This window comes from Macaca nemestrina, chromosome X (genome assembly GCF_043159975.1).
Source record: "Macaca nemestrina isolate mMacNem1 chromosome X, mMacNem.hap1, whole genome shotgun sequence".
NCBI lineage: Eukaryota > Metazoa > Chordata > Mammalia > Primates > Cercopithecidae > Macaca > Macaca nemestrina.
Genome location: NC_092145.1, coordinates 108,425,054 through 108,713,411, shown reverse-complemented (window position 1 = coordinate 108,713,411; position 288,358 = coordinate 108,425,054). Strand labels below are relative to the sequence as shown.

The following is a 288,358-nucleotide window of genomic DNA, read 5'->3' as shown; positions in this document are numbered from 1 at the left end:
AAACTCTCTACTTAAAGCAAAATAAAATAAAAACTCCTGAGTGAAAGGGGAAATACAAACCAAAATTGCAGTATTAAAGAACAAAACAATCATAATAGAAAGTCTACATAGCATAATATGTGTGATACATATTTCAACCCTAAAGTTAAGCAAAGATCAACAAAGTAAACCAAAAGAAAACACAAGGAAGCAATAATAAAGATAAAAGGAAGCACTAATGCGACAAGAAATGGAAAAGCAATAGAACTAAATTAATCAAAATTCTCTTTCCTTAAAATAAACTGACATCATGCTTAATACCTAATATATTACTTAATATAATAAACCACTATTACTACTTAATATAATAAAAAACACTACTTAATATAATAAAAAAGAGAAAACAGAGATACACAAAATAAGAAATGAAAAGGAATAACCATTGAAACAGAAAAATATTTAAAAAATAATAATAAAAGACTGTTTTTTCACAATAAATTGAAAACCCAAAGGATAAGTACAGTTTCCTAGGAAAAAAATAATTCATCAAAATTGACACCAATAGTGATGAAACTCTTAAGGACCAATTTTAATGGAAGAATTCGAGAGATTTATTAAAGTACTTCCTCAAAAACAAGCATCAGGCTTTAGTATTTCCACAGGGTGATTTTACCAAAATTTAAGCACCAACTAATCATAACGCTACATATGTTATTACTCTCAATGCTACACAACATTTTCCAAAGCATAGAAAATAAAGAAAAATTCAAATTACTATTATAAAACAAATATAACCTTGATACCAAAATCATTGATACCTGATGAAGACAGTATAACAAAAGAAGTTACAGATCAATTTCAATTTTGAATATTGATACAAATCTTCTAAATTAAATATCAGTGGACAGAATCTAACACCACATTAAGAAAATAATATATCATGAACAAGTAGGATTTATTCCAGGTAATCAGGGGTGATTCAATACTTAAGAAATCAATTAATATAATTCCTTTTATGATAGGTCTAAGGAGCAAAAGCATATGAAAATTTCCAGGAATCCTTATAAAGCATTCAGTGAAATTAAATGTTCATTCCAACAAACCAAACCAATACAAAACAAAATGAAAAAATACTCAGTAAAATGATGTATGCTTCATATATATTATGTCTGTGTGTATATAACAAGTATATGATATATACACACATGCACATAAAGAAGTACCCACCATATATCTGAATCACTGCAAATGTAAATACTAAAATTTCTAATGGAAAACACAAGAGGCATTCCTGCTAAGGTTAAAAGCAGGGAAAGAGTTGCCCAGTCTCTCAGCTATTCAAATTCGTTGTGGCGATATCAGCCAACACAATTAAAAAACAAACCCTACAAAAACAATTATAGGCATAAGAATTACAAATGCATTGTAATTCTATTTGTAGATTATGTGGTATTTTACTTGGCCATCTTCAGAAGTGTAAAGATTAAACTAACACAAACAATAAAAGATTCGATAAATTTAGGAGGATATAAATTAATATACAAATTCAACGACTTTACATACATATAAACAATAACAAGAAACAAAATGAAAGAAAAAATCTCTATAATAGCAATAAAGAAGATAACAATCTTAGGAATAACTGTGACAAATAATGTGAAAAACCTGTATGAGGAAAGATTTAAAGACTCCTGAATGCTCTAATTCTTATTAAGGAAGGTTAACATTATTAAGATGTCAGCCAGTTTATAAACTTAATGAAATCTTAATTAAAAATATGCCAGCAAGTTTTCTTTTCTCTAGAGAAAGACAAATTGATTCTAAAGTTCCTCTTGAGGGGGAGGGAAACACCATGCAGGAACAGCTACAACAATCTCTGAAAAAATAATAGCAATGAGGAAAGACACTAACCCAACCAGGAATAAAACATGCTATTAAGTCTCAATAATTAAAATTGTATGGTACTGGAACTCCAAAGAACAGAACAGAAATGTATGGAATACACCCATGCACATATGGATAATTCATATATAATAAATGTGACAACATATAACTAGGGAAAAGAAAAACGTTTTTAATGAATGCTGTTATGCCAATTGGGTAGCCATTTGGTAAAAGATAAGATTTGATCCATAACTTGTAGAAAGAATAATCTCCATGTGGTTTAAAGATCTGTATGTAAAAATGAAGCTCTTTAATACTAGAAGGGAATACAGATAGGTTCTGTAATAACCTGGGAGTGTGGAAAGGACTTCTATCAAGGAATCCAAATCCAGACACAATCAAAGAAAAAATTGATAAATAGCCCCTCCAGAATAAAGAAGAAGACACATTTTGGCCTAGCAAAAAATAAAGACAAAAACAGAGAAACAAGCAAATAAAAAATAGTAAAGTTGGAGAAAATATTTTCAAAATATACTTTTTAAAAAGCTAATATCCTCAATAAACATAAAGCACTTTTTAAAATCAAATAAAAGAAAGAAAGGTCATAAACCCATTACATAAATTGGCAAAAGACCTAAGCAAATAGTTTACAAAAAAAGCCCACACAAATGGCCCTGAACTATATGAAAAAATGGTCAAATTTACTCATAATTACAGAAATGTGAATTAAAGCTACTTTGAAATACCATTTCTCACCTATCAGGTTGTCTGTTCTCTGTTTCTGTCTGTTGCAATTCAAGCACCGTTATTTCAAACATTTATTATTTTAGGTTTATTATACAGTACACTGAATAATAAGCTACTGCTAATCAAGCTACCTATAAAGAACAAGGAGTAGAATCTACTAGATAGAAAGTGCTCAAATAAGCACTAGCTATCTTTATTTCAGTTCATCCCAGTCATGAATAATATATCACCTGGGTGCTCCTCCAACAGTTTGGGAAACAATTGTTGTCCTCCATCCAGTACACCCCCATTATGCAAACACTCCACATATGCACACACCTGCTAACAATAATAAAATTTCCAGATTTGCATAATCATTTCTCAATTATGGAGCCAAATAACTTATAAGGTAGTGAGTATCTTTGGGAAAAGAATTTTGTTGGCTGTATTTCCTCACTGAGCTGACAAAGAAGAGGATGCTGGCAGCTCAGGAAAAGCTGCCTTTGGTGTGTCAAGTCTGAATGAGACTGGGTCAAGTGTATGAGTTACCATGACAACGACACGATCAAGATGCATCATCTCCCATAGCAACTGCATTGAGGGGGCCTAGTGTCTCAGTCGAAGCTTTCTCTCAGCATCAGACCTTATTTGAATCCACATCTAAAGCTGCACCCTGGGGTGCTAGTTAAAAGGATACATGGAGAATATAAAGAACCACAGAGGCTAGAATTATATAACTAATTTCAGCAGCTTCATCATTTTAAACCCGTCACTACTACAGTAAACCCACCACTACTATAGTAAAGTGTGGGACAGCAGTCTAAACAAGGGCTGAAATTCCTGAAATAGCCAAGCATGGGAATATCCCACCCAGTAACTAGTCCAGTTTTGGGATTAAGAGCAAAAAAAAAAAAAAAAAAAATGCATCTCCATTGAAGGCAGTCTCCATTGCCTGCAATGTCCACACCACACTCATCTAATGCCTCCAATCCTAGGTGACAATGGTACTACAAAATCAAAGCTGACTCTATAATCCCTGCTGTTTTCAGACTAATTCACACACAATTAACGTGGAGAGTATGAAAAATTCCCCCAAGTGGGATTATTAGTCATGCAGCCCTTTTCAATTTCTACCAGTACCCAAAACTGCTACAATAAAATTTAGTGAAACACCCTCAAGAACAGAATTGCCTGAAAGCCAAATGCTGGACTAGTCCTCCAGAAAGTAGTCTACTTTTGGAGTTAAAAGGTGGAAAGAGTATCTTTATAGGTTAACATGATGGCAAGTCAATCCTTGCATTATATCCTGGCAAACCCTGAAGAAAGTATTGTTTTGTTTCCTCAGAGTAACAGGGTAAATTCAAGGGATTGTGTAATTCCCCTACATTTAATCCAGTACTTCTTACGTGACAACCTATATCCAAGCAGTCATGGGTACAGATGTCTTACATATCTCATAAATTGCATGCTTCATAATGTGCTCACATCTTTTGTAGAGCTCATTTCACAATGACACAGAATAGTAAGCTCCTAGCCTCATTTCAAAAATCGGAAAATTGAAGTTTGGGAAAAAAGAGGTTGATCACCAAAGGGTCTTTGATATGACCAACACCCAAACACTCATTAGTTCTCAAAATGCACACCCATAATTGGGGAAAAATATCACTGAAAAGCAGAGAAGAGACACTTGGTGATTTACTGACAAACTACAGTAGTACTTCCATAACCATGGGGAAATGGTTCCAGGATTCCCTCCACGAATACCAAAATTCTCAGATGTTCAAGTCCCTGATATAAAGTGCATAGTATTTGCTTGTAATCTACACACATCCTCCCCTACACTTCAAAGCATCTTCCTACTGCATATAATACCTAATACATGCTAAAACATCACTCATTCACGTGGATTCAACATAGTATTCAGCATGTAGCAAATTCAAGTTTTTTTTTTAACTTTGTAGAATTTTATTTTTTTTCAAGTGCAGTTGGTTGAGTCCACAAATGCATGTGTAACCCACGGATACTGAGGGCTGACTGTACTTCCATAAGAACACTGGTTCTATGGTAAGAAGGAAATGTACTAGGGAATGAGGAAATTTGAGTTATGCAGGGCTCAGCAATAGCAGATGACTGCACAGACTAGCATAGAGCAAACAGCGTGAATGAGAATTAATGGTAATGTGAGGAAATGAATTTTGCAAGCCAAAAGATAATCAAACCCATGAGTGTAGTTGAGGTCACTTGTTCCCTATTAAGCAGAAAGATCCAGTAAAGGAAAGTGAGCCTTATGCAGTCTCCAAATGCAGTAATACTTTAATAACACCAAAGACAGCAAAGTGGTGATGTCAGTTTTAAACATGTGGTGGAGGACAGGCACAATAATGTAATGTTATAATAAAGCAATTAAATATGATGCCAATACATCTCACTAAGTCCTGTGACACACTTCGAGTACACATTTACTAACCACCTGCTTTGTGATTGCCCTTGTGTTCTAGTAGGCAGATTCAGATGTGAAGTTTGCATCACGTGGGAAAAATTTTAGTGTCAATAAGAATAATAACTGACATGCATTCAGACACATCAAATATGATTACATCTTTAGTCCATAGTAACTCTAAAGGAGCAATGACCTCATGTCTACTATTATAAAATGCTAGAGAATGAATTCACTATGCCAAATTGGGTAAAGAGAGGCAAATAAGGAAACAATTATCCTGTGTTCGGCGTATGAATTGTATCTCTTGGTTACCAAATATTAGATGAAGTTAGTTCTCATTATTGATGAATTCCAGCTAATTAAAAAAAAAACAGATAAAATTAAAACATCTCATTTTTAAGTCTCAAATGACACGAATGATATAGGCAAAGATGGCCAATATGTGCACTCATTACAAAAAGAGGGACAATCATACAGTTTGTGCCTCCTGAAAGGCTAATGTGACACTGTCTCTGAAGTATTCAGGCCAAATTATGAAGCCAATAGATATAACTTCCAATTTACAAGAAAGGCAGGGGACAAAAGAGAGTGTTAAACAACATCAATGAAAAGAAATTAGCAAAATCCAGCATGTGGGAGACTGTAGAAAAAAGGATTCATTTCTCACAAGGATTAACAGGCATATCAACCAATTGCAGCACATGAGACCAGATGGGATCTGGAGTTTAAAAAAAACTAAGTGAAAACATTAATGATACAATACAGGAAATATTATCTGTGAATGAATATTGAAGAATTAAGCAACTACTCCTTATTGTTTAGGCATGATAAAGATATGTATCATATTTTAAAGTAGTATTTTTTAAATGTCTTTTCCTTTGAGAGATATATTCTGCAGTATATATAGATTAACTAATATGTCTGGAATTTTCCTGAAGCTATGCTGGAGTGGTGGGGGACGTTAGTGGGTGTAAAAGAAATAAAATTGGCAGGCCGGTTGTGGTGGCTCATGCCTGTAATCCTGGCACTTTGGGAGGCCAAGGTGAGTGGATCACAAGTTCAGGAGTTTGAGACCAGCCTGGCCAATATGGTGAAACCCCATCTCTACTAAAAAAAAACAAAAACAAAAACTAGCTGAGTGTGGTGGTGCACACCTGTAGTCCCAGCTACTTGGGAGGCTGAGGGAGGAGGATTGCTTGAACCCAGGAGGCAGATGTTGCAGTGAGCAGAGATTGTGCCATTGCACTCCAACCCGGGCAATAGAGAGAGACTCCATCTCAAAAAAAAGATTTAGAAAGAATTTATGATTGTTGAGGTAAGGTGCAATCTACATGTGGGTTCTTTATTTATTTTTTGTTTTTTGAGATGGAGTCTCGCTCTATCACCAGGCTGGAGTGCAGTGGTGTGATCTCGCCTCAGTGCAATCTCTGACTCCCAGGTTCAAGCAATTCTTCTGCGTCAGCCTCCCGACTAGCTGGGATTACAGGTGTGCGCCACCACACCCAGATAAATTTGGTATTTTTAGTAGAGACGGGGTTTCACCTTGTTAGCCATGATGCTGTCTATCTCCTGACCTCGTGATCTACCCGCCTCAGCCTCCCAAAGTCCTAGGATTACAGGCGTAAGCCACCGCGCCTGGCAGTGGGTTCTTTATCATATAATAGCTTGTCATGTATCTGCTTGACAGAATTTATAACAAAATGTTTTTTTTTTTTTTTTAATGTCCAAAGCCATCACAAAATAGACTACTGAAATCAAAATTTCTGGATATGGGCCAGGGTTTTAGTACTTCTAAAAGTTACCTTCAAATGGGTTTAGAGCCGATGATCAACAAGGCCGGCCAGGCGCTGTGGCTCAAGCCTGTAATCCCAGCACTTTGGGACGCCGAGAGGGGCGGATCACGAGGTCAGGAGATCGAGACCATCCTGACTAACACGGTGAAACCTCGTCTCTACTAAAAAATACAAAAAACTAGCCGGGCGAGGTGGCGGACACCTGTAGTCCCAGCTACTCGGGAGGCTGAGGCAGGAGAATGGCGTAAACCCGGGAGGAGGAGCTTGCAGTGAGCTGAGATCCGGCCACTGCACTCCAGCCTGGGCGACAGAGCGAGACTCCATCTCAAAAGAAAAAAAAAAAAACAAGGCCTCATGTTTTTTTTCTTGTAATAAGAATCAGAGATTAAAATACAAGGAGATACACCAGGGGCATACATTCACAGAGGGACAACCCTGTGACGAGGCAGCAGAGGGGAATCATTTGCAAGCTAAGAAGAGATGCCTCAGAGGAAACCAACCATGCTGGCACCTTGATCTTGGCTTCCAGCCTCCAGAACTGTGAGAAAATAAACTGTTTTTAAGTCAGTCAGTCTGTGGATTCTATTATGGCAGCCCAAGCAAACTAATACACTTCCCCATACTATCCCCGCTGCCCATTCTGTAGAGCCGATTCACACATGGTAAGTAGGATCGCAGGAACTCAGTTGTGCACTGACACAGGAGCTGAAGGCCTAACACTCTTCCTGGGAGGCTGTGAGGCTTGATGATTTTACCATACTCAGAGGTGCTGCCATGCTGGTCATGTTGCCAGCAGGTCTGGCCATAGTCTCAAGGAACGAATCTGACAAGCATTTGGTTCCATGAGCTCCAGCAGATCCCAGCTTACTCCCTGCCAGAACATCAAAGAAAGTTCCTAGAAGACCTTTCTTATGCTCCACAACTTCCCTTCACGCCAACAAGAGACTGCCATCATAGATGCAAATAGCTGTTATTTATTATGTTGATCCCTTACCATGTATTTTATTTTCACTTATTTTTTTGAGACAGGGCCTCACTCTGTTGACCAGGCTAGAGTGCAGTGGCACGATCTTGGCTCACTGCAACCTCTGCCCCCCAGGTTTAAGCAATTATCCTGCCTCAGCCTCCCGAGTAGCTGGGATTCTAGGCGTGTGCCACCATACCCGGCAAATTTTTGTTATTTTTAGTAGAGACGGGGCTTCACCATGTTGGCCAGGCTGATCTCAAACTCCTAGCCTCAAATCATCTGCCCGCCTCGGCCTCCCAGAGTGCTGGGATTACAGGCGTGAGCCACCGTGCCTAGCCCCCCTACCATGTATTTTAAAATGCCAAAATCTTGTGACCCAGTTCTCCTCTGTCCTTCATCATCATCCTTTAAGACTTGAGTCTCCTGATATGTGGATCCTGCCAATAGAACCTTCTTTATCCCCTTGTTAAAGAGATACACGTGGCTCGCCAGCATTTGTAGACTGAAGAATTCTCTGTGTGTGTGTGTATGTGTGTGTGTATTGTGAAGAACATGGACAGGAAGGGAATTCCCATCATTAAAACAACTTGTGATTAAGCCTGTGGGAGTTTTACATATATACTATTACTTTTTTTTTTTTTTTTTTTTTTTGTGATGGGGTCTCACTTGCTCTGTCGCCTAGGCTGGAGTACAATGGCACGATCTTGGCTCATTGCAACTTCTGCTTACTGGGTGAAAGTGATTCTCCTGCCTCAGTTTCCCAAGTAGCTGGAATTACAGGTGCGCACCACCATGCCCGGGTAAATTTTGTCTTTTTAGTAGAGATGGGATTTCACCGTGTTGGCCAGGCTGGTCTCAAACTCCTAACCTCAAGTGATCCTGGGCCTCCCAAAGTGCTGGGATTACAGGCGTGAGCCACCGCACCTGGCCTACCATTACATTTTAATTAATTTTTTCACATGCCATGTAAACACTGATTGAGGCACTATAATCTTGTAAACCTGGCAGTTGACATGTGACCCTTTTGCTTCCCCTGAAACCTACTATAGACTTACTAACCTTTCTATGTAGAAAATCAAAGCACAGCAAGATGAAAACATTTCTGTTCACAGTAGATAACGTAGGTAAGAGCAAAGGAAGCAGATGGATCATAGGATGTCCCTTGTTTATTAATTTTATTATATCTTGTTGATATTTACATGCTTGCCTATTCGTTATAAAATCTGTTTAGCAATAGATGAAGTGAACCTCTCAGATCTGAAAATGAGAAAAGAAAACTAGTGAATTGTCAATCATCTTGGCGTGTAAATAAGAAAGGTGTTGGCTGGGCGCGGTGATTCACGCCTGTAATCCCAGCACTTTGGGAGGCCGAGGGAGGCGGATTGCCTGAGGTCAGGAGTTTGAGACCAGTCTGGCCAACATGGTGAAACCATGTCTCTACTAAAAATACAAAAAAAATTAGCTGGGCATTATGGCGTGCGCCTGTAATCCCAGCTACTTGAGAGGCTGAGGCAGGGGAATTGCTTGAACCAGGGAGGTGGAGGTTGCAGTGAGCTGAGATCGCGCCACTGCACTCAAGCCTGTGTGACAGAGGGAGACTCCATCTCAAAAAAAAAAGAAAAATAAAAAAATAAAAGTGTCACCTAAAGGAATAGAAACAGTGAACAGGTTGTGTCCACAGGGTTTGACCTTGGGTCAAACCTCTTTTTTTCTCTGCCCCATCTAAGGTGACTGAGCTTCCCTGGAAATTGTTGGGGGGTGTACAACATCTCTCCTCTCATCTTGAAATAATTCATCCACTAAGGAGAGAAATTTACCACCAAAGGCCTGAGAAATTAGTGTAGATAATATATTATTTCATTTAATTTAATCTTTGGTAGAAAATAAATGATCTATGATGAAAAACCCTCTTAACTCTTTTCTGTCTGGTAGAATTCAGAACATCTCACTCCCTCATTTATTGAAACACCACATCTATTATTTGGCAGGCTTGTCAGTGGGAGAAGAATCTTACTTAGTCTTTGCCTCAACACTCTAAAATACCCAAGATGTGACTGAAAAATGCATACAATAAATTATGCACATGCCTATAGTGGGCTATTAAAGGTTGGTTCTAAATTATTCATACCAACTCAAATGAAAATGGAAAACTAGTTATTTATATCCTTTCAAATATCTTTAGGGAAGAAAGAGTGTGAATGTGATTAATGCCACTGAATTATACTCTTAAAAATGGTTAAAATGGCAAAATTATATATATATATATATGTAAACATCATAAAAACTCTTTTAAAAATCTTTAAGATTTTTAACCAGGAACCAGAAACGTCTGAAAAGTCCTAGGGCCAGATGCACTCATCTCTAAGGTGACACTTACGTTCCGTCTCTTGATAATGATTACAGAGTCCAGATGAGTGTCCAGCACCCAGTGAGGGCTCCAAAGGTACTAGCTGCCACTTTATTATCTGTCCTTGCCCATTCTAACAGATGGTGTGTCTGCGATATCTGAGGGACAAACTTTACGTACCCATAAACTTTTCTGCTTAGTCTTTCCCTCTCGCTCTCTTCTGCTGTTTCCAATATTCTGTTAAATTCAAATACGTGAATTCTTTGTTTCAGGGTTTGAAATTTTCAGTTCTCCATTTTTCAGTGTATGATCAATATGACTGATTTTTAAATTCCATTATTCTGTTGAAATTTAAATTTTGTCATCCGTATTTGAACATACCAATTATAATTACTTCATTGTCCGTGTCTGATAACTCCAATATTGAAGGGTTGTGGGTATTTTTCTTTGTCTTTTTATTCTCTTGATCTGTTCTGATACGGACAGGAGTCAAGGAAATACCGAGTAGAAGAAGGCAGTTCCCCAGCAAAGGCCCCACCCTCAAATCTGGAAACCCACAGCCTTAAATGGAACATGCATTCCTGTTTTGGTGCCCAAATGTTGCCTTTTCCAAGAGCACTCTGGCCTGCCACGCCCCTATCCTGCACCTATGTAAACCCCAAACCCCAGGCTCCACAAGCAGAAGAGTGGAAGAGCAGAAGAGCAGCAGAATGACACAGCAGAGAAGGAGAGAAGAGAAGGAGAGGCCATCCCACAGCCGATCTCCTCTCCAACCATCCCCAGAGGAGTTCAGCTGGGAATGGTTGGAGAGCAGATCGGCTGTGGGATGGCCGAACTCCAGGGAAAGATCATCTTCCACTCCATCCCCTTTCCAGCTCCCCATCCATTCTGCTGAGAGCCACCTCCATCACTCAATAAAACAATCGCATTCACCACCCTTCGAGCCCATGTGTGACCTGATTCTTCCTGGACCTCAAACAAGGACCCGGGTACCAAGACTGCAGAGTGTAAAAGGCTGTCACCCTGACTCTCCACTGAAATGGTTTAACACTTTAAGCTGTTAAACTATTTAAACTGTTTGTTAAATTGTTAAACTGGTTAAACTGTTAGACTGTTAAACAACTGTGAAACTGTTAAACTGCTTTAATAGTTGCTGGCAACTGCTAAAAGAGTATTAATTGTAACACACCCTTAGACACTACCCTGGGGATGAAGCCAAAAAGCACTTGCCTCGGCTCCTGCACTTGCCTGTCTGTGGGCTTCCCTTCCTGAAAGGGGTTTCAGCACTCCGAGGCTAAGCCAAGACTCCCTCACAAGTCCCATGACGGGAACAAGGAACTCTCCCGTTTCATTTATTGATAAGTCTGGTAATTGAATTAAATGTCAGGCATTGTTATTGAAAAAGTTTATGGGCTCTGCATGATGTTATCTCCCTCCTAGAAGATTCATCCTGTCTTCTGGCAGGCTGCTAGTATAGGGAAAATCACATTCATCCAATCAGAGACTTAGCTGACACAGGGACGCTTCAGACTTTATAAAGCTTCATCTATCTCTGATTTTTTTTCCTCCCAAGCTGCAGCTCTCCAGGACCCCCAACTGTGAATCTGGGGTGTTTTTTGAGGGTCCCATTTTGGGTGACTTCTGAATTCAGTATTTTGCCATGCAATGCCATGAGATGGCAGATAAATCCATTGAGACTTAAGTGCTATCTGCTGAGGTTCTTAGTGGCATGTCCTCTGTAGATTCAGTGTGAACAAATGCCTCCAGAAAGAAAACCACTCCATATGGATCTCACTTCTGTCTCTCCTTCTTCTTCCTAAGATCTTTACTTCTTAGGCACTAACTGATTTGGAAGTCTGAGTTCCAAATATTGTTTCCCTAGTCCCATGAAATTTTCTGAAGAGCTGATGTCTTCTCTGATTCTTAGCGGGTGTTTTGCATATAAAATTATGTCCTCTCACCAGAGAAGTTTAGGATTCAGCATATTCCCTGAGGGCAAAAGCAGCACAAGACTATAGAATTTTAACCCCATAACCTTTGGCAAGTTATTTAAATTGTGTGTGCTCTAGTTCCCTTATACATAAAATAAAGATAAAACCTACTTCATTGTATTATGATGAGGATTAGCTCAATGCGTTTAAAGCCCTTAAAACAATGGCAGGGCAATTACTCTACAACTTTTGCCCTTATTAAGCGCAGAAGGTACTCCAAGACACATTCTGAGATGAAAAAATTCTGGGTTCACACACCATTTGGTACTCACCATTGATATACAAAGAGGAGTTTGGAATAATGTATATGCTTGAATACCAGTGATATACCTCTGGAAATGTCTCTAAGAGCCCAATGGAAAAGAAAGGTGGCCTTTGGGGTAGAGTTCTGGATAGTTCAGCAAGGTGGTAAGAAGAATCCATTGCCTGCATAGTTTTGAAACTTTGGAATTTTATACCAAGTGTGTATGTATCATCTATTCCTTTTAAAAATCTTTCTTATAGGAAAGAACAGAAAAGAAAAAGAAATAGCAGGCTTTGGAGCTATGCAATCCTGAATTTGTGACCCTTCTCTACCATGTGGGTAAAGCAATGTAATGAGGGGCCTCCTGAAAAAGGAATACGTAGGGTCCTTTATTAGAAAAGAGCAAAAGCTGACTTTCCTTTGTTATTCAGTCTCCCTTTTGACCTCTCACAATTTTTGTAGTTGCAATTTAATGTGGTGCCCCCTCAGTTAAGGGGACATGCATAGGATGAGTGAAGATCCTTTCAGGTATGCAGAGCCCTACCCTGTGGCTTGGCATTCTCATCCTGCCCCTCCCTGTGCCCACACCGAGGCCCTCTCCTGAGGGCGAAGTGCAGCAGCAGTCACTGGGGTGGCAGAGGGAAGGGGAGTCTAAGAGGGTGGGTGGGTGATTGGGTAGCAGAAAACCTGTCCCAGTGAGGCCAGGAGGTGGTGGGAGCTGGACCACATGACAGCTGAGGCTCAAGGACCTCAGCAAACACTGCATTGTTTCATCAGACCTCACCTACCAAGCACAAATTCAAGGAAAAAAAAAAAAAAACAGTTAAGAATTTCAAGATAGCCACACTAAACCTCAAGCCTAGGGACCCATTCTGAGCATGGAGCCCTGTGGGACTATCTTGGTTGCAGTCCCATGAAGCTGGCCCTGGTACCACATCCTACCTGTGTGCCATAATTTACTTCTCTGTGGCCTCAGTTTCCTCATGAGTAATGTGGATATTGAAAAAACAAAACAAAACAAAACAAAAAAAATAAACAAAAAACACCTCACACTTTTTTTCTAAGACTTAAATAAGATATTGAGAGTCACAGGGGGCAGCCAAATGCCTAGGCAGATAGGGGTGGGTTCTCAGTGAAAACCCGCCTTCAAGCCAAACACATCCTGAAGGCTGAAAGATCGGACTGCTGGTCCCAGATGAAACCTGCAACCAGAGAGAGAACTTCTGTTCCTGTTCACTGGCCTTTCCCGATTGATTGTTTCTGAATTATGCCTTTTAACCAATTGAATGTTGCCTTTTCCAATACTACCCCATCTGAATCCATAAAAGCCCTGGACTCAGCCATATTAAGGGGACTTTCCTGCCTTTGGATAGGGGGATCACTCCTGCGTACCCTCTCTGCTGAAAGCTGTTACATCACTCAATAAAACTCCCCATCTTTCTCACTCTTCAACTGTCAGCACATCCTCATTCTTCTTGGGCACTAGACAAGAGTTCAGGAACTAGTGCACAAGCCAGACTCGGCCTGGGTGGGCCAAGTGGGTGGGTCATCTCCTGCCACAGGTAGCCTGGCTGAGCTAGGCCCAGGTCAGGTGTCACTGACCGAAGACACCCAGCTTGCAAAGTGACTGAGAAGAAAATCTTGTGTCAATATTAATGCTAAGTACTTAACAAAGTATCTGGCATGGTGCAAGTCTTTACATGTTAAGTAAAATTATTATAAACCAAAAATAAAATTCTAAGCACCCCCCACCAAAATATCTGAATGGACTTCCTCCTAAGCCAGAGCACTCTTAAAATTTAACTTGAAAGACTAGTTCAGGCCATGACAAGAAGTGGGGTTCAGACATGCTTCATTATACCTCTCTGGCATTCACATCAACACAGACCTTAAGTCTGATAAGAAATATTTACAATCTGTTCTCTCCGAAGTCTGCTACCTGAAGCCTTCCTCTGCACAATAAGAACTTTGGTATCCACAATTCTTTATCTTAACCCAAACATTTTCTTTCTACTGATCCCAGATCTTTAGATAAACTCAACCAATTGTCAACCAGAAAATTTTAAAATCTACCTGTAACCTGGAAGCCCCCTCCCCCTACTTTGAATTATCCCACCTTTCTGGGCCTAACCAATGTATTTCTTAAATGTATTTGACTGAAGTGTCATGTCTCTCTAAAACGTGTGAAACCAAGCTGCATCCTGACTACCTTGGGCACATGTTCTTAGGACCTCTTGAGCTCTTGAGGGCTCTTTCATGGGCCATGGTCACTCATATTTGGCTCAGAATAAATCTCTTCAAACATTTTACAGAGTCTGACTCTTTTTGTCAACAATAATTTGGTGCCTGAACACGTGAGGCCTCAGAGAAGCCTCAGGATCCCAAAATAGTTGTTGCCCAAACTCAGAGCTAAGGTACCAGCAAGGGCCCATTGAAAGCCTCCCAGACTTCGAGCTTCCCTTCAGATGGAACTGGTAAGTCCTTCTGAGCCTTGGACCTCCCTTTGGTTGATGATCCTTGATTTATTCTAAGGTGGATTTTTTTCTCCTAGGAAGTTGGTTGTTTAGAACCCAAATTCTTGTTTGGAGGTTTATCCTAAATGGTCTTCTCCATTGCTTGTATCTCCCCAAATTAATCTTGATTTGACTTGTGTGCACATTTGAGACAGGAACTGAGCTGCCATTTTCATAAATGAGAGATTGAGTTTTCTCAGTTCTGAAGAGAATGGGCATTTTGTTCCTCCCAGCCAAAGGTGCCCCTGGGTGACTGGGGGCCAACTGGGAGTGTCTGGGGTGTTGAATCCCTGGCCCCACATGCAGCAGCCCTATGGGGAGCTCTCAACAAAATTAGCTTTAAAAGGCTCCTCCAGGAAGCACCTATAGGAGCTGGTCTTTGCTGTGCTTTGAGCCCTCCCAGAGGTGCTAGGCCTCCAGAGAGGGAAACTGAGACACATAAGAGGCTGGAAATGACTCAGTGATGACACACTGTGTGGCGTCCCACTTGCAACCAGCACACTTTGATCCACTCCACTAAAACCTGAGGCCATGGCTCAGTTCCTCCTTTTTTTTTTGGAGACAGAGTCTCACTCTGTTGCCCAGGCTGGAGTGCAGTGGCATGATCTTGACTCACTGCAACTTCTGCCTCCCGGGACCAAGTGATTCTCTTGCCTCAGCCTCCTGAGTAGCTGGGATTGCAAGTGCACGCCACCACATCCGACTAATTTTTGTATTTTTAGTAGAGACGGAGTTTCACCGTGTTGGCCAGGCTGGTCTTGAACTCCTGAACTCAGGCAAAATCCACCTCCCTCAGCCTCCTAAAGTGCTGGGATTACAGGCATGAGCCGCAGCTCCCAGCCAGTTCCTCCTTTTAAAGAAAAAAAGGTGGGGAATAACCCTCTTTCAGGCACTCCATTGGTTTTATGGTGCCTCTACTTGTGAGAGTTTGTGTAAAATGGAAATATTTTTCTTTTTGTGAACAATTACATCAAAGAAAAACAGCACTAAGATTGACCTTCAAACTATAGAGTTCCTAACTTCTCTTTTCCTCTATTTTCTTTTCTGCCTGCTTTAAATCTGCTGTTGCTTTTCTACTGAGATAAGAAACACTGTCTCCAACTGGGTTTGTGTGTGTGTGTTTTGTTTGTTTGTTTTGCAAGCCAGTAAATTTGCATTAATAGCTAGAATTCTGAAGTAAAAGCTATAGGATCTTTGTGTGTGTGTGTGTGTGTGTGTGTGTGTGTACATATATATGTATTTAAAAGGCCTTTATGTTTTTTATTTGTTTTCTTTCCTATGACTTTGTTCTTCTTGAGAGAGTTTTTCTTAATTTCTAACAACCTGGAATCCTTTAAAGGAACTAGAGAAGGCATCAGACTCCTTTTTGGGGAGAAACCTCTGTTTTTCCTTATGGAATCCCAAGAGTATAAACAGACAAGTTTCCCTTCAGATATTAAACTGCTTGTTTGTATTGTGTTACCTTTTTTCAACTAAAATAGTTATTAAAACAGAGGCTACTCTTGGATGCTTAAAATAAGAAAGAGTGTAGTTTAGACACTTAGAGAAATGTCTTTGTTTAAAAAAAAAAAAGGTGCACTGTGAAAGCACAGACTAGCCTCATGATAATTCTCTTTTAGGAGTCCCAGGATACAGTGTGGACTTTCCCCAGAGCTCGGAGGTCCAATTAAAAGATGGAGAATAAAATTAGAACTACCTATCTAAATAAAATTCCTCTCTTTACACAATCCTATGATAGATTTCTATACTTTTATGCTTAACTTGGCAATTAAATTTGTTTTATTTCCCTCTAGCATACCAGGCTTTTTCTCTCTGTGCTTTCAGATGTCAATTTTGCTATCTGATTTTTCACCTAAGAGCTGTTTCTTTTAATATGCAAATTTAGGGCTATTCAGTTGACAACTGCTTAGGGTAAGGACACAGGTTATCAAGAATTTAAGTCAGGCGTGGTGGCTAATGCCTGACCTCCCAACACTTTGGGAGGCTGAGGCAGGCAGATCACCTGAAGTCAGAAGTTTGAGACCAGCCTGGCCAGCATGATGATACTCCATCTCTACTGAAAATACAAAAATTAGCCGGGTGTGTTGGTCCACACATGCCTGTAATCCTATCTCCTTGGGAGGCTGAGGCACGATAATTGCTTGAACCCAGGTGGTGGACATTGCAGTGAACTGAGATGGCACCACTGCACTCCAGCCTGGGCCACAGAGCAAGATTCTGTCTCAAAAAAAAAAAAAGAATTTCAAAGTCTAATAAAATGTACTTCTATTGGCATGCCTAATATGTCTATGTATTTGTGTTGTGTGTATAATATTTCACTACTAAAAATATATGAAAGTGCTCTAAGTAATTGGCTTAAACATTTTTTAATCAGAAATTTTTTTATAAGAAAAAATAGAGATTTTAAGTGAAATGCTTTTCCCTTTTCTTTCTTTCTTTTTTTTTTTTTTGAGACGAGTCGAGAATTGCTTGCACCTGGGAGGCAGAGTCACTCCGCCTCCCGGGTGCAAGCAATTCTCTGCCTCAGCCTCCCGAGTGGCTGGGATTACAGGCGCCCACGACCACACCCGGCTAATTTTTTTGTATTTTTAGTAGAGACGGTTTCACCATTTCGGCCAGGCTGGTCTTGAACTCCTGACCTTGTGATCCACCCACCTCGGCCTTCCAAAGTGCTGAGATTACAGGCATGAGCCACCGTGCCTTGCCCAGTCAAATGCTTTTTCACGCTCACATGACTTAATAAATAAGCTGGCTTTAAAATTATTGGTAAAATAATATTTAAAATGTCTTAAGAAGTGTTAGCATTTTTGTTTGCATGTATTAATCAAATGGTTTCATATTTATTCCTACAGAATACCTAAAGTGTCAAGATTAGCCATAAGGGTTATAAAACTATAAACCCAGCCCAAAACAGAAGGATCTTACTTGTGTAATTTTTGATAAATAAGACATGTAATATAGTCGGTTTAATGAAAACAGCTAAATCCTGAGTTATTGGTTTAAAAAAGTGCCCTTATATTTAACCATAAGTTTCCCTATTTTTAGGTAAACACATGAAATTCATAGGTTATAAAATGGTTAACAAAGAATTCACTTTAAATAATGACTATCAACAGTTTTCATAAATAATCTAGGTAAACTATTAATCAGGTAAATGTAATGGAATAAATGCTTGTAAACGAACTTGTCATATAATTTAGAATCTACGGTTATATTATAGTAGATATTAGTTAAATGTCTACGTATTTTCCATTTTAAAAATTGTCAGAAAATATTTTTTAAATGTATTCTTATTAAAAGGTGAATCGTTTTTTTTTTGTTTTTTTTTTTTTTTTTTGAGACAGAGTCTTGCTCTGTGCCCAGGCTGGGGTGCAGTGGCCGGATCTCAGCTCACTGCAAGCTCCGCCTCCCGGGTTTAGACCATTCTCCTGCCTCAGCCTCCCGAGTAGCTGGGACTACAGGCGCCCGCCACCTCGCCCGGCTAGTTTTTTGTAATTTTTAGTAGAGACGGGGTTTCACCGTGTTAGCCAGGATGGTCTCGATCTCCTGACCTCGTGATCCGCCCGTCTCGGCCTCCCAAAGTGCTGGGATTACAGGCTTGAGCCACCGCGCCCGGCCAGGTGAATCGTTTTACCTAATTCAAAGTTACTTAAAGCTTAAGTATAAAACAAGGTGAAAGGAATCAGTAAATTAGAACTGTAAATTATAGCTATAAAGAGGTATTTTGGGTAAGAAAGTCAAAAAAGGAAAATAATTTTATATGAGAAATAATCTTGTATGGTGAAATTTTGTCCTAAAATAAAATGACTGGGTTTTTCAAGGAAGAGGGACATTTAGGACAAAATGAAAAGTTCAAACATGTCTTGAATGGTCTAAGTCATAATAGAGTCATTAAAAAAAAGAATTTATAAAAATGTTAGGTGATTAATTGGCTTTAATTAAAGAAAATTATAATAAAGTTTTTCTAAAATTAAACTTTGATATTAAACATACACTAATACAAAACTAAATGATTGGTTAAAACAAGATTTTATTTAAAATGTTGATTTATTCTTAAAGCAAAAAATGTTTAATTTTTGAATTCTATAATCTGAAATTTTTCAGATTGATATCTCAGAAGCTCACCTCTTTCTTTTAAAAAGGCCTTGGATGATAACTTTCCTTCACCTTTTTTTTTTTTTTTTTTTTTTTTGAGACGGAGTCTCGCTCTGTCGCCCAGGCTGGAGTGCAGTGACCAGATCTCAGCTCACTGCAAGCTCCTCCTTCCGGGTTCACGCCATTCTCCTGCCTCAGCCTCGCGAGTAGTTGGGACTACAGGCGCCCGCCACCGCGCCCGGCTAGTTTTCTGTATTTTTTAGTAGAGACGGGGTTTCACCGTGTTAGCCAGGATGGTCTCGATCTCCTGACCTCGTGATCCACCCGTCTCGGCCTCCCAAAGTGCTGGGATTACAGGCTTGAGCCACCGCGCCCGGCCTCCTTCACCTTTTATTGGCACCTATAAAATTTAAAATCTAAAGTAAGGGAGAGTTTTTCTAAAAGGCAAATTAAATATATTTTGGATCTGCCTTTTTAAATTCTGTATGCCTGCTATATCTCTATCTTTATATGTGTCATGTGAAAGTGATACTTCACTACCAAACTCTATGAAAGAGCTCTGATCAAGTAACTTTAAAAAAAACGTAAGTAGGGGCCGGGCGCGGTGGCTCAAGTCTGTAATCCCAGCACTTTGGGAGGCCGAGACGGGCGGATCACGAGGTCAGGAGATCGAGACCATCCTGGCTAACACAGTGAAACCCCGTCTCTACTAAAAAAAAAATACAAAAAAATAGCCGGGCGAGGTGGCGGGCGCCTGTAGTCCCAGCTACTCGGGAGGCTGAGGCAGGAGAATGGCGCAAACCCGGGAGGCGGAGCTTGCAGTGAGCTGAGATCCGGCCACTGCACTCCAGCCTGGGCGACAGAGCCAGACTCCGTCTCAAAAAAAAAAAAAAAAAAAAACGTAAGTACTCACTAGACTGGTAGAAGCTAGCTCAGATGCCTTTTAATTCACATCACTTTCATAATCTTTGGTAAAATTAATTTGGTAAATTTAATTTCAAAACTCTCCAGTAATTTAAAATCTTAAAGTTATGTCATGTTAAATTAAGTAATCTCGGGGTTGGTTTTTTTTTTTTTTTTTTGTCCTCAACTGAGAGTTCAGGTTACTAGAAGTTAAAATTGTAGGATTATAAAAATGTTTTTGGTGAAATTTACAAACCACAAGGATATGGATTTTGCTAAAGAAAGTGTAGGTCGGTGGCTGACACCTGTAATCCTAGCACTTTGGGAGGCTGAGATGGGCGGATCACGAGGTCAAGAGATCGAGACCATCCTGGCCAACATGGTGAAACTCCGTCTCTACTAAGCATACAAAAATTAGCTGGGTGCGGTGGCCCACACCTGTAGTCCCGGCTACTCGGGAGGCTGAGGCAGGAGAATCGCTTGAACCTGGGAGGCAGAGGTTGCAGTGAGCCGAGATTGTGCCACTGCACTCCAGCCTGGCACAAAGTGAGATTCCCTCTCAAAAAAATAAAAATAAAAATAAATTAAAAAATAAAATGTAGGGTTTTTTTTCTAATTAAGAAACTATTTAAGAGTTGCTTTAGGCCGGGCGCGGTGGCTCAAGCCTGTAATCCCAGCACTTTGGGAGGCCGAGACGGGCGGATCACGAGGTCAGGAGATCGAGACCATCCTGGCTAACACGGTGAAACCCCGTCTCTACTAAAAAATACAAAAAACTAGCCGGGCGAGGTGGGGCGCCTGTAGTCCCAGCTACTCGGGAGGCTGAGGCAGGAGAATGGCGTAAACCTGGGAGGCGGAGCTTGCAGTGAGCTGAGATCCGGCCACTGCACTCCAGCCCGGGCGACAGAGCAAGACTCCGTCTCAAAAAAAAAAAAAAAAAAAAAAAGAGTTGCTTTAAAATACAGGAAAAATTATACAGATAAAACTAAATGGATAAAAGGAAAAATTAAGCCAGAGCAACAAAAGTTAATTCTGAGAACTTTGATTACCAAAATGACAGTCAATGTGGGGGAAGGGCAAAACCAAGTAACTACACTAGAGGGTATAATGTAAAACCAGAGGGTATAATGTAAAGGAATTGTTCCATTTTGTAGATTGGTATCATCAGCTTCTTGAGAAACTTTTACCATAATAGATGGTAAAAAAAAAACCATCTTAAGGACACAATCCTTAATTTTAAATGCTACAGAATATAAAAGCTTGTTTGGGTTGACCCAGAACCCACAGCTCACTATTGAACCATCACTAATGAGTGTATGTGATTCCAATGCCCAGGAGGAGAGAACAACCAGCCTAGTGGACTGGAAAAATGGCACTGTAAGGTCTGTTTGCCCTGAGAAGGGACTACCCAGCTCTCCCTGTAAAATAATACCAAGTGGAGAACCCCAGATGAAGCAGTTAGTATGCTTCATATGCAAGCCATGTGGGACTGGCTTTATGATAACTGGGATATCCTCCCACCAAATTTGCCTATTACCCTGGTCATAGTAAATTTTGGGGTTAAGTGGGGAGCTCTTTCACATGGGTGCCCCTCCTGCAGAATCATATGACTGACTGAGAAGCCTTATCAAGTTTACTGTCCCTCATGGGTTTTACAGATGCAACTCCCTGCTAGGAACACAAATTCTTTTTCACCAGAAAAAGTAAAATGGTCTGAGGACAGTAAAAAAAAGTTCCTGGGACCAGAACACAAAAACGTACAGGTTAATAGAACTATGAAATTTAAGATGTTTAAACAGGCTTTATGTAAAGTAGCTGTAACCCCTTTACCTAAATGTCTTATGAAAATAAGTATTGTATCTAACTGGGGGATATTTCCCCTATCTAGTACTATAAAACTGAAGGCATGTACATCTGCTCTTTGAGAACTGTTAATTGGACTCACTAAATGAAAACTAGTAAGATTGCCTGAGCCCACAAAATAGGCTAAAGGGTGGAGTGCTAGTTGAGACAAATCCCCTACTTCACAGCCTTTTGTGAAGTATTTATTGGGGCTTAATACAAAAAGGCTGTACTTTCCAATGACAAAGACTGGACTAGAGAATTTCCACTTGAGGAACATTTACTGCCTTGCGATGAAATGTTAACTGAAGCTACCCCTAGGCTGAATGAAAATAATGGTGCCCAAAAGAGTAAAATAAAAATGGTTTACATGGAATCTTGCTACCTGGGGATACAAGGAGGAGATACTTACAAGCAGAGAGCTTCTTTTTTCCTTAGGACTAATTCTCTCTATGTGAGGATCTGCTAGCTTCTACAGTGCCCGATAGACAGCTCTCATGAGTTATTTGGCTTGCGAATGGCATTTCCAAGGTGAACAAACATCTTGTTTGAAAGCTGCTGCTCTGGTTAAAGAAGGGTCAAAAAAAAAATCTTTTTCTTTTGAGTTATTTGGGTGAAGTATGTTTTTGTAAGCAAATTTACCTTTCTCTCTGAGTTCTCCAAAATTCGGGTTGTGATTTTCTGACAATATAGTTATTTGCATAAATTTAGTAATAGTCTTTTAAAACGAAACAATTGGAGACACTGGTTATTTTACCAAGACTTTAACTAAAATAACATATTTTAGGTAAAAAGTTCCAGCAAAGCCAACTTAAAAGGAGCTTATATGGCCAATGAATTCTTGTTACATTTTAAGCAAATAATCAGGCCAAGTATAATAAGCCTAAAACTTATTTTGCACACAAATTGATCTTACTATAATTTCTCTTTAATAGAAAAGGAGGGCTAGAGTAAAAGAAATTGTTTCCAAGGAAAAGCGTAACACTTGATACTAGATTTCAGCCCTAACTTTTCTTTTTTTAAGTGCAGATTGAATCATGAATTATTTCTTGGCTACAATAATCCTGTACAGAGTACTAGATTATAATTTTTTTTCACATCTTTAGTTCATGCCCTAATGGAATAGGTTCCTTTTTCTGTTCAAACACACAAAAATTCTTTGATTGTCAATACATTAATGTTGTTATCTCTCCTTGTTTTACTTCCAAGGAAACCCAAATCATGGTATTCTGAAGAACAGAGATGCAAATCGCTCTCATTTGGCCTCCCACTGAGTCTGATCTGTTTTTCACTGCAAATGCCCTGCTGCTAAAACTATGCAAGCACCATCCCCCCAGGCCCAGGGATTGTCTCAGAAGAGGTGGGTGTGTGAAAGAGTAAGGGCTGGTTTGGAGGAATAAAATTAGGTCAAGGTCAGACCTTCCAAAGCAAGGATAGATACAAAGATGCCTAAAGAGCTGGTAAAACAAGGGACTTTGTCTTCTAAGCTATTATGTGTCACTTTTGCATCCACCCCAACCATAAAGCATTTTTTGCTTCCTATAGAATTAAAAGAAAATATTTGTGACAGAAGAAATATACCTTGTGATAATGCTTCCTGGATATAATACTCCCAGTTATGAGTTGAGAAGATAAATGTATTAAAACAAATTTTATTCAGAGCAATGCTTATGATTTGTATAGCTAATTGCTATAAATCTGTAACTAAATCCAAACTTACAGTAGGTCAATGCATAAAAGTTACAGTCAGTTTTGTAACCTTGCCTTTGGTTTTTGTTTGCTGACTTTTTACCTAAAATAATAATAATTTTAAGAGATAATAAATACCTGTCCACGTTCATCTTATCTGGCCTATAACAATTAATTGGCTGTAAGTCTTTTTACTCTTAAGGCCCTTGGCCATAGGGACTCCCACCGAAGGACAGGATGGACGCAGGGAGGGCAGCCCTGCCACCCCAGCAATGCTATAAGAGAAAATAAAACTTTACTGGCTATTGATGTTGCCTCTGGCAAATCTTGTCAAGAAGGAGGAGAATGTAAACCAAAAATAAAATTCTAAGCACCACCCCCAAACATCTGAATGGACTTCCTCCTAGGCCAGGGCACACTTAAAATTTAACCTGAGGGACTGGTTCAGGCCATGATGGGAAGTGGGGTTCAGACATGCCTCATCGTACCTCTCTGGCATTCACATCAACACAGACCTTAGGTCTGATGAGAAACATTTACAATTTTTTCTCTCTGAAACCTTCCTCTGCACAATAAGAACTTTGCTCTCCACAGTTCTTTATCTTGACCCAGACATTTCCTTTCTATTGATCCCAGGTCTCAACCAATTGTCAACCAGAAACTCAACCAATTGTCAACCAGAAAATTTTTAAATCTACCTGTAACCTGGAAGCCCCCTCCCCCTACGTCAAATTGTCCCACCTTTCTGGACCGAACCAATGTATTCCTTAAATGTATTTGACTGAAGTGTCATGTCTCCCTAAAATGTATAAAACCAAGCTGCACCCCGACCATCTTGGGCACATGTTCTTAGGACCTCCTGAGGGCTGTGTCATGGGCTATGCTCACTCATATTTGGCTCAGAATAAATCTCTCCAAATATTTTACAGAGTCTGCCTCTCTTCATTGACACTATTAAATTATTAATGAGACTATGATTGGTATTACTTGATCAATTAACAACTTGTGAATGCTACATATGAAATATAAACTATGAAATACATTGTGAAATAGTGTAAAGTTGGTATCATGAACACATGCCAACATCACAAGAGACAGAATCATGGAACACCAGATTAAACAGGGCTATTCTTCCTTTAGTAGGAGAGGAATTGTCTCATCCATCCATAAAGTCCAACTAGGCCACCCACGTGCAGATCATCTCAGTCAGTTCACAACAAAGTATCTGACTGTTATGGATCCAACTGGGAAGAAGTTGGTCCCAGTGAGGTACCTGTGGTTCCCAGAAGCGGGGTCAAGGACCTGAGTCCCAAAGGCAACCAACATATCAAGGAGATCTGTCTCCCTTAGGAAAAGGAGGGTGAGACTTTCGCTAAGGGTCAGGCTTGGAAGTTGGTGGGAAGAGTTGGTGCCTATCTTCTGGGTATTGTCCGATTTGCACCAGAAACACATCCTGTCTTCAAACTAAGAACACCTATTGGTGTGCCATTTTCATGCTTCCATGGGACAGGAGTGGTCATAGGTTTAGCCTTCTTTCCTGTCCTCAACCCAGAACACCATCCTCTTTGCCTCTGCCTGCTCTACCTTCCTTATGGGTTTGAGTAGCTCTTCTTTTCATTCACCACAGTGCCATCATCCCTGTCCATGCTCTCCTAATCCGAGATACTCCAGGGTATGTTCCCTTCCTTGCATTCCATTTATAGGGTGGTGGGGTGGGGTGGTAGCCAGAGGGGGATGTGGAGGTTAACAGGGGAGAGATCATAACATGTTTGTGGAGTGATAGGGATGATTCATATATGGTGCAGGCCAGTCATTCAGTGTCAGTTTTCTCCATGGTACTGAGCCAGTTCTCCAAATGTTAACATTTTAAAGACACAGTATTGGGAGAGGAAATCTGCTGGGAGCCCTGAGCATTCCTTTATGCTTTTGCTGAGTACACCAATAATTCAAAGTCCCCCACTCTTTACCTGGGAGATTTCTCAGAGTTCTCTTTTAGTGAGCAACAAACAGGGATGCTTGAGAGATGAGGTAACACCCCCACAGAGAGCATGATTGCTCCCACTCCCAAGAAAGGCATAGGATCTCCCAAGCTCAGTATTCCTATCTTGTAACACGACTCTCAGCAAGTGTAAGCATCCAAGCAAGTCCACCGTCATCGCCCCCGTGGGGCTTAGAGGGCATATAGAGCCAGTGCAAACAGGAGGCTCTGGCAACTACTTTTGTTGAAAGGAATAAAGTCCTTTGCCTCTGACCCAGAGGGTTTCTGTCTTCTGCCAGCATGTCAATCTGTGGCGAATTAACTTGTAAACTTGCAAGTAGGATAAAATCATAGGCCCTCTACCATTCCTGACACATAGATTTAATCTTATCGGTACTAAACCTCATCAGAGTGCACCAGTTCTCTGCTTCCCTTTGCAATTTGCATCAAAGTCAACTCCACTAATACGGTCTTCATGGTCTTCCAGGCCCTGCATAGCCTGGCCCTGCCCACCTCTCCAGGATCTTGTGCCAATTGTGTCCAAATCTCTCTGCTTTTGAGTTATATGGGGAAAAATTTGTCCCTGACATCTGGGCACTGGTATGACACTTACAAGTAAGCTTCCGTGTTGCTAGTAGCATGGCCTCTTGCTGATGGCTAGACCATGTTGTTCTCCAGATGGACATAAATACCAGAATCACCCAATCAAATCCCAAATCCCATAACAGGTTCTTTCTATCATGAACTTTCTGAGACATGATTGTTCTTCCTGACATACTTTGTCCTTTATTGCCATGAATAGTAAACCCAACTTATTTAACTACTTGTGCATTCCTGGTACTCTTTGGTTGGAGGACATCAGCATATACACATGCTGATCTTCTTTCAGTTTATCAACATTCCATTTTCTTTCCTGCCACAGGCACTTTGCACATACTATTCCTTCTGCCTACAACATTGTTCTCTTCACTTCCTTGACCTAGCTAGCCCCTCCCCATCTTGAAGTTCTCAGCATAAATATCACTTTCTTTAGGATGTTTTCCCAACTCGTTTTGCAAAATTTGGGTGTATTCTCTGATAGTGCCTTAGGTTTTTCCCATTATATACACTTTTCTAATTTGTAATATACATTCGTTTGTGTTACTCTTTATTTAATATCTTTAAGGGTAGATACCAGTCTTCCTTGCTCACTGCTATAGATAGACCAGCATCTATTAGGAGGCCTAGTACATTGTGGGCACTCAGTATTCATCATTTCTTTATTCTGCAAATAATTATTGAGTTGATCTAGGACCCAAAGTTAAAACTCTCCAAGTCCTGGTCCTCATGGAAATTCCATTTTAGCCAGAAAAGATAACATAAGAAATAACTAAGTCCCTTAACAAATATTTATTGAGCAACTCGTAGATACTGCACATTGTTCTGGAAGGTAGGGATGTGGCAGAGAACAAACCTGATATGATTTGTATTCTCTCAGACTTTACATTTTGTTTTACATATGTTCATGTTAGTGTATAAATATACACTATATTAATAGATAATACAATATATTAATAGGTCTATATGAGGTTTAGTACTGATAAGATTTCGTGTAAAATAACATGGTATGGTGATAGATAATTAGAGTGGGTGCCATTTTTGGTATGATAGTCAAGGTCTCTCTGAAAAGTTGATATATGACCTGTGGAAAAATAGAAAATACTGTCATTGATCATGTGAGCCCCTGATGTTCACTGTAGTAAGTTTTTTATCTGAGCAAGGTGGAGAGCCATTGGAAATTGTTGAGCAAAGTAGGAAATTAACTTACATTTGAACAGGATTTTTCTGGCTGTTGTGAGGAGTACTGACTCAAGAGTGGGAGGTGAGGGACTACAGTGATAGGGAAATTAGGTAAAAGGCTACTCAATTACTCAAATGAGAAATGATGGTGGCTTAGATCATGATGCTGCGGCACATATGGAGATGCACTTCTGGAATGCTTCTTTAAAGTGGAACTTGCCATCCAACTGAGAAAAGTGTGGTTAGCTGACAATTTCCACTTGTTAGCTACTTCAGGATCTTCAAATACTTCAAATTTTGAAATTTTGGATGTGCGCAGTGTCTCATGCCTGTAATTCTAACACTTTGGGAGGCAGAGTTAGGAGGATAGCTTGGTTTAGCAGTTCAAGACCAGCGTGGGCAACATAGCAGGAACTTGTCTCTACAAAAAAAATTTTTTTAATTAGTCAGGCATGATGACATGAACCTGTGGTCCCAGCTGCTCAGGAGGCTGAGATGGAAGGATCACTTGGGGCCAGGAAGTTGGGGCTGCAGTGAGCCACGATCATGCCACTGCATTCCAGCTGGGTGACAGCGAAACCCTGTCTCAAAATTGAACTTTTATCTTTTCCTGGGCTAGTGATATGCAGTATGATACTCTCCCATGTTGCTGGGCAGTGGCAGTGAGCCACAGCTCCCAACCAGCCATATAATCCCAATGGTAAACAAATAATACTATACAGTGTAATGTATTCAACAAACTTATATGAAATATCCACCACCTTATTATAGAATATGTATTATGCTAGATTATTTTGGCCAACTTTAGGCTAATGTAAGTGTTCTGAGTACACTTGGGCTAAGCTATAATGCTCAGTAGGTAGGTGTATTATATGCATTTTTTACTTATGATATTTTTAAATTACACTGAGTTTATCTAGACATAAACCCATGGTAAGTTGAGGAGTGTCTGTAATCTCTTTATATATCTCATATTGGTTCAGTTTCTTTGAAAAACTCTGACTAATACATACAGTCCCAAATAAATTTTGACACTCCTCTCTGTCTCATTATCTGTATCCCAATGAACCCAGTCTGTGACAGAGGTTAATAGAGGATAGGAGAAGTGTACAGATTCAGGATACATTTGAAGACAGAGCTGACAGAATGTGCTGATGAATCAGATATGCCATGGAAGACAAATATTTATTAAATGTTTCTTAAACAAATATGTGATAGATATTACCACTCCTCACCAATTTTGAATCTGGGAAATTCTGCACAAAAGGAAGTCACATTTTCTTGTCCTCTTGAAGTTAGACATAGCAATATTCTTTTCTCTGGTAAATGAAATATGAATGAAATTTAAAAAATGGTCACTTCCTTTTGGGAGCAATTAAGAATTGTTGAGTGTTTCTCCATGCTTTCTTCTCCCTACTGCTATAACTGGGAAAGTTCCGAGAGTATAGTCTCCATCATTATGTGTTCCTGAATGAGCTCAATGTGGATCACATACCCCTTCTGATTCATGATAAACAAGTACAGTGAACAAGAAACAAACATTGCTGTGTTAAGCTACTGACCAAGAAAATGTTATATTTTATTACAACAGCCTAATCTAGGTTAACCTGACTGAAATAGCTGTTGAGGCTGGAAGTGAAGTGCTACAGAGACAAAACCCATAAAAACCTAAATGGCATTGATTAAGCAGTTGGGTGGTGAGGAAAAAATTCATTGAGAATTCAGAGATATTAAGGACATTGTTTAAGTTCACACGTCTGATAAATGGGAGAGGTGAATTTGAATGCAACTCTACCTGACTCTAAAGTCTATGTCATTGGTCACTATTGCCTCTCAGTTTTGGCTTACGTGGTTAGATAGTGGTAATCTGCCTTTAACTGATACATTTATTCTTTCAATAAATATTGATTATTTGTAGTAATATTGACTATGTTCTAGGCACTGTGCTAGACAGGCAGAGGAGCATATAAATCAGTAAGTCAATTTTTAGTCATGTTGAGTTTTACCTGACTTCGGGACTGCTGGATGGAGAGAATGGTCCAGTAAAAATTAATTAATTAATTAATGTGATGAATGTGTCAAGCATTTATACTGTTTGTGTTACTGCTGGGGCTGGAGTGGTGAGAAAATCCCTCTTAATCATGGTTTCTAATTATTTCTATACATCTTTGGATTCTATTTTTAATATTTTGTTGGGTTTTTTAAAAACATCTAGGTTCATTCAAAATAATGGTCTGGCTGGGCACGGTGGCTCACACCTGTAATCTCAGCACTCTGGGAGGCTGAAGCCGGAGGATTACTTGAGCCCAGGAGTTTGAGACTAGGCTGGTTAACATAGGAAAACCCTGTCTCGCCAAAGATACAAAAAATTAGCCAGGCATTGCGGTGTGCACCTGTGGTTCCAGCTACTTGAGAGGCTAAGGCAGGAGGATCGGTCAAGCCTGGGAGATGGAAGCTGCAGTGAGCCGTGATTGTGCCACTGCAGTCCAGCCTGGGTGACAGAGTGAGACCCTATCTCGAATAATAATAATAACAGCCTGTAGTTTTCCCCTTTTGTACTGCTTTTGTTTGGTTTTGGAATTAGGGTAATATTTAAATCATAAAATGATCAAGAAGTGTTGCCTCCTCTTTTATTTTCTGGAAAAGATTGTGTATATTGGTTTTAATTCTTTAAACGTTTGGTAGACTTCTCCAGTGAAACCATCTTCGCATGGATACTCCTTTCTCTGAAGCTTTTAAATTAAAAATTCAATATCTTTCATGGTTATAGGATTGTCAGATTATGTATTTTATCTTGGTTGAGTTTTGGTAAGTTGTGATTTTTTGAGGAATGTGTCTTTTTCTTCTATGCCGTCAAACGATTGAACATAAAGCTGTCCATACTGTTACTTATTATCTTTTTAATTATGTAAGCTCTACAGTGGTTTCTCATTTCATTCCCAATATTGGTGATTTGTGCTTTTTTATTTTGTTTTGCTATCAAGAGGTTTATTAACTGTACTGGCTTTTTTGTCATAGAACTTCCTTTTGGTGATGTTTGCAGCGTATATCTTTTTCCATGCTTTCACTTTAATCTACCTATGTCATTTAATTTGAATTGAGTTTCTTGTAAACAGTAGCCTATCTTCTCAAAAGTTCCTGAGACGGTTTTATTTGTTTTTGGCCTATTTCTATGTTCAGATTAGATAAATTCTATTGATAGGTCCTCACTTCACCAATTCTATCCTCTGTCTTCTCCATTAGAGCTTATCCAGGAAGTGTTTCTTAATTCGGGTATTATATTATTTCTGACTGAGAGTTTCTAGTTTTTCATTTGCTTCGAGAGAATTTCAAATTTCTTGTTGAAGTATTTTTATGATGGCACCTTTAAAAATCCTTGTCTAGGGTGTCCCAGCCCTGGAAATGAATAGGCTTCTGGGTGAAGCTGCTTGTTGTGGTGGGAATATGCTGGATCCCGCTACACTGTTGCAGCCTATCTCTGGTGATAAAGGATAGCCCAACAGAGAAGAAAAGAAAGCACTCTCCCTGGCCCCTTACTGTCAGCGGATCCCCCTGGCCATTGCTATCAAGCTCTGTTGGTATTGATGATGGCATTTAAGTTCAATTCAGGGAAGAAATGAGCCTGCCTGGGCTTTCTGTTGTAGCTAGTTTGGTGTTTGGGAAATGTTGAGCCTGGGTTGCCTTATTCTGTTGACCTGGGGGGAGTCATAAGACACCCTATTCCTACAGGTTGCTGCCACAGTCCTGGGATCCCTTACTAGTTTGCCTTCTTCTTTCCACCTTTCAGAGATCTTTTTTGATTGCTTCTTGTATTCATTACATAGTATGTAGTTGTACTTAGCAGGAAGGAGCAGGGAAAAAAGTGAGTCCGTGGACTGGATGTTCACTCATTTTTATCATTTTGTCATTTTGGTTTATCTCTATTATTTTGGGGTGTATTTCTTTGTATAGACTTTTTAGTTGTTGCTTTAGGTATTACATTATATATTATAGATATTATTGCATTATACATACATTTCTTATTATAGTTTACCCATGTCCTCATTTCACCAGTTCAAGTGAAGTGTAGAAAACTTTCTAGGCTTTAATTCCCTTTGCCTCCCCTATTTATGATACAATCATCTTAAACATTAATATTTTTCTAAACACTTTATGAACCATACCAGACAATGCTATAACTTGTATTTTAATTGTCAAACATAATTTGGAAAACTAAAGAGAAGAAAAGTGGATTGTATTTACCCCTAACTTTGCTCTTTTCATTGTTCTTTCTTCCTTCCTGATGTTCCAAGATTCCTTCCTTTATCATTCTTTTCTGTTTATTTTCTCTAACCGTTCATTCAGGGCAGGTCTCTTCGTGACAAATTCTCTTAGTTTTCTTTAAATCTGAGACTATCTTGGTTTCCTCTTCTTTTCTGAAAGATGTTTTCACTGGATATAGATTTCCAGATTAATAGCCCATTTCTTGTAGCACTTGAAAAGTGCTTTGTCACTTCCTTCTAGACATCATGGTTTCTGATGAGAAATCCACTGTCAACCTAATTGTTTCCTCTGTATAGATAATGCATCACTTGTCCGTTGCTGCTTTCAGGAATTTTCCCCCCAAATTTGAAAATTTTTCTACTGGTATTTCTTCGAATATGCTTCCAGTTCCACTCTCTTTCTTGCTTCCTATGAGGCTATGATGGCAGGAATATTAGGTCTTTGGTAATAGTCAATCAAGTACCTGAGGTTCTGTTCTTTTTTTCCCAGTATACTTTCTCTCTTTGTTCATATTAGGTAATTTTTATTATTCTATTTCAAGCTCACTGATTCAATCTTCTGTCTTCTCTATTCTGCTTTTGAGTTCATCCAGTGATTTTTTAAATTTTGGTTTTTACATTTTTAGTTCTAAAATGTATCTTTGAGTTTTCTTTATGTCTTCTATTTCTTTGTTGAGGCTTTCTATTTTTTATTTGTTTCAAGCGTGTTTGTAAATGCACATTGAAACCTTTATATGATGGCTGCTTTAAAGTACTTGTCCGATAATGCCAACATCTGTGTCATCTCAGCGTTTTTTTCTTTTTGGGATGGAGCCTTGCCCTGTTGCCCAGGCTGGAGTACAATGGCGTGATCTCAGCTCACCGCAACCTCCGCCTCCCTGGTTCAAGCAATTCTCCTGCCTCAGCCTTGCGAGTAGCTGGGATTACAGGTGGCTGCCACTATGTCCGGCTAATTTTTTGTATCTTTAGTAGAGGTAGGGTTTCACCATGTTGGCCAGGCTGGTCTCGAACTCTTGAGCTTATGATCTGCCTGCCTCGGCCTCCCAAAGTGCTGGGATTACAGGCGTGAGCCTCAGTGTTTTTATGTTATGAGACTCTGGATATTATTTAAATCTTTTGTTTCAGCAGAACTTCTCTGACACCATATCAGTGGGGAAAGAAGGAGTGTTGCCCTATAACTGCTAGGTGAGTGTGGAAGTCCAGATTCCCCACTCAGCCTCCCTTGATACCCAGAGAAGTAGGGGTTCCTCATCACTACCGGGAAAAGGGTAGGAATCCCCACAAGGCCAACACTGAATTACTCTGTCTCGGTGTTATAGGGGGTATCTCATTACTGTTTACAATATGGCCTCTACTGAAACCATGGGGGAATGCCTCCTTATTACCAGGTGGGGATGAATGTCACAGCCTCCCATTCATCTTCCTCTGAAACCACTCCGATGCGGGAGAAGTAGTGCCTTGTTATAGCCAGGTGAGGATGCAAGTCTAAGCTCCCCACTTGGTCTTTGTTAATCCAGAGGTGGAGTAAGGCCACATTCTTTGCCACGATATTTGGCTGGAGTAGGGTGGTTATTTTCTAAAGTTTTCCATATTGTTATGCTGATCCTTTCCTGATTCTTTGGCTGGAAAGACAAGGCTTTTCTTGGGCTTTTTTTTTTTTTTTTTTTTTTAAATCTGTGCCCTTAGCATTTCTGGGTTTCTAGATTCTGCAGTACCCAGACTTGGATATGTAAGGCAAAAGGAAAATCAACAGTCTCACTTCTGTGTTGTACCTCATGTTCTGAAGTTCCTAGTTGGTCAGGTTTCTTCTCTCTACCTTTCCAAACCTTCTTATATAGGTTTTATATACTATGTCAGGGTTTTTAACTATATTTAGTGGGAAGAATAGGGAGAAGTGCATCTTCTCCATTTTGTTCTAGAACCAAAATCTGACTGGCAATTCTAAATGAGAATTTTAGTTTGCAAATGGACTAATGATTTGCATCTTTGCATTCACATGTTCTCTTCCTGTCTACATAGGAAAACAAATTTTATTAAGAAGCTTCCTTGGTGAACAAATAAGAGTCATAGCCAAGTGATTCTTAGTAGTTATGTCAAGGAGCCTAACATGCTTATCGCTGCTGCCAAAAGGAATTTAATGTTCAATTTTTATTTTCCTGCACCATTTTTCTGGGGTCTAAAGTAACAACCCATTCCTCCTTTGTTTACTAGTTTTTCTTCAGTCTGTGTCCAATGTAGTTCATTAGGTTTCATATTTCTTGGATTCTATCCTACCCCCCCCTTTTTTTTTTTTTGAGACGGAGTCTCGCTCTGTCGCCCAGGCTGGAGTGCAGTGGCTGGATCTCAGCTCACTGCAAGCTCCGCCTCCCGGGTTTACGCCATTCTCCTGCCTCAGCCTCCCGAGTAGCTGGGACTACAGGCGCCCACCACCTCGCCCGGCTAGTTTTTTGTATTTTTTTAGTAGAGACGGGGTTTCACCTGGTTAGCCAGGATGGTCTCGATCTCCTGACCTCGTGATCCGCCTGTCTCGGCCTCCCAAAGTGCTGGGATTACAGGCTTGAACCACCGCGCCCGGCCTCTATCCTACCCCTTTGATGTTTCATTCTTGTCATTCATATAGACCTCGATATTGTTAAATTGCCTCAGATACAAATTTGCATATATCATGCACATGGTAGCCAATGGTATGTCACATAAGAGCATTTGGTATCTGAATAATCCTTGATAAAATTGTTAAAGTGAAGTTAACAGGTGTTATAAAGTGACTTGATACATTTAATAAGAGATAGGATTCAGTTATCTAACATTCTTGTGATCAGTAATATTAAAAATATTGTAGCACACTAAAGAAGTAAAAAGGTATACAGAATGGTGCAATGCAGTCCCATGTACTCACCATCCAGCCCAAGAAATTAAAGTATATTAAACTATGTTAATGCTTGTTTTTGTATTCTTTGAAATGTTATTATGGCTCTGCAAATTCTGTGGACAAAGTAAAGGCTGTGGGGGTTGATGTCAGATCTAGGTTCTAGTCCAAAGTTTACTATTTATTAGTTAATTGACCTTAAGCAAGTCATTTAACCTCTTAGAAACTATGTTTCCTCATCTGTAAAAGAGTAGGGATAGTGTCTGTTTCACAAAGTAGTTGTGATAGTTAAATGAGATAATTTTGTTATTAAGGTGCCTTATCACAGTGCCTGGCACCCAATAAATGCAGTTTCTATTGTCATTTTGTGTCATCCTAAGCGTTGCAGGGGAAACAGAAGTAAGCCATTATGCTTGTCTTCAAGGAGTTTGTCAAAAAGTAAGAAGGATAAAGTAGGTATACAAATAGCTACTATAAGATGTATAACATAAATTCCATTATCAAAATGCCATGAGAGTTCAAAGGTTTGGAACATGGTAGCTGATGTCAGAATTTTGTATCTACTACATGTGTGATTTTGTTAATGCTGAGATCTGGAGATGTAGCTTTTTTTGTTTGTTTGTTTTTGTTTTTGAAATGGAGTTTTTTGCTCTTGTTGCCCAGGCTAGAGTGCAATGGCTTGATCTCAGCTCATCGCAACCTCCGCCTCCCAGGTTCAAGCAATTCTCCTGCCTCAGCCTCCTGAGTAGCTGGGACTACAGGCATGCACCACCACGCCCGGCTAATTTTGTATTTTTAGTAGAGACAGGGTTTCCCCATGTTGGTCGTTGCTGGTCTCGGACTCCCAACCTCAGGTGATCCGCCTGACTTGGCCTCCCAAAGTGCTGGGATTACAGGCGTGAGCCACTGCACCCGACCGAGGTGTAGCATAAAAACTAGGAAAGCAAGTATATTGCCATACCCCTCCTATATCCATGGGCAGACACTACTTTTTGATCTCAGGTACGACCTCAATTTTTTTTCTCAACATATTAATTCAGGGAATCATAACTAATAAATTGGAATTGTCCTTGAAATACAGTATGTACCTAAAGTGTGACACTCCTGGGAGGACATGAAGAAGAAGGGGACATAGGCTAAGAGTGCCAAATAGCAGAAATAAAAGAGAATGGTATCAAATTTTGAAGAAAGTCATCGCTGGTGAATTTTGAGAAACAAGTTATATTAAATTGAATGTATAGTAAAGGGCATAGGAGTTGTTGGGGTTGTGGGCATCAAGGAACTTTGAGACTAAATTTGGATGGATAATCCAAATAAATCTTGAGGTTATTTATGATAATGGAAGAAATTGCAGGGGGAAATAAGAACCAACTACATGCTGAGGAGCAATGACAAGAACATAGTATAGTATAACAAGGAAGAGGATTTGTGTACATGTTGACTCCCACTACTAGATTGTGGTACCTGAAAGTCAGGGAATCATACCTCATCTTCTTGGAATCCTAGCACCTAATACAGAGTACAAAGCATTGAATACACGGATGAATGAATTAGGGAATGTGTGGTGATCATCAAACTAGTGAGTGTAAACAATATATTTGAGAACAAGTTGAAAATATCACCCTAAAAGAGTTTATATTGGGGTTAAAAAGAAGTATTTAAAATTGAGTTTCCTTTGAGTAAATCATGCCCTCCTTTTCCTGAGATTAAATTGGTATTTTCCTTATTGATCACTCATTGTTATCTCAGTCTATGTCAAAGTTTCTTATCTGTGGCTGCAAATTAGAAACACCTGAGTAGTTTAAAACATATCCCAATAACCTGGCTGCAGCCCAGACCAAACCAGAATCTCCAGGGAAGTGACATAGTCATCAGTGTTCTTAAAAGCTCCCCAGATGACTTGTGCTGCCAAGATTGACAACCACTGAGTGAGGACAAGATAAGACAGGGTAGAGGTGTGTTAACTTGTATAATTACATAAAATTCAGTATTACAGCTAGAATTAATTCTAGCAGTCTTTTTTAAGAAATGAAATATTTCAAACTCAACGTCTGTCTACAATTGTTTATTCAACAACTACCCAGTACTCAATATAGAGTTTGTTAACTGGAGGCCTATAAACAGGTTGAGTTTGGTTATCACAGTGCTGAAAGTTTTGCATCAGTTGCCAACATTTTATGGATAAAACTCAGTAGATTTCATGTAAAATTAGGAACTTCAAACTTCTCTTGAAAATCAGAATATTTGGTAACTTGATATTCGCATTCCCTAGAGGCACCAATCAATCAAAGCTGAGTAGTAGCTGCTAGCTGCTGCCACATTTAGAAGGAAATAGTCAATTTTGTGGAGTTTTTTTTCTGTTTGTTTTGTTTTGTTTTTGTTTTTGTTTTTGTTTTTGTTTTTGAGATAGAGTGTTGCTCTGTTGCCTAGGCTGGAGTGCAGTGACACGATCTCCGCTCACTGCAACCTCCGCTTCCCGGGTTCAAGTGATTCTCTTGCCTCTGCCTCCTGAGTAGCTGGGACTACAGGTGTGTGCCACCTTGCCCGGCTAATTTTTTGTATTTTTTAGTAGAGACAAGGTTTCATCATGTTAGCCAGGATGGTCTCGATCTCCTGACCTGGTGATCCACTCACCTCGGCCTCCCAAAGTGCTGGGATTACAGGCGTGAGCCACCGCCCCTGGCCTGTGGTTTTTTTTTTTGTCTTTCTTTCTTTTTGTTTTTTCCTGATCACTCTCGTTAGAGGTTTATCAATTTTACTGATCTTGTAGAACCAGCTTTTGGTTTCGTTGATTTTCCCTGTTGTTTTTATCATTTCTCTTACATTAGTTTCCATTTTGATTATTATTCCCTTTTTTCCTGCTTACTTTCTTTGGGATTTTCACTTTTTCTAGTTTCTAAGGATGAACATGAGGTCATTGATTTGAAATCTTTCTTCTTTTCTAATGTAGATATTCATTGCTATTAATTTCCTCCTAAGTACTTCTTTAACAGCATCCCACAAATTCTAATATAGTGCATTTTCATCTTCCATTAGGCTGAAAATACTTTTTTTTTTTTTTTTTCAGACCAGAGTCTTGCTCTGTCGCCAGGCTGGAGTGCAGTGGCATGATCTTGGCTCACTGCAACCTACACCTCCCTGGTTCAAGCAATTCCCCTGCCTCAGCCTTGCGAGTAGCTGGGACTATAGGCGCGTGCCACCACGCCCAGCTAATTTTTTGTATTTTAGTAGAAACGAGGTTTCACCATTTTGGCGAGGATGGTCTTGATCTCCTGACATTGTGATCCGCCCACCTCGGCCTCCCAAAGTGCTGGGATTACAGGCATGAGCTGCCGTGCCCAGCTTAAAAATACTTTTTAATTTCCCTTTTGATTTAATCCTATGATACATGAGTTATTTATACGTTTGTTATTTAGTTTCTAAATGTTTAGGGATTTTCCAGAGTCTTTGCATTATTGATTTCTTAGTTAATTCCATTGTCATCTAAAAATATACTTTGTATGGCTTGAATCCTTTAAAATTTACAGGGAGATGTTTTTTTCCACAGAATATGGTCTATATTGGTAAATGTTCCATATGTATTTGAGAAGAATGTACATTCTATTGTTGGTTAGAGTGTTCTATAAATGTCAGTAAGGTCTAGTTCGTTGATTGTGTTGTTCAAATATGCTTTATATCATTTTGACTTTTCTGCTTACATTGAGAAGAATACTAAAATCCCTTACCGTATTTGTGGATTTGAATATTTCTCTTTGCAATTCTATCAGGGTTTGCTCCATGTATCTCTTCTATTAAATACATAAACATGTATGATTTTTATGTCCGCTTATGTAATTGACTAAGTTATAACTTTTTTTTTTTTTTTTTTGAGACCAAGTCTCGCTCTTGTCCCCCAGGCTGGAGTGCAATGGCGCGATCTCAGCTCACTGCAACTTCTGCCTCCCGGGTTCAAGCGATTCTCCTGCCTCAGCCTCCGGAGTAGCTGGGATTACAGGTACCTGCCACCATGCCCAGTTAATCTGTGTATTTTTAGTAGAGATGGGTTTCACCTTGTTGGCCCGGTTGGTCTCGAACTCCTGACCTCAGGTGATCCTCCCGCCTTGGCCTCCCAAAGTGCTGGGATTACAGGTGTGAGCCACTGTGCCCGGCCAGTTATAACTATTCAATATCCTTCTTTATCTATGGTGATATTTTTGGCTCTAAAATCTAATTTTTCTCTTCCAAATTTAGCCTCTCTGGCTTTCTTTCCACTAAAGTTAACGTGGCATATCTTTGTCACATCTTTTAGTTTTATTTTATTTGTGCCTTTAAAACTAACATGCATTTTTTAATAGATAGCATATAGTTGTGTCTTACATTTTTATTCAATCTACCAATCTCTGATTTTAAATTGGCATGTTCAGACCTGTTACATTTAATGTCATTATGATTATGACTTGGTTTGAGTCTAGTATTTTTTTATTTGTCCCATCTGTTGTTTGTTTCCTTTTCCCTGTTTTCTGCCTTCTTTTGATTAATCAAGCATTTTTTTTTTTCTGAGATGGAGTTTAGCTCTTGTTGCCCAGCCTGGAGTGCAAGGGCACCAACTTGACTTACCACAACCTCCGCTCCCAGGTTCAAGCGATTCTCCTGCCTCAGCCTCCCGAGTAGCTTGGATTACAGACATGTGCCACCACACCTGGCTAATTTTTGGTAGAGACAGGGTTTCACCATGTTGGTCAGGCTGGTCTTGAACTTCTGACCTCATGATCCGCCTGCCTTGGCCTCCCAAAGTGCTGGGAATACAGGCATGAACCACTGTGCCCGGCCTAGTCAAGCATTTTTCTGATTCTATTTTATCTCCTTTGTCAGCTCATTAATTGTAACTTTTTGTTTTGTTATTGTAGTGATTAGTCAAATTTCATTTTAAAGGCTTTAAATAATGTGGATTTTTAAAAAGATATTTATCCTTTTCGCTACCATTTCTGGCCCTCTTAATTCCTTTCTGTAGATACATATTTCCACCTAGTATCATTTTCCTTCTGCATGAAAGACTTTAACATTTCTTATAGTATAGGTCTGCTAGTAATGGATTATTTCAACTTATCTATGTCTGGGAAATGTCTTTATTTTACCTTCGTTTTGAAAGATCCTCTATAGAATTTTAGTTTGACATTTTTTTCTTTCAGTATATTAAAGGTGTTTCTCCAGTCTTCTCGCTTGCATTATTTCCAATTAGAAATTCAATGTCGGCTGGGTGTGGTGGCTCATGTCTGTAAACCCAGCACTTTGGGAGGCCGAGGAGGGTGGATCCCCTGAGGTCAGGAGTTTGAGAACAGCCTGGTCAACATGATGAAATCCCGTCTCTACTAAAAATACAACAATTAGCCAGGCGTGGTGGTGGGCGCCTGTAATCCTGTACATTGCTACGCCGTCACGTACACTACTATGTTCTTCTGCATATCTAATCTGCCGTTAATTTCCATTATCATAGTTTTCATCTTAAACATTTTAGTTTTCACTTCCAGAATATCTATTTTGGTCTTTTTCATATCTTCCGTGTCTCTATGTAACTTTTTGAACGTATGGAACATAGTTATAATGTCTACTTAAATGTCCTTGTCTGCCAATTCTAACATCTCTATTAGCCGTGGCTCAATTTCAATTGTTTGTTTTTTCTCCTCAATATAGCTCATATTTCTATACTTTTTTTCGTTGTTCAAAATTTTTAATTGGATACTAGCTAGACATTGTAGAGTGTACCTTGTTTGGTGCTGACTGTTTCTGTAGTTATATAAATATTCTTAACGTAGTTCTGAAACATAGTTAAGGTACTTAGTTTGACCCTTTCGGTTCATACTTTTAAGTTTTGTTACAGGACTGAAATGGTGTTCATTTTAGGCCTAATTATTTTCCACTACTGAAGCTGTCCTTCTGTGTACTCTACCCACTGCTCCATGAATTTTGAGGTTATCTAGTGTAGCTGGTGAGAACACCATTATTTTTGCCCCTTCATTCACTGCAGACACTGTTGGCTCTAATCTTTTTGTGTGATTCTTTACCTGGTCTTGGGTACTTTCCTCACATGCATGCTCTGACCAGTCCTCAGTTGAATGTTGGAGGAAAATCTCTGTAGATATCTAGCTATCTACAGCTCTCTCCTCTTTGATCCTTTCTCCTGCAAAGTCTATTCACCTCAGTCTTCCTGGATGCTCAGCTCCATCTTCTTGATGCACCATACCCCAGAAAATATTTCAAGGCAAAAATTGAGACAGTCTTTGGGCTCACCTCATTTCCCCCACCCCCATCATTCAGGGCTCACTATCCTTCCTTTCTGGATTTCTGGATCTCCAATGTCTTGGAAACTGTTTCCTATAGCTGAAACATATTTTGGTTATTTCAGTTATAAGGGTAAATCTGATACTTCTTATTCCATGTTGTCCATAACAGAACAATAAATAATTTTTTAATTGAGGTATTTTATATGCAATAATATGTACTACTCCTGTGTATAGCTCAGTTATTTCTGTATCTGTGCAATCACCATCTGGATCGAGATATTAACATTTTCAAGCACCCCTAGCAGGCTACCTCACTACTCTGTCTTATTGAAAGCCATCTTATTCTTTTGTTTTCACCTTGAGGAAACTTATGCTAGAATCAGGATAAATCGAGTAATTTTACTGCTGCCATGCCTACTGTCAATCTCCATCTTCCAGAAGTAGTCCCATTTCAGAGATTCATTTTTTTTCCCCAACAGATGGTCATTACAGAGTGAATATTTTTGTCCAAGAATATTGGGTCTAAGTATTTAGATGTTCCCAGTTTAACATTGAAACCCACCCTGATCTCACTGTTACCAGTTATTTATTATTCACATAGAATACCAATAGATGCTACAGAAAGTAAGTGATGCTAATGGAATTCTGATTATGACTCAGATCATGAAAAGTAGCATGGTGCTGTCGAAAAAGTAATGGCTTACTTCCTCTTTTCCCTCTTTCCTGCCTAGACAAGAAATCAAAAACTTTATTTTAAAATCAGCGCCATTTCTTCCTGAATTTCTGATAGAATTGTTACTCCTATATAGCTCTGTTCCCCCTTCCTGATTTTTGTAGTATTATTTGCATACATATCACATCCATATATGTTACAAACCCAATAATACTTTATTATGATTATTACTGTACATACTCTCGGGCCTTGTAAAGAAGCTAAGAGATGAAAGGTGAGCAACTATGTATTTATGGTGTTTGCCACATTAACCTTTTAATTTACCATTTCTGATTCCTATTTGTTAATGTGAATTTGAATTGCTATTTCTTTACTCCAATAAGCTTTGCTCCCGCCCACCTTCCATGTGATGTTATTGGAAATTATATTGTATTTATGAATGTTATAGTCCCAACAATAAAATTGTATGCATTTTTATATAATTGTAGTTAAATGAATTAAGAGAAGAACAGAGAAAAAATATAGATTTACATAGCCATTTTTATTATTTTATAGTTTCCTTTACCAGTATTTACTTTGTGTGTGTGTGGATTCTGTGTGCTCTGTGCTTTTAGACTGAAGAAGTTTCTTTATTACATTTATTGTTAGATTTATCTACTAGCAGTGTTTACAATTTTTAAATCTGTGAATGTATTTATTTTGCCTTCATGTAAGTTTTTTATTTTTAATCATTATTTTTTTGAGGCAGGGTCTCACTCTGTCACCCAGGCCGTAGTGCAGTGGTGCAATCACAGCTCACTGCAGCCTTCACCTCCCAGGCTCAAACAATCCTCCTGTCTCAGCATCCTGAGTAACTGGGACCACAGGCATGTGCTACTAAATTACCCACTGGCTAATTTTTAAGTTCTTCATAGACATGGGGTCTCTCTATGTTGACCAGGCTGGTCTCAAACTCCTGGGCTTAAGCGGTCCTCCTGCCTTGGCCTCCCAAAATGTTAGGATTAAAGTCATGAACCACCATGCACAGCTGTCTTCATTTAAAAGATAGTTTTGCTGAATGTAAGATTCTATGCTGACATTTTTTTCTTTCAGCACTTTGAATACGTCATCCCACTATCTTGTGACCTCCATTATTTTTAAAGAGAAGTCAGTTAGTAATATTAGTGGGGCTCCCTTACAGGTGATGAATTGTTTTTCTCTTCTTCCTTTCAATACTGTCTCTGTCTCTGGCTTTCAGCGTTTTTCTGTGTATGGTTCTTGCGTTTATCACACTTGAAGTTTACTGAACGTATTGGATATATAGATTAATTTTTAAAATCACATTTTGTAATTTTATCAGTCATTATTTCTTTGAATACTTTTTTCCTGCTCCCTTTTCTCTCCTCTGTCCTTATTGCACATCTGTTATGTGTATATTTGTGGGCTTAATGGTGTCCTGCCTTTCTCTGGGACTCTGTTCATTTTTCTTCATTTCTTCTTCTCTCTGTGCCTCGGACTGGTGAATCTTAATTGATTTATCTTCAAGTTTGTTGATTCTTTCTTCTGCCCACTCAGGTCTGTTATTGAGCTCCTCACATGGATTTTTCACTTACACTTTTCAACTCCAAAATTTTAATTTTTTTGTTTTATAATTTCTATATACTAATATTCTCTATTTGTCAACATACCTCCTTTCCTTCTTTAAGCGTGGTTTCCCATGGTTCTTTGTATGTATGCATAATGGCTGATTAAAGATTTTTTTCTGTTAAATCTGACATCTAGGCCATCTCACTGGCAATTTCTGTTGCCTCCTTCTAATTCCTGTGCATGGGTCAGACACTTCTGTTTGTTTGCATGTCTCATCATTTTTTTGTATAGCATATTGTTTTTTTTTCATGATCTGTTACGCTGTCTGCCTCTGTTAGTATCATTCCCTGCTATTAGGCTCCACTAATTGCTGGCTGATTTGCTCTATTGTTTTGGATAACACCCTTGGGCATAAATTACTCAACAGTCTGATCCATTAAATTTGACCCCTTTGCAGGAATAGTTTTTGAAGCCAAACTGAAGTTCCTTCTGACTCTAGGACTCTTGTTAGCTGTCTCTTTCTCTGATCCTCCCTGGAAAACTAGCTGGCTTGTGGTTCATTTTGCTTCTCTCATGGATCTACCAGATTGTTCTCAATGCTTACCACTAAAAACTTCATTGTTTTTGAGATTGTGCTTGTGCTTGAACTTACCACACTCTCTTCCAAATAAATTCAGTTTTATTGCGGAGAGCTTTGAAGCTCTCTTCTTATGGCCAGTCTCCCTCCTGGGCAAAATCACTGCACCACTGCTCTGGGGCTTGGAGTGGAAACAGTGGACTGCTTCTCTCAGAGTGAAAGCCCTACTTTATGAGTTGAGCACTGGGTAGAGGCAGCACCCTCTGGTCTTCTTGGCTTGTCTCTGCCACTGTGGAACCTGCACTCTATGAGCAAACTTGAATGAGGGATATTAAAACCCCAGTATTTTTGGCTTGCCATACCTGACATAGAGTTTCCGCCCTATAAATGGTGGCTATGTAGAGGAAGGGCGCCCTGGGCCTCTCAGCTGCACTCACTTTGAATTTAGACTCTGCAACATAAAGCTGGAGGGGATGAAGAATACTAATATTGGTGGCCTGCTCACCCCAGGGAGAAATAATAGTCCTTAACCAGGAGATTGGGGAAGAAGAGGCTATATTTTCTTGGCCATACCCACCCAAATGATAGCTTTAATCATGATGATTTTGATGGGGGAGGGATTGAGTAGGTCATGGCTCAAGTGCCACAGACTTTCACTGTTCTTACTGACATTTATATTTTTTTGAAAAAATATTTCTTCATTTGTTCTATGCCTTTAGAGAAATTTTCTGAGCCTTTATATGGTTGTTTTAAAAATAATTTTTAGGCGTTATGGTTGTTTCCCTGTGCAGATGGTCTGTAGAACACCTGATACTTCCTTTCTGGAAGTCTGTGTTTTTATTCATACAAAAGCTGAGATTAATGGATATCTTCAAATTAAGTAGAGTGAAATCAGTAGAAGAGAAGGCAAAACAAAAAGCTGCAGAACAAATAAATTTAGGTTATTTGCATTAGCTGCTCATATCTGTAGGGAAAAAATAGATTCAGTCAAAATATGTTTTTGGAAAAAGAAAGTAAACCACCTGGAAGAAAAAAATATAAAATGGGATTTTCCCTCATACCTCACCTAGAATAAATTCCTAATGGATCAAATATTTAAATTCAAACATTGATTCGTTAGAAGTAACAGGAGAGCTGTTCATAATCTTGGAGGAGAAAAAGGCTTTCTAAATATACTCACAAGAAATTCACATCTGTAGCCTAAAAGTAAAAAGATGGAAAGGTATACCATGAAAGCACTAATCAAAAGAAAGATAAGAGGGCCAGGTGCAGTGGCTCATGTCTGCAATCCCAGCACTTTAGGAGGCTGAGGAGGGTCAATGACTTGAGCCCAGGAGTTTGAGACCAGCCTGGGCAACATGCTAAAACCCTGTCTCTACAAAAAATACACAAATTAGCTGGGCATCCTGGGGCACATCTGTGGTCCCAGCTACTCAGGAAGCTGAGGCCGGAGGATTACTTGAGCCTGGGAGTTTGAGGCTGCAGTGAACTGTGATTGCAACACTGCACACCAGTCTGGGCAACAAAGTAAGACCCTGTCTTCAGAAAAAAAAAAAAAAAGAAAAGAAAAGGAAGCGGGAGTGGTTATATTAATATCAGACAAATTATACTCCAGAGCAAAGGTAATTCCCAGGAATAAAGAAGGGCATTATATAGTAATGAAAAGGTTCCATTCACCAAGAAGACATAACCTTCCTACATGTGTATACACTAACAAAAGAGTTTCAAAATACGAGGAGACTTCAAAAAGTTTGTGGGAAAATATAATTAAAAGATAAAAATAAAAACTATAAACTTCATTTCTCAACATTAGCTCCATCAAGTTCAAAACACTTTTGTAAGCAATGATTCCAGCCGTCTAGTCCATATCTAAAGAACTGAAGGGCCTGGAAATTTAACCATGTTAACACAGGTTTTTTTCTTTTTTTTTTTTTTTTACATTATTAATCAAAGAAAAACAAGCACCTTTTTAAGATTTTTTAAGATTAAGAAACAAAAAGAAGACTGAAAGAGCCCAATCAGGACTACATGGTGGATGCCTAATGATTTCCCATCAAAACTCTCTCAAAATTGCTTTTGTTTGATTGGAGGACTGAACAGGAGCGCTGTTCACTTGAAGCTTTTCTGGGTGTTTTTCTGCTTAAGCTTTGGCTAACTTCCTCAGAACACTCTCATAACAAACAGATGTTATTTTTCTTTAGCTCTCCAGAAAGTGAACAAGCAAAATGCCTCAAGCATACCAAAAAACTGTTTCCTTGACCTTTGCTCTTGACCAGTCTACTTTTCCTTTGACTAGACCACTGCCACCTCTTTGTAGCCATTGCTGTGATTGTGCTTTGACTAGACCACTGCCACCTCTTTGTAGCCATTGCTGTGATTGTGCTTTGTCTTCAGGATCTTACCGGTAAAGCCACGTTTCATTTCCTGTTATAATTCTTCAAAGAAACACTTCAGAATCTTGATCCCACTTGTTTAAAATTTCCATTGAAAGCTCTCCTCTTTATCTGCTGCTGATCTGGGCACAACGGTTTTGGCACCCATTGAGTGGATAGCTTGCTCAACTTCATTTTTCAGTCAGAATTAAGTAAACGGAACCAGTTGAGATGTGTATGGTATTGGCTATTGTTTCTGCTGTTAATCATCAGTTCTCTTCAATTAGGGCACTAACAAGTTGAATCTCTTCCTCACAAATTGATGCGGATAGTCTGCTGCTGTGAGCTTCATTTTCAACATTGTCTCATCTCTTCTTTTTTTGAGACAGGGTCTCACTCTGTCACCTGACACCCTGGCACTGAACAGGGTGGAGTGCAGTTTTTGCGATTATGGCTCACTGCAGCCTTGACCTCCCTGGCTCAAGTGATCCTCCCGCCTCAGCCTCCTGTGTAGCTGGGCTTAGAGGTGCACACCAACACACCTGGCTAGTTTTAAAATTTTTTTGTAGCGGTGGCGTCTCGCTATGTTGCCTAGGCTAGTCTCAAACTTCTAGGCTCAAGCAATCTTCCCTCCTTGGCCTATCAAAGTGCTGGGATTATAGATGTGAGCCACCACACCAGGGCTTCATCCCTTCTTAAAACAGGTTATCCATTTGTAAACTGTTGATTTCTTTTTTTTTCTTTCTTTTGTTGTTGTTGTTGTTGTTGAGAGTCTTTCTCTGTTGCTCAGGCTGGAGTGCAGTGGCACAATCTTGGCTCACTGCACCTGTAATCCCAGCACTTTGGGAGGCCAAGTCAGGAAGATCACTTGAGGCTTGGGGTTTGAGAACAGCCTGGCCAATATGGTGAAACTCCATCTCTACTAAAACTACAAAAAATATATATAAATTGCTGATTACTTTGGGCATTGTCTCTGTAAACCTTTCATAAAACATCAATGATTTCACCATGCATCCACTCAGCTTCACCATAAATATGATGTTTTTGTTTCAGTCGTAGCAGAATTCATGTTGCTCTCACAGGGGCTCTGTTCAAACTGATGTCCTATCCTTCTTAACACTTCAAGCTAGATCCTGTTCAGACATGTTACAACGAATTAGTGAGCGTTTATTTTGGTGCACAAAATTTTTGAAATCCAGGCATAGCTTTTTTAATAATATGTATTTCCACCAACAGTTTGAAGACCCCTCATATATAAAGCAAAAACTCAGAGGCTGAAAGAGTAATTCACAAGACAAATTCACAAATATAATTAGGGATATCAACACTCCTCTCTCAATAATTAAGATAATATTTTACATAGCAGATAACCAAGGATACAGAATAACTGAATATTATCAATTATCCCTAGCTGATATTTATAGAGCATTTCACTCAACAACATGAGAATGCATTTTCACATTCTTTTCAAGTGTACATGGAACATACACCAAATTGACCATATCTTCAGTCATAAGACAAAATTTAACAAATGTAAAAGAACGGAAATCATATACTGTAAGTTTGCTGATCATAATGGAATTAAAAAAACAATAGTGGAAAATAACGGGAAAATCTCCAAATACTTGGAAATTAAACATGCGTTTCTAAAGAACCCATGGGTCAAAGAGGAAGTACAGGCTGGAGACAGTGGCTCATGCCGGTAATCCCAGCACTTTGAGAAGCTGAGGCAGGAGAATTGCTTGAGCCCAAGAGTTCAAGACCAGCCTAGGTAACAAAGCAAGACCCCGTCTCTACAAAAAATAAAAAAAGATTAGCTGGACATGGTGGTGCGCTTCTGTAGTCCAGCTACTCAAAAGACTGAGGCAGGAGGATCACTTGAGCTTAGGAGTTTGAGGTTATAGTGAACTATTATCATGCCACTGCACTCCAGCCTGGATAACAGAGTGAAATCCCGTCTAAAAAAAAAAAAGGAACTACAAAGGTGAATTAGAGATCATTTTGAACTAAATTAGAATCAATACACAAAAATATCAAAATACAAAATATAAAGATTGGTGGGATGCAGGTAAAGCAGTGCTTAGTGGGAAACGTGAGTCAAATTGTTGAAATAAATTGTAAAAATACCAGCAAAACTAAGGACCTTACTGCTAGTTTCCTTCTTTGCTCTGACCACATTTTGGTCATTTATTCATTTAACAAGCATTGATAAACACATATTTTATGCCAGGCTCTTAAGTGTTTAAATGCCATCTTTAGCTCTAGGCTGTGGGATCCTAGTATAATGTCTCTGGGTGTAGCATAGTATTTGGGACATGGTAGGTGTTCAGTAAATACTTGTGGAATGACTAAAAATAGCCACAAGAGATCGTCCCCTGTGGTGAGAATTGTGGTGCAGATTTGGGGGCCAGGAGAACTTTCTGGAGGTAGTGGCAATAAATAATTCAATTCTAAACTTGTTCTGAAGGTATTTAACCAGAGTACGGATTTTTATTATTGAAACATTTTTTTTCAGTTTTCATTTTCTTCTTTTTCTTGGGGAGTATGTAAAATAATGCAAGAGTGCTTTCTAAATAAGTCCACCTCTATTCTTTGGACATTGGAATATGGTATGTAACTCTGGATACGATTTCAAAGCAAAAATGATTTAGATTTAAGATGTTTTAAAAAAGCTTGAAATTGAAGTACACCGCTAATACAAATGAACTTTTTAAAAGTGGTGTGCCAGAAAACAGTAAATCAGTTTGGAAAATATGTAACTGTAGACGTCCAAGACAGAGAAAATGAGGCCTGAGTTAAGGGATTAAGATGAACGGAGATATTCCTAAGGCGAATCAACAAGGAGAGGTGGCGAATTGTACATGAAGGATTTGGCAGAGATACTGCAGTTCCTGGCACGACTAGAATTAGGATTTGTAAAAAGTTAGTGATTCTCTCTCCCAGCCGGTTTACATCACAATGTATGTGTTCATCTATTGAGGGAGTCAATGAGATAGAGCATTGCAGAGCTTGCTAGAGAGGCACAGGAAGTTGCCTGAAGTGAAGGAGGGGGTGGCGGCTGCAGAAGCTAAAGCTTCCGCCAAACAAAAGAGGACAGCACTTCCGGTCACGCCATCGTCGCTGCCTTCTTCGTCAAGGTGAGTGTAAAGAAGGGGACTTGGTAATTCTCACAAATAAATCCCCATACACTCCAGGGAAACCTCCTTTTGTGCCTCAACGTGGGGTGGAAAGGAGAATTCATCCCCGCGAACGTTGTATGATGGATGCTTCTGGCGCCGGTGGTTCTGATCTCACCGTCTCCTCCCTTCTCCTCAGGAGATGGGGAGCCCGCTCCTGCCCCACCTCCTGACTCTTGTGGTCCTTTTATCCGCTTGACTCCCGGTCATGCTTCACCTCTCCTCTTTATCCCGGATCCTCTTCTCTGATCTGAGCCAGGGTCATTCCCTCTACCACAGGTCACTTCTACCTCCTACCTCTCACCTCCGCCTTCTGCCCCCCATCCTTTTAACCTGCGACTCTTTGCAAGCCCTTTCCTACACTGCTTTACTCCCCCTGCTGGCCTTTGGTCTTTCCTATTCCCCTCCCGCAGAGACCAATAAATTACGTACTTTGCAACAGTAGGTGTGACTTCAAGGTCAAGGCTTTTTTTTTTTTTTTTTTTTGGTTCTTTTAAAGTATAAGCAAAGAAGCAGAAACCTTAGAGCCCTAAGAGACATAGGTACTTGTCCAAATTATGTTTTTTTATATTTTTAACTCAACAAAATTACACATCATTTAGATACTATTGCACAGATTTCAGTCTTCTACATATTGCATTTATTTTTTTCTGTTGCTATAGAATTGAATCCTCAAATTCTGGGGGGCAGACATAGTGGATTATACCTATAACCTGGTGTCAGCTTCAGCGTAAGCTTTCCTATCCCCTGTAAAACTTCTCTTAGTGGAGGAATCACAAATTTATTACTTTATATGAGTTGAGTTTATTATGCAGTTTCTTTTCTGGTCTCTGATAGCAACATTAAACAGCAAGCTGACATTTTTCAGACAAAGACTTTTTCTCAGAGCTTTGCAAGTATTACATAATCTATTTATTGCAATGTGAAATGTACTTTTACATTTGTGACCATGTCAAATTTATCTTGTGAGAACATTAGTTATTAAATAATAATCACAACTTATTATTGCCTTTACCAAATGATCATTAAATTGATGGTGAGAATCAGTGTTTTCCAGGCTCTATCAGGATCTAACGAGGAATTTAACCAAAGTTCTCTTTGAACAAGCAGTTGACTCCTTCCTGTGTGTTATGCTTGCCAAAATAAGGGGTGATTATCTTTTCTAGGCCATGTACAGTTTTTATTTAAGAATAAACAATGAGGCAGAGCTTTTGTGACACCAAAACACTTAGGAACTTTTCCAAAGAGTATTGCTGATGTCTCTTTATACTCTATTTAAATCATTATTAGACAGCATTTAAATGTTATCATACTTGTTTCAGCCCACTGTGCATCCATCCATTCATTCAATAATTTTTTATTCAATAATTTTTATTTGCCAGACAGTGTTCTCAGCACTAAGGATACAACAGTGGATAACAAAAACAAAGTCTTTTAAACTTTAGCTGGGGGACAGACAATAACTTAATATATAATCAATATATATTGGCAAGTGGCACTGGTGTTAAATGAACAAAACAAAAAGATATGAAGAAATTAAAAAAAAACAAAAAAAGATAAATATATAATAGGCTGTAATGTGGAGAGGCTCTGTTATTTTAGATAGGATGGGCAGGAAGGCTTCACTGGTAAGGTGATATTTGAGCAGGGACCTGAAGGAAGTGAGGGCACACAATATGCAGATATTAATGGGAAAACAAAATTTATGTCATAGTCTCTGCATTTGTTCACTCTGTTTCCTAACCCGCCCCCACTTTCCCATTCCCCTAGTGGTCAATTTTCTGCATAGTATTAATTCAATGCTCTGCATACTCAGATAACTTGATCCATTCACATAAATTTCTCATATTCTCTTCTTTCTGGCTAGCTTCTTGCTACCATTTAGGCGACTTGTCAGCCTCTCTAGTAAGACATATCACTGTCTCCATACCCACCTCATCGTCAGTTTGTTGATTGCTGGCGCATTGTGTGCTAACCCATGGCATATATGATTATCTCTTTCGCTGCTCTTATCACTATGTGTTCATAATATGTTGTCCATAAATATTTGGTATGGTAAAGTGAAATGAACTCAGTACTTGTTTATAACAGATAAAACTTTTAAATATGGTTTTCTCCCTAATGTTCAAAACCATTCTCTAAGGTCAGTATTATCATTGTCATTTTACTGATGATAAAACCAAGACTAGGAGGTATGTAGTAACTTGCTAAACTGTGGTACAGTTTATGGAGTTAAGGTTTTTCAGACACTCAGTCCTGGTCTGGTTCTCTCTGTCTCTGTTTCTTAATGAGAAATAGAAAATATACAGAATATTTTATTATTTTATAAAACAATCTTGGTATAGAAGTTATATTTTTTGTGCTTCTTTTACAACTTAGATCATATCAGGTGCTTGATATGATATTAAGCTCTGAGAGGCATGGATAATGCCTCTTTTTACCAGAATATTTTTAAATAAAAAATTAAGCAGAAGTTGAAAGAAGAGTACAATGAAAACTTTTATATTCTGGACCTAGATTCAACAACTGTTAACCTTTGCCATATTATCTCACTCTCTCTATTACTCATTCTCTTTCTCCATCCATCCATCCATCCATCCATCCATCCGTCCATCGATTTATCCATCCATCCATCTATTTCTTGATCTATTTTGGCTGAACCATTTGACACTTGCAGACATTATTTTAAGTAAATGTAAATACATGCAGAAAAGTGCACATTATCATAAGTGTATAGCTCAAAGCATTTTATTTACTTATTTATTTTTTTGACGGCGTCTTGCTCTGTCGCCCAGGCTGGAGTGCAGTGGTGAAATCTTGGCTCACTGCAACCTCCGCCTCCTGGGTTCCAACGATTCTCCTGCCTCAGGCTCCTGAGTAGCTGGGATTACAGGCGCGTGCCACCACGCCTGGCTGGTTTTTTTACTTTTAGTAGAGATGGGGTTTCACCATGTTGGCCAAGCTGGTCTTGAACTCCTGACCTCGTGGTCCACCCGTCTTGGCCTCCCAAAGTGCTGGGATTACAGGCATGAGCCACCGCACCCGGCCAGCTCAAAGCATTTTCACAAAGTGAACTCAGCTGTGTAACCAGCATCAAGATCGGGAAATTTTGAAAGACCCTAAATGTATTCCCTATTTGTTACTATTCCAAATTAATCACAATCCTGGCCTCTGTCACTGTGTAATAATAATTTTGTCTGTTTTTAAACTTTAAAAAGTAACACAGCTTGTGTTAATTTTTTGGCTTGAGGATTTGTTTCTGAGATTCATCCATGTCATTGAGTGTAGTAGTAATTACTCTATTTTCATTGCTATTCCATTGTATGAATTTACCACAGTGTAGTTACCCTTTTATTGTAGATGACATTTTTGTCGTTTCCATTTTCAGCTTGCAAATAGTATTGTGAACACTCTAGTACATGTCTTTTGGTGACATATTCACACATTTCTGTGGGACATATACCTAAGAGTAGAATAGCTGCATCACAGGTTATGTATATGATTAATTTTAGTAAATACTGCCAGCCAGCTTTCCAAGGTGATTGTACGAGAACACTCCAAACAGAATTTTTTTTTTTTTTTTTTTTTTTTTTGAGACTGAGTCTTGCTCTGTCACCCAGGCTGGAGTGCAGTGGCCGGATCTCAGCTCACTGCAAGCTCCGCCTCCCGGGTTTACGCCATTCTCCTGCCTCAGCCTCCCGAGTAGCTGGGACTACAGGCGCCCGCCACCTCGCCCGGCTATTTTTTTGTATTTTTTAGTAGAGACGGGGTTTCACCGTGTTAGCCGGGATCGTCTCTCGATCTCCTGACCTCGTGATCCGCCCATCTCGGCCTCCCAAAGTGCTGGGATTACAGGCTTGAGCCACCGCGCCCGGCCTTTTTTTTTTTTTTTGAGACAAAGTCTTGCTCTGTCACCCAGGCTGGAGTGCAGTGGCGTGATCTCAGCTCACTGCAACCTCCGCCTCCCGGGTTCAAGTGATTCTCCTGCCTCAGCCTCCCGAGTAGCTGGGATTACAGGTGACTGACACTGTGCTCAGCTAATTTTTTTTTTTTTTTTTTTTTGTAGAGATGGGGTTTCACCATGTTGACCAGGCTGGTCTCGAACTCCTGACCTCGTGATTCTCCAGCCTCCGCCTCCCAAAGTGCTGGGATTACAGGCCTGAGCCACTGCACCTGGCCAGAAATTTTTCAGAGTGGAAGTTGCTCTAGAATATGGCCAACACTTGTCTTTGTTTTGATAGCTATTCTAATGGTTATGAATGGTATCTCACTGTGGTTTTATTTCACATTTCTCTGATGATGGACCTTTCCATAAGTTTGTTAGTCTTTTGGATAATTTTTATGAAGTGCCTGTTCAAATCTTTTGACTACTTTTTCTCCTGGGCTAACTTTTTAAAATTGATTTATAGGAGCTCTTTCTATATTAAGGATGTAAATGCTTTGTCAGATATATGTATTACAAATCTCAGTGGCTTGTATCTTCAGTCTCTTCATGGTGTCTTGATGAACTGAATATCTGAATTCTAATATCATTCCCTTCATTATTTTTTTTTCATTTATGGTTAGTGCTCCTTTGTACTGATTAGGAAATCTTTATATTTCCCAAGGTACTGAAGGTATTTTCCTAGGCTGTGTTATTGTTTAACCTTTCATATTTATATTTATAATCTGCAATTGATTTTTGTGTATATTGTGAGTATGGGTATGTGTAAAGGCCCATTTTTTTTTGTTGTTGAAGTGGACATTCATTCAACCCCAAACCACTTGTTGAAAAGATCATTCTTTCCCTTTTGTAGTGCCATCGTATTCATTAACTCAAATATATAAATCACTAATTTGATTTAGTTCTGAATTCTGTTCAGTTGGGTTTGTCTATCCTTGTATGAATACCACTGTCTTAATTAATGTAACTTTACAACATACCTTATGTATGGTTATGTGAGTCTTAACACTTTTGTTCTTTTTCTTCAATAATGCCTTAGTTATTCCTGGTCTTTTTCCAAATACGTTTTAGAGCTAGTCAATTTCCACAAACATTCTTCTTGGCATTTTGATTGAGATACCATCTAACAGATCAGTTTAGGGAGCAGATATCATGACACATCACCCTTAAATATCTCAGTGTTCATCTCCTAATATTAGCATTACTTTGTAGTAATTAATCACCATTATCTCACTAAGGAAAATTAATGATTCCCTAATATTAACGAATACCTAATCTTTTCAAATTTGTAAGCTGGTATTTAAAACTATCATCCAACCTAGATTAATGTATTGTTAAGTTTTTGGGGATTTTATTGGTGCTATATTCTCTCCTTTGTTGAACTTGTGAATATTTATATATTTAGTACTTTTCAATCCATTGCAGTCATTATTTCTTCTGTTTTTCCAACTGTCCAATCATGGCAAGTGGGAGCCCATTCACATTCACATTGGCTTCTGGGTCTTTTCTCTTTTGTTACATACATTTTCAAATATATTCAAAGTAGAAAATAGTAAAATAGGCTGTGCACGGTGACTTACCCCTGTAATCCCAGCACTTTGGGAGGCCGAGGTGGGAGGACCACTTGAGCCCAGGAGTTTTAGACCAGCCTGGGCAACAAAGTGAGACCTCATCTCCACAAAAAATTTAAAATTTAGCTGGACATGGTGGCACGTGCCTGTAGTCCCAGCTACTTGGGAGGCTGAGGTGGGAGGATCACTTGAGCCAGAGAGTTTGAGGCTGAAGAGAGCTGTGATTGCACCAGTGCACTCCAGCCTGGGCGACAGAGTGAGACCCTGCCTTAGAAAAAAAAATGGTAAAGTAAACATGCATGTATCCATTCCCCAGCTTCAATAATTAACAACATTTTGCCAAAACTGGCAAGTTTTGTTTTATCTATTCTCACCCATTTTTTTCCACATCCCAGATATGTCATTACACAGGTAAATAACTCAGTATATATCCCTAATTCATAGGTGCATTAAGTAACCACTGCGTCATTATCATACTTAGTAAGATAAACAGTAATTCCTTTTTTCTTTTTTTTTGAGATGGAGTCTTGCTCTGTCACTCAGGCTGGAGTGCAATGGCGTGATCTTGGCTCACTGCAACCTCTGCCTCCCGGGTTCAAGAGATTCTCCTGCCTCAGCCTCCCAAGTAGCTGGGATTACAGGCGTGCACCACCATGCCTGGCTAATTTTGTATTTTTTGTAGAGACGGAGTTTCTCCATGTTAGTCAGGCTGGTCTCAAACTCCGGACTCAAGTGGTCTGCCCACCTGATCCTCCCAAAGTACTGGGATTACAGGCCTGAGCCACCACGCCCAGCGTATTTTTTTTTTTTTTTTTTTTTGAGACGGAGTCTCGCTCTGTCGCCCGGGCTGGAGTGCAGTGGCCGGATCTCAGCTCACTGCAAGCTCCGCCTCCCGGGTTTACGCCATTCTCTTGCCTCAGCCTCCCGAGTAGCTGTGACCACCTCGCCCGGCTAGTTTTTTGTATTTTTTCAGTAGAGACGGGGTTTCGCCGTGTTAGCCAGGATGGTCTCGATCTCCTGACCTCGTGATCTGCCCGTCTCGGCCTCCCAAAGTGCTGGGATTACAGGCTTGAGCCACCGCGCGCGACTTTTTTTTTTTTTTTTTTTTTTTGAGACAGAGTCTTGCTCCGTCACCCAGGTTGGAGTGCAGTGGCGCGATCTTGGCTCACTGCAACCTGCGCCTCCCGGGTTCAAGCGATTCTCCTGCTTCAGCCTCCAGAGTAGCTGGGATTACAGGCGTGTGCCACAACGCCCATTTCATTTTTTTGTTATTTTTAGTAGAGACAGGGTTTCACCATGTTGGTCAGGCTGGTCTCAAACTTCTGACCTTTTGATCTGCCCGTCTTGGCCTCCCAAAGTGCTGGGATTACAGGCGTGAGTCACCGCCCCTGGCCCCTAAATTTTTTCTTTTTTATAGAGAGATGGGCTCTCGAATATGTTGCCCATGCTGGTCTCGAGCTCCTGGCCTTGAGGAGTCTTTCCGCTTCAGACTTCCAAAGTGCTGGGATTACAGGCATGAGCCACTGTTTCTGGTAATTGCCTTAAAGTTATAGTTATACAGTAGCTTTGTTAAGTCAGTATCCAAACAAGGACCGTTTATTGCCAATGGATGTTTTTCTCTTAAGTCTTAGCCCTTGCATAGTCCCCTTTTTATTTTTTATTTTTTATTTTTTTTTTTTTGAGACGGAGTCTCGCTCTGCCTCCCAGGCTGGAGTGCAGTGGCCGGATCTCAGCTCACTGCAAGCTCCGCCTCCCGGGTTCACGCCATTCTCCTGCCTCAGCCTCCGGAGTAGCTGGGACTACAGGCGCCAGCCACGGCGCCCGGCTAGTTTTTTGTATTTTTTAGTAGAGACGGGGTTTCACCGTGTTAGCCAGGATGGTCTCGATCTCCTGACCTCGTGATCCGCCCATCTCGGCCTCCCACAGTGCTGGGATTACAGGCTTGAGCCACCGCGCCCGGCCCCCTTTTTATTTTATTATTGTTTTTTTTGAGACGGAGTCTAGCTCTGTCGCCCAGGCTAGAGTGCAGTGGCGCGATCTCTGCTCACTGCAAGCTCCGCCTCCAGGATTCATGCCATTCTCCTGCCTCAGGCTCCTGAGTAGCTGGGATTACAGGTGCCTGCCACCACTCCCGGCTAATTTTTTGTATTTTTGGTAGAGACGGGGTTTCACCGTGTTAGCCAGGATGGTCTCGATCTCCCGACCTTGTGATCCGCCTGCCTCGGCCTCCCAGAGTGCTGGGATTACAGGTGTGAGCCACCGCGCCCGGCCCCTTGGTGTCCTTTTTAAAAGATAGTTGATTAATTCAAGAAACTACATCATTAGTTCTATAGACTGTCTCATTATCTGGATTTAGGTGATTGCTTCCTTGAGGTGGCATTTATTTTGTTTTCTCATCTTCGTGTTTCCTGTTTACTGGCATTTAGAGCTAGGGGCTTGATTAGATTCAATTTTGATTATTTTTTAAGAGAAAGACTCATTTTAGGCAGTGCTGTTTACTTTCTATTGTATTTTATCATGTCTAATTTTTTAATTGATGCAGGGATTGATTTGTCATTTCAGGGTATCGTCAGGCTGATCTCTCCATTGTAGCTTTTCCTACCAACCTTTCTTCTATTGGTTTTAGCAGCCATTGATGATAATTGCTTAGATTCATTATTTCTGTAGAGGTTGAAAAATGGTGATATTTAATTCTTTCAATCTTTCTGCATTATTAACTGGAATTACTTTATAAAGAATACTTTTTCCTTATCAGCTATTTTTTGTCCTGAAGTATATTTTGTAATAATCAAGATAGGTGCTGCTGCCGCTGCTGCTTTTTTCATTTATCAGTGTTCATAGTAATGAGTTGGTTTCTTAGCAACCACCACTGTTTTCTTTAATATCATTAGGAATTCATGGATTTTTACGTAGTTCAAGTTTATCCACCCATTGTGGTCATTTTTTTAATACTTAAACAGTGTCATCTTATAAATTAGGAACCCCTTCTGTTTAACTTCTATGTTTTTTTCACATTATCTCATTAGTCCTTGTTGGCGTCCTTGCTTTTTGGCGTAAGCTATTTTAGGCTTATCATGTACACTCCCTGCCCCACCCTTGGAATTAGCAATTTTACAAGGAACCATGTAATTTTTCAGTGAACCTTGGTATTTAGAAACTAAGATGGGAATACTCAAGGGATTATTATTTTAAAAGTCATGCTACCTGATCTTTTGTTGTGCTCTTTTCCCAGCTATTGTGAATGCATTTGAATGACTCTTGCAGCATTTTATTGAAAATTCGCTAAACATGGCTTTCATTTGTTTATGTAGTCATTCATCCAGCAAAAATTTATAGAATGCTTACTATCATGTATCTGGTCTTATGCTGGGCACAGGGAATATGAGGTTAAACTTGACTGGTCTCCTGTCCTTGAAGAAGACTCATTCTAGCGTGGATATGAGCAAATAGGCAGTGTCTAAAGAGCAGTGAACAATACTGTGTTCATACTCTTCAGACATTGAGCATACTCTGGGCATAGGCAAATGGGGTGACAGGCTGTAGGAGCACAGAGAAGACATCCCAAAATGCTTTGGAAAGGGGAGATAATGCTTGATACTGGATGAGTAAATAAGGTATGAAGGTAGAAGAGTAATGAAGAGTGTTCAGTCAGCAAACTGGAAGAGGTAGGGGGGATCTTGATATAGTCAAGGAAAGGCATATATGTAGTTGATTATGATGGGAACATAATTGTGTTAAGTTTTTCAGTTTTCAGAAGATTGACAAAATAGTCTGTTTACCGCAGACATGAAGATGTCAAATGTTGTATGTATGTGTTGTTGATTTTTATTTTAAATCTAATAATGAAACAATCCAAATTCTAATTAAAATTAGTATTTAATGTACTTCTTGGACTTGACCATATTTTTTAGTTATTTCATTAATATTAAAGCATAGTTACAGTTAGGAGATGCCTATTTCATGTTTTAGTTCACTGCTTCTTTATTTTTTACTATAATTTTGCTTTATATGTGTTAAGAATCTGAATTTTCAAGATATGACATTAAAAATAGTGGCATATTTATTGTGGCTCTTCATCTCCCTTCACCCTTTGGCTGCTATTTGTGTCAACCTATTTAAGACCATAATTACAGCCCCTTACATACTCACAAGGCAAAGTTGTTCCAGAAAACATGTCATCTCTCTTTATTACAAATTGGACATTATACTATACCTGTTACATTTTACAGCATGTTGCACCTGAGGCTATCCATCTGGCAGATATTGCATGAATAGTATGTTAAACACAGGTTTCTGATTTACTGGAGTGCTATGGTTTACCAGTTGGGAATTTTGGGACCATGAGTGTGGGAGAATCACTAGGCTTAGGAGGGAACCACAACTCATATGTGGCCAGGAGGTGAGGCGGTATTCTATAAATCATTGAAGAATGTGGGGAAGCTTATTTTTTAAGAAGGGGGATTCTAGAGGTCACAAAGAAAAGATTCCAGGTGGCAAGGAGAGCAGTGAAACAGTAGATTAAAGGGGAAGTTGGAGTAGATTACTACTTTTCATTCTCTCTATTTGTTTTCTTTATTATGAGAATAATATGTTCCCAGAGTCCTGAAAGGCAAGAAGTGTGAGTGAACAAGCAGGGAGTCAGAGAAGGTGAGAAAGGAAAACATACACTGTCTGAGAATGTCAGATGTGATGGGAGAGCAGTGGGGGGAAGATAGATTGCAAGCCTTAGGATGGATTGATAAGTCTTAGAAAAGACAGGTAATTAATTAATTAGTCAATTAATTAAAAACATACTGATGACTAACTGGATAATGAGAGCACGTAATTGACTTAAACATGTTTTCAACTGAGTGCGGTAGACATAGACATTGCAACAGCACTGCTATGCTAGAGGAGAGACCAAGGTGTGGTGCTGGCAGTAGAGACATAGAGGAAGGTCCTCTAACCTATCTTAAGGGCTCAGAGAAGGCTTCCTAGAAGAGACCACGTTAAGAACTGAATTTTGACCAAAAAAAGCTGTAAGTGGGACCAGAGAGCAAGTGGCCATTGGTCATTTAGACCATGTAAAGTAGCTGACTGGGTATGCCATTTAGCCTTGAGCTTGAAAGTACCTAAAGTAATGGGCAATTTAGAGGTTACTCTGTAGTCTAGTAAAGCTAAGGAAAAGGGGCAAATAGAAAGGAATAGTTTTATAAATGGTTAAATTTATGCTATAATATGTATCACTTTAGTTAGCCCTCATAGAAGAGCAACCTCTTCCATTTTACCCAGTATGCCATGAAATGATTGTATATGTTGTGACATGAACAAATATAAGCATGTACTTGGATATTGAAGATGCATTGTGTTCCCTGTATCAAGGAATTTTCATAAGTTATCTTGAATCGTGCCAACAACCCTGTGCGGGGTGGAAACTGACTGCAAGATGAAGTGACACATACAACAGTCTGTTAGAGGCTGAACTGAGATTAAAACTCAGGTTTACATGTCTTCGTAACCTATGCCAATCCTACTCTTGCACAGGTAACTCTATTCTTTTAAGTAAAGGTATAATTTAAAATGACTTCCATCTTATCACTTTGCAGGACTGTTCAATTAATGAGTTTCAGCAGTCAGTATCCTGAATTTTGTAGCAGTCAGTATCCTGGCCATCATTTTGAAACATGACCATTTTCCAAATCCCCATCCTTTAAATTTGTTTTCTTCTAGTATGGGGCCAGGCATGTGAAATTATGTTCAGATCACAATTCTTTGCACCACCTTTCCAGAAAAAAAAAAAAAAAAAATCACATCCTTTTTAGCCAAATCCCTCTTTCTTGTCAAAGAGATGTCCCTTAGTGTGCTTAGTGTTATCATAACAGAATACCTGAGGCTGGGTGGTTTATTTCAAAAAAGATGTTTATTTAGCTCATGGTTATGCAGGCTGGGTTCTAGGGACATGGTGTTGGCATCTGCTCAGCTTCTGGTGAGGGCTTTTGTGCTGCATCATAACATGGGGAAGGTCAAAGGGGGACATGGACTTAGGCAAAGGGACAAAACCTGAGGGACACCCTGGTCTTATAACAACCCACTCTCACAGAAACTAATTGCGCAAGAACTCATTCACTTTTGTGGGAATGGCACCAAGCCATTCATGAGGGATCCGCCACCATGACCCAAACACTTCCCACTAGGCCCCACCTCCAACACTGTCACATTGGGATTAAGTTTCAGCATGAGTTTTGGTGAAGACAACTGTATCCAAACAATAGCAGCCCTTTTCTTGCCTTTTGCCTACCTTCCTAGGGGGAAGATACAGAACATACTTAACTCTTGGAGAGTTTTGGGTTCCCACCCCAAATCCCCGCTTCCTTTCCATTTAGGATTTCCAGGCTTCAGATGGCTGTTATCTTCTAGTTGAGGCCTGAATATATAGACTGACTCTGAGATCTTTAGGAAACTAAGGAGATTTAGGGCTGCAGTTGCCTTAGTGATTATTTTGATTGACATCAGCTGTGCCCCAAACAAGATACTGGATATTTAGATGAGTCAGACAAAGACCTGCCCTCAAAGACCTCTCAGTTTAGTGTGAAGGAGGAACATGTAAACAACAGTTATACAGATAAATAGCATTATATTGTGGAAGCACAAAGGAGTGTGATCTAACTGCAGTGTGCAGGTAGTGGGAAGTCTTCTGGGTGGAGATAGCATCTGTGCAAGATATTGAAAGATGGTATGAGTTAATAGAAGAAGAAGGTGAAGAGTGGTAAGAGAGGTAGGCAGTGGGTAAGGTCATGGAGGGTCTTTTTTATGCTAATAGGCTGGAACTCAATGGAGAGAGGGTTAAATGGGGGAATGTCATGATCTGGTTATCATTCTAGAAAGGTCACTGAATTAGAACTGAAAGTTCCGTTCCCATTGAGCAAGGTAATGTATTCTATATGTTTGAAAGTGCTGTGGTTTGCTGTTACTACAAATTGGCCCCCAGTTTTATTTTTACTATAGGCCGTGTTTAACACCATATTACATGCTTTGAGAATACTGTCTCTGGTTCTAACACAAGCACATAAATTAGGTAATACCGTTTCTGCTTCATAGATAAATAATTAGTATTCCAGAGAAATCAAGGGTGATATAATAAAGATAATTTTGAGTTAGGCATAGAGCTGTGATTTTCCAAGTTTTGCTCCTCCAGCCTTTCCAGAAACAAGGGAAACAAAGTGGTCAGGTTTCTGGGTTCTCTGCTTGTGCCTCAACAAGAATTACTCTGTTATATAGCTTATTCAACGTGCCCTTGGGTAAGGTTTTGTTTAGAAAAACAGGCACTGCATCTTTGAAAATTGATTCCAATGGAAAGATGCTATACTTCAAGGTATTGGGTATAAAGAAAAGACAGACAAAAATAATATTAATTTGATTGAATGAGGAAGATGTAGATGGCTACATATGGAAGCAAAGGAGGAATTTAGGATGTTGCTATTTTTGTTTCTGGCTTGGGTTACTCAGAAGATATGGTGCCATTGAAGAAGGGACAGGGAGGTCATACCCACTTTCATGTGTTTGTGGGATAACCACACAGATGTGTCTGATTGGCAGTTAGACATATTGTTTGGAGTTTAAGAGAGGGATCTGGGGTGAAGATAAACACTAGCTATTTAGTGAGATAGAAAAGATAGTTGAAACTACAGGGGTGAATGAGATTGCTTAGAGCAGTATGGTCCTACAGAAATAGAATGTAAGCCATATACGTAATTTTCTTTCTTTCTTTTTTTTTTTTTTTTTTTGAGACGGAGTCTCCCTCTGTCGCCCAGGCTGGAGTGCAATAGCATGATCTGGCTCACTGCAACCTCCGCTTCCCAGGTTCAGGCAATTCTCTGCCTCATCCTCCTGAGTAGCTGCGATTACAGGCACCTGCCACCATGCCTGGCTAATTTTTGTATTTTTAGTAGATATGGGGTTTCACCATCTTGGCCAGTCTGGTCTTGAACTCCGGACCTCGTGATCCAACCGCCTCGGCCTCCCAAAATGCTGGGATTACAGGCGTGAGCTACCGCGCCCAGCCCACATACGTAATTTTTAAAATAAACTTTATTTTAGATTTACAATAATATTATTAAGATAGTGCAGATAGTTCCTCTATACTCCATATTCAGTTTCTGCTGTTATTGACATATTAAATTACTAATGTACATTTGTCACAACTAATGAACCAATATTTATATGTTGTTATCAACAAAAGTCCATACTTTATTCAGATTTCCTTATTTAAAAAATTTGGGGCCCTGCCCTCCTTAGCCGTCCTGGGTGCCACATGGCTACTTAAGACTCAGGATGACTGGAGAAGACATGAGGGAGGGTACCTGTGTCATAGTTTCAAAATTCTTTTTCAGTAATTTAAAATCTTAAAGTCATGTTAATATTTAATTAAGTAATCATAAAATGCCCGAGTCATTTAAGATAAAATACTAAACATTAATTATTAAGCATATATTTATAAGTTGATATACTTTGGCACCTTATTTTTAAATGGTATAGAAAAGCTAAATGTATTTAGATTTGTTAATGAACAAAAATTTGAGGCCGGGAGCAGTGGCTCATACCTGTAATCCCAGCACTTTGGGAGGCCAAGGCAAAAGGATTACTTGAGCCAGGAGTTTGAGCCCAGCTTGTGCAACATAGAGAGACCCTGTCTCTACAAAAAAGAAAAAGAATTAGCTGGGTATGGTGGCACACACCTGTGGTCTCAGCTACTCGGAAGGCTGAGTTGTGAGAATCGCTTGAGCCTGGGAGGTCAAGGCTGCAGTGAGCCGTAATTGTGACACTGCCCTCCAGCCTGGGCAAAAGCAAGACCCTATCCCCCACCAAAAAAAAAAAAAAAAAAAGAAAAAGAAAAGCAAGATATGTTTTTGGTGAGGAAAGAAAGGCATAAAAATGTGTGTTTATTAAATAATTTGTCTAGTTTAGCAGTTGCTTAAAGATAGTTTCAAATTAAATGAATAAAAAGAGATGTAGATAAAACTAAATACAATATAAAAAAATTGAAAAGAAAATAAAAAAATTTCCAGGATATTACAGTATATTTACATTTAGTCATCATATTTCCCTAGGATACCCTTGGTTATGCCAAGTTCTCAGGCTTTCCTTGTTTTTGATGACCTTCACAGTTCTGAGGAGTATTGGTCAGATTGTAGAATGTCCCTCAGTTTGAGTTTGTCTGATATTTTTATCATGATTAGACTAGCATATGGGTTTTTGTTTTGTTTTTTAAAGGGCACAGATATAAAGTACTATTCTTATTACATAACACTGAGGACATCCTGTGAACATGACTTATCCATGATGAGATGAATCTTGAGCACTGGGCTGGGGTAGTGTTTGCCAGGTGATTCCACTGTAAAATCACTTTTTTTTCACCTTCCCATTCTGTACTCTTTGCAGGGAAGCCACTATGTGCAGTCCAAACTTAAGGGATGGGTATGATGCATCTCCTTTTGGGGGAGGAGGGCAGTAGCTAGATAAATTGTTTGGAATTTTTCTCTACATGGGATTTGACTTCTGTCCTCCATTTACATATCCAGTCATTTATCCATATCAATATTGACCCATGAATATTTATTTTGTACTTTGGGTTATAGTCCAGTACTACATTATTTATTTTGTTGCTCAAATTGTTCCAGCTTTGGGCAGGTCACGGTGGCTCACGCCTGTAGTCCCAACATTTTGGGAGGCCAAGGCAGGTGGATCACTTGAGGTCAGGAGTTTGAGACTAGCCTGGCCAACATGGCAAAACCCCGTCTCTACTAAAAATACAAAAAGTAGCCGGGTGTGGTGGCTCATGCCTGTAATCCCAGCTACCCAGGTGTCTGAGGCAGGAGAATTGCTTGAACCCAGGAGGCGAAGGCGTCAATGAGCCAAGATCACACCACTGCACTCCAGCCTGGGCTACAGAGCAAGACTCTGTCTCAAAGAAAGAAAAAAAAATTGCTCCAGCTTTGGTTATTGCGGCAATTTTAGATTCACTCTTGTGTCTCTTGACGTACCCCCATCGTTTTGTTTTTTGAGTTACTTCCTTATTTTCTGGAACACAAGATACACCACGCTCCTATTGTATATTCCATGCCCAGCCCTAGAATTAGCCATTTCTCCAAGAGCCCTGATTTCTTTTATTAGAGTATGGTGTTACACACAAAGATTCAGGTGTTGGGTGTACTCATTGCTATCAGTGTGCCAGTGCTTCTAGGCCTCTCAGCAGACAGAGTTAGGAAATATGTGTACTAATCATGTATACACATATATTTATAAATGTATATGTATATTCCATCTTTATCTTAAGCTGAGACTCTGATTCTAATCCAGTACCATGAACATAGTTTATTCTAGCCTTCCCCACTTTCTTATCTGTAACCCCTCATTCCAGTGAGAAACCTTACTCCCACCACTCACCATCCATTTACTTATTTGTTCAATCCCAGTATGCATGTATAGCAGTTTCAGAATTATTAATTAATACTCCATGAAAAACAACATTACCAACTATAGTGTAGCACTTGTGTAGTTTCTTTTGTCTTTATTCTTACAGTCTCTACTCATTTCCAAAGTTACCTAGTGTGGCATCTTTCCTTTCTACCATCTTTAGGGAGGTTCTATCATACATCTGTAATTCAGTTAAAATTTTTGTCACCATATGCATTCCAGCCCATTATCCCATGCCCTCCTATTTGATGTTTGAAAAATTTACATATATTAAGGTTCACTCCTTGTGCTGTAAGGTTCTGTGGGTTTTGACAAACGGATAACATCACGTACCACTACAGTGTCATACAGAATAATTTCACCAACCTAAAAAGTATACTCTGTACTTCATCTGGACAACCCTACTTCCCTCATGAAATCTTTGGCAACTAGTGATCCTTTTGCTCTATGATTTTGTTTTTGAGCAATGTTACATAAATGGAATCGTGCAGTATGTCTTCTTTTCAGACTATCTTTTTTACTTAAAATATACATTTAAGATTCACTGGTGGCCGGGCGCGGTGGCTCATGCCTGTGATCCCAGCACTTTGGGAGGCCAAGGCGGGCGGATCACGAGGTCAGGAGATCGAGACCATCTTGGCTAACATGGTGAAATCCCGTCTCTACTAAAAAATACAAAAACAAATTAGCCGGGCGTGGTGCCGGGCACCTGTAGTCCCAGCTATTTGGGAGGCTGAGGCAGGCGAATGGCGTGAACCTGGGAGGCGGAGCTTGCAGTGAGCCGAGATGGTGCCACTGCACTCCAGCCTGGGCGACAGAGCAAGACTCTGTCTCAAAAGAAAAAAAAAAAAGATTCACTCGTGTTGCTACATGGGTTAACAGCTCATTACATTTTAACACTCTTTTGTGTTGTATTAAATTTCTATATGTTTATGCCCAACGAATAATTTTATAGATATTGTTTTATGCCATTGACTTTTAAACATTTTAAGAGAAGAAATATTTGTTATTCTGTTATTATATTTATCTTCATAGTTGCCCTTACCATTGCTACTTGTTTTTTGTGTGGATTCATAGCACATTCTGGACTCATTTCTTTTCAGTCTAAATAACTTCTTTTAGTATTTCTTGCAAGGCGGGTCTGGTAACAACAAATTCCTCCCATTTTTGTTTACCTGGTAATATGTTTTTTTTGTTTGTTTTTGTTTTTTTTGAGACCGAGTCTCGCTCTGTTGCCCAGGCTGGAGTGCAGTGGTGCAATCTCAGCTCACTGCAATCTCTGCTTCCCAGGTTCAACCAATTCTCATGCCTCAGCCTCCCGAGTAGCTGGGATTACAGACACCCACCACCATGCCCGACTAATTTTTGTATTTTTAGTAGAGATGGGATTTCACCATGTTGGCCAGGCTGGTCTCGAACTCCTGACCTCAAATGATCTGCCCACCTCAGCCTCCCAAAGTGCTGGGATTACAGGTGTGAGCCACTGCACCTGGCCTATCTGGTAATATTTTTTATTCTGCCATGCTTTCTTCTTTTCTGTTAGTAATTCTACTTTTTAATTAATATATAATGCACAAAAAATAAAAATGGACATTTTAAGGTATAAAATTGAGTGATTTTAAAAGTATATTTACAAGGTTGTGCATCCATCACCACTATCTAATTCCTGAACATTTTCATCACCCCTAAAGGAAATCCCATACCCATTAGTAGTCACCCCCAGTCCCCATTCTCCCAGCCCATGGCAACCACTAATATACTCTCTGTCTCTCTGAATTTCCCTATTCTGAACATTTCATATAATTAGAGCCTTGCAATACGTGGCCTTTTGTGTCTTGCTTCTTCCACTTAGCATGGTGTTTTCAAAGTTTATCCGTATTGTAGCATGTCTCAGTATTTCCATTCCTTTTTATGGCTGAAAGATATTCCATTGTATGACTATACCACCTTTTATGTATTCATTCATCAGATTGTAGATGGACAGATGAGTTGTTTCTACTTTTTGGCTATTATGAATAATGCTGCTATGAATTTTGGTATACATTTTTGTGGAAACATACGTTCTCATTTCTCTGGGGTATATGCCTAGGAGTGAAATTGATAGTAACTCTATATTTAACTCTTTGAAGAACTGCCAAACTGTTTTCCAAAATGGCTCTACCACTTAAATTCCCACCAGGAATGTATAAGGGTTCCAGTTTCTCCACATCCTTGCTAACACTTGCTCTTTTCCTCTTTTTAATTATAACCTTCTCAGTGAGTATATATAATAAAGAATCTCACTTAATTTTTAAAATATTTAACTGCTGACATCTTTTTTTTTTTTTTTTTTTTGAGACGGACTTTTGCTCTTGTTGCCCAGGCTGGAGTGCAATGGTGCCATCTCGGCTCACCACAGCCTCCACCTCCCGGGTTCAAGCGATTCGCCTGCCTTAGCCTCCTGAGTAGCTGGGATTACAGGCATGTGCCACCACGCCTGGCAAATTTTGTATTTTTAGTAGAGACGGGGTTTCTCCATGTTGGTCAGGCTGGTCTTGAACTCCCGACCTCAGGTGATCCACCCGCCTCTGCCTCCCAAAGTGCTGGGATTACAGGTGTGAGCCACCACGTTCTGCCAACTGCTGACATCTTTTAAGCCTTACCTCTCCCTCTTCATTTTCTGCTCCACAACTGGGCAAGTTGATTAGAAAGTATGAGTGCTTCCTCCTTTGGAGCTAGCAAGAGATTCAAATCATTAAATGTCTTCCTGAATGAAAGAACCCTCACTCCTGCCTCATCCTTTAACCACAGTAAAAACTCAAGTTAGTTTCCTTTCCTTGCTTTTTCTAACCTGCTTAGGAGACTTGCCTTGCTGTCCCCAGAAATGCATCATTTATGTAAGTAAGTAGTAAACATTTTCATACCCTCTTTGTGTGTGAGGTGTTATCAATCTGAATATTGGAATCAAAATTAGGGTGGGGTCCCTCCTTCTTCTGCAGCATGGCAAGAACAATTGGTGGCACAGTGAGCTTGGTGCTCAGATAATGACAGCCATCATGGGGGCATGGGAATATCTTTCCTTGATTACTTTGGCTCACTAACTGGTTCTGATGGCAAGCATAAACATTGAGCCTGCAAGGCTAGCTAGGTTTTTTAGTTGTGCTGTGCTGTGTTGTATTGTTGACTCCTTATAGATTTAGCTAACTTGGAAGTTTAGATAATTTAATTAACATTTAGGAACAGTATGGGATTCTTAAAGTAGCCCTGGATCATGTGTCTGATTCAGCCTAGACCTATTTGTGTGTCTTAACGTAAAGCTGTGACTGACGCTAGGCTCAGGAGGACAACCTTGTCTATGACTAGTTGGTTTTGTGTCTCAGTTAGGCTCTGACCCTGACAGCTGACTGCCCATTGGGTGGTCGCTCTTGAGAGCAGTCATCAGGAAGTGAAAAAAAGAGAGAGAAAAGAGAAAAGAAACAGCTATTATGTGGCTTGCTGGGGTCTGGACTCCTAAGCACAAATGACTCACTAGGACCCTTAAATACCTCCGTTGTTATTGCTGTTGCTGCAGCTGCCGCCGCCGCCGCCGCTGCCACTGCCGCCACCACCACCTGTGCTTCTGTTGCAACAAAGATCCTGATTTTCAGGATTATAGGGAAAAACATCAGTGGCACCCCTGTAGCACGGAGAAAGGGGTAATTCAAACCCATAAAGCTCCTAGTCCTTTAGTCTTACGTGACCACCGTTGCCTTTGGGGAGGCCCCTTACAATGACAGTGCTGATTTGAGACTTTCTGCAGGAAGATATTTATAAATATGAGCAGGGTAGGGACCCCCCAGAAATATATCCAGTAACAACAGCAACAAAAAAAGGAAGTACAGTCATCTACAGCATTATGATGTTTTGGTCAATAACAGATCACATATGAGGATGGTGGTCTCATAAGACTATAACGGAGCCGAAAAATTCCTGTCACCTAGTGATATCATAGCTATTGTAACATTATAGTGCAACGCATTACTCACGTATTTATGGTGATGTTACTGTAAAGAAGCCTGTAGTACCAGTTGTGTAAAACTAGAACAAGTACCATTATATATGGTACATAACACTTGATAATGATAAAAAAAACAGCTAGGCGTGGTGGCTCACACCTGTAATCCCAGCACTTTGAGAGGCCAAGGTGAGCAGATCACTTGAGGTCAGGAGTTTGAGACCAGTCTGGCCAACAGAGTTAAAACCTCTCTCTTAAAAAAAAAAAAAAAAAAAAAAAAATTAGCTGGGTGTGGTGACACACGGCTATAGTCCCAGGTACTCTGGAGGCTGAGGCATGAGAATCGCTTGCATCTGGGGGGCAGAGCTTGCAGTGAGCCAAGATTGTGCCACCGCACCCCAGCCTGGGTAACAGAGCGAGACCCTGTCTCAAAAAAAAGATGAAAAACAACCATGTTTATTTATTTACTATACCATAATTTTTATCGGTATTTTAGAATGTAGTCTTTCTACTTATTAAAAAAAAAAGTTAACTGTAAAAGAGCCACAGGCAGGTCCTTCAGGAGGTATTCCAGAAGAAGGCATTGTTATGGAGATGACGGGTCCATGTGTGTTATTGCCCCTGAAGAACTTCTGGTGGGACAAGATGTGGAGGTGGAAGACAGTGATATTGGCGATCCTGACTCTGTATAGGGCTAGGCTAATTTGTATGTATCTTAGTTTTTAAGAAAAAAGTTTAATAAAAAGAAAAGTTTTAAAACAAGCTTATAGAATAATAATATAAAGAAAGAAAATATTTCTGTATAGCTGTACAGTTTTTTATTTTATTTTATTTTTTTAGATGGAGTTTCGCTTTTGTTGCCCAAGTTGGAGTGAAATGGTGCAATCTCGGCTCACTGCAACCTCCACCTCCCGGGTTCAAGCGATTCTCCTGCCTCAGCCTCCGGAGTTCTGGGATTACAGGCGTGCGCCACCACGCTTGGCTAATTTTGTACTTTTAGTGGTGATGGGGTTTCTCCATGTTGGTCAGGCTGGTCTCGAATTCCTGACCTCAGGTGATCCACGCATCTTGGCCTCCCAAAGTGCTGGGATTACAGATGTGAGCCACTGTGCCCGGCCCTGTGTTTGTATTTTAAAAACTAAGCTTTACTACAAAAGAGTCAAAAAGCTTTACAAAATTTTAAAAAGTTTATTAAGTAAAAAGTTGTAGTAAGCTAAGTTTAATTTATTATTGAAAGAAATGTTTAAAAAATGATTTTAGTGTAGCCTAAGTGTACTAAAGTGTACATTAGTGTACAGTAATGTCCTAAGCCTTCACATTCACTCACCACTCATTCACTGACCCACCCAGAACAACTTCCAGTCCTGCAAGCTTTATTCATGGTAAGTGCCTAATAACAAGTGTACTGTATTTCATCTTTTTTTTTTTTGAGATGGAGTTTCACTCTTGTTGCCCAGGCTGGAATGCAATGGTGCGATCTTTGCTCACTGCAACCTCCTCCTCCTGGGTTCAAGTGATTTCTCCTGCCTCACCTTCCCGAGTAGCTGGGATTACAGATGCCTGCTACCATGCCCGGGTAATTTTTGTATTTTTAATAGAGTGAGGTTTCGCCATGTTGGCCAGGCTGGTCTCGAACACTTGCCCTCAAGTGATCTGCCCGCCTGGGCCTCCCAAAGTGCTGGGATTACAAGCGTGAGCCACCGCGCCTGGCCGTATTTTTGTATTCTATACCATATTTTTACTGTACCTTTTCTATGTTTAGGTAGGTTTAGATACACAGATACAGAAATACACAGATACACAAATTGTGTTAAAATTGTCTATAGTATTCAGTACAGTAACATGCTGTACTGGTGTGTAGTCTAGGAGCAATAGTCCATACCATATAACACAGGTGTGTAGTAGCGTATACCATCTAGGTTTGTGTAAGTATACTCTGTGATGTTCACACAACGGTGATGAAATCAGCTAATGACACATGGCATTTCTCAGAATGTATCTCCATTGCTAAGTGACACATGATTGTAAAAGAAAGAAAGAAAAAAAAACAGCTATGAGAGGATGAGGAAACAGAAACGGAGATCCACAATTTGACGCAATTAGAATCCAGAATTTATGGAAAAATTTTACTAAAAGAGCAAAAAGATAAAAGGGTGCCGATTGGTGTTGAAATGCAGTGGGTGGCAAAACTTCATGACCTTAATTAATACTGGGGCTTAACTTGGTTGTATGTCAGGATCCCAGTATATTTAATCAAGGTGCCTCCTGTAATCTAAGGGGAGTTCCTGAACAGGAAAGAGATAAGCAAGTATACCTCACATTAACTATCAGAAATATTGCCTTGCCTGAATTCCTCACATTTGTACCATTCATTGCCTTAAAATATCCCATAGTGGGTATGAGCACTCTGATCCAATGATAAAATTTAAGTTAGAGATAAAATTTAATGATAAAATTAAGTATTTAGCACATGTGAATCCATTTGACAACGTGAGATCCCTAGGACTATACCCCAGTTCAAATAGGTTAATACAGCCCACTATAAATTAGAATAAGTCTATAAATACGGAAACCCATGATACAAAGCCTATTTGGTAAAAGGGTGATTATCCCCGTGTCTTCTCCATTAACAACCCAATTTGGCCTGTTCTTAAACTTCAAATGAATAGAACCCAATGGATTACCATAATGCTAATGTTGTGGTCCCGCACATTAAGGTCCCCATAGCCAATATTGTTGACATTACTGATTCCATCCAGTCTGTGACTGGTAAATATTTTGCTATTATAGATTTGGTTAATATGTTCTGTTCACTGCCTGTTTCAACAGCCTTTCAGTCTCAGTTTGCGTTCATCTCTGAAGGGACACAATAAACATTTACCTGACTACTCATGGGATACCTCCACAGCTTTGCCATTGTACACTATCTTTGCTGGCAAGATCTTAACCATACCGAGCTTTTTCTAGGTGTACAGGTGTGACATTACATTGATGACGTCCTTCCCTGAGGAGATTCATTTGACACACTCATTCCGGAAATGCAGATACTCACAAAATTGCTCATAAAATGGGATGGCCATTGTGCCACACGTAGTACAAGGTCCTACCACTTTTCAATACCTACACATTATTTGCTAAACTGAAGACCATTTTGTCTCTGACACTGTCAGAAAAGCAGCTATTGGCCCTGTCAGCTCCCACAACTTCTTTTAGGCTCATTTGTGTTCTGGAGACAAAACATTCCTGTTTTATAAATTTTATTGAAGCCCATTTACGCTATTTCTTACGTATCAGTTCATCTTGAATGGGGATCCCCTCCAACAAAAGACTCTAGAACCTGTCAAAATTGCAATATGACACTAACGCCAATTAAGTCACTAACGACAATATCATTAGAGACCCCAGATGCACTTCACCATAGAGGTTTTAGCAACTTCCTCATTTCTCCTGGATTCTCTGGATCATCCATCATTCCCATAAGTTGCCAAGGGTTTCTGATGCAAGAAACTCATCCTTGGACTTGTTCTGTACACCATTAGAGTGACAATTGCTAGCTGCATAGCGGGCTGTCTTAGAAATAGAGACTATCACAATCCCTCAGCCTGTGACCCTCGATATCCAGCTGCCTATTGTGCCTTGGGTCATGGAAGCCATGGCACTGCAAGCTGGGCATGGCTACTGAGGCCTCTTTGCCACAAGATGGAGAAAAACCTGGGTCTTCTGTCATATACCACTTGGAGGAAGGGGTAGCCTCCCGTCTTTAGTTCCTTGCTAAATACCATGGTTTTGGGGGACCCGTCACCCCCTCCCAGACCCTGGGGCTACCTGCAGAGCCCCTTGAGATCAAATGGTGTGAAAAACAATGGTTTGTACAATTTATGGATGACACCACAAGCATTGTATACAATGGAGTTTGCTGGAGAGCTTATGCTTTTCATCCTTTAACCAAGATGCTTCTGATAAGGACAGGAACACAGGGTTTATTCAGTACAGTTGGCCAAACTTCAGGCATTCACCTTAGCACTGTATGCCCTAGCCAACAGTTGGCCCCATCTGCACATTTTTACAGACTCTTGAGCCACTGCTTAAGAGTTGCCCCATTTGGGGAAAGAACTCTGAGAATCTCTAACCTCACAGATACCCAAAATGTAAATGAAGGTAACACATTTATTTTCACATAGTAAAGGTCAAACATAACGTCTCACCAAGAGACTCCTTATTTTCCTTCAGAATTTGAGGCATCATTGATAGTGACGAAGGCACCCATTTTGTTTCTTAGAATATACAGTGCTGGGCTTAAGGAAGGAATTCAACAAAACATTTACTTTGCTTACAGACTTCATTCTGTAGGACTTAGCACCATACTGACTTCATTAAACAGATGTATATTTAATTAAATGAACATGGCACAGTTCAGTCATTAGACAAGCATCAGGGGTGAATTGTAAGATTCTGAGTCTATTTTTTGAAGTTTGCTGACATTTTTTTAAGCTTCACCTTCTTCCCCTCTGCCCCACATCGGGGCAAACTGGTAAGAAGCTCTGGTTGCTCCCTCCTTGGGGATCAGGAAAAGATTCAAACTATGGAAGCTCCTTCATGTGTGTAGGAAGCCTTACACTGGGCCCTAACCACAATGAAAACCCAAGCTTGTCTCCTTTCCTTGTTCTGTCAAGCCGTTTCTCACCTGCTTGGGAAGCCTGACCTTCTCTACCAGAAAATCTTCATTTAGGTAAGTATTAAACTTTCTTGTACCCTCTTGGTGTGTGTAACCAGTCTCAACATCTAACCTAAGTTTGGGATGGGGGTCCCTTCTTCCTCTTCACAGTGTCAAGTAGTACCTGATCGAAGTTCTTCTTTGCATTTCCCTAATGACTAATGATGTCGAACGTATTTCCATGTCCTTATTGGCCATTTGTATATCTTCTTTAGAGAAATATCTATTCAAGTCCCTTCTTCTTTTTAAATTACATTATTTATATTTTTAATTGTTTAGTTATATGTCTTTTAATGTATTGTGGGTATTAGGTCCCTAACAGATATATGATTTTCAATTGTTGTCTTCCATTTTTTTTTTTTTTTTGAGACGGAGTCTGGCTCTGTCGCCCAGGCTGGGGTGCAGTGGCGCGATCTCAGCTCACTGCAAGCTCCGCCTCCCAGGTTTACGCCATTCTCCTGCCTCAGCCTCCCGGGTAGCTGGGACTACAGGCGCCCGCCACCTTGCCCAGCTAGTTTTTTGTGTTTTTTAGTAGAGACGGGGTTTCACCGTGTTAGCCAGGATGGTGTCGATCTCCTGACCTCATGATCCGCCCATCTCGGCCTTCCAAAGTGCTGGGATTACAGGCTTGAGCCACTGCGCCCGACCTGTTGTCTTCCATTTTATGGGTTGTCTTTTCACTTTATTGATGGTGTCTTTTGAGTACAAAAGTTTTTCATTTTAATGAAGTCCAAGCTATCTAGTTTTTCTTTTATAGCTTGTGCTTTTGTGTCGTATTTAAAAATTGTTACCTAATCAAGTTCACAATGATTTGCACCTATGCTTTCTTCTGTGAGTTTTATAATTTTAGCTTCTACATGTAAGTCTTTGATCTCTTTTGAGTTTATTTTTTATTTTTATTTTTATTTTTTTTGAGACGGAGTCTCGCTGTGTCGCCCAGGCTGGAGTGCGGTGGCGCGATCTCGGCTCACTGCAAGCTCCACCTCCCGGGTTCACGCCCTTCTCCTGCCTCAGCCTGCCGAGTAGCTGGGACTACAGGCCCCCGCCACCACGCCCGGCTTTTTTTTTTTGTATTTTTAGTAGAGACGGGGTTTCACCCTGTTAGCCAGGATGGTCTCGATCTCCTGACCTTGTGATCCGCCCGCTTCGGCCTCCCAGAGTGCTGGGATTACAGGCGTGAGCCACAGCGCCCCGCCTGAGTTTATTTTTGTATGTAGTGTGAGATAGGGGTCCAATTTCATTTGCATGTAGATATCCAGTAGTCCTGGCACCATTGTTTAAGAGACTATGCTTGGCACTCTTGTCAAAAATCAATTGACCATAAATATAAGGGTTTATATCTACACTCTCAATTCTGTTCATCAGTCTGTATGTCTACAATTATTCTAGTACCATAGAATCTTAGTAACTGAAGCCTTGTAGTAAGTTTTGATATTGGGAAATACGACTCCTCCAACTTTGTTCCACATTTTCAAAATTGTTTTGACCATTTTGAGTTACTTCCGTTTTAGTATTAATTTTAGGGTCAGCTTGTCTGTTTCTGCACAGAAGGTATTTAGAATTTTAATAGGAATTTCACTGAATCTATAGATCAGTTTGGAGAGTATTGCCATCTTAACAATATTAAATCTTACAATCAATGAAACCAAGTGTTTTCCCATTTTTAAAGGTCTTAAATTTCTTTCAGCAATGTTTTGTAGTTTTCAGTGTACAGGTTGTGGTCCCACACATTAAGGTCCCCATACACAATATTGTTGACAAGTCTTTCATCTCCTTGGCTAAATTTATTCACCTTTCACCTTCTTGGCTAAATTTATTCCTAAGTGTTGAATTTTTTTTTATGCTACTGTAAATGGACTTGTTTTCTTTTTTAAGTTTTATGTTTAATTGGCACACAATAATTCTATTTATTTATGGGGTACAGTGTGATGTTTCAATAGACATATACATTGTGCAGTGATCAAATCAGGGTATTTAGCATATTAATCACCTCAAACATTTATCATTTCCTTGTGGTAAGAACACTCAAAATCCTTCATCTAGTTATTTTGAAATGTATAACACAATATTGTTAATTATAGTCATTCTACTGTTCAATAGAACAACAGAACTTATTTCTCCTATTTAACTGTGATTTTGTACCCTTTAACTAGTCTTTCTGCCTCTCTTCCACCCCACTCTTTTCCCTCTACCCTCCTCAGCCTCTGGTAACCACTATTCTAATCTGTACTTGTATGAGATCAGCTTTTTTAAGATTCCACAAATGAATGAGATCATGTGCTATTTGTCTTTTTGTGCCTGGCTTATTTCACTTAAACTTGTTTTCTTAATTTTATTTTTGTATTGTTCATTGCAAGGTAGAACTACAGTTGATTTTTGTTTATGATCTTATAACCTGCAACTGTGCTGAACTCATTTATAAGTTCTAGTAGTTTTTAGTGGATTCCTTAAAATTTTTACATTCAAGGTTATGCCATCCACAAATAGAGATAGTTGTACTGCTTCCTTTATAACTTCAGTGCCTTTCATCATGTTTTCTTTTAAAAGTGCCCTTGTTAGAATCTTCAGTACGTTGTTGAAGTGGAGAGAGTAGACATCCTTGTCTTTCTCCTGATTTTAGGGTGAAAGCTTTTGATCATTAATTATTTATTGATATTATTATTATTATTAGAGACAAGGTCTCCCTCTGTCACCCAGGCTGGAGTACAGTGGCACAATCTCTGCTTACTGCAGCCTGGACCTCCTGGGTTCAAGTGATCCTCCTGCCTCAGCCCCCCAAGTAACTGAGACTACAGGCACATGCCACCTTGCTGGATAGTTTTTGTATTTTTTGTAGAGACTGGGTTTCGCCATATTGCCTAGGCTGGTCTCGAACACCTGGACTCAAGCAACCCGTCCACCTCAGCCTCCCAAAGTGCTGGGATTACAGGCGTGAGCCACTGTGCCAGGGCCTGATCTTTAATTATTAAGTATGGTGTTTCTGTGAATTTTTCATAGATGCCATTATTGGGTTGAAGAAATTTCCTTCTGTTCCTAGTTTAAGAGTTTTTAAATGAAAAGTTGTTGGGCTTATTCAAAGCCTCTTTCTATATCCATCGAGATGGTCATGTGGTTTTCACCTTTTATGCTGTTAATATAGTGTATTACACTGCTTTTCATGTATTTATCCAGCTTTTTATTTCTGAAATAGATCTCAGTCATGGTGTGGAGTTCTTTTTATATGTGTCTGAATTTGGTTTGCTAGTATTTTGTTGAGGATTATTGTGTTTATATTCATAAGGGATATTGGTCTGCAGGTTTCTTTTCTTGTAATGCCTCTGTCTGGTTTTGCTATCAGAATAATACTGGCCTCACAGAATAAGTTAGGAAGTGTTCCCTTGTCTTCCCTCCTTTCAAGGAGTTTGTGTAGCATTTAGCAGCGAAGCTGTCTTGGCCTTGGCTTTTATTTGTGGGTAGTGTTTTGATTACTAATACAATCTCTTCACTTGTTATAGGTCTCTTTATCTTATCTATGTCTTCCCAAGTCAGATTCAGTAGTTTTTGTTTTTCTAGGAGTTTGTTTTATTTAAGTTAATCTGATTTTTTGTCATACACTTATTTATAGCATTTTTTTATAAGATTGGAAGTAATATTCCCTCTTTCATTTCTTATTCTAGTAATTTGAGTCTTCTGTCCTTTTTCTTGGTCATTCTGGTTAAGGGTTTGTCAATTTTGTTGATCTTTTGGAAGTACCAATTTTTATTTTCATTGATGGCTCTCTATTATTTTTTGATTCTCTATGTCATTTATTTACTCCTTAGTCTTTGTATTATTTCCTTCCTTCCTTCTGTTTGCTTTGGGTTTAGTTTTCTTTTTATAGTTAATTAAGATGAAAAGCTAGGTCATTGTTTTAGATCTTTCTTGTTTTTCATATATTTATCCAACTTTTTATTTCTAGAATAGATCTCAGTCATGGTGTGGAGTTTTTTATACGTGTCTGAATTTGGTTTGCTAGTATTTTGTTGAGGATTATTGTGTTTATATTCATAAGAGATATTGTAATATAGTTATTACAACTATAAATTTTCATCAATAAAGAATACTGCTTTCACTGCATGTCATATGTTTTGGTAGGTTGTGTTTAAGTTTTCATTAATCTCAAAGAACTCTCTCATTTCCTGTGTAGTTTCTTATTTGACCTTTGACTTTTTTAGAGATGCGCTGTTTAATTTCTACTTTTGGATTACTTTACAAAATATCTTCCTGTTACTGATTTCTAATTTAATTCTATTGTGGTTGGTGAAGATACTTTTTATTGTTTCAGTCCGTTTTATGGAGACTTGTTTTATGATCTAACATATGGTCTATCTTCCATGAGAATATTTCATATGCACTTGAGAAGAATGTGTGTTCATCTGTTACTGGGTTAAGTGTTACTCTAGTGTCTATTAGGTGCAGTCTTCTTTTTCCTTGTTGATCTCCTATCTGATTGTTTTTAATCTATTATTGAAAGTGGGATATTGAGGCAGCCAGAATATGTTATTGAATTGTTCGTTTCTCTGTTCAGTTCTGTCAGTTTTTGGAATCTGTTGGTAGATGAATGTAAGTTTATCATAGTGATATTTTTGTGATGGATTGGCAGCTTAAAGATTGCAAAATGTTATTCTTTGTCTGTTTTACCAATATTTGTTTTAAAGTATATTTTGTCTGCTATTAGTATAACCACTCCTACTGTTTTTTGGGTACTGTTTATATGGTATCTCTTTTTCCATTCTTTTACTTTAAACTTATTTGTGCCTTTGAATCTAAAATCATTCTCTTGAAGATAATGTGTAGTTGGGCCATACCTTTTTTTTTGTCAATTTAACTAGTCTCTGTCTTTATTGGAGAGTTCAATCCATTCACATTTAGTGCAGTTACTCTTCAGGTAGAATTTACATGTGTATTTTGTTATCTGTCTTCCCTATGTCTTATGTTCTTTTGTTTTTCTGTTTTTACATTACTGCTTTCATTTGTTTTAAGTCAATATTTTCCACTGTGCCATTTCAATTCTCTGTCGTTTCTTTTGCTATATATTTTGGCGTTTTTTTTTTTAGTTCATTCTATGGAGATTACCATTAACATCTTAATTGATGAGAATCTAGTTCAGATTTATATGAACTTATTACTGTCGATAGAATACAAAAGCTTTGCTTCCTTAATAGCACTATAACCTTTATGTTGTTAGTGTTACAAATTATATCTTTTTGCACTGTGTGTCCATCAACATAGATTTATAATTATTGTGGTAGTCATGTTTTAAGTCAGACTGGAAAACACAGGAATTGCAAATTTTTAAAAAGCAACAACTATATTTATACTGTTTTTAATATTTACCTATGTAGTTACTTTTACCATTAAACTTTATTTCATCTTATGATTTCATGTTACTTTCTAGTGTCCTTTCCTTTCAGACTGAAGGACTTCTTTTAGTATTGCTCATAGGGCAGCTGCCAGCTACTTGATATCTCTTTCAGTTTTGTTTATCTGATAATGTCCCATTTGCTCCTTCACTTTTGAAGGATAGTTTTGCTTCCTTTATTAGATACAGAATTGTTTATCGCAGTTTTTTTTCTTTCTGTAACTTGAGTATGTCTTCCCACTGCTTTTTGGCCATGGCTTCTGAGGAGACGTCAACTGTTAAACTTCTGTTTTCTTGTTTGTGAGAGTTGTTTTTCTCTTGTTGCTCTTTGGGATTTTCTCCTTGTTTTGGCTTTCAATATATTTATTATGATGTGCCTGTGTGTATATACTTCTCATTTTTCCTACTTAGTGTTTGTTTGCTTTTTAGAATGTGTATGTAAACATTTTTTTCATCAAATTTGTGATACTTTCAGCTGTAATTTGTTCAAATACCTTCTTCCTCTTTTCTGTTTTCTTCTCTGATTCCCATTATATGTATTTTGGTTGCTAGATGGTTTCTTACAAGTTTCTGAGGGTGTGTTTGTATTCTGTCTCCCTGTGTCTGTGTGTGTATATATACATGTGTATGTATATATATATGTATATGTATATATACACACACACAGTCTCAGAAACCTATGTGTGTATGTGTGTAAAATTTCTGTTCCTCAGACTGGATAATCGGAATTGGACTATCTTCAACCTTGCTGATTATTTTTTTCTATCAGTGTAAATCTGCTCTTGAGCCCCTCTAATGAATTTTTCATATCAGTTACTTTGTATTTCTAGGGGGCTTGAGGGATTTAGGGGCTTGTTGAAGAAAGACATATGACTGTGAGGTGGCAGTATCACACACAAGTTTTATTGGGAGATGTGTTGACAGGCTTGCATGTTGGGGAAGTCTTTCACAGTAGGAGCTTGTCCAGAGGCCCTGGCTTTGGAGTTGCTACTCTGAAGGGGAAGAGGCCATGGAATTTCCAGAGAGGGAGACTGTAGAGGGGACTTGACTTACATGTTTAGGTGATGGCTACTCAGCAGCACAGTGGGGAGTCTCTGGGTCCGAGAGAGCTCTAAAGGGCAACAATATGTCAAAAGACAAAATTACAACAAATTTAGTTTAAGGATCTCACTTGGCCGTATTTGTGATTCTAGAATCAGGCAACACTATTCCACAAAATAGAATACTTGTTCAAATGGGCTGAGAGCAGAAGAGATTGACTTCATAGAGGAGAAGGGCTGAAGAAGCAAAGAACAAAGTGTATTAGTTTATTGTGTGTGTAACCACTAAAGTATCTACTCAGTAGCTTAGCCATCATTGGATAAAGATTTCCTTAAATGCCTGGGACCAGTAAATTGCATAGTCTTTAATAAAGGGATCTGTATACATCTTGGGGCATGCAGCACTTAGCCAGGCAGTTTACAACCGTACATTAGCCTTCACTTCCTGATTGCAGAGAGCCTAAAAGTCAGTTAGAAGTGAGAGTTTATGGCCTTCTTAGGTGTTTCCTGAGCATGCACAAAGCCCTATACATGCAGATGGCCTTCTATATTCCCTAGAAAATATCAGAACTCTTCAAATCCCCTATTGATAGCTTATTCCTCAGCTTTTCCTTTCATTCTTTTTATTTAGTCTATTGTTTGCTGCAAGTGTTAGCATTTGTGGAGGGGCTTTTAGTATGGGTTTTGCACTGAATCAAACATAAACCTTTTAAGTAGTGTCTTCCGGGGAACCAACGGACAGGACAAATAATGACAGTTCTTTAGAACTGAAGCTTTGGGAGTTGATGCCACTGCTAAACAGCTGAGCCAGCTAATGTAGTTCTTTGACAGCATAGAAATGTAGGGAGAAATGAGCAGCCCCTGACTGAAATGCCGCCGACTCTCCTTGTTCTTACTTAGTTCTGTAGATTTTGTTGCTCTTGATCAGTTCCCAGAGAATTTAGGTGATTGACTTTGCTTGTTTTGACCAGTTTTATTAGATGTCTCTTTGGGGAGGAGATTTCACTGAGCTCCTCACATAGCCATTCCAGAATTCCCATACTTTTGGTGTTTTATATAAAACCTCATTGCTGAAGCCTAAGGTCATGCAAGTTTTCTGTTTTCTTCTAGAAGTTTTATAATTTTCTGTTTTACATTTAGATTTGTGATCCATTTTGAATTAATTTTCATGTGAAGTGTGAGGTTTGTGTCATAATTTTATTTTGCACATGGATTCCAGTTGTTTCAGCACCATTTTTTTTTTTGTTTTTGGCGAAGATTGTCCTTTTCCATTGAATTACCTTTATGCCTATGTAAAAAAAATCAGTTGACTAAAATGAAATAACCTGATTAAAAAATAGGCAAAAGTCCTGAACAAAGACACCTCACCAAAGAAAATATACAGATGATATATAAGCATGTGCAAAGATGCTCAACAACATATGTTATTAGCAAATTGTAAGTTAAAAAAGATACCACTACATATTTATTAGAATGTTCCAAATCCAAAACACTAACAACATCAAAAACTGGTGGAAAGATGAAGCAACAGGAGCTCTCTCTCATTCTTTCTTAGTGGGAATACAAAATGGTATAGCCACTTTGGAAAACAGTTTGACAGTTTCTTACAAAGCTAAATGTACTCTTACCATATGATCCAGCAATTGCGTTCCTTGGTATTTACTCAAATGGGTTGAAAAGTTACGTCTACACAAAACTCTGCACATAAATGTTTATAGTAGCTTTATTCATAATTGCCAAAATTTAGAAACAATCAAGATGTCCTTTAGTAGGTGAATGGATAAATTGTAGTGCGTCCAGACAATGGAGTTTAGTGCCAAAAAAGGGCTATGAAAAACCTTTTCGAGCCATGAAAAGATATGGTGGAATCATACGTGCATATTACTGAGTTTTAAAATAAGCCAATCTGAAAAGGCTGCATGTCTCAGCTACTCGGAGGCTGAGGTGGGAGGATGGTTTTAGCCTGGGAGGCAGAGGTTGCAGTGAGCTGAGATTGCACAGCACCCCAGCCTGGACAACAGAGCGAGTCCCAGAAAGCAAGCAAGCAAGTAAGAAAGAAGGGAGGGAGGGAGGGAGGGAAGGAGGGAAGGAAGGAAAGAAGGAAGGAAGGAAGGAAGGAAGGAAGGAAGGGAGGGAGGGAGGGAGGGAAAGAAAAAGCTACATACTGTATGATTCCAAGTATTTGACATTCTGGAAAAGGCAAAACTATGGAGATGGTAAAAAGATCAGTAGCTTCCAGGGTCTGGGGGTTGAGAAGGGATGAACAGACGGAGCACATGGGATTTTTAGGGCAGTGAAACTACTCTGTATGGTACTATAATGGTGGATACATGTGTTTATACATTTGTGAAAACCTATAGAATGTACAACACTGAGAGTAAACCCCAATGTAAACTATGAACTTTAGGTGAGAATGATATGTCAATATAGGTTCATCAATTATAACAAATATACATACCCTTCTGGTGGGAGATTTTCATAGTGGGGATGGTTGTGTGTATACGGGAGCAGAGAGTATGTGAAGAATCTCTACCTTGTACTCAGTTTTTATGTGAACCTAAAGCTTATTTAAAAAATAAAGTCAATTTTTAAAAAGTCAACTGAAAAAAAAATGCTTCTCTCTCCCACACCTTGCCCCAATCCTCTGGCAATAATAAATGGTTTTGCAGTATTAAAAAAAATCTGTGATTGTATTTGTGCGGATCTATTTATGGGCTCTGTGTTCTGTTCTGTTGATCTATGTGTCATTTCTTTTGCTAATACTATGGCACCTTGATTACTATAGACTTATGTCATGTCTTGAAATCAGATAATATGAGTCCTCTAACTTGGTTTTTCTTTTTCAGAGTTGTGATAGCTGTTAGGTCATTTGCCTTTTCATGTCTACAAAATGCTTGCTAAAATTTTGATTGGAATTGTGTTTATATGACCTTAATTGAGCATTTTATCTCCTCTCTTTGCATATCATTTATATTTCTTTTTCTTAACTTTTTAGTAGTTACCCTAGTTTTTACAATACACATTTTTAATCTAAGTCTTTCAAATACTATTGTATTGCTTCCTGTATAGTGTGGGTACCTTATAAGAGTTATTCCCCGTTTCTGCCTTGCTTTCTTTTTGACATTGCTGTCACCCCTTTCACTTACTTACATGCTACAGTCATTTCATACATTGTAGTGTTTTTACTTTATACACAGTTACCTCCTAGATTGATTAAGAATAAGAAAAATAAAAAGTTTTATATTACCTATATTTGTTTTTCTCTGACTTTCTTTCTTTATGAAGATTCAGGTTTCTAACATGTTATTTTTATTTTGTGCCTGGAGAACTTCTTTTGACATTTCTTGCAGGACATGTCAGCTTATGGTATCCAGCAGTTTCTCTACCATGTAAACAAATCATAAGTGCTAGATCTTCCTGTCTCTCCAAATGTTCAAGTGGTGATTTCCCTTGTGGCCTGAGTTCTCTGATGATTTTTTAAAAGTTATTGATTTTCATTTTGTCTAGCTTTTGTAAGGGCAGGAGGGACATCTTCCCAGTTCTTTACAATTTGGAGCTACAATTAGAGGTGCTTATGTATGTATTTTTAAATTTTTCTTGTGGATGTGTTACCAAAACAGTAAAAAGAAACAGGTGAAATTAATTTTAATAAAGTATTTTATTTAACCCAAACATCAAAAATAACATTTTAACATGTAATCTGTATAAAAATACTTAAGAGCTGTTCTACATTAAAACAATACTCTTCTAAATATCATATGGATTTTTCTACTTGTATCACATCTCACTTTGAACTATCGCATTTCACGTAATCAGTAACCCAATGTGGTTTGTGGCTATTGCATTAGGCAGCACAGGTCCAAAGAGAATATGTAGAAAGAGAAGGAAGGAGAGTTGAGGATGAACTTTTGGGGATACAGACAGTTAGGTGTTAAGCAGAGGAAGAGAGACCTAAAGACAGAAAGAAAAGTCAGAGAAAAATCGAAGAGAGCAAAAGAATAACTGAAACAAAGGGAAGAATATGTTTCAAGGAAAAATAAGTATTCAAATAGTGTCAAATGTGTCAAGGAGCTCAGGGTAGATATGGACTAGATACGGGAATTGACAAATGGAAAAGAATAGAGAATATGGAAATAGACCGGTGTGTGTGTGTGTGTGTGTGTGTGCGCGCGCGCGCGCACACGCGTATATGTATATATATGTGAAATTAGTAAGTGAAAGAGGTGTCAACATAAATTAATAGAGCAGAATGTATCATTCAATAAATGGTGATAGGACAATTGATTATCCATATAGAAAAAAATAAAATAAAATACCAACACCAAAAACAAAACATTAATTTTTTATAGATTATACACCCAATTGTGAAAAGCAAAACTTTAATTTTTTTAATAAAAAAAATTAGGGGACTATTTTTATTATCTCAGGGAAGGGAAGGGTTGTTGAAACAGAATGTATAAAGAAAGTCTATAAATCAATTAAATGATAAGCCATCCAATCCGAAAAATGGGCAAAGTTATGAAGAGGTAATTTATAAAAAAGGAAATACAGAAGTCCAATAAATACATTAAAATGTGGTCAATTGCACTAATAATCAAGGGACTGAAAATCAAAATAATGAAATGTCACTTTTAACATATCAGATAAAAATTTTATTGTTTGACAATACCTGGTATTGGCATGGTTGTAGGGAAACAGTAGTCTTCATATATGGCTGATGTGGGTGGAAAGAAATACAGTCACATTCGAATGAAATTAATTGTGAAGGATCTAGTAAAATTGTAGATGGGCACTTCCCTCTGTCGCAACATTTCCAATTCTAGGAGACATGTAAGACAACATTGCAGTATTACTTGATATTGTGAAAAACTGGAAATAAACTAAATTCCCCAACTGTTCCAAATTAATAGGGGAATGATCAATAACTCATCATCTATTCATACAGTGCAATTTAATATGGCAGTGAAAATGAAGAAATCACATCGGTATGTGTCAGTGTGATCTTAAAAACATAAGGCTGATGGAGAAAAGTGAGTTACAGAACAATCACATAATATGATACCATTTATTTAAATTTAAAACATACACAAATACAATATATTGCTTATAGATACAGATATGTTTGAAAATGTATGTATAAAGAGGGAATTGAAATGATGCACACCATATCAAATTTGGTTGCCTCTGGGGAGGAGAAAGGATAATGACTAGGGGTGGCTTTACAGAGTACTTCATCCTTATCTAGAATGATTAGTTTGTTTCATAAAATAGATGAAGCAAATGTGACTACATTTTAAAAAATGTTAGCAATTGTTAATTCTGGGTGGATATTCTATATTTTTGAGATATTTCCAAAATAACACCAATACCAATTAAAGTTTATAGGAGATAAGGAAAGAGGAGGAAAAAAAAAAAAAGGTAGTGCCTGGAGAAAGATGCAGAAATTTGGAGGAAAAATTACTTTCAAGGTGGTAAAAACTCAAATAGATTTAACTACTGGTGGGAAGGAGCCTGGGGAGACGGAGTGGTTCAAAGTACAGGTGTGAGGAGAGATGACTAAAGAGGTAAGGGCCCAAAGTGGTGACATCATCTTGACCTATTTATACTCTGATTATAGTACCAGTACCCAGCTTGTGAGGGGTGAAGCACAGCCATTTTTCCCAACTGATCTATCACGTATCTGTCACCTAAGGCAAAAAATGTATTTCTTAACTGATACAGCTATATGTTTTTTTTAAAATTTTTTTATTATTATACTTTAAGTTCTAGGGTACATGTGCACAACGTGCAGGTTTGTTACATATGTATACATGTGCCATGTTGGTGTGCTGTACCCATTAACTCGTCGTTTACATTAGGTATATCGCCTAATGCTATCCCTCCAGCCTTCCCCCTCCCCACAACAGGCCCCGGTGTGTGATGTTCCCCTTCCTGTGTCCAAGTGATCTCATTGTTCAGTTCTCACCTATGCGTGAGAACATGTGGTGTTTGGTTTTCTGTTCTTGCGATAGTTTGCTGAGAGTGATGGTTTCCAGCTGCATCCATGTCCCTACAAAGGACACGAACTCATCCTTTTTTAGGCTGCATAGTATTCCATGGTGGATATGTGCCACATTTTCTTAATCCAGTCTGTCACGGATGGACATTTGGGTTGATTCTAAGTCTTTGCTATTGTGAATAGTGCCGCAATAAACATACGTGTGTATGTGTCTTTATAGCAGCATGATTTATAATCCTTTGGGTATATCCCCAGTAATGGGATGGCTGGGTCATATGGTATTTCTAGTTCTAGATCCTTGAGGAATTGCCACACTGTCTTGTCTTCCACAGTGGTTGAACTAGTTTACAGTCCCACCAACAGTGTAAAGGTGTTCCTATTTCTCCACATCCTCTCCAGCACCTGTTGTTTCCTGATTTTTTAATGATTGCCATTCTAACTGGTGTGAGATGGTATCTCATTGTGGTTTTGATTTGCATTTCTCTGATGGTGAGTGCTGGTGAGCATTTTTTCATGTGTCTGTTGGCTGTGATACAGCTATTTGTAATAATATTTCGTATGCTGTCTCCTTTGTGTTTTATTTATTTATTTATTTTTTGAGACAGAGTCTCACTCTGTTACCAGGCTAGAGTGCAGTGGCAGGATCTCGGCTCACTACAACCTCCGCCTCCCTGGTTCAAGCGATTCTCCTGCCTTAGCTTCCCGAGTAGCTGGGACTAGAGGCGCGTGCCACCGCGCCCAGCTAATTTTTGTATTTTTAGTAGAGACGAGGTTTCACCATGTTGGCCAGGATGGTCTTCGATCTCTTGACCTCAAGATCCGCCCACCTTGGCCTCCCAAAGTGCTGGGATTACAGGTGTGAGTCACTGCACCCAGCCTCCTTTGTGTTTTATATTTGATAACTACATATCAAACAACTGTTATTCCCAATCTTGACTTGGAAAAGTAACAAAATATTCCTAACAAAGTTACACTGACATGCAAGTACAGTGTTTTCTGACATAGCTCTTGAAAAAAATATTGGCAATAAATGTATTTAAAAATAATTTTAGGCTGGGGGCAGTGGTTTAAGCCTATAATCCCAGCACTTTGGGAGGCCAAGGTGGGTGGATTGCCTGAGCCCAGGAGTTCAACACCAGCTTGGGCAACACAGGGAGAACCCATCTCTACAAAAAAAATAAAAGAATTAGCCTGGCATGGTGGTGTGCACCTGTGGTCCCAGCTAGTCAGGAGGCTGAGATGGAAGGATCGCTTGATCCTAGGAAGTCAAGGCTGCAGTGAGCTGTGATCTCACCACTGGACTCCAGCCTGGGCAACAGAGTGAGTTCCTGCCTCAAAAATTAAATTAAATTAAATTAAAAATAAATAAATAAACTAATTTTAATGATGAAGGAAATTTCAGAATTTAGTAAGTTCAGAGTTCAGTTTTTTTTTTTTTTTTAGCTTCCACATATGAGTGGGAGCATGTGATATTTGTCTTTTTGACTCTACTTCTCTTTTCTCATCCAGGCTCCATGGAGGGGAAAGAAAAGGGAAAAGGTAGACAAGAAAGATTGGTAACTTGGTCTTGACCCTGCTACTCACGAGCCTTAATGTGTCTTCTTTTCTTTTCCTCACCTGCTAAAACCTCTGCAGCCCTACTTCTGCAAGCCTTCACTCTTCAGGAATTACTAGGAAGTTCTACTCATACTGGGAGCCAAATGGGATATCAGGGAGATGGGTAGGAGAATCAGCAGTACTACTAGGGATATAGCACTGGAAGATAGGTTCTTAGCGTCTCAGTGTTAGCCCTCTTTTGTTAATTTCTCATAAAAGCACATTGTTTTATTAGTGGTCTTTATAACAGTATTGGAAAATTTCAGCACCAACATAGGTCAAACAATTTTATGTAGTCCAACGTAAGTACCTAATTACCATTTACGACATTTTCTTTTTTTAAATGGAAAACTGTTTTGGAATGTAATTTTCTTATAAATGGTAGTTTGGGGCTACATTTAATTCGTGAAAGTTAGTAAGAAAGTAGAAGAAGAATAAAATTTTGAGTTGACAAATCCCGTATGTGAATCCTTTGAGATGTTTATTAAACTAAGGTGTTATATTGTGGTTAGATTTCAGGAGGTAAAAAGTGGTAGAAATTACTTTATTTCGTTTTTCTTTTTTTCTTTTTTTCTTTTTGAAACGGAGTCTCACTCTGTCTCCCAGGCTGGAGTGCAGTGGCCGGATCTCAGCTCACTGCAAGCTCCGCCTCCCGGGTTCACACCATTCTCCTGCCTCAGCCTCCCGAGTAGCTGGGACTACAGGCGCCCGCCACATCGCCCGGCTAGTTCTTTGTCGTTTTTTTTTTTTTTTTCTACAGGAATAAAATAGTGGAATTGTTCTCTGATACCATAAGTCAGTCAACCAATCTCTCCCACCCCACACACATACATTTAATTTTTTTCTATATTCCTCGAATGTGAGGTACCTTTAATTTCTTAAAAAATCTCAGTAAGTGTGCTGTTGCTGAATCAGTTTTTTTACATTAAGTACTACAGGGTTTCATCTGTCATTACTTTTTATGCTAACCATTTTGTAACTTTTATCTGAATAATTAAATACTTGTAACTAAATTATGTTTGAAGATTCTTAATCTATATAGGAGAAAACTTGTTTTATTAAATTTCATTTATTAGTGTTATTCATATTAGTAAAGTGTCTACTTTTTCTCTGTGGTTGTCAGAAGCTGGAGAACACCAAGTAATTTAAGATTTATTTGATTTGAGACTTTACCATAGTCAGGATATTTAAAGATATTTAACTAGGGGCACTGTATGTATTAAAAGCTGACTTCCACTTTATAAAATTACAAAATATTAAAACATGCAGAAAAGTGTAAATTTATAAAACAATGAACACTTTTGCATTTATTGCCTAACTCAATACATTTAGAAAATCGCAATGCAATTGAAGTCCCCTCTATGAACCCCCAATCACATCCTACTCCTTTTTCTCTACATGTTGCCATTATCTTCAATTCAGTATTTATCATTCCTTTGCATTTCTTTTGATTTTCCTACTTATATAAATATCACTTGAAATATATGAAATTATTTTTGCTTTTTTGAACATTATTTATATGGCAGAAATGTATGCATTCTTCTACAAACCTGCTTTTTTATTGTTCATCATGGTATTTGTCAGGCTCATTAATGAATATAAAACTCATGCATCTATTTATAATCTCGTATAAAATCATAATTAAAAGTCTCACTCCATTTTTAATGTTTGACTGCTGACAGCTTTGAAGTCTTATCTCTCCCTGTTCTCCCTCTGTCCCACATCTGAGCAAGATAAGAAAGCCATGATGCAGTGTTCTTTACCACCAGTGTAAAGTTCAAACCACAGGTGAGAATCCTCACCCTAGCCCCACCCCCAACCACCATAAAAACCCAAGCCAGTGTTCTCTCCTTGCTTTATAAAGCCATGTTTGGATGTGTCTGAGAGCCACCCCTGCTCTCTGCAGAAAACCTCATTATGTGAGTAATCAGCTTTTTTATGAATGTTGGTGTGTGTTTGTTTGGTATCATTGGTGTTGACATTCAAACCAAATTTTGAACTGGTGTCCATCCTGTCTTTGTGGAGTATTCAAAAAATTATTTCAGTGTTCTTTTGTTAATGGATATTAGGTTGTTTCCTTTTTTTTATAGTTGAAAACAATGGTTCTATGGATACTTTTTTGTTTTTTCTTATTGATTTGTAGAAGTTACATTTATATTCTGGATATGGATTCCTTGTTAGTGTTGCAAATATCTGCTCTCAGTCCGTAGTTAGTCTTTTTACCTTAACGGTTTCTTTTGTAGTACAGAGGTGATGAATTTTGATATAAATTTTGATCAAATCTACCAGTCTTTTTATTTATGATTGATCTTTGTATCTTTAAGAAATATTTCCCTGATTTGGAGGTTATAAAAATGCTCTTCTAAATGTTCTAAAACCTTTAAAGTTGATTTTTCCCATTTAGGACTTTGATCTATTTATTTTTTGTTGTATAAGTTACTTCTTTTCTTGTAATGTCTTTGTCTGGTTTTTGTATCAGGACCATACTGGCCTCATAGAATGAGTTAGGAAGTATTTGCTATTCTTTAATTTTCTGGAAAAGTTTGTGTAGTACTGGTATTATTTCTTTTTAAAATGTTGGTAGAATTTGCTAGCGAAGTCATCTGACTCTTTAAAATTTCCTTGTGGGAAGGTTATACAGATGCTCCTTGATTTACAATGGGATTAAATCCCGATAAACCTGTTTAAGTTGAAAATACTGTAAGTTGAAAATGCATTTAATACACTTATCCTAGCAAACATTGTAGCTTAGCTTAGCCTACCTTAAACATGCTCAGAACACTTAATATCAGCCTACAGTTGGGCAAAATCATCTAACACGGAGCTTCTTTTATAATAAAATGTTGAATAGCTCATATAACTTATTGAATACTGTGCTTAAAGTGAAAAGCAGAATGGCTGTATTGGTGCTCAAAGTTTATTTTTTATGGAATGTATATTGCTTTTGCGCCATTGTAAAGTTGAAAGAGCATAAGTTGAACCATCATAAGTTGGGGATTGTCTGTACTAATTTAGTTTATTTGTTTCTTTGTTATTAATGTGTCTTTTTGTTTTTCCTGCATTGTTTCCAGAGTTTTTTAAAAAATCTCTTAATCAGATTGATTGTGATGAGCCTTGTAGTTTCCTTCATGTTTCTTTTGCACCAAATATGTTGATATTTTTTGATTTGGGGGTTAAAATTATCACTAAAATAATGGCAAAACCCACAATTAATAGTAACATATGAAGAAACAGTGGCTAAGAATTTTAGCTGCCTTCCTCTCCCGAGAATCATCTCCTTACCTCAGGGGATCTGCCGGGTGAAAAGTATTAATACTCCTCTCATCTTCTTTGGGGACTTTAATTACCTGTGTATTAAGTTGCTTGCCATTGTTCAACAGTCCACTGATATTCTTCATACTTCAAAAAAATTCTTTTCTGTTGGTTTCATTTTGGATGATTCTTATTTCCATTGTTTTCAAATTCTTTAATCTTTCCTTTTCCATAGTTTAATATGTCATTTATCCAATTTGGCGTATTTTTAAGCTCAGATATTATTATTTACATCTCTAAAATTTTAATTTGGGCGTCTTTGTTATAGTTTTCCATGCCTCTACTTAACTTTGTAAATGAATAGATTATGTCATAACTTTTTAAATGTCCGTGTCTGGTAACTCTAACATCTGCATCAATTCTTGGTTGGTTTCAATTTATTGATTTTTTTAAAAAAATAATTTCAAGCTTCTTTGCATTGCTGGTGATGTTTGTTTACATTCAAGCCTTGTGGATTTTACCTTGTTGGATGCTAGATATTTTTATATAACTAAAAATTTCTTGAGCTTTATTCTGGAATATGATGAAACGACATGGAAACAGTTTGATCCTTTTATGTCTTGCTTTTAAGATTGATTAGGTGGAACCAGGGTGGTGCTCAGTCTATGGAAAATTATTCCTTGCTGGCTGTTGGTAACAGGTGCTGTTCCTGTCCCAGTGTAAGTGATGAAAAGTGTTCTTTCTAGTGATTTCAAATGGTTCTCTCCCCTGCCTTGGGTAGTTTCCTCTATATACACTAATGTATACTCTGTTGAATACTCAATGGACCCTTTACAAATCTCAGGAGTTCTTTTTCTGCACTGTTTCCCCATTCTGCTAACTATTACCTGCAGATTTTAGCTGCCTTCTCACTGGACTCTGGGTGTCGTCTTCTTACCTCAGGGGATCTGCCAGGTTCTGTCTCAGTTATTACCCTTGCCTGTGGCATAATCTGAAAATTCTCTCAGGGAAGTATGCTGGGGCATTTATAGGGTCACCTTGTTTCTTTACCATTTCTCAAGGATTATTGGCCCTCACTCCCTGATATCTATTGTTCTGAAAACAATTTACTTTTTAATTTTTCAACTAGTTGGGTAAATGGTCCCTGTCATTCCATCTTGCCCAGAAGTACAAGTTCAGCTGAGAGTTTAGAAAGTGTTAAGATTCTCATAAGTTTTTTTATGTAGGGAATCTTATCAACTCTAAATATTAATAGTTTCCTTTATTCATTTCTAATCCTTACTCTCTTCTGCCTTCTCCTTTTCCTCCTTCCTCCTACTTCCTCCCGCACCTCTGGATAGGGCCTTCAGTATAATGAATGAAAGGGATGATAGCAGTGATTCCTGACTCCCATTATTAAAGGGGGAACACATTTCTAATGTCATTATTTGTTTTTTACAATGAAGACTTTGTGCTCTTCTTTCACATCAGTTTACAAGTGCTGTTTGACAAGAATTTCCTGTAAGCCCTTAAGATATTGAGTAACAGTTTAGTGCTTAAAAACTGTCAAGCAACATTTATCGTATGCCATCTTTCAAAGTACTTACCTGTATTAATGCATGAGAGGCCCAAAACAAACATAAGAGGTAGGTACTGTTATTATCCCCACTTTACATATGAGAGACAATGAGGTTAAATACATTTCCTAAGGTTGCACATAATAAATGGTGAGGCTGAGATTCGAGTCTAAGAAACCTGGCACTTAGAGCCCAGGCTTCTTCTGCACTGTACTTCTCTGCTCGTAACTAATATGGGAGTATTAAATGCAATTGTCAGTCGGTTCATTTAAATGACCACAAAGACATTTCTAGCACTTAGTGTTCACATTTCAATTATTTATGCTAGCTAAGTAACCATTATCAACAAAAGTTACAAACAGTAGATATTTCACTATAGGAAAAGATGGGATTAAAATTGTAGCCCTCTTAGCAGGTTGGTTTTGAGGAATTTAATTTACTAGATTAAAGTTACGTGATTCCTGCTATCCCGTGAGTTTTGTTGGCTGCAGGCCAGGGATTGGCTGTTTACTACTTTCTGCTGTCTCAGTGCTGTAATACCCCGGCCTAATGACTCTAATTAACTCCATATATTTGTTCCAGAAAGATGCAAAGGTTCTGTATAGTTAAGAATCAATAAAATACAAACTGTTGCCTAGGAAACCCCATTTACTCTTAGTGTCGGTAATTCTGGAGAAGTTTAAGAAACAGGCCCAAACCATTCAATAGCCATTTGTGAAGCTGATATTTAAAGAAATGTAGATGCTGCATTAGAATCTTTAGGCATCTATACCAAGAATGCAGTGATTCCATCACAAAAATTTCTCTTCTTTCCTATTGGCAGATTATAGAAATAAAGTATTTCTGATTTAACTAACTCAGGTACCAGGGAATATTTGGGCAAATTAATACATCTCTTGTTTTGTTTTTAAAAATTTTTTCATAAAATCCAGATCCTGCACAATAATGCATCTCTTAATTTATTAGTAGCTGCTTTTTAAAAATAATTTATGAACATAACTTTCTGCTTTACTAATAAAGAGCTGAAGCAGACTTAGGACTGATGAGAAGAATGTAAACTAAAAATCACGTCTATGAAAATAGGAATTTCTTCCTAAGATCTGGGTGATGTTTTTCAGTGGCATACACTGACCTCATGGTCAGGATACAAAACTGACACAGACGATAAAGCTGACAAAGTGGAGGAAATTGGCTTGCAGACACTTGGAGAAATCACTTCAGAGTAAAACCACTTTCAAATTTTTTTTTTTCTGACTATGGAATAGTGTTTAGCATGTTTCAGCAAAAGTCTGCACAACAATACACTAGATATACATTTTAAAAGACAAATAGTATCACAGAGCAACACTCAGGGAGAGATCTATTTCTATGGAGTATAGGTGGCTTAAGAACCTAATGTGGATATTTTAAAACTTAAAAAAATCAAATCTCTTCCACTTTGGAGATTGTTTATGTGAAGATTTCATATGGCCATTCCTCTGCCAGAGCTCTCTTGGAGAGTAGAGTGTTTCTTAATTTTATTCCAGTCAGATTCACTGCTATTCGAACATTTATCCCAAATATTGATACTCTCAATACTTAAATTTATCTCAATCTATCAAGTCTCACTGCTTCTCCTTTTCTTTTTATTTTCCACATATTTAAAGTTACTAGTGTGTCCACATTAGCAGAATTCCCTGTATCCAGGAAGATGTGTCCTCTGTGTACTAAAAAGCAATATTCTCCTGTCCTATGTGTACAGAAATGGATCCAGGCAGAAACCTTTGAGTAATCAACTGCATGAGCAGCTTCAGATCCATGACAAATCCTTCCCTTCCTGTTCCATACCTGCTCTTTTGTTCTAAGAGAAAACTGTTTTATAAGAAAATGTGTATGCTGCTTTCTCTATTATTACATAAAATTCAGGCTTCCTCCATTTCTGCCAGAAAAAAATATGTTCTTTAAACTTGCATTTTTTTTCTATAATCTTAATAAAATTCTAGAACTTAGCCTTAAAAATTCAAGGCTCATAATTGACAAAATGAGTCTTCATGCCTATAGCTGCAAAGGGATACATGTCATCTTGTATTATAAAACCAATTCAAAGAATCTTATTTGATATAAAAATCAATATGTCTGCAAATATTTTTATCTGGTTTTCTTTTGCTACATGGAGATTTGTGTGAATATACAGAACTGTTACCAACCTGTAGCCTTCTTGGTTAATAGAAATCTGTCCTTCAAATTTTTCATGTCAACAAATGGAGTCCTGTAAGACAGTGGTTCTCAAAATGTGGTCCAGGGAGCCCTGGGTGTCCATGTGACCCTTTCAAGGCCTTTTCAAGATTGAAACTATTTTCAGTCATGCTAATATATTTGCTTTCTAAATTTCATTATCTTGCAGTGATACAGTGGATTTAAAAAAGAGACTGTATGATGTGAGATATAACAGATTGGGTGAGGAATCAGATATGAGAATTCAGTTGTCAGCTATTAAGTCAGACATTAAAGAGATTTACAGAATTGTAAATCAGTGCCACTCTTCCCACTATTTGTTTTATTTTGGAAAACACAATTATTCTTCACAAGTTATTTATATTAACATGTAATAAGTTTTGTTGTTATTTAAAATAAGTGAATAAATATTTAAATTTCTAATACACTAAATATGGATAGATAGAACCCACATAAACCAAAGCCTTTTGGGTCCCTCAAAAATTTTTTTTGAGTATAAAAGGCTCTGGAAAACAAAAAGTTTAAGAACCACTGCTCAAGATTCCACAGACTTTAGAAACTGTTGCCATGTCCTCTGAAAAAAGCTTCAGAAGAAAACCTATAGTTCTCATTGGTTGTCTTGATTGATGATTTGTTACCCTAGTAATAATGTTGTAATGAACTTAGATGTATTCTCAAACAGTGCAGATACTTCTGGTGTTTTCTTCTCTACCTCATTCATGGAGGAGCAAATAAAAACTTACAAGCCTGTTAGTTTTGTAATATATTTGAAGAGTCTTTGTTTATTTAGTTTAATACTGTACTGTGTGCTATATTAATAGAAGAGTTTCCGGTTTGTTGGTGAGATAGTCAGTTTTTAATAGTAGGAAAAGCTTTATTTTCAACATTGTGATTTGGGGACCTTGTTGTTCGAATGCTTTGGTTTGCTCCACTTTCTCATGTCTTCTTTCTCACCTTCTATGTGTAGTATACTTGCTATAGCTTTAAGTTCCAATTGTGTATCTTCTTTATGTAAAATGATATAATCTTGAGTACTGCTGAGTTAGGTGGGCCAAGGGAGAGAAGACAATGAGCAGAGGCCCCAAAATGTTAATGGTGTTCCTATGAGATGAGGTCAGGCTATCAGAAGGTCACACAGTTGTAGACACTTTAAATATATCACTTCTCTTTATTCTTAGTGGAATTTATATTTTGAGTATGATTTGAGGTTCTTTTAACGTGCCAACAATATTAGATGCCACTTTATTAACTAATTATTTATAAGATGGAGTCTCACTCTGACACCCAGGCTGGAGTGCAGTGGAGTGGTCTTGGCTCACTGCATCCTCCCACCTCAAGTCCCTGAGTAGCTGGGACCACAAGTGCGCACCACCATGGTTGGCCAATTTTTTTTTGTTTTTTTTGTATGTTTGGTAGGAATGGGGTTTCACCATGTTGCCCAGGCTGGTCTCTAACTCCTGAGCTCAAGTGATCCACCCGCCTCAGCCTCCCAGAGTGCTGGGATTATAGGCGTAAGCCACTACACCCAGCTAGATGCCACATTATTAAACATGCTTGAAGTAATAACTTCTGGCCTTATGAAGAGTTTTTATAAGTCTCCTTTTGAGGGCTTTATTTTCTTGGAGAAGGCTTTGTTGCCAATGTTTGTTGTCAGTTGAACCCATTAACTGTTGCTTCTCCTCTCTTAGGCACAAACCAGGATGTGACTTCTCATTCTGCCCCTTTCCAGGTTCCCAAATTTTTTCTGTGGTAAGCTCGATAATAGTCCCCTAAAGATGTTCACATTTTGAACCCCAGAACTTGTTAGTATGTTAATTTACATGTTACAAGAGACTTGCAGATATGATTAAGACTTTGAAATGAGGGGATTATCCTGGATTATTAGGATGGTCCCAGTGTGATACAAGGGTCCTTATAAGATGGAGACAGGAATTAGAGTTATAAAAAGAAGATGTGAGACTGACAAGTGGTCAGAGAGGAGAGAAGACGCTATCCTGCTGACTTTGAAGATGGAGGAAGCGACTGTGATCCCAGGCATGTAAACAGTCTTTAGAAAATGGAAAGGACCAGTAAATAGCATCTCACCTAGAGCCTCCAGAATAAACGAACCTCACTAACACCTTAATTTTAAACCAGGGAAGTAAATTTTTAGACTTTTTACCTCCAGAATTATAAGATAATAAATTCATATTGTTTTAGCTACTAAGTTTGTGGTAATTTTTTTATAGCAGCAGTAAGAAACCAATACAGATTTTGGTACGTGGAAGTAGAGTGCTGCTGCACCAAGTACCTAAAAATGTGGAAGTGGCTTTGGAATTGGGTAATGGTTGAGAATGGAAAAATTTTGAGAATACACGGAAGAATTTTGAGAATGATTGAGGATGGAGAATTTTGAGACGTGTGATAGAAAAAGCCTAGATTTCTTTGAATTCTTTGAATTGTTAGTAGAAACATAGATCTTAAACATTCTAATAGTGAGGGCCCAGAAGGAAGTGAGGCACATATCAGAGAAAACCTATATTATCCTAAAGAAAATCTGTATCAGCTTGTTAAAAATATGGATATTAAAAAAGCTTCATGTGAAGGCAGATATGTAGACTTTAAAGGTTTTGCTGGTGACAGCACAGAAGGAAATGAGGAACATTTTATTGTTCCTCTCTTAGATGTGAGCCAGCATGTGACTTCTCCCTCTGCCCCTTTCCAGGTTCCCAAATTGTTTCTGTGGTAAGTTGAATAATGGCCCCCTAAAGATGTTCACATTCTAATCCCCAGAACTGAAGAAAAGAAGATCCTTACTATATAGTGGCAGAAAGCTTAGCTGAATGTGGCTTACAGTTTTGTAGTAAACAGACATTGTAGGCAATAAGCTTGGATATTTAGCTGAGATTTCCAAGCAAAGTGTTAAAAGTATGGCTAATTTCTTCTCGATGCTTGTTAAAATGTGACAAGAATGAGAGAAATTGAAGGAAGAACTATTAAGCAAAGATGAATTAGGACTTGATAGTTTGGGAAATTCTCAGCCTATCCAGACTGCAAATGATGTTAAAATTTGGAGATTGACGGTCAGGAAAGCTTGGAGAGAAATTCACTCACTATGGAGAGAAATTCATTCACTATGGAGAGAAAACCAAAGCAGGCAGTGTGGTATCTTCTCTCTGATCTCTGCAGCATCTTCCTTTCTCTCTGATCTCAGTCACACACAAAGGTGTGACTGGACAGCCTTTTGCTACTGCCTTGGAAGGATCAAAAGGGTCAGAGTACTCAATCACACAGAGAGCTTTGTGAAGAGATTAGGCATGCATCTCATAAATCCTCTAAGCCAGGAATAGAGATGGGATTATCCAGGATAGATCTCTGGAGGAAGTCCTTGTCTCATGGAGTGAATACTGAGACATACACAGGAGACCCACAAGGCATTTTAGAAGGTTATAGCAGCAGAAACACTACCAGCTTGAGCTGAAAGGGACAGAGAGAGAATGGAATGAAAGAAGGCTGTTGGACTTCTAAAATTCTACAGGCAGAAGACAGGCTGATAAAAATATTTAGCAGTAGGCTGGTTGCGGTGGCACATGCCTGTAATCCCAGCACTTTGGGCGGTTGAGGCGGGCGGATCACGAGGTCAAGAGATCGAGACCATCCTGGCCAACATGATGAAACACTGTTCTACTAAAAATACAAAAATTAGCTGGGCATGGTGGCGCATGCCTGTAGTCCCAGCTACTCAGGAGGCTGAGGCAGGAGAATCGCTTGAACGCAGGAGAATTGCTTGAACCCAGGAGGCAGAGGTTGCAGTGAGCCAAGATCTCGCCACTGCACTCCAGCCTGACGACAAAGTGAGACTCTGTCTCAAAAACAAACAAACAACAAAACAAAGCAAACGAACAAAAAATTTAGCTGTAAATACATGCTACCTTTTATGAAAAAGAATGACTCTGAAGGTGGAATGAGCCTGGGTCCAGAGGGTAGACCCTTGAGCCACAGAGGATATTCTCAGGCCTTCAAGTCTAATGGAGTATGACTGGTTAGATTTTAAAATTGCTTGGGACTGGTAGCTCTTTTTTTCCCTTTCGTTTTTCTCCCTTTTTGGATGCGAATGCCTGGACTATCAAACTATGCCTGTTTCACCTTTGTATTTTGGGAACAGATAATTAGTTTTGCAGTTTAACAGGTCCACAGATGGAGATGAATTTTGCCCCAGGATCCTTTATATCTAGAGCCTCACCCATATACCTAAATGAGATGACCTATATGATGAGATTTGAGACTTTTGAGCTGATGAGACTTACATGAGATTTTGGACTTGATCCTGTAATGGGTTGAGACTTTTCAGATCTTGGTATGAAATGAATGTATTTTCTGTGTGGATCCGATGTGAATGTTTTGTTTTGTTTTGTTTTGGAGACAGGGTCTCACTCTGTCACCCAGGCTGGAGTGCAGTGGCATGATCATGGCTCACTGCAGCCTCTATCTCCCAAGTTCAGGTGATCCTCCCATCTCAGCCTCCCAAGTAGCTGGGACTACAGGTGCATACCACCACGCCCAGGTAATTTTTGTACTTTTTGTAGAGATGGGTTTTTGTCATGTTGCCCAGGCTGGTCTTGAATTCCTGAGCTCAAGTGTTCCACACACCTCGGCCTCCCAAAGTGCTGGGATTACAGGCACGAGCCACCGTGCCCGGCTTGATGTGAATCTTTGGGAGCCAGAGAGTGGACTGTCGTATGCTGAATAATGGCCCCCAAAGATGTCCACATTCTAATCCCTGAAACTTGTGAATATATGACCTTATACGATGAAAAGAGACTTTGCAGATATGATTAAGGATAGATATTAAGGTGGGGAGATTATCCTGTATTACCCAATGTAGTCACAAAGTTCCTTATAAGGGAGGCAGGAGATTTGGAGTCAGAAAGGGAAGGTACAAGGTTGGAAGCAGAGATCAGAGAGAAGATGCTGCAGTGCCTGCTTTGAAGATGGAAGATGGAGCCATGAGCCAATGAATGTAGGTAGACTGTAGAAGCTAGAAACTGCAGGGAACTGGATTTTCCCCAAAAGCCTCCAGAAGTAATGATCCATGTTGACACCTTAATTTTAGCCTAGTGAAACAGATTTTGCATTTCTGACTATATTAGTTTGTTCTCGCACTGGTATAGAGAAATGCCTGAGACTGGGTAATTTACAAAGAAAAGAGGTTTAATTGGCTCACAGTTCTGCAGGCTGTACAGGAAACATAGCAGCTTCTGCTTCTGGGGAGGCCTCAGAAAACTTACAATCATGGCAGAAGGCATGCCTTACATGGCCGGAGCAGGTGGAAGGGAGAGAGGGGGAAGGTACTATACACTTTTAAAACAATCAGATCTTGTGATAACTCATTCACTCATTATCACAAGAACAGCACCAAGTAGATGGTGCTAAACCATTCATGAGAACTCCACTCTATGACCCAACCACCTCCCATCAGGCTCCACCTCCAACATTGGGGATTATAATTGAACATGAGATTTGGGTGGGAACAGAGATGCAAACCGTATCAGTGACCTTCACAACTATAAGAAATTACATTTGTATTGTTTTAAGCAACTAAGTTTGTCATAATTTGTTATAGCGGCAACAGAATGATTACAACTTCTTAAACAAATATGTATCTGTTTAAAATGTTAATTATCAAATACATCAAACCTGTAGAAAAGAATCAGAAAATAACAGTCAGGGATTCACTATCCAGATTAAAATAAAGTTAACATTTTACCACACTTCATTTCAATATCTTGTTAAAAAGAAATAAAGTGTACAAATACAACTTCAGCTCACTCTCATCCGATTTCCCTTGTTTCCTCTGTAAAAGTAACCATTATTCTGAGATTGGTATGTATCCTTTTGGGTCACTTTTTTGGACATATGCCCCTAAAATACATACAGTATTGTTTTCTACATTCTAAAATATTGTATAAATGCTATTATACTGTACCTATTATTTAACTCCTTACTTATTCATCAACATGTCTTTAGATTTATTGAGTTCATTTTTAACTGCTATATAATATTGTTGCAGAATTTTGCTCCTTAGTTCCACTAGAACTGGGTTCTTGTCACAAGACCAGGATTAGGAACATGGATACATTGAAGGGTGAGGGGAATGGAATGTATTGGGTGAAAAGGAAAAAAAAAATCAGCAAGGGGCTCCTGCCAACAGTAGGCTCCCATCTCACAGATTGAATGCCAGGCCACCGCACAGGAACTGAAGATGAAGAGGCCAGGCTCCTCCCCACTGCAAAGCGTGAACTTCCCATGGCTCCACCCCATTCTCCTAGTGGTTAAACTAGTCGGAGATTCTCTGAGTGACCCTCCCCCTTATCTCTTTCTCCTGCATTTATCAGTATTACATTTTGTGGTGTTTATCTTTCCATTCTTAATATGTCATATACCAAATATGGACATTTACTTGTTGCCAGTTTTTTTAATATTACAATGCTGAAATGAGCATTCTTGTACAAATTTCCTGTGTACGTGTGCAAGATTTTCTCTAGAATAGGTATCTAGAAGAGGAATTATTGTATAGTAAGTTATGTACGTCTTCAGTTAGCTAGATGTTGAAAAATTGTGGCTGTGACCCTTTATTTCAATTTGTCTCCCTATATTTTCAGCACTTTTTATTGTTGGACTTTTAAATTTTTGTCAGTATTATGGGTGTGAAATGGTATCTAACTTTAATGTCTCAGATAAACTAGGGGGATTTGACATCTTTTCATATATTGACTGGCCATTCTTTTTTCCTATTCTATGATTTGCCACTTTACATCCTCTTCCTATTGTTGTGTTGGGTCTTTTTAATATACCTGCAAGACTTGTTGTTACATATTTATATACAATGGATATTTATGTTGATTTTACAGTTTATAATATTCTCTAGTGTGCGGCCTGTCTTTTCCATCTGCTTATTGTGTATTTTAACCAAGACCACCCTCAGGCTTGATGATTTGCTAGAAGGATTCACAGAACTTACAAAAGCTGTTATACTCACAGTTACAATTTATTATGTGACGGTGCATGTAAAGTGTTGTCAGCCAGGGAAGCATACCTGAACCTTGGTGTCCCGGGCTTTTAAAATTGGGAATCAGTCACGCAAGAATGCAGCACTTGCATGACTAACCTTAGTTACTCAGACTACAGCCTCCCCCTCACCCATCAAGCACAAAAACAGGCACTTACCACGAATCACAGCATTTGCACAAACTATCTGATCATAATGGTACAGTATGGCCCAAGGCCTCAGGCATATGAAAACAATGTCAGGCAGAATATGCCAGTGGCTGAGAACTCATCTCCCAAGAATTGGGCAAGGGCCAGCCACTCCTGGAGATAGAACTTTCCTGAGAATTTGCAGGGTTTGGGGTTTTTGAGTTAACCCTTTCCTGCACAGGAGGCATGTATTTTAATAGTCACATTTATCTTCCTTTTCCTTCATGTTGTACTTTTTCTGTTTTTTATTTCTTTTTTTTTTCTCTTTTTTTTTTTCCTTGCTTCCAGTGGGATTAAGATCTTTTCTGTTTTTTTTTTTTTTTTTCATCTCGTTTAAGGAATTCTTCCTTACCTTGATGTCATAAAGACATTCCACTATAAATTCTCATGTAAAACTTTTATAGTTTCCTTTTCACAATTTAGCTCTGTGGTCCACTTGGAATTTCTTTTGGTAGAAAAGAAATTCTATTAGAAGAATGTAGGGATGTAAGGATCTTACTTAATTTCTTTCTGAATGATTAATGAGTGGTTCCAGGACTGTTAATTATTCTGTTCTTTCTCCACAGATTTATAATGTTATCTCAGTCATATACCAGTTTCCTATATACATGTGTGTCTGCTTCTAGGCCTTCTATTCTGTTCCATTGGTTCATTTGTCTATTTCTGTAGCTTTATAATGCATCTTAATATTTGGTAGGGAAAGGCCTCTTTCTCATTCCTCTCCCTCAAAAATATGTTCTTTTCATATGAGTTTAAGGTCGGTTTACTTTAAATCTTAAGGTCTGTAAGAAACATTGAGATTTGATTAGAGCTGCATTTTATTTATAGATTAGAGACAGAACTGGCATCTTTACAAAAATGAAGGTGGTTCATCTCTCCCTTTATATAGGTATTTTTAATTATTTTGAGAAAAGTTTTATAAGTTTTTTTATAAGTATCTAATTCATAGTTTGCTGGATATATTTTTGTGTGCCTATTGCTCTCATGAATATTTTAAAATTACATTTTGTTATTGGTTGTGTCAGGTGTATAGAAATGCTTGATTCTGGTGTATTGTTGTTAAATCCATCCACCTTGCTGACCTCTCTCTCTATGTCCAATTATTTGTTTATATCTTTTGCTAGGGTTTTATATAAATATTATATAAAACATACTTGAAAGTACATGAACCATAACTATAGAGCTAAATGAAATGTCACAAAGTGTTTTTGGTTTATTTATGTAATTTGTGAATAACTTTTTTTCCCTTTTACTCCTTATACCTCCAGAATTTGATGTCTTTCTATGTAAAATAAAATAGGTTTTCTATTCTGAAACAATTTCTTTTCTTTTCTTTTTTTTTTTTTGAGACAGAGTCTTGCTCTGTCGCCCAGGCTGTAGTGCAGTGGCGCAATCTTGGCTCACTGCAACCTCTCTGCCTCCCAGGTTCAAGCAATTTCCCTGCCTAGCTGGGACTGCAGGCGCGCAACACCACGTCTGGTTAATTTTTTGTATTTTTAGTAGAGATGGGGTTTTGCCATGTTGGCCAGGCTGGTCTCAAACTCCTGGCCTCAAGTGATCCGCCCACCTTGATCTCCCAATGTGCTGGGGTTACAGAAGTGAGGCACTGCGCCTGGTCTGAAACAATTTTAATTAAGCACCTAAGGGGGCTCATGCTCTAGTGAGCTGTGTTGGATGTGTCAATGCTTTTGAACTTATCAAAAAAAGGAAATTACCACTATTTGGAAATTCCAACAGAACTTAACAAAAAGGCCTACAGAGTGGTGATTTCAGTTAGTTGACCACAGTCCAGGATTTGATTCTGAGCATTTGTGAAATGTTGAAAAAAGACTTGGTGGTAAACAACTACAAATTAATTTACTGAGACTAATGTAGATACAGGTACAGAGAGAAAAACACACACATCTATACTAATGTATTATTTTCACCGATCAGTACACTCAGGCCTTGTATCCAGGGCATGTCAGTTTCAGTACTGAGGTACATGGGAAGTCAAACTAAGAAAACAAAATGTTGGCTGGGCGCAGTGGTTCACACCTTTAATACCACCTTTTTGGGAGGCTGAGGCACGCACATCACCTGAGGTCAGGAGTTTGAGACCAGCCTGGCCAACATGGTGAAACCCAGTCCCTACTAAAAATACAAAAAATTAGCCAGGCATGGTGGCAGGTGCCTGTAATCCCAGCTACTCAGGAGGCTGAGGTAGGAGAGTTGCTTGAACTGGGGAGGTGGAGGTTGCAGTGAGCTGAGATGGTGCCATTGCACTCTAGCTTGGGCGGCAAGAGTGACACTCCATCTTAAAAACAAACAAAAAAAAGAGAAAGCAAAATTCTGTTTACTGTGACCTAGCACTAAAGCAAAGGAAAGTAAGGAATCTTGTAAACATGGAATCCTTTGTATTAAGGAATATGTTCAGTTACTCTGCCTTCTCTTTGTCACACCCCAAGCAGTTTGAGAGGCAGCAAGATGCAGTGGAAAAGTACTGGGTTTGATAACTGAATGACAGGGATTTGAATCCTAGCTGTTTGTGGATGGACCTTAGCACTTAACTTCTCAGAGTTTCTGTTTTCTCACTGGTGAAATAGAAATCATGACATTGGTAATTTAAAAGAAATACAGCGTCTCAAAGTAATTATTATAGAGTAAATCCAGCAGAATCACAGGCTTGCATTTGCTTATCCAGGCCTGTGAGTAAAGAAGGAAGTGCCAGTAGATGATTATTTCTAATTTGCTGGAATAAATCATAGTACCAATCTGCTTCCAAGTACAAGTAGTCCCCGCTTATCCTTCAGGGATACATTCTGAGACCTTCAGTTGATGCCTGAAACTGTTGACAGTACTGAACCCTATACACACACTGTTTTTTTCCTATACATAATGTACCTGTAAATTAGGCACAGTTAACAACAATAACTAATAATGAAATAGAAAGTTTATAACAATAGACTGTAATAACAGTTAAGTGAATGTGGTCTCTTTCTCTCTTTTCTCTCAAAATATCTTATTGCACCATACTCATCTTCTTGTGATGATGAGAGATGATAACCCAGCCAGCTACTAGATGACTCATAGACGGGGAGCATCTATAGCACAGATACGCTAGACAAAGGGAGGTTTCACGACCCAGGTGGTACAGTCAGAGATTTCATCATGCTATTCAGGACAGTGTGCAATGTAAAATGTATGAATTGTTTATTTCTGGAATTTTCCATTTAATATTTTTGGACTGTAGTTTACTGCAGGTAACTGAAACTGCAGAAAGTGTAACCACAGGTAAGGGGGTACTGCTGTATAGAGATGGCAACTACAACTTTACCACCAGATGTATTAGTTTCCTATTACTGCTGTAGTAAATTATGACAAACATAGTAGTTTAAACCACACACTTTTAATGTTACAATTCTGGAGGTTAGTGGTCCTAAAATCAAGGTGTTGGCAGGGCTACCCTTCCCCTAGAGACCCCTAGAAAAGAATCTGTCTTCTTGCTTTTTCCAGTTTCTAAAGGCCACCTACCTTCCCTGGCTCCTGCTCCCTTTCTCCATCTTCAGATCTAACAGCAAAGCGTCTTCAGCTCTCTGACTCTGACCTGCTCCTGTTGCCATCTCTCCTCTGACTCTGATCCTCCTGCCTCCTTATAAGGATCCCAGTAATTACACTGGGTTCACCAGGATAATCCAGGATAATCTCTTCATCTCAGAATCTTAACTCAGTCACATCTGCAAAGCCCATTTGCCATGTAAGGTAACATCTTAACAAGGATTGGGATTTGAACATTTTGGGAGGACCATTATTCTGCCTACCACACCAGGTTAATAAATTACCAAGTAAAATACCTAATTAGAATTACACATTTCTTTTGTAGGTTATTTTCACTGAAACAGGCATTAATTTATAAAGTTGTAGGAGTCTTATAAAATGGCTTTATTTAGACAATACTTCAAAGGAAAGATTTGTATTAACAGAGAATAGAACTAGTTGGTAACAGTTACAAATATTCTCAAATCACCATATTGCAAAGGGGAACAAGATTTACATTCTTGTTAAAGTTCTCAATTTTGTCTCAAGCCTGTAATCCCAGCACTTTGGGAGGCCGAGACGGGCGGATCACGAGGTCAGGAGATCGAGACTATCCTGGCTAACACGGTGAAACCCTGTCTCTACTAAAAAAAATACAAAAAACTAGCCGGGCGAGGTGGCGGGCGCCTGTATTCCCAGCTACTCGGGAGGCTGAGGCAGGAGAATGGCGTCAACCCGGGAGGCGGAGCTTGCAGTGAGCTGAGATCCCGCCGCTGCACTCCAGCCCCGGCGACAGAGCGAGACTCCGTCTCAAAAAAAAAAAAAAAAGTTCTCAATTTAACACCTTTTAAAATTCAGATTATTTGAAATTATTGTGCAGCAAAATGGTTTCCACTCCTCCACGGCAGCAGGGGAGCGGGCGCAGAGCCTTCATATGTTTCTGAGTTTCCTTTTTTTAATTCTGAAGATTTGCATTTGTAAAGCTAGGCTCTGGAATTTCTTAGCTAGTTTTAAATAAAAAGCGTGTCTGGGGCCTAGTTATGCTGGCAGAAATGGAGAAAAAGCTGAAAGGATTTTATTACCAATGAAATTCTTTATTTTGTGCCTTGTAAAGTAGTTGTGAAGATTTAATGTGACCACTTACAAGCCCCGACTACTGCTTGATGAATGAGAGCAGTTTGAGTCTCTTACCTTCTTTTCTGTACTTTCCACCCTTTTGTATCTTCCTGCTGAGCTCAGATAATTTTGTCTTACCTGTCTTTAAATTGAAATTCTCTACTTAATCTGCTGATTAAAGCTATCCTTTGAGTTTTTAATTTTGAGCACTGTATTTTTTTTTCTAAATGTTTGATTAGGTTCAATTATGGTCTGCCATTTGTTATGGTTTCCTGTTGCTTGGTAAGATCTTCAAGTTTATTATTTATCTCTTTATGCTTAGTAAACAGTTGTCTTATAGTTTGTGTTTGATAATCCTATTGTTTAAAGTCTTTTTGTGAGCATTTCTGTTGTCAGCTGATCCTGCTGATTTGCTTCTTTATCTAATTCAAGGCTCAAGGTTCCCAGGGCAAGTCATGTGATCCAAATCTGAGCTGCAAAACTGGCCTGCTTCCCATTCACCCAGGGGGTAGCCCTTTGAGGTCCCAGCTTATTGTTGGGAGTGTCTCCTCTTAGTTTTCCCATGTAGTGTAGGTCTGGGTTTTAATTTCTTATCACTTTTGCCTTTCAAAGCAGGCAAAATGAAAGTTGAAATTTTTGGGATATACAAATGCCCTTGGGGCAGAAATTGCTTCGCTGCTCTATTTACTTCTCGAGGTTCCTCATTTCCCAGGAATGTTGCCCTAGTGTTTCCATACTGCCATTTTATTGTTTTTAAGTCGGTGTTACTACTTTTCTTTCATCAAGATTTTTTAAATTTGTTTTCAACCTGAGGATTGGTCCAAATAATGTGGCAGGCAAGCATCAGAACTAGAAACATTTGTTGTAACTCCTTGCTACATTTTTCTTTAAGATTAGATTTAGGCTCAGAACTTCATTATCTTTTGGGTTTTGTTTCTTCTGTTTTATAGAGGACACATGTGATGCTCAGAAAAGTGCAAATACTTGCTCAAGGTCACATAGCAAGTAAGTGGTAATGTTGAGCTTTGAACCTAGCTCTGTCCAACCCTGAAACCTACACTGTGTCAGTTTTTGTTCCTTCGTTCTGGGACTTCTTTCTTTTAGGAAGCAAGTAAATGACTCGTGATTTTCTTCGTTGAGTTTTATCTCTCAAGGTCAAGACCATCTCCCTGTCTCTTGGAAGCACACATAGTTCTATGCTTTTTTCACAAGGTCCTTATCCTGTTTCTAAGACATCTTGATAAATAAGTATCCCTTTCTGCCACCCACCCTGTACCTTTCAGAACTGAATTCAGGGACATTCAGTATCCAACTGTAACCATAAAGTTTCATTTCCTTTTCAACTACAGTATTTTCCTCAAAAGACCTAGGCGAATTCCCTGCTGAATTTGGAAAGAGCTAAGGACAAAGGGACCCAGGAAGCAATCCTTTTAGGAGAAAGGAGGAGGGAGAATGATACAAGTAGGGGTTAGAGAAATTACAGTTTAGTTGTATAGCGGTGGGATAGTTGAAGATTTTAGATTGGTGAATGCCCACAAGGCACCTTGTCATGGTGACAAATACAGGAGCTTTGGAGTCAGACCCACTTCAGCTGAATATCAGTTCACCTACATATTAACTCTAAAATGTTGGGCAAGTCAGTTTCCCTCCCTTGACCATCAGTTTCTTCATCTACAAACTTGGAATAATAATAGCAAACTTTCAAGGTTTCCATGTGAAATACCAATAATGTATTTCAGTGAAGTGTTTGTGTTTGGTGCATGCTTACTAAATGATTGTGGTAGTTATTATTGTTGTGCCCCTCAAACTTTTCATCTGGTGGGTGCCCTAAGACCAAGCAGGAGAGAGTTCGTTTTTCCTTTGTGTGTATGCCCAGTTTCTCCTGTCTCCTCTGTTGCATCACCTTTTTCAGTCTCCTGAAGATCTCTTACCAACTACATTCTTCCCAATCCTTGCTTTCCTCTCCTAGTTCTACACAGTCAATACCTCCTTTGTTCAGATAATCTTCCCATTTCCCTACTCAATTTAATCTCTTTCATTGCCTCTGCATTGCCCTCCAGATAAACCAGTCATCTTCATATTACTTTGTTTCTCCATGTCCCTCTCTCCCTGATTTGGGAGGCCACCCCAAAGTGAGACAAAGTGAGTCTCAGCAGGCCTTAATTTCTCAACTGATTCTCTGTCTTATTTTGTCAGCTTCTTTTCATCAAGTAGAAGTTATGTTTTTCTGTGGATTATTTTCTAAGCTGTTTGCTTATGGATAGCTTCCTTCTTTTTACGTATTTTACATTATAAAAGTAGAGACATGCTCAATTTGAAGATTTTAGAGAACAACAAAACTTTATCACGAAGGAAATAAAAGTGACCCACTGTTTTATTAACTAGAGATAAATATTATTCAGTAATTGATATATTTCTTTTCAGTATATACAGTTTTGTATCATTTGCTAGGACTGTATACCACAGTCTGGGTGGCTTAAACAACAGAAATTTATTTTTTCACAATTCTGGAGGCTAGACGTCTGAGATCAAGGTGCTGGCAGGGTTGGTTTCTTCTCAGGCCTCGCTCCTTGGTGTGTAGATGGCCATCTTCTCCTTCCTGTGTCCTCACATGGTTTTCCTTCTCTGTGTGTCTCTGTCTTTATCTCCTCTTCTTTTTATTTTTGCAATTCTCTTGTCTCAGTCTCCTGAGTAGCTGGGATTACAGGCGCCCACCACCATGCCCAGCTAATTTTTGTATTTTTAGTAGAGATGGGTTTTCACTATGTTGGCCAGTCTGGTCTCGAACTCCTGACCTCAAATGATCTGCCCACCTCAGCCTCCCAAAGTATTGGGATTACAGGCGTGAGCCACTGCACCAGGCTTATCTCTTCTTATAAAGGCACCAGGCATGTTGGATTAGAGCTCTAATGATGCCATTTTAATTTAACTACCTAACTAGATGCTAATGATGTCATTTTTAATTTAACTACCTTTTTAAAGATCTCGTCTCCAATGCAGTCATGTTCTGAGGTACTGGGGGTTGGGACTTCACCGTATGAATTTTGAGGGGACACAATTTAGCCCATAACACCTGCTTTCTTCTCTAAAAGTTATCTTTTAAGAATTCCCACTTGCCAATAACAATTCTTTGACATTAGTTCTGATGACTACATAATATCCCATCATTAAAATATACCACAATTTATTTAATCAATTTCATATTCTTGGACATTTTGGGTGTTTTCATTTTTTTCACTAATATAAATGCTTCCGGATGTTTGCATATCTGACTATTTTCTTGGGATAGATTGCTTGAAGAGTGATTATTGGGTCAAAAGGTATGACCGTTCTCTGGTTTTTAATTACATACTGCAAAATTGTTTTCCAGAAAGTTGTACTAATTTACATTCCTACCAGGAAGGAGAATAGTCAGTCAGGCATTCATATAAGCTGCTGGTGGGAATGAGAAAGGAAAAATAAACTCTCATGGTTGTTTCAATTTACATTAATTGATGGTTAACAAAATGGAATATTTCATGTATTTATTATCCATTTGCATTTCCTTTTTTGTGAACTGTTACTCATGTTCTTTGCCCATTTATGTGTGTGAGTCTATCGTTTTAGATGATAAGATTATGATTTAGAGTGAGTTCTACTCCAGAGAGGGAAATTTCAGAAAAAGTCAAATTCCAAAGAATGTTATGGATCCAGAATCCAAGGACTATTGGTCTGAGTCTCTTCTATGGAGAAGACTTGGCATGTGATGACATCTAGGTAAAGGAATGGCTGCAGGAAAGCTTGGCAGGGAAGAGTTGAACATATTCCTTATGCAGGGAAATTTGTCACAGGCACAGTACTGCCACTTACAAGAATAATCCTACTGAAGAGAGAGGCTGTGAGTGAATTAACTGAGGAAAAGCAAGCTAGATGTGTATTACATATAGGAATCTTCTAGGAAAAAAAGCACAGAGATATGATTCACATGACCATAACTCTTGCAAAGGTTTTAGAATTTGTGAGACAGTGGGGAGGTTCTGATGGGGAAACGTCTTATGTATGTGATTAATGTCAAAAAGCCCTTTGTCAGTGTTCAAGGGAGGTACCTCAGAGTACTCATGGTAAAGAGAAACCCTATGAATGCTGTGAATGTAGTGAATATAAAGAAATTTTTAATCATGATGCCAGTCTTACTTGCCATCTGAGGGCTCACACCTGAGAATTCATTGATTTGTTATGGCCATAAGAATGTGGAAAGGTCTTTAGGCAGTACATGATTCTCTTTCAACACCAGAAATTTCATAGAGTAGAAAAACTTTCCCAATGCTGGACAAATTGCAGTGGGTGATGAAGCTTTTTGAATCATGCAAAAGTTTATACTGGACAGAAACCTTTGAGTGTACTGACTGTGGGAAAGGCTTCAGGACAAACTCAGACTTTTTTTTAACATGAGAGAATTCATAGTGGAGAACAACCCTATGCTCATAATGCATGTGGAAAGACTTTCAGATCCAGCTCAGACTTTACTAAACATGAGAGAATTCACAGTGGAAAGTAACCTTATGCAATGATTAATGTGGGAAAGGGCATCTGGAGATATCAGACCTTCAAAAACATTAGAAAATTTATAGCGGAGATGGAAAGAGATCCTTTCAGTGTAACGAATATGGAAATGTTTTTAATCTAGAGCTCAAATTTTATTTGTCATCAAAGAGAATCTTTTACAATGAATGTACAAAAATCTCCAAACAGAAATCAATCCTTGTTCATCATCTGCAGATTCATAGTGGAGAGACGCTCTGTACCTGTAATGAATAAGCCTTCAATTGGAGGCTAAGTCTTATTCATCATCAGAGGATTCATAAAGGCATCACCTTCTACGTATGTAAAAAATTATGGGTATGCTTTCAGCAGGATATCAGCCTTATTTGATATCAGCAAGTCCATAGTGAGTTCGCTTAAATTCAGTGAATGTGGAAAGGCCTTCAATCTGAAGTTTAATCTTACTCAGCATCAGAAAATACAGAGTGGCAGGAATCTTATTAATGTAATGTGTGTGGGAAAGTCTTTATGAGAAAATCAGGTCTTGGTAAAAATGAAAAAAGATTCTTCGTAAAAGTTAATTAAAATAGTTACCACATAATTACACGCCTACCAGTGTGCCAAGCACTACAAGAACTTTACATAGTTTGTTTAATCATTTATTTTTTTACAATAATCATACAATGTAGAAACCTTCATTGTTGTTTACACACACATGAAGAAACCAAAGAAACAAGGTGGAAAAATTTCCCCAAGATCACATACTTGTCACTGGAAGAACCAGGATTTGAGTCCTAGAGAGTTTAATTGTTCTGGGTTTATAGTGGCAATATGTAAATCTTCAAGGATGTGTTAGTCTTTATTCATCATTAAGAAATTCCTTCAGAAATCAGGATTCACTCTTCAGTGAGTATTGGGAGCCTTCGGTCAGTTTTGGAATTAGAGACTCTACATTGAAATTCAGTAAGGACTATAAAGACTTTATCATATTTATATTATCTCTTTGAATAGGAATTACTTCCAATCTTGAAAGATTTCATTAATAACAAAATTCTATTCTCATATGCTCGCCCTAACCACTTTTTGTGGTGTAGACAACGTGGAGTGGGATGGAAAGCACAGGCTCTGGGATTGGCCAGGATAGCTTCACCATCGGTAACAAGGTAGAGTTATCCAGTTCTTAAAATGATTGAGTAGGAATGGAGAGGACAGATGTGGTGAGAGCTTCAGGAACACAACCAGGTCATTCTAGGAATTACAATCAAATAAACCAAAATAAAGTAGAATTCAGCCTATAAGGAAGTGGAGAAGCTAGGGTATGTGGCATGATTTTCTCCCCAGATGTGTTTAGCTATAAGTTGCTTGTGTATCATCCAGTATTCAGAGGAACTTGAATTTGAAATTGCTTCAGGAATATGCAGTACTCTAGAACTGAGTCAAAAATAAGTGTGACTTTCAGAAACTCAAGATATAAGAAATATTAAGACATTGATTTTCTGCCTTCTCACTTCAAGGAGGCAGTGTGCTATAGCAGAAAGTATTCAGGATCTACCTCCAGGTATAACTGGGTTTATTTGCCAGCTTAACCGCCTTCTAGCTGTGTGACTTTAGTTATATTAATAAATCTCTTTGAGTCTCACCTTGCTCATTTTTTTTTAGGTCAGGATGTAATACTGTACCAAGTTGTAGGGATTCTAGATAAAGAGTATAAAGTGTCTCGTATGGCACCTGGCATGTAGTACATACCTAATAAATACGTTATTGAAATATATTATTGTTGGTTCTGCAAGGATCTTAACACTCTATAATAGATCTCTCCCATCCCAGTTGGGGAATGAATGTGTTACACTTGTGTTGTGATAGTATTAATCACTTTAGATTATGGGGCTTCTGCTGGCTCATACGGTACCTTTGTGTGAATTGTAAAATAATACCTCTTCCTCAAAAGACTTTCTTACCATTTGCTAGAAAATTGTCATAATAAACACAGATGTCTTTGATGGTCATAATGTGAATGCTGTTCTGCAGAATCACAAGGTCCACAATTTGTACAACCTGCAGTTGGTAGGCTGAATAATGGCCCCCCAAAACTTGTCTGCACTTTAATCTCCAGAACCTGTGAATATGTTACCTGAAATGGTAAAAGGGACTTCTGCAGATGTGATCAAATTAAGGATTTTGAGATGCAGGGATAATACTGGATTGTTAGGGTGGGCCCAATGTAATCACAAGGATCCTTATAAGAGACAGGCAAGAGGGCCAGACTTACAGAGGGAGAATGTGAGGACTAAAGGAGAGGTCAGAGAGGAAAGAAGATGCTATGCTGCTGGGTTTGAATTTGGAGAAAGGAGCCATGAACAAAGAACTGCCTGGGAGGCAGAGGTTGCAGTGAGCTGAGATCATGCCACTGCACTCCAACCTGGGCAACAGAGTGAGATTCTGTCTCAAAAAAGAAAGAAAGAAGGAAAGATCCTGTGGGTAGGAGTGTGATGGATAGCCGGGTGCATTGGCTCACGTCTGTAATCACAGCACTTTGAGGCCGAGGTGGGCAGATCATTTGAGGTCAGGAGTTCGAGACCATCCTGGCCAACACTGTGAAACCCTGTCTCTACTACAAATACAAAAATTAGCTAGGCATGGTGGTGTGCTTCTGTAGTCCCAGCTACTTGGGAGGCTGAGGCAGGAGAATCGCTTGAACCTGGGAGGGGGAGGTTGCAGTGAGCTGAGATCATGCCACTACACTCCTTCCTGAGCAACAGAGTGAGACTCCGTCTCAAAAAGAAAAGAAAAAAAGGAGTGTGATGGATAGATTGGAAAAGAGAACTGGGTGCAGGGAGACCAGTTAGAAAGCTATTTATAAAACAGATACTGAAATCTGGGTTAAGGCAGTGGAAATAAAACGAGAATACAAGAATGAAATGGGAATGCAAGAAATTTGGAACTTGGTCACTGACTAGATATGGGGGACTGATGGAGAAGAAGGAATCAAGGATGATGCCCAGTTTTCTTTCTGCCTTGGATGGTTAACAATATGTAAAAACCATTCATGGAGAACTCAGAATAAGGAGCAGGTTTGTGGGGAAAGAATGACCTTTGCAGTGTGCAAGAGGAATTATTCAGTAGGTAGTCCAGAATTCATTCTGCTGCTGTGAAGCAAGTAGGGTTACAGATAGAAATCAGATAGAAATTTGGTAGTCATCAAGTATAGAAGTGGTGGTTTTAATTGAAGTATCAGTGAGATTGCCCCGGGAGAGGGTGGTGTGGAGTGAGAAAAAATCAAACAAAAAAACAAAACCCAAGGCATTTCAGAAACCTAGGCATTTTAAGGGAGGACAAAGCTTAGAATCAGCAGAAGAAGGGTAGGAGGGGGACCAGAGGAGATACTGCATTCTTGTTCTGCCCTCTTGTGGCAGGCTGAGCGTGTCCCAGAATAAATTTCTCCTTCCAGGTCTCTGACTCATAATTCCATTCCCACTCTACCTGGGAGAATGGAGCTGCCAGCTCCTCTCATGGTCATTTCTCAAATGTAAAGCTCCTCTTTGATTATTTCTACAACTGAAGAGCAATTTGGACCCCACTCCCATGTTGCAAAAGAATAAAAAGCAAACAGTGGGTCGGGGCTTCAGTTTCCACATTTATATGCGCCACCATCTTTTGATCTATTCTGTTGGCCTCATTAATTTTAGTACGTCTCAGCTCTCATCATATCCCTTAGCTCCCTTTATAATTAAAAGACATTTTAGTTTGAATTTTTAAATTATAGTAAATATACTATATATTATAGCCAGACCTATGTGTGGCTTAAAAAAGAACAAAAAATACCAGTATTAGCTTCACTTTTTTTCACCACCAGACTTGAACACTTGAAGGCTAGAATGCAAATTAGCCAACTTTGAAATCTACTTCTTTTGGTTTTTATCTAAATACCATTATTTCATGAGTTACTTATTTCAGATATTAGCTGTTGACTTCCCATTATGGTAGATGAAGATTTAACTCTCACTTTTTTCTCCATCAATTCCCTTCTCTGTTCTTTTAGTATAGTTATAACATACTTTTTGGTTAATGATGATGTTTATACTATTGTGATTGTGCAAACATTGTTCACTAAAGAGACAGGTAGTGAATTGTGTCTACGTTTCTGTTTTGAACACATTTGTATCATTTCTAGAGTTATAATTCCCTTTTATCTGTGTATTTTTATATATTTATATTTGAGGCAGAGTCTTGCCCTGTTGCCCAGGCTATAGTGCAATAGTGCAGTCTTGGCTCACTGCAACCTCTGCCTTCCGGGTTCAAGCAATTCTCCTGCCTCAGCCTCCCAGGTAGCTGGGATTACAGGCACCTACTGTACCCGGCTAATTTTTTTGTATTTTTATTAGAGACGGGGTTTCACCATGTTGGCCAGGCTGGTTTTGAACTCCTGACCTCAAGTGATCCGCTTGCCTTGGCCTCCCAAAATATCCAATCCTTATTTTTTCTGTTAGCCCTATCATGTCTATTTTTGTGTAACTGCTAAAAAACGTCAGAATATTCAGAATATTTATTTCTAGAAGTCCCCTTTGTAGAGCCTTCTCTCTTGATCCAGTCTGGGCTGTTTTCAATCCTGAAAGCTTTTGGGATTTCCACTTTATCCCTGATATTCTAAAATTTCATGATGATGTGTGGATATTTGTATATCCGTTGTCCTAGATACCTGGTAGGTAGACTCTTTCAGCTTGTATGTTTTTGTACTTGGACTCTGGAAAGTTTTATTATTTCTTGGCTACTTTGTGAGCTCCATAAGGACACATTTTTATCTATTTTATTTATTTCTGTTTTTCCAGTGCCTAGAATAGTGCCTGATACATGATAGACATTTATTTGTTGAATTAATTAATATTTACATTTAAAATAATAAAAATGAAATAATGCCTCCAGACCCATCGACCAGGACAAGAAATAGAACATTAGCAGTACTTTAGTGCCCTTTCCAATCACACCTTCCTGTCCACCTCCACTTAGAGATAATACTACCCTGATTTTTGTATTAACAGTTTCTTTGGTTTTCGTATATTTTTATCACTTGTTTATATGTTTTTAACATATTGTTTAGTTTTGAAAAAATGGAAAAGCAAACACAAATCTAGTTGTATGAGAAAAGGGTATGTTGCTCCTGTTAGATAGTCTCCCAGGAAAACAGATTCTGAGTCAAAAAACTGACTTTAGCTTCTCTGAGAACTGTAAAGCCATTTCTGGGATAATTAGTGAATGAGGTCATGAAATTTAGTGTTACTGATGAAAGTCCTGTCTGTCTAATTTAATTTTTCTACTGCAGGTGACACTTAAATTTTTCTACTGCAGGTGACACTTTCTCTCTTTTCAGCTCTATTAGGGTTATAGTTGACAAAAATTATACATATCCAAGGTGTACAACATGATATTTTGATACAAATATACATTGGGAAATGATTTCTACAGTCAAGCTAATTAACATATCCATCAACTTATAGTTACCTTTTTTGTGGGAATACTTAAGATCTACTCTCTTAATGAATTTCAAGTTGTAATACATTATTACTAGCTATATTCACCATGCTGTACATTAGATCTCCAGAACTTATGCATCTTACAACCACAAGTTTGTATCCTTTGACCATCTCTCCATTTCCCCCACACACTGGCTGACCTTGGGTAACCACCCATCCACTCTCTGTTTCTATGAGTTCAACTTTTTAAAGATTCAACATATAAGTGAGATCATGCAGTATTTGTCTTTCTGTGTTTGGCTTATATCACTTAGCATAGTGTCCTCCAGGTTCATCTGTGTTGTTGCAAATGGCAGGATTTCCTTTATCAAGGGTGAACAATATTCCATTGTGTGTGTGTGTGTGTGTGTGTGTATACACACAATTTCTTCATGCATCTGTTGCAGACACTTAGATTGTTTTCTTATCGTAACTATTGCTAAAAATGCAGCAATGAACAGGGGAGTTCAGATGCTTCTTTAAGATAGTGATTTTATCTCCTTTGGATATACACCCAGAAGTGGAATTGCTGGATCTTATGGTAGTTCAATTCTTAATTTTGCGGGGGAACCTCCATACTGTTTCTGCTAGTGACTGTACCACTTTACACTCTCACCAACAATGTATAAAGGTTCACTTTTGCCACTTTTTGCCAACTTTGCCAACACTTGTTATCATTTGACTTTTTGATAATAACTATCATAAAAAGTGTGAGATGGCATCTCATTGTGGTTTTAATGTGCATTTCCTTGAAGATTAGAAATGTTTAACACTTTCCATATACCTGTTGGGCATTTGTATGTCTTCCTTGGAAAAAAATACCTATTCAGGTCCTTTGCCCATTTTTAAATTGGGTTATTTGTGTGGTTTTTTTTAGAACTACTGAGTTAACTATATGAGTTCCTTATATATTTTGTGTATTAACCCCTTATCAGATATATGGTTTGTGTATATTTTCTCCTAATCTGTGGGTTGCCTTTTCATTTTGTTGATTGTTTCCCTTGCTGTGCAGAAACTTTGTAGTTTGATGTAGTCCCACCTTTTTATGTTTGCTTTTGTGGCCTGCCTTTTTGGTGTAATAACAAAAAAAGTCATTGTCAAGTTCAATGTAAAGGACCTTTTCCCATGTTTTCTTCTAGAAGTTGTATGTTTTAGAACTTACATTTAAATCTCTAATCCAATTTCCAATTTGAGTTGAGGGATGTGTGTGTGTGTGTGTGTGTAAGATAAGGATCCAATTTCATTTTTTTCTGCAATGGACATTCAGTTTTCCAACACCATTTGTTGAAGAAACTATCCTTTCCCTGTTATGTATTCTTGATACCTTTGTCAAAGATTAATTGACTGTATACGCATGGATTTGTTTCTGGGCTATTTTATTTATTTGTCTATGTGTCTGTTTTTATGCCAGTACTATGTTGTTTTGATTACTATAGCTTTGTAACATAATTTGAAATCAGGAAGTACGATGCCTCTGACTTTGTTCTTATTCAAGATTGCTTTTAGTTATTAATAGGGGTTTTATTGAATCTGCAGATTGCTTTAGTTAGCATGGACATTTTGACAATATTAATTCTTCCAGTCCATGAACACAGAAAACTTTTGAATTTATTTGTGTCTTTTTCAATTTCTTCTATTATTGTTTTGTAGTTTTCAGTGTACAGATCTTTTACCTCCTTGGTTAAATTTATTCCTAAGTGTTTTATTGGTTTTGATGTTATTATAAATAGGATTATTTTCTTAATATCCCTTTTGGATTATTTACTGTTATTACATAGAAATGCTATTGATTTTTCTATGCTGATAGTATATTATGTAACTTAATTCAGTTATTAGTTCTAACAGTTTGTTTTATGGAGTCCTTAGGTTTTTCTGTATATACAATCATGTCATCTGCAAACAGATATAATTTCATTTCTTCCTTTCCAATTTGGATGCATTTTATTTCCTTTTCTTGACTAATTGCTCTGGTTAGGGCTTCCAATACTATGATGAATAGGAATGGTGAGAGTAGGCATCCTTGTGTTGTTCATAATCTTAGAGGAAAAGCTTACAACTTTTCACCATTGAGTATGTTGTTAGCCATGGGCTTGTGATATACAGCCTTTACTGCTTTTGGGTACATTCCTCTTATACCTAATTTGTTGAGAGTTTTTATCATTGAAAATTTCTGAATTTTGTTTCTCTTTCTCTTTAAGATTGTAATTTTTTTCCTGTTTCCTTGAATTCAAGAATTTAATCAGGGTGTGCTGAGTATATCTTAGAATGTAAGCTCCACAAAGACAGGGATTTTTGTCTGTTTTGTTCACTGATATACCCCAAGTGCTTGGAATAGTGCTGGCTGTGTAATAAGTCCTCATTAGATGAGTTGATTAAATTAATGTATGAATACATAAATTAGTGAATGGATGGATGAACAGGCACTCAGTCTGGAATTCAGGTAGCCCTTTCTTTAGGTTAGAGAAATTTTCTTCTATCATTTAGTTAAGTATTGCCTCTCTTCCTTCTATTTCTTTTCTCCTTTAACTCCCCATCCATCTCCCATATTCACATTTTAGATTCATTGACACTATCCTCTAAATATCTTGTCTTGTATCTCATTGAATCTATTGCTTTATGGATTTTTTTGCTGAGTACCTTGATATAAATCTTGCACTTGATTTTCTAGTCAAGTAATTCAGGGCTCATCATTGACATCATTTTTCATTTTATTGTTTAATTGGAATTTGATACAGTTTGGATTTGTGTCCCCACCCAAATCTCATGTTGAATTGTGGTCCCTAATGTTGGAAGAGAGGCCTGGTGGGAGGTAATTGGTTCAAGAGGGCAGATTTCCCCTTTGCTATTCTCATGATAGTGAGTTCTCACGAGATCTGGTTATTTAAAAGTGTGTAGCACCTCCACCCTTCTCTCTCTTCCTCCTGCTCTAGCCATGTAAGATGTGCCTGCTTCCCCTTCACCTTCTGCCATGATTGTGAGTTTCCTGAGGCCTCCCCAGCCAAGCTTCCTGTACAGCCTGTGGAGACATGAACTAATTAAACCTCTTTTCTTTGTAAATTATGCAGTCTCAGGAATTTCTTTATAGCAGTGTGAGAATGGACTAATATAGAGTTTGTTTTTAAAGCTTTGAGCTCTAGAAAGTTATTGTGTGTATGTGCTGCATTTTCCTCAGGTGTTCTTATTACTTTTTAGTCAGTTTTTACATATCTTGTCTAATAGCTTTGTTTTCTTTCTCTCTGACTGCTGAAACTTTTTAATGTTTGTTTTTATTAATTAGTGATCACTTTGTGGGCCTTGATGTAGATTGGAATGTATTTGAGTCAGTACTGCTAGAATATCAACTATGTGCAGATATGAATGGTGTTACTATGCAAAAGAGGTCACATGTGAATTCTGATCTTCACACTGCTTTATTTCCAGCAAAAAGTTGCCATTTCTTTACAACACTGATTGTCCCCGGATAAAACTGTGAAAATTTCAATATTTAGGCCTAGTCGCCTTGGACACAAATTGCACTCTGAAATATTGTTCTTTCACTGAGAGCAGACAAGCACAGTATTTAAGTTTATATGCAAGGGCTCAAAAGCTAATACAAAGCTAGCTGGCAAAAAGAAAAAAGAAAGAGCAAAAATGACTGTTAGATGTAATTCTACATAATCTGTTTTTAACAAGAGCATTCTATAAGACTAAATTATAAAGTTTTTAATCAAAGAGTGTTTTCTACTCCTGATTAATTTTCACCTACTGTACCATGGTAACTCTACCCATTCAGAATTTGAATTCCTAGTTCAGGGAAAAGAGGAATCTGGGGTAGTGGCAATGCAATATCCTTGTTTAGACTTGATGTTAATTTGTATCAGTGTTTGCTGGTAATGCTAATCAAAAACAAACTCCACCTAGAAACCTGTTTGTGGTAAAACATGGATAACATGAGTAAAGAGAATTTATATGATTTCATTGATCCATTGTGTGGGAGTTGTGAGGGATTAATAAATAGCACTCATCTTCCCTGACTAGGTTCAGAAACAATTGAAATTGAAAGATGTAGAAATCAGGTAAATGGAACTCAAAACATCATCTTTATTACTGATAACACTTCAGAGAATATGGCTTTAATGTGGACTTCTTAATATTGGGCCCAGAATTAAGCAGATTTACCTAGACCACCATAAGCAATGCTAAAAAACCACAAGGCTCTGGGCCAAAAGTGGGCCACTTGATGCATGATATGTTATCTGTAAGCATGTAGACGAAGGGCAGAGAGCAAGAGCCCCAGCCAAGCTGTATTAGTCAGGGTTCTCTAGAGGGACAGAACTATATATACACATAAAAATAAAGGGGAGCTTATTAAGTATTAACTTACATGATCATAAGGTCTCACAATAGGCTATCTGCAAGCTGAGGAGCAAGAAGAGTCAATCCGAGTCCCAAAACTGAAGAACGTGTAGTTCAATGTTCAAGGGCAGGAAGCATCCAGCATGAGAGAAAGATATAGGCTGGGAGGCTAGGCCTGTCTCTCCTTCTGACGTTTTTCTGCCTGCTTTATATTTGCTGGCAGCTGATTAGATTGTGCCCACCAGATGAAGGGTATATTTGCCTTCCCCAGCCCACTGACTCAAATGTTAATCTCTTTTGGCAACACCCTCACAGACACACCCAGGATCAATACTTTGTATCCTTCAATCAAGTTGATACTCAGTATTAACCATCACACAAGCATACTTAGATGTTTCTTCCAAACATACTAGTCATATAACTCATTCCTCCTTCTGTGGACAGAAAAGCAGAAGTGTTAGTCTGTTTGAAGTTCTTCCACTTGGAAACATGAGAAGTAAAGATTAAGTGTTCCCTCTAACACAGCTCAGTGATATATTCAGTATCGCCATGTGCTTGAACTTGTCTATCTCTTCGGGACCAAAAATATCATAATTTTGCTGTGACACGAAAGGTATTAGGATATTTTAGGAAGACTGTAGTACAAATAGCTCAACTACAGAATATCATATTAATGACATATCAATAGAATATTTTAAAACCCCATCTAAATGCTACAACAAAACATGAAGAAATGCTTCTTAAAGGCAGATGTACCAAAAGGAATCTATTCACCACTCTCTACCAATGGGAACACCAAACATTGTACATTTAGAGCATGATATGTTTCTCCACTTAACACCTACTAGAACTCTGCAATGAGGCTTCAAGTGAGAAACTTCTCTATTATATCTGGATTGATGTAAGATCCACATATCAGGAAAGTGTGTGTGTGTGTGTGTGTGTGTGTGTGTGTGTGTGTGTGTATGAGAGAGTAAGATAGGAGTGGGGGAGAAGAAAGGAGAGGAGAGGAAAGAAAAGAGAGAAGGAAAATGAGATAGCAGGGAATGGGCACCACAGGTATAAAATCCTAAGTGATGTGGGTCATATGTTTGATGGAGAGATAGGGAGAGTATTGTGTGATAGTGAGGTAGTGGAGGTACGTGGCCAAAGTATGTGTGATAATGGTGTCAATGGGGACAGTGTGAGGATGGTATGAAATCATTGTGATCATGAAGACAGAGGCAATGTGAGTGACAGTGACAGAAAGAGATCAGAATGTATGTGACAGTGGTAGTTACGGTCACAGTGTATGTGAAAGACAAGAATTGTGCATGTGTGTACATATGGTTGTTCGAGAGAATGGGGAGGGAGAGGACGGGATGATGGGACACTGGGATCATTGTGTGAAAATGTGGATGGGACATGTTGAAGTAGAGGGAGGATGGAATGGGGCAAGTGTAATGTCATTATGGAAGATGGGTACATGATGGAAGTGAGAAGGTTAGTGTATGTCTGTGTGTCTGTGTGTGCTGGGGAAAATGAGAAGTGTGTCTCTGTGAGGACAGGTGGATACAGTGAGCACGGGTAATCACAGTTGATGAAAATGTGATTGGAGTGGGGAAATCATGAGGGTCTGAATAGGGTTGTTGATAAAGTATATGATGGGAAAATGCACAGAGTTTCTGAGTGTCAGTGAGGAATGGGGAATATATGTGTGTGAGAGCAGAGCTGATGTGGTTATTGGTTGTGAGTATGTATGAAATGGAGGTGGTATGAGAATGTGTGGAAGGAGATTTGGAGGATGATACAAGTTTGATAATGGAGACATGGACTGTGTGTATGATAGTGGGTGTGGCTAGTTACTGCGTAAGGGTGTAGTGTAGGGATTAATTGGGGTGTGACTATGTGAGTGATGGGGATGGTGTGTATGATAATGGGGATTGATTTAAGTTAGTTGTATTTGACAGTGGGTATCATGGGTACTGTATCTGTTCTGGTCTAAAGACATTTTATTTATGATAGTACAGGATAGGACAGAGTATGTGTGGAAATGGTAGCGATAGAGACATGTTAGTGGGCATATTAATCCATTTTCACACTGCTATAAAGAGTTATCTGAGACTGGATAATTTATTAAAAAGAAAGAGGGTTTAGGGTGCTGGGATTGCAGGCGTGAGCCACTGCTCCTGGCCTGGAAGATCTCCATTTTTATGATTTTTTAATTTTTAATTTTTTTTTTAAGAGACAGGGTATGTGCCAGGCGCGGTGGCTCATGCCTGTGATTCCAGCAGTTTGGGAGGCCGAGGCGGGCGGATCGCTTGAGCTCAGGAGTTCGAGATCGGCCTGGGCAACATGGCGAAACCCTGTCTCTACACACACACACAAAAAAAAAACCCAAAAATTAGACCGGTGTGGTGGTGGGCACCTGTGGTCCCAGTGCTTGGGAGGCTGAGGTGGGAGAATCTCTTGAACCCAGGAGACGGAGGTTGCAATGAGCCAAGATTGCGCCACTGAACTCCAGCCTGGGTGACAGAGCAACACCCTGTCTCAAAACAAAACAAAACAAAAAAAGAGATGGAGTCTTTCTCTGTGCCCAGGCTGGGGTGCAGTGGCGCTATCATAGTTCACTGCAGCCTAAACTCCTGGGGTCGGGGGATCCTCCTGCCTCAGCCTCCTGAGTAGCTGAGACTAGGAGGGTGAGCCACCGTGCTGGGCTAAGATATCCATTTTTAGACGCTTTGTCTCAGTGTATTAAAAATATCGTCCTTGGACAAGTGTGGGTTGGTGATCTAGTCTACCATGAACTAAATACAGAACTTAGCCTAAGTGTTTGGGAACTTTTACTGCAATTTTAGAGTGATTTTATTTATGCTGAATCAATAATTTAAAGAGCGAGGCTTGTATTTCGTATTATAATTTACTGTAATATCAGTTTTTCTAGAAACAAACTCTTATTTCACGAAAGTATTGATTGAAATGAATTAAAACGAACAAAAAAACAACTGGTTTTGCACAAGTAGTTTGAGATATATTGCTGTATCTTACTCAAAATTGATGTGTATGTGATTTCTTTTTCTATAATGTGGGGTGTGTGTGTTTGTGTGTGTTCTTTGGGGATCTTGTGCTCTATTCCTAAAATATTAATGTCATGTGGGATTCCAGAATTGTTTTGTTTTGTTCCAGATATTTGCCTTGCATATATAAAGATGTGACCATTCTTTGCATGCTCTTTCCCCAGAGGCACATGTAAATGGAGTTGTAATTTCCTGTTGGTAAACAGCACAAATATTTAAATTTAGAATCAGGTGGTAAGGTTGATATGTAGAAGGGTAATACATTGGATTGCCTTCAAAGTGATACCTTTCCAGTTAACTGTTAACTCACCAGTTTACTGCTTTTCTTTTCTTTCTTTTTTATGCTTCATGAATTTGTGTGTCGTCTTTGTACAGGGGCCATGTGCTAATCTCTGCACCGTTCCAATTTTAGCGTTTGTGCTGTCAAAGCAAGCACGACTTTTCTTAATCATATCAAATATTACATGGTATGTGAAAACAGTATAGGTCTGGCTTAAGGTATTTCACAGATGACAAATGGACCTCTTGTTATAGAGGAATGAAAGATATAAATTAATAAAACATGATCATGATAAGAATAAAACAAAACTAAATCTCTCCAGTGCTTGGCAGCACACTCCTGGAGAGGGTTCAGGCTGTGTGTGGCCCCCCAGCAGGTGCTCAGAGATGGCTTAATGGCCTCGGTGACAACGGGAGCCCAGACTGCATAAGATTCTGCCTCTGGAGATGCAGAACAGTAGGGGCCTCTGATGTGCTCGAACATCTGTTTTGGATCTCCATTTCTCCTCAAGAAGAGACTCCTTTTTAAAAATTATTTTTTGGAAGCTGGATTACTACACTGATTTCCAGAGTCCTCTTACACCTGCCACTTCTCAAGGGAATATTTTGGGCATAATCTTTTAATCTTTTTGGAAAGCTAACAAAACATTACCTATGCCAGGCCTTCCACCAGGAACACCCCATTCTTTCCATCATAGTGCTTTCTAAAGGACTTTATCGTTTGTTCTCTGGGTTCATTTAACTCTTGACTTACACCGATTTAGCATCTTTGCTATATTTCCTTGCTATTTTCTTATTTCATTCTTTACATGTTATGTTACATTTCTGTTTGAGTCTTTACAGTATCTTCTTTCTTAACAACTTGTCTTTCTAGAATATTCTCACAATTAATGTTTTGGTTTGTTTTGAGGTAGGTGATCAGCAGGTCTTGTTTTCTGAGCACTGGTCAGGACCCTGTCTATCTAAATGGTATGTAGCAAAGAAACTGGCCAAAGCTGGGTAGGACCAGCAATTATAATGCACTTGCATAAGACACTTCTACCAGTACCATGACATTTTACAAATGCCATGGCAATGACCTGGAAGTTATCTTATATAATTCTGGGAACTCTCTTCCCTTTTTCCATACTCCCGTTTGTGAATAACCCACCCCTTATTTAGCACATAATTAAGAATGGGTATAAATATAGGTAGCCAGCAATCCACAAGTGCTACTCTGGACCAATCTGCCTATGGGGTGGCCCTGCTCTGTCTATGGAACAGTCACTTGGCTGTACACTGTTGCTCAAATAAACTTGCTTTCTTTCATTGTCAAAAAATAAAAATACATAAAAAGAAAGAGGGTTTAGTTGACTCAGTTCTGCATGGCTTGGGAGGGCTCAGAAAACTTACAATCATGGTGGAAGGGGAAGAGGCACGTCTTGCATGGCAGCAGGTGAGAGAGAGGGAGCAAGAGTAGGGAAAACTGCCTTATAAAACCATCAGATCTCATGAGAACTCACTCACTATCAGGAGAACAGCATAAGGGAAAGCGACTCCATGATCCAATCACCTCCCACCTGGTCCCTCCCTTGACATGTGGGGATTATGAGCATTACAATTTGAGATGGGATATGGGTGGGGACACAGAGCCAAACCATATCAGCAGGATTGAAGGGTAAAGTGTGAATATGATAGTTTGGAGAACTGGGACAATATGTGGAGATCATACTTCATAAGTCATAGTCATAATCAAGAGTCAGAGAGAGTCGTGTGAATGAGTTAGTGTGTCAGACTGTGTGTGTGTGTGTGTGTGAGAGAGAGAGAGAGAGAGAGAGAGAAGTTGGGATAGGGGCATCTCATGTTTTAGGATGGGTATTTGGAATATCCTTTGGATGTGAGTAACAAAGACCTAAAAATGAGTTGCTTAAAATAATTAAGGGATATCTTTTCTTCACCTGAAACAAGCCCAGGACCTTCAGAATTTTATCAGTGTCTCAGTCCCCTTATGTATTTTTTTTGTTCCATGGTCCTTGGTGTATAGCTGTCATCTTCCAGGTGCCTTCTGGTTGAAGGATGCCTGCTGCAACTCTGGCCATCATTTTTATGTTTCAGGTAGAAAGAATGAGGAAGAGGAGAGGGCAAAAATACCTTGTCAGTGGAATTAGTAGTCTCCTTTTACAGAGCTTTCCCAAAAATCCTATCCAATGACTGCCAAATACATCCCATGGGAAAGAACTGTGACACATAGCCACCACTATCTGTAGCTGAGAGAACATGGTAAGAAAAAACAATTTCCTAGTAAGGAAAAGGGGATGTTGGTAGGATATAACCAGTAGAGAAGGAGAGGTTGAAGATTTGGGAGAGAGAGTATAATTAATAGATGAAAATCACAAAGGTGCTAGATACAGATGGGATATGACTGGCAGAGTTTGAGATGCTGGAGGATATCATGGTAAGCAAAAATAGACATATTGTCTCTGCCCTCATAAAGCTACTGTCTTGTGAGGAAGATAGACAGTAATCGCAGACACAAATATTTGTGAAGTTGTCACTCTGGTAAGTGCTATGGAGGGGAAGTACATGGTTCTGTGGATAGGTTAAAAGAGGTCTTTACCTAATCAGGGAAGTAAAAGCAGGGAGGAAGTAATGATGGAGATGAAACCAGAAGACAGATTCAGAATTCATTGGTTGAAGGATCTGTGGGTGGGATGGGGTAAAAGTGTTTCCAGAAGAGGAAACAGCATGAACAAAGGGACTTATGCTCTGTTATCTTTTAAAATGTATTTTATTTCATTTAGAATCTTTTCTATTATGTCTTCAAGTTCACTAATATTTAGTAATAAATATCTTCTAGTATTTTTTTCTTCTCAAATATAGTTTTTATATCTAGATGTATGACTTGGGCCTTAATAAATAGATCTCATGTTTTTACTTAACATGACCATTCTTTCATCTAAGTTTTTGGACACATGGAATATAGTTATGATGGCTTTTAATGTGCTTACCTGCTAATTATAACATCTATTAAATATGTAAGTTCTGGGTAAATTTGGATTGATTGATTTTTCTCCTCAAGATGGATCCTATTTTTCTGCTTCTTCGTATGCCTGTGTTTTTTGTTTGTTTGTTTGTTTAATTTGATGCCAGGCAATGGGAATTTTACCTTTTGGTAAAATTTTGTTGAAGTTTTGTCTTTTGGTGCTAGATATTTTTATATTCCTACAAAGCTACCTGAGCTTTGTTCTGAAATGCAGTTCTTTGGAAACAGTTAGATCTTTTTTAGTCTTGCTTTTATGATTTGTTAGGCAGGACCACAGCAGTTTTTTTTGCATAAAGCTAATTATCCCTGACTGATGAGGCAAGACCCATCTGAGTATCCCATGCCACATGAATTAGGAAGTTTTCCACTTTAGCTGGTGAGAACAGCATGGTCCCCAAACCTGTTCGAGCTTCTGGCACTTGTTCCCTTTAATCCTTTCAGGTGACTCTTTCCCCAGCCTCAGGCAATTTCCTTTTATGAATTCACTGATCAGTACTCTGCCTAATACTTAATGGCAATCCTTCAAAGATCTCCAGTGTTCTCCCTGTGTACCTCTCTCTTTTTGGGTACTCTGCTCTGTGAACTCTAGCTACCTTGGTCTTTCTGGTCTCTCATCTCTGTCATCCCAGAATTCAGGGAATCCCCTGGATTCTGACTACATTCTCCCTTGCTGCTCCACAAACTGGAACCTCTCAAGCAGTAAGTGCTCACTTCTTTTTTCCTCATCTCTCAGGGATTACTGTTCTTCATTGCCTAATGTTCAGTGTCTTGAAAGACCATTATTTCATATTTTCTGTCCATTCTTAAGTGTTTTTTGTCAGGTTGGAGGGCAAAATCCTGTCCCCAGCTTGCCTCTTAGGAAGTTATATGACAGAGACCTGTTAGATAATTATTTTCTTTTCTTTTACAGTTGTTTGACCTTCTCATTACTGCCAAGTATCACAAATGAGTGACAGTTATAATTTTTTTTTTATCAAATGAGAAGAGCCTGAGAATAAGAAATGTATTCAAAATCAGGGATCTGAGGAACAATTTGGGTCACAGAGGAATGTGGCCATGTATTACAAGGATAACTCCTCATTACTCTAATCACAAGAAACTTCTGAGCATAAAGACAAGTTAGAAAAGGGGATTAACCTTCTTTTAAAGGATAGATGTTTAAGGCTTGGGGTAGATATTCACAGGATTGGTTCCCAGCCAGGGGGCTTCCAAGACATACTAAGTGTTAGAGTAATTGTGCTCTAATCTCAGACATCCTACGGGAGGATGAAAGCATACATAGGACAAGCCCACACTCACACCCATAGTGTGGGTCACATGACCATAGCTTCAGACTAATTTCAGAGACTATAAATCAGCAAGAAAAGGCCATGATGGTGAGAAAATGTGTGAAGAGCATTGAAGAGCCTTTGGCCAAGCTTCAGATCTTATTAACATCAGATAATTCATTAGCAGAGATAAACTCTATGAATGTAGTTTTCATGGATGGTCTTTCTTTTTTTTTCTTTTCACATTCACTTGACTTTGTGGATGGTCTTTCAACTAGAGTTCAAATGTCATTCATTATTGTTAAATATATACTGAAGCCATAGGAATGCAGTCAGTGGAAAAAAGCCTTTAGGAACAAATCAAACCTGAGTAATCATGAGAAATTTCAACCTGGAGAGAAACTGTTGAATATAAAAAATGTGATACTCCACTCTGTTCTTATCCCATGCAGACTCCCCCAATCTGTGTAAGTGATTCCTTTGGATTCCTCCTCACACGACGTTGGTGAGGGAGTTGCATGCCCCTCTCCTTCCTCAAGAGAAAGGAAAACACTCTTTCCCAAGCCAAGGACTCACAACACTGTAAATTCTTATCTAATTCTTTCTAGCTTTCTGAGTACATATGGGCTGAAAAGGAATGGAATGAATACCAGTAGCATGACTAGTGTGCTCTCCCCATGTAAGGCCTGTAGGATTGTGCTCAGATCTCCTGGGATGTTCTCTTTAGAATGTGGAGGTACTGGGTAACTTTTTCTTTTCTTTACTTTATTGTTTTTTTTTTTAAAGGCTATATGGCTTTAACCAAAATTGTGAGGAAAGGGTGAAAGTTCAATTCAATAACCTGCTAAATTTGTATTATCTTTTCTCATTTAATATTACAATAGAAGCATGCTTCTGTCATTAAAAACATCTAAATCAGATTTTTTATCACTCCCAATTTAAAGCATAGTCTTTAAAGGTAAATTACTAAGAAAGTATAGATATATTTTAGGCTCTAAATATACATTTCTGAATTGTTTTCTAGTAAAAGGAATACTTATTTGGCTTTTCAATAGCAAAGGACATCCCTAGCATTTTTTTAAAAGGAGAAAATGATAGTGGAAAAGAAAGTCATAGATTGCATTTTTTCCTAGATCAGGAATTCATAAATAAGACTAAGAGGCAAGGCACCAAGCATTTGCAACAAGTGTGACAGATACAAGGTTAATAACCTTGATGTACAAAGAACTCTCACAGCAAAATACAAATGATTAAGAAACACTGAGAGTATCTTCCCATCATTAATAATAATAATAAATATAGTTTGAATCAATTAAACATCATTTTGTCTATCAAAAGGGCAAAGATTTTTAAAGCAAATGTTCAGCACTATTAAAGGTATGTGAGAACTCTTCTGCATTACTAGTGTTGACAAAAACCTTTCTGGAAAGCATTTTGGTATTATTGAATAACAGCCTTAAAATAGTTCATACCCCTTTGAACTAGTAATTCCATTTCTAATAATATACCATAGGGAAATAATTGGAGGTATGCACAGAGGTTTGTTGGGGGAAAATCACCACAATGATAATCTAGTGAACAAAAATAAATGGAAACAAGATTTTTGTTACTTGGTCAAGTAGGTAAGTTTATATGATGGGATATTACACGTTATCATAAAGAATTTTGCAAAGACTTTTCAATGTCATAGAAAATGTTATGCTAAGATAATTGTGATAAAACATTATATACAAAAAAGAGTCTCAGATGTAGTATATTAATTACAACTGTGCATGTGTGTTTGTGATGTTAGACTTGGTTTGGACCATTTTCCCAACGTTTTTCAGGTGATTTTTCTTTTATAAAATGAAATTAGGAAATGTCATACTGTGTAGCTGAACTCATGACTTTTCTGAGTCCAGCTACATATCTGTTTTAATTGTTGTTAATGTTCCATGATTTCCAAATTAAGTGGTTTATGAGGTTTATATTGATGCTGAACATTGAGGATACATATGGCACTAAATCATATCCCAGGTGTCTGAGAGCATTCAGATATGTCTTGAAATTTTCCAGTGCCAATGAAAGAGGGACTCTATGTCACAAGATACCAAAAGCTCACATGGTAAGGTCATCTGATGCAGTACCAAACAAACATTCCCAAACTGTGCATTGGGGTTCTACTTGCAGGCTTCCTTCCCTTGTCTCTTCTGATAACCTTCTGCTTATTAATGGAATGTGAGTTGCTGTGGTGATGGGGGTGAGGAATTAACTGGAAGGGAATTGTGCAATATGAAGGAAGGTGTAACCTATTTAAGTCTATAAGAGATTACAAGTCACCAAGAAAGCCTCCGATGGTGAGAAACCATGTGAAGAACATTGAAGAGCCTTTAGCCAAGCTTCAGATCTTATTAACATCACAATTTGTTAGCAGCGATGAACTCTATGAATGTAGTAATCATGGATGGTCGTTCCAGCAGAGTTCGAATGTCATTCATTATTGTTAAATACATACTGAAGCCATAGGAATGCATTTGATATAATCCTAAGATGTCACTTTGCCTGCTCTTATGATGCAAATTGGCATTAGAAATTCAGCCAACTTTCTTAAAGTTGTGGAAATCTGACTGGACTCAGATCCATTAATCCTTGAAAGCAGGTAATACATGTATTTTTGCTGTCATTATTTCTCCAGAACTTATCACAATGTGTAGTACTTTACTAGGTATACTTTTAAAATGTTTTAAAATTCTTATACATGTATGAATAAAGAAGATAAAATCAAGTTGACTCAAGTCTAGAAAACATGGATGAGGGATTTAAGAATTCTGAAGTGTTTATTCTGAGGCACCATATAGCTTTATGTTTGGGCCTCAGTGTATATTATCAATGTAGAGGCTTCAAGAAGGACCCATTATTTCATATGGTTATTCTACCCTTTACTTAGGGGTGTTATAATCTCATGCTATGATTTTGTTTTTATTATATTTTGCTTTAAAGTACTATGATATTAATACATCATCTTTTTATTATTTGCATGTAATAGCTTATTCCATCCTTTTATTTTCATGTTTGCTGTATCTTTATGTTTAAGATATTTCTCTTGTTAATTGCATATAGCTGTCTTTATAATGGAAAGATACATAAATTTCCTTTAATTACAGCATCCTCAAATATTCTGTAATTGGAGATTTGATTTCCTCTTTGAAGGAAAGCTTCATTTATTCCTTCTCCAGTGCTCTCCCTTTCTTTATGTACTTCCAAGTTCTGCCCTATATCATTTTCTTTCTGCCTGAAGAAAATCTTCTAATATTTCTTGCAGAGCAGGACTATTGGTGATCAATTCATTCCATTTTTGTTCATCTGAGAATGTCTTTACTTCTCCTTTACTTTTTTTTTTTCCTTCTCCTTTACTTTTGAAAGATCTTTTTCTATATGTAGAAATCTAGGGTGGTAGTGATTTTTCTTTTAACACTTTAAATATTTCACTTTACTCTTATTGCTTGCATGGTTTCTGATGAAAGCTGCTGTAATTTTTATTCTTGTTCTATTATAAGTAAGATATTTGGTGTTCTCTGAGCTTCCTGGATCTGTAATTTGGTGTCTGTCATTAATTTTGGAAAATTCTTAGCCATTATTTGATATTTCTTCTGCTCTATTCTCTTTCTCTTCTCCATCTGATGTTCCAGTTATGCATATGTGACTCCAGATTTGCCTATCCATCAAGATTTTAGGGAGATGATTTGCCCTGAAATTTCATTTCTATGACAGGTCCAAAAAAGTGGTTGATTTTTAGTTTGTCCAGTTTTTTTTTTCTGGTTGTTGGTGCCTCCAGCCTCACATTGATTCTGTGGTGGAAGAAAGGCATGGGGAAGCATAGAGTCAGTAGATATTGTGGGTTCCTTAAAAAGGAGGAACTGTAAGCCCCATATTCTAGGGATGGGAAGAAATGCCAGATAGGTTTGTAAGATCCTTAAGCAATGTGTTCTTGTGTCTCACCTTCTGGCTAAGGCCAGAGAGGACAAGATTACAAAACAGAATTGTCTGTGTGGTGTCTATAATTATTTGTAGCCTCTTCATGTGGTTTCCCTCAGCTGAGGGTATTATGGGAGTATATGTGAGACAAAGACAGCCTCACAGAGATTAACAGACCTCAGCATATCATAGGAACAGCAGAATGTTTTCCACATATATGAGTGATATATGATACCCAAAGAGAGAGTTGGACCCAAAGCAGCTTTACAGTAAAGAATGAAGCTCACTCAACAACTACCTGCTTGAACAGACATTGGTGAACAAATATGACATGTATGCCAACATGGATACATGACACCCAACATATGTTCCCCATCCTGATGTTTTGACACTATTTAACATCGTAGAACTTAAATACAACCCCAAAGCAGAGAGTGAGAGGGGGACTCCATACTGCTGGAGATTAAGTTTCCACCACTCAGTGGAATGGAAACTTGACATAGAATTTATGTTGAGTTGCAGAGAAAATAACTTACATATCCTGCATACCGGAGTTTGTCAGATAATACCCATACCTGCAGAACAATCATCAACAGAACGTGTGTGATAAACACTGAGTATCTCAAACAAATTTATCTACTCAAAACTTGGGGTGTATGTCTCTTATAGTAAAAAACCACAGTGGTCTTACCTCAAGGCCAGAGTGAGATGTGAGAAATGACCTCTGGCATGTTGGTGGGTACCAACATAAAGGGAACTGAGAATCTGAGAAGAAGAAAGGACAACTTCTCTGCAGAACAAAATCACTGTCATTGGTGAAGTGTGATTCTACTTCATTTCTTCTTCTTCCTGTCCCTGGCCCTCTTATTTCAAATACTTCTCTTTTCTCCCTGGTTATTTCCTCTACTCCCTCCTTCCTCTTTTTTACCCCTCTCCTTGTTTATTTTTCATCCCTCCTTATCTACTCCTTAACCTCTTGTCTTAGTCAGTTTGGGCTGCTATAACTGACTACCATAGACTGGGTGGCTTAAACAATAGAAATCTACTTCCCACCATTCTGGAGGCTGGCAGATCTGCTGTCTGTTGAGGGCCCTCTTTTTCCTGGTTTGCAGATAGCCATCTTCTTCTTGTGTCCTCACAAGGTGGAGAGCAGACCGAGGAAGCAAGCTTTCTCCTTTTCCTTCTTATAAGGTCATTAATCTCATTATGAGGGCTCTACCCATATGACCTAATTACCTCCCAAAGGTCCCATCTCCAGTACAGTCACACTGAGAATTTAGGTTTCAACATCTGAATTTGGTGAGGCCACAAACATTCTGTCCATACCACCCCTCTATATACTCCCCACTCCCTCTCATGCTCTTCTACCTTACATCCTCTTCTCTTTCCTCTTGCTTTTTTCTTTTTCTTTTTCTTTTTTTTTTTTTTTTTTTGAGACGGAGTTTCACTCTCGTTGCCCAGGCTGGAGTGCAATGGTGAGATCTTGGCTCACTGTAACCTCCGCCTCCTGAGTAGACGCGATTTTCCTACCTCAGCCTCCCGAGTAGCTGGGATTACAGGCACTTGCCACCACGCCCAGCTAATTTTTTGTATTTTCAGTAGAGACTGGGTTTCACCATGTTGGCCAGGCTGGTCTCGAACTCCTGACCTCAGGTGATCTACCTGCCTCAGCCTCCCAAAGTGCTGGGATTATAGGCATGAACCACCGCACCCGGCCTCCTCTTGCTTTTTCTGCTCCAACTTAGTATCTGTTATTTCTCCATTATCTTATTTTTCCTTATCTTCCTAATTCCATTTACTTCCAGCTGCTATTTTTATTAATCTTTTCTTATTCCTGTTATATTCTTTCTTCTTTTCTTCCTCCCTCTCTTCCTCTTCAGTCCCTTTCTTTCTTACTTGACCTTCTTTCTAATTTCTCCCACTCTTCATGCTCCCATCTAACAAGATGGTGGAAAACAGAGAAAAAGATAATAGAATGGAATAAAAATGTACTTAAAATGGTAACAAGAATAGGTAATGGATTTGACTGGGGAATAAGGCAGGGAGAGGCATTATGAATAATCCAAAGTAAAATAGGGAGAGAAAGAAGCTATTAAATATGATTTTTAAAAAACTACTTATCAAAAGCCATAATTATTCTGATAGGCAAAATGGTAAAGTCACTTCAGGAAAAAGAAAGGGATGTTACTTATTTAGATTATTACTCAATATTGCTCTTGATGTTTTAGCAACTCATATAAGAGACCACCACCAAATAAGTGCTATTCATATTGTAAAAGAGGTGATCAAATTATTTCTTTTTCTTATAATGTGATTGTACATTAAGAAATCACAATAGATTAAAAAAAAATACGAGAATTGAGAACTTCCAGAAAGAAGTAGTAGACAGGGTAGATGTATTTTTCCTATCCAACTCTGGAAAAAATATATAAACAAAACATAACAAGACCCACAAAGTTGAAACGAAGATGATATATTCTCTAGGGAACATGGAGCCAAGGAATCAACATGGAGGTAAGTTCCCTGTGTTTTCTTTTTGCTGCGTACATCCTAGACCAGATGCTAGAGAAACTGGCAAACTGGAAACATCAAAGGGCACAGACCAAAAAAAAAAAAAAGCCTCAATATAAATCCACTCTTTCTTCACCTGAAGAACGGACAGCCTAGTAAGGATTTTTTTTTTTTTTTTTTTTTTTTTTTTTTTTTTTTTTTTTTTTTTTACTCTTGTCATCCAGGCTGGAGTGCAGTGGCACGATCTTGGCTCACTGCAACCTCCGCCTCCCAGGTTCAAGCGATTCTCCTGCCTCAGCCTCCTGAGTAGCTGGAATTACAGGTGTGCGCCACCACGCCCGGCTAATTTTTGTATTTTTAGTAGAGACAGGGTTTTGCCATGTTGTCCAGGCTGGTCTTGAACTCGTGACCTCAGGTGATCCGACAGCCTCAGCCTCCCAAAGTGCTGGGATTACAGGTGTGAGCCACCACGCCTGGCTGACAAAATTTTTTAAACAATAACCACTCTACTGTAGCTAAATACCAGATGAGACTACAGCTCTACCCCTACTAGCAAAGGCCAACTAGAGAGACTTCCACCCTTGTCAGCCTGTAATAAGACCTCTAGTTCCCTGACAGAATGGTAAGATGAACGGGGAGTGGGAACGTCCTAGTACCTACCCTCAGTCAGTAGAGACCATGTGGGGAGCCTAGATTTCCACCCCTAATGAGTGATAATGAGGTGCCTCTCCCCTAACAAATGGTGTGGTGTCAAGAGGAAGCCTAATGAAGAGTCAGGTTTTTATCACCACCCAACAGTAACAATGATACCTATCTATCAGTGGTCTCAATGGAGGACATTTGGAGAGAAGTAATTGGGCACCCAATCTCTCCCAGAGTGGTACTGGTAAAAGCTTAATGTGGAGCTAGAACTGTCACTTAGCCCATGGTGGCAGCAAACTCCTCAACCTCAGGTATCAGTGGAATCTGAGTGTGGAACCTGGACTTCCACCTACATGTGGTAAAACAGAAGATTTAAATAAGACCCAGATCTTCATAACATAATATGCAAAATATCCAGGATTCAACTGAAAATCACTTGTCATAGTGAGAACTGTAATAATCACAACCTGAGTGACAAAAGACAATCAACACACATCAAGATGGCACAGCTATTAGAATCATCTGACGAAGATTTTTAAACAGCCATCCTAAAAATGTTTCAGTGAGCAATTGTGAACATGCTTAGAACAAGTGAAAAAAAGGATGCCTTAGCAAAGAAATTGGAAATCTCTAAAAGAAATCAGAGATACAAAGAAAAATTAATAGGAAATTTTAAAACTGAAAATTTTAGTACATGGACTTTAAAAAAGACAAACCTCAGTAGATGAACTCAACAGCAAAATAAAGATAACAGAAGAATGAATCAGGGAACTTGAAGATAGAACAATAGAAATTATTCAGTCTGAATGACAGAGAAAAATATACTGAAAAACAAAACAACAACAACAAAAAACAGTCTTAGGCACTTGTTGGACTATTACAAAAGATTTAAATATGTGTCATTGTAATCACAGAAGAGAGAGAGAAGAGGGACTGAAAAAGTGTTGAGAGATACAATGGCTGAAAATGTCCCAAATTTGGGGGTGGGGGAGACAATCCCACAGATTCAGTGATTCAAGAAGCTGAGCAACCCCCCGAGAAGATATAGTCAAAGCAACCATTTTCAAACTTCTGAAAGCTTAAGACAGAACAAAAAATCTTGAATCCCACCAGAGCAAAATGACACCTTACCTATAGAGAATACCAAAGCAATGACAGACAGAAGCTCTCCCATTAGATACCATAGAGGCCACAATATATTTCAAGTGCTGCAAGAAAAGACTCATCAACCTGGAATTAAATACCCAATGAAAATAAAATACCCTTTAGTGTTGAAGAGTAAATCAAGACATTTCCAGAAGAAAGAAAACTAAGAATTTGTTTCTAGCCTACCTATCCTAAAATAATGGCCAAAGGAAGTTCTTATAAAAGAAATTAAGAATTCTAACAATTGTTCAAAGAAGGATGAACATTTCTACACAATCTCATCCAGAAAATAAGAGGAAACAACTTCCATTAATTCTGTGAAGTCAGTCTTACCCTCATCCCGAAACCAAAGTACACGAAAGAAACTTACACATTAATATGTCTCATGAACATAGACGTAAAAGTCTTCAACAGAACGTTAGTAAATCAAATCCAGTGTTGTAGAAAATGTTATACACCATGACCAAGGGGAATTTATTCCATGTAGGTTCAGCGTTCATAAATCCAGCAATGTAATCCACTGTATCAACAGGCTAAAGAATAAAAGTCATATCATACTGATTGACAAAGAAAAAAGCATTTTAGAAAATCCAACAATTCATTTTTCCTAAAAATTGTTAGCAATTCACTAATAGAGAGTAACTTCCTCAAGGTTGATTTTTTAGGATATGCGCTAAACTTTCACCTAGCATCAGACTTAATGGTGAGAGACTGAATGATTTCTCCTTGCCATCAGGAACCAGGTAAGTATATCTGCACTCACCAGTGCTATCAAAATAGTATTGGGTTGCTGGATCATATGACAGTTCTGTTTTTAGTTTTTTGAGGAACCTCTCTATACTGTTTCTAAAGTGGCTGTATTAATTTACATTCCCATAAAAAATGTATGAGTGTACCTCTTTCTCCACATCCTTGCCAACATCCATTATTTTTGTCTTTTTGGTAATAGCCATTATTAACTGGAGTGAGATTATATCTCTTTGTGGTTTTGATTTGTATTTCTCTAATGACTAGTGATGGAGAGCATTTTGAAAATATATTCCCTTGTTCATTTGTATGCCTTTTGAGAATTATCTATTCAGGTCATTTGCCCATTTTTAAATTGGATTTTTGGGAGGTGTGTGTGTATGTTTGTTTGTGTTTTTCTATTGGGTTATTGGAGTTCCTTATATATTCTGGTTATTAAATCCCTTGTCAGTTGAATAGTTTGCAAATTATTTTCTCCCATCCTGTAGGTTTTCTTTTCACTTTGTTGATTGTTTCCTCTGCTGTGCAGAAGCTTTTTAGCTTGATGTGATCCCATTTGATCATTTTTTCTTTGTTTGGGGTGCTTTTGAAGTCTTACTAAAAAAATATTTGCCTAAACCAATCCTGGGGCACTTCCCTAATGTTTTCTTCCAGTACTTTAATAGTTACAGGTCTTATATTTAAGTCTTTAACCCATTCTGATTTGATTTTTGTATATGGTGAGAGATAGGTCCAAAAGAAAGAAAAATCAGTATATCAAAGAGATAGCTGGATTCTCGTGTTTATTGTAGCACTATTCACAATGCCAAGATGTGGAATCAACCTAAGTGTCCATCAGTGGATGAATGGATAAAGAAAATATGGTATGTATGCACAATGAAATATTATTCAGCCATAAAAATAAGGAGATTCTGTCATTTGCAGCAACATGGATGGAACTGGAGGACATTATATTAGGTGAAATAAGCTAGACACAGAAAGACAAATATACGTATTCTCACTTATATGTGGGAGCTAAAGAAAATTTGATTTCATGGAAGTAGAGAGTAGAGTGATGATTACCAGAGACTGAAAAGTGTGAGAGGTGGGGAGCCTAAAGAGGGGTTTTTTAAGGGGTACAAAAATACAGTTAGATAGTAGGAATAACACCTAGTAGTCAGTAGCACAATACAGCAACTATAGTTAACAATCATTTATCGTACATTTCAAAATAACTAGGGGAGTAGATTTGGAATGTTCCCAATACAAAGAAATGATAAACGTTTGAGGTGATGGATATCTCAGTTACCCTGATGAGATTATACAAGATCATACCCTGATGAGATCATTATATATCATATACATGTATCAAAATATCACATGTAACCCATGAATATATACAACAAATATGTATTCATAAAAATTAAAAATTAAAGGTAAATCTAAGCATGCTTCTTAAAAAACAAAACACAACAAAAAGCAAAATAATAATGGAAATTCTAACCAGCTCAGTAAAGAAAGAAAAGCAATACAGATCAGAAAGGAAGAAATAAAACTCACTATTTCCAGATGTCACCATAGTGTATGTAGAAATTCCCAAAAATCTACAAAAAAATAAAATGTCCTAGAACTAATAAGTGAGTTTAGCAGGTCACAGGGTACAAGATCAACTTACCAATATCAATTTTATTTCTATATCCTAGCAATGAGCATGTGGAAATTAAAAATAGAATACTGGGCTGGGCACAGTGGCTCACACTTGTAATCCCAGCACTTTGGGAGGCTGAGGCGGGAGCAATCACTTCAGCTCAGGAGTTCGAAACCAGCCTAGGCAACATAAGGAGACCACATCTCTACAAAAATTCAAATAATTAACTGGGCATGGTGTCACGCACCTATGGTCCCAGCTACTTGGGAGGCTGAAGTGGGAGGATTGCTTGAGCCCAAAAGTTGAAGGCTGCAGTGAGCCATGATTGCACCATTGCACTTCAGCCTCGGCAACAGAACAAGGCCCTGCCAGAAAAACAAAGAAGAAGAGAAAAAGAAAAGAATACAATGACTCAAAAACAAACAAACAAACAAACAAAAAAAACCCACAAGGTGAAATACGTGTAAATTAACAAAACATATACAATATTTCTATACTAAAAACTAGAACATGTTAGTGAAGAAATTAAAGAAGAGCAAAATAAATGGAGAAGCACATATCGTCACATTCATGGATTGTAAGAATCAATGTAAGAAAAGATTAATTTTCCCTAAATTGATACACAGTTTAAGTGCAGTTCCTATCAAAATCCCCGCAGGATGTTTTCTAGATATAAATAAGATTATTCCAAAATATATGGAAAGACAAAAGAACCAGAATAATACATAAAATAATTTTGAGAAAGAAAGATAAAGTGGGAGAAATCATTCTATTCAATTTTAAGACTACTGACTATTGTAATCAAGACTGTGGGATTTGGTAGATGAACAGACACAGAACAATAGACTAGAACAGAGAACTCAGAAATTGCCTCACAAATATGCCAGCTGATTTTCGACAAAGGTGCAAAAACAATTCAAAGGAAGGAGGATCACCCTTTAATTACCCTGCACTGGCCTGACTGGATATCCATAGCTCTGACACCCGCTCCCCCCACCCCCTCCCTGCTGCCAAATGAACTTCAGCCTAAACCTCACACCTAATTAAAAGTTAAACTCAAATGGATGACAGACATCAACGTAAAAATTAAAACCATAAAACTTTTAGAAGATATTGTAGGAGAAAATCGTGAGGTATACTAGGGCTTGTTGAAGAGTTCTTAGAAATGGCATAAAACCCACAATCCATAAAAGGAAAAAAAAAACCCAATAAATTGAATTTCTTCAAAATTTCCCCTGCAAAAGTCTCTGCAAACTGGGAGAAAGTACTTGCAAACCATATATATGACAAAAGACTCGTACATAAAATATACGAACTCTCAATATTCAACAGTAAAAGAGAAAAGAAAGAAAACAATGCAATTAAGGGTAATGGGGGGCTGGAAAGGAGGTGGGGATGGTTAGTGGGTACAAAAGTACTTAGAATGGATAAGACCTACTACTTGATAGCACAATAGGATAACTATAGTTAATTGCACATTTTAAAGTAACTTATAGTGTAATTGGGTTGTTTGTAACTCAAAGGATAAATGCTTGAGGGGATGGATTCTCAATGATGTGCTTATTTTACGTTGCATTCCTGTGTCAAAACATCTCATGTACCCCATGAATATATATACCTACTATGTACCCACAGGCTTTTTTAAATTAAAAAATAGGTAAAAGGCATGAAGAGGCATTTAATCAAAGAGGATATATGGATGGCAAATAAGCACATGTAAAGATGTTCAACATCATTAGCCATTAGGGAAATGCAAATTAAAACCACAGTAAGATATTACTAAACACCTGTGGCCAAAATATACTGTCACCAGCAGATGCTGGCAAGGATTTGGAGAAACTGTATCCTTCACACATTGCTGGTGGGAATGTCAAATGGTATGATCACTCTAGGAAAGTTTGGTAATTTCTTGTAAAACTAACATGCACTTACTATATGACCCAACAATTGCACTCTTGGGTACTTATCCCAGAGAAATGGGAACTACACAGATACTTGTACACAAATGTGTATAGCAGCTTCATTCACAGTAGCCCCAAACTGGAAATGACCCAGATGTCTTTCAGTGGGTGAATGGTTAAACCAACTGTTGTAGCACCTCTATACCATGTAATAGTACTCAACAGTAAAATGAGAAACTCTGATACACAAGACAACTGGGATGGATCTCACAGGCATTAGGCTGAGTGTGAAAAAAGCCAATCTCAAAATGTGACACATCGTATGATTACATTTTCATGACTTCTTGAAATGATAAAATTATAGAGATGGTTAGGGATGGGGGTTGTGGAGGAGGGTTGGTTGTGACTATAATGGGGTAGTATGAGGGAAATGTTTGTGGTGATGAAATAGTTCTGTGTCTTGATTGCTGTGGTGTTTGTAGAGACTTCCACATGTGATAAGGTGATAGAGAACTATATACACATTGTACCAATGTCAGTGTCTTGGTTTTGATTTTGTACTGCAGTTACATAGATGTAACCATTGGGGAAGCAGATAAAGAGTACATAGAACCTCACTGTACTATCCTCGCAATTCCCCGTGTATCTGTAATTATTTCAAAATAAAAAGTTTTAAAAGTTTTTTAAAAACAGAATTAATAAAATATTACCGAAAAGCAGTAGGGCACCAGTTATATTTCAAAAATCATGCCATAGGGCCGGGTGTGGTGGCTCACACCTATAATCCTAACACTTTGGGAGGCCGAGGTGGGTGGATCACCTGAGGTCAGGAGTTCGACACCAGCCTGGCCAACATGGTGAAACCCCATCTCTACTAAAAATAGAAAAATTATCCAGGTGCCTGTAATCCCAGCTACTCGGGAGGCTCTAGCAGGAGAATCACTTGAACCTGGGAGGCGGAGGTTGCAGTGAGCCAAGATCACGCCATTGCACTCCAGCCTGAGTGAAAGATTGAGACTCTGTCTTAAAAAAAAAAAAAAAAAAAATCATGCCATATGTATTAGCTGGTTGGATACCATTGCTGCTGCTACTGAACATGGACCCTGGATGTTAGCCCCGCTGCTAATGCTGCCCCTAGAAACTGGATTTTCTTGTGGCTGCTGCTCCCACCACCACAGCTATGGCGATGAATTCCATCACTGCATATTTGAATCACTCCTTTGAGACAAAGTGTTAGGTCTAAGTCATAACTGTGCAGTGAAAGGGTTGACTCAGCAGGTCTGCAATGTTTAAACCCTGTGCTTTCCAAAAAAAAGGTCTTTTGCAAAGAATGCTTTGGCTCTTGACCAGCTCTTGGGAGATAATCTGTAAGCCCTTGGAGTATCTTGCCTGATCAGAGTGTCTTTGTTTACTGTGACCTTGGCCCACACTGGATAGTTTATGCTAACAGTGTGATTTGTGGTGTGAGCCTTGGGCTGAGAGATACTAGTTTAACCTCTGCATGGGCTACAGACTGAATAAGGTCAGCCACACAGGTGCTCCCGGCCTATCTGACTGAACCCCAAAAACAACTCTGGGCACCAAGGCTTGGGTAAACTTCCTTGGTTGACAGTATGTCATACATATTAAACGCATCATTGTTGGGGGAATTAAGCACTGGTCATACAACTCCATTGGGAGAGTACAACTGGAAAGTTGTGCCTGGTCTCTCCTGAATTTTTCCCTATGCACTTTTTACTTTTGCTGATTTGAATCTGTATCCTTTCACTGTAATAAACAATAGCCATAACACTTTTTCTGAGTTATCCGAGTCCTTCTAGCAAATCATTGAATCTGAGGATGGCCTTCAGGAGCTTGCTACACTGGTAAATCCTAGATCACATTCTCTTAGCTGCCAACGGCATGTGAAGAAGTGAATATCTGGCCTTTGTGGCTTTTACAGTTGGAACTGTTACGCAAGAATATATATGACCTTACTAAAACGTTAAAAATTGAAATACGTCTGGCCCCAAGGGTTTTCAGTAAGGATCTATAAAGCTATATAAAGAACTCCTAAAAGTCAGTAAGACAGACAACCCAGATGAAACCCAGATGAAAAACAGGTAAAAGACATAAGCATATTATAAAATAAATCTAATATGTTCATTTATGTATAAAAATATGTTCTACCACATTGCTTATCAGAAATATAAATTAAAACCATAAGGAGATACCAATAAATACACATAAGATTGGCAAAAAAAAAATGATAAAGTCTTGTAGCATATGTCTGTCTTACTCCTGGGCTTCTGGTGTCACGGAAATAAAGACAAACATTCATTATTAAAGTATAAGAATATATGTACAAGTATTTTTATTGCAATGTTGTTGTATGTGCCATGCTCCCCACAAAAATCGTGAAACTAAAATGGATTCCATCCATGGGGGAATGGTTGAATACATTGTGGTACATTCTTACCATGAAATATTATGCAGTCATTTAAAAGAACAAATCAGAGGTAGACTGTTGTCAAATAAGATAATTCAGACACATAAAAGTTCATGTAATCTTAAATTTGTAAAAATAAAACATTTTTGAGTATGGAGGGATATCAAATGGTGTTAAAAACAAGTGTTTGACAGGAGAAGGTAGAATTGAAAGAAAGTGGGAAGCAGTAAGGAAAAGAATGAAGTTTAAGGTCTGGCATATATAACACATCATTTATGTAACAATATATATGTGTGTAAAGTATGAAAAGGTAGCACCAAATCTAAGCAATTGTCCAAGGTGATGAGATTTAGAGTGATGTTTATTTAATTTCTAAAATATTTAGGCAGTGTTTGAATGTATAGTGATTAATATGCATTATTTGTATAATGAGGAAAAATAAGTGAATTGATCACAGGAAAAATTGCCTCTCAGGTTTCTTGCTTTAGCAATGGGATGGAGAGTGATTCATTCATTTAACAAATATTTATTGAGGATATAAAAATGTGCCAGGCATGGTTCTAGGTGCTGGGGAAACAACAATGAATAAAACAAAAATCTATCTCCCTAAGAGGTTTACACTCTAAATGGGAGAGAAAAGCATAACTAGAGGAGAAACACTGTGTTGGTGGGAAGGAGGAGGTGTATGAAGGAATTGATTTGGGACCTGTTAATTTAGAGAATACTGAGAGATATCCATTTGGAGAAGTGAGGTAGGTAGTTACTATGGATCTAGAATTCACAGGGCAAGTCATAACTGAAGATACAGATATGGAAACAGCATAGAAAATTGTGTTTCCGACCTCCTTTCCTGAGTCTGATCACGTCTCACTGCAGACACTTTACAGAGGAAGTGCTGAGGAAAAACAGGCAGCTGACAGAGGAGGTTGCTATGCAACAGATTAGGAAAGTCATCCAGCCAGGCAGAACTGATGTTGGCCCTTGGGGACCAAATGCTGCAGTCCTTCCTAGCATTAGCTTCCTTTCATGTGCAGGCTTCTGGCATGAGTTGATGCCAGAACAAATGTGAACTGCACAAAGATCTGTCTTGAATTTTGGAAATGTACCAGTTTAATTTCAGTCACCTCACATCTGTATTTAATTTTCTGCCTTTTTGAGTTTCTCCAGTTATCCTGGAAGCATAGCAGCGTGTGTGTTCTTGGGTAGGACCCACTTGCTGTGCATTCCACTTTGCACATTGAGAAACCGGGCTCAGAGAATTGAGTGACCTGAGCGGGCTCACACAGCTGGAGACAGACAGGCTGGGCACTCCATCCCTGGAATTCTGAAGCCCAGCCCAGTTTCTCTCCGTAAGACCACAGCTGCCCCAGACCCCAGCCCTGAAAGGAACCAGGGCTTGCCATGGCTCAGACACACAGGTCTGATTGTCCTGGCTGCTCCAGTGGGCACCAGAAGGCCTCAGGGACAGTGTGATTGTATCCCTGATAAGGAAGAGGCCTGACGTTCTGAGCACAGAGTGGACCCCAAGGAGCAATTTCCACACCTGGATGGACCCACATAGGGCAGGGGGGAGGGTGGGGGCCTCTGCTTGTGTCCTCCTGAATGCAGAGCATGAGCTTGGGCCTCCTAGAACACAAACTTTGCTTGTTTAGGACAAATGGGGTGCCGTGGTCTGTTGCTCAAATGGAGGAGGGAGGGGTACCCTTAGTCCCCAGGGCAGCATGAGCAGAACGTGGGTTTTGGAGTCAGGAAGACCCAGACCCAAATTTTGCATTTTGTTTTCTGGCTCTGTGGCCTTGTCTAGTTTATGCAATGTATATGTGTCTCATCTTCCTGATCTGTAAAATGAGGGTGCTGACATTCACCTCCCAGGGCTGCTGTGACGGGAAGACAAGCCCCAGCACAAATCCTGCTGTGATGTACAAGCTGTGCCCTTCCCTCCTTTCCTCCCCCAACACACACAAATGAGTCCATCACCGGAGCTGCATAAAGAACAGGGAAGAAACTAACGTTCTTTCTGCGTCTGGGAGCTTGTGGGGGCGGGCAGGGAGTGGGGGAGAAATCATGGAGTCACGTGGCAGCCACAGACTTACTACTACTACTTTGTTAGCTCCAATAGTGTATCCTCTCAGGCCATTCCGTTTCCTCAGCGGAGGTCTAACACTTGTTGCAATTAGAGACCCCACACAGAGACCTAAGCGTGCTGGGCAAGGGGGTGGAGATGCAAGCCGACCTGACAGGAGGGGCCTTGAGTAGGGGAGGGACGGAATAGAGACGCATTGCGGAAAAGGTAGGGGGCCGGTGTGTGGGGCAAGGGGTGTGACCAAGAGGCACAGCGCATCTGTTGGGGGAGGGGGCGTAGAGGAAGGGGAGGTGCTGTTGTATAGTGTCGACCTGGTTGGTGGTGGGGTGGTGTGTTGGCAAAGGGGGCGGGACCGCCTTCAAGCGCACATGCGCATCATGGTCTCCAGGACGAAGCTTTTGTTGGGAAAGCAGGCGGGACTGACTTTGGCTTTTCAGTGTTTGCGCATGCGCGTAACGTCCTGAGGCGGTGGGTGGTATATTAGGCGAAGAGGCGGGGTCGCCCAAGCTGCCGCGCTGGCATTTTCTCCTGGACAAGGAGAGAGTGCGGCTGCTGAGAGCCGAGCCCAGCAATCCCGATCCTCTGAGTCGTGAAGAAGGGAGGCAGCGAGGGGGTTGGGGTTGGGGCCTGAGGCAAGGTGAGAATTAGCCCCCAGACAGGGCATCTGCCCCCTGGTGCGGGCCCCCATTTTTGTTTTATCCCGATCCCTTCACCCTGGATTCTGAATCCCTTTCCACCCCCCAAGCCCCAATTCACGTGCCCCTCCCGATCCTTCCTGATTCAAAACCCCTGTCCGATCCCTCCCATCGTTCGAAATCCTCAGATTCCTTGACCTCGATCTGTACTGTTAGATGATTCCTCCTGACTCAAAACCTCCATGCAACTTCCCAAATGCGAATCCCAACCCAACCGCACCCCTCCCCCGCGAATTCAGAACTCATCTGCTTCCCAAACCCCGATTTGAAGCATCTCCCTGTCAGTAGCTTCTCGGGGTTCAGAACCTGCATCTGGACGCCCATTCACTTTTCCTGCTCCGATCCGTTCCTCCTCACATTCACCTTATCCGCCCGCACAATCAGACCACAGTCATCCCCCTCCCAATTCGGTCCTTCGTATTTGCCCTCTGTAGTATAACGCCCTGCCCCTCTCCCACAGCGCCCAGGCTCCGCTCTTGCCAGAGGGACAGGAGCCATGGCTCAGAAAATGGACTGTGGTGCGGGCCTCCTCGGCTTCCAGGTGAGATCTCCACTCCCCACCCCAGCATTTCCCCAGCCGACAGTCACCCCTCCCCGCGGGCCTCTTTGGTTTCCCAAACGCCGGGATCCGGTTTGGCCCTCTTTAGTGACTAGACTCCGTGGGCCTTTCGAATTCTCATCGTTTATCGAAGGGGGGGAGGGGCGTCTCTTTTCAGCCATCAGTCCCTGCTCAGAGAGAGGGGAGACCCTGTTAGTAGTCAGGGCAATCTGCCCAGAGAATGCGGGGTGGGTAAGGAACCATTTTTTTTTTCCAGAGTCCTGACGCTTGTAGAGCAGTCTGTCACCCCCTCCCCCAGCCTCCTGCCTCCACCCTCCCTCTCTCTGCATTCCCCACTCTGTGCGACCCCCCTTATTCTCAACTCCGCGATCCGCCTCCCGTCCTGAGCTGCTACTGCACGCCTCTCAGAGCGTCCCTGGCTCCTGTTCCTGCCCACTCTCTGCACACCTCCCCACCCCTCATTTTGCCCCTGCCCTACTCCATCCCTGCCACATGTTTAGTACCCGCCCCGCCCCCTATCGCCCCTTGCGGGTCCCATAGATCTCTGCCTGAGCCCCCCTGTTTTTGCACCCACCACCCGCCTGCAGCTCCCCTGTTGCGCTGCCACCCGGGCTCCCTATTCCCACCCCACCTCCTGCCTCAGAGGCCCAGAGATTTAATTTTTCCCCTCCTGTGTTTGCAGGCTGAGGCCTCTGTAGAAGACAGCGCCTTGCTTATGCAGACCTTGATGGAGGCCATCCAGATCTCAGAGGCTCCACCTACTAACCAGGCCACTGCAGCTGCTAGTCCCCAGAGTTCACAGCCCCCAACTGCCAATGAGATGGCTGACATTCAGGTTTCAGCAGCTGCCGCTAGGCCTAAGTCAGCCTTTAAAGTCCAGAATGCCACCACAAAAGGCCCAAATGGTGTCTATGATTTCTCTCAGGCTCATAATGCCAAGGACGTGCCCAACACGCAGCCCAAGGCAGCCCTTAAGTCCCAAAATGCCACCCCAAAGGGTCCAAATGCTGCCTATGATTTTTCCCAGGCAGCAACCACTGGTGAGTTAGCTGCTAACAAGTCTGAGATGGCCTTTAAGGCCCAGAATGCCACTACTAAAGTGGGCCCAAATGCCACCTACAATTTCTCTCAGTCTCTCAATGCCAATGACCTGGCCAACAGCAGGCCTAAGACCCCCTTCAAGGCTTGGAATGATACCACTAAGTCCCCAACAGCTGATACCCAGACCCAGAATGTAAATCAGGCCAAAATGGCCACTTCCCAGGCTGACATAGAGACCGACCCAGGTATCTCTGAATCTGACGGTGCAGCTGCACAGACATCAGCAGATGGTTCCCAGGCTCAGAATCTGGAGTCCCGGACAATAATTCGGGGCAAGAGGACCCGCAAGGTGAGATCCCTGCTAGCTTCACTTTGCTTTGGGGCTCTCTCCTTTCTTCTCTGAGGGTGTTCGTTTGTTCAAAACAATGTATGTAACTGTATTCAGCTAGGCTATAGGCCATTTGAAGAGAATGTTTATTCCTGTCCTCCGGGTGTTCACAAACTGATGGGGAGATAATACATGGGCACAAATAATATATACAACCTGTAAGTAATTCAGTTTACATTGTGTTAGTAACTACCGTGTGTTAAGCCTTGAGCTAGGCACATTCACACGGGTTGTCTCATAAAATCTTAAAGGCACCTCCTACCAGGTAGGGATCATAGTCCCAATTTTACAGAGAAGGAAATTAAGTGGCAGAGAAGTGAAGTGACTTGAGTGATTTGTTCAGGGTGGTACAGACAGAGCCAGTGGTGGACATAGGAAGAGGAGAAGCCTCAGTCCCCATCTTTGGTTTGTTCCTGACCTGGTTCGGAGATGAAACTCCTGCCTGGAAGACAGTGAAAGACAAACCCAGGACTCAGGGTGACCAATGGCTAGTGGGTCAGGCTGTCACTACAGGTGAGGGTTTAGAGGGCATTCCTGGAATAGATAAGGTAAGGACACAGAACCCACTGGTGATTCTGAACTTTTCTTCTCTCTGATGATACAGATTAATAACTTGAATGTTGAAGAGAACAGCAGTGGGGATCAGAGGCGGGCCCCACTGGCTGCAGGGACCTGGAGGTCTGCACCAGTTCCAGTGACCACTCAGAACCCACCTGGCGCACCCCCCAACGTGCTCTGGCAGACGCCGTTGGCTTGGCAGAACCCCTCAGGCTGGCAAAACCAGACAGCCAGGCAGACCCCACCAGCACGTCAGAGCCCTCCAGCTAGGCAGACCCCACCAGCCTGGCAGAACCCAGTTGCTTGGCAGAACCCAGTGATCTGGCCAAACCCAGTAATCTGGCAGAACCCAGTGATCTGGCCAAACCCCATTGTCTGGCCTGGCCCTGTTGTCTGGCCGAATCCACTGGCCTGGCAGAATCCACCTGGATGGCAGACCCCACCTGGATGGCAGACCCCACCAGGCTGGCAGGGTCCTCCAGACTGGCAAGGTCCTCCTGACTGGCCGCTACCACCCGACTGGCCACTGCCACCCGATTGGCCACTTCCCACTGACTGGCCACTACCACCTGACTGGATCCCCGCTGATTGGCCAATTCCACCTGATTGGCAGAACCTGCGCCCCTCGCCTAACCTGCGCCCTTCCCCCAATTCGCGTGCCTCACAGAACCCGGGTGCTGCACAGCCCCGAGATGTGGCCCTTCTTCAGGAAAGAGTAAGAGCTGTAACTCCCCAGTCACTTTTCCCCTCTCTTGCTCTTTTCTTTGTCACCCTCTCATCTATAATTCAACCAAGATTTTTTGTAAATATCTTATAAGTTTAATGATTTCCTTTTTCCCTCCCAGGCAAATAAGTTGGTCAAGTATTTGATGCTTAAGGACTACACAAAGGTGCCCATCAAGCGCTCAGGTAGGCATCCGTGTCCCCTCCCCAAGCTCTACCCTTCCCTTCACTCCATGCTCTGTTGGTGTTCTTCTGCTTGTATGACCCTTCCCCTTCTGTCCCCTCCTTTCCATGGTTGGCTCTTTTCACCCTTGAGGACCTTGACTGTGCTACCCACAGCAGGGCTGGCAAAGGGACTGCTGCTCTGTGGCCTCCACTCGGCTCAGATGGCTCCCTCCTCTCTCCTACAGAAATGCTGAGAGATATCATCCGTGAATACACTGATGTTTATCCAGAAATCATTGAACGTGCATGCTTTGTCCTAGAGAAGGTGAGAAGGCAGCCCTGGGGGACAGGAATAATGGGGAAAGTTGATTTCAAAGATTCATGGGGTTCCTATTGGGAGTTTAGGGCAAGTCTCAGGGAGGTGAGTGTCTGCCTATGGGTAGCTTATGCTAGATGTTGTAATTTCATGGTCTGTTTTCTTGTCCCTGTAGAAATTTGGGATTCAGCTGAAAGAAATTGACAAAGAAGAACACCTGTATATTCTCATCAGTACCCCCGAGTCCCTGGCTGGCATACTGGGAACGTAAGATGGGAAAGAAGGTGGAGCATGGCCTTTCTCAGTGGTGCTTTTTTTCCAGGAGTTTCACATAGATCAGGGTCCAGGGTTCAGGGTCACATAGCAGGTCATGGGCAGAGCTGGGGTATAATTCTCCCCTAGCTGAGGAATACTGGGGAGGCTAGATGGGTAAGCTGGTTGGGGTCTCTCATGCAAATGGCTGCTGAAAATACATTCTTTCTATATTCCCTTAGGACCAAAGACACACCCAAGCTCGGTCTCCTCTTGGTGATTCTGGGTGTCATCTTCATGAATGGCAACCGTGCCAGTGAGGGTGAGTGACTGGACCTGCAGCTGGGGGTTGGCCACAGCCTGATTTCCATGCTTATTTTCCGTCCCTTGTCTCCCCTTGCCTCCCATTGCAGCTGTCCTCTGGGAGGCACTACGCAAGATGGGACTGCGTCCTGGGTATGATTGGGCTCTCTCATCTCTTACCCGTTTGTACCATCCTTTGGCAACAGTGGATGGTCCCAGGATTGCATTAACCTGGGGGTCTGGAGGGTTTGGTTTGGGGATGTTCAGAGCCCAAAGATGTAACCTGGGTGGATGGGGGAACAGTTCTGAACTCTCTGCCTCTTTTCTCATCTCTGACCTCTGTTCTGGAAAGCTCTTTGGGCATAGTAATAGCCTCTGATTGTGGATTTCCTTTTTTTACCTTCAGGGTGAGACATCCCCTCCTTGGAGATCTAAGGAAACTTCTCACCTACGAGTTTGTAAAGCAAAAGTAAGTGATGCCTAAGGGGCTTTTCCTGCTCCCTATGATTCTGCCTGTGTGCTGGTCAGCTTTAGAAAGCCCTTCCTGGACAGGTACAATGGCTCACGCCTGTAATCCCAGCACTTTGGGAGGCTCAGGTGGGCAGATCCCTTGAGCCCAGGAATTCAAGACCAGCCTGGGAAACATGACGAAACCCCATCTCTACAAAAAATACAAAAATTAGCCAGGCGTGGTGACATGCACCTGTAGTCCCAGCTACTTGGGAGGCTGAGGTAGGGGAGAATCATCTGAGCCCAGGAAGTTGAGGCTGCAGTGAGTTGTGATCATGCCAACTGCACTCCAACCTGGGCAACAGAGCGAGACCCTGTCTCCAAAAAAAAAATAAAAGAAAGCCCTTCTCAAGCTCATTTCTTACACTGTACCTGTGCATATGTGTTTCTGTGCGTACAGAAACGTGTGTCCTCAGGAGTATTTATTGCATATACTCCTCGTGGTTAGATTCTTTCTTTTCTTTTCTTTTCTTTCCTTTTCTTTTCTTTTCTCTTCTCTTCTCTTCTCTTTTCTCTTCTCTTCTTTTCTTTTCTTCGAGATGGAGTTTCACTCTTGTTGCCCAGGCTGGAGTTCAATGGCATGATCTTGGCTCACTGCAGCCTCTGCCTCCTGGGTTCAAGCAATTCTCCGGCTTCAGCCTCCCGAGTAGCTGGGATTACAGGCATGCACCACCACGCCCAGCTAATTTTGTCTTCTTAGTAGAGATGGAGTTTCTGCATGTTAGACCGGTCTCGAACTCCCGACCTCAGGTGATGCTCCTGCCTCGGCCTCCAAAAATGCTGGGATTAAGGCGTGGGCCACCGTACCCGGCGAATTCTTTTGTTTGCTTTTTTCGAGACTGAGTCTCACTCTATTGCCCATGCTGGAGTGCAGTGGCGCAATCTTGGCTCGCTTGAACTTCCACCTCCTAGGTTCAAGCAATTCTTGTGCCTCAGCCTCCTGAGTAACTGGGACTTCAGGTGCCTGCCACCATGCCCGGCTGTTTTTGTATTTTTAGTAGAGATGGGACTTCACCATGTTGGCCAGGCTGGTCTCAAACTCCTGACCTCAAGCAATTCACCCACCTCTGCCTCCCAAAGTGCTGGGATTACAGGTGTGAGCCACCATGTCCAGCCAGAATTCTTCTAATTTTTCTACTTTTCTAAGTAGTTGTCTTGCAAGTGAAGCCCATCCACCATCCCCACAGTAGACATTCCCAAGGCTGGGCCAGGCTGACACTTTTGCACTACATTGTAATCATTTCAATGGACCTCTGTGGCTCACTGACAAGATTACAAAAATCTGGAGCTAGAGCTGAGGCAGAAGGAGTGAAATGAAATGTTGTCCTTTCTGTGACCCTATACAAGCGTCGCCTGCAGCTCTAAGTGAGTGCTTAGTGTTCTGGTGCAGGAATTCAAGGCTTGATGATTAAGGGGTAAATACCCTGATGGTGTTCAGGAATGAGCCCGAGGGGGAGTTGCTATTTGAAATCTGATGTTAAAAAATGTAGGATTATTTTTCATTACTGGACTACCATTCTGCCCGGGTAGGTAGACACAAAGACTGTTTTGCTCTTTCAGATACCTGGACTACAGACGAGTGCCCAACAGCAACCCCCCAGAGTATGAGTTCCTCTGGGGCCTCCGTTCCTACCATGAGACTAGCAAGATGAAAGTGCTGAGATTCATTGCAGAGGTAATGTGCCAACCAGCATTGATAGGTCAAGGGATGAAGTATCGCTGGCTGGGAAAGGTCCAGGGTAGGAATGAGATCCTAGGTATGGCACGTGGTAGGTGCTGCATTGCTGGTGGTATTTGTTGTTGTTGTTAGGTAAACTTAACATGCATTAGGTGCTAACATATGTTAATATATTAGCTAATACAATTATGAGTTTTTTTTTTTTTTTAGGCTTTTAAAGTATTTTTATTTTTTCCCAACTTTACTAAAGTATAATTGACAAAAATTGTATATATTTATGGTGTACAATGTAATTTTTAAGTATTTTGTTTTGTTTTATTTATTTATTTTCTCCTGAGATGGAGTTTTGCTGTGTTGCCCAGGCTAGAGTGCAGTGGCGCGATTTTGGCTCACTGAAACCTCTGCCTCCCGGGTTCAAGCGATTCTTGTGCCTCAGCCTCCCAAGTATCTGGGATTACAGGCACGTGCCACCACCATGCCTGGCTAAATTTTTATTTTTCTATTAGAGACAGGGTTTCGCCATGTTAGCCAGGCTGGTCTCGATCTCCTGACCTCAAGTGATCTGCCTGCCTCAGCCTCCCGAAGTGTTGGGATTACAGGCGTGAACCACTGTACCCAGCACATTCATTTATTTTTAATTGACTAATAAAAAGTATATATATTTATGGGGCACAGTATGATGTTTTGATAATACATGTCATGTACATTGCGGAATGATTACATCAAGCTAGTTAACTCTCCGTAGCTTCATATACTTGACATTTTTTTTTTTGTGATGAGAACATTTAAAATGTACTCTTTTAGCAATTTTAAATAAACAACATATTATTATTAACTATAGTCATCATGCTATATGGTCAATCTCCAGAACATACTCTTCCTATCTAACTGAAATTTTGTACCTTTTAACCAATATTTCCCCATCCCTCCTGACCCCAGGCCCTGGAAACTATCATTCTACTCTCTGTTTCTATGAGTTAGACCTTTTTAGATTCCATGTATAAGTGAAGTCATGCAGTATTTGTCTTTCTGTGTCTGACTTACTTCACTTAGCATAATGTCATCCAGCATCATCCATGTTGTTGCAAATGGCAGAATTTCCCTCTTTTTAAAGGCTGAATAGTATTCCACTGTGTGTGTGTGTATCACATTTTCCTTATCCATTCATCCATTGATGGACACGTAGGTTGATTCCGTATCTTGGCTATTGTAAATAGATTTTGTTTTGTTTTCTATTCCTCATCTCAGGTTCAGAAAAGAGACCCTCGTGACTGGACTGCACAGTTCATGGAGGCTGCAGATGAGGCCTTGGATGCTCTGGATGCTGCTGCAGCTGAGGCCGAAGCCCGGGCTGAAGCAAGAACCCGCATGGGAATTGGAGATGAGGCTGTGTCTGGGCCCTGGAGCTGGGATGATATTGAGTTTGAGCTGCTGACCTGGGATGAGGAAGGAGATTTTGGAGATCCCTGGTCCAGAATTCCATTTACCTTCTGGGCCAGATACCACCAGAACGCCCGCTCCAGATTTCCTCAGACCTTTGCTGGTCCCATTATTGGTCCTGGTGGTACAGCCGGTGCCAACTTTGCTGCCAACTTTGGTGCCATTGGTTTCTTCTGGGTTGAGTGAGATGTTGGGTAGGTACATCACTTTGGATTGGGCAGTTAGGGTCTCTGGGGGATATAGGGTCCATGGGATTGTATTTATGTGCATGAGCTAGGAGTCTTAGGAAACTCATTGTAGGGAGGTGAGGAAAGTATGGGGCAGCACTCTTTGGTGTGTATATTCCTTATTATTTGATATATATCATTGATTTTTTAACTTTTTTTTCTTATGTTCACAGATATTGCTATCAATCGCAATAGTCTTTCCCCTGTGTGAGGCTGAAGCCTCAGATTCCTTCTAAACACAGCTATCTAGAGAGCCACATCCTGTTGACTGAAAGTGGCATGCAAGATAAATTTATTTGCTGTTCCTTGTCTACTGCTTTTTTTCCCCTTGTGTGCTGTCAAGTTTTGGTATCAGAAATAAACATTGAAATTGCAAAGTGAATTAGATGTGCTCTCTGCTTCTTTTTTTCCCTATATTTGGGGAGCAAGCAACATGTTTATGTGGGAGAGACAGGACCTCGGCTCTAGTTTGAAGGGGGTAGATCAGCTTTCAGCAGGTGGAAATATGGGAAGATCCAGCTACTGGATTGGGATACAAAGGCAGTATCAATGAACACGAGACCCAAGAACTTGTATAGTTTATTCAATAAATATCACTTAAGTGATTCTCATGTGACAGATATGCTGCTAGGTGTCCTGGAGTGACATTGCGAGAATTGCATAGTGAGAGAGGGTATAGGTGCTCAGACAGCTGTACTTAAGAACACAGCGGAGGTGGAACTCCAGGTGATGATAAAGTCCAGAGAGTAGGTAGTTGAAAGGGACAGAAGGTGACTATTCTGGAGATAAGGGGTCCATGGCCTGTGATTCTAGGGTGTTGGTTATACAACCCATGTGGAAAGTGAAATAACTCCAGGAGGGCAGCAGGAGTAGGAGCAGAGAACACTATGAGTTAGATGCCAGAGTCTCCTCTGTGAGAAGGAAGATATACCCCTAGTCACATTGCTCATAAAGGGATGGGCTCACGGGCATTCCTCCCCATCTCTGGAAATGCTGCCCTGGAGCCTGTCCCTCTAGGAGACTCTCACAATCTTCCCGCTTGCACAGGACCGGGGCTGCCTCATCAAGACAGGATCATATGGACAGTGAAGGAGGCTTCACAATGCCCTCTTCTCTCCTGCAGGGAGAAAGAGAAGCCTTTGTTACCTCAAGAACAAGAATTACAAAGTAAGACAAAGCTCCATGTTCAGCCTTTGACTGTGACTGTGAGCAGGAACTTGGCTTGAGCTGCTGAGTTCCATGCTGGAAGCTAGGCTCTCCCACTGAGGACAAAATTAGGCCTAGGCCATAACTTCCTTAGGTGCTTGGTGGTATCCGGACATGTGAACAAGGGCAGAGACAGGAGCTCCTGGGGCAGAAAAAGGAGCAAAGGCAATTTGGCCTCCTGGGAAGGGTTGGTGTCCACTGCTTCCTTAAGTTCCTGAGTGATGTCCACATTCTGAGGAGAGAGCCCAGGATAAATAGGAAGGAGACAGCAGTGCAGGGCCCCAGTGCCTCCCCTGCCTCTTGTCCTCATTGCCAGGCTCCCCTCTTTCAGCCAGGCCTGGATCCTGACCCTCAGATAGGCCTGGGGGAAATCTTAGCCTGAGGCCTTTTTGGCAGGGATTGCGCCAGCCCTGCATCTCCATGATGAGATCTGGGCTGTAGTTCCTGCATTTCTGGGTGGTGGTTTTTCCACCTTTTGATGCAAAACAGCCAGACTCGGTGGGGTTGGTGCAGCCTTTCTGTGAAGGTGCTTCCACCATGTGCTGTGTCCACAGCCAGCTTGGGCAACAGAATCCCCCACCTACCTCAGCCTTCTCCTGGTGTGTGTTTACAGCCTCCACATTCAGGTGGATGGACTCCACCTTGCAGCCTTGGAAAAGAACAATCCATCTGTCCATAAGCCCCCAAGGTAGGCACAGGTCTTCCATGAGGTATCACCTCCACCCAATCACCACCCACACCCCTAGCTTCATACTATGTACAGATCATGACTTGCCTGGGGAATTTAGACAGCAGTGTGATGTGTGGGGAAGACACCAGGCCTAAGAGGCAGCCAACAGGGCATCCTATCACCTCTGCCCCTAACAGTCTTAGTTCTGTGAGCTTCAGTTGCTCATTTGTAAATGGGGATGGAGATGAGAGATGAGCTCTATGGCTGCCCACAGCTCTTGAGGTCCGCAGGACAGCAGTCTCATCTATGTAATATTGATGTAGCTCTGTGGATCCTCCAAGCCGTGTTAGGTGGTGAAGAGGTGGAAGAGTCCTGGGGCCACTGCCTTGGGCGATCAGTGCCAAGCAAAGTTTATCTGGAGGACAGTGTGGTTGTGGCAACACCAGGAGTGTGGAAGGTCACGTGGGAGTTTTAGGGAACCTGAAGAAGGAGGAGGGTGCATCTTTGGGGTTTGGGGCTGCATCTTTGGGGTCTGGGACTGACAGAGGATGCCTAATGCCTGTGGAAGCTCCCTTAGCTTTATCCCTATGGACTGCACCTTACTCCAGGCTTCAGTAGGCCATTCTGCTCTGTGTACACCCCAGAATAGGTTTGATTCTGTCCCTTCCCTGCTCATGAAATTCTTGTGTAATTTGCACAATTGGAAAAATCAGAACAAAGTATTTAGATTTAGATTAGACAGCAATATTATATTAATGTTAGTGGCCTTATTTTGATTTTATTATTTTTTTCTGTAAGAGAGTGTCTTTGTAATTTAGTCTCCAAATATTTATGAAAGTGTGTGTGTGTGTTCACATACACAGAGAGAGAGAAGGATGGAGAGACAAAAGACATTGGGCAGTTAGGGTCTCTGGGGGATATAGGGTTCATGGGGTTGTATTTATGTGCATGAGCTAGGAGTCTTAGGAAACTCACTGTAAGGAGGTGAGGAAAGTATGGGGCAGCACTCTTTGGTATGTATATTCCTTATTATTTGATATATATCATTGATTTTTTTACTTTTTCTTTCTTATGTTCACAGATATTGCTATCAATCTCTATAGTCTTTCCCCTGTGTGAGGCTGAAGCCTCAGATTCCCTCGAAACACACTGTCTAGAGAACAACATCCTATTGACTGAAAGTGGCATGCAAGATAAATTTATTTGCTGTTCCTTGTCTACCACGTTTTTTCCCCTTGTGTGCCCCCCAAATGTGATAAAATGTTAACATTGAAGAGTCTAGGTTAAGTGTAAACAGGAATTTTTAAAACTAGTTTTGCAACTTTTTTTGTAAGTCTTCACTTATATCAGAATGAAAGTTTAAATTTAAAAAGCATTTTTATTTTTACAAATATTCACTGAAGTTCATCTGACTAGCATGTACTACACACACTTCTTTTTTTATCACCAAATACTCACTTCCTTTTAATTATTATTATTATTTTTAATTAATTTCTATAGGAATTTTTTAAAATTACACTTTAAGTTCTAGGGTACATGTGCACAATGTGCAGGTTTCTTACATAGGTACACATGTGCCATGTTGGTTTGCTGCACCCATCAACTCGTCATTTACATTAGGTATTTCTCCTAATGCTCTCACTCCCCCAGCTCCCCAATCCCCGACAGGCCCCAATGTGTGATGTTCCCTGCCCTGTGTCCATGTGTTCTCGTTGTTTAACTCCTACCTGTGAGTGAGAACATGCAACGTTTGGTTTTCTGTCCCTGTGATAGTTAGCTGAGAATGATGGTTTCCAGCTTCATCCATGTCCCTGTGAAGGACATGAACTCATCCTTTTTTATGGCTGCATAGTATTCCATGGTACTACACACACTTCTTGACTTTGCACTCTTTGGGAAAAGGTCACTGTGTAACATGATGCAGTTATTCTTCATACAGACAAAAGTGCATTCACTCCTTTCCAAAGAAAGAAAACCAAAAGTCTCATAAGTTGTTGCACGCAGATCCAAATCCAGGGATAATGGTTCATCCTAGTTTAGCAGGGATTTTGAATAAGGACATGTGGGAAAATATCCGAAAAAGAGGTCTAGGGAAGTGGTATGTGGACTTCTTGGGATTGATCCAAAGCATGAGACTTAGTGTTAAATGTGAATTCTCACCAATAAGCTCTTAGTAATCAGGTGAGCAGTATTACCTACTCATTGGAGGTCAGGAAGACTCTTTTCTCAGCTATTCCTGCACTTGTTAGATGGGCACCTATACAAAGTGATATGGTGGCGTGAACAGAGGCTATGTATGGCCTCAACAAAAGGCTCTCACAAAGGCTGATATGACTACCCCTACTGCTGAGTGCGCAACTTTCCAACACTATCCTGAGTTTCTGATGTGTACCAATCCAAACAGGACCAGCCCAGTACCTGGCAGTAAATTTATTACATTGGGCCCATTACATCATGGAGGGGTTTGTTGACTTAATGATTTGTCAGCAATAAGTGAATATTCTAGGTATGGATTTGCCTTCCCTACACATAATATTTCTGTCTTATCACCACCTGTGATCCTACAGAATGCTTCACTCGCTGTTGTGAAATTTCAGTGTGGGATGACATAAAAAAAATATGTATATGTTAGCCAAATGAACTGTGGCGAATATGTGTCTTGTTGGTATCCTGATTGCACCCATTTTCCTTTTAGGATAATACAGTTTCCAATTGTAGTAAATAGGATTTTAGGATGGCCCACAAGATCCCCACCCTCTGGTGTACATAGACTTTTTGGCAGTTATTCAGTAAAACACTAATCTAGATGCTGTTGTGAAAGGATTTTGTGCATGTAATTAACATCCAAAATCGGTTGACCTTAAAATCATGTGGGCCTGACCTACTCAAGTAAGACTTTCGAGGGTACTGCACTCATCTTGGGAAGAGAGATTTGAAGTTTGAGAGGGATGGACATTCTCCATTCCTAGATTTGAAGATGGAGATGCTACATTCGTACAAAGAATATGGGTGGCCTCTATGAGCTTGATGAGGCCTCCAGCTGATACCCAGTAAAGAAATGAGGATCTCAGAACTATAGCTGCAAGTACAAGAGTTCTGCCAATAATCTGAATGAGAATGTAAGGCATCAGAAAGAAAGGCAGCCCTGCTGACATCTTGATTTCCATTTTGCCTGAACAGAGAACCTAGCCAAGGCATGCCACATCTTCTGTCCTATAATAACTTGGAGATAATAAATGGGTGTTTTTTAGCAACTCAGTCTGTGGTTGTTTGCTATGCATTAATAGAAAACCAATATGTAGTCTTTGTGGAATGACACGTCTAGATGTTTTCCTCCCCCTATTGACAAGGAGTAAATCAGATTATTTCTCTCTGGTTCCAATATTGCCAAGGGACAGGAATGCAACCTATTCTTAGTCAATCACATGCCCTCTCCTTGGACTTTGAAACTTAAGTGATTGACACAAGAGTGAAAAAAAAAAAAAAAAAGGCTTATGTGATTTTTATCCCCAGAGTAGCATCCTTATCAGACCATTCCTGTCTGTGTTTCATGCTCCTATCCATTTCTCAAGTTGCTTTCTCCAGTCTCCCTCCAGTTCTGTGAGCCTCTAATATCTGTCTAACAAAATCCATTTTATTTACATTGGCAAGAAAAAATTCTTATTGATTGTGACCAATCATGTGGTGAAGCCAGTTTGTACCAGCTTGAGACAGTGTATTGTATATAGCTCATCCCACCTTTGCCTTCAGTGAAATTGGCCACGGTGGGATTATTAACTTTGTGAAAAATGGCAGACTACCAACTTGGAATTTTTAAAATCAGAGAACCAGTTATTAACCATTTACTAGCACATCATTGCTTGCAAACAAAATCTTAAGTAATGGAATATGTATGGATTACAAAGGGGCTGGACACTGTGAGCTCTAGAAGGGCAAAGGCAGCAGGGTATTGTAGAAAGAACTTGGATTTCACCATCAGAGAATCCTAGATTCTAATCCTACGTTTCTCCAGTGATGTGACTTTGAGCAAGTATCTTCGCCTCTCTGAGTCTTAGTTTACTCATCTATGAAAGTAGGTGAGAAAATACACTATTTGGCGAAAACTGAATTTTCATGCACTCCCCTACATTTCCCAGCCAACTTTCTTGTTGTGTTGGGGTTGTATGACTATTTCTGGCCAGTGTACAGAAGTGATATCTGCACTTCCAGGATAAGACACCTAAAAGCCCAAATATCTTCAAATTAATGTGTGCCCAGCAGAGTCCTGGGGTAGGTACCCTGAATGGTTGGTTGGATATCTTGGTGGAGGCGAGACTGGTGCAGTAGGATGATAGGGAAGGACTGGGATGGCCTCTGAATCTGGAGCCTGGCATCAACCTTCCCTGTCTCTGATAGAGCAGTAAGATGCAAAAAGGCTCACATGTGGGAGCTGATTTTAATAAGTTTGATTTGGTGTGGAGAGTGGCAGGTGAATGATGTAGACAGACTGGACTAGCAGGCCCAGAGGGGACCAAAATAACAAGTGTAGGCTGAGGCCGGATTGAAGAAAAGCCTTAAAGACAAGCTTGGGCAGGTTACACTTTCTCCTGGAGCATTAGACACATACATAATGTCATTTTTTTTTCATCGACTGGTTTTAGTATCCATTAATTATTCTTCCCTCGTTTAATTAATACCGTGTTTATTGTGCAAAAATAACTTTCTATTTCCGTCATTCTTTCTTTTTCAGGTTTATTGAGGTACAGTTGACAAAAATTGTACATATATACAGAGTACAGCATGATGTTTTGTTTTGTTTTTGAGATAGTGTTTTGCTCTGTCATCCAAGCAGAGTATAGTGGCATGATCACAGCCTCAACCTCCCAAGCTCAAGCGATATACCTCATATAAACAGAATTACATGATATATCTCATAAACAGAATTATACAGTATTTGTCTTTCTGTAACTTGTTTATTTTACTTAGCATAATGTTTTCAAGGTTCACTCATGTTGCAGCATGTGGCTAATAAAAGTCCATTATTTTTCAAATCTGAATAATAAAACATTTTGTTTATCCATTCATCTGTCAATAGATATTTTGAATTCTCCCACCTGTTAGCTATTGTCAGTAGTATTGCTATGAACATGGGTGTGCAAACATGTCTTTGAGACCCTGATTTCAATTCTTTTGGATGTATACCCAGAAGTGGAAATACTGAAACACATGGTAGTTCTATTTTTAAGTTTTTGAGGAACAACCATACTATTTTCCATAGTAGTTGCACCATTTACAGTCCCGCTAGCAGTGCACAAGGGTTCCAATTTCTTCGCATTCCCAGTGACACTTATTTTCTCTCTTTTGATAGCAGCCATCCTAATCGGTATGAGGTGATATCTAGTTGTGGTTTTGATTTACATTTGTCTGATGATCAGCAATGTTTAGCATCTTTCAATATGCTTGCTGGCCATTTGCATATAATCTTTGGGGAAATGTCTGTCTTTTATCCATTTTATAATTGGGTTACTTGTGTTTTTCTTTTAAGAAATAGGGTCTTGCTCTGTCACCGAGGCTGGAGTGCAGTAGTGCAATCGTAGCTCACTGCAGCCTCAACCTCCTGGGCTCCAGTGATACTCCCACCTCAGCCTCCTGAGCAGTGAGGACTACAGGTGAACGCCACCAGGCCTGGCTAATTGATTTTTTTTTTTTTTTTTTTAGAAACAGGTTCTCACTATTTTGCCCAGACTGGTCTCGAACTCCTCACCTCAAGTAATCCTCCCGCCTCTGCTGAGCTGAGATAAGAGGCATGAACCGCTGTGCCCAGTCATTTAATTTTTTGTTGTGGAGCAGTATAATTTTTATATATATTCTGCTTATTAATCCCTTATTAGGTATATACTTTGCAAATATCTTCTCCCATTCTGTATGTTGCCTTTTCACTGTGTTGACTTTGTCCTTTGATACACAAACATATTTGTTTCATGTAGTCACATTTGTCTATTTTTTGCTTTTGGTGTCATTACCAGAAATTATTTGCCAAATCCAGTGTTACGAAGATTTTCTCCTATCTTTACTTCTAGGAGTTTTTAAATTTTAGGTCTTACATTTAAATCTTTAAACTATTTTTGTTAATTTTTATCGTATAAAAGGTCTATTTTACTTTTTTGCTGATGGATGTCCAGTTTTCCCAGCACCATGTGTCGGAGATTGTCATTTCCCCATTGAATAATCTTGGCACCCTTGTCAAAGATCATTTAACTACATATATGAAGGTTAATTTCTTGACTCACTATTCTATTTCATTGGTCTATATGTCTATGTTTATGCCAGTACCATATATATATAATATATTATAATATTGTATTATATTATATTATATATATGTTATAATACAATACATTATATACAATATATTATAATATATATATTATGGTTTTCGGTATATAAGTCTCTTTGCTACCTTGGTTAGGTTTATTCCTAAGTATTTTATTCTTTTTAATTGTATTGAAAATGGAATTGTTTTCTTAATTTTCTTTTTGAATTGTTCATTGTTACTGTATAAAATGCAATTTTTGTGTGTGTGTTTTAAGTTTTGTATCCTACAAGTTTCCTGGATTTGTTTATTAGTGCCAACAGTTTTTGTGTGTGGAATCTTTAGAGTTTTCAGCATGTAAGAAAGATCATGTCATCTGTAAACAGAGATAATTTTACTTCTTCATTTGCAGTATGGATGCTTTTTACTTTTTTCTTTTCCTTTTCCTGAGTATTCTGGATAGGACTTTAATACCATGTTGAATAGACATGGCTGTAGTGGTCATCTTTGTCTTATTCCTTAATTTAAAGGAAAATACTTGGTTCATTAAATTAGTTTGGAAGTATTTTCTATTCTTATATTATCTGTATCTTATATTGTGTGAAATCAATACTAATTGTTTAAATACTTGGTTATATTCTCATGTGAAGCCGCCTAGACCTGTAGGTTCCTTTTTATGGAGCATTGAAATTACACATTATTTTATTCAATAGATATATACTTATTTCATCTCAATTGAATTTTGGTATCTTGTAGTATTTAAGAAATTGGTTCATTTCTTCTAAGTTGTAGCTTTTATAAGCATTAAGTTATTTGTCATGTTCCCTATTATCCTTTTAATGCTTGCAGAGTCGGTAGTGATAATCTTATTTCATTCTTGATATTGGTCATTTATATATTTTCTGTTTTTATTTTTGTCAGCTTTACTGAAGTTTGATCAATTTTATTGATATTTTCAAAGAACCAGCTTTTGTTGCATTGACATTCTGTATAATTTTCCTGTTTTCAATATTATTGTTTTCTATTCTCATCTTTATTATTTCTTTCCTCCTGCATGTTTTGTGTTCACTTTGCTCTTCTTTTTCTAGTTTCTGGAATAGAAACTTAGATCATTGATTTTAGATCTTCCCTCTTTCTAATGTAAGCATGTAGTACTCTAAATTTCCATTTCATCTTTGCTTTATAGTATTCCACACATATCGATTTCTAAAATTCTCACTCAGTTCTATGGTTTTTTTAAATTATTATACTTTAAGTTCTAGGGTACATGTGCACAACGTGCAGGTTTGTTACATATGTATACATGTGCCATGTTGGTGTGCTGCACCCATCAACTCGTCAGCACCATCAACTCGTCATTTAAATCAGGTATAACTCCCAGTGCCATCCCTCCCCCCTCCCCCGTCCCCACAGTAGGATCTGGTGTGTGATGATCCCCTTCCTGTGTCCAAGTGATCTCATTGTTCAGTTCCCACCTATGAGTGAGAACATGCGGTGTTTGGTTTTCTGTTCTTGTGATAGTTTGCTGAGAATGATGGTTTCCAGCTGCATCCATGTCCCTACAAAGAATACAAACTCATCCTTTTTTAATGGCTGCGTAATATTCCATGGTGTATATGTGCCACATTTTCTTAATCCAATCTGTCACTGATGGACATTTGGGTTGATTCCAAGTCTTTGCTATTGTGAATAGTGCTGCAATAAACATACTTGTGCATGTGTCTTTATAGCAGCATGATTTATAATCCTTTGGGTATATACCCAGTAATGGGATGGCTGGGTCATATGGTACTTCTAGTTCTAGATCCTTGAGGAATCGCCACACTGTTTTCCACAATGGTTGAACTAGTTTACAGTCCCACCAACAGTGTAAAAGTGTTCCTATTTCTCCACATCCTCTCCAGCACCTGTTGCTTCCTGACCTTTTTAATGATTGCCATTCTAACTGGTGTAAGATGGTATCTCATTGTGGTTTTGATTTGCATTTCTCTGATGGCCAGTGATGATGAGCATTTTTTCATGCATCTGTTGGCTGTATAAATGTCTTCTTTTGAGAAATATCTGTTCACATCCTTTGCCCACATTTTGATGGGGTTGTTTTTTTCTTGTAAATTTGATTGAGTTCTTTATAGATTCTGGATATTAGCCCTTTGTCAGATGAGTAGATTGCAAAAATTTTCTCCCATTGTGTAGGTTGCCTGTTCACTCTGATGGTAGTTTCTTTTGCTGTGCAGAAGCTCTTTAGTTTAATTAGATCCCATTTGTCAATTTTGGCTTTTGTTGCCGTTACTTTTGGTGTTTTAGACATGAAGTCCTTGCCCATGCCTATGTCCTGAATGGTATTCCCTAGGTTTTCTTCTAGGGTTTTTATGGTATTAGGTCTAACATTTAAGTCTCTAATCCATCTTGAATTAATTTTCGTATAAGGAGTAAGGAAAGGATCCAGTTTCAGCTTTCTACTTATGGCTAGCCAATTTTCCCAGCACCATTTATTAAATAGGGAATCCTTTCCCCCTTTCTTGTTTTTCTGAGGTTTGTCAAAGATCAGATGGCTGTAGATGTGTGGTATTATTTCTGAGGACTCTGTTCTGTTCCATTGGTCTAGATCTCTGTTTTGGTACCAGTACCATGCTGTTTTGGTTACTGTAGCCTTGTAGTATAGTTTGAAGTCAGGTAGTGTGATGCCTCCAGCTTTGTTCTTTTGACTTAGGATTGTCTTGGAGATGCGGGCTCTTTTTTGGTTCCATATGAACTTTAAAGCAATTTTTTCCAATTCTGTGAAGAAACTCATTGGTAGCTTGATGGGGATGGCATTGAATCTATAAATTACCTTGGGCAGTATGGCCATTTTCACGATATTGATTCTTCCTATCCATGAGCATGGTATGTTCTTCCATTTGTTTGTGTCCTCTTTTATTTCACTGAGCAGTGGTTTGTAGTTCTCCTTGAAGAGGTCCTTTACATCCCTTGTAAGCTGGATTCCTAGGTATTTTATTGCCTTTGAAGCCATTGTGAATGGGAGTTCATTCATGATTTGGCTCTCTGTTTGTCTGTTACTGGTGTATAAGAATGCTTGTGATTTTTGCACATTAATTTTGTATCCTGAGACTTTGCTGAAGTTGCTTATCAGCTTAAGGAGATTTTGGGCTGAGACGATGCGGTTTTCTAAATATACAATCATGTCATCTGCAAAGAGGGAGAATTTGACTTCTTCTTTTCCTAACTGAATACCCTTGATTTCTTTCTCTTGCCTGATTGCCCTAGGCAGAACTTCCAACACTATGTTGAATAGGAGTGGTGAGAGAGGGCATCCCTGTCTTGTGCCAGTTTTCAAAGGGAATGGTTCCAATTTTTGCCCATTCAGTATGATATTGGCTGTGGGTTTGTCATAAATAACTCTTATTATTTTGAGATATGTTCCATCAATACCGAATTTATTGAGAGTTTTTAGCCTGAAGGGCTGTTGAATTTTATCAAAAGCCTTTTCTGCATCTATTGAGATAATCATGTGGTTTTTGTCTTTGGTTCTGTTTATATGCTGGATTACGTTGATTGATTTGTGTATGTTGAACCAGCCTTGCATCCCAGGAATGAAGCCCCCTTGATCATGGTGGATAAGATTTTGATGTGCTGCTGGATTCGGTTTGCCAGTATTTTATTGAGGATTTTTGCATCAATGTTCATCAGGGATATTGGTCTAAAATTCTCTTTTTTTGGTTGTGTCTCTACCAGGCTTTGGTATCAGGATGATGTTGGCCTCATAAAATGAGTTAGGGAGGATTCCCTCTTTTTCTGTTGATTGGAATAGTTTCAGAAGGAATGGTACCAGCTCCTCCTTGTACCTCTGGTAGAATTCAGCTGTGAATCCATCTGGTCCTGGACTTTTTTTGGTAGGTAGGCTATTAATTATTGCCTCAATTTCAGAGCCTGCTGTTGGTCTATTCAGGGATTCAACTTCTTCCTGGTTTAGTCTTGGGAGAGTGTAAGTGTCCAGGAAATTATCAATTTCTTGTAGGTTTTCTAGTTTATTTGCGTAGAGGAGTTTATAGTATTCTCTGATGGTAGTTTGTATTTCTGTGGGGTCGGTGGTGGTATTCTCTGATGGTAGTTTGTATTTCTGTGGGGTCGGTGGTGATATCCTCTTTATCATTTTTTATTGCATCTATTTGATTCTTCTCTCTTTTCTTCTTTATTAGTCTTGCTAGCAGTCTATCAATTTTGTTGATCTTTTCAAAAAACCAACTCCTGGATTCATTGATTTTTTGGAGGATTTTTGTGTCTCTATCTCCTTCAGTTCTGCTCTGATCTTAGTTATTTCTTGTCTTCTGCTAGCTTTTGAATGTGTTTGCTCTTGCTTCTCTAGTTCTTTTAATTGTGATGTTAGAGTGTCAATTTTAGATCCTTCCAGCTTTCTCTTGTGGACATTTAGTGCTATAAATTTCCCTCTACACACTGCTTTTAATGTGTCCCAGAAATTCTGGTATGTTGTATCTTTGTTCTCATTGGTTTCAAAGAACATCTTTATTTCTGCCTTCATTTCGTTATGTACCCAGTAGTCATTCAGGAGTAGGTTGTTCAGTTTCCATGTAGTTGAGTGGTTTTGATTGAGTTTCTTAGTCCTGAGTTCTAGTTTGATTGCACTGTGGTCTGAGAGACAGTTTGTTATAATTTCTGTTCTTGTACATTTGCTGAGGAGTGCTTTACTTCCAATTATGTGGTCAATTTTGGAATAAGTGCGATGTGGTGCTGAGAAGAATATATACTCTGTTGAATTGGGGTGGAGAGTTCTGTAGATGTCTATTAGGTCCGCTTAGTGCAGAGTTGAGTTCAATTCCTGGATATCCTTGTTAACTTTCTGTCTTGTTGATCTGTCTAATAGTTCTATGTATTTTTAAAATTTCCTTAGAAACTTCTTTGATTCATGAATTATGTAGAAATATGTTGTTTAATTCACAAGCATCTGTAGATTTTCTGTTGTTTTTCTGTTATTGATTACTCATTTCATTTCTTTATGGGTAGAGAACATACTCCGTATGACGTCAATTGTTTTAATATTGTTGAAGTTTTCCCCATAGTGTATCCTATTGAATGTTCCACTGGTGCTTGAAAAAATGTGTTTTCTGCTGTTGTTAATTGGAGTGCTCTTTCTATATAGGTATCAGTTATATCATATTGGTTGATTGCATTGTTCATTTCTTTTATATCCTTGCGGATATACTGTTTAGTAGCTTTATCAGTTGCTGGGAGTGCACTGTTGAAATCCCCTAGTATAAATTTAAATGTGTCTGTTTCTCCTTTCGTCTCTATCAGCTTTTCCTTCATATATTTTGAGGCTCTTTTGTTTGATGCATACAAATTTAGGACTGTAGTTTCTTGTAAATCATTGTAAATCTCGGTGATTGACCTTTTATCATCATGTAGTGTCTCTCTGTCTCCAGTAATTTCCTTTGCTCTCAATTCTTCTTTATTTGATATTAATATCAGTACTCCTGTTTTCATTTTTGTTTTGAGACGGAGTCTTATTCTGTCATCCATGCTGGAGTGCAGTGGCACGATCTCAGCTCATTGCAAACTCTACCTCTTGGGTTCAAGCGATTCTCCAGCCTCAGCCTCCCAAGTAGCTGGGATTACCATGATGCCTGGCTAATTTTTTTTTCTTTTAATTTTAGTAGAAACGGGGTTTCTCCATGTTGGCCAAACTGCTCTTGAGCTCCTGATCTCAAGTGATCCATTCGCCTTGGCCTCCCAAAGATCTGGGATTACAGGCATGAGCCATTGCACCTGGCCCCTGCTTTCATTTTATTAATGTTTGCATTATACATCACTTTCCATCCTTCACTTCCATCCTACTATGTCTTTGTATTTTTATTTCCTTTTAAATTGATACATAATAGTTGTACATATTTTGGGGGTACATATGATATTTTGATACCTGTATACAATGTGTGATAATTAAATCAGAGTAATTGGGATATCTGTCACCAAACACTATGTTGTCTTTATGTTGGGAGCATTGCGATTCTTCTAGCTATTTTGAATTATACAATGAATTATTGTTAACTACAGTTTCTCTACAGTAGAGAATTCAATAACTATTGAATACTGTAACTTATTCCTTCTATCTATCTGTATTTTTGTACCCCTAAAACAATTTCACGTCATTGCCCCCCTACCTTTTCTGGCCTCTGGTAATTACGGTTTTACTCTCTGCTTCCACGAGATTCACTTTTTAAGCTCCTATTAAATGGGAATGGGAACATGCAGTATTCACTCTTAATGAATGAGAACATGCAGCATTTGTCTTTCTGTTCCTGGCTTGTTTCACTTGAGGTAATGACCTCCAGTTCCATCTATGTTGCTGCAAATGATAGAATTTAATACTTTTTATGGCTAAATAATATTTCATTGTATACTTGTACCACATTTTCTTTATCCATTTATCTGTTGATGGACACTGAAGTTTATTCCATGTCTTGGTTATTGTGAATTGTACCACGATAAACCTGGGAGTGCAGATATCTCTTAAATATACTTGTTTCCTTTCTCTTGAATATATACCCTGCAGTAGAATTTCTGAGTCATATGGAAGTTCTATTTTTAGTTTTTTGAGGAACTTCCAAACTGTTTTCTATAGTGGCTGTACAAATTTACCTTCCCAGCAACACTGTACCAGTATTCCCCTTCCTCTGCATTCTTACCAGCATTTGTTATTTTTGTCTTTGTATAGTAGGCATTTTAGCTGGAGCGAGATGATATCTCATTGTGTTTTGATTTGCATTTTCCTAGTGATTGGGTATTTTTTCTATATCCATTGGTCGTTTGTCTTCTTTTGAGAAATGTCTATTCAGATCTTTTATCCATTTTAAAATTGGATGATGATTATTATTATTATTATTTTGCTATGAGTTGTTTGAGTTACCCATTGTTTTAGTTCGTTTTCATGCTACTGATAAAGACATAGCCAAAACTGGGAGCAAAAAGAGGATTAATTGGATTTACAGTTCCACATGGCTGGGGAAGCCTCAGAATCATGGTGGGAGTTGAAAGGCACTTCTTACATGGTGGCAGCAAGAGAAAATGAGGAAGAAACAACCTTTGATAAACCCATCAGATCTCATGAGACTTATTCACTATCATGAGAATAGCACTGGCTCCCATGATTCAATTACCTCTTCCTGGGTCCCTCTCATAACACGTGGGAATTCTGGGAGATGCAATTCAAGTTGAGATTTGGGTGGGGACACAGCCAAACCATATCACCTATATATTCTGGTTATTAATCCCTTGTCAGATGAAGAGTTTCCAAATATTTTTTCCATTATTCACGTTGTATCTTCACTTTGTCGATGGTTTCCTTTGCTGTGCAAAAGGTTTTTATATTGATGTAATCTTATTTGTCTATTTTTACTTTTGCTGCCTATGCTTTTGAGGTCTTAAAAAAATCTTTAACTAGACCAATAGTCTAAAATGTTCCCCCAATGTCTTCTTTTAGTAGTTTTATAGTTTTAGGTTATAGATTTAAGTATTTAATCCATTTTGAGTTGGTTTGTGTATATGGTGAAAGATAGGGGTCTAGTTTTGTTCTTACAGATAGACATATCAAGTTTTCCCAACACCAATTATTGAAATGCCTGTCCTTTCTGCAATGTGTATTTTGCTGCCTTTGTCATTTAGGTCTTTTTACCCATTTTGAGCTGAGTTTTGTGTATGGTGTAAGATAACAGTCAAATTTCATTTTTTTTCCTTGTGGAAACCCAGTTTTCCCAGCACCATTTGCTAAAGAGACTACCTTTTCCCCCATTGTGTTCTCTTGGTGCCTTTATCTACAATTAGTTGACCATATATGTGTGGATTTATTTTTGGGCTCTCTATTTTGTTCCACTGTTTTCTATGTGTTTGTTTATGACAGTACCATACTGCTTTGATTACTATAGCTTTGTAATATATTTTTAAGTAAGGAAGTATGATCCCTCCAACTTTATTTTTCTTCCTTGGAATTCCTTTGGCTATTCAGTGTCTTTGTGATTCCATACAAATTTTAGGATTATTTTTCCTATTGCTGGGAGGAATGCCATTGGAATTTTGATAGAGAGTGCATTGAATTTGTATATTGCTTTAGGTAGTATGGGCATTTTAGCAACATTATCAGGTTAGCGCAAAACTATTTGTGGTTTTTACTGGAACCAAAATTAATGGCAAAACCCACAATTACTTTTGCACCAACCTAATAATTCTTCCATTTCATGAGAATGGACTATCATTCCATTTATTTGTATCTTCTTCAATTACTCTCCTCAATGTTTTATAGTTTTCCATGTGCAGGTCTTTCATCTCCTTGGTTAAATTTACTCTTTAATGTTTTTTAATGCTACCATAAATGGGATTGGTTTGTATCCTGCAAGTTTCCTGAATTGATTTATTAGTTCTAACAGTTTTTTTGTGTGTGGAATCTTTGAGGTTTTCTATATATAGGATTATGTCATTTGCAAATGGAGATAATTTTACTTTTCTTCTTTCCAACTTGGACACCTTTTATTTCTTTTTTAGCAGAAGTAAGTAATAACGATTAGAACAGAAGTAAATTAAATAGAGAATAGAAAAACAATACGAAAACATCAATAAAACTGAGTGATTTTTTTTTCAAAAGAAAAAGCTAGACTACCTAAGAAGAAAAGACAGAAGAGTAAAATCAATAAAATCAGAAATGAAAGGGGTCATAAGGGACTATTATGAACAATACACCAGCAGACTGGATAATTTAGAGAAAATGGATAAATTTCTGAAAAAGTACAACCTACCAACGTTGAATCAGGAAGAAACAGAAAGTCTGAACAGAACAATAACAAATAGATTGAAGTAGTGTAATAATTTAAAAGTTCCCAACGAAGAAAAGCCCGGGAATAGATGACTTTATCGCTGAATTCTGCAAAACATTCAAAGAAGAATTAATACAAATACTTCTTCAACTCTTCCAAAAACTAGAGCTAGAGGGACTATTTCCAAACATATTTTATGAGGCCAGCATCACCGTGATACCTAAGCCAGACAAAGACACCATAAAAGAAGAAAACTTCAGACCAATATCTCTGATAAACATTTATACAAAAATTTTCTATAAAATATTAGCAAACCCAAGTTCAACAACACATCAAAAAGATTATACATCATGACTGCTACGATTTGAATATCTCCTCCAAAACTTATGTTGAAACTCAATCCCCAGTGTGACAGTATTGAGAAGTAGAGCCTTTAAGAGGTGAATAGGTAATGAGGTCTCTGCCTTCATGAATGGATTAATCCATTTATAGATAATGGATTAATGAGTTAATGGGTTAATGGGTTATCATGGGAATGGAACTGGTGGCTTTACAAGAAGAGAAAGAGACTCGAGCATGCTCTGCCACCTCACCATGTAATGCCCTGAACCACCTCGGGACTCTGCACAGTCCCCAGCAGCAAGAGGGTTCTTGCCATACGTAGCCCCTTGGCCTTGGACTTCTCAGCATCCATAACTGTAAGAATAAATTCCTTTTTAAAATAAAGTACCCTCTTTTGGATATTCTGTTATAAGCAACAAAAAAGACTAAGAAAATGGCCAAGTGGAATTTATCCTTGGCATGCAAACCTGTTTTAAAGTATGCATATGAATCAATGTGATACATTAACAGAATGAAAGATAAAAAGCACACAAAAATCATCTCAATTTACACAGAAAAAGCATTTGATAAAGTTCAACATCCTTCCTTGATAAAAATGCTGAAGCGTTTAAGTGTAAAAGGAAAGTTTCTCAGCAAAATAAAGGTCGTTTATGAAAAACCCACAATTAACATCATAATCAATGGGGAAAAATGAAAAGCTTTTCTTCTAAGATCCAGTACCAGGTAAAGATTCTCACTCTCTCCACTTCTGTTCAATATAGTACGGGAAGTACTATGATGTAAATTTCTTGTAGATAGTATACATTGGAATTTTTGAAAATTCATACTGCCAGTCTCTTTTTTTTACCAAATATTTTAAAAATTTTGTTTATAATTGACACATAATAATTATACATATTTATGGGGTACACTGTGATGTTTCAATACATGTATACATTGTATAATGGTAACACTACAGATTTTATCATTGTACAATGTATACATGTATTGAAACATGTATACATTGGGTATACATGTATACATGTTTGGGTAATTCACAGATCCATCACCTTAAACATCTACCAATTCTTGGTGGTCCAATCTCTTTTTAATTGGTATATTTATACCATTTATATTTACAATAATTGTCACTATTTTAAGGCTTAAGTATGCCATTTTGTTTTCTGTTCATCCCTCTGTTTTTTGTTTCTCTCTCTCTCTCTGTCTCTCTCTGCTTCCTATAGGTTATATGAACATTTGTTAGGATTCCACTTAGAGTGAAGTGTAGAAACATTACTTTTGATGTGTTTTTGATCCTGTGTTAACACTGGTTAATTCTTGGTGTTTCAATTTGCTATAATGTATTGCTTTTGCCTTTATATTTTCCTATAGTGCTTGATTTTTATAAAGCAATGAATATATAATAAATTTGTGAAGTCATTATCCTTCCTCCTATTATATTTGTAAATGTAGCTATATATTGTCAATGGAAAAAATGTGGCTGATTTATACTGCTATTAAAACTTGAAAATCCTCAGTATTTATAGTTTTTAGACTTGATGCACTTGAGATTTAAGCAGCAAAATCCTTTTTTACACATGACCTAATTTTTTCTATGATCATATCAGTTTCTACCCAACCATTAGTGATTTAGGTCACTCGGATGGGGGCAGGTTTCTCTTACAACTCATCTCCAGATCAAGAAAAGCCTCTTTCTCTCAAGCTTCTTCCTCACTACTCCCTTAGAGGAAGGAAGACCAATGTGATAAGTCAAATTCTGGAGCACTGTAAGAAGTACCACTGTGCATTGCTAAGTGACACCCATACATGTAAGACACATCTAAGCTCTTCTGTTTCTTATGATACTGAAGTGATGAGATAAGCTGGTGCTGACTGTGAAAGCTGGGCATAGACACATTGGCCTCTCTTTCTTCTCACTGGAGATTTTGGGCTCTGTCATTCCTGCCTACTAGGGGTCAGCTGATGATAATATTTCTGTAGAATAAAATAGGCAAAGAGACCCTGCTTCATTCTGGTGCCTAAACCTGTGCTTCAATTCAACTTGAACTGAGACCCCTGCATTGAGGGGTCATGGGAACTGGCCCAGTGAATGATATTTCAGGTCCTTGTGTGCATGTCTTTTTCAAGGAAAGACCTAAGAGGGGGCAATAAAGCAGTGTAACATAGGAGTAGGGTATTTTTGTATCCTCTGAACAAATACTAATCCCATACTGTCAGATTCTTACCAGTAATGCCACATAATTGGATGTCTCTCGCACTAGTGCAGGTGGTGCAGATGGTGACCCAAATGTCATAATCCACATTGAAATGTCACACATGCCCATTCAAATAGACATGCCCTCAGGTGTTGCCATGTCCCCATCCAGATGTCAGCACTAGGTATTTGCAGATATGATTGGTGGACTTCATGTACGAAAAGACAAGGGTAACTTTCTGTAGTTCTTAGTGGTTTCAATCATTTGCAGAGTCATTATTCCCTCCCTGTTCTCCTTTTTGTTTCTTCCTCATTTATTCTTTAGGGTGTTCTATGCTACTTAGCCTTATTGGCACCTGCTTTCATTTCCTGAGTTCATATCAGGATGTCACCTGTACCCTGCCTTCTTAGAATTCACGGTGATGCAATACAGGCAACTTGAATAAAAAGATTGATGGGAGGCCTCTTGAACTCTATTGATCTCCCTACTCTACTTTTCTTTTTGTGTTTCATGCACCATCCTCAGGTGCTGTGAAGCCAGTTCCTGGTTTTTAATCTAGTCTCACAGTAAGCAGGTTGTCCTCATTTAGATACCATTTTACTTCTCAATAATTTAACTCTGACATTAAATTGTCCAAACTGACAAACACATCCTAGATGAGCTTGCTGTTTTTTGCCACTTCTCAGCTGTCTTAATTACAGTTAGAATTGGACAATTAAGTTCATCTTTAGTAACTGCACACACATATTTAACTAATTGTTAGCTTTCCTTGCACATAATGTTATTCTATGTACCTCATATTATTTGATTTCCTTGAAAGAGAGAGCACATATCGCTCTTGTGTTTTCAAGAAGTAACTTTCAACTCTCAGTAAGTTATGTATTTGAAATTTTCTCCTGCAGCATTGCTACCACTTTCCAATATGCACTTTCTCTTGCACACAAACCTCACACAGGCTCATGTCAAATATTTATATAAGCATAGTCAAAATGGGGTGAATAAGTTTCTCTTTGGTGGTCAGTTTCCAATTACACCTTCACATGACAGGTAGAGCCTGCTTTACAGTCTCTACAATCAATCCTCAACTGTCCGTTACACAACAGTTTCTCCACCATTGGGAAATCAATTCTCTGTTCCCATAGGCTTTGGTAGAGTTACATTCCTCTGCCATCTCAAAACAAATCCATTTGTGAGATCATACTCATATCACATGGTGCCATCCCACAAGTTGAGCCCTAGCAGAATGGTAATAAAGTAAGTATTCCTAATACATGCTCACAAAAGGGGACTGGAATTACCTAATGACAAAGCTAAGATTGGTGCAGTAAAGTGGTCTCAGCATGGGAGGCACTTTTCCATTTCAGTTTATCTAAATGCTGAAAGTCTTGACTAAAAGACTTTATCAGTTTGTATTAACAATACCAGCTCATGAGGAATTAAAAAATTTAACATGAGGCCGGGCGCAGTGGCTCATGTCCGTAATCCCAGCACTTTGGGAGGCTGAGGAGGGTGGCTCACCTGAGGTCAGGAGTTTGAGACCAGCCTGGCCAACACGGTGAAACCCAATCTCTACTAAAAATACAAAAAATTAGCCGAGCATGATGGCAGGTGCCTGTAATCCCAGCTACTTGGGAAGCTGAGGCAGGAGGATTACTTGAACCTGGGAGGCAGAGGTTGCAGTGAACCAAGGTTGCACCATTGCACTTCACCCTGGACAACAAGAACAAAACTTTGTCCCCCCCCCAAAAAAAAAATTAACATGAGAAACCTATAACACTATCTTGTAGCTTTGCACCAAGATTACCTTGTTTAATGGTCATAGTTGGTAATATTTATTTGCGTCAGGGGAATAACATTTTCATGGCTCCTGAATTTAAGTTTCCTATTTAGTAGGTTTATTTTTATCTAATGAATTTAAAATACCAGCACGAGTATTTTGCTAAGAGAGAGGATTAGATAACACCCTAGTATCCCAGAAAAGGGTATGGATACCTCACCACAAAATATTCAAAATATCCCCAAGAGAAACTTTTTAGCAATGACAAATGCAGTAGTTTATGCTATTCACTATGTGAAAGAAGAGGCATCCACCACTCTTGTTCATTCCCTAAAGTGCTGGTAGTATTTGCTTTGTATAAACATACCCCTGTTAAAACTCTTTTAACTATCAGCTATAGGATAACCATAGAACTCCGTGTCATGTGTCTTTAAGATTTTCTATGTTTTGACGAAACTTCCTTTTAATTAATTAATTAATTAATTTTTCTTTTTAATTTATTTATTTATTTTTATTACACTTTAAGTTCTAGGGTACCTGTGCACAATGTGCAGGTTTGTTACATATGTGTACATGAGCCATGTTGGTGTGCTGCACCCATTAACTCGTCATTTACATTAGGTATATCTCCTAATGCTATCCCTCCCCCTTCCCCCCTCCCCACAATAGGACCTGGTGTGTGATGTTCCCCTTCCTGTGTCCAAGTGATCTCATTGTTCAGTTCCCACCTACGAGTGAGAACATGAGATATTTGGTTTTCTGTTCCTGCGATAGTTTGCTGAGAATGATGGTTTCCAGCTGCATCCATGTCCCTACAAAGGACACAAACTCATCCTTTTTTATGGCTGCATAGTATTCCATGGTGTATATGTGCCACATTTTCTTAATCCAGTCTGTCACTGATGGACATTTGGGTTGATTCTAAGTCTTTGCTATTGTGAATAGTGCCACAATAAACATACGTGTGCATGTGTCTTTATAGCAGCATGACTTATAATCCTTTGGGTATATCCCCAGTAATGGGATGGCTGGGTCAAATGGTATTTCTAGCTCTAGATCCTTGAGGAATCGCCACACTGTTTTTCACAATGGTTGAACTAGTTTACAATCCCACCAACAGTGTAAAAGTGTTCCTATTTCTCCACATCCTCTCCAGCACCTGTTGTTTCCTGATTTTATAATGATTGCCATTCTAACTGGTGTGAGATGGTATCTCATTGTGATTTTGATTTGCATTTCTCTGATGGCCAGTGATGATGAGCATTTTTTCATGTGTCTGTTGGCTGTATGAATATCTTCTTTTGAGAAGTGTCTGTTCATATCCTTTGCCCACATTTTGATGGGGTTGTTTTTTTCTTGTAAATTTGATTGAGTTCTTTATAGGTTCTGGGTATTAGCCCTTTGTCAGATGAGTAGATTGCAAAAATTTTCTCCCATTCTGTAGGTTGCCTGTTCACTCTGATGGTAGTTTCCTCCTTAGCAGGCCCATTTTTCTCCCTGTTCTCCCGAGAGTCACCACCCACTCTTACCCAGCACCTTCATTAACGCAGAGCTCTCTGTCCTTTTCTTTTTCTTTTTTCTTTTTTCATACTGTGCATGGGATTAACTAAAATCTTTATTAGATATGATTTTCCATTAACAAAAATGTGATAATTGGAATTATGAATTCAAAAAGCAGTGAAGTCCGAACATTTAAAAAGAAGACTAGGTATTAGCGAACAAAAGGTAGAGGTAGATGAGACTGTTTCTTTAATACTATTTATTATCTCCCCTCTGTACACAATGTTGCATATATACAACTACTTTATTTTTATTGACTTTATATAATAGTGAAATCCCCTTAAGCAACCTAGGGTATACAGTTGGGGTCCAACTTTCAAGGGGTGAGGGGGGAGTAGAAACACACTTGAGTAACAGTTTTCACCCACACATTTTAGATAATTTTTTTCTTTTCTTGCCAAGATTTTAGTAGTAAGTTCATAAATATAGAAAATACTTTCACTTCTTCAGTGTTAAAATAGAAAACCAAAGAGTGTCGACAGTAGTGGCTTAATTATTGGTATACAAGAAAAACACAACACCAATGGGTTTTCTTAATTATGCATTTTAAATATCAATATGTGCATTTGTTTTTACAGTTATAAATTTTCTCATCTGTTTTAGACAACAGCTTGTAATAGTTTTGAATCCATTAAGATGTTGCTTTCAGTTGAAATATTTTCTGCATACATGTATATAAAAAATAACCCAGTGTATGACTCATCTGACAGATGTTTACGATCAATAAAGGCTTATTTTTCAACATGCAGTTAGGAAGAGAGGGAAGCAAGCCAACCTCTCTACACTGTCTCTTGGCTGACTTGTTTTTGTAGTGGTATCGATAGTGATTTTTGAAGGGAACCATGTGCCATCAGCCTATCTAGTCAAGATCAGATACCACAATCAACAAGAGGAGTAGAAGAGATGGGGAAGGGGGAGTAGGTAAGTGGTAGATATCAGCTTTTTTTAAGTGTGCATTTTGTACTCTTCCAGGTATGGGATTAAAAACAGGCCAGTGAGGAAAAAAATGTTTTAATTAGGAAAAAACTGCAATCAAATCAAGACATAATAGCCGAATTAGGTTCTTTTAATAGACTGCTTATATAGATGTTTAGCCATACTGTTAGATCAACTTTTTAAGAGTAGAACTTTCTATCCAATTTACATGCTCTAGATACCACCTTTCTTATTTTTATAGTAAGGTCTGGTATTCAAATACCCACTTGTACACTGACAGCTTTAAGAAAAACAGGACACAGAGGGAGTCGTCATTTTTAGCAGCAATGAAATACCACTAACCCCTTTTTACATACCAAATTCAAGTCACTATCAGAGGTGAGTGTCACACAAAGTCACCAGGTATAAAATTGCTAGTTCATTTTTAAATTAATAACTTGAAATTACCTGTGCCTCCCCACCCCATTACATCTTTTTATAAACAGAAAACATTTTGCTATTTTATATATAGGCTAGCAGCCTTGTTTTAATATGAAAGTGCTAATTCATTTACAGATTTGTATAATCAGTTATGTAGTGCTACAATAAGTGTCCAATGATCTACACAGGAACAATGATGAATGAAAATAATGAAGATTGAATAAGGCTATTAGATTACCTTATCTTAGTTACATATAAAGAATAGATACCCAATGGTGAGGAAGAGAGAGAAATTGGACAAATACCCATAGGTGTAAACATTACATCTACCTTTGAGCTTTGTACCGTAAGTGAGACATTTTAAATGGTTCTGTAGCCCATGCCTATTTTTTCCTCAGAAAAAGAAAAGCTGCCTTCATGACATCCCCTCTTGTTTCACATTTCCACAGTGTCACTTTGAAGCTTCAGAGTCAGGATCTTACTTTCTTCAAAAAATAAAGAAAATATGCCCCCTAAGGTACCTCCCCATCCCCCCATCCCCCAAATCCCACTGGTTTCTTTTCCAGTGCCAGGTTGCATGATCTGGTCCCATCTCCTGGGGTGGTTGGTGCTTTTTTTTTTTTTTTTTTTTTTTTTTTCCCCCGTCTATTGATCATTAGTTTAGGATAGATAACATGAACCAGTTCTGGAACCACTACTAGGAGGAACACAAGCTCTTCACTGCAATCACACAGCAGGAAATAAAGAGATAGCTCAATTCATCTGTGGTGCTGGGTCTCCAAAATTCAAAAACTTGGCACAACTGGAGCACTGAATTTGTGTCCTCCATGCTTCTTAATCATTTTGGATTTCTTTGATTGGCCAGAGTTGCTATGTCTTGTAACTATTTTCTTGTTCTTCATTAAGACCGTGTGACTCAGAGCCTGATACCACACAGGATTACAATTTTGAATAGTTTGAAAGATACTTTAAATATCTGATACTCATCAACAGGGTTATCTTCATCATCAATGATTGTGGAATAGCCTTCCAGAGCAGTCTCTTCAGCATCACCTTCCTCCCAATCTTCATCTCCATCTTCACCTGCCTGCTTAGCCAGAATCTTCAAATATTCTTGCTCATCTTCATTAATATCATCTTCATCACTCCCCAGTTCCTCGGTTTCATCATCATCTTCAGCTTCATCATCATCCTCACTGTCATTCCCATGTTCTTCATATCAGGCATGTGCTCTTTGAAATCCATTAAATATACTGAACAAGAGCATAGAAGATCTCGAATATTTGTTTCTGGTTGAGAACAGACTGATCAGACTGGTCAGAAAGAAGCTATATAAAATGATCCTTTAGAACTGATAGAAAATGCTGCATTGCTGATACCAATGGACTCCACTCCTCTGGTTTTTTATACTCATAATTTTTCACAAGCTGATAAAGGCAAAGAAGAATTCCTAGCCTACAAGCACTGTTATCAGATTGAAGATAAAAGCCAATTTTGTCCAAAATGGCAGTCCAGCGGCTTGGATAATAGTGTTTGATGATGTGATGAATGCATGTAGTAAGCTGTACCCTGATGAGCTCAGGAGAATGGATAATGGCTTCTACAATATTTTCTCAAACACAATGGCGATCTTCTTCTGGAATAGTATAAGGGGATATATACCCTAGTGCTATTTCTCGATCAGGCCAATACTGTGTTATCATATGTTTCAAATAGATAACACCTGCCTGTCTCACAGGTAAATCCAGCTGTTCCGACATAGTAATCTGGAGCAGTATTGAGACAAAATTCAGAGACTTGTGTGTTGGGGTCCATTGCACCGCGGACTCGGTCAAACCCAGGCTTGGGCCAGGAATAGCGTTACTCACTGCACACATGGACCCGCAGCGCTCCGCAGCGGAAACCGGCGTCAAAGGCTTTATTTTATTTTATTATTTTTTTGAGACCCAGTTTCTCTCTTGTTTCCCAGGCTGGAGTGCAATGGCGCGATCTCGGCTCACTGCATCCTCTGCCTTCCGGGTTCAAGCGATTCTCCAGCCTCAGTCTCTTGGGTAGCTGGGATTACAGGCGCCCGCCACCACGCCCTGCTATTTTTTTTCTCTTCTTCTTCTTCTTTTTTTTTTTAGTAGAGACGAGTTTGACCATGTTGGCCAAGCTGATCTCAAACTCCTGCCCTCAAGGGATCCGCCCGCCTTGGCCTCCCAAAGTGTTGAGGTTACAAGTGTGAGCCACTGTGGCCGGCCTCTCTGTCCTTTTCTAAGTCTCTGATGTATTCTCTAAAGGTCCTGGGCAGTGCCTTATTTTTGGTGATTCTTCTCTGCCTTCCTTGCGGCTGTTTCAGTTTGGTGTGTGCCTGTTCTAAATTGTCAGTGCTCCTTGAATATTCGTTCCCTCTGAAATCCATGAGGCATGATGGTGTTATGCTTGGGTCAGGAAGGAAAGGCTGACTTTCCAGAGCTGCTGACCAGTGCTGCTCGTGCTGACTAACCAGTGCTGCTCTGGGTAGGGTTGGAGGCTGAGCAATGGCACTTTCACTTATTTCTCTGTGTGGTGTGAGGTCTCTCTTCAGAAGCATATCTGTGGCCTCTAAATATTCTCAAATTGGGAAAACTAGATGCATCTCAACACCCCTATCATGGAGAACTTTACCAAGGAACTTCCCAAGTTGAAAGACTCCTGGTCTAGTCTGTCTGTTCTAGTGTGAATTTCTATTGGTCCTGCAGGGTTGACACTGTGTTTCCATTTTTTTGTATTTCCTTAGGGCTCCTCAACCCTCTCTGAAAGGTGTGGAGGTACAAAGAAATGTTAAGTCAAGTCGCCAGGCAGGTGATATCAGTTCTCTGCAGAACAATGTGTGTAATAACTGAGGGGTGAGTCCCCTTCCCCATCCCTTTCCCTCTCTGCAAGTGCCTCCTGGATAATCTAAGCTACTTTCTTATCTCCTAATTGGATGACAACAGGGGGTCAGGGTTGCCTCAGGGATACTAGAGGCCCTTGGTTTTGGTGGCCTATTGCTGTGCATCTGGAAAGCACTAATGCTTAGGTTTTTAGTCCTAATACCAAGTCAGAAAAACATGAAAGAGGAGGAAGGAGGATTTAGATTTAGCAATCAAGAGCTAGAACAGGATTTTTACATTACTCCCAAAACAATACTGCTGCCTTACTTTTCTTCAATATATGTAAAGTGCAAAATGAAAAAATTAACTGTTACACCAACATTTTATATCACATATATATTATATATGTACTTGAAAAATCAATGTGAAATACAAATCTTTTGTGAGAAGTGAAGACTAAGAGAGGTTGTTACCAGCAGAATAGTACTACAAATAATACTAAATGAAGTTCTTTAGGTTGAAGGAAAATGAGATTCAATGGAAATTTTGATCTACAATGAGGAATAAAGAGCACCAGAAATGTTAACTATGTAGGTAAGCATAAAATATTATCCTTTATTTTCTCTTAATTATAAAAAAGAAAACTATTTAAAGCAAAAAAAATCCTATGGTGTAGTCTATAATTAATGTAGAAATAAAATATATGTCCACAACTACACAATTGAGAGACGTGAATGAATTTTTACTATTGTAAATGTATTATGTTTTATGTGAAGTTGTAAATATTAACGCTAATAGGCTGTGATAAGTTAAAGATGCATATGGTAACCCTTGAGCAATCCCTAAAATTAATACCAAAATTTTTTATTAAAAAGATAATAGAGGAAGAAACATGGCGATGCCGACGTTGACTGCGAAATTGTACTCCCTGCTGTTCCGCAGGACTTCCACCTTCGCCCTCACCATCGCTGTGGGCCTGTTCTTCCATCAGGGCCGCGGACGCGATCTACCAGCACATCAGCGAGGGGAAGCTATGGAAACACATCAAGAAAAACCATGAGAAAAAGTAGTTCCTTGGAGACCCCCATCCAGGCCAGAAGGACCAGGTCCACTCGCCAGCTGTTTGCCCAGAGCTGGGGCCTCAGCTTGAAGACGACGCTGAAGTTGCTTTTCATGTACCACTCTTCGCTGTTGGCAAGAAACGGTTTCACCTACAAAATAGACTCTTTACCTTCTGCCGTGTTTGAAGTATGTTTAGTCAGCATCATCAAGAAATGGATGTGAATTGCCCTTGGAAAAAAAAAGACAGTAGAAGTACTGAAATAAAATACTAAAAATGTTTATCCCCAAATAAGTAAGGAATGTGGGATAGAGGAATAATAAACAAATGAGACAAAAAGAAAACAAATAGCAAATGACAGACTGAATGGCATCTATAATTACATTAAATAGAAATAAACTGAACACTTCAATAGAAAGGCAGAGATTATTAGATAGGATAAGAAAGCAAGGCCCAACTATTTGTTAACAAAAAGAGATGCACTTACATATAAAAACTTAAATAGATTGAAAATAAAGTGAAGAAAAAGCAAAATACAAACCTAAGAATACTGTTTTGGCTACATAAATATCAGGTAAAGTAGACCAAGAAAAAGAATATCACATGAGATAGGGTGAGAAATTTTATAAAGATAGTGCATTAATAAATAGTAATGTTAAATATGTATGTGTCTAAAAACAGAGCCTCAAAATTTATGAGACAAATGCAGACAGATCTGAAGGGAGAAAGAGACATATCTAAAATCATAATTGATGATTTTTATCTCTCCTTTCTCGGTAATTAATGGAAGAACTAAAAAAAATCAGTAAAAATTTAAAAAATTTAAAATATTTCTATAATACTGTCAATTACTATAATAATGTCAATTAATGTAATTGACATTTTATGGGACACTACTCCTAATTGCTGAAGAATTCCTATTATTTCCAAGGCCACATGGAATGCTCATCAAGGTAAATTATATTCTGTGCCATAAAATATGTATCCATAAATATCAAAAGTTTGAAATCTTACAGAGTATGTTCTCTGATCACAACAAAATTTAATTGAAAATAAACATGAAGTATCTAGAAATATCCGTAAATGCCTGCAAATATTTATAAATGAAATAACATATTCCTAAATAAGATATTAATCATCCAGCACTTTGGGAGGCCAAGGCAGGTCGATCATCTGAGGTCAGGAGTTCGAGATTAGCCTGGCCAAGATGGCGAAATCCCCTTTCTACTAAAAATACAAAAATTAGCCAGGCATGGTGATGTACACCTGTAATCCCAGCTACTAGGGAGGCTGAGACAGGAGAATCGCTTGAACTCGGGAGAAGGAGGTTGCAGTGAGCTGAGATCGTGCCATTGCACTCCAGCCTGGGTGACAGAGCAAGAGTCCATCTCCAAAAAAAAAAAAATATATATATATGTGTATTTTATCAGAGATGAATACATATATATTTTATGAGATGAATATAAAAATGTATTTTATCAGAGATAATTTGAAAAGATTAATAAAAATTATAAATTCCTAGAGAGAATGTCCAAGGAACAAAGAAAGAGAAAACTCTCTAGTAACAGGAATAAAAGAGTGTACATCACTACAGACTTTATGGATATTAGAAGATTGATAACAGTATATTCTCTGGCCACAACAAAATTAAATTGGAAATCAATATTACTATAAAAATGAAGATTTCCTCGGAGAATGGCAGACACATTTTTTCCTCAGTTATATGTCTGATTAGCCTATGTACTTATTGATTTGATCCTATATTAGCTGAGTAGCAGAAAAGAGAATGGGGAAGATGACATTGTGGGAATTGCCTGGTAAAGAGGATTTATAGGACTGTCATAGCATTGATAACTGAGAGAAGATGCAATTGAGGGCCATAGTCTTTCTAGTACTGCCACAGTATGTGGGTGGATAGCTAAGAAGCACACATCATAGAGGGATGCTATATGAAAGCCATCAGTTGGAGGTCAGTGGGGAATGGTGACCAAATCTTGCAAGGGGTATTCAATGTTTAGGGAAGTTACATTGAGATGAGTCCCTCATCAATAAGGCATTAATATAATTCCAACCCATTCTCATTAAGCCCCAACTGTGGTCTAAGGAAGAAGTTACATCAATAAGAGAGTGGGACTGGAAAATTCATCCAGTTGAGTAAAGAGTTGCGTGTCCCTTTTTTTGTCTTTCCATATCCCACAACACCATAGAGGGGAAAGTAAATTTCTAGAAGGGAGGACAACAAAGGGAGAGAATTTACAGTCCTTGACTTCTTCATCTCCTTTACACATTACGATGTTGAAGTCACAGCCTGGTCTAGCATGACTTGAGGTAGGCAAGGAGATCTGAGATTTAAATCAAGTTCAAAAATCCAATTGTAAAATAAATGTGACTATCTTACATGGCACATCTATTTACTTATATTTATAAGTAAAAAATTATATGAGATCATTCTAATAATATCACCACCAACTAATAGGATGTGGCCAATCTACACAAGTGTAAACGATATGTTTTCAACTTTCCTAGATGGAGAACAGTCACTGGAAAAAATAACATCACGTTTTATGTTTGCACTCTAATGAGTTGAGAATCCTTAATATATTCACTTACAGTTGAGGTTTGAATTCATCTGAACTATTATTTCTCTTCACATCCCTGTCCTTTTGCTTGCTCTTCAGCTTGCCCATTTCTCTTTTCTCTGTATTTAGTCCTTCATCTCCTCTTCTCAATCTTTATTATCCTTCATAATCTCCCCTATTCCTGCATCTTTCCACTCCTCCTACACTTAAAATTTTTTTACATCCTCCTGTCATCCCTCTTACTCCTCTCTTCTGCTTTTTTCTACTGCTTCTCTGCATGTATTGGACCTCTACTTAGAGTTAATCATATAATTTATCGGCCAAGTGGTGTTACTTTTGAAAGTAAATGAGGGTGCTATTTGTAATTTTGCTAAGGCAACAGATACAAACCAGTACTGTCCTAGGAAAACTGGGATATATGGTCACACTAGCTGTAGTAAAGCCCCAATTTAGGGTCAAGGTGGGTAGGGAAGGTCATTATGAGAAAATGATATTAAGTCAATTTCTGTAGGATGTGTAAGAGCCAGACGAAGAATGAGGAGAAGCATATTACTGGCAAAACAAACGAGAGTACAGAGGCACTGAGGTGAGAATGAAGGAAGTTCAAAGTAGCTGCAGAATGGAAAAAAATGGGAAAAGTGGCATAGGCTGAGGCTGCAGGTGTGGATAATAATGAGGAGCCAGGTCAGGACAGGAACTGAAAAAGGGACATCCGGAATTCCTGTATGTGGGGCAAGGGAGCTTAGATGAGGCTTTCTGGTTGAAAGGAGGGCAATAGATTACTTGCCAACAAAGTTGCATTTTTATAACAAGCATAGGAATTCTATATAGAATTGCATGTTACAAGTCAATAAAAATATCACTGTTTTTAAAAGCTATTTGTGTTCACAAATTGCATGACCCAAGGAAGCAAGAATTCTTATTGAAGAATGTTATTAATATTTGACATGAAGTGATGGTGAGGAATGGAGAGGAAGAAAACAGAAGGGAGAGAAGGTTAAAGCCCCGCCAAAGCCATTGCTTGGCCAGGATTAGGAGTTTGACTTTTATTCTAATTGCAATGGGAAGGCAATAGGAGATACAGGCAGGGAAATGGCATGATTTGATTTATATTTTTTAAAATTTTACTTTAAGTTCTGGGATGCCTGTGCAGAAGGTGCAGGTTTGTTACATAGGTATACTCATGCCATGGTGGTTTGCTGCACCCATCAACCTGTCATCTAGGTTTTAAGCCCCACGTGCATCAGGTATTTGTCCTAATGCTCTCTCTCTCCTTGCCCCTGCCTTCCAACAGGCTCCAGTGTGTGATGTTCCCCTCCCTGTGTCCATGTATTCTCATTGTTCAACTCTCACTTGTGAGTGAGAACATGCGGTGTTTGGTTTTCTGTTCCTGTGACAGTTTGCCAAGAATGATGGTTTCCACCTTCATCCATGTCCCTGCAAAGGACATTAACTCATTCTTTTTTATGGCTGCATAGTATTCTAGGGTGTATATGTGCCACATTTTTGTATCCAGTCTATCAGATGGGTATTTGGGTTGGTTCCAGGTCTTTGCTACTGTAAATAGTGCTGCAATAAACATATGTGTGCACATGTCATTATAGAAGAATGATTTATAATATTTTGGGTATATACCCAGTAATGAGATTGCTGAGTCAAACAGTATATCTGGTTCTAGACCCTTGAGGAATCACCACACTGTCTTTCACAGTGGTTGAAGTAATTTACACTCCCACCAACAATGTAAAAGTGTTTCTATTTCTCCACATCCTCTCCAGCATGTGTTTTTTCCCGACTTTTTAATGATCGCCATTCTGACTGGTGTGATATGGTATCTCATTGTGGTTTTGATTTCCATTTCACTAATGACCAGTGATGATGAGCTTTTTAAAAATATGTTTGCTGGCCACATTGATGTCTTCTTTTGAAAAGTGTCTGTTCAAGTCCTTCACCCACTCTTTGAGGGGGTTGTTTGTTTTTTTCTTGTGAATTTGTTTAACTTCCTTATAGATTCTGGATATTAGACCTTTGTCAGATGGATAGATTGCAAAAATTTTATCCCATTCTGTAGGTTGCCTGTTCACTTTGATGATAGTTTCTTTTGCTGTGCAGAAGCTCTGTAGTTTAATTAGATACCATTTGTCAATTTTGGCTTTTGTTGCCATGCTTTTGGTGTTTTAGTCATTAAATCTTTGCCCATGCCTATGTCCTGAATGGTATTGCCTAGGTTTTCTTCTAGGGTTTTTATGGTTTTAGGTTTTACATTTAAGTCTTTAATCCATCTTGACTTAATTTTTGTATAAAGTGTAAGAAAGGGGTCCAGTTTCAGTTTTCTGCATATGGCTAGCCAGTTTTCCCAGCACCATTTATTAAACAGGGAATCCTTTTCCCATTGCTTGTTTTTGTCAGATATGTTGAAGATCAGATGGTCGTAGATGTGTGGTGTTATTTTTGAGGCCTCTTTTCTGTTCCATTGGTCTATATATCTGTTTTGGTACCAGTACCATGCTGTTTTAGTTACTGTAGCCTTGTAGTATAGTTTGAAGTCAGGTAGCATGATGCCTCCAGCTTTGTTCTCTTTGCTTAGGATTGTCTTGGCAATGCCAGCTCTTTTCTGGTTCCATATGAAATTTGAAGTAGTTTTTTTTAGTTCCGTGAAGAAAGTAAATGGTAGCTTGATGAGAATAGCATTGAATCTACAAGTTACTTTGGGCAGTAAGGCCATTTTCACGATATTGATTCTTCCTATCCATGAGTATGGAATGTTTTTCCATTTGTTTGTGTCCTCTCTTATTTCACTGAGCAGTGGTTTGTAGTTCTCCCTGAAGAGGTCCTCCATGTCCCTTGTAAGTTGGATTCCTAGGTATTTTATTCCCTTTGTAGCAGTTGTGAATGAGAGTTCACTCATGATTTGGCTCTCTGCTTGTCTATTATTGGTGTATAGGAATGCTTGTGATTTTTGCACATTGATTTTGTATCCTGAGACTTTGCTGAAGTTGCTTATCAGCTTAAGGAATTTTGGGGCTGACACGATGGGGTTTTCTAAATATACAATCATGTTATCTGCAAACAGGGACAATTTGACTTATTTTCCTAACTGAATACCCTTTCGTTCTTTCTCTTGCCTGATTGCCCTGGCCAGAACTTCCAATACTATGTTGAATAGGAGTGATGAGAGAGGGCATCCTTGTCTTGTGCCGGTTGTCAAAAGCGTGCCAGCTTTTGCCCATTCAGTATGATATTGGCTGTGGGTTTGTCATAAATAGCTCTTATTATTTTGAGATATGTTCTATCAATACCTAGTTTGTTGAGAGTTTCTAACATGAAGGGGTGTCGAATTTTGTCGAAGGCTTTTTGTGTCTATTGAGATAATCATGTGGTTTTTGTCATTGTTTCTGTTTATGTGATAGATTATGTTTATTGATTTGTGTGTGTTGAATCAGCCTTTCATCCCAGGGTTGAAGCCGACTTGATCGTGGTGGATAAACTTTTTGATGTGCTGCTGGATTCAGTTTGCCAGTGTTTTATTGAGGATTTTCGCATCGAGGTTCATCAGGGATGTTGGCCTGAAAATTTCTTTTTGTGTTGTGTCTCTGCCAGGTTTTGGTATCAGGATGATGCTGTCCTCATAAAATGAGTTCACGGTAAGTCCCTCTTTTTTTACTGTTTGGAATAGTTTCAAAAGGAATGGTACCAGCTCCTCTTTGTACCTTTCGTAGAATTCATCTGTGAATGTGCCTCGTCCTGGGCTTTTTTTTGGTTGGTAGGCTATTAACTGCTACCTCAATTTCAGAACTTGTTATTGGTCTATTCAGGGATTTGACTTCTTCCTGGCTTAGTCTTGGGAGGGTGTATGTGTCCAGGAATTTATCCGTTTCTTCTAGATTTTGTAGTTTATTTGCATAGAGGTGTTTGTAGTACTCTCTGATGGTAGTTTGTATTTTTGTGGGATCAGTGGTGATATCCTCTGTATCATTTTTGTTGTGTCTATTTGATTCTTCTCTCTTTTCTTCTTTATTAGTCTGGCTAGCAGTCTATTTTGTTAATCTTTTCAAAAATACAGCTCCTGGATTCATTGATTTTTTTGGAGGGATTTTCATGTCTCTATCTTCTTCAGTTCTGCTCTGATCTTAGTTATTTCTTGTCTTCTGCTAGCTTTTGAATTTGTTTGCTCTTGCTTCTCTAGTTCTTTTAATTGTGATGTTAGGGTGTTGATTTTAGGTCTTTTCTGCTTTCTCTTGTGGGCATTTAGTGCTATAAATTTCTCTCTTAACACTGTTTTAGCTGCGTCCCAGAGATTCTGGTACGTTGTCTCTTTGTTCTCATTAGTTTCAAAGAACTTATTTATTTCTACCTTAGTTTCGTTATTTACCCAGTAGTCATTTAGGAGCAGGTTGTTCAGTTTCCATGTAGTTGTGCAGTTTTGATTGAATTTCTTAATCGTGATTTCTAATTTGATTGCACTATGGTCTGAGAGACTGTTTTGATTTCCATTCTTTTGCATTTGCTTATGTGGTCGATTTTAAAATAAATGCTATATGGTGCTGAGAAGAATGTATATTCTGTTGATTTGGGGTGGAGAGTTCTGTAGATGTCTATTAGGTCTGCTTGGTCCAGAGCTGAATTTAAGTCCTGAATATCCTTGTTAATTTTCTGTCTTGTTGATCTGTCTAATATTGACAGTGGGGTGCTAAAGTCTCCCGCTGTTATTGCGTGGGAGTCTAGGTCTCTTTGTAGGTCTCTAAGAACTTGTTTTTATGAATCTGGGTGCTCCTGTATTGGGTGCATATATATTTAGGATAATCAGCTCTTCTTGTTGCATGGATCCCTTTACCATTACGTAATGCCCTTCTTTGTCTTTTTTGATCTTTGTTGGTTTAAAGTCTGTTTTATCAGAGACTCGGATTGCAACTCCTGTTTTTTTTTGTTGTTGTTGTTTCCATTTACTTGGTAAATATGATTTACATTTTAAAGCAATTGCTCTAGATACTCTGTGGAGAACTGATTGTAGAAGGGGAAAGATTTGAAGTAGGGAGGTCACTTAACAGACTCTTATGCCCGTGGCCTCAACTATCATGATAGAGAAGTTGATATGTATTTCAGGTAGAATATTAAGGATTTTGTGGTATTTTTAATATGGGATAAGAGATCAGGTAAAGTAAGCAGTGATGGAAGGCTCATAAGTTTCTGGTTTGGGAATCTGAATATATGTTGGTGATATTCACTGAATTGAAAAGTCAATTGAAGGAATATGTAATGTTTGTGAGAAGGATATATTATAAGATATCAATTTGAGACATGTTAATTTTGAGTGTACTGAGAGATATCCAACTGTACAATGGAGATAGGCAGTTGGATTATGGATTAAAAATCATAGGCCAAGTTAATAGAGGAGATACAGATTTGGGAGCAGGAAACATAAAATGGTGTTTTAAACCTCCTTTCCTGAACCTGTTTACATTTCACTGTAGACACATTACAGAGGAAGTGCTGAGGAAAAGCATGCACCTGAAAGGGAGGTTGCTATGCAACAGATGAGGAAAGTCATTCAGCCAGGCAGAAGTGAAGTTGGCCTTTGGGAACCAAATGCTGCAGTCCTTCCTAGCATTAGTTGCCTTTCATATGAAGGCTTCTGGCATGAGTTGATGTCAGAACAAATGTGAACTGCACAAAGATCTGTCTTGAATTTTGGAAAAGTATCAGTTTAATTTGAGTCACCTCACATCTGTATTTAATTTTCTGCCTTTTTGAGTTTCTCCAGTTATCCTGGAAGCATAGCAGCGTGTGTGTCCTTGGGTAGGACCCAATTACTGTGCATTCCACTTTGCACATTGAGAAACCGGGCTCAGAAAATTGAGTGACCTGAGCAGGCTCACACATATTGAGACAGACAGGCTGGGCACTCCATCGCTGGAATTCTGAAGCCCAGACCAGTTTCTCTCTGTAAGACCACAGCTGCCCCAGACCCCAGCCCTGAAAGGAACCAGGGCTTGCCATGGCTCAGACACACAGGTCTGATTGTCCTGGCCGCTCCAGTGGGCACCAGGAAGGCCTCAGGGACATTGTGATTGTGTTCCTGATAAGGAAGAGGCCTGATGTTCTGAGTACAGAGTGGATGCCAAGGAGCAATTCTCATGCCTGGATGGACTCACACAGGGCAGGGAGAGGGTGGGGGCCTCTGCTTGTGTCCTCCTGAATGCATAGCATGTGCTTGGACCTCCTAGAACACAAACGTTGCTTATTTGGACCAAATGTTGGGGTGGAGGATGTCTGTCATTCAAATGGGAAGGGTGCCTCGTTCCCCGGGCCGGCATGAGCAGAATGTGAACTTTGGAGTTAGGACGACCCAGGCTCAAACTTCTTTTTATAATTTCAACTTTTATTTTTGATTCAGGAGGTAAATGTACAAGTTTGTTACATGGGTATATTGTGTGATGCTGAGGCTTGGGATATGAATGATCCCATCACTCAGGTAATGAGCATAGTAGCCAATAGGTAACTTTTCAGTCCTTGCCCCACTTCATTTATCTATTCTCTAGTAGTCCACAGTGTGTATTGTTACCATCTTTATCTCCATGTGTACCCATTGCTTAGCTCCCACTTATATGTGAGAACATGAGGTATTTGGTTTTCTCTTCCTGCGTTAATTTGCTTAGGATAATGGCCTCCAGTTGCATCCATGTTCCTGAAAAGGACATGATTTCATTATTTTTTGTGGCTCTGTAGTATTCTGTGGTGTATATGTACCACATTTTCTTTATCCATTACACCACTGATGGGCACCCGGGTTGGTTCCATGTCTTTGCTGTTGTAAATAGCATGGTAATGAACATATGAGTGCATGTTTCTTTTTGGTATAATAATCTATTTTCTTTTGGGTATATATTTAGTGATGGGATTGCTGGGTCAAATTGTAGCTCTGTTTTAAGTTCTTTGAGAAATGTCCAGCTCTGTTTTAAGTCCTTTGAGAAATATCTAGACTACTTTCCACAGTGGCTGGACTAATTTACATTCCCACCAATAGCATATAAACATTCCTTTTTCTCTGCAGCCTTGCCAGCATCTGTTGTTTTTTAACTTTTTAATAACAGTCATTCTGAGTGGTGTTAGATGGTATCTCATTATGATTTTGATTTGCATTTCTCTAATGATAGTGATGTTGAGCATTTTTTCGTATGTTTTTTGGTCACTTGTATGTCTTCTTCTGAGAAGTGTCTGCCAGGTGTGTTGACACATGCCTGTAATCCCAGCACTTTGTGAGGCTGAAGAGGGCAGATTGCTTGAGTCCAGCAGTTCAAGGCTAGCCTAGGCAACATGGTGAAACCCTGTCTCTACAAAAAACAAAAAAGTTAGCCGGCTGTGGTGATGCACACTTGTAGTTCCAGCTACTCAGGAGGCTGAGGTGGGAGGATCACTTGAGCCTAGGAGATCGAGGCTGCACTGAGCTATAATTTTGCCACTGCACTCCATCCTGGGTGACAGAGTGAGACTCTGTCTCAAATAAACAACAACAACAACAACAAAACACACACCAAAAAAACAGAAAAGTGTTCATGTCCTTTGCCCATCTTAAATTTTTTTTGCTTGTTGAATTATATAAGTTCCTTGTAGATTCTGGATATTAGACATTTGTTGAATGCATAGTTTGAGAATACTTTCTCCTATTTTGTAGGCTATCTGTTTACTCTGTTGATAATTTCTTTTGCTGTGTAGAAGCTCTTTAGTTTAATTAGGTCCTACTTGTCAATTTTTGGTTTTGTTGCAATTTCTATTGAGGACTTTTAGTGAAAAACTCTTCCCAAGATCAATGTCCAGGATGGTGTTTTAAAGGTTTTCTTCTAGGATTCCTATCGTTTAAGGTATTGTATTTAATTCTTTAATCCATCTTTAGTTGATTTTTGTATATAGTGTAAGGAAAGGGTCCAGTTTCAATCTTCTGCTTATGGCTAGCCAGTTATCCCAACACCATTTATTGAATAGAGAGTTCTTTCCTCCTTGCTTATTTTTGTCAACTTTGTTGAAGATCAGATGGCTGGGGTGTGAAGCTTCATTTCTGGGTTCTTTATTCTCTTCCATTGGCTTATGTTTCTGTTTTTGTACCAGTACCATACTATTTTGGTTACTGTAGCCTTATAACATGGTTTGAAGTTGGGGAATGTGCTGCCCAGGACCAAATTTTAAATTTTGTTTACTAGCTCTGTGGCTTTGTCTAGTTCATGCAATATGTATGTCTGTGCCTCAACTTCTTGATCTGTAAAATGAAGATACTGACATCCACCTCCCAGGGCTGCTACGAGAGGAAGACAAGCCCCATAATAGATCCTGCTGTGATATCCAAGTCTGCCTTGCCCTTCTATCCTTCCCCAACACACACAAAATAAGTTCATTGCTGGGCTTACACAAAAGGCAGGGAAGATACAGGCAATTCATAAGTGAGGTGCTCATGTGGAGGTACTTGGCCCCCATTTATGCATCTTCTCTCAGTCCTTGCTTTTCCTCAGCCCTAGAGCTGAGGAGTTGTTCAAGAGGAATTTGGTGTAGCACTTGTTTCAGTTAGAGGCCCTCATAGAGATCTCTTTTAGAGAAGCAACTGATATCTTATACTGGCCACCTTGTGGAAAGTCCTGTGGTTCACAATATTTCAGGTTATTGACACTCAGCAAAGATCCTGCCCAAGGAGGCTGATCCATGGCAATTGGACTCACAGAAGTAATTATAGAACAGAAGCCAATTTATTAACATAAACTCATTTTGACTGCCTGGTGCTCACTCTTGTGCACCTTCTCTCTCCCAATAAAGGAAAACAGTCACAGGTAACTTGAGTGAGGGGAGTTGATGGTCATGTCAGTGGCTGGAATTCTTGAGTTAAAATTCTCCATTCACAGAAGCTTTTACATGGAATTTCTGGTTACAAATTTTGGTGGTCTGCAGACAAGTTAGTTTGTCTATGTTCCAAGTTTGAAGCATGAAGAAACTGAAAAACCAAATAGACCAATAATAAGTAAAGACGTTGAATCAATAAGAAAGTCTCCCAACAACAAAAAGGCCTGGGACCAAATAGCTTCATTTTTTAATTCTACCAAACTTTTAAAGAAATACTAATATCAATTTATCTCAAAATTTTCCCAAAAATTGAAGATGAGGGAACTCTCCCTAACTCATCCAATAAGCCCAGCACTACCCTGGGCCCATACCAAAATCAAAATCAGACAAGGCTCCCCCAAAAAATGAAATTACAGTACAATATTTCTGATGAGTATTGATGCAAAAATCCTCCACAAAATACTAGCACACTGAATCTAATAGCACATCAAACAGGTTATTCACTATGAACAAGCTAAATTTATTCTAGGGATGCAATAATGGTTCAACATGCACGTATCTATAAATGTGACACACAGCATTAACAAATGAAGGATGAAAAGCATATTATTATCTCAATAGATGCAGAAAAGTCATTTGACAAAATCCAGCATCCTTACACAATAAAAAACTCTCAACAAATTAGGCATAAAAAGAGCATACCTAAAAAAAAATGAAGGCCATATATGACAAACCCACCACTAACATTATACTGAATGGATAAAAATTGAAAGTCTTTCCTTTAAGATCTGGAACAAGACAAGAATGCCCATGTACACCACTTTTGTTCAACATAGTATTGGAAGTCCTAGCTAGAGCAATTAGGCAAGAGAAAGAAATAAAGGGCAACTATATTGGAAAAAAGAAGTAAAATTGTCCTTGTTTTCAGATGACATAATCTTATACTTAGAAAAACTTAACAACCCCACCAAAAAAACTTGAAACTGATAAATGAATTCAATAAAGAGGCAGGATACAAAATCAGGACTCACAAATCAGTATCATTACAATCTGAAAAAGGAATCAAGACATCGATTCCATTTACAATGGCTACAAAAATGGAATACTTAAGAATTAATTAAACCAAAAAAGTCAAAGATCTCTGCAATGAAAACTATAAAACACTGATGAAGGATATTGAAGAGGACACAAAAAATGGAAATATATCTCATGTACATGGATTGGAAGAAATAATATTGTTAAACTGTCCGTACTACCCAAAGCAATCTACAGATTCAATGTAATCCCTATCAAAATACCAATGTCATCCTTCACAGAAACAGAAAAAACAATTCTAAAATTTATATGGAACCACAAAAGACCTTGAATAACCACAGTGATCCTGAGCAAAATGAAAAAAACTGGAGACATCACATTATCTGACTTCAAAATATACTCCACAGGTATAACTAAAACAGCATGGTATTGGCATAAAAACAGCCATATAGACCAACGTATCAGAATAAAAAACCCAGAAGTAAATCTATACATTTACAGCTAACTCATTTTTGACAAAGACATCAAGAACAAAGACGTAAATATAAAACCTGAAGCTATGAAACTTCTAGAAAAAACACATTGGGGAAATGCTTCAGGACATTGGTCTTGGTAAAACTTTTGTGTAGGACCTCAAAAGCACAGGCAGCTAAAGCAAAAATAGACAAATCGAATTATGTCAAGCTAAAAACCTTCTGAACAGCAAAAGACACAACAGAGTGAAGAGGCAACCTACAGAAAGGGAGAAAATATTTGCAAACTATTCATGTGACAAGGGATTATTAACCAGAATATATAAGAAACTAAAAAAAACTCAACAGTGAAAGAAAAAATCTGATCTTAAAATAGGCAAATGATCTGAATAGACATTTCTCAAAAGAAGACATTCAAATGGCAAACAGATATATTAAAAGTACCCAATATTGCTAATCATCAGGGAAATGAAAATCAAAACTATGAGGCATCATCTCATCCCAATAAATATTGTTATTATCAAAAAGACAAAAAATAACAGAACTGGCGAGACTGTAGAGAAAGGGAAACTTTTGTATATTGTTGGTGCAAATGTAAATTAGTACAGGCATTTTGGAAAACAGAATGTAGGTTTCTAAAAAATCTAAAAATAGAAATGCCATATGATCCAGCAATCCCATTGCTGGATGTATATCCAAACAAAGAGAAATCATATCAGCATGCCCATGTTCATTGTAGCACTATTCGCAGTAGCCAAGATATAAAATCAATCTAAATCCCCATGAATAGATGAATGGATAAAGAAAATGTGGTGTATTTATACACAATTGAATAATATTCAGCCATAAAAAGAATGAAATTCTGTCATTTGAAGCAACATAGGTGAGACTGGAGGGCACTGTGCAACAGATGAATGGAGAAACAAATGTGGTATATCTGTACAATGGAATATTACTCAACCATAAACAGGAACAAAGTACGATTGAGTCTTGAACAATGGTGGGGGATGGGGCTAGTTGTGCCCATCCTCTACACAGTTGAAAACTCATGTCTAACTTTAGACTCCCCCAAAACTTAACCGCTAATAGCCTACTGTTGACTGGAAGACTTACTGGTAACATAAACAGTTGATTAAAACCTATTTGTATGTTATATGAATTATATACTCTATTCTTACAGTAAAATAAGATAGAGAAAAGAAAATGTAATAAGAAAATCATAAGAAAGGAAAATATACTTACTATGTTTTACCACAATAAAAAATAAACTTAAAAAATATTTTAGTGTGCCTGTCAGCAGCCAGGTCATCCTCTCACAGCTAGACTGCCTCAGACAAAAGTACTACACATATTTATTGCTGCTTGAACGTCCCATTCACAGATTCCATACAGCCCACCTCCCTCCTTCCTACACAATCCTTTCTTTATTTTTGAGTGTAATTATTAAGCTTTAATTAAGATATTTATCTAACTTTTTACTTTACAGATCATTTACTCTCTTTCCAGGCATCAAATAACCATTTATAAAAATTGATTTTATACCAACTCACAAAGAAAACAAAGTTCCCGAAAGTAGAGTGTATAAAACAACCTTCTCTGTGACCACAATGCCAAATGCAATCTAGAGCAATACTGTTTAAAAGAACGTGTGTAATGATGGAAATAGTCCATATCTGCAGTGTCCAATGTGGTGATCACTAGCTACATGAGGCTATTGGGCACTTGAAATGTGGCTACTTTGTTGGAGGGACTGATTTTTAACTTTTAGTTAATTGTGGTTAATCTGAATGTAACTAGCCACACGTGGCCAGTGGCAACCATATTGGACAGGGCAAATCTAGGAAATTAGAACAAAAGTTAAAACAAACAGAAACCATACTTGGAAGTTAAAAAGCACTTGTACCCACAAACAAAACTGTGCATACACATATACATGCATACTCTCACACATGCACTTCAAAGTAACTATTGAATTAAAGAGAAGAGCAAATCCACAGGGCACTTAGAAAATGAAAACATTGCATATATCAAAGCAAACAGGATGCATATAAAACTACATATTCATAGTATTAAATTTTTTCTTCCTTATTAAAGAAAAAAAGAAGCAAAACAAATGAACTAGATACTACAATCCAGACATCAAAGATAAGCACAGAAACATTTTAATGAAAATCAGAAAACTAGAAATTATCATAAATCCAGGAGCTGATCATTTGGAAAAAAAAAAATAGATTTTTTTTTTTTTTGTAAATCACTTGAAGAAAAAAGTGAAATTAAAATAAGAGATTATAATAGGATGTACACTTTTATATAAATATACAATGTGATGTAAAACTATTCTAATAAACTTAAAATCTTGATACTAATCAAATTAGAATAAAATCAGAATATTAGCAAAAACTACTTGAGAAATACCAAGAAATTAAAAATTTTTGAAATTCTAATTTTTATTTTAGATACTGGAGTACATGTGATTTGTTATATGGGAATATTGCATGATGTTGAGGTTTGGAGTATTGATCCTGTCACCCAGGTAGTGAACATAGTACCAAATAGTTTTTGTTTTACCTACCCTTCCTCCCTCCATCCTCTAGTATTCCACAGTGTCTATTGTTCCTATATTTATGTCCATGTATACTCAAAGATTATCTTCCACTTCTAAGTGAGAATATGCAGTATTTGGTTTTCCATTCCTGCATTAATTTGCTTAGGATTATGGCCTGTAGCTCCATCAATGTTTCTGAGAAGGACATGATTTTATTCCTATTTATGGCTATGTAGTGTTCCATGGTGTATATGTATCACATTTTCTTTATCCAGTCTACCACTGATGAGCACCTAGTTTGATTCCATGTCTTTGCTATTGTGAATAGTGTGGTGATGAACATATGAATGGGTGCTTCTTCTTGACATAGTAATTTATTTTTACTTGGCAGAGATACAACAAAAAAAGAAAACTTCAGGCCAATATCCTTGATGAACATTGATGCAAAAATCATCAACAAAATACTGGCAAACTGAAATGAGCAGCACATCAAAAAGCTTATTTACCACTATCAAGTAGGTTTCATCCCCAGGATGCAAGTCTGGTTCAACATATGCAAATAAAAAAATGTGATTCATCACATAAGCAAAACTGAAGACAAAAACCACATGATTATCTCAATAGATGCAGAAAAGGCCTTTGATAAAACTCAACATCCCTTCATGTTAAAAACTCTCAATAAACTAGGTATTGAAGAAACATACCTCAAAATAATAAGAGCCATCTATGACAAACCCACAGCCAATTTCTTAATGAATGGGCAAAAGCTGGAAGCATTTCCCTCAAAAACTGGCACAAGACAAGGTTGCCCTCTCTCACCACTCCTATTCAACATAGTATTGGAAGTTTTGGCCAGGTCAATCAGGCAAAAGAAAGAAACAAAGTGTATTCAAATAGGAAGAGAGGAAGTCAAACTATCTTTGTTTGCAGATGACATGATCCTATATCTAGAAAACGCCATCGTTTCAGCCCAAAGGCTTCCTAAGCTGATAAGCAACTTCAGTAAAGTCTCAGGATATAAAACCAATGTGCAAAAATTGCTAGCATTCCTATACACAAACAACAGGCAAGCTGAGGGCCAAATTATGATTGAACTCCCATTCACAATTGCCAAAAAAAGAACAAAATACCTAGGAATACAGCTAACAAAGTAAGCGAAGGACCTCTTCAAGGAGAACTACAAATCACAGCTCAAAGAATCAGAGATGACACAAACAAGTGGAAAATCATTCCATGCCATGGATAGAAAGAATCAATATTGTGAAAATGGCCATACTGCCCAAATCAATTTATACATTCAATGCTATGCCCATTACACTACCATTGACATTCTTCAGAGAATTAGAAAAAACTATTTTAAAATTCAAACGGAACCAAAAAAGAGCCCAAATAGCCAAGGCAATTCCTAAGCAAAAAGAACAAAGCTGGAGGCATCATGCTATTCAACTTCAAACTATACTACAGGGTGACAATAACCAAACCAGCATGGTACTGCTACAAAAACAGACTAATGGAATACAATTGTAAACTCAGAAATTAGACCACACACCTATAGCCATCTGATCTTTGACAAACCTGACAAAAATGAGCAATGGGGAAATGATTGCCTATTTAATATAATGGTGCTGGGAGAACTGGCTAGCAATATGCAGAAAATTAAAACTGGACCTCTTCCTTACACCACATACAAAAATCAACTCAAAATGGATCCAAGACTTAGATGTAAAACTCAAAACTATAAAAGCCCTAGAAGAAAACCTAGGCAGTACCATTCTGGACATAGGCATGTGCAAAGATTTCATGATGAACATGCCAAAAGCAATTGCAACAAAATCAACAATTGACAAATGGGATGTGATTAAACTAAAGAGCTTCTGCACAGCAAAAGAAATTATCAACAGAGTAAACAGACAACCTACAGAATGGAAGAAAATTTTTGCAAACTATGCATCTGACAAAGATCTAATATCCAACATCTATAAGGAACTTAAACAAATTTACAATAAAAAACAAGCAACCTCATTAAAAAGTGAAAAAAAGACATGAACAGACACTTCTCAAAAGAAGACATACATACATAAAGGCAGCCAACAAATGTATGAAAACAAAATCTTCACTGGTCATTAGAGAAATGCAAATCAAAACCACAATGGGATACCATTTCATGCCAGTCAGAATGGCTTTTATTAAAAAGTCCAAAAACAACAGATGCTGGTGAGGTTGCAGATAAAAAGGAATGCTTTACGCTGTTGGTGGGAGTGTAAATCAGTTCAACAATTATGGAAGGCAGAGTGGTGATTTCTCAGAGATGTAGAGGCAGAAATACCATTTGACCCAGCAATCTCATTATTTGGTATATACCTAATAATTACTAAGTATATATATTTCTATTATAAAGATATATGCACGTGTATGTTCGTTGAGGCACTATTCACAATAGCAAAGGCATGGAATCTACCTAAATGCCCATCAATGACAGACTGGATAAAGAAAATGTCGGCTGGGCGCGGTGGCTCAAGCCTGTAATCCCAGCACTTTGGGAGGCCGAGACGGGCGGATCACGAGGTCAGGAGATCGAGACCATCCTGGCTAATGCGGTGAAACCCCGTCTCTACTAAAAAAAAAATACAAAAAACTAGCCGACCGAGGTGGCGGACGCCTGTAGTCCCAGCTACTCGGGAGGTGGAGGCAGGAGAATGGCGTGAACCCGGGAGGCGGAGCTTGCAGTGAGCTGAGATCCGGCCACTGCACTCCAGCCTGGGCGACAGGGCGAGACTCCGTCTCAAAAAAAAAAAAAAAAAAAAAAAAAAGAAAATGTCATATATACACCACGGAATACTGTGCAGCCATAAAAAGAAGTGAGATAATGTCCTTTGCAAGGACATGGATGGAGCTGGATGCCATTATCTTTGGCAAACTAATGCACGAACAGAAAACTAAATACGAAAAACCGTGCACTCACTTATAAGTGGGAGCTAAATGATGAGAACACATGGACACATGGGGGAGGGAATAACACATTGGGGTCTTCGGAGGGTCGGGGTGGGGGAGGAGGGAGAGGATCAGGAAGAATAGCTAATGTATGCTGGGCTTAATACCTAGGTGATAGGTTCGTCTGTGCAGTAAACCACCATGGCACACATTTACCTATGTAACAAACCTGCACATCCTTCACATGTACTCCTGAACTTAAAATAAAAGTAGGAAATTAGAAAAAATAATTATCTATTTTCTTTTGGGTATGTGGTGGGATTGCTGGATCAAATGGTAGCTCTGTTTTAAGTTCTTTGGGAAATGACCAGACTGCTTTCCATGGAGGCTGGGCCAATTTACATTCCCATCAACAGTGTATAAATATTCCCTTTTCTCTGCAGCCTTGCCAGCATCTGTTATATTTTGACTTTTAAATAATAGCCATTCTGACTGGTGAGAGATGGTGTCTTGTTTTGGTTTTAATTTGCATTTCTCTGATGATTAGTGATGCTGACCATTTTTTTGTATGTTTATTGGCTACTTGTATGTCTTATTTTGAAAAGTGCCTGTTCAAATAATTTGCTTATTTTTAATGGGGTTTGTTTTTTGCCCCATGCAGTTTTTTTCTCATGCAAAACGCAGTGTCATTATATTAGGTATGAATATCAATATAGCTTTACCTCCTCCACGTGAGAATCTAGCCACTGGTGGGAGGAGTGTCCTCAAGCTTCCCACATCTACAAATGCTTTCTAGGATTAATCTTAAAAATAATTTTATTCTTTAAATTGTGGTTTTTCCTTACCCTTTCCTAATGCCATGAAAATATTATTCAAAAAGATGTGTTTTTTTTTTGGTAAGAGCAGAAAAGTATGCTAACTGTGGATTTACATTCTTTGTAATATAATAAAAGAATTCCATATTGTTGGACATTCAGGTGTTTTCCAATTACAATTGCATATGAAACATGAATATTTTTGCTTTTAAATATTAAAGTAAATCTCTGATTGTTTCTTTGCAGTTAATTCCTAAAACTGGAATCATTGATATGTGACTATATGAACATTTCTAAAACTTTCATGAATACATTTCTCTCCAGAATAGCTTTACCAATTCATAATGCTACAGCTATGTGTGAATGCCAGTTCTACTGCATTATCACCAACACTGGCCACTATTCTCTAAATATTTGCCAACCTCATTTTTTTTTTTTTTTTGAGACAGAGTCTCACTCTGTTGCCCAGGCTGGAGTGCAGTGGTTCACTCTTGGCTCACTGCAACCTCTGCCTCCTGGGTTCAAGCAATTCTTGTGCCTCAGCTTCCCAAGGAACTGGGATTACAGACATGCACCACCACCATGCCTGGCTGATTTTTTTGTATTTTTAGTAGAGACAGGATTTCACCATGTTGGTCAGGAGGGTCTCAAACTTCTGACCTCAAGTGATCCACCTGCCTTGGCCTCCCAAAGTGCTGGGATTACAGATGTGAGCCATCACAGCTGGCCGCCAACCTCATATTTGAAAAACAGGTGATTCAATATTGTTTTATTTAAAAAATATATTTACTCCCTTCTAATTATAGAAACCATTTATATTTATCTAGGAAACTGGAAAATATATAAGAGAATGAAGAACAAAATAAAGTCTATAATCTTACACTAATGTAACTGCTGTTATCATTTTAAATATTCTGTTTACATTTAGTTGTTTATTTAATTATCATTGACTCCTTCTTTCTCTTCACATTCCATATCCAGCCAATCTGTAAGGAAAATATTTTGGTTTTATCTTCAAAATATGTTTAAAAATTTGGTCATTTATTACCAGTTCTATAGTTATCACTCTGGTTCCAACCACCGTCATTGCTCATGCGGACCATTATAATAGTATTTTCACTGGTGGTATGGTTTGGTTCTGTGTCCCTACCCAAATCTCATCTTGAATGGTAATCCCCTCCTGTTGAGGGAAGGACCTGGTGGGAGGTGATTGGATCATGGGGGTGGTTTCCTCCATGCTGTTCTCATGATACTGAGTGAGTTGTCATGAGATCTAATGGTTTAAAAGTGCTTGGTAGTTCCCCCCTTGCTCTCTCTCGCTCCTGCAGCCATGTGAAGAAGGTCCTTGCTTCGCTTTCGCCTTCCACTATGATTGTAAGTTTCTTTAGGCCTCCCCAGCCATGCAGAACTGTGAGTCAATTAAACGTTTTTTCTTCATAAATTACCCAGTTTTAGGTAGTTCTTTACAGCAGTATGAAAATGGACTAATACAACTGGTCTCCCTACTTTGACCCTGTCTCAGGCAGTCTCCTCTCCACACAGCATCTGGAGATATCCTGTGACATCTCATGTCACTTCTCTACTCAAAATCTTTCCATATTTCTTATCAAACTCAGAGGAAAATTAAAGTTGTTACAGTGGTTTATAAAGTCTAACTGGATTAATTTATCACCTCTATGATCTAATTGCCTCACCCTCTCAGCCACTCCACTGCAGTCGTATTGGCTTCCTTCCAGATCCTTAAATATACCAGGCTTGCTCTCCCACTTTAGGTATTTTTCTCAGCTGTTTTCATTGACAGAAATACTCTTCCATAATACAGCTGCATGACTAATTCTCCCAGAGTGAAGCATTAGCTCAAGTGAGCACCCCAAGAATATTCTGATCCACTTTGCTATGCTCTATTTTTCTCTTCTACACAACTCTTATTTTGTAATGCACTATATGGTTATTTACAGAATATTTCTTCCACTAGAAAATAAGATTCAAAAGGGAAGAAATATTTGGGTGTTTTGTTTTATGTTTCTGAAGAACATTAAACAAGGACCTGGCACATAGAAGGCACTTAGTAAATATTTTCCATGGTCTACAGTGACCATAAAGTCATAACAAACCAATTGCTTATGAGAGATACAACTGTTCCTGCTAATGATACAATTCCTTTGTTTTGATGGCAAATAACACCCTTAATAACACTGATTTGCTTATCAGTAAAACATGGATATTTGTACCAATCTAACTTACAGGTTTGTCATAAGAACTAAAATAGATAACATATTTAAAGAACTTACTGCTTGGCACGTAGTATACACTCAATAAATGTTAGCTACACTATTTTATAGTGCTTATGAGTGCTTTACTCAGGAGTTAGACAGTCCTGGGTTTATCATCTCTTTCTTCCACTACTGGTTACATGGTTTTGGTCAACTTACTTAACAATGTATATATAAGGGGATATTATTCAGCCCTAGAAAAGAAGAAAATCCTGCCATCTGTGACAATATGGTTGAACCTGGTAGACATTATGCTAAGTGAATTAAGCTAGACACAGAAAGAAAATTACTGCATAATCTTATTTACATGTGGAATCTTAAAAAGTTGAATTCATAGAAGCAGAGAGTAGAATGTTAGTTACAGGAGAAGGGGAAGAATGGGAGATGGTGGTCAAAGTGTACAAAGTTTCAATGATGTAGAATGAATAATTTCTAGCGATCTAATGTACAGCATGGGGGCTGTAGTTAATACATATGTGGATATTTGAAATTTGCTAAAAGATTAGATCTTGAGTATTCTTACCATAAAAACGTAACTATGTGAAGAGATAGATATGTTAATTAACTTAACTGTAATAATCAGTTTACCGTTTATTTATATCAAAACATCACAGTGTACATATTAAACACACACAATTTTAAGTTAAAAACATAAATGCTATATGTTTTTACCACAATACAAAAAGAAATTAAAAAACAGAGACAATTTTTTGTGTGCGAAATCCAGAGAAGGGACAGAGTTAATGAGTTCTCCTGTAGTTCTAGAAATTATTGAAAAATTGAGAAGATACAAATCAAGATTATCTAAATGTCCAAAGTTTAAACATGTGGGGTACATATGATAATTGAATACATTCACATAATTTGTAAAGGTCAAGTCATTGTAATTGGGATATCCATCACCTTAAATATTTGTCTTTATGCTGGAAAGATTTGATATATGCGTATATATCTAAAAGATTCGAAAGCAGAGTCTTGAAGAGATATTTGCAGACTCATTTTCATAGCAATTCTATTCACAATACCCAATGAGATTGGAAGTATTCTTCCAGCTATTTTGAAATATACAATAGATTGTATAGTTACCCTGCTGATCTATCCAACACTCGGTCTTATTTCTTCTATCAAACTGTATATTTGTACCCTTTAATCAACCTGTCTTCATCCACCTCTCCCCCATATGCACCCTGGCCTCTGGCCGCCACCAATATACACTCTATCTTCTTATGTTTTCCTCTTTAAATTGGCTGCTAGAAAGCTTAGAGTCATATTCATGGTTCACCTAATGGTGTTCCTTCTGTGTTTTAACTTCTTAATATTGATTTTATTTTTTTCTACCCATTTCCTTTTTGTCTTATTATTTTAAAATGTTAATTATATATTGTGTGAATCATATACATTCTCAGGGCAAATTTTAAAATACTTACAAAAGTATTAAATATAAAGTGCATATAGTTATATATGCACTTACATATAATCGAATAAATATTATTTAAGCCAAAACAATGAGATATTTTTCAGCTACCAAATTATCAATAGTTAAAACCTATTCTTTGGGTATATACATTAGGATTATAAATCATGCTGCTATAAAGACACATGCACATGTATGCTTATTGCGGCACTATTCACAATAGCAAAGACTTGGAATCAACCCAAATGTCCATCAGTGACAGACTGGATTAAGAAAATGTGGCACATATACACCATGGAATACTATGCAGCCATAAAAAAGGATGAGTTTGTGTCCTTTGTAGGGACATGGATGCAGCTGGAAACCATCATTCTTAGCAAACTATCACGAGAACAGAAAACCAAACACTGCCTGTTCTCACTCATAGGTGGGAACTGAACAATGATCACTTGGACTGGGGAAGGGGAACATCACACACTGGGGCCTATCATGGGGAGGGAGGAGAGGGGAGGGATTGCATTGGGAGTTAAACCTGATGTAAATGACGAGTTGATGGGTGCTGACGAGTTGATGGGTGCAGCACAGCAACATGGCACAAGTATACATATGTAACAAACCTGCACGTTATGCACATGTACCCTAGAACTTAAAGTATAATAATAATAATACATAAATAAATAAAAAATAAAATAAAATAAAATAAAAATAAAAATTAGAATAAAAAAACAAAAACCTATTCAGCGTGAGCGGCCCCGTGCGGAGCCCCGACAGTGTGGCCACAGCGCGGCTGTGGTCCCTCATGCTTGGCCGAGTTTCTAGCCTGACACGCCCTTGACCTGAGGATCATGAACCGCAGCTGCCAGGTGAGGTGTGTGGCCTGGGTCCGCTGCGGCATGGCCAAAGAGACACCAGACAAGGTAGAGCTGAGTAAAGAAGAAGTAAAACGTCTCATTGCTGAGGCAAAGGAGAAATTGCAAGAAGAAGGTGGGTGGTGGCATTGATGAAGAGGAGACAGGCAGTCCTTCAGAAGATGGCATGCAGAGTGCACGCACCCAGGCACGCCCAAGAGAGCCCCTGGAGGATGGTGACCCAGAGGATGACAGGACGCTCGATGATGATGAGCTAAGTATGACTTATATAAATATGATGAGGAAGATGACCCAGATGCTGAGACTCTTGGTGAATCTCTCTTGGGTCTTATGGTCTACGGGAGTAATGATCAAGATCCTTACGTTACTCTGAAAGATACAGAACAATATGAACTTGAAGATTTCTTGCTTAAGCCCAGTGATAATCTCATAGTTTGTGGCCGAGCTGAACAGGACCAGTGCAATTTAGAGGTGCATGTTTATAATCAAGAAGAAGACTCTTTTTATGTACATCAGGATATACTCTTGTCTGCATATCCTCTGAGTGTGGAATGGCTGAATTTTGATCCTAGCCCAGATGATTCTACTGGAAATTACATTGCTGTAGGAAACATGACCCCTGTTATTGAAGTGTGGGACCTTGATATAGTGGACTCTTTAGAGCCAGTCTTCATACTGGGAAGTAAACTTTCAAAAAAGAAGAAAAAGAAAGGAGAGAAGAGTTTCTCAGCAGAAGGGCATACCGATGCTGTCCTTGACCTTTCATGGAATAAGCTAATCAGAAATGTTTTAGCAAGTACGTCAGCGGACAACACTGTAATTCTGTGGGATATGACCTTGGGGAAACCAGCAGCTAGTCTCCCTATACACACAGACAAGGTCCAAACGCTGCAGTTTCATCCATTTGAAGCACAGACTCTGATTTCTGGCTTTGTATGACTGCCGAAGTCCAGATGAAAGCCATCGAATGTGGCGATTCAGTAGGCAGATAGAGTGACTTGGAATCACTTTTCACCTTGTCATTTTTTGGCCAGTACAGATGATGGCTTTGTGTATAATTTGGATGCAGGTTCAGATAAGCCAGTTTTTACACTTAATGCGCACAATGATGAAATCTCTGGTCTTGATCTTAGCAGTCAAATCAAGGGCTGTCTCGTGACTGCTTCAGTTGACAAATATGTGAAGATCTGGGACATCTTAGGAGATAGGCCAAGTCTAGTTCATTCTAGGGACATGAAAATGGGAGTTCTCTTCTGTTCTTCATGTTGCCCTGATTTGCCATTTATTTATGCCTTTGGAGGTCAAAAAGAAGGGCTTTGGGTCTGGGATATAAGCACAGTCTCTTCGGTAAATGAAGCATTTGGAAGACGAGAGCGGCATGTTCTCAAGAGTGCAAGAAATTCATCTATCAGTGGCCCTTTTGGCAGCAGGAGCTCAGACACACCCATGTAGTCTTAATGAAGATCATCTAATTTCCCATTTACCTTAACTGGGAATTTTGAAAAGTTGGCCTAAAATTGTTCCATATGTGGCAGCAACCATGCAGAGTGACTGAAACACAATTCATTTCTGACTTCCTGATATTCCTTTCTGCAACTGTGGTGGCACCACAAACAGAGCTGGTCTTTGTGCTTGCTCTTCAAATGGATGGTTTGTAAGGCTCTTGTTGCATTTCTTAAAAGAGTAATAAAAAGGATTTAAAAAAAATAGTTCTTCAAACATACCATCTGTCACAGTTAATCTAGGTTTGCAAATATGTAGTAATTTATAGAATTTTTAAAGCGTAAAATCCTGTAATATTAAAAGATGGGTAAACCTAGGCCTGGAAAGGTTGTTATTTGGCTAAGATTGCACAGGAGGCCACAAACAGAGGCAAGTGCCCCAGAGACTCCACTTTCCTTCCTAACTATTCTCAAATTAATGCTCGTGATTGAGAAGTATGCTCAATGCAACTCATAGAGTTTGGTAAGTAAAAGTTACATGCCCCTGTTTTCCTAGCATGATATTCACTGTTATCAAAGACAAGAGGCAGACCATTCATTCATTCTCAAAACACTGAATGCCATTCTGTGCCCAGTGCTATACAAGGCATGGGAGGTTCAGTGTGAATAAGTCTTTGCTCTCCACCTAACAAGGGACAATTTTAATTGTAGATCGTCTTCCTATTAAGTATGAATTTTAGTAGGCATTAAAAATTAGTTTGATAATATGAGACCCAACCCTAACTTGCCAGAAGAATAATCAGTTCATGAACCTTTGATATTTCCTATGTAATTCATGAATGTGACTTCAATCTTTCTAGTGTTAATACTGTGGAATGTCATTGATGTAACAACGTGGGTTCACCAAAACACCTCTTTATACAAAGGACAGATGTGTGAATTAAAGAGATTAAAGGATGGAAAAAAAAATCAGCGTTATAATGAATACAGTGTATGGCACTATTATATGTTTTTAGTGAAAGGGATTTAGCAATATGTGTTAAATGTGGCCAAATATGCAAAAAGTTCAACGCTGCACTATTGAAATAAAATAAAAGGCAATAAAGAAATTGTTAGGCAGCATATGATGATTCTCACCCTCCAGTATTGGGCAATCAATCATTAAATGGTGTTTACAAAGAAATTTAAATTGTAAAGGGGGAAGCCCTGATTATATAATGTGTAGCAAAGAAATATTTAGGATTCTGCTATAGTTTGGATGTTTGTCCCCTCAAACCTCATGTTGAAATTTGATCTCCAGCACTGAAGGTGGGGCTAATGAGAGGTGTTTGGGTCATTGGGGCAGGTCCCTCATGAATGGTTTGCTGCTGTCCTCACTGTAATAGGTGATTTCTCTCCCTGATAGCTTCCAAGAGAGCTGGTTGTTAAAAAGGGCCTAGTACCTCCCTCTCCCTTCTTGCTTTCTCTCTTGCCATGTGATCTGTGCACATGTCAGCTTCGCTAACCTTCTGCCATGAATGGAAGCAGTCTGAGGCCCTCACCAGAAGCAGATGCTGGTGTCATGCTTCTTGTGCAGCCTGCAGAACCATGAACCAAATAAACCTCTCTTCTTTATAAATTAACAGCCTCAGATATTCCTTTATAGCAACACTAAATGAACTAAAATAGATTCAATACTGGATAATATATTATCTTGTGTGCAAAATTTTTTCTTAAATGTTGAGAAGAGTATCCAAAAGATATTGAAATGGTTATCTATGAGTGGCTGGATTCTTTATGCTTTCCCTATATTCCAAAGTGTTTATATATGAAACAAATTTCCTTTACAGTCTGAGGCAAAAATAATTTACTGAATATATGTATATTACAAAACTCCTTAGAGGCTTTGTAAACTCTCACACTTGTGAACAGGATCAAGGAAGCAGTAGGCTGTCTCCACAGAGACAATGATGTAAAGATGCTGGAGAACAGAGACAATAGAATTACTCTATGTGTATTTCACACAAATCTTCTCTGCAAAACTCAAATGTCTTTTATCTTGTAAGTGGTAGAACAAATTCTGGTAAGAGGACTCTATCACTCTATTCAAATCCTTCCTTCCTTCCATGCTTTCCCTTCCTTCCTTCCTTCCTTCCTTCCTTCCTTCCTTCCTTCCTTCCTTCCTTCCTTCCTTCCTTCCTTCCTCCCTCCCTTTCTTTCTTCTTATTTCTTCTTTCTTTTTTCTTTCTTTCTCTCTTTCTTTCTTTCCTTTTCTTTTTCTGTATATTTTTTCACAGTTTATTGAGGTGTAAATGATATACAAAAAACTGGACATATTTAATATATACAATTTGATGGATTTGGAGATATGCATACATTTATAAGCCATCATCACAATCAAGGTAGTGAACACATCCATCACCTCCAAAACTTTACTCCTGCCTCCTCTTTCTATATTCCAAATATTTCTTTATCATATGTGTTCCTTTGATACTAAAATAATATTACTTGCACCTCCATAAAATAACCTTATGTGCACATTGGCTTCACCAATGTTATGGGCTGCTTTTTAAAAAATTTCCTTTGCAAATTTATTATTGTTTCATATCTCTAGATTCAGAAACTGTAGACACTTTGATAAATGGATTGAATTTTTTGTCTTTGGTCTTCTTCTCTTTTAAGGTGATATGTCTAGATATAATATGCGTGCGTGTGTGTGTGTGTGTGTGTGTGTGTGTGTAGTGCATGTTTGTGCATGTTTATCCTGTTTTTTGAGCTTCTTGAATGTGTAGTTTAGTATCTGTCATTAATTTGGAAAGTTCTTGTCCACTATGTCTTCAAATATTTCTTCTGTGACATTTGTTCTTTCTTCTCCTTCTGGTATTACAGTTATGTTTTATGTTTGTTTGTTTGTTTGTTTTTTTAGATAGAGTCTCACTCTGTCACCCAGGTGCAGTGGTATGATCTCGGCTCACTACAAGCTCCACCTCCCAGGTTCATGCCATTCTCGTGCCTCAGCCTCCCAAGTAACTGGGACTACAGGCGCCCGCCACCACACCTGGCTAATTTTTTGTATTTTTAGTAGAGACGGGGTTTCACCGTGTTAACCAGGATGGTCTCGATTTCCTGACCTCATGATCCGCCCACCTCGGCCTCCAAAAGTGCTGGGATTACAGGTGTGAGCCACTGAGCCTGGCCCCACTTTTGTATATGTTATACTTGTTGCTATTGTTCCACAGTTCTTGTATGTTCTACTCTGGGTTTTTTCTGTAATTCTTTTTTCTCTTTGTATTTCAGTTTGGAAAGATTCTATTGGTCTATCATCAAGTTGACTGATTCTATTCATGTCTGTGTCCATTCTATTAACAAACTTGTCAAAGGCATTCTTCATTTCTGTTCTTGTATTTTTTATTTGTAGCATTTCCTTTTGATTCTTTTTAAAATTGCCACCTTTGTGGTCATGCATGTTGCCTACTTTTATGTTAAAGCCTAAATATATTAAGCATTCTCCCCATTTCATACCTGAGTCTGGTTCTGATGATTGACATGCCCCTTCAGAATATTTTCCTTCTTGCCTCTATGGTGTTTCTTTTCATTTTTATTGTTGTTGTTGTTGTTGTTGTTAAAAGCTATGTATGGACTTCTAGTTTGTGGTTCTGCATGTAAACAGCTTGGAAATCCATGCCCTCCTAATAACTACAAAACTGAATAGATTGAAAAAGTCAACAACTCTTACTGGATCTGTAAGATAGGGGAGGACACAGGGAAACTACTACTCCCAAGGTTGGAGAGACAGGTAAATACAGGGTCGTGACTCATGAGCAGAAACTGCCAGAGGAACTGGTACTAGGGTAGGAAAATCTAAACTGTAATTAAATAATTGCTGAAGGTTCAGTGCAGACAAGTCTAAGAATTAAAAACTCCAGGAGGACCCAGTGATAGAAGGGTTTTTACAATATTATGAGATTTACCTCCAGGAGCTCAACCATGTTGCCATAGTAAATATTGGAGGAAAATCTTCTCACACTTTCAGGAGCAGGAAGGAAAAAGGAACCATTTTGAAATACACCAAAGAACTCAGAGTACATAAAGACTAAGACTTAATCATAGGCTCATAGAATGCTGCTTCTCCCCACCCCACTTTACCACCACATTATCAAAGGCCTATTTGCAGAAGTTCATTTTACATAGTACATCATGTCTCGTTAAAAATTATAAGACATTAAAAATTACAAGGCATATCAAAAGGCAAGACATATCAAAAAGCAAAAAAAAAAAAAAAAAAAAAAAGACATATCAAAAGGCAAAAAAAAAAAAAGATAAAAAACTCCACAAGTTCAAAAGATAGGGTAAGCATCAGAACCAGATATGGCAAGGTGTTGAAATTATCAGACCAGGAATTTAAGAAACCTACGGTTAATATGCTGAGGGTTCTAAAGGATGAAGTAGGCAGTATGCAAGAAGAGATGGGCAATGTAAGCAGAGAAATGGAAATCCTAAGAGAGAACCAGAAAGAAATGCTTGAGATCAAAAACATTGTAACAGAAATAAGGAATGCCTTTGTTGCGTTTATTAGTAGACAGGATACAACTGAGTAAAGAATCTCTAAGCTTGAGGATATATCAATAGAAACTTCAAAAACTAAAAAGCAAAGAGAACAAAAACTGAAACAAAACAACAGAACAGACTATCCAAAAACTATGGGAAAACTACAAGGGTATAACATGTGCATAATGGGAATACAAGAAGTAGAAGAAAGAGAAAGAAATAGAAGAAATATTGGAGTCAATAATGACTGAGAATTTCCCTAAATAATGCCAGACACCAAATTACAGATCCAGGTGGTTTCGTGTTTGGCATTATTTGGGGAGAGTCTCAGTTCAGAGAACACCAAGCAGGATAAATGCCAAAAAAAGGACACCTAAGCATATCATTTTCAAACTGCAGAAAATCGAAGAGAAAAAAATCCTGGAATAAGCCAAAGGTGTGTGGAGGGGAATTTTACCTATAGAGTAACAAAGATAAGAATTACATCCAACTCCTCAAAAACCATGCAAACAAGAAGAGAACGGAGCAAAATATTCAAAGTGTTGAGGGAAAAACCCACCAACCTAGAATTGCATATTTTGCAAAATTATCCTTCAAAAGTGAAGAATGAAGACTTTCTTAGAGAAACAAAAATTGAGGGAATTTATTGTCAGCAGACCGGTCTTGCAAGCAACGTTAGAAGTTCTTTAGAGAGAAGGGAAATGATAAAGGACAGAAACTCTGATCTACATGAAGAAAGTAAAATCATCAAAGAAGGAGTAAGTAAAGGTAAAATGAAAACTTTTATTTTACAATTCTTAATTGATCTAACAGATAACAGTTTGTTCAAAATAACAGCAGCAATATAACCAATTATGTAGGCGAATGTATATATCATATATAGCTTACGTATGCTTACATATAAGTGAAATGAATGGTATCATTGATACAAGGAATAGGAGGGAGAAATTAGGTTATTTTGTTATTATGAGGTATTCACACTGCCTGCAAAGCGGTACAGTGTCATTTGAAAATGGACTTGGATTAGTTGTAATTGTATGTCCAAAATAATTGAAAACAGGTATTAAAGAAAAAAACCCTAAAAACTTGTACACTAATGTTCATAGCAGTACTAGTCACAATAGCCAAAGTAAGGAATCAATGAAATTTCGATCAAATGATGAACAGACAAACAATTGTGGTATATGCATACAATGAAATATTGAAGGCTGGCCTCGATGGCTCATGCCTGTAATCCAAGCTCTTTAGGAGGCCAAGGTGGGCAGATCGTTTGAGCCCAGGAATTCAAGATCAGCCTGGGCAACATGGCAAAACCCCATCTCTACCAAAAGTTCAAAAATTAGCCAGCCTCATAACTTGGTCTCAAAATAAATAAATAAATAGATGAAAAATAAAAACATTTAAAGAAATATTATTGGCCGGGCGCCGTGGCTCAAGCCTGTAATCCCAGCACTTTGGGAGGCCGAGACGGGCGGATCAGGAGATCGAGACCATCCTGGCTAACACGGTGAGGTCAGGAGATCGAGACCATCCTGGCTAACACGGTGAAACCCCGTCTCTACTAAAAAATACAAAAAACTAGCCGGGCGAGGTGGCGGGCGCCTGTAGTCCCAGCTACTCGGGAGGCTGAGGCAGGAGAATGGCGTAAACCCGGGAGGCGGAGCTTGCAGTGAGCCGAGATCGCGCCACTGCACTCCAGCCTGGGTGACAGAGCCAGACTCCGTCTCAAAAAAAAAAAAAAAAAAAAAAAAAAAAAGAAATATTATTGAGCCATAAAAAGGAATACAGTACTAATGCATGATGCAACACAGATGAACCTCAAAAACATGCTAAATCAATGAAACCAGACACAAAATACCAAGTATTGTATGATTCCATTTGTATGAAATATCCAGAATAGTTAAATCCATACAGAGAGAAAGTGGTTAGTGGTCGTCAGGTACTGAAGGAGAAGGAAATGGCCAGCGACTCCTTAATGGGTTCAGGGTTTCCTTTTGTAGTGATGAAAATGTTTCAGAACCAGGTCAAGGTGCATGTTGTACAACGTTGTAAATATGGTAGATGACTGAGTTGTACACTTTAAAACGGTTATTGTATGTTATGTGAATTTTTCTTCAATAAAAAATTTGATGAAAAGCAATAGATTGCAAATTTAACGTGTGCAAAACCTAACTCCTGATTCCCTCACTGCCAAATCTGAAATCACACAGTCTTTCACACTCCAGTTAATTGCAAATCCATTCTTTTTCCTCAGGCCAGAAACCTTGCAGTCATCTTTGACTCTCTCACACTCCACATCTAATCCATAGGAAACTATGAAAGGATTTACATTTCTAAATACATCCAGAATGTGACATCTCACCATTACCACTTCTATCATTCTCGTCTAAACTACTGTAATTTCTTTCACTAGATTTTCGCAGTAGCCTCTTAACTGGCTTCGATCTTTTCCCCTCTTCAGTCCTTTTCAGTACAGCAGCCAGAAAATCCTATTAAAGCATGTTATATAATATAACTTTTCTGTTCAAAACTCTCCAATGATTTTCTGTCTCTTTCAGAGTTAAAGCCAAAGTTCATACAATAGTCTGCAAGGTTCTAGATGATATGAACTACCATAAAATCTGTGACCTAATCTCCTATTCCTTTCCCCTTCATTCACATTGCCCCATCTGCACCACCCTTCTGACTGTTAGTAAAACTTCCAGGAAGAATATTTCTTCAGGAAACTGCAGTTGATGTCTCGTCTGCCTGAAATATCCACCACAACTGCCATCATCGTTACCATCACAGACGATATCCAAATGATTTTCTACCTTATCTCCCTCAGTTATTTACTCAGATATACCTTACACAGTGAGCCCATCTCTAACAACCCTACCTAACATTGTAACCCCCTCATCCTTCCCAGCTCACTTCCATGCCTTGCATTTCTCCTTAGTGCTTATCACCATTAAAATCCTATGCATTTTATTTATTTAGACTTTTATCTGTCTTCTTCAATTATAACATAAACTCCACAAGTTCAGGTAATTTTACCTATTTCATTCACTACTATATTTTCAGCATCTAAAACAGTACTTGATAAACCATAGAAGATAAGTAAATATTTGTTGAGTGGGAGTGGATGAATGACATTGTAGGAAGAATCTCCTCATGGCCATCTCTCTGCACAATATGGTTCCATAATTGCTGCAGGATCTCCTTGCAGGAAGCCTGTCTGTCAATTCCTTGCTGAGCTCTAGTTTCTCACTTCTAGAGTAGTTGTGTTTCTACCTATTCAAGGAAAGATGAGGACACTACCTCACAGAAGTCTGGCTGGTATTTATTCTTCTGTGGTGAACACCTCTAAACAAAAAGAATTTTGAGTTGGTCTCTTGCCTATCCATAAATGACTCAGAGACATGCATGGGATCAAGTCCAGGGGTTCAGAGAGAAAAGATAATGGGGAGCAGCACCAGATAAAAACCTAGGTCTGTTAGCATGTAAACATTATTAATTATGTGTATGTGTCTTGGGGGAAAAGTGCAAGAAGAGTTGGATAATAATTTTTATCAGAGCAGAATGATTCATATTTGCAGCTTAATAGAAGTCTGTAATATCTAAATATGTCTATAATGTCAAAGTTCAGAGCAAAGACAGAATAGAGATAAGGGAATGGGACAAAAGGTCATTTTTGGACAGAGAAGGGAGACTGATTTTTGGAGGGGCAGAGATGCATTTAACTGAAGTTAAATCTAGCTTATTTGTGATATGGGAACAGCAAGAGGTTTAGGCCATAGTCAAAGCTATCTACATGTCTTACCTGTAAACTGGAATAAATCAAATGCAACTTGATCAACTGATCACTCTCTCTGGTATTCAGGATTTCACAATTCCAAATCTGTTACCCTCCAGAGCTGCCTCAAAACATCAAAGACTTACAGGTTTCAGAGATACTCTGAAAGTAGCTATACCACCTTTCAAATGAAAAGAGTTAGGTCTAAACAAATTGTTAACATAGTTGAAAGTGTAAAGAAAATGTGAAATATGAATATTGAAGGAAAAGCTATGTAACAATCTTTAAATAATAAGGACACCCCAAACACAATATGCATGTACTGTTTCTGTAATCTGGGTCCTACTTTCCTTTCAACCTCATAGCATTCCCTCTTCACCACAATGACCACAACTACTTTTACTCCAGTCAGACTGAGTCACTGTGCTCATCTGCTCAGAACTGCACACCTGTGAATGAGCTTCCATAATCTAACTTGTGTCTTAAGTTTCACTTGTTATTTTTGTCATGACTCAGATTCAGCTTCGGTTTCCATAATAGCCTGTCTCAGTCGTTTGCCTTAACCTGTCACCACAAGAAGATAAAGACAATAGAGACGTGTTTTCTCACCTGTCCCTGGCCTCTATTCACCAAGCTTCCTGCCTGACCTGAGCAATCCAGTGGGCATGAGAAGAAAAATGCTTATCAAAAAGTTGGATTCCAGCAACTTTTTGTAGCAGCTAGACCTTTTTCTTTTTCCTCTGCCTGTTGAGACTCTATACTTAGACAAAACAGACTTTAAGTAAAAAACTGTCACTATAAATGTAATTACAAAGGAGATTGTTACATAATGATAAGAGGGTCAATTCAACAGTAAAATTTAAAAAATTATAAATATATAAGCACATATCATCAAAGCACCTAAATATATAAGGTAAACGTCAGATCTGAAGGGAGAAATACATAGCAATACAATGGAAGTAGGAGACTAAGACCCCACTTACAACTGTGGATGGATAATCCAGAGATAAGATCAATAAGGAAAAACTACAGACTGAGTAGGCCTAACAAAAATCTTCAACAAAATATTACCAAATGAAATTCAACAGCACATTAAAAGAATTATATACCACGACCAAGTGTAAGTTAGCCCTGGGATGCAAGGGTGGTTCAACATACTCAAATCAATCAATGTAATACACCACATTAATGGAATGAAGGCTACAAATCACATGATCATATTAATAGATGCACAAAAAATATGTGATGAAATTCAAGACCCTTTCATGCTAAAAACTCATCAAACTAGGTATAAAAGGAACTTAATACAGACCATATATGAAAATCCCACTGCAAACATCGTATTCAATGATGAAAACCTGAAAGCTTTTTCTGTAAGATACGGAGCAAGACAAGGATGCCTACTCCTACCACTTCTGTTCAACACAGTACTGGATGTCATAGCTAGAGGAATTAGGCAAGAGAAGGAAATGAAACACATCCAAATTGGGAAGGAAGAAGTAAAAATATCTGTTTGCAGGTGACATGATCTTATTAGACTTTTTCCTATAGAGCTGTTTTAATGCCTTATATTCTGGTTATTAATTCCTTGTCCGATGGGTGGTTTTCAAATATTTTCTCCCATTCTTTGGGCTCTTTCTTCACTTTGCTGCTTGTTGCTTTTGCTGTGCAGAGGCTTTCTAACTTCATGTGATCCAATTTGTACATATTTGCTTTGGTTTCCTGTGCTTGTGGGTATTGCTCAAGAAATCTTTGCCCAGACCAATGTCCTGAAGATTTTCACCAATGTTTTCTTGTAGTAGTTTCATAGTTTGAGGTCTTGCATTTAAAGCTTTAATCCATTTTGGTTTGATTTTTGTATATAGTGAGATACTGGGGTTTACTTTTATTCTTCTACATATAAACATCCAATTTTCCCAGCACCATGTATTGAAGAGATTGTCTTTTCTCTAGTGTATATTCTTGACCCCTTTGAGTTCACTGCAGGTGTATGCATTTGTTTCTGGGTCTTCTATTCTGTACCATTGGTCTACCTGTCTTTTGGGGGTAGTACCATGCTGTTTTGGTTACTATAGCTCTGTAGTATAATTTGAAATCGGGTAATGTGATTCCTCCAGTTTTGTTCTTTTTGCTTAGGGTAGCTTTGGCTATTCTGGTCTCTTGTGGTTCCACATAAATTTTAAGGTTGTTTTTCTATTTCTGTGAAGAATGCCATTGCTATTTTGATAGGGTTTGCATTAGATCTGTAGATTGCTTTGGGTAGTATGAACATTTAAACAATATTGATTCTTCCAATCTATATATAGTTTTATAGTTTTCATTGTAGAGATCTTTCACTTCTTTGGTTAAGTTGACTGGTAGGTATTTAATATTATTTGTGGCTACTGTAAATGAGATTATGTTTTGATTTCTTTTTCAAATTATTCATTTTTGGCATGTAGAAAAGCTACTGGTTTTTGTATGTTGATTTTCTGTCCTGCAACGTTACTGAATTAATTTAACAGTTCTAAAAGTTTTCTTGTGGCATCTTTAGGCTTTTCCCAAATACAAGATCATATCATTTCCAAACAAGGATAATTTGACTTCTTCCTTTCCAATTTGGATGTTCTTTATTTCTTTCTGTTGTCTAATTACGCTAGCTAGGGTTTCCAGTGCTATGTTAAATAACAGTGATGAAAATGGACATCAATGTCATATTCCAGATTTTAGAGAAAAGACTTTCAGTTTTTTCCCATTCAGTACAATACTAGCTGTAGGACTGTTGTATATGGCTTTTATTATGTTGGGGTATTTTCCTTTTGTGCCCAGTTTTTTGAGGATTTTTAGCATGAAGGGATGTTACATTTTATCAAATGCTTTTTCAGTATCAGTTGAAATTATGATACAGTTTTTATCCTTCATTTTGTTGATAAGATGTATCACATTGATTGATTTGCATATGTTGAACCATCCTTGTATCCCAGGGATAAATTCCATTTGGTCATGGTGTATGATTCTTTTACTGTACTTTGGTATTTGGTTTGATAGTAACTTTTTGAGACTTTTTGCATCTATGTTCATCAGGGATATTGGCCTGTAGTTTTCTTTTCTTCTTGTGTCTTTTCTTTCTTTCAAATTCATTTATTTCTGCTCTGATCTTTTCTTTTACTAATTTTGGGTTCAGTTTGCTCTAACTTTTCTCATTCTTTAAGATGCATCATTAGGTTATTTATGTGAAATGTTTCTCCTTTTTTGATGTAGGCACATAGCTATAAGGTTCTCTCTTAGTACTGCTTTTACGGTCTCCCATATGTTCTGGTATGTTGTGTTTCCATTATAACTTGTTTCAAGAATTTTTAAAATTGTCTTCTTAATTTCTTCATTGACCCACTGGTCATTCAGGAGCACATTATTTAACTCCATGTGTTTATACAGTTTCAAATTTTTTTCTTGTTATTGATTACTGATTTTATTCCATTGTAGTCAGAAAAGATGCTTGATACTATCTTAATTTTTTTGAATGTTTTAAGACTCGTGTTATGACCTAACATATGGTCTATCATTCAGAATGATTCATGTACTAAAGAGAAGAATGTGTATTCTACAGCCATTGGATGAAATGTTCTGTAAATATCTATTATGTTCATTTGTTCTATAGTGCAGATTATGTCTGATATTTCTTTGAAGTCTTCAGGTATTATTGTATTGAGGTCTATCTCTCTCTTTAGCTCTAATAATGTTTGCTTCATATATCTTGTTGCTCCAGTGTTGTGTGCCTATGTATTTACAATTGAAGTATCCTTTTGTTGAATTGACCCCTTCATCATTATATAATAATCTTCTTTGTCTCTTATTTTTATCTTGAAATCTATTTTGTTTGATATAACTATAGTCATTCCTTCTCTTTTTTGGATTCCATTGGTATGGAATACTTTTTTCCATCCCTTTATTTTCAATCTGTGTGTATCTTTATAGGTGAAGTATGTTTCTTGTAGGCAACAGACCCTTGGGTCTTTTTTTTTTTTTTTTGATGGAATCTTGTTCTGTCCCCAGGCTGGAGTGCAGGGGTGTGATCTCGGCTCACTGCAACCTCTGCCTCCGGGTTCTCCTGCCTCAGCCTCCCAAGTAACTGGGACTACAGGAGCATGCCACCATGCCCAACTAATTTTTGTATTTTTGTTAGAGACAGGGTTTCACCATGTTGGCCATTATAGTCTCATCTCTTGACCTCATGATCCACCCGCCTCAGCCTCCCAAAGTGCTGGGATTACAGGCATGAAGCACTGCACCCGGCTGGTGTCTTTTTTTTTTTTAATCTATTCAACCAGTCTATGTCTTGTAATTGGAGCATTTGTTCCATTCACACTCAATGTTATTATTGATAAGTTATGAACTTACTCCTGCCATTTTATTATTTGTTTTCCAGATCTTTTCTAGTCTTCTCTCCCTTCTTTCTTTCCTTCTTGTCTTTCTTTTAGTAAAGGAGATTTTCTCTGGTGGTATGATTTAATTTCTTGCTTTTTGTTTTTTGTGTATCAATTGTATGTTTTTCAATTTGAGGTTACCATGAGGCTTTCAAATACTATCTTATAAACCACTATCTTATTTTATTTTTTATTTTTTTTATTATTATACTTTAAGTTCTAGGGTACATGTTCACAACATGCAGGTTTGTTACATATGTATACTTGTGCCATGTTGGTGTGCAGCACCCATCAACTCATCAGCACCCATGAACTCATCGTTTACATCAGGTATAACTCCCAATGCAATCCCTCCCCACCTCCATAATAGGCCCCGGTGTGTGATGTTCCCCTTCCCGAGTCCAAGTGATCTCATTGTTCAATTCCCACCTATGAGTGAGAACATGTGGTGTTTGGTTTTCTGTTCTTGAGATACTTTGCTGAGAATGATGATTTCCAGCTGCATCCATGTCCCTACAAAGGACACAAACTCATCCTTTTTTATGGCTGCAGAGTATTCCATGGTGTATATGTGCCACATTTTCTTAATCCAATCTGTCACTGATGGACATTTGGGTTGATTCCAAGTCTTTGCTATTGTGAATAGTGCTGCAATGAACATATGTGTGCATGTGTCTTTATAGCAGCATGATTTATAATGCTTTGGGTATATACCCAGTAAGGGGATGGCTGGGTCATATGGTACCTCTTGTTCTAGATCCTTGAGGAATCGCCATACTGTTTTCCATAATGGTTGAACTAGTTTACAATCCCACCAACAGTGTAAAAGTGTTCCTATTTCTCCACATCCTCTCCAGCACCTGTTGTTTCCAGACTTTTTAATGATTGCCATTCTAACAGGTGTGAGATGGCATCTCGTTGTGGTTTTGATTTGCATTTCTCTGATGACCAGTGATGATGAGCATTTTTTCATGTGTCTGTTGGCTGTATGCATGTCTTCTTTCGAGAAATGTCTGTTCATATCCTTTGCCCACTTTTTGATGGGGTTGTTTGTTTTTTTCTTGTAAATTTGTTTGAGTTCTTTGTAGGTTCTGGATATTAGCCCTTTGTCAGATGAGTAGATTGCAAAAATTTTCTCCCATTCTGTAGGTTGCCTGTTCACTCAGATGGTAGTTTCTTTTGCTGTGCAGAAGCTCTTTAGTTTAATTAGATCCCATTTGTCAATTTTGGCTTTTGTTGCCGTTGCTTTTGGTATTTTAGACATGAAGTCCTTGCCCATGCCTATGTCCTGAATGGTATTACCTAGGTTTTCTTCTAGGGTTTTTATGGTATTAGGTCTAACATTTAAGTCTCTAATCCATCTTGAATTAATTTTCGTATAAGGAGTAAGGAAAGGATCCAGTTTCAGCTTTCTACTTATGGCTAGCCAATTTTCCCAGCACCATTTATTAAATAGGGAATCCTTTCCCCCTTTCTTGTTTTTGTCAGGTTTGTCAAAGATCAGATGGCTGTAGATGTGTGGTATTATTTCTGAGGACTCTGTTCTGTTCCATTGGTCTATATCTCTGTTTTGGTACCAGTACCATGCTGCTTTGGTTACTGTAACCTTGTCATGTAGTTTGAAGTCAGATAGCTTGATGCCGCCAGCTTTGTTCTTTTGACTTAGGATTGTCTTGGAGATGCGGGCTCTTTTTTGGTTCCATATGAATTTTAAAGCAGTTTTTTTCCAATTCTGTGAAGAAAGTCATTGGTAGTTTGATGGGGATGGCATTGAATCTATAAATTACCTTGGGCAGTGTGGCCATTTTCACGATATTGAGTCTTCCTATCTATGAGCATGGTATGTTCTTCCATTTGTTTGTGTCCTCTTTTATTTCACTGAGCAGTGGTTTGTAGTTCTCCTCGAAGAGGTCCTTTACATCCCTTGTAAGCTGGATTCCTAGGTATTTTATTCTCTTTGAAGCTATTGTGAATGGAAGTTCATTCATGACTTGGCTCTCTGTCTGTTACTGGTGTATAAGAATGCTTGTGATTTTTGCACAGTAATTTTGTATCCTGAGACTTTGCTGAAGTTGCTTATCAGCTTAAGGAGATTTTGGGCTGAGATGATGGGGTTTTCTAAACATACAATCATGTCATCTGCAAACAGGGACAATTTGACTTCTTCTTTTCCTAACTGAATACCCTTGATTTCTTTCTCTTGCCTGATTGCCCTAGCCAGAACTTCCAACACTATGTTGAATAGGAGTGGTGAGAGAGGGCATCCCTGTCTTGTGCCAGTTTTCAAAGGGAATGGTTCCAGTTTTTGCCCTTTCAGTATGATATTGGCTGTGGGTTTGTCATAAATAACTCTTATTATTTTGAGATATGTTCCGTCAATACCTAGTTTATTGAGCGTTTTTAGCATGAAGGGCTGTCGAATTTTTTCAAAGGCTTTTTCTGCATCTGTTGAGATAATCATGTGGTTTTTGTTGTTGGTTCTGTTTATATGCTAGATTACGTTGATTGATTTGTGTATGTTGAACCAGCCTTGCATCCCAGGAATGAAGCCCACTTGATCATGGTGGATAAGCTTTTTGATGTGCTGTTGGATTCAGTTTGCCAGTATTTTATTGAAGATTTTTGCATCGATGTTCATCAGGGATATAGGTCTAAAATTCTCTTTTTTTGTTGTATCTCTGCCAAGCTTTGGTATCAGGATGATGTTGGCCTCATAAAATGAGTTAGGGAGGATTCCCTCTTTTTCTATTGATTGGAATAGTTTTCAGAAGGAATGGTACCAGCTCCTCCTTGTACCTCTGGTAGAATTCAGCTGTGAATCCATCTGGTCCTGGACTTTTTTTGATTGGTAGGCTATTAATTATTGCCTCAATTTCAGAGCCTGCTATTGGTCTATTCAGGGATTCAACGTCTTCCTGGTTTAGTCTTGATAACCCACTATTTTAAACAGATGGCAACCTAACACTGATTGCATAAAGAAACATGCAAAAAGAAAACTAATAAAAACTCTACACTTTAAATTCATCCCCCCACTTTTTAACTTTTTGTTGTTTCTCTTTATGTCTTATTGTACTGTCTATGTCTTGAAAAGTTGCGTTTTCTTATTGGCTCATTATTTAGTCTTTCTACTTAAAATAAGAGTAGTTTACACTCTAAAATTACATTGTTATAGTATGTTGTGCTTTTCTTTGTGCTTGCTATTACCAGTGAATTTTGTACCTTCAGATGATTTCTTCTTGCTCATTAAGATCGTTTTCTTTCTGATTGAAGAACTCCCTTTAGCAATTCTTGTACAGCAAGTCTGGTTTTATGAAATATCTCAGCTTTTGTTTTTCTGGGAAAGTCTTTATTGCTCCTTCATTCTTGAAGGATATATTCACCAGATATACTATTCCTTCAATACTCTAAATATGTCATGCTACACTCTCCTGACCTGTTTGATTTCCACTGGGTAGTCTGCTGCCAGATGTATTGGAATACCATTGTATGTTATTTATTTATTTTCTCTTGCTTGTTTTACAATCATCTCTTTATCTTTGACCTTTGGGAGTTTGATTATTAAATGCCTTTAGGCAGTCTTCTTTGGGTTAAGTCTGCTTGGTACTTTAAAATCTTCTTGTACTTCAATGTTGATAAGTTACTCTAGGTTTCAGGAGTTCTCTGATTTTTTTCTTCTTTAATAAACTTGCTACCCTTATCTCTTTCTCTGCTTCATCTTTAAGGGGATTAACTCCTAGATTTGCCCCTTCGAGGTCATTTTCTAGAGCTTGTAGCTATGCTTCATTTTTTAAAAATTTTTCTCCTTTGACAGTGTATTTTCAAATAACCTGTCTTCAAGATCACTAATTATTTCTTCTGCTTGATAAATTCTGCTATTAAGAGACTCTGATGCATTCTTTAGTATGTCAATTGCATTTTTCAACTCTAGAATTTCTCCTTGGTTCTTTATAATTATTTTAGTTTCTTTGTTGAATTTATTTGATAGAATTCTGAATTCCTTTTCTGTATTATCTTGAATTTCTTTGAAGTCCTCAAGACAGCCATTTTGAATTCTTATCTGAAAGGCCACATATCTCTGTTTCTCCAGGTTTGGTCACTGGTGTCTTGTTTAATTGATTTGATGAGATCATGTTTCCTGGAAGATCTTGATACTTGTAGATATTCATCAGTGTCTGGACATCGAAGAGTTAGGTACTTTTTGTAGTCTTTACAGTCTGGGCTTGTTTGCTCCTCTCATTATTGAGGAGGCTTTCCAGGTATTGTGAGGGACTTGGGCCCTAAGCCCAATAACACTGGTTTTTGCAGACTTGTATAAGTACTGTGTTGGTGGTCTTAGATAAGATCCAAAATAATTTTCTGGATTACCAGGCAGAGATTCTTGTTCTTTTCCCTTAGTTTCTCCCAAACAAATAGTTTCTCTCTCTGTCTCTCTCTTTCTTTCTGCCAAGCCATGTGGAGTGTGATGGTGCAAGGACGCCTGTGGCTACACTACTGGGATTTCACTGAGTCAGATCTGGATCCAACACAGCACTGGGTCTTGCCCAAGGCCCTTGGTTACCATTACCTGGCTAACATCTATGTTCACTCAAGGCCCTAGGGCTCTATGATCAACAGGTGGCAAATTCAGCCAGGTTTGTGTTTTTTCCTTCAGGGCAGTGAATTCCCCCAGGCCCCAGGTGGGTCCAGAGATGCTGTCTGGGAGCCAGGGATTTGAGGAAAAAAACGTTAGAAATTTGCCTGATGCTCTATGCTACTGCAGCTAAGCTGGCACTCAAACCACAAGATGCAGTCCTTCCTTCCCCTTCCATAGGCAGAGGAGCCTTTCCCTGTGGCCACCACCACCACTGGCCTATAGGGGTTTCTGCCAGGCCACTGCCAATGTTCACTTAAGGTTCAAGGGCTCTTTAGTCAGCTTGTGATGAATGATGCCAGGGCTTAAACTCACCCTTCAGGGCAATGATCTCTTCTCTGGCCCAGAGAAGGCCCAGAAATGCTGTACAAGATTCTAGGCCTGAACTCAGGGACCCCAAGAGCCTGCTTGTTGCTCTACCCAACTGTAGTCAAGTTGATGCTTAAGATGCAAGACAAAGTCTCCTTAACCTTTCACTCTGCTTTTCTCAAACAGAAAGAGTCTTTATCCGTATACCACAGCTGGCAATGTGCTCAGTGATACCTGAAGCCAGCAGGTCTCACAGCCCAAGGCCCATGGTATGCTACCTGAGCATTGCTGCTGGTTATCCAGGGCCCAAGGGCTCTTTAGTAAGCAGGTGATGAATTCTGCCAAGACTGTTTCTTCCCTTTAAGTCAGTGTGTTCCCTTTTGACCCAGGGTATATCTAGAAATGCTGTCTGGGAGCCAGGACCTGGAATGGGAACCTCATGACTGACTCTGCCTGAGCTGAGGAAGTAGTCACTTTTGTTGCTGTGAGCTCCTTAAGCTGAAGGAAGTAGTCACTTTTGTTGCTGTGAGTTTCACTGTGTGTGTTGGGGAAGGGGTGGTGCAAGCATTCCTTTAGCTGCCCAGCTTGTCTTCCTACGTCATGTGCCACCCTAGTCCTCTGGCTCTGGGCCCAGTCCAGCAGTAAGAGTTGTCTAGGAATTGCAGTTCTTGTGTGCTAGACTGCCTTTCAAGTTTACCTAGGACCCCAGAACACTGTGACCCACAGTGGCAAGCCTTGCCAAGAAATTCAAGTTCCAACTGCTGGAGTAGGAAGTTCTCCTCTAGCTGAGTCTGGTCCAAACGCTCTCTCTCTGCATGAGTGCTGACTGAACCCAACACAGCATTGCTGTCCTCTCTGCTGCTGTGATAGAGCGGTACTGAATTCAATGTTAAGTCTTCCAGTTGCTGCACTCTCCCTCCCCCAAGTGCACAGAGTCTCCATGCAGCATGGCCACTGCTGGGGGATGGAGGAGGTGTGGCATTGGCGACTCAAGACTCTCTCTCTGACTCTCTTCAATGCCTCTTTCAATGATACAAAGTTAAAAACATGTACTATGATTGCTCACCTGATTTTTGGTTCTTGCGATGGTGCTTTTCTGTGTGCAAACAGTTGTTAAAATTTGGTGTTCTTGCACATGGGACAAATGGTGTAGGCTCCTGTTCTGCCATCTTGCTCCAAACCATCCCATTGTATATTTTTATTTTTATTTGCCATATATGGTGAGGTAGTGAAACTGCATTTAACTCTGTCAAGTTTCTCTGCAATTTAGTACCTATGTATATCACAATAGCGTTTACCAAATATTCCATTTTCTGCTCTTGATTTCCCACACAACCACTTGGTGAGGCAGAGTCATGTGACTTGTTCTGGCTAGAGACTCAAAGCATAAAACCTTCTAAAGTGGAGGGAAAAAGAAAGTAGCAACCATAGCAAAGTTAGAGTAGTCATACCATTATCAATCAAGAAAGACTTTAAACCAAAAAGTATGTTACTAGAGACAAAGAGGAACATTTTATAATGATAAAAGAGTCAATGCATTAGAAAGTTATAACAATTATGTATGCACCTAATAACAGAGCACCAAGATATATGAACTAAAAACTGACAGAAATGAAGGTAAAAATATATAATTCAAAAATAGTTGTTGAAGATGTCAATATCTCATTTTCAATAATGATAGAATGACCACACATAAGATTAGCAAGAGATTAGGTTTGAACAACAGTATAAAGCCACGAGTCCTAACAGACAACAATAGAGCCTTCCATTCAATGATAATAGAATATACATTCTTCTCAAGTGCATATGGAATATTCTCCAGGATAGAGCAAATGCTAGCCCATAGACAAAACTTCAGTAAATTTAAAATGAAATAAATAATACAAAGAATGTTCTCTGACCACAAAATATTTACTTTGAAATCAATAATAAGAATTTGGGAAACTCACATGTATGTGAAAATTAAGCAACACACTCCCAAATAACCAATGGGTCAAAGAAAAAATCAAAGGGGAAATTAGATAATCTCTTGAAATGAATAACATGACGACATAGAATAACAAAACTTATGCAATGCAAAAAACTCGATGCTTAGAGGGTAATTGATAGCTGTGAATACCTATGTTAAGAAAGAAGAAAGACTATAAATCTATAACCTAACCTTCCACCTTGAGACACAATAAGAAAAACAACCCAAACCTTAAGCAAACAGAGGAAATAGTAAATATTAGAATGGGAATTAATGAAATAGATAACAGGAAACCTAACAAGAAAATCAAAGAAACCAAAAGCTAGTTTTTTTAAAAGCTCAAAAAATAACTGATAAACTTTTATCTAGGTTGACCAAGTAAAAAGGGAGTGGAAACACAAATTACCAGAATCAGAAATTAAAGAGAGATGATTACTACTGACCTTACAGAAATAAGAAGGGGTATAAAGAAATACTATGAATAATTGTACACCAACAAATTAGATTACTTAGATAAAATGGACAAATTCCGGGAAACACAAACTGCTGAAACTGATTCAAGTATGAGTCTTTATAGACCCATAACAAATGAAGAGCTTGAATCAATAATTTAAAACCACCCATAAAGAAAAGACCAGGCCCACATGGCTTCGTCATTAAAGTCTATCAATCTTTTTTGAAAATACTAATTCTTCCTGAACTCTTCCAAAAAACAGAAGAAGGAATGCTTCTCATCTCATTTTATGAATTTATGACTTTTTATACCCTGACACCCAAACCAAAAACACTACAAGAAAAAAAACCTACAGATCAAAATCTCTTATGAATATGGATGCATACACTTTCAACAAAATACTACCAAACTGAATATGGCAACACATAAAAAGAGCTATACACCATGACCAAGTGGTATTTATCCCAGGAATGCAAGATTGGTTTAATATTTTAAAAATCACTTAATATAATACATCATATTAATAAAACAAAACTAAAAAATACATGACCATCTCCATAAATGCCGAAAAATGATTTGACAAAATCCAACATTCTTTCATGATAAAAAAGTTAAAAAACTAGGAGTAGGTGGGGACTTCCTCAACATTATAAAGAACATCTATGAAAAATCAACAGCTTACATCGTACTTCTGTTCAAAGACTAAAGGCTTCCCCCTGAGATCAGGAACATGACAAGGATGTCTGCTCTCACCATTTTTACTCAACATTTTACGGGAGGTTATAACCAGTGCAATTAGTCCAGCAAAATAAATAAAAGATATCCAGATTAGAAAGGAAGTGATAAAACTATCTCTATTTGAAGATGGCATCATCTTGTATATAGAAAATCTTAAGGAATCCATAAAAAACGATAGAACTAATCAATGAAGAATCGGAAAGAAAAGTTGGAAATGCAATCTTATTTACAATAACATCCAAAAGAATAAAATATTTAGAAATAAATTTAACCATGGAGATGAAATATCTGTACAGTGAAAACTATAAGACATTGATGAAAGAAATTGAAGACACATGTAAATGGAAAGATATCCTGAGTTTATTGAAATAGAAGAATTAATATTGTTACAATGTCCATACTACTCAAAGCAATCCAATGAAAATCAATGAAAATCCTATCAAAATTATAATCTTATTTTTCACAGAAATAAAAAATACTAAAATTTGTAAGAAACCATGAAAGACCCTGATTTCAAAGCAATCTTAAGAAAGACTAACAAAGTTAGAGGCATCACGCTTCCTATTTCAAGCTGTATTACAAAGCTGTAGAAAGCAAAACAGCATGGTACTGGCATAAAAACAGACACATAGACCAATAGAATAGAGTAGAGAGCCCAGAAGTATACCCATGCATCTACAGTCAATTTATCTTTTACAAAGGTGTCAAAAGCACGCCATGGGGAAACACTCTTCAATAAATTGTATTGGGAAAACTGGATATCCACAGGCAAAAAAATAAAATAAAATAAAATTGGAACGCTATTTTACACGACTTACAAAAATGAACTCAAAATGAATTAAAGATACATATGTAATACTTGAAACCTTAAACTCCTTCTAAAAAAATAGGAAAAAGATCTCCTTGACATTGTTCTCAACAATAATTTTTTGCACATGACACCAAAAGCAAAAATAAACAAGTGGGGTTACATCAAACTAAAAAGCTTCTGCACAACAATGAAAACAATCAACAAAATGAAAATGTAACTGACAGAGTAGAAGGAAATATTAGTAAACCATATACCTGATAAAGTGTTAATATTCGCAATTTATAAGGAAGTCCTACAACTCATTAGCAAAAACAAAACAAGAAAAACAAAGAAAACCCAGAAAACAACAAAAAAACTCTTAATAATCGTATTAAAAATGGGCAAAGAAGCTGAATAGAGATTTTTGCAAAGAAGATATACACATGGACAACAGATAAATGAAAAGTTGCTCGACATTACTAATCATCAAAGAAAACAAAACCACAATGAAATATCACATCACACTTGTTAGGATAGCTATTATAAAAAAGACAAGAGATAACAAATGTTGACCAGGATATAGAGAAAAGTGAACCCTTGCACAAGGTTGATGGGAATGTAAATTAGTGTACATTAAGAAAAACAGTAATGGGAATTCTTGAAAAATTAAAAACAGAACCACCATATGATCAAACAATCTCACTTTTCATTATATATCCAAAAGAATTGAAATCAGGATCTTGAAGAGGTAGCTGCACTCCCAAATTCATTGTAGCATTATTCATAAGAGCCAAGATATGAAAACAACTTGTATGTCTATTGACAGATGAATGGATAAGAAAAAAACTGTGGTGAGGTGGCGCCAAGATGGCTGAATAAGAACAGCTCCAGCCTCCAGCTCCCAGCGTGAGCGACACAGAAGGTGGGTGATTTCTGCATTTCCAACTGAGGTACCGGGTTCATCTCACTGGGGCGTGTTGGACAGTGGGTGCAGGACAGTGGGTGCAGCCCAGTGAGCAAGAGCCAAAGCAGGGCAAGGCATCACTTCACCCAGGAAGCACAAGGGGGTAGAAAATCCCCTTTCCTAGCCAAGGGAAACCGTGACACACAACACCTGGAAAATCAGGTAACTCCCACCCTAATATGGCGCTTTGCCAAGGATCTTAGCAAACGGCTCAACCGGGAGATTATATCCCATGCTTGGCTTGGAGGGTCCCATGCCCACAGAATCTCCCTCATTGCTAGCACAGCAGTCTGAGATCTAACTGCCAGGTGGCAGCGAGGCTGGGGGAGGGACGCCCACCATTGCTGAAGCTTAAGTAGGTAAACAAAGCCGCCAGGAAGCTCGAATTGGGAGGAGCCCAACACAGCTGAAGGAGCCCTGCCTGCCCCTGTAGACTCCACCTCTGGGGACAGGGCATAACCAAACAAGAGGCAGCAGAAACCTCTGCAAATGTAAACGTCCCTGTCTGACAGCTTTGAAGAGAGTAGTGGTTCTCCCAGCATGGAGTTTGAGATCTGAGACCGGACAGTCTGCCTCCTCAAGTGGGTCCCTGACCCCTGAGTAGCCTAACTGGGAGACATCCCCCACTAGGGGCAGACTGATGCCTCACACCTCACATGGCCGGGTACACCTCTGTGATGAAGCTTCCAGAGGAATTATCAGACAGCAACATTTGCTGTTCAGCAATATTCACTGCTCTGCAGCCTCCACTGCTGATACCCAGGCAAACAGGGTCTGGAGTGAACCTCAAGCAAACTCCAACAGACCTGCAGCCGAGGGTCCTGACTGTTAGAAGGAAAACTAACAAACAGAAAGGACATCCACACCAAAACCCCATCTGTATGTCACTGTCATCAAAGACCAAAGGTAGATAAAACCACAAAGATGGGGATAAAACCGGGCAGAAAAGCTGAAAATTCTAAAAATCAGAGGGCCTCTCCCCTTCCAAAGGAATGCAACTCCTCACCAGCAATGGAACAAAGCTGGATGGAGAATGACTTTGATGAATTGAGAGAAGATGACTTCATATGATCAAACTTCTCTCACCTAAAGGAGGAAGTACGAATCCCGTGCAAAGAAACTAAAAACCTTGAAAAAAGATTTGATGAATGGATAACTAGAATAACCAATGCAGAGAAGTCCTTCAACAACCTGATAGAGATGAAAACCATGACACGAGAACTACGTGACAAATGCACAAGCTTCAACAACCAACTAGATCAACTGGAAGAAAGGGTATCAGTGATTGAAGATTAAATGAAAGAAATGAAGCAAGAAGAGAAGTTTAGAGAAAAAAGAGTAAAAAGAAATGAACAAAGCCTCCAAGAAATATGGGACTATGTGAAAACCAAATCTACATCTGATTGGTGTACCTGAAAGTGACAGGGAGAATGGAACCAAGTTGGAAAACACTCTGCAGGATATTATCCAGGAGAACTTCCCCAACCTAGGAAGGCAGGCCAACATTCAAATTCAGGAAATGCAGAGAATGCCTCAAAGATACTCCTCAAGAAGAGCAACTCCAAGACACATAATTGTCAGATTCACCAAAGTTGAAATGAAAGAAAAAATGTTAAGGGCAGCCAGAGAGAAAGGTCAGGTTACACATAAAGGGAAGCCCATCAGACTAACAGCAGATCTCTCGGCAGAAACTCTACAAGCCAGAAGAGAGTGGGGGCCAATATTCAACATTCTGAAAGAAAAGAATTTTCAACCCAGAATTTCATATCCAGCCAAACTAAGTTTCACAAGTGAAGGAGAAATAAAATCCTTTACAGATAAGCAAATGCTTAGAGATTTTGTCACCACCAGGCCTGCCCTACAAGAGATCCTGAAGGAAGCACTAAACATGGAAAGGAACAACCAGTACCAGCCATTGCAAAAACATGGCAAAATGTAAAGACCATCAATGCTAGGAAGAAACTGCATCAACTAATGAGCAAAATAACCAGCTAACATCATAATGACAGGATCAAGTTCACACATAACAATCTTAACCTTAAATGTAAATGGACTAAATGCTCCAATTAAAAGACACAGACTGGCAAACTGGATAAAGAATCAAGACCCATCAGTTTGCTGTATTCAGGAGACCCATCTCACGTGCAGAGACACACACAGCCTCAAAATAAAGGGATGCAGGAAGACCTACCAAGCAAATGGAAAACAAAAAAAGGCAGGGATTGCAATCCTAGTCTCTGATAAAACAGACTTTCAACCAACAAAGATCTAAAGAAACAATGAAGGCCATTACATAATCGTAAAGGGATCAATTCAAAAAGAAGAGCTAACTATCCTAAATATATATGCACCCAATACAGGAGCACCCAGATTCATAAAGCAAGTCCTTAGAGACTTAAAAAGAGACTTAGACTCTCACACAATAATAAGGGGATACTTCAACACCCCACTGTCGGAACTAGACAGGTCAACAACACAGAAAGTTAACAGGGATAACCAGGAATTGAACTCAACTCTGCACCAAGCGGACCTAATAGACATCTACAGAACTCTCCACCCCATACCAACAGAATATGCATTTTTCTCAGCACTACATCGCACTTATTCCAAAATTGACCACATAGTTGGAAGTAAAGCACTCCTTAGCAAATGTAAAAGAACAGATATTATAACAAACTGTCTCTCAGACTGCAGTGCAATCAAACTAGAACTCAGGATTAAGAAACTCACTTTAAACCGCTCAACTACATGGAAACTGAACAACCTGCTCCTGAATGACTACTGGGTACATAACGAAATGAAGGCAGAAATAAAGATGTTCTTTGAAACCAATGAGAACAAAGATACAACACACCAGAACCTCTGGGACACATTTAAAGCAGTGTGTAGAGGGAAATTTATAGCACTGAATGCCCACAAGAGAAAGCAGGAAAGATCTAAAATTGACACCCTAACATCACAATTAAAAGAACTAGAGAAGCAAGAGCAAACACATTCAAAAGTTAGCAGAAGGCAAGAAATAACCAAGATCAGAGCAGAACTGAAGGAGATAGAGACACAAAAAAACACTTCAAAAAAATCAGTGAATCCAGGAGATGGTTTTTTGAAAAGCTCAACAAAATGATAGACCACTAGCAAGACTAATAAAGAAGAAAAGAGAGAAGAATCACATAGACACAATAAAATATGATAAAGGGATATTACCACTGATCCCACAGAAATACAAACTACCATGAGAAAATACTATAAACACCTCTACGCAAATAAACTAGAAAACCTCCAAGAAATGGATAATTTCCTGGACACTTACACTCTCCCAAGACTAAATCAGGAAGCAGTTGAATCCCTGAATAGACCAATAACAGGCTCTGAAATTGAGGCAATAATTAATAGCCTACCAACCAAAGAAAGTCCAGGACCAGACGGATTCACAGGCTAATTCTACCAGAGGTACAAGGAGGAGCTGGTACCATTCCTTCTGAAACTATTCCAATCAATAGAAAAAGAGGGAATCCTCCCTAACTCATTTTATGAGGTCAACATCATCCTGATACCAAAGCCCGGCAGAGACACAACAAAAAAAAGAGAATTTTAGACCAATATCCCTCATGAACATTGATGCAAAAATCCTCAATAAAATACTGGCAAACCGAATCCAGCAGCACAACAAAAAGCTTATCCACCATGATCAAGTGGGCTTCATCCCTGGGATGAAAGGCTGGTTCAAGATACACAAATCAATAAAAGTAATCCAGCATGTAAACAGAACCAAAGACGAAAACCACATGATTACCTCCATAGATGCAGAAAAGGCCTTTGACAAAAGTCAACAGCCCTTCATGCTAAACACTCTCAATAAATTAGGTATTGATGGAACGTATCTCAAAATAATAAGAGCTATTTATGACAAACTCACAGCCAATATCATACTGAAAGGGCAAAACCAGGAAGCATTTCCCTCAAAAACTGGCACAAGACAGGGATGCCCTCTCTCACCACTCCTATTCAACATAGTGTTGGAAGTTCTGCCTAGGGCAATCAGGCAAGAGAAAGAAATAAAGGGTATTCAGTTAGGAAAAGAAGAAGTCAAATTGTCCTTGTTTGCAGATGACATGATTGTATATTTTGAAAACCCCATCATCTCAGCCCAAAATTTTCCTAAGCTGATAAATAACTTTAGCAAAGTCTCAAGATACAAAATTAATGTGCAAAAATCACAAGCATTCTTATACACCAATAACAGACAAACAGAGGCAAATCATGAATGAACTTCCATTCACAATTGCTTCAAAGAGAATAAAATACCTAGGAATCCAACTTACAAGGGATGTCAAGGACCTCTTCAAGGAGAACTACAAACCAATGCTCAATGAAATAAAAGAGGATACAAACAAATGGAAGAACATACCATGCTCATGGACAGGAAGAATTAATATCGTGAAAATGGCCATAATGCCCAAGGTAATTTATAGATTCAATGCCATCCCCATCAAGCTACCAATGACTTTCTTCACAGAATTGGAAAAAACTACTTTAAAGTTCATATGGAACAAAAAAAGAGCTCACATTGCCAAGACAATCCCAAGCCAAAAGAATGAAGCTGGAGGCACCACACTACCTGACTTCAAACTACAAAGCTACAGTAACTAAAGCAGCATGATACTGGTACCAAAACAGAGATATAGACCAATGAAACAGAACAGAGCCCTCAGAAATAATACCACACATCTACAACCATCTGACTTTAGACAAACCTGACAAAAACAAGATATGGGGAATGGATTCCCTATTTAATAAATGGTGCTGGGAAAACTGGCTAGCCATAAGTAGAAAGTTGAAACTGGATCCCTTCCTTACACCTTATACACAAATTAATTCAAGATGAATTAGAGACTTAAATGTTAGACCTAAAACCATAAAAACCCTAGAAGAAAACCTAGGTAATACCATTCAGGACATAGGCATGGGCAAGGACTTCATGTCTAAAACACCAAAAGCAACGGCAACAAAAGCCAAAATTGACAAATGGGATCTAAAACTAAAGAGCTTCTGCAAAGCAAAAGAAACTACCATCAGAGTGAACAGGCAACCTACAGAATGGGAGAAAATTTTTGCAATCTAGTCATCTGACAAAGGACTAATATCCAGAACCTACAAAGAACTCAAACAAATTTACAAGAAAAAAACAAACAACCCCATCAAAAAGTGGGCAAAGGATATGAACAGACATTTCTCAAAAGAAGACATTTATGCAGCCAACAGACACATGAAAAAATGCTCATCATCACTGGCCATCAGAGAAATGCAAATCAAAACCACATTGACATACCATCTCACACCAGTTAGAATGGCGATCATTAAAAAGTCAGGAAACAACAGGTGTTGGAGAGGATGTGGAGAAATAGGAACACTTTTACACTGTTGGTGGGACTGTAAACTAGTTCAACCATTGTGGAAGACAGTGTGGCAACTCCTCAAGGATCTAGAACTAGAAATACCATTTGACCCAGCCATCCTATTACTGGGTATATACCCAAAGGATTATAAATCATGCTGCTATAAACACACATTCACACGTATGTTTATTGTGGCACTATTCACAATAGCAAAGACTTGGAACCAACCCAAATGTTCATCAGTGACAGACTGGATTAAGAAAATGTGGCACATATACACCATGGAATACTACGCAGCCATATAAAAGGATGAGTTCGTGTCCTTTGTAGGGACTGGTTGCAGCTGGAAACCATCATCCTCAGCAAACTATCGCAAGAACAGTAAACCAAACACCACATGTTCTCATTCAGAGGTGGGAATTGAATGGTGAGAACACTTGGACACCAGAAGGGAACTTCACACACTGGGGCCTGTTGTGGTGTGGGGGGAGGGGGGAGGGATAGCATTAGGAGATATACCTAAGGTAATTGATGAGTTAATGGGTGCAGCACACCAACATGGCACATGTATACATATGTAACAAACCTGCACGTTGTGCACATGTACCCTAGAACATAAAGTAGAATAAAAAAAAAGAAAAAAAGAAAAACAACTGTGGCATATACAAACAATGAAATATTATTCAGTCTTTACAAAGAAGGAAATACTGCCATATGTGACTATGTGAATTAACCTAGAGAACATTATACTAAGTAAAATAAGCTAGTCACAAAAGACAAATACTCAATGATTCCACTAACAGAAGGTATTTAAAATAATCGAACTCATAGAAGCAGAGAATAAAATAGTGGTTGTAGGGGCTGGGGCAAGGACGAAATGGGGAATATGTTAAATGTGTATAAAGTTTCCATTATGCTGGATGAGTAACTTCTAGAGATCTGCTATACAAGTTGGTGCTTATAGTCAGCAGTACTGTATTGTGCACTTTAAAAAATTGCTAAGAGGGTAGACCTCATAGTGAGTGTTCTTACTACAATAAAAGGAGAGTCCTGAGGAAACTTTTAGAGATGATGGATATATATCAATTACTTTAATTGTAGTGATGGATTTACGGTGTATGCCTATGTCCAAACTTACCAAATTGCTTGCATTAAATATGTGCAAGTGTGTGTGTATGTGTGTGTGTGTGTGTAAAATCTTACCATAAAGCCAGTAATCAAGAAGGTGTGTTATTTGTATAAACACAGACATACTGAACAATGGAACAGAATAACAACCCTTAATAAGTGAAATAATTCTGGTCCTTGAAAACACAATTCTAAAAGACAAAAATATAACCCAGAAATTTTTCTCCTGAGTATCTTCCAAATAGAAACAGAAATATTCATTCATGCAAAGACTTTTACATGAATGTTTATAGCAGAAATACTTGCAGTGGTTAAAAAGTGAAAGCAACCCAAATGTCCATCAATTGCTGAATGGACAAACCACATTACTCAAAATCTGTACTTGTCAGTCTAGATCAACCTCTGTTACTCAGTCTGGATCTCACGGACCTCAAACTTCATTTCTTCACCCTCTGGACATCTCTGCCTTGCCAATCCCTCATTCTCAATTTTGTCATCCACTGGGATGTAGGTTATCAGCATTTATGGGTATGAAACTTGGGGCTGATGGATCACAATTTTTAAAAAGCCAATATCTCCAGTTGATCTAATCTTTATCTCCCACTCTAAAAATTTTAACTCCTACAGATAGCCACCGTTTCTCTTGCATCTTCAAATTCTCCTACTCTAGCGGTTACTCCCATCAATATACAATTTATGCTCTACTGTCCTCCATTTTAAACAAATACCTTCCCTTGATGACACTTCTCTATCAGCTTGCTGTTCTATATACTTGCTGTCCTTCACAGCACAACTTTTCTGATAAGTTGTCTAATCGGTTGTCTTCCACCCCCTTCCAATCACTCTTATATTCCCTCTTGTCCTTTAAACAAGTTTTTTTTTTTAACGGTCTTTAATAATTTGTATGCTGTCAAATCAAATGACAATTTCTTTGTTCTTGTTTAACCTCTTAGCAGCACTAAACACTGCCCTTCCTTAAAACTTCACTCTTTCTTCTCCTGTATTCCATGAAAATACCCTCTTCTGGTTTTCTTTCTTCCCATGTGAACTCTTTTCCTTGACTTATTTGTTAGCTCATTTGCTGCTAAACTTCCTCTACATATTGATGTGCTCCAAGTTGTAGCCTTTAATTCTCTTCTCCTTTTCTACATTTTCTCTCTAGGAAATTTCCTTTTCACTTTATTACTGTACTTAATATCTACATCTTCCAACTCCTGTATCAATCAGGTTGATTTGTTGCAAACAACAGAAAAATACTCTACATTACTAAAATGGAATCTGATGTAAGGACATTGAGCTGTACAGGGAATCAACAGGAAGGCTGTAGAACCATGATTAAACAGCAAGCAGAATCCATGCTAGCCTGGGAAGTAGAAACAATTGTGAAAGTCATGCCTGAGAAAGTCTAGTTTGGGCATTCTTACTTGCAACACTGCTACTCTGGCTATCTGGTGCTGCTGACACTTGACTTGTAATGCTTATGTTGCTGAATGTCTTGTGCTCAAAACAAAAATAATTTGTTAATTTTTTTCTGGGTATTCAAAATCCTGAGTGGGAGCATTTGATGGTCACAATCTACACCAGCTTTCAAAGGCTGAGGTTGGGAGTGTAAGGTCTAGCTTGGTTTCTGTTGTGGGAGGTGGGGGCACTGCCTCTCATCATCATTTAAACAGTGGTTGAAACTCTCTGAAGGATGGAGCTTCAGATACTGAGAAGACTGAAAATAAAGAACGAATAGAAAAATCTGCGTATCTAGCTTTGATCACTCCTTTGGGGTCCAGACTCAGCATCTGGAAGTTAGCATGACTAAAATTAAACTTATGATCCTCGCCTAAACAAAACAAAATATGTTAACGCTCTTGCAGTCTTTCTTATACTAGTAAAGCTACCATCCATCTTCTCAGATCAAAAACCTAGGCATCATCCTTGGTTTTACTTCTTTTACCTTTATATCTTATGTTGAATGATTCAGCATATCCTGCCTACTCTGCCTTGTAATATATCCAGATTTCATCTCCACTTTTCTCCATTTCTACTGGTAGTCCCCTAGTTTAGGCTACCACTGACCATTTACTCAGACAACCTAAATTAGGAGGTAATTGACCTCCTAACTGGACTCCTTTGCTCTATTCTTTTTCCACTGTTTTTCACACTATAAAGTGATCATTTAAATCGAGTGACATGATAACTCAGTTGTCTGTGTCCCTCCGTTGGCTTCCCATTTTAGTTAGAATAAATTCTAGACTTCTTGGTATAAACAAGACCTTATATGATATGGCTGCTACCTAGTCTCTGACCGCATCTCATGATTTTTTCATCCCTCCAATTTATCCTACTATTACTCACTACTTTAATTATGCTCCAGTCACTCAGGCATTCCTTTGATTCCTAGAATTAAGCAAACCCTTTACCACCTGATTCTACCAATTGCTTTCCAAAGGTCCAAAATGCTATTTCTGGTCTGTTCACATGGCTGGTTTCTCATCATCTTTTGATAGTAGGTCAAGTGTAACATTCTCAGAGATGTCTTATCTAGCTTTACTTTTGCATTATCTTGTTTTTTTGCCTTTTGGTTTTGGTTCACTTGGTGTTGTCCCCTCTTAGGCCTGGTAACTGTTTATCAACAACCAAACACTATGTATGAAGAATTGTAAAGAAAATTTTAGGCTTATAAAAATGTTATCTTCCTCTGTTTCTGGAAGGCAATTAAGATAGGAACAGATTATCTTATCAGAGTTTGAGATGATGTAAAGCTAGTCTTAGTCTCTGTGAGAGATGATCACAACCTTGTATAGGTTCACTGCTGTACACCTAGTATCCAGCAGTTTCTCTCTAGTACAATATTGGCACTTTTGATAGAGAAATTCATTTTGTATGACTGTCCCACACATTGCAAGATTTTTATTATTTCTCCCAATCACTGTGACAAGCTTCACCCATTACCAGAAGCCCCCTAGGGAGACATTAACATCACTGATTGAGATATAATATCTTGAACAATATAAGAGGCACAGTAGGCATACAATGAATGGTTCTGGTTCAACAAAAAACTGACAGCCTCACAAATCAACATCCATGTTGCTTAGGGTTGCCAGTCTGGGACCCCGAGGAATTATGGCATTTGAAGAGAAATAATGTTATCGATTATTTTAAAACATCCTCTGTTTCAAGAGGCAAAGCTTGAATGTGCAATGGGGTGATAACTTCGGTTTTCTCAATCTAGCTTGAACTATATTATAGAAAAGCTACTAATAATAATAGACCCTGTTTATTGAGTTACTAAGAGCCATAAAAAGGCCTACTTTGTTAGAGTGCCAGCAACTTTTTTTCCGGATGCTTCAGGTGGAATCCGTTTCTTACTCTTGTGTCAGCTGAAATTTGAGCTTGAAAGAGACACTCTATTCTGAGGGAATCCACTTTTACAAGCCATTTTCATTATGCAGCCATCAAAATAGACATATCTATGTATTATTCTGAGAAACTCCACACACTGGGGCATAATTTATATGCAGATGCTTCAAATTAAGGTAGTAAATACTAAGCTGAATAATATAAAAAGCTGTATTGATAATATAAGGTATATCTTGGCAGAGATCAAGATGTTACCTCTTTTTTGGCTGGGCCAGAAAGAATGGGAGTTAGTTTTCTAGTCTTAGAGAATGTGGGACAGAATCAAGTGGGATCACAGTCTGATGAAGTAATTAGATTCCTGCAATATTGTTTTAGGTCAGGGCATAAGTAGTGGACATTCCATGATATGCAAAACCATAGTGTCACCATTTTGTGCATTGTAATATCCTCTATTTTCCTAAAATGGGTAACATGTCTGTTAAACCTTATAGTCTGCAGTTAGCAGTGTTTTAGGAATGAAGGAACAGGTAGGTCTGGGAAAGGAAAGAGCAGTAGCTGCAGAATTGGATGGAGACCCTGACAGTTCCCCACTAGAGAAGGCTGGAACTGCCAACTAAGCCGGAGGTGACAAGTAACAACCCCCATGGATTTCTGGAACACGTAAGCACTGCCCAGGGAATTTAATATATATTAAGGGAGAGTTCCTGTAGTCAGCCAGGTGACGGTCTCAGAAGGAACTTACTTGGTATTGTTGGAAGAGACAGCGGGGTGGAGTTGGGGAAGAGAGAGAGGGAGAGAGAGGCTTTTCTCCACCTCTGCCTCTCCGTTTTTCAGCCCACAGAGAAGATCAAACAGAACTTGAAATGGGTATGTGTTTACATATGAGAGCTGAAAAACGACAGTAAAATATTACCTTGGTCAGTCTCAGCTGGAAACATGTGTGTCAGGTGACTCAATGTTTTGCTGCTCTGTGCATGTCTACAAATGACCACAAACGTGCTGTCAGTATTGATTTGGGGGTTACAAATAAATTTTAGCAAGTATACAAATTCCAGTATACACCAGAATTCAGCAAGGAGGTGATGAAGACCTTCTGAGGCACAGAAACTCGAGATAGCAACATAGAGAGTGAAGTGAAGCCCCTGGCCTAAATAGGCTTTGGAGTCAAGAGGCCCTCCCCATTGTGGGAAAAAGGTAAGCAGAAAATCCCTAGCAATGCGCATTCTCACCTTGGATGCCTGCAATCCTAGCTACAGGAGAGCCTGACAGCCCTCACTGGTCCTGAGTCCAGTATAGGGAGCTGCCTAGAGTTCATGTGACTGCATTCTTTTAGAGAGGGAATTCACACTACATTTTCCCGTGACCCCAGGACTCACTGGGGCTCAGGCTGCTGCATCATGGTGCCATTTTGAGAGCAGAGTCACCGGAGTATGTATTGCCCTTGATGTTCAATAGCCCCTGCATCTCCACATCCTTGGAGCCCTGTCAATATCTCACCACAACCACCTACAGTGCTGCACAGTGGAGTGTTGAAGTCCTCAACTATTATTTATTGGGGTCTAGTTATCCCTTTAGCTTTAATAACATTTGCTTTATATATCTGGGTGCTCAGGCGTTGGGTGCACACATATATTTACAATTGTTACATTCTTTTGTTGAATTTTTGTTATTGTATAATGTCCTTCTTCATCTCTTTTTATAGCTTTTGATTTGAAGTCTGTTTTGTCTGACATAAGCATAGTTACTCCTGCTCACTTTTGGTTTCCATTTGCATGGAATATCTTTTTCCATCCCTTCACTTTTAGTATACATGTGTGTTTTCACAGATGAGGTGAGTTTCTTGTAGGCAGTATATAATTGGGTCTTTAAAAAAACCGTTCAGCCAATCTATATCTTTTAAACAGGAAATGTAATCAATTTACATTCAAAGTTGTTATTGATTAGGTGAGGACTTACTCCTTTCATTTTATTGATTTTCCAGTTGCTTTGTATGTACTTTGTTCCTTACTTCTTCTCTTAACTGTTTATTTTTGCAGTCGGGTGGTTTTCTGTAGTGATAAGGTTTGACTTTTTTCTTTTTCTCCTTTGTGTGTTGGCTCCACCAGTGAGTTTTATAGTTTCACATGTTTTCATCCTCATCTTTTCACTTTCAGATGTAAAACTCCTTTGAGCATTTCCTGTAAGTCTGGTTTAGTGGCAATGAATTCCCTTATTTTTTGCTTATTTGTGAAATGTTTTATTTCTGAAGGATATATTTGCTGGGAAAGATTTTATGGGTAAGACTTCAAAAGCACAGGCAAAAAAGCAAAAATAGACAACTTGGTTATATCAAACTAAAAAGCTTCTTTACAGTAAAGAAAACAATGAACAGAGTGAAGAGTGGGCAAATGTATTTGCAAACTATTCATCTGACAAGAGATTAATATCCAGACTATACAAGGAACTCAAAAACCTCAACAGGAAAAAACAGATAATCTAATAAAAATGGGCAAATGATATAAACAGAAATTTCTTTTAAAAAAGACATGCAAATGGCCAATAAGTGCAAGAAAAAATTCTCAACGTCACTAATCATCAGGGAAATGCAAATCAAAACCATAATGAGATATTACCCCACCCCAGTTAAAATGGCTAATATCAAAAGGAAAAAAAATAACAAATGCTGGTGAGGATGTGAGGAAAAAGGAACTCTTATACTGTTGATGGGAATGTAAATTACTGTAACTATTGTAGAAAACAGTATGGCAATTCCTCAAAAAGTTAAAAATATAACTACCATATGATCCAGCAATTCTACTACTGGACATTTATCCAGAGGAAAGGAAAGAGATATCTGAATCCCCATGTTTATTGCAGTACTATTCACAATAGTCAAGATATGGAATCAATCTAAGTGTCTGTCAACACGTGAATGGATTACGAGAACGTGGTATATATACACAATGGAATACTATTCAGTCGTAAAAAAGTAAATTCTATCATTCATTGCAATATGGTTAAGCCTAGAGGACATTATGTTAAGTGAAATATCAGGCATAGCTGGGCACAGTGGCTCACACCTGTAATCTCAGCACTTTGGAAGGCCAAGGTGGGTGGATTGCTTGAGCCCAGGAGTTCAAGACTAGCCTGGGCAACATAATGAGACTCCGTCTCTACAAAAAATTAAGAAATTAGCTGGGTGTTGTGGTGCATGTCTGTAGTCCCAGCTACTTAGAGGGCTGAGGTGGAAGGATTGCTTGAGCCTGGGAGGTAAAGGCTGCAGTGAGCCATGATCATGCCACTGCACTACAGCCTAGGCAACAAAGCAAGAACCTGTCTCAGGAAATAAATAAATAAATAAAAGATAAAGAAAACAAAATATCAAGCACAGAAAGATAAATATTGAATGTTTTTACTCATGTGGGACCTAAAAAAGTTGAGCTCATAAAAGTATTAGAAGAGTAGAATTGCGGTTCTTAGAGGTTAGGAAGGGTAGGCAGGAGGAAAGGATAGGGAGAGGTTGATCGATGGATACAAAATTTCAGCTAGATAGGAGGAATACATTCTAGTATTCTATAGCACTATAGAGTGACTGTAGTTAAGAATAATTTTTTAAGTTAAAAAATTAGTACATCTGGGGAATATTTTGCTTCACATAGACTAGATTATTTAATTAAAATTTATTTGTTTATTGATTCTATTACACCTAAAATTATGTATGTATGAAAAGGGATGCTAGAATTTTAGTAAAAACACAAGGACTTATAGTAAAAGCTAATCTTTTATATAACTTTTGGGACCATCTTGAACTCTATTGAAGTGTTATGTCCTTCAATCATTCTAAATTTCATAAAGATTGTCAGTTTTTCTGCCAGGTGTGGTGGCTCATCCTGTAATCCCAGCACTTTGGGAGGCTGAAGTGGGAGCATTGCTTGAACCCAGGGTTTTAGACCAGCCTGGGCAATATGACAAGACCTCATCTCTACAAAAAATTAAAGAAAAAATTAGCTGGGTATGGTGGCATGTGCCTGTGGTCCAAGCTACTTGGGAGGCTAAGGTGAGAGGGTGGCTTGAACACCAGAGGTTGAGACTGCAGTGGGCAATGTTTGTGCCACTGCACTTCAGCCTGGGTAACAGAGTGAGACCCCATCTCAAAAAAAATAATGTCGGTTTTTCTAGGTCTGTTATATTTATGTAATACGCATTGCATTTTTCTTTTATTTTTTAATTATACAAATAATACAAGCTAATAGATTTTTAAAAGATCTCTCAGTCTATATGACACACAGGTATAATCTTTCGCCATCATACTCTCCTCTTCAAAGGAGCTACTTTGCCATTTTACTATGTAAGTTCTTCCATAAAGTTCATGCATTTTTGAGCAAGAATCTACTATATTATTTATAAGCAATAAAAAATTCATCCATTACATTTTGAAGCCTCAGCATAATTTTCAATTGCTCAGAAACTCAAAAACTCAAAAACATTTTGATGTTACTTTATTTTATTTACATCTCATTTACTTATCTCTTAGATATAACCTTTTAAAAATGTAGTCAATTCCCAAACTTTTATGTCATTCCTCAAAAGCATCAACCCTCTCAAGACAATGAATATTACATACCGTACTGAACAGCCTTTCAATTTCAGCAAGTAGAACACAAAATGGTGGGCCTACATGTTTAGTTGGATCATAAGAAAGAACATACATGAGGTTCTGAAACCCTTTACCCAGGTTGGACGACATTATAACTGCGTAGCATTTGTGATCACCTGGATTAATAGCAACTAATGCTCTTCTATCCTAAATCCTGTCAAATTTGCCAATATTTGCTCTAGGAGGATAAAAAATACAGCAACAGTACAATGAAATGTTGCCCCAAAGAACTCTTAAACACTTTGGCTCCAGGAATTTTGGTGATTGGCTCTTCTGAGTAAGAAAGATTCTGCTCTTTAAAAAAACCTCAAAAAAAAAAAATCTCATATCCCAAGTTCAATGATTTCCACACCAAGTACACTGTGTCCCCAGTCTGCAAAATATTTCATCTCAACTGCTTTTCCACACAGAGGAAAAAATACCCTCACTCCACTCTTGCCTTTAAGAAAAGTATCCAAATGCTGCTTTAATAGTTGATGTCCTTGTTTTTGATGTAAACCAATATTTCAGTTCACCCACTTGTCTTGCCATTCTTACAGAGTTAGTACTTGTTTTTTTTGCACCTCAGTATCTGGGTACTATTCAATATCAAGTGAAGTTCTTGTACCATCCATAGTTTTGTAGACACTTGTCTCACAATCATATATCTTCAATGCCTTTATGGGTTTATTATAAAGGATGCTGCAAAGGATAAAGATGAAGAGATATGTAGAGTGAGGTAGGCATGCCATGCTCCAGGAACCTCCAAATGTTCCGCTACCAGGAATCTCTCTGATATGTTTAGGCTATGTATCCATCCAAATCTCATCTCGAATTGTAGTTCCCATAATCCTCATGTGTGGTGAGAGAGACTCAGTGGGAGGTAATTGAATCATGGGGGCGGTTAACCCCATCCTGTTCTTGTGATAGTGAATGAGTTTTCACAAGATCTGATGGTTTTATAAGGGACTTTTCACCCTTTGCTCAGCACTTCTCTCTCCTGCCACCCTGTGAAGAAGGATGTGTTTCCACCATGATTGTAAGTTTCCTGAGGCCTCCCCAGCCATGCAGAACTGTAAGTCAATTAAACCTCTTTTCTTTATAAATTACCCAGTCTGGGGTATTTCTTCATAGCAGTGTGAGAACAAACTAACACACTTTCCAACAATAATTTATTGTATATTTTTAAATAGAAACAAAGATTTTAGATGTTCCCAACACAAAGAAATTGTAAATGTTTGAGGTGATATACATTCTAATTACCCCAATTTGGTCATTACACATTGTATACATTTATTGAAATAACACTTCATGCTCCATAAATATGTATGATTATTACGTGTCAATTAAAAACAAAATTTCAAAAAAATTGTTTGACTATGTATGCAGGGGATTATTTCTGGACTGTCTATTCTATTCCATTGGTCTGTGTGTCTGCCTTCATGCCAGTACCAACATTATTGATTACTGTAGCTTTGTAGTAACTTTTGAAATTGAGAATTTTGATTCCTCCAACTTTGTTCTTGCTTTTCAAGATTATATTGGTGATTTAGAATCCCTTGAAATTTTATGTACATTTTATGGTTCTACTACTCCATTTCTACACAAAAGGCCACTGGAATTTGATAAGGATTAAACTAAATCTGTACATCACTTTAGATAGCATTGATATTTTGTGAATAATGTCTTTCAATACATGAAAACATATTTTTTTCAATTTTTAAAGGCTTTCTTTAATGTCTTTCAGCAATGTTCTATAGTTTTCAGTGTACAAGTCTTTCACAACCTTGGGTAAATTTATTCCCAGGTATTCTTTGTATGTCACTGCAAATGTCATAGGTTTCTTTACTTTTTGTTTTGTTCATTGCTGGTATATAGAAACAACTGAATTTTAGACTAGTATATAATTTTGCTGAATTCATTTATTAGCTCTAGTAGCTTTTTTTGTGGATTATATGTGATTGTCTACATATAGGATTATGGCACCTGCAAATAGAGATAGTTTTACTTCTTCCTCTCTACTTTGAATGCGTTTTATTTCATTTTTTGCCTAATTGCCCCAGTTAGAACTTTCAGTACAATGTTGAATATCAGTGATAAAAGCTTGTCTTGTTCCTGATCTGGGGGAAAGGTTTTAGTGTTTTGAAACTGAGCATGGTGATAGCTATAGTTTTTTAAATAAATGCCTTTTAACATGTTGAAGAAGCTACCTTTTACACTTACAATTTTTTTTTTTCTGATTTTGTCATGAAAGGATGTTGGATCTTGTCACATGTCTTTTAAACATCAATTTGGATGGTTGTAATTTTTCCTTTCTTCATTCTATTAACGTGGTGTATCACACTGATTAATAGTAATATGTTAAAACACCCTTACATTCTTTGAATAAATTTACTTGTTCACGGTTTATAATCCTTTCAATATGCTGTTGGATTCAGTTTGTATGTATTAAGTATTTTTGCACTTGTATTCATAGGGGATATTGGTGTGTAGTTTTCTTGTTGAAGACTTTATCTGGTTTTTGTATCAGAATAATGCTGACCTCATAAAATGAATTAGGAAGTGTCCTTTTACTACTTTTTTGGAAGAGCTTGAGTAGAAGTCTCATTTATTCTTATTTAAATATTTGGCAAAATTCACAGTGAAGCCATCTGTTCCTGGTCTCCTCTTTGTGGAGAGATCTTTAAAATTACTGATTCTATCTCTTTACTTGATATAAACTTTCAGATTTTCTATTTATTTTTAAGACAGTTGTGGTAATTTGTGTTTTGTAGGAAGTTGGTCATTATATATAGTTTATCTCATTCCTTGGAATACAGTTCTTAATATAATTCTATTTCTTATTTCAGTAAGATCAGTAGTAATAGCCCTGCTTTCACTTATAATTTAGTTGTTTACATGTTCTCTCTTTTTAAATTTAGGTTAGCTAAAGTTTTGTCAGTTTAGTTGGTATTTGCAAGGAAATAAATTGAGTTTTGTTGCTTCTCCCTACTGGTTTCCTATTTCACAGATTGCCACTCTAATCTATTATTTCCTTCCTTCTACTAGATTTGGTTTTTGTTTGCTCTTGTTTCTCCAGTTTCTAAAGGTTTAAAGTTAGTTCACTGATTAGAGATTTGTGGGTTTTAAAAAAAAATATTTAATTGACAAAGATTGTAAATATTCTAGGTGTACAATGGGATGATCTGGTTTATATGTTATATAATGATTACCACCATCAAATAAATTAAGACCTATCACCACTTATGCTGTACTTTAGGTCTACAGACTTGTTCATCTTATAACTTAAAGTTTGTGTCCTTTGACCAATATCTTTCCGTTTCCTCCACACCCCTCTCCTAGCCTCTGGGAACCACCGTTCTACTCTCCAATGCTGTGAGTTTGACTTTTTTAGATTCTCTGCGTAAGAGAGATCATATAGTATTTGTCTTTTTTTTTCCACTTAGCATAATATCCTCCAGACTCATCTATGTTATTGAAAATAGTATATTTTTTATGGCTGAGTAATATTTCATTGTATATATATCACATTTTCCTTTTTTTAACTTTTATTTTAAGTTCCAGGGTACATGTGAAGGTTTGTTACATAGGTAAACTCGTGTCATGGGGGCTTATTTTACAGATTATTTCACCACCCAGGTATTAAGCCCAGTACCCAATAACTATCTTTTCTGCTTCTCTCCCTCCACCCACCCTCCACCCTCAAGTACACCTCAGTGTCTGTTGTTTTCTTCTTGGTGTTCATCAGTTCTCATCATTTATTTAGCTCCCACTTATAAGTAAGAACATGTGGTATTTGGTTTTCTGTTCCTGGGTTAGTTCTCTAAGGATGATCGCCTCCAGCTCCGTCCATGCTCCCACAAAAGGCATTATCTTGGTCTTTTTAATGGCTGCATAGTATTCCATGGCATATGCAAATGACATATTCTTTATCCACTCTGCCACTGATGGGCATTTATATTGATTCCATGTCTTTGCTATTGGGAATAGCACTGCAATGAACATTTGCATGCATATACTTTTATGGTAGAATGATTTGTATTTTTTTGGGTATATACCAAGTAATGGGATTGCGGGGTTGAATGGTAATTCTGCTTTTAACTCTTCAAGGAATTACCATACTGCTTTTCACAGTGGTTGAACTAATTTACACTACCACTAACAGTGTATAAGTGTTCCCTTTTCTCTGCACCCTCAACAGCATCTGTTTTTTTGTTTGTTTGTTTGTTTGTTTTTTAATTTTTAATAATGGTCATTCTGACTGGTGTGAGATGGTATCTCGTTTTGGTTTTGGCTTGCATTTCTCTAATGATCACAATATTGAGCTTTTTCTCAAATGCTTTTTGGCCGCATGTATGCCTTCTCTTCATAAGTGTCTGTTCATGTTCTTTGCCCACTTTAAATGGGGTATTTGTTTTTCTCTTGTAAATTTGTTTAAGTTCCTTATAGATGCTGGATATTAGACCCTTGTCAGGTGCATAGTTTGCAAAATTTTTCCCCATTCTGTAGGTTGTCGGTTTACTCTTTTGACAGTTTGTTTTGCTGTGCAGAAGCTCTTCAGTTTAAGTAGATCCCATTTGTCAATTTTTGCTTTTACTGCAATTGCTTTTGGTATCTTCATCACGAAATCTTTGCCCTTTCCTGTGTCCAGGATGGTATTGCCTAGGTTGCCCTCCAGAGTTTTTACAGTTTTGCATTTTATATTTAAGTATTTAATGCATCTTCAGATTATTTTTATCTGTGATTTAAGGAAGGGATCCAGCTTCAATCTTGTGTATATGGTTAGCCATATATCCCAGCAGCATTTATTGAATAGGGAGTCTTTACCCCATTGCTTGTTTTTGTCAGCTTTATTGAAGATCAAATGATTGTAGGTGTATGGCCTTAATTCTGGGCTATCTATTCTGTTCCATTGGTCTATATGCCTGTTTTTGTAACAGTACCGTGCTGTTTTATATTGTAGCCCTGCAGTATAGCTTGCAGTTGAGTTACATGATACCTCCAGCTTTGTTCTTTTTGCCTAGAATTGCCTTGGCTATTTGGACTCCCTTTTGGTTCCCTGTGAGTTTTAAAACAATTTTTTTTCTAGTTCTGTGAAGAATGTCGTTGGTAGTTTGGTAGGAATAGCATTGAATCTTTAAATTACTTTGGGCAGTATGGCCATTTTTTTTTTAATATTCTGACAGTCAATTCTTTATTTATTTTTTATTTTTTTATTATTATTATACTTTAAGTTCTAGGGTACATGTGCACAACGTGCAAGTTTGTTACATATGTATATATGTGCCATGTTGGTCTGCTGCATCCATTAACTCGTCATTTACATTAGGTATATCTCCTAATGCTATCCCTCCCCCCTACCCCCTCCCCACAATAAGACCCGGTGTATGATGTTACCCTTCCTGTGTCCAAGTGATCTTGTTCAATTCCCACCTATGAGTGAGAACATGCAGCATTTGGTTTTCTGTTCCTGTGATAGTTTGCTGAGAATTATGGTTTCCAGCTGCATCCATGTCCCTACAAAGGACAGGAACTCATCGTTTTTTATGACTGCATAGTATTCCATGATGTATATGTGCCACATTTTCTTATCCAGTCTGTCACTGATGGACATTTGGGTTGATTCCAAGTCTTTGCTATTGTGAATACAGCCACAATAACCATACGTGTGCATGTGTCTTTATAGCAGCATGATTTATAATCCTTTGGGTATATCCCCAGTAATGGGATGGCTGGGTCATGTGGTATTTCTAGTTCTAGATCCTTGAGGAATCGCCACATGTTTTCCACAATGGTTGAATCAGTTTACAGTCCCACCAACAGTGTAAAAATGTTCCTATTTCTCCACATCCTCTCCAGCACCTGTTGTTTCCTGACTTTTTAATGATCGCCATTCTAACTGGTGTGAGATGGTATCTCATTGTGGTTTTGATTTGCATTTCTCTGATGGCCAGTGATGATGAGCATTTTTTCATGTCTCTGTTGGCTGTATGAATGTCTTCTTGTGAGAACTGTCTGTTCATATCCTTTGTCCAATTTTTGATGGGGTTATTTGTTTTTTTTTGTAAATTTGATTGAGTTCTTTATAAGCTCTGGATATTAGCCCTTTGTCAGATGAGTAGATTGCAAAAAATTTATCCCATTCTGTAGATTGCCTTTTCACTCTGATGGTAGTTTCTTTTGCTGTGCAGAAGTTCTTTAGTTTGATTAGATCCCATTTGTCAATTTTGGCTTTTGTTGCCATTACTTTTGGTGTTTTAGACATGAAGTCCTTGCCCATGCCTATGTCCTGAATGGTATTACCTAGGTTTCTTCAACGGTTTTTATGGTTTTAGGTCTACCATTTAAGTCTCTAATCCATCTTGAATTAATTTTTTGTATAAAGAGTAAGGAAAGGATCCAGTTTCGGCTTTCTACTTATGGCTAGCCAATTTTCCCAGCACCATTTATTAAATAGGGAATCCTTTCCCCATTTCTTGTTTTTGTCAGGTTTATCATTTTTTATTGTGTCTATTTGATTTTTCTCTCTTTTCTTCTTTAATAGTCTTGCTAGCAGTCTATCAATTTTGTTGATCTTTTCAAAAACCCAGCTCCTGGATTCATTGATTTTTTGGAGGGTTTTTTGTGTCTCTATCTCCTTCAGTTCTGCTCTGATCTCAGTTATTTCTTGCCTTCTGCTAGCTTTTGAATGTGTCTGCTCTTGCTTCTCTAGTTCTTTTAATTGTGATGCTAGGGTTTCAATTTTAGATCTTTCCTGCTTTCTCTTGTGGGCATTTAGTGCTATAAATTTCCTTCTACACACTGCTTTAAATGTGCCCCAGAGATTCTGGTATGTTGTATCTTTGTTCTCATTGGTTTCAAAGAACATCTTTATTTCTGCCTTCATTTCGTTATGTACCCAGTAGTCATTCAGAAGCAGGTTGTTCAGTTTTCAAGTAGTTAAGCAGTTTTGATTGAGTTTCTTAGTCCTGAGTCCTAGTTTGATTGCACTGTGGTCTGAGAGACAGTTTGTTTTAATTTTTGTTTTTTTACATTTGCTGAGGAGTGCTTTACTTCCAGCTATGTGGTCAATTTTGGAATAAGTGCAATGTGGTGCTGAGAAGAATGTATATTCTGTTGATTTGGGGTGGAGAGTTCTGTAGATGGTTATTAGGTTCGCTTGGTGCAGAGTTGAGTTCAATTCCTGGATATCCTTGTTAACTTTCTGTCTCGTTGATCTGTCTAATGTTGACAGTGGGGTATTAAAGTCTCCCGTTATTATTGCATGGAAGTCTAAGTCTCTTTGTAAGTCTCTAAGGACTTGCTTTATGAATCTGGGTGATCCTGTATTGGGTGCATATATATTTAGGATAGTTAGCTCTTCCTGATGAATTGATCCCTTTACCATTATGTAATGGCCTTCTTTGTCTCTTTTGATCTTTGATGGTTTAAAGTCTGTTTTATCAGAGACTAGGATTGCAACTCCTGCTTTGTTTCTGTTTTCCATTTGCTTGGTAGATCTTCCTCCATCCCTTTATTTTGAGCCTATGTATGTCTCTGCATGTGAGATGGGTCTCCTGAATACAGCAAACTGATGGGTCTTGACTCTTTATCCATTTCGCCAGTCTGTGTCTTTTAATTGGACAATTTAGTCCATTTTCATTTAAGGTTCATATTGTTGTGTGTGAACTTGATCCTGTCATTATGATATTAGCTGGTTATTTTGCTCACTAGTTGATGCAGTTTCTTCCTAGCATCGATGGGCTTTACATTTTGACACGTTTTTGCAATGGCTGGTACCTGTTGTTTCCTTTCCATGTTTAGTGTTTCCTTCAGTATCTCTTGAAGGATAGGCCTGGTGGTGACAAAATCTCTAAGCATTTGCTTGTCTGTAAAGGATTTTATTTCTCCTTCACTTATGAAACTAATTTTGGATTGAAAATTCTTTTCTTTAAGAATATTGAATATTGGCCCCCCTCTCTTCTGGCTTGTAGAGTTTCTGCCTAGAGATCTGCTGTTAGTCTGATGGGCTTCCCTTTGTGGGTCACTCAACCTCTTCCTCTGGCTGCCCTTAACATTTTTTCCTTCATTTCAACTTTGGTGAATCTGAAAATGATGTGTCTTGGAGTTGCTCTTCTCGAGGAGTATCTTTGTGGTGTTCTCTGTATTTCCTGAATTTGAATGTTGGCCTGCCTTACTAGGTTGGGGAAGTTCTCCTGGATGATATCCTGAAGAGTGTTTTCCAACTTGATTCCATTTTCCCCATCACTTTCAGGCACACCAATCAGACGTAGATTTGGTCTTTTGACATAATCCCATATTTCTTGGAGGCTTTGTTCATTACTTTTTACTCTTTTTTCTCTACACTTCTCTTGACACTTCATTTCATTCATTTGATCTTCAATCACTGATACTCTTTCTTCCAGTTGATCGAGTTGGTTACTGAAGCTTGTGCCTTTGTCACGTAGTTCTTGTGTCATGGTTTTCATCTCTATCAGTTCTTTTATGGTCTTCTCTGCATTGATTATTCTAGTTATCCTTTCATCCATTCTTTCTTCAAAGTGTTTAGTTTCTTTGTGCTGGTTAAGTAGTTCCTCCTTTAGCTCTGAGAAGTTTGATCGACTGAAGCCTTCCTCTCTCAACTTGTCAAAGTCATTCTCCATCCAGCTTTGTTCCATTGCTGGCGATGAGCTGCGTTCCTTTGGAGGGGCATATGCACTCTGATTTTTTGAATTTCCAGCTTTTCTGCCCTGCTTTTTCCCTATCTTTGTGGTTTCATCTGCCTTCGGTCTTTGATGATGGTGACGTACTGATGGGGTTTTGGTGTGGGTGTCCTTTTTGTTTGTTTTCCTTCTAACAGTCAGGACCCTCAGCTGTAGGTCTGTTGGAGGTTGCTTGAGGTCCACTCCAGACCCTGTTTTCCTGGGTATCAGCAGCAGAGGCTGCAGAAGATAGAATATTGCTGAACAGTGAATGTTGCTGTCTGACTCTTGCTCTGGAAGCTTCGTCTCAGAGGTGTACCCAGCCGTGTGAGGTCTGAGGCATCAGTCTGCACCTAGTGGGGCATGTCTCCCAGTTAGGCTACTTGTATACAAGTGGGTCCCTGACCCACTTGAGCAGGCAGTCTGTCTGTTCTCAGATCTCAACCTGCATGCGGGGAGAACCACTACTCTCTTCAAAGCTGTCAGACAGGGACATTTACATCTGCAGAGGTTTCTGCTGCTTTTTGTTTAGCTGTGCCCTGTCCCCAGAGGTGGAGTCTACGGAGGCAGGCAGGCCTTCCTGAGCTGTGGTTGGCTCCACCCTATTTGAGCTTCCCGGGGGCTTTGTTTACCCACTTAAGCCTCAGCAATGGCGGGTGTCCCTTCCCCAGCCTTGCTGCTGCCTTGCAGTTAGATCTCTGACTGCTGTGCTAGCAATGAGGGAGGCTCTGTGGGCGCAGGACCCTCTGTGCCAGGTGTGGGATATAATCTGCTAGTGTGCTGTTTGCTAAGACACTTAGTAAAGCACAGTATTAAGGTAGGAGTTACCCAATTTTCCAGGTGTTGTGTGTCTCAGTTTCCCTTGGCTAGGAAAAGGAGTTCCCTTCCCCCTTGAGCTTCCCAGGTCAGGTGACGCCTCGCTCTGCTTCAGCTCTCGCTGGTCGGGCTGCACTCGCTGACCAGCACTGACTGTCTGACATGCCCTAGTGAGATGAACCCGGTACCTCAGTTGAAAATGCAGAAATCACCCATCTTCTGTGTTGCTCACACTGGGAGCTGGAGGCTGTAGTTGTTCTTGTTTGGCCATCTTAGTATGGCCATTTTAATGATACTGATTCTTCCTGTCTATGAGCACGGGATGTTTTTCCATTTGTTTCTGTCTTCTCTAATTTGTTTGAGCAGGGTTTTATAATTCTCATTGTAGAGTTCTTTCACCTCCATGGTTAGCTGTATTCCCAGGTATTTTATTCTTTTTGTGGCAACTGTGAATGGGATTGCCTTTATGATTTGGCTGTTAGCTTTGCTTTTGCTGGTGTATAGGAATGGTAGTAATTTTTGTACAGTGATTTTGTATCCTGCAACTTTGCTGAAGTTGTTTATCAGCTGAAGGAGCTTTTGGGCCGAGATTATGAGATTTTCTAGATATAGAATCATGTCGTCTGCATAGATAGCTTGACTTCTTGTCTTTCTATTTGGGTGCCCTTTATTTCTTTCTCTTGCCTGATTGCCCTGGCTAGGACTTCTAATACTACCTTGAATAGGAGTGGTAAGAGATGGCATCCTTGTCTTGTATCGGTTTTCAACAGGAATGCTCCCAGCTTTTGCCCATTCAATATAATGTTCACTGTGGGTTTCCAATAGATGGCTCTTATTATTTTGAGGTATGTTCCTTTAATATCTAATTTATTGAGAGTTTTTATCATGAAGTGGTGTTGAATTTTATCAAAAACCTTTTTTGCATCTATTGAGATAATCATGTATATCATGTTTTCTTTATCCATTTATCCGTTTGTCCATTGATGGACATTGAGGTTGCTTTAATATTGTGACTATTGTGAATAATACAGCAATGAACATGGAGGTGCAGATACCTCTTTGAAACAGTGATTTCATTTCCTTTGGATATATGCCCAAAAGAAATGCTTAGCTAGACTAACCAAGAAGAAAGAAAGATCTCAATCAAATTAATAATATTATAAGTGAAAGAACAGACTTTACAATTGATACCAGAGAAATACAAAGGATCATAAGAGACTGCTATAAACAATTATACACCAACATATTGAATAGCTCAGAAGAAATGAATAAATTCCTAGATACTTACAACCTACCAAAACTGAATCATGAAAAATTAGAACATCTGAGCAGAGCAATAATAATAAAGTGATTGATTCACTAACCAAACTCTCCAAACAAATAAAAGCATAGGACCACATAGCTTCACTGGTACATTCTACCAATAATTTAAAGGAGGGCCGGGCACGGTGGCTCACGCCTGTAATCCCAGCACTTTGGGAGATGGGCGGATCATGAGGTCAGGAGATCGAGACCATCCTGGCTAACACGGTGAAGCCTCATCTCTACTAAATGCAAAAAATTAGCCAGGCGTGGTGGCAGGTGCCTGTAGTCCCAGCTACTTGGGAGGCTGAGGCAGGAGAATGGCGTGAACTCGGGAGGCGGAGCTTGCAGTGAGCCGAGATCATGCCACTGCACTCCAACCTGGGTGACAGAGAAAGACTCGGTCTCAAATAATAATAATAATAATAATTTAAAGGATAATTAATGCCAAGCCTTCTCAAACTCCTTCAAACTCCTTCAAAAAATCGTAAGGAGGGAAAACTTCCAAACTCATTTTATAAGGCCTGCATTACCCTGACAACAAAGCAAGATAATAACAAAACAAGAAGAGAAAATTACAGGCCAATATCCCTAGTGAAGATAGATGGAAAGATCCTGACCGAAATACTAGGAAACTGAATTTGACAGCACATTAAAAGGATCATACACTGTGATCAAGTTAGATTTATCTCTGAGATACATGATGGATCAACACGTGGGAATCAATAAATGTGAAACACAACATTAACAGAATAAAAGATAAAAATCATATAATCATGACAATAGAGAAAAAGCATTTGACAAAATTCAATATCTTTTTCTGATAACAAATTGGTGTAGAAGGAATGTATCTCAACATAATAAGGGCCATATATGACAATCCCACAACTGACATCATACTCAATAGTGGAAAGCTGGAAGCATTTCCTCTAAGATCAGAAACAAGATGAGGATGCCCACTCTCACAAATTCCATTCAACATAGTACTGGAAGTCCTAGCCAGATAAATTGGGCAAGAAAAAGAAATAAAAAGACATCTACCAGAAAGGAAGAAGTTGAATTGTCTCTATCTTTTTATTGTAGACTTTTACAGCATTAGATTTCCTCCTGAGCACTGCTTCTACTGCATCCCATAAATTTTGGAATGTCATCTTTCATGTTCATTCATCTCTAGGTATTTTCTAATTTCCTTCGTGATTTGTGTTCTGATCTGGTTGTTAAGACTGTGTGGCTTAACTTCTTTATATTTGTGAATTTCCTTTTTTTTTCTACTGTAATGATTTTTAGCTTTATTCCATTTTGAACATGTTAGGTCTAGTTGATTTATAGTGGTGTTCAAGTGCTCTGTTTTCTTACTTATCTCCTGTCTAGATGTTCTATGAAGTATTGAAAGTGGAGTCTTGAAATCTCCAGCTATTATTGTAGAATGGTCTATTTCACCCATAGATTTGATCTGTCAATATTTGGTTCACATATTTGGGGGCTCCTTTGTTTTGTGTATATATATTTCTAATGATAATATCTTCTTAATATATTAATATTTTTATCAATATGTAATGCCCATCATTTTCTCTTATAGCAAATTTAAAGTTGAAATCTATTTGGTCTGATATTAGCATAGTTATCCTTTTCTTCTTTGATGACTATTTGCATAGGATCTTTTCTTTTTTTGAGACATGGCCTTGCTATATTGCCCAGGGTGGACATAAACTCCTGGCTCAAGCAATCCTTCCGCCTCAGCCTCCTGAGTACCTAGGACTACAGGAGCCTGCCACTGTACTCAGTAGAATATATTTTTCTTTTCTTTTCCTTTTTGACTTATGTTAGTGGTTAGATTTTATTTCATTTTATTGTTTTCTTCAACTTTTATTTTAAGCTCAGGGGTACATGTATGGAATGTGCAGGTTTTTAACACAGGCAAACATGTGCCATGTTCGTTTGCTGCACAGATCATCCCATCACCTAGGTATTAAGCCCAGGATCCATTAACTATTCTTCCTGATGCTTTCCCTTCCCTGACCTCACCCAACAAGCCCCAGTGTGTATTGTTCCCCACCACGTGTCCATGTGTTCTAATTATTCAGATCCCACTTAAAAGTGAGAACATGTAGTGTTTGGTTTTCTGTTCCTGCATTAGTTTGCTGAGGTTAATGGCTTCCAATTCCATTCATATCCCTGCAAAGGACATTATCTCATTCCTTTTTATGTCTGCATAGTATTCCATGGTGTATGTGTACCATATTTTCTTTACCTAGTCTATCACTGATGGACATTTAGGTTGATTTCATTTCTTTGCTATTGTGTATAGTGCTGCAGTGAACATACACATGCATGTATCTTTATAATAGAATGATTTACATTCCTTTGGGTATATACCTAGTAATGGAATTGCTGGGCCAAATGGTATTTCTGCCTCCAGGTCTTTCAGGAATTGCCACACTATCTTCCACAATGGTTGAAATAATTTACCCTCCTACCAACAGTATAAAAGTGTTCCTTTTTCTCTGCAACCTCGCCAGCATCTGTTTTTTTTTGTTTTTGTTTTTGTTTTTTTTTTAAATTTCAATAGGTTTTTGGGGAACAGGTGGTGCTTGGTTTCATGAATAATTTCTTCAGTGGTGATTTCTGAGATTTTGGTGCACCCATCACCCGAGCAGTGTACACTATACCCAATGTATAGTCTTTTATCCCTCACCAACCCCCATCTTTTCCCTTAAGTCCCCAAAGTCCAATATATCATTCTTAGGCCTTTGTGTACTCATAGCTTAGCTCTCACATATGAGTGAGAACAAACGATGTTTGGTTTTCCATTCTTGAGTTATTTCACTTAGAATAATAGTCTCCAATTCCATCCAGGTTGCTGCGAATGCCGTTATGTCTTTCCTTTTTCTGGCTGAGTAGTATTCCATGGTATATATCTACCATGTTTTCTTTATCCACTCATCAATTGATGGGCATTTGGGCTGGTTCCATATTTTTACAATTGCAAATTGTGCTACTATAAACATGTGTGTGCAAGTATCTTTTTGGTACAATGGCTTCTTTTCCTCTGAGTAGATACCTAGTAGTGGGATTGATGGATCAAACAGGAGAACTACTTTTAGTTCCTTAAGGAATCTCCACACTGTTTTCCATAGTGGTTGTACTAGTTGACATTCCCACCAACAGTGGAAAAATGTTTCCTTTTCACTACATCCACTTCAACATATGTTATTTTTTGAGCCTCTTACTGCTCAGCGTTAGGGAAGCCCAAGGACAGAAAGGAGGAGAATCACAGCTGATGTAAAACACTGTGAGGTCAGGCATGCCAAGACAAGAAAACAACTGGTGTCAAAGGTGGGCACAAAAGGTATCTGATAGAGAAAGTAATGGAGTAACCTCTATAGTGCTCTGGGAAAAAAAAGGTTGTAGCCCAAGAATTCCCCCAGCACTTGTCATTTGAGTGATGGCAATGGAAAGGCATGAGTGTTAGATATCATCCTCTATTTTCTACTGAAGCACGCCTTTTATCCTGTGGATCTTTCTTTCTTTTTTTTTTTTTACTTTTATTTTAAGTTACAGGGTACATATTCAGGATGTGCGGGTTTGTTACATAGGTAAACATGTGCCATGGTAGTTTGTAGTTTGCTGCACAGATCAACTCATCACATAGATATTAAGCTCAGCATACACTATCTATTCTTCTTGATGCTCTCCCTCCCTTTACCCACCCCCCAACAGGCCCCTGTGTGTGTTGTTCCCCCTCACCATATGTCCATGTGTCCTAATCATTCAGCCTCCACTTATAAGTGAGAACATGTGGTATTTAGTTTCATGTTCCTGCGTTAGTTTGCTAAGGATAATGACTTCCACCTCCATCCATGTCCCTGCAAAGGACATGATCTTGTTCTTTTTTATGGCTGCATAGTATTCCATGGTGTATATGTACCACATTTTCTTTATCCAGCCTATCATTGATGGGCATTTAGGTTGATTCCATGTCTTTGCTATTGTGAATAGTGCTGCAGTGAACAAACATGTGTATGTATCTTTACAATATAATTATTTATGTTCTTTTGGGTATTTACCCAGTAGTGAGGCTTGCTGGGTGAAATGGTGTTTCTGGTTCTAGATCTTTGAGGAATGATCACACTGTCTTCCACAATGATTGAACTAATTTACACTCCCACCAACAGTGTAAAAGCACTCCTTTTTCTCTGCAACCTCACCAGCACACCAGCATCTGTTGTTTTTTGACTTTTAAATAACACCATTCTGACTGGTGTGAGATGGTATCTTGATGTGGTTTTGATTTGCATTTCTGCAATGATAAGTGATGTTGAGCTTTTTTTCATGTGTTTTTTGCCCACAAAAATGTCTTCTTTTGAGAATTGTCTGTTCATGTCCTTTGCCCTCTTTTTAATGGGGTTGTTTGTTTTTTTTTCTTGTAAATTATTTTAAGTTCCTTGTAGATTCTGGATATTAGACTTTGACAGGTAGATAGATTGCAAAAATGTTCTCACATTCTGTAGGTTGTCTGTTTACTCCGATGATAGCTTCTTTTGATGTGCAGAAACTCTTTAGTTTAATTAGATCCCATTTGTCAATTTTTGCTTTTGTCACCACTGCGTTTGGTGTTTTTGTCATAAAATATTTGCCCGTGTCTATGTCCTGAATGGTATTACCTAGATCTTCCTCTAGGATTTTTATAGTTTTGGACTTTACATTTAAGCCCTTAATCCATATTGAGTTAATTTTTGTGTAAGGCGTAAGGAAGGGGTCCAGTTTAAATTTTCTGCATATGGCTAGCCAGTTTTCCCAACATCATTTATTAAATAGGAAGCCTTTCCCCATTGCTTGTTTTCATCAGGTTTGTTGAAGGTCAGATGGTTGTAGGTGTACAGTGTAATTTCTGAGTTTTCTATTCTGTTCCATTGGTCTATGTGTTTGTTTTTGCAGCAGTACCATGCTGTTTTATACTGTAGCCCTGCAGTGTAGTTTGAAGTTGGGTAACATGGTTCCTCCACATTTGTTCTTTTTGCTTAAGATTGTCTTGGTTACTTGGGCTCTTTTTGGTTCCATATGAACTTTAAAATAGTTTCTTCTAATTCTTTGAAGAATGTCAATGGTAATTTAATGGGAATAGCATTAAATTTATAAATTACTTTGGGCAGTATGTCCATTTTCATGATATTGATTCTTTCAATCCATGAACATGGAGTGTTTTTCCATTTGTTTGTGTCCTCTCCTATTTCCTTGAGCAGTGGTTTGTAGTTCTCCTTGAAGAGGTCCCTCACTTCCCTTGTTAGCCGTATTTCTGGTATTTTATTTTTTTGGAGTAATTGTGAATGGGATTTCATTCGTAATTTGGCTCTCTGCTTGCCTGTTATTGGTGTATAGGAATGGTAGTGGTTTTTGCACATTGATTTTGTATCCTGAGACTTTTCTGCAGTAGATTATCAGCTTAAGGAGCTTTTGGGCTGAGACGATGCTGTTTTCTAGATATAGGATCATGTCATCTGCAAAGAAAGATAATTTGAATTCCTCTTTCCCTATTTGAATACCCTTTATTTCTGTCTCTTGCCTGATTGACCTGGTCAGAACTTCCAATACTATGTTGAATAAGAGTGTATATACCACATTTTCTTTATCCACTAGTCCATTCAATGAACATTTGGATTTCTTCCACCTCTTCACTATGGTGAATAGTGCTGCAGTGAACATGGGAGTACACATATTTCTTTGAGATTCTCCTTAAAATTCTTTTGGTATATTGCTAAAAGTGAGATTGCTGGATCATGTGGTAAATCAGTTTTCAGTTTCTTGAGGAACAACTATACTCTGTTTCATATTGGTTGAACATTTAACATTTCCACCAACTGTGCACAAAGTTCCAATTTCTCCACATCCTTGTCAACACTTGTTATTTTTGTTTTTGATATTTGCCATCCTAATGAATGTGAGGTGATATGTAGATTTAATTTGCATTTCCTTAATGATTAGTAATGTTCAGCATCTTTTCATAGACTTTTTGGCCATTTGATTAGCTTTGGAAAAATGTCTATTCAAGTCCTTTGCCAGTTTTTAAAATTTTGTTTTAGATTCGGGGGTACATGTGCAGGTTTGTTAAATGGGTATATTGTATGATGCTGAGGTTGGGCTTCTACTCTTCCTGTCATCCAAGTAGTAAACCCAGTATTCAATAGATGGTTTTTCAACCCTTTTTCCCCTACTTTCTTCCCCCTTTTGAAATCCCCATTGTTTAGTGTTCCCGTCTTTGTGCCCATGTATACTCAGTGTTTAGCTCCCACTTATAAGTGAGAATATGTGGTATTTAGTTTTCTGTTTCTGTGTTTATTCACTTAGGGTAATGGTCTCCAGTTGCATCTATGTTCCTGCAAAGAACATGATTTCATTCTTTTTTTTATGACTGTGTAGTATTCCATGGTGCATATGTACCACATTTCCTTTATCTAATCCACCACTGATGGACACCTAGGTTGATTCCATGTCTTTGCTGTTGTGAATAGTGTGGTGATGAACATATGAGTTCATGTGTCTTTTTAATATAATTATCTATTTTCCTGTGGATATGTGGCTCTGTTTTAAGTTCTTTGAAAAATCTTCAGACTACTTTCCACAGTGGCTGAAAGGATTTACATGCCCACCAATAGTATACAAGTTTTCCCTTTTCTCCACAACCTCACCAGCATCTGTTATTTTCCAACTTTTTAATAATAGCCATTTTGACTGGTGTGAGATGATATCTCATTGTGGTATTGATTTGTAGCTCTCTGATTATTACTGCTGAGCATTTTTTCATATGTATGTTGGCTGCTTTTTTGTCTTCTTTTGAGAAGTTTTTGTTCATTTACTTTGCTCGCTTCTTAATGATGTTATTTTATTCTTTTTGATTTGTTCAAGTTCCTTATAGATTCTGGATGTTAGTCCTTTGTCAGAGGCAGTTTGCAAATATTTTCTTCATTCCATTCTGTAGGTTGCCTGTCTACTCTGTTGATAATTTCTTTTGCTGTGCAGAAGCTATTTGGTTTAATTAGATCTCATTTGTCAATTTCTGTTTTATTTGCATTTGCTTTTGAGAACTTAGTCATAAATTCTTTGCCTAGGCCGATGTCTAGAAGGGTATTTCCCAGAGTTTCTTCTAGGATTTTTATAGTTTAAGGTCTGGCATTTAAGTCTTTAATCCATCTTAAGTTATTTTTGCATATGGTGAGAGATAGTGGTCCTGGTTCATTGTTCTGTATATGGTTAGCCAGTTTTTCCAGCTCCATTTTTTGAATGACGTGTTCTTTCCTCACTGTTTATTTTTGTTGATTTTGGCAAAGATCAGTTGGTTTTAGGTGTGTGGCTTTATTTCAGAGGTCTCTATTCTATTCCATTGGTCTATGTGCCTATTTTTGTACCAGTACTTTACTGTTTTGGTTAGTGTTGCCTATAGTATAGTTTGAAGTTCGGTAATGTGATGCCTCCAGCTTTGTTCTTTTTGCTTAGTATTGCCTTGGCTATTCAGGCTCTTTTGTGGTTACATATGAATTTTAGAATAGTTTTTTTCTAGTCCTGTGAAAAATCACATTGATAATTTGGTAGGAATAGCATTGAATCTGTAGATTGCTTTGCTTTGCCTGTTTTTAAATGGGGTTGCTTTTATTGTTGAGCTGAAAAAGTTCTTTATATATTCTGGATATTAACCCTGTATCAGATTATGATTTGAAAATATTTTCTCCCCTTCTATACATTGCCTTTCCATTCTATTGATTGTATCCTTTGATTTGCAGAAGTTTTGAAGTTGTAAGTAGTCTCATTTATTTATTTTTGCTTTTGTTGCTTTTGCTGTCATATGTAAGAAATCATTACCAAATCCAGTGACATGAAGATTTTTTCCTTATGTTTTTGATAAGGTTTGGCTGTGTCCCCACTCAAATCTCATCCTGAATTGTAGTTCTCATAATCCCTGTGTCATGGGAGGGACTCGGTGGGAGGTAATTGAATCATGGGGTTGGTTAACCTCATGCTGTTCTCATGATAGTGAGTCAGTTTGCATGAGACCTGATGGTTTTATAAGAGGTTTTTACCCCTTTTGCTTGGCATTTCTCCTTTTTGAGAAACTTTCTGATTGTAAGTTTGCTGAGGCCTTCCCAGCCATGCTGAACTGTGAGTCAATTAAACCTCTTTCCTTTTTAAATTACCCAGTTTCAAGTATGTCTTTTTGTAAGAAGAGACTAATACAATTTTCTTCTGAGAGTTTATAGTTTTAGGTCCTATGTTTATATCTTTAATCCATTTTTAGTTAATTTTTGTATATGGCTTAAGGTAAGAATTCCACTTTATTCTATTTCTGCTTAAGAGAAGCGGTTTCACTTTGTCACCCACACTGGAGTACAGTGGCCTAATCAAAGCTCGTTGCAGCCTTGAACTCGTTTCCTTAAGCAATCCTCCCATCTCAACCTCTCAAGTAGCTGGGATTACAGGTGGAAGCCACCACACCTGGCCCATTTTATTCTTTTGCGTGGAGGTTCTCAGTTTTATCAACAGTGTTTGTTGAAAAGACTGCTCTTTTTTCACTGTGTGGTCTTGGCACCCTTGTTGAAAATCATTTGGCCATATACACAAGAGTTTATTCATGGGCTCTGTATTCTGTTCCACTGGCCTATATGTTTATCTTTAAACCAGTACCACAATGTTTTGATTACTGTAGCATTTTTGTGTATTTTAAAATCAGGAAAAGTGAGACCTTCAACTTTGCTCTTCTTTTACAAGATTGTTTTGGCTATTCAGGATCCTTGAGATTCAATATGAATTTTAGAATGGTTTTTCATATTTCTGTAAAAAATGTCACTAGGATTTTGACAGGGATTGCACTACATCTATAGATTGCTTTGGGTAGTATGAAGTTGAAGCAATATTAAGTCTTCTAATCCAAAAACACAGGATTCTTTTTTCCATTTACGTGTTTTCTTTGATTTTTTAGAGCAATGTTTTTTAGTTTTCAGTGTGTAAGTTCTTTACCTTGGTTAAATTTGTACCTAAGTGTTTTATTATTTTTGAAGCTATTGTAAATTGTATTGTTTTCTTAATTATCTTTTTGTACTGTTCACTGTTAGTAGTATATAGGAAAAAGACCCTGCTTTTTTGTGATGATTTTGAACCTTGCAACTTTGCTAAATTTATTTATTAATAATAGCAGGTTTTAAAAAGAATGCTTAGGGTTTTCTAAATATAACATTATTCTAATTGAAGTAACTCAGGAATGGAAAACCAAATGCCATATGTTCTCACTTATAACTGGGAGCTAAGCTATGTGTATGTAAAGGCATACAGAGTGGTATAATGGACTTTGGAGACTCAGAAGTGGGAGCATGGGAGGGGGTGAGGGGTAAAAACAACTACATGTTGGGTACAATGTACACAACTTGGGTGATAAGTGCACTAAAATCTCAGACTTCACCAATATACAATTCACCCATCTAATCAAAAACCACTTGTACTCCAAAAGCTATTGAAATAAAAAATATTTTATAAAGATTATGTCATATGAACAGAGATAATTTTACTCCTTCCTTTCCAATTTGGACAATTATTTATTTTTTGTAGTTGGATTATTTTATCGGCCACATTCACTGATGGACTCTCCTACTGAATTGAATAATCTTTAAACACATTATATGTATCCCCTCAGATGACAACAATGGTGACATTTTCATATATTTTTTTTTATTATACTTTAAGTTCTGAGGTATATGTGCAGAACATGCAGTTTTGTTACATAGGTATACACGTGCCATGGTAATGCCTGAAAGTGACAGGGAAAATGGAACCAAGTTGGAAAACACTGCAGGATATCATCCAGTAGAACTTCCCAATCTAGTAAGGCAGGCCAACATTCAAATTCAGGAAATACAGAGAACACCACAAAGATACTCCTCGAGAAGAGTAACACCAAGACACATCATTTTCAGATTCACCAAAGTTGAAATGAAAGAAAAAATGTTAAGGGCAGCCAGAGAGAAAGGTCAGGTTACACATAAAGGGAAGCCCATCAGACTAACAGCAGATCTCACAGCAGAAACTCTCCAAGCCAGAAGAGAGTGGGGGCCAATATTCAACATTCTTAAAGAAAAGAATTTTAAACCCAGAATTTCATATCCAGCCAAACTAAGTTTCATCACTGAAGGAGAAATAAAATCCTTTACAGACAAGCAAATGCTTAGAGATTTTGTCACCACCAGGCCTACCCTTCAAGAGATCCTGAAGGATACACTAAATATGGAAAGGAACAACAGGTACCAGCCATTGCAAAAACATGCCAAAATGTAAAGTCCATCGATGCTAGGAAGAAACTGCATCAACTAGTGAGCAAAATAACCAGCTAATATCGTAATGGCAGGATCAAGTTCACACATAACAATATGAACCTTAAATGAAAATGGACTAAATGGTCCAATTGAAAGACACAGACTGGCGAAATGGATAAAGAGTCAAGACCCATCAGTTTGCTGTATTCAGGAGACCCATCTCACATGCAGAGACATACATAGGCTCAAAATAAAGGGATGGAGGAAGATCTACCAAGCAAATGGAAAACGAAAACAAAGCAGGAGTTGCAATCCTAGTCTCTGATAAAACAGACTTTAAACCATCAAAGATCAAAAGAGACAAAGAAGGCCATTACATAATGGTAAAGGGATCAATTCAACAGGAAGAGCTAACTATCCTAAATATATATGCACCCAATACAGGATCACCCAGATTCATAAAGCAAGTCCTTAGAGACTTACAAAGAGACTTAGACTTCCATGCAATAATAACGGGAGACTTTAATACCCCACTGTCAACATTAGACAGATCAACGAGACAGAAAGTTAACAAGGATATCCAGGAATTGAACTCGACTCTGCACCAAGCAAACCTAATAACCATCTACAGAACTCTCCACCCCAAATCAACAGAATATACATTCTTCTCAGCACCACATCGCACTTATTCCAAAATTGACCACATAGCTGGAAGTAAAGCACTCCTCAGCAGATGTACAAGAACAGAAATTAAAACAAACTGTCTCTCAGACCACAGTGCAATTAAACTAGAACTCAGGACTAAGAAATTCAATCAAAACCACTCAACTACATGGAAACTGAACAACCTGATCCTGAGTGACTACTGGGTACATAACGAAATGAAGGCAGAAATAAAGATGTTCTTTGAAACCAATGAGAAAAAAGTTACAACACACCAAAATCTCTGGGACACATTTAAACCAGTGTGTAGAGGGAAATTTATAGCACTAAGTGCCCACAAGAGAAAGCAAGAAAGATTTAAAATTGACACCCTAATATCACAAAGAACTAGAGAAGCAAGAGCAAACACATTCAAAAGCTAGTGGAAGGAAAGAAATAACTAAGATCAGAGCAGAACTGAAGGAGATAGAGACACAAAAATCCTCCAAAAAATCAATGAATCCAGGAGCTGGGTTTTTGAAAAGATCAACAAAATTGATAGACCGCTAGCAAGACTAATAAAGAAGAAAAGAGAGAAGAATCAAATAGATGCAATAAAAAATGAAAAAGGGGATATCACCACCAACCGCACAGAAATACAAACTACCATCAGAGAATACTATGAACACCTCTGCGCAAATAAACTAGAAAACCTACAAAAAATGGAAAATTTCCTGGACACTTACACTCTACCAAGACTAAACCAGGAAGAAGTTGAATCTCTGAATAGACCAATAGCAGGCTCTGAAATTGAGGCAATAATTAATAACCTACCAATGAAAAAAAGTCCAGGACCAAATGGATTCACAGCCAAATTCTACCAGAGGTAGAAGAAGGAGTTGATACTCTTCCTTCTGAAACTATTCCAATCAATAGAAAAAGAGGGAATCTTCCCTAACTCATTTAACGTGGCCAACATCATTCTGATACCAAAGCCTGACGGAGAAACAGCAAAAAAAGACAATTTTAGACTAATATCCCTGATGAATATTGATGCAAAAATCCTCAATAAAATACTGGCAAACCGAATCCAGCAACACATCAAAAAGCTTATCCACCATGATCAAGTGGGTTTCATTCCTGGGATGCAAGGCTGGTTCAACATATGCAAATCAATAAACTTAATCTAGCATATAAATAGAATCAAAGACAAAAACCACATGATTATCTCAATCGATGCAGAAAAGGCCTTTCACAAAATCATTTAAAAAAAACAGGAAATGGGGTGGGGTGGAGCAAGATGGCCGAATACGAACAGCTCCAGTCTCCAACTCCCAGCACGAGCAACACAGAAGACTGGTGATTTCTGCATTTTCAACTGAGGTACTGGGTTCATCTCACTAGGGAGTGCCAGACAATCGGTGCTGGTCAGCTGCTGCAGCCCGACCAGCGAGAGCTGAAGCAGGGCAAGGCATCGCCTCACCTGGGAAGCGCAAGGGGGAAGGGAATCCCTTTTCCTAGCCAGGGGAACTGAGACACACAACACCTGGAAAATCGGGTAACTCCCACCCCAATACTGCGCTTTAAGCAAACAGGCACACCAGGAGATTATATCCCACAACTGGCCGGGAGGGTCCCACGCCCACAGAGCCTCCCTCATTGCTGGCACAGCAGTCTGCGATCTACCGGCAAGGCAGCAGCGAGGCTGGGGGAGGGGCGCCCGCCATTGCTGAGGCTTAAGTAGGTAAACAAAGCTGCTGGGAAGCTCGAACTGGGTGGAGCTCACAGCAGCTCAAGGAAACCTGCCTGTCTCTGTAGACTCCACCTCTGGGGACAGGGCACAGTAAACAACAATTAAAGCAGCAAAAACCTCTGCAGATGCAAACGACTCTGTCTGACAGCTTTGAAGAGAGCAGTGGATCTCCCAACACGGAGGTTGAGATCTGAGAAGGGACAGAATGCCTGCTCAAGTGGGTCCCTGACCCCTGAGTAGCCTAACTGGGAGATATCCCCCACTAGGGGCAGTCTGACACCCCACACCTCACAGGGTGGAGTACACCCCTGAGAGGAAGCTTCCAAAGCAAGAATCAGACAGGTACACTCGCTGTTCAGCAATATTCTATCTTCTGCAGCCTCTGCTGCTGATACCCAGGCGAACAAGGTCTGGAGTGGACCTCAAGCAATCTCCAACAGACCTACAGCTGAGGGTCCTGACTGTTAGAAGGAAAACTATCAAACAGGAAGGACACCTACACCAAAACCCCATCAGTAAGTCACCATCATCATCAAAGACCAGAGGCAGATAAAACCACAAAGATGGGGAAAAAGCAGGGCAGAAAGGCTGGAAATTCAAAAAATAAGAGCGCATCTCCCCCGGCAAAGGAGTGCAGCTCATCGCCAGCAACGGATCAAAGCTGGACGGAGAATGACTTTGACGAGATGAGAGAAGAAGGCTTCAGTCCATCAAACTTCTCCGAGCTAAAGGAGGAATTATGTACCCAGCGCAAAGAAACTAAAAATCTTGAAAAAAAAGTGGAAGAATTGATAGCTAGAGTAATTAATGTAGAGAAGGCCATAAACAAAATGAAAGAGATGAAAACTATGACACGAGAAATACGTGACAAATGCACAAGCTTCAGTAACTGACTCGATCAACTGGAAGAAAGAGTGTCAGCGATTGAGGATGAAATGAATGAAATGAAGTGAGAAGAGAATCCAAAAGAAAAAAGAAGAAAAAGCAATGAACAAAGCCTGCAAGAAGTATGGAATTATGTAAAAAGACCAAATCTACGTCTGATTGGGGTGCCTGAAAGTGAGGGGGAAAATGGAAACAAGTTGGAAAACACTCTTCAGGATATCATCCAGGAGAACTTCCCCAACCCAGTAGGGCAGGCCAACATTCAAATCCAGGAAATACAGAGAACGCCACAAAGATACTCCTCGAGAAGAGCAACTCCAAGACACATAATTGCCAGATTCACCAAAGTTGAAACGAAGGCAAAAATGTTAAGGGCAGCCAGAGAGAAAGGTCGGGTTACCCACAAAGGGAAGCCCATCAGACTAACAGCAGATCTCTCGGCAGAAACTCTCCAAGCCAGAAGAGAGTGGGGGCCAATATTCAACATTCTGAAAGAAAAGAATTTTCAACCCAGAATTTCATATCCAGCCAAACTAAGTTTCATAAGTGAAGGAGAAATAAAATCCTTTACAGATAAGCAAATGCTTAGAGATTTTGTCACCACTAGGCCTGCCTTAGAAGAGACCCTGAAGGAAGCACTAAACATGGAAAGGAACAACTGGTACCAGCCCTTGCAAAAACATGCCAAAATGTAAAGACCATCGAGGCTAGGAAGAAACTGCATCAACTAACGAGCAAAATAACCAGTTAATATCATAATGGCAGGATCAAGTTCACACATAACAATCTTAACCTTAAATGTAAATGGACTAAATGCTCCAATTAAAAGGCACAGACTAGCTAACTGGATAAAGAGTCAAGACCCATCAGTCTGCTGTATTTAGGAGACCCATCTCACAAGCAGAGACACACATAGGCTCTAAATAAAGGGATGGAGGAAGATTTACCAAGCAAATGGAGAACAAAAAAAAGCGGGGGTTGCAATACTAGTCTCTGATAAAACAGACTTTAAACCATCAAAGATCAAAAGAGACAAAGAAGGCCATTACATAATGGTAAAGGGATCAATTCAACAGGAAGAGCTAACTATCCTAAATATATAAGCACCCAATACAGGAGCACCCAGATTCATAAAGCAAGTCCTTAGAGACTTACAAAGAGACTTAGACTCCCATACAATAATAATGGGAGACTTCAACACTCCACTGTCAACATTAGACAGATCAACGAGGCGGAAAGTTAACAAGGATATCCAGGAATTGAACTCATCTCTGCAGCAAGCAGACCTAATAGACATCTATAGAACTCTCCACTCCAAATCAACAGAATATACATTCTTCTTAGCACCACATCGCACTTACTCCAAAATCGACCACATAACTGGAAATAAAGCACTCCTCAGCAAATGTACAAGAACAGAAATTTTAACAAACTGTCTCTCAGACCACAGTGCAATCAAACTAGAACTCAGGACTAAGAAACTGAATCAAAACCACTCAACTACATGGAAACTGAACAACCTGCTCCTGAATGACTACTGGGTACATAACGAAATGAAGGCAGAAATAAAGATGTTCTTTGAAACCAATGAGAACAAAGATACTACATACCAGAATCTCTGGGACACATTTAAAGCAGTGTGTAGAGGGAAATTTATAGCACTAAATGCCCACAAGAGAAAGCAGGAAAGATCTAAAATTGACACTCTAACATCACAATTAAAAGAACTAGAGAAGCTAGAGGAAACACATTCGAAAGCTAGCAGAAGACAAGAAATAACAAAGATCAGAGCAGAACTAAATGAGATAGAGACACAAAAAACCCTCCAAAAAGTCAATGAATCCAGGAGTTGGTTTTTTGAAAAGATCAACAAATTGACAGACCACTATAAAGACTAATAAAGAAGAAAAGAGAGAAGAATCAAATAGACTCAATAAAAAATGATAAAGGGGATATCACCACCGACCCCACAGAAATACAAACTACCATCAGAGAATACTATAAACACCTCTACGCAAATAAACTGGAAAATCTAGAAGAAATGGATAATTTCCTGGACACTTACACTCTTCCAAGGCTAAACCAGGAAGAAGTTAAATCCCTGAAAAGACCAATAGCAGGCTCTGAAATTGAGTCAATAATTAATAGCCTACCAACCAAAAAATGTCCAGGACCAGATGGATTCACAGCTGAATTCTACCAGAGGTAGAAGTAGGAGCTGGTACCATTCCTTCTGAAACTATTCCAATCAATAGAAAAAGAGGGAATCCTCCCTAACTCATTTTATGAGGCCAACATCATCCTGATACCAAAGCCTGGCAGAGACACAACAAAAAAAGAGAATTTTAGACCAATATCCCTGATGAACATTGATGCAAAAATCCTCAATAAAATACTGGCAAACCGGATTCAGCAGCACATCAAAAAGCTTATCCACCATGATCAAGTGGGCTTCATCCCTGGGATGCAAGGCTGGTTCAACATTCGCAAATGAATAAACATAATCCAACATATAAACAGAACCAAAGACAAGAACCACATGATTATCTCAATAGATGCAGAAAAGGCTTTTGACAAAATTCAACAGCCCTTCATGCTAAAAATGTTCAATAAATTCGGTATTGATGGAACGTACCTCAAAATAATAAGAGCTTTTTATGACAAACCCACAGCCAATATCATACTGAATGGGCAAAAACTGGAAAAATTCCCTTTGAAAACTGGCACAAGACAGGGATGCCCTCTCTCACCACTCCTATTCAACATAGTGTTGGAAGTTCTGGCTAGGGCAATCAGGCAAGAGAAAGAAATCAAGGGTATTCAGTAAGGAAAAGAAGAAGTCAAATTGTCCCTCTTTGCAGATGACATGATTGTATATTTAGAAAACCCCATTGTCTCAGCCCAAAATCTCCTTAAGCTGATAAGCAACTTCAGCAAAGTCTCAGGATACAAAATTAATGTGCAAAAATTACAAGCATTCTTATACACCAGTAACAGACAAACAGAGAGCCAAATCATGAATGAATTTCCATTCACAATTGCTTCAAAGAGAATAAAATACCTAGGAATCCAACTGACAAGGGATGTAAAGGACCTCTTCAAGGAGAACTACAAACCACTGCTCAGTAAAATGAAAGAGGACACAAACAAATGGAAGAACATACCATGCTCATGGATAGGAAGAATCAATATCGTGAAAATGGCCATACTGCCTAAGGTAATTTATAGATTCAATGCCATCCCCATCAAGCTACCAATGACTTTCTTCACAGAATTGGAAAAAACTGCTTTAAAGTTCATATGGAACCAAAAAAGAGTCCGCATCTCCAAGACAATCCTAAGTCAAAAGAACAAAGCTGGAGGCATCACGCTACCTGACTTCAAACTATACTACAAGGCTACAGTAACCAAAACAGCATGGTACTGGTACCAAAACAGAGATATAGACCAATGGAACAGAACAGAGTCCTCAGAAATAATACCACACATCTATAGCCATCTGATCTTTGACAAACCTGAGAGAAACAAGAAATGAGGAAAGGATTCCCTATTTAATAAAATTAATTCAAGATGGATTAGAGACTTAAATGTTAGACCTAATACCATAAAAACCCTAGAGGAAAACTTAGGTAGTACCATTCAGGATATAGGCATGGGCAAAGACTTCATGTCTAAAACACCAAAAGCAACAGCAGCAAAAGCCAAAATTGACAAATGGGATCTCATTAAACTAAAGAGCTTCTGCACAGCAAAAGACACTACCATCAGAGTGAACAGGTAACCTACAGAATGGGAGAAAATTTTTGCAATCTACTCATCTGACAAAGGGCTAATATCCAGAACCTACAAAGAACTCAAACAAATTTACAAGAAAAAAACAAACAACCCCATCAAAAAGTGGGCAAAGGATATGAACAGACATTTCTCAAAAGAAGACATTCATACAGCCAACAGAGACATGAAAAAATGCTCATCATCACTGGCCATCAGAGAAATGCAAATCAAAACCACAATGAGATACCATCTCACACCAGTTAGAATGGCGATCATTAAAAAGTCAGGAAACAACAGGTGCTGGAGAGGATGTGGAGAAATAGGAACACTTTTACACTGTTGGTGGGATTGTAAACTAGTTCAACCATTATGGAAAACAGTATGGCGATTCCTCAAGGATCTAGAACTAGAAGTACCATATGACCCAGCCATCCCATTACTGGGTAGATACCCAAAGGATTATAAATCATGCTGCTATAAAGACACATTCACACGTATGTTTATTGCGGCACTATTCACAATAGCAAAGACTTGGAATCAACCCAAATGTCCATCAGTGACAGATTGGATTAAGAAAATGTGGCACTTATACACCATGGAATACTCTGCAGCCATCAAAAAGGATGAGTTTGTGTCCTTTGTAGGGACATGGATGCAGCTGGAAACCATCATTCTTAGCAAACTATCACAAGAACAGAAAACCAAACACCGCATGTTCTCACTCATAGGTGGGAATTGAACAATGAGATCACTTGGACTCGGGAAGGGGAACATCACACACCGGGGCCTATCATGGGGAGCGGTGAGGGGGGGTATTGCACTGGGAGTTATACCTGATGTAAATGACTGGTTGATGGGTGCTGACGAGTTGATGGATGCAGCACACCAACATGGCACAAGTATAGATATGTAACAAACCTGCACGTTATACACATGTAACCTATAACTTAAAGTATAATAATAATAATAAATAAAACCAGGAAACAACAGGTGCTGGAGAGGATGTGGAGAAATAGGAACACTTTTACACTGTTTGTGGGACTGTAAACTAGTTCAACCATTGTGGAAAACAGTGTGGCGATTCCTGAAGGATCTAGAACTAGAAATACCATTTGATCCAGCCATCCCATTACTGGGGATGTACCCAAAGGATTATTAGTCATGCTGCTATAAAGACACACGCACATGTATGTTTATTGCGGCACTATTCACAATAGCAAAGACTGGGAATCAACCAAATGTCCATCAGTTAATGGCTGGGTGAAGAAAATGTGGCACATATACACCATGGAATACTATGCAGCCATAAAAAAGGATGAGTTCGTGTCCTTTGTAGGGACATGGATGCAGCTGGAAACCATCATTCTCAGCAAACTATCGCACGAACAGAAAACCAAATACCTCATGTTCTCACTGGTAGGTGGGAATTGAACAATGAGATCACTTGGACACAGGAAGGGGATCATCACACACCGGGTCTTATTGTTGGGAGGGGGTAGAGGGGAGGGATAGCATTAGAAGATATACCTAATATAAATGACGAGTTAATGGGTGCAGCACACGAACATGGCACATGTATACATATGTAACAAACCTGCACGTTGTGCACATGTACCTTAGAACTTAAAGTATAATAAAAAAAACACAAAACAAACAAACAAACAAAAAATACGAAAAAAAAACGTGGAAAGATGATGTGAAAAGTTAGAAAAATATATAGGTGTCTTCTTCTTCCAAAATTATTCATCTACCAGATGAAATGCTAATAGATGGAAGTGTGGATCCAAGAGAATTATGAGAACTTCATATCCCTAAATCACGAAATAATATGGAATTATTAACCCATTTTCTGGATTCCTCTCTTCCACATCTTCTAATTCAGTCCTTTCAAAGTACAGCCCTTGTCTTGTCTTTTTGTTGACAATTTTCTTTTGAGTAAGTTTAATTTATAAATGGAACCCATGTTACATAGCCTTCTTTGGAACAGAGTATTACAAGTCACCTGGAACAGTCATGCAAAGCTCAAGTCTAGAAATCTAGAGTGAACAGGCATAGGGGTCATGCCTTTTTAAAATTATTTTTTAAAGATGCATTGAGAAATTATAGACAAATGAAAATGGTGTATATTCAAGGTATGCAATATGATGCTTTGATATACATCGTAAAATGATTAACACAATCACGCTTATTCATCATCTCCTTACAAAGTTACCGTGTGTGTATGTGTGTGTGTGTGTGTGTGTGTGTGGTGTGTGTATGGTGAGAATAGCTAACATCTAGTCTCTTAGCATATTTCAAGTATACAATATAGTATTATTAATTACAGTCACCATGTACATTGAGTCTCCAGAACTTATTCATCTCGTAACTGGAAATTTGTACTCTTGACAAACATCTCCCCATTTTTTCCACCTCTGACCACCCTTCTACTCTTTTCCTATGAGTTCAACTTTTTTAGAGTTCTTGCATATAAGATAAATCATACAGTATTTGCTTTCTGTGTCTGGCTTTTTTCATCTAGGATAATGTTCTGCAGGTTCATCCGTGCTGTCACAAATGGTAGAGATAAGGTTGAATTTTGTGTGTGTGTGTGTGTGTATGTGTGTGCGTGTGTGTGTGTGTGTGTGCGTAAAACTCATTTTCTTTACCCATTGATGGAAACTTGGGTTGTTTTAATATTTTGACTATTGTGAATATTGCTGCAATGAACATGAAAGTGCCAATATCTCTTTGAGACAGTGGTTTTATTTCCTTTAGAAGTGTACCCAGAAGTGTAGTTGCTGGATTATATGGTAGATCTATTTTCAATTATTTTAAGAACCTCCGTACTGTTTTCTCTAATGGCTGTACCAAATTACATTTCCAGTAACAGTGTACAAGTGTTGCTTTTTCTCAACACCCTTGCCAACATTTGTTATCTCTTGACATTTTGATAGTAGTCATGCTAACAGAAGTGAGGTGACATTTCATTTGATTTTAATTTTCATTCCCTTGGGTAGGAGCTGTAAAAGTGAGACTGCTTGATGCATCCACAAACTCCTTCTAGGGAGAATTTGCAGACCTGAATTAATCACTGTAGTGAGCCGGGGAGATGGCATGGAAAGTGCCCACATTCTCATTCAGGCTCCCAAAGGCATACTGTTTATCTGCCCCAGCAGCTCCTGGAAGCAGGTTAGTCAGACATCCAACCCTGTAGCAGCAACTGGAAAAGTGTGTAGACAAATACCAGAAGAAACTGCGAGCTTGAAGTTTTTGTCAGTTTTCTCTGTCTTGAGTACAGAGGTGTAGAAAGAGGTAAGATAGCCACTGGAAGTGCTCACACACCCATTTAAAACTGCCTCTTTGTTCTCTGTGGTCTAGGGAGATCTGGTAATGCCAAGTCTTTTCTGCTTCCAGAGCTGGGTGATTTAGGACCCAAACACTGTGAGGACAGCAGTAAAAGTTGAAATGCTCTATGTGTGGTCCAAAGCTTTCACTCTTCAGGGAGAAGTTGGGAGTTGGGGATTTCTTCCTGATTGTTAGGTGTTGTGCTTGTGATGGGATTTGTGCATGAATATATCTTAGCCTTTCCTACCCAATTGGAAGTGAATATTTTCTCAGTTGCCTGGAGTACAGGAGTCAGGATTTCTGGATTTCTCTCAGAGGAAATTGATCCGTGTGTAGACACTTATTTGGTGCATCTGTGGCAGGAAGGAAAGCAGGAGCCCCTTATTCTTCCATCTTGCTGATGTCACTTCCCTAATTTCCTTTTCTTGTAGTGTCCTTGTCTGGCTTTGATATATCAGTGCTGCTGCCTCATAACAAGTTTGGAAGTGTTCTCCCCTCTTAACATTTGTATAAGAGTTCGAGAAGGACTTGTATTATTTTTTCTTTAAATGGTTGGTAGAATTCACCTAAGAAGACATGTCCTTGGCTTTTTAATAATAGGAGATTTTTGAGTACTGATTCAATCTCTTTACAATTACTAACTACTATTACTATTGTTATTACTTTACTATTACTGTTACTATTATTGCTCTGTGGGTTTTTATTTCTTCATGATTCAACTTGATAGATTGTATGTTTTTAGAACGTTATCCATTTCTTCTAGATTATCCAATGTTTTGGCATATAATTGTTCATAGTGGCCTCTTATAATCTGTTATATTTCTGCGCTATTAGTTGTAATGTTCCTCTTTCATTTTTTAATTTTATTAACTTGTGTCTTCTCTTTTTCTTTGTTAGTCTAGCTAAAGATTGTCAAATATTTATTTTTTTCAGAAAACCAACAACTAAAGTTTTATTTTTATGGTATTTTTTAGTCTCTATTGTACTTATTTATGTTCTGATCTGTGCTGTTTCCTTTCTTTTACTAACTTTGGACTTTGTTTCCTTTTTCTAGATCCTTGAGGTATAACATTACATTTTTTATTTGAATTCTTTCTTCTTTTTAAATGTAGATATTTATCACTGTAAACATCCTTCATAAAACTGCTTTTGCTGCATTCCACAAGTTTTGGTATACTGCGTTTCGTTTTCATTTGTCTCAAGATATTGTTTAATTTCTCGTTTGATTTATTCTTTGATTATTGGTTATTCTGGAGCCTGTTGTTTAGTTTTCACCTATTTGTGACATTTTCAGTTTTCTTCCTGTTACTAACTTCTGGTTTCATCCTGTTGTAGTTGGAAAAGATACTTGATATGATTACAATCTTCTTGAATTGTTAAGACATGTTTTGTGGCACAACCTATTATCCTGGAGAACGTCCCATATGACTTTGAGAAAAATATGTATTCTACTGCTGTTGGATATAATGTTCTACATGTGTTTGTTAGATCCCTTTGATCTGAAATACAGTTCAAGTTCAAGATTTTCTTACTGATTTTCTGTCTGGATGATCCATCCAATGTTGCAAGTTTTGTATTGAAGTCCTCTACTATTATTGTATTGCGCCCATTTCTCCCTCAGTTCTGTTAACATTTGCCTAAATATTTAAGTGCTCTAATATTGAGTGCATATATATTTATAATTGTTATATCCTCTTGATATATTGGCCCTTTTAACATTACATAGTGGTGTTCTCTCTCTCTTCTGATAGATTTTTACTGAAAGTCTATTTTGTCTGTTATAAGATAGCTACTCTTGCTCTCTTATGGTTTCAACTTGCCTGGAATGTTTTTACCTTCTATTCACTTCAGTCTATGTGTGTTTTTAAAGCTTAAGTAAGTCTCTTATAAACAGCACAGTGTTTTGTCTTGTTTGTTTGTTTGTTTTTTCATTCATTCAGCCATTCTATATCTTTTGACATGGAATAAACTCACTGATCAGAAGGTCTGTACATTCTGATGAATGGACCTTTTTTTTTGAGACAGAGTTTCGCTCTGGTTGCCCAGGTTGGAGTGCAGTGGAGTGATCTTAGCTCACCTGGGTTCAAGAGATTCTCTGCCTCAGCCTCCCAAGTAGCTGGGATTACAGGCATGTGCCACCATGCCCAACTAATTTTGTATTTTTAGTAGAGATGGGGTTTCTCCATGTTGGTCAGGCTGGTCTTGAACTCCCGACCTCAGGTGATCTACCTGCCTCAGCCTCCCAAAGGCGTGAGCCACCATGCCTGGCAGATGAAGGGATTTTTATAAAAACAGAATCCAGTGATATGCTTAGTACAAGAGACTTACTTTATATTTAATATGAAAGAAAATTAAATTTCTGGATCCCAAACCCACTATGCCAATGAGAAAGTTAAGCTTGACAACTCAGACATGCAAAAAAACTTCCTCTTTTAGTTTCCAGATAGCTGTAAATTTCACATGATTACTTTATCTTACATAGAATACGGATCTACCCAGCACAAGATGAATGCATGGTCTTTCCTCCTCACTCTTCTCTTTTCACAGGTAAAATGTGGATTCAGTGAGTGCTTTTTCAAAGCCTCACAAGAATGTAACACTGCCCTCACATCCTACACCCCCATTTCCCACCTCCTTTCCCTCCTGCCTGCTCTTTCCCTTTTAAATATTGCAGTCCTCAAACACTCTTTGGACAAAGCACAGGCTACAGATTCTACTGTGACTTGTGTTCTTTTTCCTAGGTGTGTCCTCAATCTTGGCAAAATAAACCTCTAAATCGATTAAGATCTGTCTCAAATACTTTTTGGTTTACAGTTGGCAACCACTAAGTGATTCTGAATGGCATTTGATCCTTTGGCTTACAGCAATTCTCCTAGCAAGGATCTGGTAACAGCTGGAAGCTCTTTATTGCTCTGACTGATTGAACTATTTGCTGAAGTATGGGAGCTTCTCTCTCCAGAGATCCCTGGTCTCCCAATTTTTTTGGTTGAGATCTGAGTTGTATTCTGTTGTAGAACTATTTCCTTGGAATTTTCTGCTTCTGTGCAGGTGAGGATCAGTCTTCACATTGGCCTCCATCTTCACGTAAGAAGCTGGTTTGGGTTTTCATTTGGGAATTTGATAGCTGAAGGTCAAGGTTTATCGTCAGCTGGCTATAAGTTCTTTTATGCTCAGAGATCTCAACTGTATGTAAATTGCGTGATCACTTTTCTTTCCGTTTTTTGTTTGTTTGTTTGTTTGCTTGTTTCAGTTCATCTTCCACTAGATTTGACCAACTCCTGGCCCCCTCTACTGTTGACTGAAATGTCTGCAGCTGCAGAAAGTAAAAATTCCATCTCTAAATAGAAAACTGGCCAGTTAAGAAAGTGAAAAAATTTGACTACCTGAAAAGTTTTGCCTACATAACAAGGCCACCTTTTACTAACTTTTGCTAGCCAAGTCTTTTCCTTTCTTCTTCCAATAACCTGTCTTGCCACTAAAATTATTTTTTTTGTTTTGTGTGTTTTTTTTTACATACTTTGAACCTGCATGCTTTCTTTCATTTCAATATAGTATATGAGCTTCTGTTATTTATTGGGAAATTGGGTCTTCATTCTGAAGGTCCCCATGAATACCATATTAAATAAATTTGTATGCCTTTTCTCCGATTAATCAATTGCCTCATTCCAGTGATTTTTCAGTGAACCTTTGGGGACCAGTAGTCACGACCCCCACAGTTTGGTAGAGCAAGTAAGGCGACCATAGCTGCTCTTCTCTTCTGGAAGCCATGGTGAAGGGAACCCAGGAACCTGATCTGCCAACAAAGGAGGAAGACTTTCTTACCAGCTAGGCTGCTGGCCTCTCTCTCTGAACTCCAGGTGAATGGATGGTAAAAATCATTGTCTCCTCTGCAAAGTTTTAATTTTTAAAAAAGAAATCTTGTGACTAGCCTTGGTATAATGACTCTGGTGTATTTTTAGCACTTTGTGCTATGAATATTCACTACTGGAATAAAGTATATTATTGAAAATTCTGATTGTCAATGGCCAAAAGATAGAGACAAAGATTTTAGAGATATCTTATTCTAAACAATTGATGAGAAAATTGAATTTAAAAAGGACACATAATAGTGTCATGAGACTTCACTAAATTGAAAAGCAAAGAAAAAAATAAATTATTTTTGACTTAAAAGAAAGTTAAAATCCTTTGTAAGCTCAAAACTGCCTACTCTAGATTTCTTCTTGGAATAACAGTAGAGACTGCCCCATGCTGTGGTCTAGTAGCTAAGGTTCTGCCCTTTCACCGTAGAAGCCTACGTTCAGTTCCCAGCCAGGGAATGAGTCTTTTTTCATTTGATATTTGCATGACTTTTGCCATTTATTGATCCTTTTCCCTTTGATGGACAACTTATGATTTCCTGTCTTGAATTTTACCTTCTCTAAGATATCTTTTGGGTAATTCTGGATCTTGAAAAAACTACTTGCCACCTCTTAGGAGACATCTCACACATCTCTGGTTAAGTCATAATCTTGGTTAAGGCACTTGGGAGGATACCTTTGGTAAAGAAGTTCAAAAGCCAAAAATATTGGCTATTTATCCTGGCTAAAATCTGATAATAAGAGATTTAAAAGAGTTGTTTTGAAAAGAACTCTATGGTTAAAAGTCAGTTTAATTGAAAGCTGATATCCAAGCTATATATTAAATATTTAAAGGCCTTTATGCCTTTTCTTTTCATGGATCCTGATTTGGGAATTTTTTTTTTCCAGCTGACTGAAGTCTTTTTTAAAACCCTTTTGTAAAATAAACGTACATTTTAAGAAAAATTTCCGTTTGTAAGGGTGTCTGCCTGTGTACATTAAAACCTCTTACCATTGCTTTAAATTCATGTCATATGCTTGTCGAAGCACTTTTCCTATCTTATCTGAAGTTTACTTACCCTGTTTTTTGCCCTTGGTTTGAGCAAATAATGATACAATATTTAGGAATGACTTCTTAGTTCTGAACTTTGAGTTGTAAATTCTCTATCTTATTTCATCTAGGAGTTGTCCCTTTAGAAATGTAAATTTAAAGTGTCCTTGCTAACAATTGCCTAGAACAATGAAACAGGTAATTAAAAGAGATTGAGCATCTAAAGCAGGGGAGGGGAACTTTAAAAACTAGCAAATTAAAAATCTTATAAATCTATAAAATCTGTTTCTGTCTATATGTCTGCAAGTCTATGTGTTTATACATGTCATGTGTTTGTGGTGTTTCACTGCCAAAATATATAAAAAGCTCTAATTAATAGGCTTAAAGACAAAAGTAAGTGCTCAAATATTTCATCAGAAAAATAAAAACTTTAATTTGAACACCTTTTCATTCTTGTGACTGTAATAATCTTTAGTAAATAAAGGTAATTTAAAGTTATTGGTAAAATAGAATTAAAATGTCTTCAAAATTTAATTTAGTAATTTGATCTGAACTGGTCAGGCAGATCAGATACTGTATTTGTTAGATATTTTAAGGTCATAAATTGCTTCTGTGACATTTTAAATAATTGTTTGACTTGTCTATCTTATAGTAAGCCCCGGGGAAATGTGAAGTTCTCCCTGGCCCAACTATGCTACCTGACTATGTTGGGAAGGGTTAGACATTATCTGCAACTCTGTCTTCTGTCTTTTATCCTGGGTTCTGCATCTGATACATAATTAAAATTGCTTACCTCCTAGATTTTTCACTAAAAAGGAGTTAGAGTAATACAGTAATTGCTATAAATAATTAAAATGACTAATATAAGAGAAACATTCCTATATAGAGAGTACATAAGGAAATTAGGATGTGTTTGGAAAAAGGGGTTATAAGAAGTCATGGAAATATGTTCTTTGCTAAAGGGAAAGTAATTTTGTCTAGTTTAGAGGTTTTAAGGATGAATTTGTTTATGTGATTTTATTAAAATTAGCTTTACTGTTGATACATTACGCAAAATAAAATTTGATTTTCTTTTTTGAACAAGATTTTCATGTAATATTAAGAGATAGTGAAGATTTTTGTTTGTGTTTTGAGTAAACTGCAAAAAAGAGGGGAGAGAGGGACAGATTTAGTTGCCCTTTTACTGTCTCTCTTAGGTCTCATTATCTGAGAAATTGAGTTTCCTCTCTATCAAATAATAAAAGTTTTTGCTTTTTTGAAATCTTGAAATTATCACTTTGGCTAAAGGAATATTTTGCAGTGACTTGTGATCCTATTTTGCAATATCAAATGTTTTAAACCTTTGATATTTAATAAACATTCTAAAATCAAGTTCTAAATTCAGTCTTTTTGACCTCATTAACTCTTAAATGTTAGATTGCCTGAATTCCAAAAAAGACATATTTGGCTTATTTGATAGGTTAAAATCATGCAGGAAGCATTGTCAAATATGAAATGTTTAACTTTCCTTGGGTTCTATTTATGTAAGCTCATAATTAATATATGTTCCAAAATTGTATGAGATTCCTGTAATTCTGGTATGTCTTAGTATATGTTACCAGTAATAGTTATAATTATTATGTTAAATTGTTGTATGCTACAGGGGAAAAAAAACACAAATTTTCATGCCAGTTGTGTCTTTAACCATGACTGTCCTAAGATTTTGGCTATCACAATTATTATTGTACTTTTGTTCTCAAAGAAAAGCTGTTTATTAAAAAGCTGCAGCTCCAAACATGCTTTTTTAGGGGAATTCATGAAAAGGACTCTGACAGGTGTTCTTGAATGCAGGTTTCTGATAACTTTGGAGATTGTGCCATAATACTAGCAAATAAAACAGAAACAAAAACTTCCAAGACTCTAATTAAAAGTCTGATATGTTGGTGAGTATTGCTAACCCGATATCAAGTGGAATGACTTAATTACATGGGACTGAACAAATAGAAGACTGAAATAATTTTTACAACCATTTTGTTTGAAACATTGTTAAATATTTCTATTGTTTTTCAGAGTCAAGAAAGCTAACTTTCTTTTGAGCTACCTATAGCTTTTCTTTTAACAATTGAGTAAAGTGTACTCTTGTGAGCAAAATTTGAAGCATACTCCTATTTCTTTCTCTCTACCTGATTTCTCCAGAATTTGGAAACCATTTGTGCATCTTCTTAATTTCTGGTAATATAGTTATTTGCCTAAATTCAACAAGAATCTATTTCCTTTTATAACAGAACACCATTGGAGATACTGGTTATTTTACCAAGCCTTTGACTGAAATGGTATATTTTCAGATATGGAGCAGACTGCTTTGAAAAATTGAAGTTGACTTATAGAGCTGATAAAAGCAACTTGGAAAACCTGGCCTTGTACCTTATCTATGTGGTTCCTTTACAGGGTTCCTGACCGGTGGAAAGTAAAATATGTCACTTTCTGACAGACCCAGGAACTCCAAGTTATCTTGGTACCACAAGAAGAGAAGAATTCACTCAATTCATTCAAATATCTACAGACACAGATGAATCCTTGGCTGGGTTCAGGAGGCTTTTGAAAAGTCAAATCTGAAATTCCTTATTTTTAAGAAAGTTCCAGCAAAGTCAATTTAAAGAAAGGCTATATGGAAAATACTTATTCTTGTTGCATTTTATGCAAATAATCAGGCCAAGTATAATAAGACTGCAACTTATTTTGCAAACAAATTGATTCTATTATGATTTGTCTGTAATAAAAATGAGGAACTGAAGAGAGAAAAACTCATGTTTCAAAAGAAACTGTAGTACACCTCTTATTATATTCTAGCCTTGTCCTTTGTTTTCCACTTTTAGTATTTGTCTATGGTTTAACTAGATTGAATCCTGAATTCCCTACAGGCTACAAGTCTCCAAACTGTTGTCAGTTTTTTTTCTTTCCCATTTTTCTGATTTGGAATCACTGGAAATTAAAACTATGCTTTTCTTAAAGTTCTATAGGCTGAAGTTAGACAACTTAAACTTTGGGAGAAATAACAGCAACTTATTTATATACATAAATCACTTATTTGCCTGCCTAATGATGTATGGACTTTGCAATATAGCCTAAATCAGTTCTCCAGGATTGCTTTCCCCTTTATTGCTATAATCTGGATTTGGTCCTTTTTTTCTCCACCTTTCTTCCTCCTGCTATTTCTCTCCATAGGATGTGAGGACTCACAACCTTCTAGAATGAGGCTTCCTAACAACATGGGACCTACCATCCTAGGAATAAACCATTCTAGCAATGAAGGATCAGACCAAACCCATTACCAGAGACCCATTTTCTTCTACAACGCTTTCTCCAAAAGATTTGGAAGAAGACGGGGGAAACGTGAAAGGAAAATAAAATCTCAAGACCCAAACTCACTATGCCAAAGAGAAAGTTAAGCTTGGGAACTGAGTCATGCAAAAAACTGCCTTCCTTTTTGTTCCTAGGTAACTGTAAATTTCACCTGGTTACTTTATCTTACATAAAATTTAATCTATGCAGCACAAGATGAATGCATAATTGACTGTCACCACTCCTCTCTTTGCACATGTAAAATGTGAATTCAGTGAGCACCAATCAAAGCCTCACAAGAATGCAACACTTGCTTCACCACCTACCCCACTTTTTCTTTCTTTGTTTCCCTTCCTTTTCCTCCTGCCCACTCTTTCCCCTTTAAATATTGAAGTGCTCAAAACCCTCTTTGGAGAAAGCATAGGTGTGTTTCTTTTTCCTGGGCACATCCTCAACTTTGGCAAAAGAAACCTCTAAATCGATTGAGATCTGTCTCAGACACTTTTTGGTTTACATTAAAGACATGCATGGGCGGAAAGTGATGAGAAAGAAAAAGACATTTCATGCAAACAGTAATTGAAATAGGCAGTAATGGCCATATTTGTATCAGACAAAATAGATTTTAAGTCTAAAACTTTTTGTAGAGACAAAAACGTTATTGTAGAATGATAAAAAGGTCAATTCAGCCGAAAGATCTATTGTAAATATACAAACATCCAATATGAGAACACCTAAATATATAAAGGAAATATGGACAGATCTGAAGACAGAAATTCACAGAAACAAATTAATAGTAGGGGACTTCTATACTCCATTTCGGAATGGATATCCAGCCAGAAAAACCAGTAAAGAAAGAACTGACTTGAGCAACACTATAGACCAAAGCCAAAAGACGTTAAGCCAAACTTTCCATTCGACAGCAGAAGCATGCACGTTCTTTTCAAGTGCACATGGAACATTCTCTAGAATAGATCACATTTAGGTTGCAAAACAAGTCTTAACAAATGCAAGAAAATAAAAATCATTTCAAGTATCTTTTTTGGTCACAACGGAATCTAGAAATCAATAACAGCAAGAAAACCAGAAAATTTACATGTGTGGAACCTAAACAACATGCTCTTAAACAATCATTGTGTCAAAGAGGAAATCAAAATGTATCTCAAGACAAACTAAAATGAAAGCAGAACATATCAAAACCTTTGAGATGCAGCTAAAGCAGTACTGAAAGGGTGGTTTATAGAAATAAATGCCTACATGAAGAAAGAATAAAGCTCCCCAAAATACAAGCTAACTTTCCAACTCAGGGAACTAGAAAATGAACAACAAACTAAGTCTAAAGTTAGCAGAAAGAGGAAATAATAAAATTAGAACTACAATAAATAAAGTGGAAGATTTTTAAAAATAAAACACTCAACAAAACCAAGAGTTTGTGTTTTGAAAAGATGAACAAGGTAGTTGAGGGGGCGGAGCAAGATGGCCAAATAGGAACAGCTCCAGTCTCCAACTCCCAACGCGAGCGACACAGAAGACCAGTGATTTCTGCATTTTCAACTGAGGTACTGGGTTCATCTCACTGGGGAGTGCTGGACTATCCGTGCTGGTCAGCTGCTGCAGCGCGACCAGCGAGAGCTGAAGCAGGGCGAGGCATCGCCGCCTCACCTGGGAAGTGCAAGGGGGAAGGGAATCCCTTTTCCTAGCCAGGGGAACTGAGACACACAACACCTGGAAAATCGGGTAACTCCCACCCCAATACTGCGATTTAAGCAAACAGGCACACCAGGAGATCATATCCCACACCTGGCCGGGAGGGTCCCACACCCACGGAGCCTCCCTCATTGCTAGCACAGCAGTCTGTGATCTACCAGCAAGGCAGCAGCGAGGCTGGGGGAAGGGCGCCCGCCATTGCTGAGGCTTAAGTAGGTAAACAAAGCTGCTGGGAAGCTCGAACTGGGTGGAGCTCACAGCAGCTCAAGGAAACCTGCCTGTCTCTGTAGACTCCACCTCTGGGGACAGGGCACAGTAAACAATAACAAACGGAACAGAAACCTCTGCAGACGCAAACGACTCTGTCTGACAGCTTTGAAGAGAGCAGTGGATCTCCCAACACGGAGGTTGAGACCTGAGAAGGGACAGACTCCCTGCTCAAGTGGGTCCCTCAACCCTGAGTAGCCTAACTGGGAGATATCCCCCACTAGGGGCAGTCTGACACCCCACACCTCACAGGGTGGAGTACACCCCTGAGAGGAAGCTTCCAAAGCAAGAATCAGACAGGTACACTCGCTGTTCAGAAATATTCTATCTTCTGCAGCCTCTGCTGCTGATACCCAGCAAACAGGGTCTGGAGTGGACCTCAAGCAATCTCCAACAGACTTACAGCTGAGAGTCCTGACTGTTAGAAGGAAAACTATCAAACAGGAAGGACACCTACACCAAAACCCCATCAGTACATCACCATCATCAAAGACCAGAGGCAGATAAAACCACAAAGATGGGGAAAAAGCAGGGCAGAAAAGCTGGAAATTCAAAAAATAAGAGCGCATCTTCCCCAGCAAAGGAGCGCAGCTCATCGCCAGCAACGGATCAAAGCTGGACGGAGAATGACTTTGACGAGATGAGAGAAGAAGGCTTCAGTCCATCAAATTTCTCAGAGCTAAAGGAGGAATTACGTACCCAGCGCAAAGAAACTAAAAATCTTGAAAAAAATGTGGAAGAATTGATGGATAGAATAATTAATGCAGAGAAGGTCCTAAACGAAATGAAAGAGATGAAAACCATGACACGAGAAATACGTGACAAATGCACAAGCTTCAGTAACCGACTCGATCAACTGGAAGAAAGAGTATCAGCGATTGAGGATCAAATGAATGAAATGAAGTGAGAAGAGAAACCAAAAGAAAAAAGAAGAAAAAGAAATGAACAAAGCCTGCAAGAAGTATGGCATTATGTAAAAAGACCAAATCTACGTCTGATTGGGGTGCCTGAAAGTGAGGGGGAAAATGGAACCAAGTTGGAAAACACTCTTCAGGATATCATCCAGGAGAACTTCCCCAACCTAGTAGGGCAGGCCAACATTCAAATCCAGGAAATACAGAGAACGCCACAAAGATACTCCTCGAGAAGAGCAACTCCAAGACACATAATTGCCAGATTCACCAAAGTTGAAATGAAGGAAAAAATCTTAAGGGCAGCCAGAGAGAAAGGTCGGGTTACCCACAAAGGGAAGCCCATCAGACTAACAGCAGATCTCTTGGCAGAAACTCTCCAAGCCAGAAGAGAGTAGGGGCCAATATTCAACATTCTTAAAGAAAAGAATTTTAAACCCAGAATTTCATATCCAGCCAAACTAAGTTTCATCAGTGAAGGAGAAATAAAATCCTTTACAGATAAGCAAATGCTTAGAGATTTTGTCACCACTAGGCCTGCCTTACAAGAGACCCTGAAGGAAGCACTAAACATGGAAAGGAACAACTGGTACCAGCCATTACAAAAACATGCCAAAATGTAAAGACCATCGAGGCTAGGAAGAAACTGCATCAACTAACGAGCAAAATAACCAGTTAATATCATAATGGCAGGATCAAGTTCACACATAACAATATTAACCTTAAATGTAAATGGACCAAATGCTCCAATTAAAAGACACAGACTGGCAAACTGGATAAAGAGTCAAGACCCATCAGTCTGCTGTATTCAGGAGACCCATCTCACACGCAGAGACATACATAGGCTCAAAATAAAGGGATGGAGGAAGATTTACCAAGCAAATGGAGAACAAAAAAAAGCGGGGGTTGCAATACTAGTCTCTGATAAAACAGACTTTAAACCATCAAAGATCAAAAGAGACAAAGAAGGCCATTACATAATGGTAAAGGGATCAATTCAACAGGAAGAGCTAACTATCCTAAATATATAAGCACCCAATACAGGAGCACCCAGATTCATAAAGCAAGTCCTTAGA

At 38.6% G+C, this 288,358-nt stretch overlaps 1 protein-coding gene, 1 non-coding gene and 4 pseudogenes across 4 annotated transcripts; 3 read left to right on the top strand and 3 right to left on the bottom strand.

Moving 5' to 3' along the window:
- Positions 1-48,807: 48,807 nt before the first annotated feature.
- LOC105466793 (MAGE family member D1) lies at positions 48,808-154,743 on the top strand. 3 transcript variants are annotated; one of them, XM_011715881.2, is made up of 13 exons: positions 48,808-48,883; positions 146,662-146,742; positions 147,443-148,150; positions 148,794-149,462; positions 149,593-149,656; positions 149,881-149,960; positions 150,127-150,218; positions 150,446-150,525; positions 150,617-150,659; positions 150,913-150,975; positions 152,577-152,691; positions 153,943-154,328; positions 154,535-154,743. In XM_011715881.2, exons 2-12 carry the CDS (start codon positions 146,698-146,700, stop codon positions 154,318-154,320), a joined length of 2,337 nt encoding a protein of 778 aa, XP_011714183.1. In that variant the 5' UTR covers positions 48,808-48,883; positions 146,662-146,697; the 3' UTR covers positions 154,321-154,328; positions 154,535-154,743. The 3 variants fall into 3 exon arrangements, with proteins under 3 accessions (XP_011714183.1, XP_070944620.1, XP_011714182.1); XM_071088519.1 differs by lacking the exon at positions 48,808-48,883 and adding an exon at positions 73,569-73,590; XM_011715880.3 differs by lacking the exon at positions 48,808-48,883 and adding an exon at positions 145,976-146,143.
- Positions 124,229-124,334, bottom strand: LOC112424068 (U6 spliceosomal RNA). Its single transcript, XR_003014714.1, has one exon. It is a non-coding gene; the product is annotated as a U6 spliceosomal RNA (small nuclear RNA).
- Positions 154,744-179,328: 24,585 nt separating the features above from the next.
- On the bottom strand, positions 179,329-180,452 carry LOC105466796 (importin-7 pseudogene; annotated as a pseudogene).
- A 1,852-nt stretch (positions 180,453-182,304) lies between these two features.
- On the top strand, positions 182,305-182,482 carry LOC105466795 (cytochrome b-c1 complex subunit 9 pseudogene; annotated as a pseudogene).
- Positions 182,483-206,171: 23,689 nt separating this feature from the next.
- On the top strand, positions 206,172-207,681 carry LOC105466792 (periodic tryptophan protein 1 homolog pseudogene; annotated as a pseudogene).
- A 36,922-nt stretch (positions 207,682-244,603) lies between these two features.
- Positions 244,604-245,355, bottom strand: LOC105466791 (thiopurine S-methyltransferase-like; annotated as a pseudogene).
- Between the last annotated feature and the right edge of the window lie 43,003 nt (positions 245,356-288,358).

Coding starts and splice junctions, on each gene's coding strand:
- LOC105466793 (XM_011715881.2), top strand. CDS start 146,698: ATGGCTCAGAAAATGGACTGTGGTGCGGGCCTCCTCGGCTTCCAG. Junction 146,743..147,442: donor CGGGCCTCCTCGGCTTCCAG/GTGAGATCTCCA, acceptor CTGTGTTTGCAG/GCTGAGGCCTCTGTAGAAGA. Junction 149,657..149,880: donor GGTGCCCATCAAGCGCTCAG/GTAGGCATCCGT, acceptor TCTCTCCTACAG/AAATGCTGAGAGATATCATC.